The sequence below is a fragment of the Rana temporaria genome, chromosome 8 (assembly GCF_905171775.1).
Source record: "Rana temporaria chromosome 8, aRanTem1.1, whole genome shotgun sequence".
In the NCBI taxonomy this organism is placed as follows: Eukaryota; Metazoa; Chordata; class Amphibia; order Anura; family Ranidae; genus Rana; species Rana temporaria.
The window spans coordinates 66,910,635-67,129,352 of NC_053496.1; the positions used below are offsets into that span (position 1 = coordinate 66,910,635).

The 218,718-nt window shown below is 43.4% G+C and overlaps 2 protein-coding genes across 7 annotated transcripts; both read left to right on the forward strand.

Moving 5' to 3' along the window:
* The first annotated feature begins 305 nt into the window (after positions 1–305).
* NSMCE4A (NSE4 homolog A, SMC5-SMC6 complex component) lies at positions 306–42,355 on the forward strand. 3 transcript variants are annotated; one of them, XM_040361951.1, is made up of 11 exons: positions 306–567; positions 8,169–8,249; positions 16,007–16,137; positions 17,897–18,048; positions 18,132–18,231; positions 19,981–20,071; positions 22,609–22,703; positions 29,215–29,263; positions 34,923–35,014; positions 37,822–37,909; positions 41,671–42,355. In XM_040361951.1, exons 1-10 carry the CDS (start codon positions 432–434, stop codon positions 37,870–37,872), a joined length of 978 nt encoding a protein of 325 aa, XP_040217885.1. In that variant the 5' UTR covers positions 306–431; the 3' UTR covers positions 37,873–37,909; positions 41,671–42,355. The 3 variants fall into 3 exon arrangements, with proteins under 3 accessions (XP_040217885.1, XP_040217886.1, XP_040217884.1); XM_040361952.1 differs by lacking the exon at positions 41,671–42,355 and adding an exon at positions 39,807–39,830; XM_040361950.1 differs by having other exon boundaries at positions 307–567; positions 41,668–42,355.
* Positions 42,356–56,392: 14,037 nt separating this feature from the next.
* Positions 56,393–173,419, forward strand: ATE1 (arginyltransferase 1). Of its 4 annotated transcripts, none has more exons than XM_040361955.1 (12): positions 56,393–56,565; positions 68,123–68,186; positions 72,410–72,472; positions 75,182–75,285; positions 80,251–80,493; positions 87,336–87,556; positions 94,099–94,227; positions 137,161–137,193; positions 147,181–147,362; positions 150,216–150,315; positions 167,843–167,966; positions 170,842–173,419. In XM_040361955.1, exons 1-12 carry the CDS (start codon positions 56,481–56,483, stop codon positions 171,018–171,020), a joined length of 1,527 nt encoding a protein of 508 aa, XP_040217889.1. In that variant the 5' UTR covers positions 56,393–56,480; the 3' UTR covers positions 171,021–173,419. The 4 variants fall into 4 exon arrangements, with proteins under 4 accessions (XP_040217889.1, XP_040217887.1, XP_040217888.1 ...); XM_040361953.1 differs by lacking the exon at positions 56,393–56,565 and adding an exon at positions 56,726–56,876; XM_040361954.1 differs by lacking the exons at positions 56,393–56,565; positions 94,099–94,227 and adding exons at positions 56,726–56,876; positions 98,107–98,235.
* Positions 173,420–218,718: the final 45,299 nt, after the last annotated feature.

Consider the following 218,718-nt stretch of genomic DNA (forward strand, 5'->3'; position numbering starts at 1 on the left):
GAACCGGGCAGTGAAGCCTCAGCACTTCAATTCCCAATTCCCTCACCGAGGATGGCAGCGGGGGAAACAGAGAGCCGAGTGGTTGCTTGCCCTCGGCTGCCGACGTTGTGGGCGACCTGGACAGGTAAGTGTCCATTTTAAAAAAAAGTCAGCAGCTGAAATATTTGTAGCTGCTGGCTTTTAGAAAAAAAAATGTAAGTAAACCTTTGCTTTAAAGGCTGACCTGTAGGTAAAACATGAACAAAAACGTTACCACTTTAATAGAGTTGAGTGTGGCGGAATCAGAACGAGGCTTGGTACGCAGAGCTCCGCGGAGTCACGTGTCCTGGTCCCTGTCGGCCTCCGTAGAGTGTGTGTTGTGTCTTGCGTAGTGTAGCGGCGCCAAAGCCGAGTTATCGGAGTTCGGGCGGCTGTCATCGGGTTCTTGCAGTATGTCCAGCCGGAGATCCACCGGTGGGGAGGACCATGGGGACACGTTCATGGACGGAGACGGAGCTGGAGAGCGGGACAATGGGAACCGACGGGAGATCCGACACAAGTACCGGGAGCTCATGCAGAACATGCACCGTGAGTGTCCCGGGGGCGAGCACTGTGTATCAGTATTGGGCTGATCGCCATCTCTGTGCAATGTATGGAGGGGGTTTGGTGCACACCGGGCTTCCTGGGCGCAGGAAAGTACCAGGGGGTTACACAAGACACAAAATACCTAGAAAAGGGCCACAGACTTTTCAGGTGCCATTAACCACTTGACCGCTGGAAGATTTACCCCCCCCCCCCCCCTGGCCATTTTTGCGATACGGCACTGCGTTACTTTAATTGACAATTGCGCGGTCTTGCAATGCTGAACATAACTTACATTTATATGTTTTTTCCCCACAAATAGAGCTTTATTTTGGTGGTATTTGATCACCTGGGGTTTTTTTTTTTTTTTTTGCGCTATAAAAAAAAAAAGAGCGACAATTTTGAAAAAAAAAAATAACAATATTTAACTTTTTTGCTTTAAAACCTATCCAATAAAAAAAATGTGTGCTGCATTGCAGTGTGAATGGGGCACACAGGTAACGATTGTTTTGTGGTGACAGGCGTTTTACAATGCAGTGTGTGGAATCCGCTAAATACAATCCAGGTGAGTCAAAACAAAAGCTGTGCAAAGTTATACAGTTAGGCCCAGATTCTCGTAGAATGGAGTAAATTTGGGCGGGCGTAACGTATCTCATTTACGTTACGCCGCCGCAAGTTTTTCATGCAAGTGCTTTATTCACAAAGCACTTGCGTGTAAAGTTGCGGCGTAGCGTAAATCACCCGGCGTAAGCCCGCCTAATTCAAATTAGGGGGCGTGTTTCATTTAAATGAAGCGCGTCCCCACGCCGAACGAACTGCGCATGCGCCGTCCCTAAAATATCCCAGCGTGCATTGCTCTAAATGACGTCGCAAGGACGTCATTGGTTTCGACGTGAACGTAAATGGCGCCCAGCCCTATTCACGGACAACTTACGCAAACAGCGTAAATTTATAAATTTCGACGCGGGAATGACGGCCATACTTAACATTGGTTGGGCCTCATAGACCCAGGGGCAACTTTACGCCGGGAAAAGCCTAACGTAAACATCGTAACTTTACTGCGTTGGCCGCGCGTACGTTCGGGAATTCGCGTATCTAGCTAATTTGCATACTCGACGGGGAAAACGACGGATGCGCCACCTAGCGGGCAAAAAAAAATTGCATCGACGGAGTAAGAGCCTTACGCCTGTCGGATCTAATGGAAATCTATGCGTAACTGATTCTCAGAATCAGGCGCATAGATACGATGGCCCAGATTAGGACTAACGACGGCGTACATGGCGTTGCGCCGTCGTAAGCCCTTTGAGAATCCGGGCCATAATGTTTTGTATTAACCACTTGTGGACCGCCCGCCATACATCTTTTGTAGCAGGGTGGCCACTCTGTGCCAGATCACATTCTTAATACGTGATCTGACACGTGCCATTGGTGACCAGCTCTGATTGGCTCCTGCTGTGTCCAATCAGCGGGACATCGCGGCCGATTAGGGCCTGACGATCGTTCGAAGACGGGCAGAACGGTGGTCTGCCTATGTAAACAAGGCAGACCGCCGTTCTGTGAGAGGGGAAGATGGAGATCTTGTGTTTCTGCTAAGCAGGAACACATCTTTACCTTCCCCACAGTTAGCAAGCACTCCCAGGGAACACATTTAACCCTTTGATGGTAACCCCTTCCCAATCAGTGTCAGTACAGTGACAGTGCATTTTTTTTTTTTTTTTTTTTTTAAACTCTGCACTTAATATTCCCATTATCCACTCAATTTGTCTGATTGTAGTGTTTGCAGCTTTTCCTAACCTGTTGAGTAGCGCAGTGCACATTTTGAAATTTATGGCATATTTTTAGCACTGCTCACTGTAGTAGTGTCACTGGTCCTTTTAAAAAAAGTGTCAGGTGTCTGATTTATCCGCCGCAATCCCGCTATTACCAATAATATGTAGCAGAATTCATATTGGCCTAAACTGATGAAGAAATTCATATATATATATATATATATATTAGTGTGTGTTTTATAGCAGAAATGTCGGTCTTTCTTTGTTTATAGCGCAACAAATAAAAACCACAGAGGTGATCAAATACCACCAAGAAGGAGCTCTATTTGTGGGGGGAAAAAAAATGACATAAATTTATTTGGGTACAGCTTCACATGACCGCGCAATGGTCAGTTAAAGTAACGCAGTGCCGTATCGCAAAAAAATGGCCCGGTCATAAAGGTGGTAAAACCTTCCTGAGCTTAAGTGGTTGATAAAGCAACAGCACAAGTAGAAAAACCTGTCCCCTGCCTAGGGATGGGGAAAAAATCTATTTAAAATCTGAATCACGTTGCAAGGGCAAATCGATTCAGATTTTGACCGAATCGATTTTTTTATTTTGGCGGACTAGGCCGAAGCCGCGGCCTCGCTTAAAAACTCCTGCCGGTGCGGTGTCCATCAGGAAAAAAAAAACTTTTTTTTTTTTTTTAAAGCTCGATTATTATTTTTTTGGCCAAAATCACCCAGTCCTACCCCTGCCAGCATGTTGTAGAGAAGGACGTGGTCTCTCTGCAGAAGTCTGACACACAGCTCTCCACTCACCAGGGAGCGTGAACTTTAGCTCTGAGTCAGTAGATGGTATGTTGGACCTCTGCCTTGTGACCACTGTTTCCACACAGAGAGCAACTGTCCAGTGCACAGGCTTTTCTACTTTATGCTGTCTGTTGTGCGTGCCCGGCGGGCGCGATCACCGCCGGGCACCCGCGATCGCTCGTTACAGAGCGAGAACCGGGAGCTGTGTGTGTAAACACACAGCTCCCGGTACTGTCAGGGGGAGAAATGCCTGACCGTCTTATCATACAATGTATGAACAGCGATCAGTCATTTCCCCAAGTCAGTCCCACCCCCCTTCAGTTAGAACACACCCAGGGAACATACTTTACCCCTTCCTCGCCCCCTAGTGTTAACCCCTTCCCTGCCAGTGGCATTTTTATAGTAATGCATTTTTATAGCACTGATCGCTATAAAAATGCCAATTGTCCCAAAAATGTGTCCGCCATAATGTCGCAGTACCGATAAAAATCGCTGATCGCCGCCATTACTAGTAAAAAAAAAAAATTTATAAAAATGCCATAAAACTATCACCTATTTTGTAAACGCTATAACTTTTGCGCAAACCAATCAATAAACGCTTAATGCGTTTTTTTTTTTGTTTTTTTTTAGAGAAATACGTAGAAGAATACGTATCGGCCTAAACTGAGGAAAAAAAATATATTTTTTTAATATATTTTTGGTGGATATTTATTACAGCAAAAAGTAAAAAATTTTCATTTTTTTTTTTTAATTGTCGCTCTATTTTTGTTTATAGCGCAAAAACTAAAAACCGCAGAGGTGATCAAATACCACCAAAAGAAAGCTCTATTTGTGGGGAAAAAAAAGGATGCCAATTTTGTTTGGGAGCCACGTCGCACGACCGCGCAATTGTCAGTTAAATCGACGCAGTGCCGAATCGCAAAAAGTGGCCTGGTCTTTGACCAGCAATATGGTCCGGGGCTGAAGTGGTTAAATATCTGGCCTGGTTCACACTGATGCAATGCAGGAAAGGCAGCAATTCCTGTGCATTTACCACATAGCAATGGCACTGTGTTCATGAGATCTGCTGTGGGTGTCAATTGTGAAAGTTAACACCACCCCAAAATCAGATTGTGGAGTGTATGGAGGGTGGGTATTATGTGCAGGAGAGGGGTGTGGAGTGTATGAAGGGTGAGTAGTATGTGCAGGAGAGGGGTGCGGAGTGTATGAAGGGTGAGTAGTATGTGCAGGAGAGGGGTGCGGAGGGTAGGTAGTATGTGCAGGAGAGGGATGCGGAGTGTATGGAGGGTGGGTAGTATGTGCAGGAGAGGGATGCGGAGTGTATGGAGGGTGGGTAGTATGTGCAGGAGAGGGATGCGGAGTGTATGGAGGGTGGGTAGTATGTGCAGGAGAGGGATGCGGAGTGTATGGAGGGTGGGTAGTATGTGCAGGAGAGGGATGCGGAGTGTATGGAGGGTGGGTAGTATGTGCAGGAGAGGGATGCGGAGTGTATGGAGGGTGGGTAGTATGTGCAGGAGAGGGATGCGGAGTGTATGGAGGGTGGGTAGTATGTGCAGGAGAGGGATGCGGAGTGTATGGAGGGTGGGTAGTATGTGCAGGAGAGGGATGCGGAGTGTATGGAGGGTGGGTAGTATGTGCAGGAGAGGGATGCGGAGTGTATGGAGGGTGGGTAGTATGTGCAGGAGAGGGATGCGGAGTGTATGGAGGGTGGGTAGTATGTGCAGGAGAGGGATGCGGAGTGTATGGAGGGTGGGTAGTATGTGCAGGAGAGGGATGCGGAGTGTATGGAGGGTGGGTAGTATGTGCAGGAGAGGGATGCGGAGTGTATGGAGGGTGGGTAGTATGTGCAGGAGAGGGATGCGGAGTGTATGGAGGGTGGGTAGTATGTGCAGGAGAGGGATGCGGAGTGTATGGAGGGTGGGTAGTATGTGCAGGAGAGGGATGCGGAGTGTATGGAGGGTGGGTAGTATGTGCAGGAGAGGGATGCGGAGTGTATGGAGGGTGGGTAGTATGTGCAGGAGAGGGATGCGGAGTGTATGGAGGGTGGGTAGTATGTGCAGGAGAGGGATGCGGAGTGTATGGAGGATGGGTAGTATGTGCAGGAGAGGGATGCGGAGTGTATGGAGGGTGGGTAGTATGTGCAGGAGAGGGATGCGGAGTGTATGGAGGATGGGTAGTATGTGCAGGAGAGGGATGCGGAGTGTATGGAGGGTGGGTAGTATGTTCAGGAGAGGGATGCGGAGTGTATGGAGGGTGGGTAGTATGTTCAGGAGAGGGATGCGGAGTGTATGGAGGGTGGGTAGTATGTGCAGGAGAGGGATGCGGAGTGTATGGAGGGTGGGTAGTATGTGCAGGAGAGGGATGCGGAGTGTATGGAGGGTGGGTAGTATGTGCAGGAGAGGGATGCGGAGTGTATGGAGGGTGGGTAGTATGTGCAGGAGAGGGATGCGGAGTGTATGGAGGGTGGGTAGTATGTGCAGGAGAGGGATGCGGAGTGTATGGAGGATGGGTAGTATGTGCAGGAGAGGGATGCGGAGTGTATGGAGGGTGGGTAGTATGTTCAGGAGAGGGATGCGGAGTGTATGGAGGGTGGGTAGTATGTGCAGGAGAGGGATGCGGAGTGTATGGAGGGTGGGTAGTATGTGCAGGAGAGGGATGCGGAGTGTATGGAGGGTGGATAGTATGTGCAGGAGAGGGGTGCGGAGTGTATGGAGGGTGGGTAGTATGTGCAGGAGAGGGGTGCGGAGTGTATGGAGGGTGGGTAGTATGTGCAGGAGAGGGGTGCGGAGTGTATGGAGGGTGGGTTTAAATTTGTATTCATTTTTTATTACTATTTTACTATATGGTTTTTGGTATTTTTTTTGTTCACAGAATTTTTTTGGGGGGGGGGGGGAGGAGCAGGCAGTCAATGGTGTCAGTAGTCAGCTGAATCCTTAGCAACCGAACCAATGAGTCATCAGCTGTCAGCGGGGTTCTCCGCTGAAAGCTTAAATGTAAAAATAAATACATTTGTGAACAAAACGGCATGGGGGCCCCCCTCCTTTCGGGTCTGGTATGGATTTGGAGGGGACCCCCCCCGCCAAACAAAGAAAAATGGCGTGGCGTCCCCCCCAAAATCCATACCAGACCCTTATCCGAGCATGTCGCCCGCTAGGTCAGGAAAGGGAGGGGACAAGCGAACCTGGTTGCATGCCTTCAACATGGGGGGATGGGTGCTTTGGGGCAGGGCATTGTACCCCTACCCATTCACCAAAAAAGCTGTGAAAAGTAAGAAAAAAGAGCCAGTGTTTGACAATTCCTTTATTAGAAAAATAGCTCTGCCCGTGCTGTCATCTCTATGTCGTCTTCTTCCTCCTAATATCATTGCCGCCATCTTCTTTTTCTATTTAACATGGTTTCCTATGGTACTAGTTCATGTCTATGCATTTTGCTGCTGGTGCGTTTTTGGAAAGGGTCTGGGACTTTTTTTCCCGTGATTTGCGGCAAATAGACTTCAATGGAGCTGCACCAGAAACGCAAGTGGTGCATTTTGGATGTGTTTTGCATTTTCTTACTTTACCACTGTAGATAGCTGGTTGCAAAGAAGGGTGAAGGGGGGGGGGAGCCAGCTGCCGTGTCCATAGCAACCGATGAGTCATCATCAGAGCCATTTCTCTAATAAAGGAATTGTCAAAAACTGGCTCCTGTGTTATTTTTTATTTTTTTTACTTTGCTGCTTTTTGGCGAATGGGTTCGGGTACCCATTGACATAGGGGGGCAGCCTGAATCTGGGGGTCCCCCTGTTAAAGCCTGCCCACAGACCTCAACAACCACTGGGCAAGGATTGTTGGGAAGAGGCCCTTGTCCCCATCAACGTGGGGGGGGGTGCAGAGCCCCCACTGCCCCAAAGCAACCCCTATGTTGAGGGCATGCAGCCTTGTATGGCTTGTCCCCTCCCTTTCCTGACCTGCCGGACGGCATGCTTGGATAAGGGTCTGGTATGGACTTTGGGGGAGGCCCCACGCTGTTTAAAACAAAAGAAATTGTGTGGGGCTCGCCTCCAAATCCATACCAGACCTGCTGGATGTCATATGACGCCCAGTCAGAATAACTGAACCACTGCCCGGCCATCAAGGGGGTAAAATCTTCCGGGGTAGAAGTGGTTAAACAAAATCTCTCTAAAACCAAGCCGATAACATTGCCTCCTGCCCGTGGCCCCCCTACATGACTTTTCCTTCAAAATCAATGCAACCATCAACCCTTTCTCTTACACCAGTGTACTAAGTGTAATCCTAGACTCTGACTTTCAGCCGGAAATCCAATCGTTGTCAAAAGCTTGTAGACTTCGCCTTCGTAACATCTCCAAAATACGTCCCCTTTTATCAAATGAAACCACCAAGCTACTCATTCACTCCCTTGGTATCTCTCATCTTGATTATTGCAACTCCCTCCTCATAGGCCTACCTCTCCATAGGCTACCCCCTCTTCAGTCTTTAGTGACTGCTGCTGCACCTTGCCAACCGCTCAGTGTTTGCCACCCCTTTCTGCCAATCCCTACACTGGCTTCCAACGCCCAGCAAATTAAATTCAGAATACTAACACCACCACGCAAAGCCATTCACAACTCTGCCCTGAGGTACATCACCAATCTTAGTCTCTAAATATCACCCAAATCGTCCTCTCAAGAACTCCTGTTTTTAAGCTCCATTGTTTCCTCCTCCCATGCTCGTCTCCAGGATTCCTCTAGAGCCTCTCCCATCCTCTGGAACTCTCTACCTCAATCGGTCCAGCTATCTCCAACTCTTGGTGCCTTCAGTCGATTTCTGAAAACTCATCTTTTCAGGGAAACTTATGACACCTCCAACTAATCTCCTAGCGCTTCCATCAGCTCATTCCCCACAGTTACAACCTTTTTGTACCACATTGGATTGTAAGCTCTTCTGAGCAGGGCCCTCTTGTATTTAATTGTATTGTAACTGTATTATCTCCCTTTTATATTGTAAAGTGCTGCGTAAACTGTTGGCGCTATATAAATCCTGTATAATAATAATATTTTTTTTTTTGCAGAGAACAGGGAAGACATGCTCAGCTCCCGTAGTAACAGGCTGACCGAGACCCTGGAACAAGCCAATAAACTCTTTGAAGGAGGCAAGTGGCCAGTTTGTAACTCTTTATTTAATATATTAAAGCTGAAGTTTAGTTATGGCATATTTTACATTCAGTGTGGACCAATGTAATTATGTATGTACAATACCTGTGGGATCCCTATGGAAGCTGGAAACCATTGTAATAGACACTGCCTCTACAGTCATCTCCTCTAACGTCCGAGTCCTGTGACAGGCGGCTGCCCTGCTGCATTGTGAGCACAGGAGGTAACTCACTTAGACCCCTTTCACACTGGGGCGTTTTTCAGGCACGTTAGCGTTAAAAAAAACGCCTGTAAAGCGCCTGAAAGAAGCTGCATCTGCAATCCCAATGTGAAAGCCAGAGTGCTTTCACACTGAGACGCTGCGCTGGCAGGGCGTCAAAAAGTCTTGCAAGCAGCTTATTTGCAGCATTTGAGGAGCGCCTGAAAAACGCTCCAGTGTGAAAGGGGTCTTAGCGGCGCTTTACCAGCGTTTTTCGGGCGCTGGCAGTGTGAAAGGGCTCTGAAAGCACTCAGGCTTTCACATTGGGATTGTAGATGAGGCTTCTTTCAGGCACTTTACAGGCTTTATAGCCTGTAAAGTGCCGCGACGATACCTCACATGTGGGGTTTGAATGGCGTTTACATATGTGGGTGGGACTTGCAAGCGTGTTTGCTTCTGAGCGCAAGCTACCAGGACAGGGACATTTAAAAAAAAAATGTGTAATTTATGTTTTACTCTAATTTTTTTTTTTTTTTTTTTACACTTTTTTTTATCACTTTTTTCTTTCTCGTACATCACGGGACACAGAGCGGCATATTCATTACTATGTGGGTTATATGGAGTACCTTCAGGTGATGGACACTGGCAATCTCAAACAGGAAGTGCCCCTCCCTATATAACCCCCTCCCATAGGAGGAGTACCTCAGTTTTTTCGCCAGTGTCTTAGGTGTTGGTCATGGAATAGCTTTGCCTCCACATCCTTGGGATCAAGGCAGGCTAACCGGATCTGTCCAAGGTGCCTCAGAGCCAAAGTGGACAGTACCCGGGCCCCTAACTAGGGGGTTTTGCCCATAATGCTTCTCTTTCAGAGAGCTGGATCCTGGGCCCAGGACTTAGAACCTTTTGGGGTGCCTAAAGTCCCTGTTTGCCAGGATGCTATATGGGTCCAGGACAGTGGGTTCCTTCAAAGGACCCCAGGGCCTGAAGGTCTAGACGCCACCCACGGAGATGGGGGAAGATTGGACCACTTGCTGTGCAAGGTCCTGCGGCATGGAGCAGGTAAGAAGGGGGGGCCTGCGGGACTTGGTTCGTCAGCAGGCTCTCCAGGGGGATCTTTTGGGGGAGTTTGCCTGAGTATGCTCCTACATTGGCAGTCTGGGGCCACTATGTCTGTGTAAGACAGGATGGTCTGTGTTGTTACTCCCCATATGTGTGATCTCCCTGGTCTATGTGTTGCAGGTTCTATCTGGCTGGGCGCTAGGTGGGGTATTAGTGTGTGCCTACTCTTTACCCTGAACTAGGGAGGTGTCTGGGCCTACCTGGAAGTTCTTACCTGGCCGGGTGCCGTGCGGATGTTTCCTCTGTGTCCTGTCCATTTCTCCAGCGTCCCTGCAGCATGCTGCCTCCACCATGGCCCCCCCCCCCGTGACACGGGCACGCGCGCGGGCGCGTGCACAGCGATATAAAAAAAAAACGAAATTCGCGCCGTTTTTCAGAGGGGGGGGCGGGACGTTGGATCTCATAAGAGGAAGGGGCGGCCCTTCCTCTATGCTGTATTAGCTCAGTTTGTTTCTGAGCTCAGGAGAGGAGGACACAGAGCGGCAGCAGTGCAAGCCTGATGCACAGTGGCACCCGGTGGCGCAAGGGAGTATTGCAGTTCTGACAAACAGAACTAGCTTTTCAATCTAGCCTAAACAATTCCTTACAGCAGGTGGATTCTTGCAATTTCTCTTGTGGGGAGACAATGTGATTCCATAGAAAAGGGGGAAAAGGGACTCAGGATCCAAAAATCCCAAAAAAAAAAAAAAAAAAATATATGCATAATTGGAAAAAAAAAAAGACAAGAAAAAGGGGGAACACATACTGGTCTCCCCATTGGGTTTTTTGGGCATTAGTTGTTCACTACTGTCCCCTTAAAACCGCATAGTTTTTTCTCCTACCTACATCAGTTGGTTGTTGTAAGTAGGGGTACCTCGGTATTGTACCATGGCTTCCAAAGCATCAGGATCAGGGGAAATGGCAAGAGGTGCCAGAGGACAAAAGGGTTCCCCCTCAGATTCTGAAGGTTCGAGTCGGGATATGCCTGTACTCTCCCCACAAATTATTCCAGTAGTGGGTGCCTTGGTTGAGCCATTAGGGGCGTCTGGTGCTGAGGCTAGATCAGATCCACCCAACCCTGTGTTTGTCACAGAGGAAATGCTAGCCCTTTCCTTAGGGGGACTAGAGAAGAGATTGGCAACTATGATAGTCAATTCCATGTCGGGCAAGAAGCGGACTAGGTCTCCGTCACCTGGGGGTGTACCCCCAGATGCTGAGGTTCTCTCCCTTGGAGAATTAGAAGCTCAGGAAAATCATTCAGACCAGGACCATGAGGGTTCAGGGAATGAGGAGTCTACTTATGAGGAGCCAGTCTCGGCCTCCCAGGCAGAAAGTTTGTGGATTCAGTCATTGACAGACATGGTCCGCCTGGCATTTAAGTTGCCCTTACCAGAGCCTCAGGCTTCGGCGGTATCATCCTTAGGTTCATTGAAAGCGCATTTGAGCAACGCTGTTTTTCCGGTCCATCCTCTTTTAGAGGAACTGATCTTTCAGGATTGGATACGACCAGATAGAATCTTTTTACCACCTAAAAGATTTTCCATCATCTACCCTATGGAAGAAAAATTTTCCAAGAAGTGGGCTCTCCCAGCTGTGGATGCCGCCATCTCTTGTGTAAATAAATCTTTAACTTGCCCGGTGGAAAACATACAGATGTTTAAAGAACTGGTGGATAAGCGTTTTGAGACACTTTTAAAGGCATCCTTTGCTACGGCAGGTGCACTGATACAGCCAGCAGTGGCTGCTATTGGGGTTTGTCAGGCGTTAACAGACCAGACAAAACAGATGCTTAAAGACATTCCTGCCCAGCAGGCAGAAGAATTATCGGATATTCCTAGAGCCCTGTGCTTTGCGGTGGATGCTATAAAGGACTCCATTCAGCAGGCGTCTCGTTTGTCACTATTTTTAGTACACATGAGAAGGCTCTTATGGTTAAAGAACTGGGCGGCTGAGCCCCCATGCAAAAAACTTCTGGCAGGTTTTCCCTTCCATGGAGGTCGACTCTTCGGAGAGGATCTAGATAAATATATTCAGACTATATCGAGTGGCAAAAGTACCCTTTTACCAGTCAAAAAGACATTTCGGGGACCTGCGTTCAAAAGGCAGCTCTCCCCTATTCCGGGGCCCTCCAATTCCAGGCAGTATCGACGGCCTCCTGCGAGATCAAACTTTAGCAATAAGTCGCAGGGACAGGCCTCTGGGGGAAAGAAGCAGTGGTATCGTAAGCCAGCAAAGCCAGCCCCTAAATCTGCCTTATGAAGGGGCACCCCCACCCACAAAGGTGGGGGGAAGGCTTCGTCTTTTTGCGGAGGTTTGGGAAGCCGATATCCCCGACAGATGGGTCCGGTCTTCCGTGGCCACAGGCTACAGATTGGAGTTTCTAGAGTTTCCTCCACCTCATTATCAGGAGTCAAGGGTACCGAACGATCCAACAAAAAAGGCCTCTTTACTGCCGGCGTTGGATCATCTGCTTTGCCAGGGCGTGATAGTAGAGGTACCAGCCCAAGAGCAAGGGCTAGGGTTCTACTCCAATCTGTTTACCGTTCCAAAGCCCAACGGCGATGTCAGGCCAATTTTGGACCTAAAGGGTTTAAACGTTTACCTAAGGGTTCGTTCTTTCCGGATGGAATCTGTTCGGTCTGCAGCCGCCGCACTCCAGAAGGACGACTTTCTGGCGTCCATAGACATAAAGGATGCTTACCTTCATGTGCCAATTTTTCAGCCACATCAAAGATTTCTCCGCTTCACGGTGGCCCAGCGTCATTTCCAATTTGTGGCGCTCCCTTTCGGGCTGGCTACGGCCCCCCCGGGTATTCACGAAGATCCTAGCTCCGATCCTAGCCAGTCTAAGGATCCAAGGGGGCACGGTCCTAGCCTACCTGGACGACCTCCTAGTCATAGATCACTCGTCTCCTTGCCTGGAACGAAAGGTTCGGTTGGATCCTAAACCGAGAAAAATCAGCATTCCAACCCACAAGACGGTTGGAATACCTCGGCATGACATTAGACACAGAGCAGCAAAGAGTGTTCCTGCCTCTGGTAAAGGTCGAGGCCATCAAAGACTTGATACATCTGGTTCTAAGCAAAAGAGAACCAACTATTCGCCTATGTATGCGACTACTAGGCAAGCTAGTGGCCACGTTCGAGGCGGTACCTTACGCTCAAAGCCACACTCGCATCCTACAGGCAGCCATTCTGTCAGCATGGAGCAAGAGGCCACAGGCCTTGGAATTTCCTTTGCCACTCTCATCAAGAGTTCGGCAAAGTCTGTGCTGGTGGTTAAATCCTCAGAATCTACTGAAGGGAAAATCTTTCAGCCCCGTGGCCTGGAAGATAGTGACCACAGATGCCAGCCTGAGGGGCTGGGGAGCGATCTTGGATGGTTGCACTCGCCAAGGTACTTGGGCACAGGCGGAGAGGCAGTTGCCCATCAATATCTTGGAGCTCAGAGCTGCTCGGCTAGCCCTCGAGGCTTGGACAGCCAAATTGCAGGGGTTCCCGGTGAGGATACAATCGGACAATGCCACAGCTGTGGCATATATAAACCACCAAGGGGGGACCAAGAGTCAGGCAGCTCAGAGAGAGGTGAGCTTGATTTTCCTGTGGGCAGAAGCTCATGTGCCCTGCATATCGGCAATATTCATTCCCGGGGTGGACAACCTGCAGGCGGACTTCTTGAGTCGTCAGACTCTGTCGCCAGGGGAATGGTCTCTGCATCCGCAAATTTTTCAGGTAATCTGCCAGAGGTGGGGGATGCCGGACGTGGATGTCATGGCATCGAGATTCAACAAGAAGCTAGACAGGTTCATGTCCCGGACTCGGGACCCTATGGCCTGCGGAGCCGATGCGTTGGTTTGCCCTTGGCATCAGTTCAAACTCCTATATGCCTTTCCCCCGCTACAGTTGCTACCCCGCCTGTTACGCAGGATCAGGGTGGAGCACAAACCAGTCATCCTGGTAGCTCCAGCATGGCCCAGGAGGGCATGGTACTCACTAATCCTAAAGATGGCAGGGGGAGACCCTTGGACGCTTCCTCTATGGCCAGACCTACTCTCGCAAGGCCCGATCCTCCACCCTGCATTACGGCGTCTAAATTTGACGGCCTGGCGGCTGAATCCCTGATTCTCAGGGGTAGAGGGCTGTCTAGGCAGGTAATCTCTACCCTGATCAGGGCTAGAAAGCCGGTCTCCAGGGTGATTTATTACAGGGTCTGGAAGGCCTACGTAGGCTGGTGTGAGTCCAAGAAATGGCTTTCCCGCAAGTATACCATTGATCGAGTGTTAAGTTTTCTCCAGCTAGGAGTGGATAAAGGCCTGGCATTAAGCACAATCAAAGGACAGATTTCAGCTTTGTCAGTGTGGTTTCAGAGGCCGTTGGCCACCCACTCGCTGGTTAAGACCTTCATACAGGGGGTCTTACGTATTAATCCTCCGGTTAAATCACCACTTTGTCCGTGGGATTTAAATCTTGTTCTGTCAACTCTGCAGAAACAACCTTTTGAGCCGTTGGCTGAGATTCCTTTGGTTTTACTGACAAGGAAGTTGGTATTTCTGGTTGCAATAGTTTCCGCCAGAAGAGTGTCAGAATTGGCAGCCTTATCTTGTAAGGAGCCATATCTTATTCTGCATAAGGACAGGGTGGTTCTCCGTCCTCATCCTTCCTTTCTACCAAAGGTTATATCCAGTTTTCACCTGAACCAGGATTTGGTACTACCATCCTTCTTTCCGAAGCCTACTTCCAGAAAGGAAGGGTTGCTGCATACCTTGGATATTGTCAGGGCCATGAAGGCCTATCTTAAAGCTACAGAGAAGATTCGGAAAACAGATGTGTTGTTCATTCTACCGGATGGGCCCAAGAAAGGGCAGGCAGCTGCAAAATCCACCATCTCGAGATGGATTAAACAGTTAATTACTCAGGCCTACGGCTTGAAGAGGTTGCCTCCTCCTTTGTCAGTAAAGGCTCATTCTACCAGGGCCATGGGCGCCTCCTGGGCAGCACACCATCAGATCTCTATGGCTCAAGTATGCAAAGCGACAACCTGGTCTTCAGTCCACACGTTTACTAAATTTTACCAGGTGGACGTAAGAAGGAATACTGATACAGCCTTTGGGCAGGCAGTGCTGCAGGCTGCAATTTAAGACCCTCAGAATCGGGGGCACCCTTGAGTTAAAATTTAAATTTAAGTTAAATTTTTCTCGACTAAGTTGGATTTATTATTATTATTTGAGTATACCTCTAAATTAAATCCTTTGTCTTGGGAAGATGTCTCCCTCCCCTCATTAAAAGCATTGCTTTGGGACATCCCACATAGTAATGAATATGCCGCTCTGTGTCCCGTGATGTACGATAAAGAAAAAGGGATTTTTAATACAGCTTACCTGTAAAATCCTTTTCTTGGAGTACATCACGGGACACAGAGCTCCCACCCCTCTTTTGGGGAACATTTTGGGAGGCATACTGCTTGCTACAAAACTGAGGTACTCCTCCTATGGGAGGGGGTTATATAGGGAGGGGCACTTCCTGTTTGAGATTGCCAGTGTCCATCACCTGAAGGTACTCCATATAACCCACATAGTAATGAATATGCCGCTCTGTGTCCCTTGATGTACTCCAAGAAAAGGATTTTACAGGTAAGCTGTATTAAAAATCCCTTTATTCCTATTACAAGGAATGTAAATATCCCTTGTAATAAGAATCACTGTGACAGGTTCTCTTTATGGAGAGATGTGGGGTCAATAAGACGTCGCGCCTGGGCCTCCGACTGTCATAGAAATGACTGGTGGCCATCTGGCAGACATCTCTATGCTTCCTGCCTGCGCCGGCCGATTCGTTCTCCGGGCCCCCGATGGCACGGGAGAGCCCGGAGAAGCACTGGATGGCGGCGGGAGGGGGACGACGTTCCCTCCCGCTGCCTATAAGAACGATCAAGCGGTGGAACTGCCGCTTTGATTGTTCTTATCGTGCAGAGAATCGCCGGCTAAAGACGGTGATATCTGAATGATGCCTGTAGCTGCAGGCATCGTTCAGATATCACCACACAAAGTACAACGTCCTCGGTTGTTAAGTGGTTAATGGACAACATACTCCAGCTGGCGCCGCTGTCAATCGCATCCAATGACGAGGGGGGGCGAGGCCGAGTGATACAGCGGCGGCTATGGACGCTGCTGTATCACGGAAGAGCACCCGCAACAGCTCCACACTATGCAAGCTCGCTCGCATATCTGTGTGGAGTTGTTGCGGGGAGGAGCGGAGACAGTCGCCGAGGGACCCCAGAAGACGTGGATCGGGGGCCACTGTGTGCAAAACGAACTGCACAGTGGAGGTAAGTATAACATGTTTGTTATTTTAAAAACTTTTTTTTTTCCCTTTTACTGAGCCTTTAAAAGATCCTTGCTGTACCTACAGGTTAGCTGAGTTTCCCACCGCTTTAATGAATATATCCTGTATTTGAAATTTCAGTGTCTAAAGCCAGAGAAGCTGCACTTGACGCTCAGTTATTAGTTTTGGCATCAAACCTGGGGAAAGAGAAAGCCAGTCAACTCCGCACAGACCTGACAGTGTTTGACCCAAGTTCATTTGCAGAGGATTTGGTAAGTTGTGCAAATCAGAGCAGGTATTAAACTGAAATCCAGGCAGATATAATGCAATTGATTAGTTTGGTTAAAGCCCAACTTAAAATTTAAAACGGTCCCTTGAGGTGTGGCTGTGTTCGCCCTGCAAGGGTTAATAGTACATTTGGTATAAGGGAGAGAAGAAATAGTTTTACTTACCTGATCCTCCACTCCTCTAGCACATGGTGCCCCCCCCCCTAATGGTCCAGCAGTGGACTGTCCTTGGCATCAACATGTCCAGTGCACAGCTACGGACCCTGCTGTGGCCCCTTGATGCCAAGACCCTAGACTTCTGGAGAGTGGGGAGGAAGAGCTGAGGTAAATCTTCTTTTTTTAGTAGACTAAAATTAGCACTTTAACCCTTGCAGGCACAACCCCACTGCAAGGGATCTTCTTTTGGAGTTGGGCTTTAATAATTTTTTTATATTTAGACATATAAGTGCTTGAGTTTGCCTGGAGTGACACCCAGGCTGGAAGCTGGAGCCAGTAAGCATTAGGAGCCGTGCTGGCTGGGAACATACAGCTAGAAGGAGAGGGTAGAGCTGGTGATTTATCAGTGTGTTGCTGCTCCCTCGTTGTCCAATCAGCTGGCAGGGAGGAAACGCCACTGTAACGCATAACATTCAACAAATAAAGTGGTTTTATCCTCCTGGCTGTATTGTTGTAGCGGGCATTGCAATACTTTTTGTCACACCGTATTTGCGCAGCAGTCTTACAAGTGCACTTTTTTTATGAAAAATTCAATTTTTTTAATTAAAAATAAGACAACAGTAAAGTTAGCTTATTTTTTTTTATATTGTGAAAGATAATGTTACACCAAGTAAAATGATACCCAACATGTCGCACTTCAAAATTGCGCCCGCTCGTGGAATGGCGTCAAACGTTTACCCTTAAAACTCTCCATAGGCGACGTTTAAAAAATTCCATAGGTTGCATCTTTTGAGTTAGAGAGAAGGTCTAGGGCTCGAATTATTGCTCTCGCTCGAACGATTGTGGTGATACCTCTCTTGTGCCGTTTGAACACCGTTTTTATATGCGGCCGCTACTCACGTATGCTTCTGCGGGCCAGCTCGTCGGGACGGGGCGCTTTAAAAATAATTTTATTTGTTTTCTTTTATTATTTTTATTGATTATATTTATTTTTGCACTGTTTAAAAAAAATAAAAAATTAAATGGGTCACTTTTATTCCTATTACAAGGAATGTAAACATCCCTTGTAATAGAAAAAAAAGCATGACAGGTCCTCTTAAATATGAGATCTGGGGTCAAAAAGACCTCAGATCTCATATTTAGACTAAAATGCAATGATAAAAAAATTGTCATTTGAAAAAATGACAACAAAAAAATGTGCCTTTTAAGACGCATGGGCGGAAGTGACGCTTTGACGTCGCTTCCGCCCTGCTATGCTATGGAGACGGGTGGGGGCCTTCTTTCCCTCACTCGTATCCATGGCAAGCACCGTGAAGGACAGACGGCTCCGGTAAGCGGCGGAGGGCGCGGGAGGGGGGGCCCCTCTCCCGCCGTCAAACTGTGAACTCGCGGTGAATCCGCCGCGGAGACCACCATTATCGTTTACAGGACCGGCCACGGAAAATATGAATATCGGTTGTGGCAGCAACTTTATAGTGATGACGTATATATACGTGAGCCGGTCCTTAAGTGGTTAATTATCATCAAGCTGTGTTTTTTTAAGTAAATTTTGCTGTTGGTACAAAAATCCTTTTATTCCTTATTGCAGCTCACCTTCATGGGCATTAATCGGTTGGAAAACCCGGACAGTGACAGTGAAGATGAAACATTTGCCAAAGGATATCTTCCCCCAGATGCTTGGTATAAACTTGGAACTGGAGCTGCAAAATATTTCAAAAGAACTCCCACCTTTCATTTCATGTGAGTGACAGACTGAGCCATTGCAGTGCACAGTTCACAACAGAGCCGAGTAAATCTCATTTCTACTTTTTTTACTTGGCTAGGCTTGGATCCTTTAAGACGGAACCTGCTGTAGTTCGGCAAAGAATTGAACGCCAACGGAGGGCTGAAAGAGTTGAAGAGAAGAGAGTGATGCCATCACAGGTATGAGAGGCATTTTAGAAATAAACTTGGGGCTCTGTAAGGCCTCTTGCACATGATACTCCTGTTTAACAACTTCCATACCGGGCATTTTCACCCCCTTCCTGCCCAGACCAATTTTTAGTTTTTAGCGCTGTTACTTTGAATCACAATTGCGTGGTCATGCAACACTGTACCCAAATGAAATCTTTGTCGTCCCCCCCCACAACTTTGGTGGTATTTGATCATCTCTGTGGTTTTTTATTTTTTGCGCTGTAAACAAAAGAAGAGCGACAATTTGGAAAAAAACACAATATTTTTTACTTTTTGATATAAAAAATATCACTATTTTATTTTTTCCTCAGTTTAGACCAAGACGTGTTCTTCTACATATTTATGGTAAAAAAAAATTGCAATAAGCGTATGTTTGGTTTGCGCAAAAGTTATAGCGTCTACAAAATAGGGGATAGTTTTTATGGCATTTTTATTTTTATTTTTTTTACTAGTAATGGCGGCGATCTGCAATTTTTTTTTTTTTTGTCACTGTGACATTGCGGTGGACATATCGGACACTTGTGATACGTTTTTGGGACCATTCACATTTATACAGCGATTAGTGCTATAAAACTGCACTGCTTACTGTATAAATGTGACTGGCAGGGAAGGGGTTAACACTAGGGGGGGCTGAAGGGGTTAATATGTTCCCAAGTGAGTGATTCTAACTGTAGGGGGAGGGGACTCACAAGGGGAGCAGACCAATGTGTGTTCCTCTGTACTGGGAACACAAATTGGTCTCCTCCACCTCTGACAGGAGGTGGATCTGTGTGTTCACACACACATATCCACACTCCTGCCATGATCGCGGGCAATCGCAGGTGTCCGGCGGGCGCCGGGCACGTGCATCGGGTCACGATTGATGCCGGCGGCGCACCCCCCCTAGACGGCCGGGAAGAAAGGACGTTGTATGACCACCCGGAGGGATGGACTCTCCTGTAGTCCAAGGGAGGGGGCGAGCATGACACTCCACACCAGGGAGAAAGAATTGCATTACTGTGTGGAGTTGCAGACAGAAGAACAGGAAGTGAGGATTTCTCAGAAGAAAAAAGGACCTTTAAAAGCAAAATGGAAGGATGAGGTAAGTAAAGGAGGAATGCACTAAGGTAAAGGGACAATTTTTTTTTTTTTCCTAAATAGCTTCCTTTACAACCCCTTCAAGGCCCCTTGCACACTGGGGCGTTTTTCATGCGGTACAGCGCTAAAAATAGCGCTGCTATACCGCATGAAAAATCATGCCCTGTAGTGTTCAATGTGAAAGCCCGAAGGCTTTCACATTGAAGCGGTGCGCTAGCAGGAGCGCACCAAAAGTCCTGCTAGCCGCATCTTTACCGCGGTATAGGAGCGGTGTGTTCACCGCTCCTATACCGCGCCTTCCCATTGAAATCAATGGGAAAGCGTGGTAATACCGCCCGCAACGCCTTTTTCGGCCGCTAGCGGGGGTTAAAACCTCACCGCTAGCGCCCGAATATCGCGGTAAATACGATGGTATAGCCGCGCTACAAATAGTGCGGCTATACCGTCACCGCGGCTGCACGCCTCAGTGTGAAAGCAGCCTAAGGCTTACCTTCAGGTACAAGAAATCTCTCCTAAACCTACATGGTTTAGGAGATATTTCCAAAAGACATGCACCGATGTCTACTTCTTCTTTTATGCAGTTTTTTTTGTTCTGTATGAGCAAGGTGCTGCATATATCATTTGCATATTTTTTTTTCCTAGCTGAAAAAAATGGACGAGTCTCACCAGGAAGCAACTGAAAAAGAAGTAGAGCGTATTCTGGGCTATCTACAGAGCTATTTTAGAGACGACCGTGAGTCTCAACTGTTTGTTTTAATTTGCTTACCTTTTTTCCCATTAAGGGCCAGTTTATACCACATGCAGTCCAGTGCATATTTTTTCTGCATCAAAAAACATGCTGCATTTTTTCCTGCACTGGACTGTACTGGAACGCAGTAAAACACACTGGAACGCATGAAAAGCGCATCGGACTCCAGTACAGTGGGGAAAAAAGCACCTGGAAACGCGCCAAAAACCTGTTTAAAAACCTGCATGCATTTTTGTGGTGTGGACCAGCCCTAAAACAATACTGGCGTGTGAAATATGTATGCTGCTACGGCTGACCTCTCTTTTGGATGATGTTTACCATCTATCTATGCAAGTTTGCAAACTGCAGGGGGCAATTTACTGCCAGGTAACACTCGTTTTCAGAAGAAGAGGTCGGCAATAGCAGATGACAGAGCAAATATTTCTCATATAACATTTTGCACGTCAAAAGCTTTCACTCCAGAAATGTTCAATTTTTGGGGATTCATTTTAGTATTTAATTTGATACTAAACATAATAATGATTTAGAAAGTTGTTATCCTAGTTCAGGGCATCCTGTTATTTATTATGTCACCATTCATTTAGGATGATGTGGTTCCTTTCTTCGGTACAAGTACAGAGGATATAAAAAGTCTACACACCCCTGTTAAAATGTCAGGTTTTTGTGATGTAATGAGACAAAGATAAATAATTTTAGAACTTTTTCCACCTTTTTATTGTGACCTATAAACTGTACAACTCGATTGACATTCAACTGAAATCTTTTAGAGGGGAAGTAAAAATGTGAAACTAAAATAATGTGGTTGCATAAGTGTGCACACCCTCTTATAACTGGGGATGTAGCTGTGTTCAGAATTAAGCAATCGCATTCAAACTCATGTTATATAGGAGTCAGTGCACACCTGTCCTCGTTTAAAGTGCCTCTGATTAACCCCAAATAAAGTTCAGCTGTTCTAGTAGGTCTTTCCTGACATTTTTTTTAGTCGCATTGTACAGCAAAATCCATGGTCCACAGAGAGCTTCCAAAGCATCAGAGGGATCTCATCTCATCAGGAGAAGGGTACAAAAGAATTTCCATTCATTAGATATACCATGGAATACAGTGAAGACGGTCATTATCAAGTGGAGAAAATATGACGCAACAGTAAAAAGAACTGGCCGTCCCTCCAAAATTAATGAAAAGACGAGAAGAAAACATCCAAGCCTGGCTAAATTTAGCAAAAACACATCTGAAGTCTACCAAAAGCATGTGGGAAAATATGTTATGGTCTGATGAAACCAAGGTTGAACTTTTTGGCCTAAATTCCAAAAGATATGTTTGGCACAAAAACAACACGGCACCAGTGTTAATTTTGTCGACTAAATGAATACTACTTTTGTCGACTAAAATACAACTAAAATGGCCTTTTAGTCAAGACTATAATGGGAATAAAACTAAAATGGCATTTTAGTTAAAACACTAAGACTAAAACTAAATTGCAATCTGACTTCAAAATGAACACTGGTCTGTAGTGCATGTTCATACCTGAAAACCATAAATAATATTAGATTTTTCACTCCTGCAGTATATGAGTTTGGAAATTGTAATGTAGAGAAATGGTAACTAATGCATTACAATTTAATTACACTTATTAGATTTTAGGCGACTAAAATGTACTGCAGATTTAGTCAACTAAATATGACTAAAACAATTGCAGAAGACTAAAATGGAACTAAAACAACATTTTAGTCCCAAGACTAAAACTAAATTGAAATTTGCTGCCAAAATTAACATTACACTGCGCATCACATAACCAAAAAAACACCATACCCACGGTGAAGCATGGTGGTGGCAGCATCATGCTTTGTGGCTGTTTTTTCTTCAGCTGGAACAGGGGCTTTAGTCAAGGTAAAGGGAATTCTGACCAGTTCCAAATACCAGTCAATATTTGCACAAAACCTTCAGGCTTCTGCTAGAAAGCTGAACATGAAGAGGAACTTCATCGTTCAGCATGACAACGACCCAAAGCATACATGTGAATCAACAAAGAAATGTCTTCACCAGAAGAAGATTAAAGTTTTGTAATGACCCAGCCAGAGCCCAGACCTGAATCCCATTGAAAATCTGTGGGGTGATCTGAAGAGGGTTGTGCACAGGAGATGCCCTCGCTATCTGACAGATTTGGAATGCTTTTGCAAAGAAGAGTGGGCAAATATTACCAAGTCAAGATGTGCCATGCTGATAGACTCATACCCAAAAACAGTGCTGTAATAAAATCAAAAGGTGCTTTAGCAAAGTATTAGTTTAAGGGTGTGCACACTTATGCAACCATATTATTATTTTATTTTTTTATGTTTACTTCCCTCCACCTAAAAGATATCGGTTTGCTTATTTTTTTTTCATGTTTGGTTTTTGTAAGCAGATTCTCAGTTGATTAGAAGTGACTATTTAATAGATGTGTAGTTTATAAAGTTAATCTGTGCAAAAAACATTAAAATATGCTAATTCCACTTATCTAATTTCAATTTTCTTTCTTTCGATAGCTGACACTCCCATATCTTTCTTTGATTTTGTTATCAATCCACGTTCTTTTTCTCGTACAGTTGAGAACATCTTCCATGTTTCTTTTATCATTAGGGTAAGTCTTTCATACAGCTGTATATAATAATTGTTGCTTCTCTTTTCTGTTGATGTATTGGACTATATTCGCTCAGGCCACTAGCATCGGTGCAAGGGACAGTAGTGCGAATCTGATTTCTGCTGAGCTCTCGACACTTCAATGACAAGTCGGCCAGGGCCACAGCTATCTGCAGCTGTCTGCCCAGCCAGTGATTACCTGTGACGTTTGTGTGCTTTCAGCAGCAATCGCATGGAAGTGTACAAGGCTCGGTGGCTTCGGCTAGCCGTTCGCAGGTGACTGAAACTGCTGCAGCAATCGGCAGATTCCTGTCGCTGTCATTGTGTTTTTAGCAGAATAAAATTGCGGTTGTTGCAATATTTTATGTCGCACTGTATTTGCACAGTGGTCTTGGCACACATGTAGCCTCACTCTTCCTTTACAAGTGTGCAAAGTTTGTTGTCTGGGGGACTTGCGGCTGGAGAGCACCGATTTTTCAAAGCCGGGCACCCCTTCCTTAGACTCCCATGTTAAACATCAGTCTAGTCATGGGCACAGTGAGGCATGGGCACAGTGAGGCATGCACATGGACACAGTGATGCAGACGGACACCCTAGGCTTATACTCAAATCAATACGTTTTCCCATTTTTGTATTTAGGTGCCTCGGCTTATATTCGGGTCAGCTTATACTTGAGTATATACGGGTAATAAAAAAAAATAAACCTATTGTGAAAGATGTTACGCCGCGAGAATCGTGATCTTTATTCACCACAAAAAAATAGTGATTCTCATTTTAGCCAGAATCGTGCAGCTCTGCTAAGGGTTCATGCACACTGGACTGGACATAGACGCCTTTCTCCTGGCAGCAGAAAAACGATAAACGTGTGTGCCTAGTTTTTACTCACGTTTAACAGCATCCAGCGCTTGGCCGTTAATTTTCATTAGCTAGGATAATAATTTATTCTGGCCATTAAAATGAAGACACTAAGTTAATTCACGTTTGGACATGTTTACACGTGTTTTTGCCACTTCCATTTTCTGCTCAAACTCTCCTCTCCTGAGATTGATTCTTCTGTGTTCAGGAAAAGAGCATTTACTGGCTCTAAACGCAGCTGCTCCTAAACTCTGGTATAGGTTTGTGTAGCAACAACACTTTGAAGGCATCTAAAAAAAAAAAATGTTCTTAAAGGACTAATGACATTTTTTTAAAACTACTGATGTAATGTTATATTTATGGGTGGAACTCCACTTTAACTGTCCGCCCGTGTGAAAGGGGCCCTATACAGTATGTCTTATTTTCAGTGCGATTTGTATTATGTGTTGCATATCACAGAGAACGGTATTGTGGTAATATTGAAGTTTATTAAGATTTTCATATACCATACAATGTTGGAGGGTTCCACCATTATTGTTAGGTTTAGTAGGTTAACGATGCACTTTTTTTTTTGTGGTGTGGGAACATATAACAGTGCTTAATGGCAGGCCTTTTACTGACACTTTTTTTTATTTTACCTCCAGTAGATTATTGTAAATAGTAGTGTGGTGATTACCTATTGTACTAAAGATCGGCATGTGGCATTAATAAACATCAACAGATTTCAGTTGTGCCCCACCAGGCTGGCACCCCATGGGCAATGTGCCTGTCTGCTGAGTTCATCTCCCCATCCCTGCACTCTTGCAATGATTGGCACTGATAGGCACCACTGATTGACAGCACTGATAGCCACTGATAGGTGGCACTAATATGCAGCACTGATTTGCACTGATAGGTAGCACTGATTGGCAGCATTTAGTGACACTGGGCACTGGAATCGCTGATTAGGTGGCATTGGTTAGCACTAAAAGGCGGCATTGATTGGTACTGACATGTGGCACTGATTGGAAGCACTGACTGGCGGCACTGATTGGCATTGGCAAGCGGCACAGGCACTGACAAGCGCTCACTGGTACTGACAGGTGGCACTGATTGTTGGCACTGAAACTGACTGGTGGCACTGACAAGCGACACTGGCACTGACTGGTGGCACGGATTGGAAGTACTGACAGAGGAGAGGGGGTATCACATTGAGCAGATATTGGTGCTTGTAAGATCAGCTCAGTAAAATTGTGTATCAAAGTGTAAAATCATGTATTATGATAGATAAGCTGTACTTATTTTTGAAAGAGCTACTGAGAAACAAAAAGATTTAAAATAAAGAATTTAAAAAAAAAGAAAAGGGGCAGGGCCACATACGTAGCGGGTCTGCCCATTCCTCCTCCTATTGGCTGGTGTTCAATAGCTGCTAGGCCCCGCCCACTCCCGACATCAACACTGAAGTCTGACAGATCTTCTGTCTCCCTGCCAGCAGTTACAATACAGGACAGTGTCGCACACTAAGCGGATCTTGCAAGCCCCAATATCCACTCAATGTGAATACTGTCACAACACAGCATTTCACAGCAGCCCAGCGGGCAGATCTCGGGAGAGCATCGGGCTACACAAACACTGCACGAGTTATTAGGGTGCCCAGGCACACCCCATGCCCACACCTATGGCTGGCAGTAATGTTTTTGTAAGTTTAAAGTATGCTGGCAGTGCTGTCTCAGGGCCAGGAGAGGTGGGGCCTCGGACTGACACCCTCCGAATGGGTGGCACCCGGGGGCGGACCACTCGAACCTTGCCCCCCCCCTTGATAAAAAATAAATAAATATCGGTGTATAACACGCAGGCTCTGTTTTCAGGGTAAAAAAGTGCGTATTATACGCCGATAAATATGGTACTTTCAGTCGGAGACAAGCTAATGAGACACTAATAGTTACACCAACCATTCTGTTTTCTTTGGGGTAGATGGTCTCCAAACCATATGAAGAAACTGACTGTTGTATAAACACTGAATGTGAACAGCTATAAGTTCGAAACCTCTGTTACTGCCCAGAGGCGATTCAGTTCGCATGTGCCGCGCTATATAAGTTTTTCATTCATTCATTCATTCATTCATTCATTCATTCGTTCACTGCCACTTTTGCTGGGCAGCTTTGCCTGTTAAAAGAAGAAAAATGTCAAAAATATTAATGGTAGGATCAAAAGGTTAAATAAGATTCACAATGGAGACTCAGAAAAACAAACACTATAGTGTCAAGGTGAACAGATCGCAGTCCTCTGTGGTTTAGGTGCATTCATGACCTTGCTATCACTTTGTTCAGCCGTTGATCAGTTGTTCAGCGTTCGGTCAAGTTATCCAGGCTGCTGTAGAAAAGTAGTTAGAAGGGCCGCACACCGTAGTTCTTTGGTAAACTGCCCCAGCAGTGAGAGTAAGAGGCAGTCAAGGACCAACCATTCCCTGATCGCCTCTGCGAATAATGAAACTGGAAGTGATGAGCATTTTGTTACTTTGAGTTTCATTTAATTCTCTGGCTATCTATTCTCTGGGAAGTAGCTAAAAAAGCACAATCTGTGCTTGATTAGCTGCAGGGGAGACATTGGGAGTGTCTATCACCTGCCAGTGCTATAATATAAGTATTACAAAATTTAAATTAAAAAAAAAATGTAAAAGTGCAAGCATAGAGCATGCACTTACCTGTAAACAATAATTGCGCCACACATGAAGTATCATTGCGAACTTCAGAACGAGGGCAAAAATTCTAGGGCCTTTATTCACAGTTAACAGTAAACTGATAACCTGTAAAGTTGTTTAAAACATTGTCTACAGTAGATTTTGAGTATTGTAGTTTTTCGCCATTTTACAGGCACGTGCAGTTTTGTTGCTTGACGTGTTTGGTATCTGTTTACTCAATGCAACCCCATCCTTCGATGTTTCACAAAAATAGGTATTTTATTGTGTTTGTGTGCACTAAAAATTAGTGTGTTTTTCCTCAAAATATGCATTGATATTACACATTTCGTAAATATTGTGCAACATAAAAAAAAATTGCGACTGCCACCATTTTATTCTACAGGACCTCTTCTATCTATTTATTTATTTTTTATTTATTTTTTTCAGAAAATATAGACTTGTTTGAGGGTTCTAAAAAAATTTTTTTTAGCAAAACTGCAAATTTTACCTTGTGATTATATTTAAAGAAATACCCCCAGACATGAATTGGTTAAAGGGGTTGTAAAGATAATTTTTTTTTTTTCCCCTAAATGGCTTCCTTTACCTTAGTGCAGTCCTCCTTCACTTACCTCATCCTTCCATTTTGCTTTTAAATGTCCTTCTTTCTTCTGAGAAATCCTCACTTCCTGTTCTTCTGTCTGTAACTCACCACTGTAATGCAAGGCTTTCTCTCTGGTGTGGAGTGTCGTGCTCGCCCCCCTCCCTTTGACTATAGGAGAGTCAGGACGCTCTCTACGTTGCAGATAGAGAAAGGAGCTGTGTGTTAGTGGGAGTCCTGACTCTACTGTAGTCCAAGGGAGGGGCGAGCACGACACTCCACACCAGGGAGAAAGCCTTGCATTACAGTGTGGAGTTACAGACAGAAGAACAGGAAGTGAGGATTTCTCAGAAGAAATAAGGACATTTAAAAGCAAAATGGAAGGATGAGGTAAGTGAAGGAGGACTGCACTAAGGTAAAGGAAGCTATTTAGGAGAAAAAAATTGTACCTTTACAACCCCTTCATGCTGCAGATCATAGGATAGGTGGTTTAACCCTTACCCACCCCCATTTGCCATGGTCGGGGTTTTTCTTTAAAGTCCCATTCAACTCTATGGGAAATACATGTTACTTCATAACTTCCAAACGGCTGTAGATATTTCGATAACACTTGGTCACATGTTACTTATATGTCCACTTAAACTATAGGATAGTTAATTTATCCCTTAACTACCCCCATTTGTGAGGGTCGGGGTTTTTGTTTAAAGTCCCATGCAAATCAATGGGAAATGTATGTTCCCACATAACTTCTGTACGCCTGGAGATATTTCAATAATACCTGGTACACATATTACTTATATGCCAAATAAAAATATATGACAGTTAAATTAACCCTTACCTACACCCTTATATAAAAAGATGGGTATATTTATATTACTATGATTTTCCTCCCCAAAAGGTTAAGATAGGAAGACCAGGCAACGCCGGGTATTCAGCTATTTACCATAAAACCAGCCTTGTCCAATTGCCTAAAGCCTCGTACACACGATAGGTTAACCAGAGGACAACGGTCTGAAGGACCGGTGTCCTAGGTTAACCGATTAAGCTGACTGATGGTCCGTCGCGCCTACACACCATCAGTTAAAAAAACAATCGTGTCTGAAAAAAACGAAGTTCAGTGCTTCCAAGCGATGAAAACGGTCCTTCAGACCGTTGTCCTCTGGTTAACCTATCGTGTGTACAAGGCCTTAGGGTCTCCAAACTATGGCCCTCCAGTTGTTCAGGAACTACAGTTCCCATCATGCCTATTCATGTGATGTTTAGTCTTTCAACAGCTGGAGGGCCATAGTTAGGAGAACCTAAGGCCTCGTACACACGATAGGTTAACTAGAGGACAACGGTCTGAAGGACCGTTTTCATCGGTCCAAACTGATCGTGTGTAGGCCCCATAGGTTATTTAACCTTAGGTTAAAAAAATGGCAACTTGCGTTAAAATTTTACCGATGGATTGCTAACCGATAGGTCAAAACCGTTCGTTAGTACGCACAACCATCGGTTAAAAATCCACGCATGCTCAGAATCAAGTCGACGCATGCTTGGAAGCATTGAACCTCGTTTTTTTCAGCACGTCGTCGTGTTTTTCGTTACCGCGTTCTGACACAATCGTTTTTTTAACTGATGGTGTGTAGGCGTGACGGACCATCAGTCAGCTTCATCGGTTAACCTAGGACACTTTTTTATCTGTAGGGTACCAAGGGACTCCAGGTTTTATACATTGTGGAATGATTCAGACCTGCCAATTGTGGTGTGCAGAGCCAGAAAAATCGCATGGGCATGCTGCATGTTAACAATTTTCTAAATAATGGTTAAGCCTCTCGCGGGTTTTCAGTGTGCACATTGCTCTATGTTGACGTGTGCTAAAAGGAACATTTCATATTCAGGGAGTGTTCCTGTTTAGATTATCTGCTGTAGGTAACAGACAATGCTATCTGGCCTGTGAGGACTTGAGAAGGAATTGAATAGATATAAGCCAGGCCGTAGTTTGTAATTTTTCTTTCCTTCTATCACAGGTTGAAGGAAAGAAATGTGCTTGATTCCCCTATGAACACAGTCAGTGTTGATGGAGGACTCTTTTCCACAGCACTATTGTGTTCTGCAGGTGGAGAGCTCTGGGAGCCTTCGCTGCCAGCAGAACACAATGATTAGTGTTTCTGGCTATAGCTAATCGTTTAGGAGAAACAGGGAGCCCAAATGTGGATTAAAATTTGTCTGATCCCTGCTTTTTTTTTTTTTTTTTAACCGCATCCGTTGTTTACAGCTGCTTTAAGTATTGTATGCAATTTTTTATATTGTCTATGATAAAGCATACCATATATATTTTCTTCTTTTCATGGCATACTTTTATATTTTCTGATGAATGACTTTCTTCTCTGCTCATGTCATTTTTTCAATTTCTTTTAGGATGGTTTTGCAAGAATAATACTTGATAATGACAAGCTGCCAGTGATAGGTAAGCTTCGATTACTGTGCCTTGTTTTCTATCCTTAAGAACCATACAGTTATTGCGTGTTTTGTGTTTATGGCCTGGTTCACACTGGTGCGTTTTGACATGCCATTTGGCATGTCAAAACGGCGGTATTTGCCGCAAATTGGCAGCAATGGCACCGTCCTAATCGGTACGGCGTTGCACCGATTTAAAAAAGTAGTTCCTGTACTACTTTTTGCAATTTCGGCCCGCGATTTACATTGACATCTGTTCAGAAACCTGCACAGATGTCTCTTAAATCGCGGCCGAAATCGGGACTAAAATTGTGCGAGTTCAGCTGAACTCGCACGGCTTCACTCCTGCAGCCCAGTGGGAATCAGGGCTAACTGATGAATAATAACCTTCTATGAGGGAGTTTTGTAGCAACAGTGAAATAAACCATAGGATGGTAAAGCGGATCTTCACTGCATCTGAGCACCAAAAACACTATCTTAATAAAGTTTTAATATCCAAAACAAATTCCCCCCCATCCATTCACATCTTGTTTATCAATTATAATTAATAATTTATTAATTTAATTTAAATTTAAATCAACCTCTTTGCACAGCACTGTTTTGCACAGCACTTATTCACTTTATTATAGGAATTATATGATACTAATAGTGGTTTTTACTATTAATTAATTTAAAGGGGTTGTAAAGGTTTGTTTTTTATTTTCTAAATGTGTTCTACAAAGCTAGTGCATTGTTGGTTCACTTACCTTTTCCTTCAATTTCCCTTCTAAATGTTGTTTTTCTTTGTCTGAATTTCTCACTTCCTGTTCCTCCTCAGTAAGGTGTTCAGTAAAGGAACCAATTTAGAAAATAAAAGACGAACGTTTACAACCCCTTTAATTTGGATATCTATTGCACCATCTTCATTGAAGGCACAGCACATATTTTCATTTGCACTATCCCAATTGACTGGCAGCACCACACGCTCCATCTAAACAAACATTCATTTATCAGACCCTGGGAACAGGGATCTCGAGGGGAGGCAGCAGCTTATTCGCATCCTAAGCGCGGATACCTTGGTTCACTTAAAATAGGCAATGTTCAATGAAAGAGTAAAACTCTGCTATAAAAATTAAAAGGTCAGCATTTTACTTTCTCCTTGGTTGAAGACTCTATAGTCTCGTACACACGATCGGATTTCCATCTGACAAATTCATGGAATTTTCTCAGAAGGGCGTTCGCCATGAACTTGTTCTGCAGAAGGGCGTTCGCCATGAACTTGTTCTGCAGAAGGGCGTTCGCCATGAACTTGTTCTGCAGAAGGGCGTTCGCCATGAACTTGTTCTGCAGAAGGGCGTTCGCCATGAACTTGTTCTGCAGAAGGGCGTTCGCCATGAACTTGTTCTGCAGAAGGGCGTTCGCCATGAACTTGTTCTGCAGAAGGGCGTTCGCCATGAACTTGTTCTGCAGAAGGGCGTTCGCCATGAACTTGTTCTGCAGAAGGGCGTTCGCCATGAACTTGTTCTGCAGAAGGGCGTTCGCCATGAACTTGTTCTGCAGAAGGGCGTTCGCCATGAACTTGTTCTGCAGAAGGGCGTTCGCCATGAACTTGTTCTGCAGAAGGGCGTTCGCCATGAACTTGTTCTGCAGAAGGGCGTTCGCCATGAACTTGTTCTGCAGAAGGGCGTTCGCCATGAACTTGTTCTGCAGAAGGGCGTTCGCCATGAACTTGTTCTGCAGAAGGGCGTTCGCCATGAACTTGTTCTGCAGAAGGGCGTTCGCCATGAACTTGTTCTGCAGAAGGGCGTTCGCCATGAACTTGTTCTGCAGAAGGGCGTTCGCCATGAACTTGTTCTGCAGAAGGGCGTTCGCCATGAACTTGTTATGCATAGAGGCGGCAAGACTTTGTCGGCCTACAAATACGAAACTACGTGGTTTTTCATGTTGTGCTATGGTTAGCATTGCTTCTGAGCATGCGTGTTTGTACTTTGGATTTTTTTTCGACGGACTTGTATACAGACGATCGGATTATTCCAACAGCACACATCTGTTGTTGAAAAATTTGAAAGCATGCTTTCCAACATTTTGTTGTCGGAAAATCCAACAACAATTGTCCGATGGAGCATACAAACGGTCGGATATTCGGAGAAAACCCTGCCATCACACATTTGTTGTCTGAAAATCTGATCGTGTGTACGAGGTTTTTGGCGGTCTTCTCACCCTTTACTGGACTTGTCTGTTGGCAGTGCTTTCTTAGGCTAGCCACCCACAGCCTGAATGTCGGCTGAATTGGCTCAAAATAAAGTCATGGGTGGTCCTTTCAGCAACACCCGGCTCTAAAAAAATGTAAAGATGCATAGAAGCCAGGTGGAATATTGTCAGCCAAACAGCGTCTGCATCTAATCATTAGAGGTTACAGTTTGGGTATTCAGACAGCTGCTGGTGCCTTTGGTTTCCTGAATACAACAGCTGGCAGTATAGATTCCTCCATTCATGCTCTTTAGTGTAGATTGGGGAATTGAGTGATTTTTCATGTTCATCCTGTGAGCTGATTGGGCTTCCCATGGCACCATGTTATAGTGAGCATGCCAGATACTTTGATTCTGGAGCCTGTGTATCCGTTTGCCAGTATTTCATGATCCTAAAAAAAATGTGCATTCTAGTACATTACTTTAGAGATAAGTTATGGACCTTTAAATTTGGGACTCGTACGTTTAATATCCAGCTACTCGTCCACTTGGGATCCAAAAAGGTGAATTGTTGCAAGAAAATAATAAACTACAAGGAGTAACTGTAATGCACATGTAAGTGAAGTGCATTGAGAGCGCCGCACACTTACTGTCAGTAACGTGATCACATAACTACTAAGCCTACAATTTTTTTGTTTGCTTGATCAATAGCTGCCAGCATTGCAGGACTATTGTAGACATTGTCAGCAGTGAAATGTATCATCCTGCTGTCCTATGGGGAAGCGCTGTGGGGATAGGGCGACAAAGCTTCTGAAGCACTTTGCCAGTGACACTAAGAAAAAAAATATTCCATTCAGGTATGTATATTCTAAGAATAACAAAAACACAAAAACATTCTATTAACGTATATACTTGAGTATAAGCCAACCCGAATATAAGCCGAGGCACCTAATTTTACCACAAAAAACTGGGAAAACATATTGACTCGAGTATAAACCTAGGGTGTCCATCTGCATGCCTCACTGTGTCCATCTGCATGCCTCACTGTGTCCATCTGCATGCCTCACTGTGTCCATCTGCATGCCTCACTGTGTCCATCTGCATGCCTCACTGTGCCCATGCCTCGACTGACGTTTAACATGGAAGTCTATGGAAGGGGTAGCCGGCTTTGAAAAATCGGTGCTCCCCAGCCATAGGTCCCCCAGACAACAAACTTTGCACACTTGTAGAGGAGAAATGGGGCTATACGTGTGACAAGTTCCGGGTCCAGGGGACCTACGAACTGCCAGTACCGGGTCCCCAAAGTCACCGGAGAAATTACCGTTTAACATTGGAGTCTATGGTAGGGGTGCCTGGCTTCGAAAAATCAGTGCTCCTCGGCCGTAGATCCTCCACACAACAAACTTTGCACACTTGTAGAGGAAGAGTGGGGCTACATGTGTGCCAAGTCCCCAAAGTTCGGGAGATCAGGCGCAAAAAGGTGATTTAAGTATAAGCCGAGGGGGGCATTTTCAGCACACAAAAAATGTGCTGAAAAACTCTGCTTATACTCAAGTATATACGGTACACTCAGCCTCCTCCAAATGTATTTTTCTCTTGCTGTTCTGATCTGCCTTCCTGTTAGAGGGTGGCTACCAGGGCTCAAGTCCTGCGGGAACGCGTGGGAAAGGAGTTCCTGCACTTTTTTCACAGCAGGAACGCAGTTCCCTTTGCAGGACTAGAGCAGCCGAGCCGCCCGAGCCAATCCTTCACTAAGCGGCGATGCCCAGCTGAGTCACTGTCAGGGGCAGGCGAACCTTAGTAATCCTTTATGTTACTGGCCGCTTCCTGTATATGGATTCATCGGGTAGTGTCTGCGGGTATTCCGTCACTTCCTCGATGCCGCAATGTCTCCTGGGAGCTTTTGTCATTGTTCCCAGGAGACATTGCGGAGGTCTGCCGCCAGTTATCGCGGGATTTAGAAAGAACTTGCTTAAAGTTCTTTCTAAATGCCGCGATAACTCGCGGCAGACCTGCGTATCATTTTTATTTTTTGGTGGGGGAGTGGATCTTGGGTGGGAGTTCCCACACTTTTTCCCCCAGGACTTGACCCCTGGTGGCTACGTTCGTTCTTCATGGTCCCACTGTATGTAGGAACATGGCCACCTTCTTAGTTGCTCCCGAGATGGACTAGTGACTATGGACTGTATGGAAGTGAGGAAGAGGAGAGGTTCGGGAGCTCACAGAGCTTGTACAAGGGGGGCGAAAATAAAAGTGAGAAACTTTTTCATGAAAAATTAATTACAGGGCCATTTAGTAGCAGATGTGTATAACGGTTTAGCGCATAAGGCCCCATACACACGGGAGGATTTATCCGCGGATACGGTCCAGCGGACCGTTTCCGTGGATAAATCCTCTCGAGGATTTCAGCAGATTTTTATGCGATGGAGTGTACTCACCATCGCATTGAAATCCGCGCCGAAATTCTCTGGCGATGACGTGTCGCGCCGTTGACGCGGCGACGTGCGCGACGCTGTCATATAAGGAATTCCACGCATGCGTCGAATCATTACGACGCATGCGGGGGATCCCTTCGGACGGATGGATCCGGTGAGTCTATACAGACCAGCGGATCCATCCGTTGGGATGGATTCCAGCAGATGGATTTGCTTGGCATGTCAGCAAATATTCGATCTGCTGGAATCCATCCCAGGGGAGAAATATCCGCGGAAACAGATCCGCTGGCGTGTACACACCATAGGATCTATCCGCTGAAACCCATTTGCTGGGATTTTTCAGCGGATGGATTCTATCGTGTGTACGGGGCCTAAGGGTCTTGTTTAGTAACACTTTTACCCTGCAAAGGCAGTGATTGGAAGGGGACCAGAACACTGTGAATTATATTAAAGTCCACATTGAGGAATATACTGTTGTCTATAAAATATTGACTATTTTTAGACATGTATATTTTTAAAGCATTTTGTTACATCAACACTTCATATTCCTGATATGTGCCTGCTGTACCATGTACTTGTATGAGAAAGTATCCTGTTCTCTTTGTATTGCTTCCTTTGTGTGAAATCCCTGGTGTTCCTGCCAGTCCCTCTGCTTTCCTTTAAAAATTGACCACACCAAGCAGGAGAGCACACTGTGGTCAGTTCTCTAGCTATGCTGGGAACTCAGTGTTCTCTCCAATGATCAGACTTGTCCTGACACCCCCCCGCTGCACAGCCATTCACTGGGAATCTCAGTGTGCTGCTGTGTCTCCTCCCCAGCTCTTATGCAGCTGAGAACAGAGGGAATGTGATTATTTATATAAAAGGGAAAAATGTATTTTATAATATATTTTTATATCTATACAAAAGTGTTTTTGCCTTTTCATTCCTATTTTAAACTGGGTTGTTTTTACAAGGTGATCATTTTACAATCGCTTACATACCCAGCAAAGAGAACCACTTCTTAACTTCAGATGCCTGATTGACGTAAACTCATTTAATCTTATGTTTTTTTACCATTTATTAGAACCTGTAAACCAAGAAGACGAGTCGCAAGTAGACAAAGATAATCTGCGCAGGTACCAAGGAGTCATCTCCCTTAGCCACCAAGATTGGAAGGTGACTTTTTTTTGTTTTTCCTTGTCCTGCAGCTTCATTATGTTGTGATGAACACCAGTCATAAAAAAAAAGATATGGGCCCATGCGCTCTGGGCTTAAAAAAAAAAAAAAAGCACGCTCATATAAAGTGTTTTTTACAGACGTTTAGCAGATTTATTTGCTGCCAAAAAAATGCTCTAAAAAACATAAGACAGAAGGTTTTTTTTTTTTCTTTGTTCTGCCACTAAATGCTGAGCTTCAAATATGCCTCTAATCATCCTAATGTGCATGGACGCATAGGAAAACATTAAGCTGCTTCTACAAGCAAAACTCCTGTAGAAACAGCATTTTTTTTTTTTTTAAATCCCAGTGTGCATGCACTATATATATATATATATATATATATATATATATATATATATATATATTGTGCTCATAGGTTTGCATACCCTGGCAGAATTTATTATTTCTTGGTCATTTTTCAGAGAATATGAATAACATAAAAACTTTACTTTCACTCATGGTTAGTGTTTGGCTGAAGCCATTTGTTATCCAACAACTGTGTTTACTTTTTTTTTTTATATCACAATGGCAACAGAAACTACCCAAATGACCCTGATCAAAAGTTTACATACCCCAGTTAATAGTTTGTATTGCCCCCTTTAACATCAATGACAGCTTGAAGTCTTTCATGGATGACGCTCTTTATCTTCTCAGATGGTAAAGCTGCCCATTCCTCTTGACAAAAGCCTCCAGTTCCTGTAAATTCTTGGGCTGTCTTGCATGAACTGCACCTTTTGAGATCTCCCCAGAGTGGCTCAATGATATTGAGGTCAGGAGACGGAGATGGCCACTCCAGAACCCTCACTTAATTCTGCTGTAGCCAATGACAGATCGACTTGGCCTTGTGTTTTGGAACATTGTGATGTTGGAATGTCCAAGTACGTCTCATGCGCAGCTTCCTGGCTGATGACTGCAAATGTTCCTCCAGTATTATTTGATAACATACTGCATTCATCTTGCCAACAATTTTGGCCAAATTTCCTGTGGCTTTTTGTAGCTCGCACATCCCCAAAACATCAGCGATCCACCTCCGTGCCTTTCATCATAGGCCCTGTTGACTCCTCTCCAAATGAAGCGTTTATGGCCAAAAAGCAAAATTTTGGTCTCATCACTCCAAATGACTTTATGCCAGAAGGTTTAAGGCTTGTCTCTGTGCTGTTTGGCGTATTGTACGTGGGATACTTTGTGGCATTTGCGTAGTAATGGCTTTCTTCTGGCGACTCAACCATGCAGCCTATCTTTGTTCAAGTGTCTCCTTATTGTGCATCTTGAAACAACCACACCACATGTTTTCACTTGAAGTTATTTGTGGGGTTTTTTCTTTGCATCCCGAACAATTTTCCTGGCAGTTGTGGCTGAAATTTTAGTTGGTCTACCTGACCGTGGTTTTGTTTCAGCAGAGCCCCTCATTTTCCACTTCTTGATTAGAGTTTGAACACTGCTGATTGGCATTCTCAATTCCTTGGATATCTTTTTATATCCCTTTCCTGTTTTATACAGTTCAACTACATTTTCCCGCAGATCGTTTGACAACTCTTTTGCTTTCCACATGATTCAGAATCCAGAAACCTTAGTGCAGCACAGGATGAAAGATACAAGGGTCTGTCAGGAGTCCAGAAATGCATTGACCTTTTATACACACACACTAATTACAAGCAAACCGATCACAGGTGAGGATGGTTACCTTTTTAATAGCCATTCGAAAACCCCTTTGTGTCAACTTGTGTGCGTGTTATGAGGTCAAGCTTACCAGGGTATGTGAACTTTTGATCAGGGTCATTTGGGTAGTTTCTGTTGGGATTATGATTTAAAGAGTAAACACAGTTGATTGATAATAAATGGCTTTTGCCAAACTCTAACCACGAGTAAAATACGTTTTTGTGTTATTGTTCATATTCTTTGAGAAATGGCCAAGAAATCATAAATTCTGTGAGGGTATGTAAACTTATGAGCACAACTGTGTGTTGTGTGTACTGTTTATATAATATACATTTACTTCTAAAAGCACTAAAGCCAACATACTTTGGAGAAAAATTTTAAACGTATAGAATCAATACATGCTTGGTTAATGAGCAGATGTTTGGACACTGCAGTATCTTCAGTTGGTTTGAGTATAGCTGGTCATACACCCATAGATTTATTTCACTGAATTGCTGTATTTATTGGCGTATAACACTCACTTTTTTACCCTGAAAATAAGGGGTAAACTGTGCCTGCGTGTTATACGCAGGGGGCTGTGGAAAGTTTTTTTCCCCTGAAACTTTCCTCTTAAAGTTAGGGTGCGTGTTATGCGCCGAAAAATATGGTAACTAAATCTAAAAGCTTCCTCCATTGGTGCGGTTCAATACAGATGGACGAACCCCTGCTGCGGCTATTGTATTCTGACGGCTGGCATTGCAAGGTGAAAATTAAACTTCAGCTTTAACACCAGCTAAAAGCTTTTTCTAGTTTTTAAAGAGTGGAAAGGGGTTTAAGCCTCCAGTTCCCATTGCTGTGCTGGTACCTGTTGGGAAGTTTCACCTCAACCCCCACCCACTTCATGTCCTGATGCCCATTGCCACCCACAAATAGTGATAGGAATCTGCTGAAGTTCCATTTCAATGACCCCGTATAGTGCTCTAATTGGATAGGCCATACTCTTGCGCTTCATTTTTAGTTAATGTTGAAAACTACTTAGTTTTGTGTTACACCTACAGCTAAGTCAGTAATGCTGCTTTTATTTTAAATCAAGTTTAGCTTTTTAAAAATTGCTTTTTTTTTTTTAGGAAATAATAGAAACGTTTGAAATTACAGAACCTATGATCCCTGATGACTGATCATAAAATTACCATAAGTGTTATAGGACTGCTTTCTGTAAGTATTAATTTTTGTATTGAGATCATGAATTATTTTTAGATGTTCTGTTTTTTTCAGACCTGTCACTTTAGCCTGTCTCTTGGTCCTCCACATTTAGCGCAAAGCCTTTAACCACCTCAATACCGGGCCTATTCTGGCTCTTCTCTCCTTCATGTAAAAATCATTTTTTTTTTTGCTAGAAAATTACTCAGAACCCCCAAACTATATATATAATTTTAGCAGACACCCTAGGGGAAAAAGTGCAACGTTTTATCTTGCACGGTATTTGCGCAATAATTTTTAAAACTCCTTTGTTGGGGGGGGGGGGGGGACGGTTTAATGAATTAAAAAAAACAGTAAAGTTAGCCCAGTTTTTTTTGTATAATGTGAAAGATGTTACGCCGAGTAAATGGATACCTAACTTGTCACGCTTGAAAACTGCGCACACTCATAGAATGGTGCCAAACTTCAGTACTTAAAAATCTCCATAGGCGACACTTTCAATTTTTTTTACAGGTTCCAGTTTAGAGTTACAGAGGAAGTCTAATGCTAGAATTGTTGCACACGCTCTAACGCACGTGGCGATACCTCACATGAGTGATTTGAACAGTGTTTACATATGTGGGCGGGACTTGCGCGTGTGTTCGCTTCTGAGCGTGAGCTACCGGGGGACAGGGGCGTTTTTTTTATTTTTATTTATATATATATATATTTTATTATTCCTATTACAAGGAATGTAAACATCCCTTGTAATTGGAATCAGTGTGACACGTCCTCTTTATGGAGAGATGCGGGGTCAATAAGACACCACATCTCTTCTCCAGGCTTGAAAACATGAGATTGTGAAAAAAAAATCACTGATCTCATGCTTTCACCCGCGATTGCGGCTTTGTTTACTTCCGGGCGTGACGTCATAATGTCGCGCCCGGGCCTCTGGCGGTCATAGAGATGACCGACGACCAACTGGTCACCGGCAATCACTATCGTCGTGAGTCGGCCGATTCGTTCTCCGGGCCTCTGATGGCACGGGAGAGCCCGGAGAAACACCGGACGGCGGCGGGAAGGGGGCCTATAAGAATGATCAAGTGGCGGAACTGCCGCTTTGATCCTTCTTATGATGCGCAGAATCGCCGGCAGAAAAGGAGGATATCTTAATGATGCCTGTAGCTTCACCCATCATTCAGATATCCCCACCTCAATACCAGGACTTCATATGACGGCGTGCGGTATTGAGGTGGTTAATTGAATACATGTTTGAGTTAAAGAGGAGTACCAGTCTCCCACAAAATTTAGGTCCGTAGCTACAAATATTGTAGCTGCTGACTTTTAATATAATGACACTTACCTGTCCTGGGTTCCAGCATTGTGCTGTCCCAATCCAATTCTTAAAATGTTCTTCAGGTCCAGGCACCAGCATCTTAACTAAGGGAAAGTGCCAGTGAAGCCTTGCGGCTCCAGAGCTGGCTTCCCGCTGCATTTTGTAAATGGTCCCACAGTCTTCTGGGACCTGTGATGTGTCTCTGAAGGCTGGAAGGGGGGGGTTAAGCAGGTACCTGTTTTTTCCACTTGGAAGTGGGAGCGGTTGCCTGTCAAGCCAGGTACCTGCTGCTACACCCCCCAACCCAAAATAGTGACAGTTGTTAGGGGGGAGGGGGCTACCAAGCAAGAAGTTCCGCTTCCGTATGCTATTGGAGGCTGTAATTTGTCTGCTTGTATACATTGCTAGTTTTGGCCTCTATAATCCACCAATTGACTCTAGCTAAAACACCTTTTCCCAGTTTTGAATACAGTTCCAGTTTTGAACCTGTATTTATTGCTTCCTGTGTCCCCATTGGTGACATTTTAGCTGATTATATAGAACGATGTCTGCATGGTAATTTGGCTCTTATCCCTCCCCTCCCCCCCCTCTTTTCAGTTTTGTTGCAAGAAATACCCCAGATCATCCAACAGAACAGAACAAAAAGATAATGGCAAGTTTTTAAAGTGGTTGTAAAGTCTTGTTTTTCCCTATAAAAATAACAAACATGTTATAATTGCCTGCTCTGTGCAGTGGTTTTGCACAGAGCAGCCCAGGTCCTCCTTTCTTGGGTCCCTTTTCTGTGATCCTGGCCCCTCCTTCCTATTCAGTGCCCCTACAGCAAGCAGCTTGCTATGGGGGCACCTGAGCTGAGTCGCAGCTTCCTCTGTCAGTTCAGACACGGAGCCCCGACCTGGCCTCTTCCCCTCTCTTCCCTGATAGGCTAGCTGACTTAAATTGACAGCAGTGGGAGCCATTGGCGCAACTGCTGTGTCTCAGACAATCAGTAAGGAGAATCTTGAATGGCTGAGACACTCGTGGTGGACATCGCTGGACAGAGAGGGACCTCAGGTAAGTGTTGGGGGGGGGGGGGGCTGCTGCTGCTGCTGCACACAGGCTTTTTATCTTAATGCATATAAAACCTCCGTTACAACCCCTTTAAAGTGTAGCTAAATCTAAGAAAATAAATATTAGAATATATCATGAAGGCAAAAAACCTTCAGTGCTGCAGCTCTCCCCAGACCCCGCTTTTTTCTTACCTGAGCCGATCCAATCCAGTGATGTACACAAGCTCAGCGGCTCCAGTGGCTATCAATCAAATCCAGTGACAGGAGCAGGGGGACAGGGCCAAGTCACGCTGTTTGTGTTGATGGACGCAGTAGCGGGGACTCGGGAGAGAGCCCGCACTGGTGCCACCCAGGGAAAGCAGCTGTATGTGCGGGCACCCCATTAAGAGGAGGGGCCAGGAGCACCTGCTGGGCACACCAGATGAAGATTTAGGGCTCCTCTGTGCAAAATGATTGCACCGAGCAGGTAAGTATAGGCATGTTTGTTATTTTTATTTTAAAAAACGAGGGTTTGCAACCCCTTTAATGAGTAGATGGTGTGTTCTAATATTAGTGTCCTGCTGCATATATTATAGAACAGCAGGAAACCTAAGTCCACATTTGTACCAGCAGTTAGGGGCATACAGCAGATTTCTGTGGTTGGGATTACAGGTGTATGCGAACCACTGCTGCTGGTAAACCTGTACAGAACATTGACAGAATGAAACAAACCATAGGCGTTGGCGTTTATCGGCACATCCAGCAGTTATCTGAGGTTATGTCCGACCCTAATCGCAGTCTTTCTGCGTTCAGCGTTGTGCAAGTGCATACGAACAGCTTGCATACACCAGTGATGTGCTGATTCTTGTCGCTGGAATCTGCTGCCTGCCTCCAGTCACCCAAATTATTGTAGTCCAAGACCCCCATACACACTTTTCGACTTTCTGCAGATTTTTGTCTTCAGATTTACCAAAACCATGTAGTACAAGGGCCTGCTTGATGGCATACCAATTTACACTCTTAAGGTTTGACCTCATATTATATGGTATTGGTAAATCTGAAGGCAAAAATCGACAGAAAATCTAATAGTGTGTATGGGGTCTAAGGTAACTGATACTGTGAAGGTGATTTACTAAAACTGGTGCAGATGTGTATGGTGGCCAATTACCTTCAAATGTCAGCTTGTTCAATTGGGCTTAGGCAATAGAAGCCGGAAGCTGATTGGTTTCTATTCAGAACTGCACCAGATTTTGCATTCTCTAGTTTTAGTAAATAACCCCCCCATGGGCAGCACTGTAGACACATAACCACATTATTTTCCATGTAATAAATATTTTTACACTATAAAGGCTAGATATGTACTGGAAATCTGTTTCTACTTGTATGTTGGAGTAAATAACATTAATTTGTGTGTGTTTTGGGTTCTCTGCTAGGAGAGCTGCTGTCGGAAGAGTCTTGTGTATGTCGGCGACACCAATACAGCTGGACCATGGAAGGATTTAATCTTTTCGAAGATCTTATTGTCAGTGATCTGCAGTCCTTAACACTTTCTGTTACTAAGCATGGTTGGTAAAAAATGAGAACTCGGGCCACAGATTTTTCTTATATTTCTTTTATTGTTTGCACTTTACACTTTTTTATTTGTGAAAGTTGCTCTTCCCATGTTAGTATTTGTTATGCTGTTTTTCTCTAACTGTTCTGTGATCAGTAGATTGAAGACCACAGTCATGCCTCTCCTGATATTGTAAGCCATGGGTTCTCGACTCTCCAGCTGTTGCAGAACTACAAGTCCCATAAGGCAATGCAAGGCTGACAGTTACAAGCATGACTCCCAAAGTCAGATGCATGATGGGACTTGTAGTTATGCAACAGTTGGAAGGCCACAGTTTGAGCACCTATGTTGCAAGCCATGTTTCATTTTACTTGTATATTTTTAAATGTTTCTAAAACTATAGAAAAGTGAAAACTTAAGAATATTTTGTTATTGATAAAAAGTATTGTCGGTCACAACCAGGTTTATATCTGTAAATTAACAAGTATTTTCTGTATATTCTGTGCTACTTTTGTAAATATGTTTTTAAGTTTTGTTTAATATCTAAATAAACAACTTTTTTTCCAGGACTGAGTTGTTGGGTAACCATATTCATCCTACATCTACAGTGCACTCGGAAAGTATTCGCAGCACTTCACTTTTTCCACATTCTGTTATGTTACAGCCTTATTCCAAAAAGGATTAAATTCATTTTCTCCAATTACAGCCTGAAGTCTCTTTTTTTTTTTTTTATAATTCCTTTATTTTTAGAGAACGTACAGTTAACAATCAATACAGATAGCAGAAATTCATAATTACAATCGTACAGAAAGATCAAAAGGGGTCATCAGATAAGGTAAACATAACGGATACTCCGGAAATCTTCAGTACCGTATTTGCCAGCGTATAAGACGACTCGGCATATAAGACGACCCCCTAATATACTGCTAAAAACTGGTTTTGTGGTCTACTCACCGTATTAGATGACCCCCTTCTGCAGTAGTAATTCTTTTAAAACGAAGAGGCCGCCCCTGGGTGCTTTGTAAGGCTGTATGTAATGCCTTTTTAAAAACTAAAATGCCGCTGCTGGGTGCTGTATGTAATCTGTATATGCGACGCTCAGCCAATCCCGATGCACTATGTTGATGAGAGAGCATGCTAAGCCTGCTCAGATTGGCAGATGTTATTACTCCAATCCAAGCAGGCTTGGCATGCTCTGTCATCAACACAGTGCATCGGGATTGGCTGAGCGGCGCAGAATACAGAGTTACAGAGCACTCGGCTGGCTGATATCGAGCGAGAAGCTGCTTAACCCGGCATATAAGACGACCCCCGGTTCCTGGCTGTGTAATTCCGGAGTAAAAGGTCATCTTATACGCCGGAAAATACAGTAAGTGAGGCACAAAAAAGTGGCAAAGCACAGAAATAATATCTGCTTGTAGAGCCGGAGATTATGCGACCTAAAACATTTGGTAACGTATGCAGCACATACAACACATTTTGACATTTTTCAGCTGTTTGTAAGGCAGGACAACCCAAAGGCCAGTTGGGCCCAATCATGGGACATACAAAGTAAGTAATGCTCATTAGGACATTCACAGTATCTGATCAAAAACGCCCATGACTGGGTAGTAACGATGGGGAGGGAGTGTGTACATGGAGGGGAAGGGGTAGAGGGTCAGACAACTCTAAAAACAGAAAGGGGATGAGGGCCAGGGGGAAAAAAAAAGAGAGGCAAGGGGTAGGAGTGGAAGATGAGAAGTGTAGGCACAGCGGGGTGTGAGCGCAGGTAGCAGAAAGTGAGAGCAAGATAGAGTAGAGAGAGGCAACGCCCCCCCTACCAGGAAGTGGAACAAGCCCAAGGGGTCAGCTGGACTGTGCAACCTCACGAAGATAATCGTCCATGTATATAAAGTGCTGCCAGGGTCTCCACGTCTCCCGGAAGGTCTAGCCTGAAGTCTTTTTGAGTATGATGCTACAAGCTTGGCACACCTATTTTCAGGCAGTGTCTGCTTTTCTTCTTTGCAGGACCTCTCAAGCTCCACCAGGTTGGATGGGGAGTGTCGGTTCACAGCCATTTTCAGATCTCTTTCATAGACAAATGTAAAAGTTGTGATACTTGTTGTTCTTTTATAAACAAATACTAGGCAACAGGCTATCGTGCTAGTCTTTTTGCTTCCATACTTTCAGTTCCCCAGATGGAAGATGAGGACTTCTTACTTTCTCTAAATTTTTTAATTCAAGTATACTTGTCTTAGTGGCGCAAAGTATGGAAGCCAGTGTGTTAACATAACAGCCAATCAATTACCATTTTTGGCATTGGAAACCCCATATTTCTTTTATAAAAGGTTTGCTTTTAGTGTGCTTCCTTTAATGCAAGCTAAAAATCACAACATTAATGAAATTGAAGCATGTCCGTGCAAACATGCTAATTGGAGTTTTAGAGGGTATATTAAAAAGTGATGGATCTGCGCTTAGTGTGCTCTTAACATATACAAATCACATGTAATCAATAGTGTGACCACAAGTGTAGACAGCTGCACTCATAAATGTTGTACACACCAACATAGTAACTATAAAGAAAAAACTTGTTACACTGTCTTCAGTCCATACAAATGTAAAAATAGGTTTAAAGATCATTCCAGACTTCAAAAAATGCATGCCAAAAACTATTAAAAGTGATGCCAATCCATGATAACAATATCACACACATACATAATAATATGAAGAAAGAAAGTCAGTAAAGTCCAAAGGGGATTATTTACAGGTGCATATACAGTTACGTCCATATATATTTGGACACAGGCACAATTTGATTTTGTTTTTCAAACATATTCAAGCTACAGTTTTTTATATAGTGGATATGGGCTAAAAGTGCACACTCAGGTTTAATTTGAGGGTATGTACATCCAAATCGGAGGAAGGGTTTAGGAATTGCAGCTCTTAAGAATAGCCATCCCCCCTTGTTCAAGGGAACAAAAGTACTTGGACAATTGAATCAAAAGCTGTTTCATGGCCAGGTGTGGGCTACTCCTTTATTATGTATTCATCAACTAAGTAGGTAAAAGGTCTGGAGTTGATTCCAAGTGTGGTATTTTGCATTTGGAATATATTGCTCTGAACCTACATATTGCATTCAAAGGAACTGTCCATGCAAGTGAAACAGGTCATTGTAAGGCTTCAAAAAACATCCATCAGAGAGATAGCCAGAACATTAGGAGTAGCCAAATCAACAGTTTGTTACATTCTGAGGAAAGAAGAACACACTGGTAAGATCAGCAACATAAAAAGGCCTGGATGTCCATGGAAGACAACAGTGGTGGATGATCACAGGATCCTCTATGGTAAATAAACCCCCATTCACAACATCCAGACAAGTGAAGTACACTCTCCAGGAGGTGGGTGTATCATTGTCAAAGTCTGCAATTAAGAGAATATTTCACAAGAAGTTCTAGCTCTTACTGGGGGAGGAGCCACAACATGGCGCTGAGTGGAAGGAGTGAGGAGCAGCATGAGGCAGTGAGCTCCGTTAGGCTCCTCCAGGCAGAATGTATTTGAGAGTTAAAACTCTCAAACAGGAATGAACCCACGCCACATCTAGGAAACCATTTGACCTACCTGACTGGGGATCACGTCCGACCGGAGAGCCCGCTTGGCGGGACTGGATGGAGTGAAGCAGGGGAAAACGCTCGCAAGGGCTTCTGGGAGTCAGTGACGGCGCTACCGAGGGTGCTCATGTGTGACTAAGCGAGGCTGAAGCCGAGACGCCGCATCCACAGCAGGAGGAGCTGGAGATCTGAGTTGGAGCAGAGAGGGGCTTGGTCGGGCGGAGCTAGCAGCTGGCAGGTTGTAAAACACACTGAAATGCATGCAATGAGAATTATTCACAGACGCAGGAGGTGAGGGGGAGCTGGTGAGGAATGCTGGTGGATAAGGACTAAAAAGCTGCCTAAAATCCTTTACTGAATATAGATCCCTAAACCCCCTGTCGGCTTAAACTACAGAGCTACATGTGTCTTGATCTGCATTGCCTGTCGGTGTACTTGCTTGTAGCTGTGTATACTTGCCTGCACTCCAGTCATGGACATTTGCATGCTGATTTAAGTATTGATATACCTTTCCTATATATTTTTCAAGAGCCATCGGTGCGTGGGGTCTGTACAATCAAGTGCATATTTTGAAACTGGGACTGTAATATAGAACCCTAAGTGACAACCTCTATTATAAAGTTAAATAATAAGAACAAATTGCTCCATATGGACTGACAGTATATGTACATATGAAAGCATATAGGCACATATAGAAGTACTTTCCCCCTTTTTTTTTGACTGATACCTGCAGATTGGCAGGTCTATGCACCCGTATACTCGCTGGAGTCATTACTTGGTCCATTTGAATAAACAGAGCAGCTGACTTACCCAAAGGAAAGTTTAAAAAATATATACATATACAGACTGGACTTTCAAATATATTCATATACCCAAAGTTGAACTTGTATATGCATTTAAGTGTAAGTTGTAATAAAGGGCACCAGCGGAATGTCCACGCGCCGTTGTGCAGCTAAGCAGCCATCAGGTGGTGGGAGATGTCAGGCAAACGGGCTTAGAGCCTATTTAACTGTACAGAATATGGACCAAGGAGGTACAATAAAAAAGATATCCGTGCAAGAGGGGATGACACAGGGATCCCCGCACCCAAAAAGTGGAGTGAAAGTGGCAGGGCGGGACCCCCAGGCCCAGGGACGTGGAGGGGGTGGACTAGGGAGAGAAAATACAACACCCGGCCGAGGGCAATCCCCTTTAAACTCAAAGCAAAGTAGCAGGACACCCGGAGCAGATTCCAGAGGTGCAGGAGGAGTCAATAGGCTCAGTGACCGGGGGGGGGGGGTCACCACAGATAAGGAGCAAGTAGGGGAAAGTCTGAGCCCCGGAGAAGAGGAAAGTCTCATTGGAGGAAGGACAAATATAAAATTGAATAATGATCTGGAACCAACTAATAATGGAGGTGCTACTGGGGTAACACTCAAAGAAACTACAGTCTATTAACCCCCAGGAGGAAGTCCACAATAAGGATACCACCACTGAAATAAACAGCGGGCAAGTAGAGTTGTGAGTGGACTGGGACTTAAGAGAACATATAAAGGCATTACCAACAAAGAATGAGATAATGTTACTCATAAGCGCTGTAGAGTCATCGTGCAAACAGGCGGTGGAAGAGATTAGAGAAGAAGTGGGAGCCTTGGGGCACAGAGTGGAAGAATGGGAGATGGTTTAAGAGGACACTAGACAGGCAGTGGTTGATATTCAAGATATGACAAAAAAACATGAAGTGCTGAATTCTATGTTGGACCAAATGGATAATTATGAGAATCGAGAACGTAGGTCAAATATACGCATAAGGGGTCTACCTGAGATGGAGCAACGAAATGAACTTCAACCACTAGTTAGTAGGCTATTCCGGTCAATTCTGGGGTCATCTGCACCAGAAAAGATTGAAATAGAGTACATTGTGCGTTCTTTCCAGCTCCTCAAAATGCAGAAAGACCAAGGGATGTAATCTGCAGAATGCATAGATACCCCGTAAAAGAAGCTATCATGTGAGAAGCGCGAGAGGGGGCTGGAATTGAATTTGAGGGGGCACAAATTGCACTATTTCCAGATCTATCACGTAGAACACTTATGCAGCGAAGAATGATTAAACCCCTGTTGGAAGCGTTAAGGGCAGTTAATGTGAAATATCGTTGGGGGTATCCCTTTAAGATCACAGCGACAAGAAATAGGAAGACAGCAACACTTCAAAATAAAGATGATTTGCAACATTTTATAGATGTACTAGAGTTACCGCAGGTAGACTTCCCAGATTAGAGATTAAAGAATCAAGGGCTAGCTATGCAAAGACCAGGACGGTGGCAACAAGTGCCGGTTAAGGACAAATAGGAAAAGTAGAGGGAAGGCATTAGAAATATATTTGGGCAGGGGGGGGGGGGGCAGTTTTGGTCTTATTATAAGTATTAGTTGTGAATGATGAGGGGTTGGAAGGGTCTGTGGAGAAGGACGAGTGGAGGAGGGGGTTATTAGTGGTTTGGGTTGTTTTTTCCTTTTTTGTGTTTTATTCCATTTTTCCTTTTTTTTTCCTCCCTCCTTTCCTGTCCTTGGGGGGGGTTTTTTTGGGCCCTACCTCTCCCCCCCCCCCCCCACCTTTTCACAGTTCTAGGGGTTGTGTTTTTTTTTTTTTTTTTAAATCTCTGATGCAAATGTAATACAAATGTAAAGGGGAAAAAGAAAGAAAATGTAGAAGGTTAATGGGTTAAATTATGTAAGGCAAGGGGAGATAAAAAGGAAAAGAGACAGATGTGAAAGGGAAAAATGAGAGAAAAAGCCTGGGGAGCAGGGGTGCTCACTACATGTTTTTTTTTGTACAATTTCTCCCCCTTTAGGTAGGTCCCGAGGTAGTGGACTTGGTTCTCCGTTAAGGAGTAGACGGGGTGGAGAGTCCGGTTATGGATGTAAGGCCCTGACCAGACACGACACCCTTTTAGGTGGTAAACCATATGGCGCGGCTTTTCTTTGTTTATTATGGTGGTTTATATGTGTGTTTGGTTTGTGTTTTTTTTTTTGTTTTTGTTTTGTTTTTGTCTCCTCTCTCTTTCGCTCGCTCCCCCGGGATCTTGTTCCAACCCCTGCTCCCCTATCCGTTTCCCCGCCCCCCCCCTTTTGTTTTTGTTTGAAGGGGAGAATATGGTAGGCAAGGTTCGGAAAGATGGCATGAAAATTATATCTTACAATGTAAGAGGTCTTTGTTCAGGTGGCAAGAGGGGGCGTCTCTGGCACGAACTGCGTAGTCTGGGGGTGGAGATTGTTCTTTTGCAGGAGACGCACTTCGTGGCAGGGTCGATCCCTCGTATGCCCCTTTCTTTATATAACCAGTGGTTTCATGCACCATCATCCATTTCAGGGGCCAGAGGAGTTACAATGGCAATACATAAACAATGTCCATTAATACCTATAGAGATACAAAAGGACCTTGAGCCCTGGTTCACACTGGGTACGATTTGGAACGATTTGAGATGCGATTTGACATGTCAAATCGCATCTCAAATCGGCGGCAATTGTCGGCAATGGCACTGTCCTAATCAGTGCGACGCCGCATCTGCGATTTCAAAAAGTAGTTCCTGTACTACTTTTTGCGATTTCGGGCCGCGATTTACATTAAATGAAATCGTGGTAAAATCGGGCATTTTACCGCGATTTTGAATTTGCAGCAGTGTGAACCTAGGCTGAAGGTTGATATCTTTGTTAAAGGGAAGATTCAGGGCCAGTGCTACACTATAGCAACGATTTATGCTCCGAATAGTCAAACTGTGAAGTTTCTAATTAGAACCTTAGAAAAGTTGAAGGAATTTAGAGAAGGTCTGTTAATCTTGGGGGGAGATTTTAATATTACTATGGACTCAGGTTTAGATACCTCATCGGGGAAAACCCTTTTTGTCACAGAAAGCGTTAAGATGTGTTAAACGGCGCCTCCGTTCTGGACAGTTGGAGGGTGTTACATGAGCAGGACAGAGACTATAGTTATTTTTCCAAGACGCATAATGTAAATTCAAGGATTGACATGTTGATGATTGACCAATATTATTTCAGTCTGGTGGACTCTGCGACTATTGAGTCAATCACCATATCAGATCATGCCCCAATAAGCTTGGGGGTGACATCAGCATTGGTTGGGAGCAGGGAAAGAACTTGGAGATTAAACAAAGCGATATTGGATGATAAGCAAAATGTAGAATCCCTGTCTGGCACATTGGCCTCATACTTTGAGATTAATAGGTCGGATGGGGTGTCGGACCAAGTGGTATGGGAGGCCCATAAGGCAGTAATGAGAGGGGAGCTAATCTCAATGGGATCGCGTATTAAAGGGAAAGACAGAAGGAAATTGTAGCACTTTTAGAGGAGATACATAAAATAGAGGTTAAACATGAAGCCTATCTAAAGCCAGGAGACGTGCAAAACTTAGAGAAGCTACGGGTGGATCTTAAACGGCTCATGCATCAAAAAGTTCATAATAAAAAAAGATACTTTGCCCATCGCTTTTATGAGCAAGGAAATAAGAGTTGGAGGTTAATGGCCAGACAATTAAAGAAACAGCAGGAGGCGCGCCACGTACACATAATAAAGGCAGGGAATAAACAGATAGTAGACTCCCAAGCAATAGCAGCTGAATTTTATCAGTTTTACTCGTCTTTATATAACATAGACTCGATTTGGGGGAGGGGGGGGGGGGGGGCAGGAGGAAAGGATCCGGGAATATCTGGAGGCTTCAGGGCTGCAAGCGATACCATCTGCAGCCCTGGAGAAAATGGAAAAGCCCATCTCCATAGAGGAGTTAGGGAGAGTGATATCAGTCGCAGCGCAGTGTAAAAGCCCGGGACCAGATGGTTTCACTAATATGTACTACAAAAAGTTTGCCTCTATACTCCTGACCCCTCTTTGTAGATATCTCAACTCTGTTTCAGTTTCCAATCCATTGCCACCAGAGGCCTTAATGGCATATGTGACTGTCCTCCCAAAAGTGGGGAAGGACCCTCAGTACTGTGCTAGTTACAGGCCCATCTCCCTCCTGAACGCTGACGTTAAGTTCCTGTCTAAGATTCTAGCTTTGAGGCTACAAGATCACATTGTTAAATTGATTCACCCGGATCAAACAGGATTTATGAAAGGCAGAGAGGCCAGAGATAATACAATACGGGCCCTCCATGTATTACATTGGATGCATAGAAGCCCAAATCAAACCCCCGGCAGTGGTGATCTCAATTGATGCCGACAAAGCTTTCGATAGGGTAGGATGGGGATTTACGGTGGGAGTTCTGAGGGAGATGGGCCTGAGGGAAAGAATGATGGGATGGGTGAAGGCATTGTATGCAGACCCCAGAGCAAGGGTCAAAGTTAATGGTAGATTATCAGACTATTTCGAAATAAGGAATGGACTAGGCAGGGGTGCCCATTGTTATTTGCTATGGTATTGGAACCGTTCTTGTGTATGATTAGAGGGAATAGGGGGATCAAAGGGATAGTTTTAGGTTCAATGGAACATAAGAGATCAGCATATGCAGACGATCTATTGTTGTATCTTTCCTCGCCTCAAGAGTCTCTGATAAGAATTGATGAGAGAGATAGACAGGTTTGGTTGTATCTCAAACTTTAAAATAAATATAGAGAAATCGGTGTTGATGCCGAATCAGGTGCCCTTGTGGATGAGGAAAAAGTTGCAAAGATCCTTTCCCTTCGTGTGGCGTTTGGATTCTATATTTTATCTGGGAATACATATATCCCCAGATGTCAAACGTCTATACGATTTAAATTATGTACCCCTGCTCTCCTCAATACTAAGGGACCTACAGAAATGGAGAAGCCATACTTTGACGTGGTTTGGGAGAGTAAGTGCCCTTAAAATAAGTGTAATACCAAGGCTCATCTATATCCTGCATGCTATCCCTATAACTCTCCCACAAATATTTTTCAAACAAATAAGGAAAGCAATCAGGACTTTTGTCTGGGGGATAAACACCCCAGGCTGGCATATGAAATTTTGAGAAGATCAAAGGGGGAAGGGGGGTAGGTCTCCCAGATATGGCACTTTACTACAGAGCCATGGCTTTAGCCCGTATTATGAATTGGCATCACGATTCAAAGGGTAAAGTATGGGTACCCCTGGAGAAAACATTGGCAGGGAGGGATTTGGCGGGAGCACCTTGGATCCCGACCGCATACAGGGGGCTGTCGGAATATGTTTCACTATTAACTGTAACAACGTTATCCATTTGGGAATGAACAAGACAGGAAAGTTTGCCCCTCCAATATCGCCTATAACCCCTCTGGAGGGTTTCCCATGGTTCCCCCTGGAGGAAGAGAAGGGAAGTTTAGAGGGCTGGGGAAGGGAAGGGAGAGGGGAATTGTGCATGGGTGGCCCCACAAGGGAAACTGCTTCCTTTGGGAGATTTGGTTCAACATTTTTGGGGAGGTGTCAATGATGGACTGGAAATACCGGCAGTTAACAGACCTGTTTAATAAATGGAAACATCAAAATGAAAGTTTGATTTATGATTGTTAAAGGGTCACTAAAGGAAAAAAAAATGTTTGCTGAAATGACTGTTTACAGGTTATAGAGACATAAAAGTTAACTGATTCCTTTTAAAAATGATTACAAATAGATAAAAAATCAATCATATAATGTGCCTGTAGGTTAGTTTCACTTTTAAACTGTTTTCATGTTCCTGTGAACTAGAGAGACACACAGAACAAAAACAAACAAATCCAGGGCAGTGTTTTGTTTTTAAAATGAATCTGATTGGTTCTGTTAAGTTTTAGACACACAGTAATGACAGCTTAGACCTACAGTGAAAATCTCCCAGTATGATGGTTATAAGGAAAAAGACAACCAGGAAGTGTGGAGATCACAGCAGAATTACAGCAACTTCAAAGCAAAAACGAACAATAAGGACATGAAACCAGTACTGCAGTAAGGTAAAGGAAGCTATTTAGCTAAAAAAAAAAAATCCTTTAGTGATCCTTTAATCTGTCCCATTGCTTTTGGTCCCTTAAAAAGTGGGAGGCACATATACAAACTGTTGTAATTCCTACACCGTTCACCTGATTTGGATGAAAATACCCTAAAATTAAAGCTGAAAATCTGCAGTTAAAGCACATGTTGTTTGTTTAATTTCAAATCTATTGTGGTGATGTATAGAGCCAAAAAGATTAGAATTGTGTTGATGTCCCAATATTTATGGACCTGACTATGCTGCCGAAATCTTTCTCCACTAAATCTGGCTGCATCCATTTTAATTGTGAGTAGCTGAAGCTGCTGCCTGTTCGCTTCTTGGGTTTACAGAGGCACACCTCCAAATATGCAGCTCTCATTGGCCCTTTTATGACTTATTCCCCAGAGAGACAGAGAGTGCATTGTGTAATAAGCCTAGGCTACTGACCAGACATAAAACAGGAAGTGGGCTGTATAAGGTATTTACTGGCAGAAAAATAAATGTTTTACTATCCAAAGTTAAAACAGCAAGGGCAGAGAATTTAATAGATGGAAATATGAAAACAAATGACTGCGCTTCACACCTGAGGGACGGTTGTTTTTTTGGGCGTTTTTTTCTGGCGTTTTGTCGCGCGTATTCATGCTTATTTGCGCGTTTGCATACAGCATTGTCCGACGTTTTTGTACTTCGACGTTTTTTATTTTAGCCAATAGGAAAAATGATCATCTTTTCATCACTTGTTGCTATGTTGGTAGATTTTTTTAATCTTCTGCATGGGCGACAAGTTCTATTGATTAAAGCGATGAAACGCCCGTAGCAAACGCCCGTTGTCGCGCAAGTCGCTTGAATCGAGCGTTTCCATTACTTTCTATGGGAAATGGAAACGCTCAAATACGCCCAAACCGCACAATACGCGCGACAAAAAAAGGTCCGGGACTTGTTTGAGCTTCGCGCGACAGGCGTTTGGGCGTTCGACGTTCAGGTGTGAACAGTCACCATAGCAAATAATGTTATTTCATCCCTCTGGCGTTTGTGAGCGTAGTGCTTCAGGTGTAAAAACGCCTAGGTGTGAATGGAGCCTAAAAAAACGTGGCTTTGCAGGTGACGACTTGAACCCCTCTATGCTGCACATGAAAGCTTAAAGACATTTCAATGGGTTTTCTTATTACACTTAAATATGCAGTGCCATAGGATATATTTAATAGAGTGATTTTTCTTTGTGCAGGAACATTGCCATCCCACGCAAGGAACCCTTAAAGTGGTATTTTTGCTGTCCTGTGTTCATGGGGCCTAATGGGGTACACACCATCACTTTATGTGATGAAAAAAAAACGTCATTTTCTGTGAAGTAAAAAACAACGTTTTTGAAACATCAATTTTCAAAAACAAAGTTGCCTACACACCATCGTTTATCCACAATGCTCTAGCAAAGCGAGGTTACGTTCACCACATTTTTCCATTGAAGCTCGCTTCATAACTAGCTTCTGGGCATGCGCGGGTGTTAAAACATTGTTTTAAACGTTGTTTTTTGCTACACACGGTCAATTTCTGTAAAGTAAAAAGCGACGTTTTGAAAAACGACACATAAAATTGAAGCATGCTTCAATTTTTTTTTGTCGTTTTTCACAAGACATAAAACGACGTTTTCCCCCACACACGGTCATTTAAAGTGACGTTTTTTTTCATCACATAAAGTGATGGTGTGTACGCGGCATAAGGCTAGGTTTTCACTGCTGTGAGCAGATTGATCTGACTTTCAGTGCGATTATGTGATGCTACTTTAATGTGGTTTGTATATTCTATAGGGCCAGAACCATGCTGGAATCACACCAAAATAGCACAGGACCCTTTTCCAAAATTGGGCCACATTGATGTGAACAGGGACCATTGAAAACAATGTGATTTCCATTGTCATGTGATCTTGTGCTACTCAAGTCGCTTCCTGAAATTGCAGCAGTGTGAGCCAGGCCTTAGGCCCAGTTCCCATCTCACCTATTGTAAACTTGTGTTCCTGCCTGCAAGTTTTGTAGAGTAATGCACACGTTTCTGCGTGTCACGCATAGGGCAGCCTGTTCACTTGAATGGACAGCCCTGTGCGCATTTGTTGTAGCAAAGCTCAGGGACAACATTTTGGCCCTGAGCCAGGAGAGTTCTTACACATGTGGTGAAATCGCACAATGCTTAGGGTGCCATTAACCACATCAGCCACGGAGGATTTGGCTGCCCAATGACTGTGCCATCTTTTGCGATTCGGCACTGCGTCGCTTTAACTGACAATTGCGCGGTTGTGAGAGGTTGCACCCAAACAAAATTGGCGTCTTTTTTTTCCCCACAAATAGAACTTTCTTTTGGCGGTATTTGATCACCTCTGCGATTTTTATTGTTTGCGCTATAAACAAAAAAAGAGCGATTTTTTTTTTTAAAAAGCAATATTTTTTACTTTTTGCAAAAAATATATAAAAAAAAGTTTTTTTCCCTCAGTTTAGGCCGATACGTATTCTGCATATTTTTGGTAAAAAAAAAAATCGCAATAAGTGTATATTGATTGGTTTGCGCAAAAGCTATAGCGTCTACAAAATAGGGGGTAGTTTTATTGCATTTTTATTTTAATTTTTTATCTTAATTTTTTACTAGTTATGGCGGTGAACTTCGATTTCTTTTGTGACTGCGACATTATGGCGGACACATCAGACACTTTTGATGCTATTTTGGGACCATTGTCATTTATACCACGATCAGTGCTATAAAAATGCACTGATTACTGTGTAAATGACACTGGCAGGGAAGGGGTTAACCACTAGGGGGCAAGAAAGGGGTTAAGTGTGTCCTAGGGAGTGATTCTAACTGTGTGGGGGCTGGGCTACCAGTGACACGACACTGATCCTGATGACAGGGGGCCGTAGATCAATGTCCTGTCAAAAGACAAAACAGGGAAATGCCTTGTTTACATAGGCATCCCCCTGTTCTGCAGCATAGTGACACAATTGTGGGCCACCGGCGAACATCGAGTTGAGTTGAGTTTGCGGTGCCCGTTCTGCCGACGTATATCGACGTGCAGCGGTCAGCAAGTGGTTAAGAATGAATACCACCTGGTTTGTTGTGATTTGGAATGTGGGCAGAATTGCGATAATCGATTCCAAATCGTTAAGTGTAGGTTAGTTTAAAGCGGATGTGCCACTAAAAAAATATATTAAAAGCCAGCAGCTACAAATACTGCAGCTGCTGACTTTTAATATTAGGACACTTACCTGTCCTGGAGTCCAGCGGCGTCCGCAGCAGAGGACGAGCGATCGCTCGTCACCCTGCTGCTCCCCCCTCCATCCCCGGTGAGGGAACCAGGAAGTGAAGCGCTCCGGCTTCACTGCCCGGTTCCCTACGGCGCATGCGCGAGTCGCGCTGCGCCCGCTGATTGGCTCCCGCTGTGTGCTGGGAGCCGAGTGTTCCCCGCATACAACGGGGGACGGACGGGATGCCAGGAAAAAAACGTCTTTTGCCCGTGTCGTGTGGCCGGAAGTGGGTGCAGATACCTGTCTGTAGACAGGTATCTGCACCCCCCTCCCCCTGAAAGGTGTCAAATGTGACACCGAAGGGGGGGAGGGGGCCGATCGGCGCAACTTCACTTTAGGGTGGAGATCCGCTTTAAGTAGGGTTGTGCCACCTGTCCGGGTTTTGAATCAGTCGGACTGAAACCCGGACACATTATTCAGACCGGGCTGTGGCTCCCCAAGTAACCAAGATAGTGATACACAAATGTGTTGCCGTCTGTGAGTAGCGGGCGGCTGTGTGGGTTCAGGTTCGGCATCAATGGGGGGGGGAATGGCGGTGATGTCAGCAAGAACAATTTGGCCACGCCTACAGTTTGCTGCGGCACGCTATGCGCACAACATTACTACTCTCCTTGGGGCAGCCAAAGGTGTCCCAGGCCGCTAAAGTTTGGCTTGAAGAAAAGGTGGCAACCCTATCCCCAGGCTATACTTTGTTTCAGTGTAAACTATTTGGTGATTTGGATGAAGTTCCCTTTCACCTTGCAGGTGCATCAAGAACTATGTGCAGTACCAGCTGGAAGCCACAGTGCTGCGGGGTGGCAGTAGAGAGCTAGGAGTCATATGAAGAATTCGATCCCGATGGACGGCTTGTTTACGACACAGGTTCACTTATAGAAGCAAGCCGCTGCAAGTATGTATTCCATAATGGAGTACAAAGGACTGAGAGATGAGGGAAGGTGCGGCTATTGCCGCTCCCTCCATGGCAAAGCATCTCACGGTAAGTTTCTGCATTGCTGTCTATAAACACAACAGCTATAGGAGTCAGTCAGTACGAGGTCTCACTAGAACGGAGCACAGCTGTGCCCTCACTCAACATGGCGCCTACAGACTTCCCGGTTAGGAGGAGTAATGATGGCGGGCCAGAATTCAGCAAGGGCGCATGCGTGTAGCCGGCTCGGCTGACGGACAGGGCAGGGAGCAAGATGGCGTCCTCCGGCGGTGGAGTGCTGAGTATCCTGGAGTACTTTGGTGGAGAGTCTGGGAACCGGTGCGGCTATTGTAAGAGTGAAGCCGGGAACGTCTCCCACGGTGAGGAGCCTACGTCACTCCGCTCCCAGCATGCCTTGCCAGCCCTGGAGCTAGGGGGGCATGCTGGGACTTGTAGTTCACTGAAGCTGAATCGTTGCAGCTAGTGGCTTATGTGCCCTGTGTGTTCTCCCTGATTGGGGTGTGACCCCCTAATAATACCTCCATTATAATGAATCAGTCCATACACATACTAACCAAACTACTGTCTACTAACATCTCTTGCTTCTTTATATTGGAAACAGCCAAACGCTTTTTTTTTCGTTTTGGTTAGAGTAATGGGGGGATTTTACCCCCTCAGTGTTTTTTCTTTTTTTCTTTTTCCATTTGTGTCCCCTTAGGGAGATTGCCCTTCACTTCCTGTCCCGTAATCAAAACAGGAAGCGAGAGGAAACCTCGGTTGTCCCCATTTTGTTTGACCATTCTTCCAGAAGAGTTGAAGCTGTTCTAGTTGCAAAGGGTAGGCCAACTCAATATTGAACCCTACGGACTAAGACTGGGAAGCCATTAAAGTTCATATGTGTGTGTAAAGGCAGGCGTCCCAATACTTTTGGTAATATAGTGCTCTTACCATGAGCCACCGCCCGCAGCTTCTGGTAACTGTTTACATCCAGTGCTACTTTTTCTCCTTGATTTCCATGCGTTTGGTGGCTGATTCCTGGGACCAAAACAGGAGCCATTTAGACCCCTTTCACACTGGGGCGTTTTTCGGGCGTTTTTTAGGCGCTTTGGCGTTTAAAAAAAGCCTGTAAAGCGCCTGAAAGAAGCCTCATCTGCAATCCCAATGTGAAAGCCCAAGTGCTTTCAGAGGCCTTTCACACTGCCAGCGCCCGAAAAACGCTGGTAAAGCGCTGCTAAGACCCCTTTCACACTGAGGCGCTTTTCAGGCGCTTTGGCATTAAAAAAAGCTTCCTCAATGGGAAGGGGGCTTTAGGAGCGGTGTATTAAACGCTCCTAAAGCGCTGCAAAGAAGCTGCATGCAGGACTTTTTTTGACGCCCTGCCAGTGCAGCACCTCAGTGTGAAAGCACTCAGGCTTTCACATTGGGATTGCAGATGCAGCTTCTTTCAGGCGCTTTTTTTTAACGCTAAGACCACTTTCACACTGGGGTGTTTTTCAGGCGCTTTAGTGTGAAAGCACTCGAGCTTTCACATTGGGATTGCAGATGCAGCTTCTTTCAGGCGTTTTACAGGCGCTTTTTTTAACGCTAAAGCGCTTGAAAAATGCCCCAGTGTGAAAGGGCCCTTATTCTTTACATTTGTTATTTTAACGTGATATCCAGTTTGAAACATTCAGAAAGTACGTTTTATTTCTCTCCCCTAGATGGCGCATTGTCGGACACCTATGGTACCTCATTGGAGGGATTGTATTCTTTCACCTGTATTGTAATATCTTGTGTGCCTTACTCATTTTTCACCACAAGATGGCATTGTGTGCAATATTCTTTGTTGGATACCATTCTGTGTTTCTCATTGGCTTTTGGGGTTTCTCCCCGCCCTCAACAATCATGGAGTATATAAGACGCAATGACTTTTGGCACTTTCTTCCCCCTAATGACGTCAGTTCTGACGAAACGTGTGGGGACATCCCCGCGCTTTCATGTGGCTGCTGACAGAATTCTAGGAAATGGGTATTTGGTGTTGATTACTGCTTATCCTTATAAAACCTCCCATCAAAATGGAATCCAGCATGATGACATCGCCACCTACTGACGCGTTGTGCCAATCCTGGCCTTCTCAAGGGCTTCTTGGGGATTTTACACTATTATAGCTTAGTGCTCTTTTTTATTTTTTATTACTTCTCTTCAGACTGGTCTGCTGAGTACAATGGGCGTGGAGGAGTGGCATATTCTCTATCCTTGTAGTACCCGTAGAGCAGTGTTTACATCTAGTGGACTTTGGGGGGTCACAATATTTTGGGTCAGCCTTTATGTGTCCCAAGGAGGAGTGGAGATTTATCTCTAAGCACTGACAGACACAATTTGCTTGTCTTGCTTTCACATGTCCATCAACTTATACTTTTAGTATGTATTTTAACCACTTAAGACCCGGACCATTATGCAGGTAAAGGACCAAGCCACTTTTTGCGATTCAGCACTGCTTTGCTTTAACTGACAATTGCGCGGTCGTGCGATGTGGCTGCCAAACACAATTGACCCTCCCCCCCCCCCCCCCCCACAATTTGAGCTTTCTTTTGGTGGTATTTGATCACCTCTGCATTTTTTATTTTTTGAACTATAAACAAAAATAGAGCGACAATTTTTAAAAAAATTCAATATTTTTTACTTTTGCTATAATAAACCCCCCCCCCCCCCAAAAAAAAAAATATATATATATATATATATATATATATATTGTTTTCCTCAGTTTAGGCCGATACGTATTCCTCTACATATTTTTGGTTAAAAAAAACGCGATAAGCGTTTATTGATTGGTTTGCACACAATTTATAGCATCTACAAAATAGGGGATAGTTTATGGCATTTTTCTTAATTTTTTTTTTTTTTTTACTACTATGGCGGCGATCAGTGATTTTTTTTTCGTGACTGCGACATTATGGTGGACACATCGGACACTTTTGGGACCATTGTCATTTTTACAGTGAAAAGTGCTATAAAAATGCACTGATTACTGTGAAAATGACACTGGCACAGTGAAGGTGTTTACCAGGAGGGGGCACTCTAGGGGTTAAGTGTGTCCTAAGGGAGTGTTCTTACTGTGGGGGGGGGGGCGTGGCTGTGCGTGTGACGTCACTGATCGTCGTTCCCTAACACAGGGAACAGACGATCAGTGACAGCCACACTAGAAAGCATGGGGAGAGTTTTTTTTTTACACTCGCCTCTCCTTGTTCTTCCTCTCTGTGACCAGATCGGGTCCCGCGGGAGTGTTCATGGAGGACAGGACCGGGTCGCGAGCGCGCCGGCGGCTGCGCGCTCGCGACCCACAGCTGGGCATCTTAAAGGGGACGTACCTTTATGCCCAGCTGTGCCATTCTGCCGACGTAAATAGTCGTGCAGCGGTCCTTAAGGGGTTAAATGACAGTTCAAATCTATTCACTATTTACTTTTGGATATATTGTTATTATGTTAGCGTTTTCTTGCATGTTGATGTGATCAGAGCAATTATCACGGCATGTTTTCATTCAGTGCTGTGCCTGCACATTGCAGCCCCATAGACTTGTATGAGACCAGAGTAATGCACAGGCACAGCACTGGATGTAAACAATCATCAGAGGCTGCAGGCATCAGTACTTCGTAAGTGTGACGAATCTCGGATACCCCGGCTGGCATCTCCGCCAGACCTGTGTCTCCTGTCCTCCAAATGCACCAGCAGCCGGCAGACTCGCCATAACCAGTACTTAACCCCCAATCACGAGGCAAACCACACAGGTGTTAAGGGTTAAACATGCAGAACATAAACTGTTTATTCAATATAAAACTTAAACCTTTAACCACTTCAATCCTGGGCATTTTTCACCCCCTTCCTGCCCAGGCCAATTTTGAATGACAATTGCGCGGTCGTGCGACGTGGCTCCAAAAAAAAAATGGCGTCCTTTTTTTCCCACAGAGAGAGCTTTCTTTTGGTGGTATTTGATCATCTTGGCGGATTTTATTTTTTGTGCTTTAACCAAAAAACATAATTTTTTTACTTTTTGCTATAATAAATATCCCAATTTAAAAAAAAAAAAATTTCCCCTCAGTTTATGCCGATACGTATTCTTCTACATATTTTTGGTAAAAAAATAATCGCAATAAGCGTATAGTGATTGGTTTGCGCAAGAGTTATAGCGTCTACAAAATAGGGGATAGAATTATGACTTTTTTTTTTTTTTTAACTAGCAATGGTGGTTATCGGCGATTTTTGTCAGGACTGCGATATTGCAGCGGACAGATCGGACACTATTTTGGGACCATTGTCATTTATACAGCGATCAGTGCTATAAAAATGCACTGATTACTGTGTAAATGTGACTGGCAGGGAAGGGGTTAACACTAGGGGGTGATCAAGGGGTTTAATGTGTTCCCTGCGAGTGATTCTTACTGTGGGGGGAGGGGACTGACTGGGGAGGTGACCGATCGGTGTCCCAAGGAACACACCATAGGTCTCCTCTCCCTGACAGGACGTGGATCTCTGTCTTTTGTCTATAGCGTGGCTGCAAAGTGGTTAAACACAGTTAGGGACACCCCCTTTAGGCTGCATTCACACCTAGGCGTAGGCGATTTGCAGCGTTTTTTTACCGCGACAAAACGCAGCGTTTTTTACCGCGATTTTCGCTGGAGGGGTGATTACACATTGTGTAATATGGCCGAACGCCGAAGACGCCTGAAAAAAAGGGTCAGGGACTTGTTTTGAGCTTCAGGCGTTTTGGCGTTCGGCGTGAAGATGTGAACCATCTCCATAGCCGACAATGTTAACTCACCCCTCCAACGTATTGCAGGCTGCAATAGCGGCGGGCGTCGGGCGTGAAAACGCCTAGGTGTGAATGGAGCCTAAGCCTTGACAAAGAGGGGGTAGGGGACAAGGAAGAACCAATGGGAACTCAACATTTGTACATTGAAACAGAAACTACAGTTGAAACGCATAAAGGGATTATGATAAGCAGGCAGCCCCTCTTTACATATCCCCTGCTGGGATGTGTCTCCAGACCTTTTGTCTACATCCCATGACCTAACATAATTAACACAATAACAAGAGAGGGGGGGGTGAAGATGATATATGGACTATCATTACATTATCCCAATGCCATTTTGTCCCCAAGTCTCGTAGCCCCACGCTTTGGGAATACCACCATCTTGTATTTGCCTTTATCAGCTAAAAGTACATTGTTTGTGGAATAAAAGTATATATTTAGCCCAGCCGGGCCAATGGGTTTAGGTAGCCGGAGACAACTCCACGAGCCCAGCCACAGATACCGTATTCACCCGCTTCCGATGAACTGGCGACCACGGACACAAATTTCTGAAGGTGCCATCTTCTTTCTCCAGGTGGTGGGAGACGGCAAATAGCCCTCCAAATCTCCTGTTCTCTACTGGGCCATAGTCTGTGGGTAGTAGGCCAGCCCACAGTCCCTTCCAAAACACACAGTGACAGTGGGTTCTGTCACAGTAAGTATATATCTGGGGGAGGATGGTTTTTAGGTCAGGGCAAAATTGATCAGTGCACTCCTTCTGCGACGTTATGGCGGACACATCGGACACTTTTGACACATTTTTGGGACCATTGTCATTTTCACAGCGAAAAGTGCTATAAAAATGCACTGATTACTGTGAAAATGGCAGTGAAGGGGTTAGCCACTAGGGGGTGCTAAGGGGTTAAGTGTGCCCTAAGGGAGTGATTCTTACTGTAGGGGGGCGTGGCTGGACGTGTGATGTCACTGAACGTCGTTCCCTATAACAGGGAACAGACGATCAGTGTCACTGCCACAGAGAAGGTGTGTTTACACACACCTCTCCCCGTTCATCAGCTCCTGTGATCGTTCGCAGGACACCGGCGGCGATCAGGTCTGCAGGTCCCGCGGGCGTGGTCACAGAGCTTTGGACCGGGTCGCGAGCGCGCCACCGGTAGCGCGTGCGACCCACGGCTGGGCTCTTAAAGGCGACGTGCCTGTGCCCAGCCGTGCCATTCTGCCGACGTATATCGGCGTTGGGCGGTCCTTAAGTGGTTAAACTTTAATAAGAGCTGTTATGTTCTTACCTTCTACTCGGAGCGATCTCTCTATCCCTATGGATAAGAGTATGTAGCGGCTCGTATAACAGACCTGTTAGGAACCATTGGCAGATTTTAGGTTAATTCCACTCTGAGAACTTCTGTCAAGTTTGTTGTATTTTATAATTTGGGTGCATACAGTGCCTTGAAAAAGTATTCATACCCCTTAAAATTTTCCAAATTTTGTCATGTTACAACCAAAAGTGGAGATGTAGTTTCTTGGAATTTTATGTGATAGACCGACACAAAGTGCCACATAATTGTGAAGTGGAAGAAAAATGATAAATGGGTTTTCAACATCTGCAAGTCCTTTTTGGGGATGTCTCTACCAGCTTTGCACATCTAGAGAGGGACATTTTTGCCCATTCTTCTTTGCAAAATAGCTCAAGCTCTGTCAGATTGGACGGAGAGCGTCTGTGAACATCAATTTTCAAGTCTTGCCACAGATTCTCAATTGGATTTAGGTCTGGACTTTCACAGGGATATTCTAAACACATGAATATTCTTTAATCTAAACCATTCCATTGTTGCTCTGGCTGTATGTTTAGGGTTGTTGTCCTGCTGGAAGGTGAACCTCCACCCCAGTCTCAAGTCTTTTGCCGACTCTCACAGGTTTTCTTCTAAGATTGCCCTGTATTCTGCTCCATCCATCTTCCTATCAACTCTGAGCAGCATCCCTGTCCCTGCTAAGGAAAAACATTCCCACAACATGATGCTGCCACCACCATGTTTCGCAGTGGGAATGGTGTGTTCAGGGTGATGCGCAGTGTTAGTTTTCCGCCACACATAGCGTTTCGCTTTTAGGACAAAAAGTAAAATTTTGGTCTCGTCTGACCAGAGCACCTTCTTTCACATGAATGATGTGTCCCCCACATGGCTTTTCCCAAACTGCAAACGGTACTTCTTATGGCTTTCTTTCATCAATGTCTTTCTTCTTGCCACTCTTCCATAAAGACCAGATTTGTAGAGTGCATGACTAATAGTTGTCCTGTGGACAGATTCTCTGTGGATCTCTGCAGCTCATCCAGAGTTACTATGGGGCTCTTAGCTGCTTCTCATATTAATGCTCTCTTTGTGTGGCCATGTCTTGGTAGGTTTGCAGTTGTGCCATACTCTTTACATTTTCAGATGATGTATTGAACAGTGCTCCGTGAGATGTTCAAAGCTGTTTTTTTTTTTCTTATTTTTCTTACAACCTAACCCTGTTTTAAACTTCTCAACAACTTAATCCCTGACCGGTGTGTTTTTTGGCCTTCATGATGCTGATTGTTCACTAAGGTTCTCCAACAAACCTCTGAGGTCTTCACAGAACAGCTGTATTTATACGGAGATTACTTTACACACAGGTGGACTCTATTTACTAATTAGGTGACTTCTGAAGGTAATTGGTTCCGCTAGATTTTAGTTAGGGGATATCAGAGTAAAGGAGGCTGAATACAAATGCATGCCACACTTTTCACATATTTATTTGTAAAAAAAAAGTATGAAAACCATTTATTTTCCTTCCACTTCACAATTATGTGCCACTTTGTGTTGGTCTATCACATAAAATCCCAATAAAATACATTTACATTTTTGGTTGTAACATGATGACAAAATGTGGAAATACTTTTTCAAGGCACTGATGTATAAGGCCTCACACATGGACCTAAAATCCCCGGTGCTCTCCTGTGCTTGGGGAGCCTTGTGTGCCGCGTTCAGCCACCAGTACAAATGAATGACTATTCTGGTAAACGTAGATCAACATTTACCACCAGAATGTACGCCGTTTCTCCCCAAGCATGTGACTTTCTCATTTAGGGGCAAACGCTGATATAGAAGCGATTGCCGTTTACCTGAGCATGGCCACATGTAGCTAATTACTTGAATTGGCAGCTGTAATGCAGCGCATGCTCAGGGTCATGAAAGCGCCTGAGGATTTTACGCTTCAGGACACGAGCTGTTAAATGTCTGTGCGAATGAAGGTTGATTCATTTATTTTTGGTCCTGTTTTCTCAAATTTTTAGCACTGTACATTGCTTCTGTGCTTTTTATTTTGTCTATTTTACTGGAAGTATTGCAATGTTTTCCTTTTTATTTTGAAAGCTGCATCACTGATTGTCTTTTCTAAAAAAAATATTTATGTCTTGTCTGGACAAAAAAAAAGAGAAGAATCTGACACAAAACCTCCCACAGAGTTCCGCAGGAGGATAATACCAGAAGGGGGCAAACTCTGCATACTTAGGAATTCGCTCTCTATTATGGAAATCCATGTTTCTTGTGAATCAAGAGAGCGAAGATCTGTCTGGGGGAAAAAAAGTTTCCCCGTCTTTAACCACAGGGCATTTTCACCCCCTTCCTGCCCAGACCAATCTTTAGTTTTCAGCTCTGTTGCACTTTGAATGACAATTGCGCGGTCATGCAACACTGTACCCAAATAAATCTTTGTCCCCCCCCCCCCACACAAATAGAGCTTTCTTGTGGTATTTGACCATCTCTGTGTTTTTCATTTTTTGCGCTATAAACTAAAAAAGAGGCAATTTTGAAAAACACAATTAGCTGGATTCACGTAGAGTTACGCCGGCGTATCAGTAGATACGCCGTCGTAACTCCGAATCTGGGCCGTCGTATATTTAAGTGTATTGAGATACACTTAAATCTAGCTAAGATACGACCGCCTGCGCCGTCGTATCTTAGATGTCTATTTACGCTGGCCGCTAGGGGCATGCAGGGCTGTGGAGTCGGTAGATAAATGTTCCGACTCCGACTCCTCAGTTTTATGTACTTCCAACTCCCCGACTCCGACTCCTCTGTATTAATATGCAAATGTATTTTATACATTCCTTGAGGGAAAGAAACGCAACCTACCACAGGATTACTGGCTGGGAAGCCAACAGTCTACTGTATTTATTGCACAGTTTAAGCAAAAGACAAACACAATGAAAACAAAGTTTTATAAAAAAAAAATATTAATCAATCAAGTGGCTGGATAGTAGCAGCAGGCATAAACATCAGAAACAGGATCTTTACCAGTTCAAAAATACAAACCACATTATTTGGTTGTTTTAGAACAAAAACAAAGCTTATCTATAATGAACCAAAAACAAAATCTGTAAAACCTAGAAATGGTTTATATTAATCTTGAAATGTAGTTATAGGCTTAGCAAATGCAAATCAATTAAATGTAGAGTTCTAAGGAAGAGAATTGCCTCTGCCAGATCCTCTTTCATAGAGGCTCTTAAGTCGGACTTTATTATTTTTAGGGCTGAAAATAATCTTTCGACACTGACTTGGGTGGGTGGCATTGCAGTAACTATTCTGGCCACATCACTAACGATCTCTGGATAAACAAGGATGGCTTCTTCAACAGTAAGTTTTGATGAGCGATCATACTTTTCAACTTCTTTTAGTGCTTTATAAAACTCCTGTTGGAATTTTTTTATTTGGACACTTACTGGTTCTCTAACATGCGTTCCCTGTAAAAGCAGAACACAACACTATGGAAAGTAGAAGTATTGCAGCTCCTAATTGTGCGTTGCGTGCCATATAGTGAAGCACATGAAAAGCATGCTTCTTCACGGTCACTTAACGTGTTCGTTTTGCGGTTACGTGAGGCACTGCATGCATTGGTCTTTATTCTTACAGTAGAGAAGTCATTAATTATAACTTTTTGTGAATTGGGACATTTAAACTTGCTTTTTTTTTTTTTTATTCCAATCTAAATTTAGTAGGAGTCGGTGCATTGTTTGCCGACTCCGACTCCAGGTACCCAAAATTTCCCCTGACTCCGACTCCTCGACTCCGACTCCACAGCCCTGGGGGCATGTACGCTGATTTACGCCTAGAAGGCGTAAATCAGCGAGATACGCCAATTCACGAACGTACGCTTGCCCGTCGTAGTAAAGATACGCCGTTTACGTAAGGCGTTTTCAGGCGACCGTGACATCCTGGCGGACATATCGGACACTTTTGACACGTTTTTGGGACATTCACATTTATACAGCGATTAGTGCTATAAAACTGCACTGAAGGGGTTAATATGTTTCCTGGGAGTGATTCTTACTGTAGGGGGACTCGCAATGGGAGGAGACGGATGTGTGTTCCTCTGTACTGGGAACACACATCGGCCTCCTCACCTCTGACAGGACATGGATCTGTGTGCAGCGGGCCCTAGATGGCCAGGAAGAAAAGACGTCATATGATGTCCACCCGGAGGGAGGGAGCGTTCCTGCCGGGATCATATTATTATGGCCCGGTAAGGAAGGGGTTAAACTAGAATTTGCTTTCCAAGAATATACATTTGGCATATTGATTTAAATTTGTGCAATAGACATAAGAAAGTAGTCTGATGTTTGATCCCCCTGTGACGTGGGATCCAACTTCTGCACTACTTTGATCTGACTTTGACACGACTTTAATGCCACAGTGTAAAAGTCCTATCAAAGTCTGACTCCAAAGTTGTACTAAAAATCGCAGGACTCTGGAGTCTGCTTGGTGTGAACCAAGCCTTTAATCATAATTGGCTTGCTGGAAATGTTATTTTGCAAAATAGCGTGCACCCGGAGCATGATGGGACTGTGACGTCACAAGAGGCCTATATAAATCGGTGCGAGCCGCGCACACGGCATTACAGCGGGAGGAAGCGACGTGTCAACATCGAAGAAGAGAGGCAGAAGGCGACAGAAGCCCGGGAGGGGGCCGCTGTAAAAGAGCTAAAGAAGAAAGCGCCCCCCCTCCACCTGCAGAATACGTCGAAGAAGCCCGGGAGGGGGCCGCTGTAAAAGAGCTAATGAAGAAAGCACCCCCCCCGGCGGAAAAGAACCAGATGGAGGTGAAGACCAGGACCCCCGCAGAAGACATCGAAGAAGCCCCCCCTCGTAAAAGAGCTAAAGAAGAGAGGGGGGGGGGGGCCCGGAGCTGACTAATAAATTACTTTTAAAAACCCTGTGTAGTGTGTTTTTTAAAAGAAATTCCGCCAGGTGAATGGGTAGGGGTACGGGCATACTCATTCACCTAGGGTGGGGGGGCCGGGATCTGGGGGGCCAAGGGGCTCCCAGATTCCGATAAGCTCCCCTCCCGCATACCCCGACAACCAATGGCCAGGGTTGTCGGAAAGAGACCCTGTCCTCATCAACATGGGGACAGGTGCTTTGGGGTTGGGGGGGTCACAGGGCGTCCCCCCCTGCCCCAAAGCACCTACCCCCTCATGTTGAGGGCATGCGGCCTGGCACGGTTAAGGAGGGGGGAGGGACTCGCTCGTCCCTTTTTATAGTGAGTACAGAAAATCCTATTTTTAAAACACGTGGTGAGAACACACCCCATTGACAAAAGCCAATTTATAAAGTAGCTCACAGTTTGAATGCCTTTTATTTCTAATATATATAATTATAGAAAAGCATCTGGTATGAAAGAGGTCTTGGGATAACGCTACATACAGGATATGTTACACCTCCTTCTCCTTAATTGTATGGGGGCTATTCATTTGTCACTCTTATGGCTTATGTGGATGGATTTATGACTTCAGTGCAAATAATGAATTTTCTTTCTCCTTTTTTGTGCTTGCAGGCATGTGGGCACACTCCCTCACTGTTCAAGATTACCAGGATCTGATAGACAGAGGATGGAGAAGGTACATTGAATGGGTGATGTCTTCTTCATCAATCTTTGCTCAATTCCTTTAAAGTTGTATTCAGTATTCTTCCTGCATAATTACATCTTCCAGTGTTCTTCTTCTTTTTATGTAGGTATCTGTACATCAGGGTCTGCACTTCCTACCCACCCCACTTCCTGTCTGAGCATACTCCCTAATCTTGTGTTTATGACAAGGATATACTTGGCAGCTTCTCTGCGGTGATACATGACCGCCCGATGGCTCCCCATCTCTCAGGGGATAATTAAAGCAGGCCTGCGTTGTTCATTTTCTGGCCATGTGTTGAACATATTACACAAACATTGACGGGTTTCTTTTTCCCATTGAGGTCAGGGAGGATGTGTGCGCTTATTTCTAGAATGTGACCGTGAAACAAGCAGAAGAGTAAGAACTACTCCAATGTAGTTTTCAGAGAGGGTTTTTCACAATAAATCGCTTTGCAGAGTGTCAGTGACAATGGGTCAAAGCATCCAGTGAGAGGAGTCCTAAATGGCCCGATAGATTTAAGCTTGTAAATGGAGAACTTTTTTTTCTTTTGTTTTCTTCTTCTTTTTTTTTTTTTTTAAAGTGGGTATCGCATTAGAATTTTTAGTTTTGGCAAGAAAAAAAAAAATGGAAATGTGACTGTTGGGTGCACTTTTTATTTGTGTGTGTTTATAATTTTTTTTTAATTCCTTAATACTTTGGATGTGGTACCCCTTCCTTACTGACATCCCTCTAGCCTTTTGGTATACGATGTACATTTGTAAACACAAATGTTACATGTGTATGGCCATTTTGTTTTTGTGCAGGATCTTGCTAGCAGCTGGCTTTCAGTTCATGTTCTTTAGAAAGCAGCCACAGCCTGAGTAGATCAGCCTGTCCCATACCAGAATGCTGCAGAGTGGGACATTTGCATTGGTTTCCCTGTAGAGGTCCAACCCCTTACCCTCTTGAGTCAATGCTGTTAATTGTGCGGTGAAATCATAAATCGGCCTTGTCACCCTTTTACATGGGCATCTTGTTTTAAATGGACTTTATAACTAAAGGCAAGACTTGTGGAGAGGGATTAGAACATATGTCAGGCTGTCTGTGCCCCTAAAAAGGTTCACCCTCTCAACATATCACCTTTACGGTTATTGAAAGTGAAAATGTCAAATTTTGGGTTCTCGCCAGAACAGGAATACAGAGGAAATCTTCCAATGGGAACATTAGTTCTGGTGACAACTTCACTTTGGAGGAATTTATTCATGCTTCCTATTGTGGTAATGGGACAGGAAGTGAAGAGAAATCCTCCCAATAGGACAAAGATGGCAAAAGAAACCTGATGGGTTATACTGGTGGGGATATACGCTTACTCTATTAAAAAAAAAAAAAAAAAAAAAAGTTTATCTATAGTTTTACTTTGAGTTAAAAGCAAACAAATCAAAACCCAACTCCAATTTAAATGTTTAAGCAGTTATAGCAACAGGACTTTTTGGTTTATTATGGGAAAAAGGTTTAAACTATATGAATAAAAGTTGATCATTGTAAGCACCCGTGGCAGTTTTTTTTCTTTCTGACACCTGCACTTGTCACGTTTGCTGGCCAGCTTGGTCTGAATATAAATTTGGAGAACAATAAATGCAAATGTAAATAAATAAGGAATTCATATATATCGAATACTGTAATTTCAGATATAGAAGTGTTACTAAACCCATAACACATAACACCAGGCTGTATGTGCAGAATAGCAAGCTTGTTATACTCACTGTGGAACCTAAGGGGTTAATCCTGTATATTGTGTGAAAAGACATGGCTCTGTGATGGACCTCACTGGATGGGCTCAGGAAAGCTTCCAAAAATTACGGTCTGTGAACACAGTTTGCCTTGCCATCCCAAAATTGTGTAAAAAGCCTGTTTGATCCTGTCTTCTCTGATCCTCCCCTAGAGTATTTTTTTCTTCTTGGGAGGGTGCATGTGATCAGCACTGTCCAAACTGAGGGTCAGGATGCTGCAGCCTCATAGGACAGTCAGAGTAGAATGAAAAGTCTGCTATATACTGCTGATGAGAAAAGGTTTATATTTACTAAAATAATTGCATTTCTACGTTGTGTACTGTGAGAGACCAGATATAGTGCCTGCAAGGTCCGTTAACATCTTGTTTTTTTTCAAATATGTAATTTTTATTAATGCCCAACCCAACATGGCTAAGACAAATCGGTACAAACATATACAACAGGGACATTCAGAAAACAAATAGCAGGGAGAGGGAATAAAGAGAGAAGGGGGGGGGGGGGGAGACATCATCAACAATATCACAAGGAGGAGGGGCGAGGTAGGGGTCTTGCACAATCTCAAAAAACTTAGTGTATATCAAATCAACTAGTACCTCATTATGTGTCACCCCTGGGCCATAGGACCCTGCTAACAGTGAGACCTTCATGCAACAACAACAAAGGTCCACAAGCCCCGGTAACTTCACGCCCCCAGCCATCCCCCACCCCCCCAGGCGGAGCTCATCTCCGGGAACCAGGTGGGGGGCAGGAGGGGAGGGGCGGGCCCCCGGTGCAGAAAGGATGGGGGGGGTCCAGGGAATGAATAGGGAGCGGGGGGAGCAGTCACGGGAAGGGCCCTTGAACATCTTAAGGGTGAATTTACACTATACAGCCCACAAATTGCAGAGCAGCTGGAGCAAGTCAATGCTCCGGCTGCGTTAGGGGGCAGTGTGATGTGCAATTTGGCCTGGCACACTGCGATAAAAATGCAGCATGTCTAGGCTTCATTGCAGTGTGAATTGGACACGCGGGAAACTATTGTTTCATGTGTCCCTGCGGCAACAGACTTTTTATAATGCATGAAACATCTGTCATCACATAGATTGTGAATTGGCCTTTACAGTTACCAGAATACAACATTTTTCTTTTATAACGGTCCTTTAAAATGAAGAGCAGGCCTGTTACAGTTGGAAAATGTTGTACCTGTGTCCATTACCCCAAAAAGGGGGGGGGGGGAGGAGTAGGGTGAATCCTCATTCCCCTTTAAGAGATGATCCTATGCCTGAACCACAATGCAAAAAATACTGGCAGGAATACAGGGCCAGATTCACGTAGAATCGCGGCGGCGTAACGTATCGTAGATACGTTACACCGCCGCAAGTTTTCATCGCAAGTGCCTGATTCACAAAGCACTTGCGATGAAAACTACGCCGGCGGCCTCCGGCGCAAGGCGGGCCAATTCTAATGGGCGTGTGCCATTTAAATTAGGCACGATCCCGCGCCAGACCGACTACGCATGCTCCATTTCGCAATTCCCGTCGTGCTTTGCGCGCCGTGACGTCATTTTTTCGAACGGCGACGCGCGTAGCGTACTTCCGTATTCCCGGACGTGTTAAGCAAACGAAGTTAAATTTTAAATTTCGACGCGGGAATGACGGCCATACTTTAGACAGCAATACGATTGCTGACTAAAGTTAGGGCACCCAAAACGACGACTAAATTTGCGACGCGAAACTAGACTAGCGGCCACGTAGCGAACGCGAAAATCCGTCGTGGATCGCCGTAACTCCTAATTTGCATACCCGATGCTGGTTTACGACGGGAACTCCCCCCAGCGGCGGCCGCGGTACTGCATCCTAAGATCCGACAGTGTAAAACAATTACACCTGTCGGATCTTATGGATTTCTATGCGTAACTGATTCTATGAATCAGTCGCATAGATAGAAACAGAGATACGACGGCGTATCAGGAGATACGCCGTCGTATCCCCTTTGTGAATCTGGCCCACAGTCTCCAATAACGATCACAGAGCATACCATAATATAAAAATAGAAACCTTATTCAAAAATAGAATGCATCAGTCATAAATATACAAAAATGTATCATCATATTGAAAAATAGAACCGTCACCCTTTTCCCTTGTATTAAAATACAAATGACACCGTTGACGTCCCTATCGTGGACGTCCAAATGTGGAGGGCAGCAATGGATTTCCCACAGCATATTTCCGTTTCCAAGGGACACTAAGTGACGATAGAATGTCCACGTCATGGTTTCCAAATAAGTATTGTATTCCAGTCACTAAATATAGTTGTTTGTCAGCCTTATCGTCTGCCCGCAGTCATTTACTTTCTTGTTTACTTTGGTTGTTTATGGAATGTTTTTGTTAACAAATAAAGGAAATGGATTTTTTTAGCAGCATTCTTTTGTATCTGATCACAGGGCTTTGTATAACTTTGTTTTAGGAGTGGAAAGTATGTGTACAAGCCTTTGATGAACGAGACCTGCTGCCCTCAGTACACCATCAGGTATTTATTTTTATTTTTTTATTTTGTTTTAACCAATTCCCTTCCATTTGTCATTACAGCTATTATACGCAGAATATTTATAGATTTTAGGATTCAGGCTGAGAATTTGAGCGAGGTATACACACAAGCGTTTCTTGGGTCACCTTAAATATATACTCCCTGTGTTCTGGCTCAGCTTGGTGCATTTGAGAAACCCCCAAGGGAGCCAAACAAGAGAACAATAACTCCAATTCCAAAAAAGTTGGAATGCTGTGTAAAATCTACATAAAAACAGAAATGATTTGCAAATCTTATAAACCCATATTTTATTCACAATAGAAAACATATCAAATGATTAAAGTGGAGTTCCACCCATATATATAACATTACATCAGTAGTTTTAAAAAAATGTCATTAATCCTTTACGAAATTTTTTTTTTTAGATGCCTTCAAAGTGTTGTTGCTAGGCAGAATAGTTAAAGCGGTGGTTCACCCTCCTTAACATCAGTCTAGCATTACATTCGGCATCGTAGCGCGAGCTACAGTATGCCGGTCTTACATTTTTTATCCCCGTACTCACTGCGCTATTGCACATTGAAGATTCCGACTCCCGCGGGGAATGGGCGTGCCTATGGAGAGGGAGGATGATTGACGGCCGGCTCTGGCACGTCACGCTCCCCGAAGACAGCCGGAGTAGGTCTCGGCTCTTCACAGCGCCTGCACACAGGCTATGCGCAGGCGCCGTGAAGAGCCAAGCCTATTTCGGCTATTTCCGGAGAAGCGTGACGTGCCAGGGCCGGCCGTCAATCACCTTCTCTCACCATAGGAACGCCCATTCCCCGGAATCTTCAATGTACAATAGCACAGTGAGTACGGGGATAAAAAATGTAAGACCGGCATACTGTAGCTCGCGCTACGATGCCGAATGTAATGCTAGAATAAAAAAATATATATATATTTTTTTTTAATAGGGTGAACCCCCGCTTTAATCTTCCCACTTCCTGCACCTAGGTGCTTAATGCTTCCTAACCTACACCGCACAGACTCCTGGGAATGTAGTGGGTGTAACTTTCCAGGAGTCTGTGCACTCCCCAGTCTCAAAGAATCATGTGACTTGGACAGCACAGGTGCTGAAACCTGATCTGACACTGCTTGTGCAGCACTGAGCATGTGCGAGATTTGCAAGGCTGAAATCCAGGAACTCGTACAGTCTGGCTTCATGATGCCCACACTTAAGATGGCCCCAGTCAATTTCTATTTTATAAAGTGTCTAAATTATGTAACAACCTAACAAAACGGACCTTAGTTTACAGGCCAACTTTACTAGAATACATTAAGCTTGTGTATTACAGGGGTATTTATATTTAAAAAGTGAAATTGTGGCCGGAACTCTGCTTTAAACTGAGAAAATTTACCATTTAAAAAAATAAATACAAAAACAGTAATTTTAAAAATTGATGGCAGCAACACGTTTCAAAATTGTCTGGCCAGGGCAACAAAAAGCTGGCAAAGTAAGTGATCATAACAAGGAAGAGTTGGAAGAATATTTTCCAACCAATTGGGTTCATTGGCAACTTGTCGGCAACATGAGTGGGTATAAAAAGAGCATCTTAGAGAGTCTCAGAAAGTAAAGGTGGGCAGAGGTTCACCAATCCGTGAAAAGCTGCGTCTAAAAATTGTCGAACAATTTCAGAATAATGTTTATATCCTCATCTACAGTACAGAAAAGATTCTGAGAATCTGGAGAAATTTCTCTCTGTTAGGCCCGGTTCACACTGTTGCGAATTCTATTGCCCGGTTCACACTGCTGCTAATTTGAGCCGTTGCGATTTCTCAAATTCGCAAGTCATTAAAAGTCCATTAGTGCAGTTCACATCAGTGCGGTGCGAATCTAAGCTGCGGGGAAAAAAGAGTTCTGTGCGAGTTTGATCCGTGTGCGATGCAAATTCAGCTCTATAGACTGCCATTCTCTGAGAAAACGCAGTAAAATCGCGCGATTCTGTATTTGCAGCAGTGTGAACTTCGCCTAAGGGATAAGACCAATTTTGTTTGGGAGCCACGTCGCACGACCGTGCAATTGTCAGTTAAAGCGACACAGTGCCAAATGGCAAAAAGTGGCCCGGTCATTTAGCAACAAAATGGTCTGGGGCTGAAGTGGTTAAGGCACTGTAACCCCAAAATATTTTTCTTTTTGATAAGGGTTGAAGGACTAGAACATTCTGTTTTATATTGCGCTCTGTGCCCCTGCTGAGGGAATTTACCCACTCTTTGGTTGTTAGTATTCTTGATGTCAATTAAAAATCCCAGGCCACAAATTCACCACCTGGAATTTACCCACTCTATTTAGCATGGTGACCATTGTCAACAAGACTGTAGGTGGTGAGAAATACCAAAGCTTGAGTTATCACCAGAACATGAGGGGGAGATTTTCCACTAAGGGCACTTGTTTCAGTAGTAACTAAGAGCGGCTTCACTATATTCTCATTTTCTGTTGTGTTTATGGACAGAAAGTAAAAGCTAGATCTCCTCCTCAGTGGGGCAAAGATGGCAAAAAGAGACCATGACGGGTTTATCCATTTCATACTCTACAAGACAAGAGAACTTTTTTTTTACTTTACCTTTATTTTAGGCTACAGTACAATCTATTCGCAGGCACCTAGAGGCATCTCAGATAATACCTTTTTTTGTCTTTGAGAAATGAAACATTTATCTTTAGCAATTTCTTTCTAGATTATGTGCTACAGATTTCCATCCCAATAAATCACACAAGAAAGTCCTCAAAAAAATGCAGAAGTTTCTTCAGACTGGGGAAGTATCTCGCTCCACAAATGATGGTGAGAACATCAGATTGTCACTGCATTTTTTGGTAGCTTTAAATTTGAATTGATGTAAAGTTTAAGTATTCCGATATCCTAAGAGCCGGTTCACACAGGGGCGACCTATCAGGCGACTCAGCCGCCTGACAAGTCGCGGTCCGCAGTAGTTAATGGAACCGTTCTAATAGGAGCGACGCAAGTCGCTCCGACTTAGAAAAAGGTTCCTGTACGACTTTGGGGGCGACCTGCATTGACTTCAATACAGAAGTCATTTTGCAAGTTGCCTCTCAGGTCGCCTTGAGATCGCCTTGCCGAGTCGCCTCCAAAGTCGTGCCGCCTGTGTGTGAACCGACTCTAACTCACTGAATTTACAAAATGTAAGTTTGTTTATATATATATATATATGAATACAATTGTATTAGATAACTCACATCACTTGTATGTAACCATATAACTTTTTTTTTTTAAAAGAAAATGGAAAATAATAAAGAGAAATTAAGATAAAAAAAAAAAAAGTTTAAGTATTCCACTATGGCCGTGCAGAACAAAAGATTCATTTAGGGTGTGTTCACACCATACGTGCATGAAAACTGATGGGAAAACCGCGCAGAGATTACGTCAGTTTTCATGAGCGTTTCCTTGAGTTTTTATGCACGTTGACATCATTTTTTTTTTCACGTGCATCAGTTATGTGCCCTGTTTACACCAATGTTGATTTCATGTCAGTTTTTTTCCTTCAGAAAACTGCATAAAAATAAATAGCAAACATAACATACTTGCCTCCACTGTGCAGTTCGTTTTGCACAGAGTGGCCCCCGAACACCGTCTTCTGGGGTCCCTCGGCAGCTCTTGCGGCTCCTCCCCACATCGTATAACCCCCTAGGAGAAGCGCTACCTTGCGCGTCATTGGAATTGATTGACAACAGCTGGAGCCAATAGCTGTGCTGCCATCAATCTATCCAATCAGGAGCCAAGATCCCCGGGCAGATGAGATTGACAGCACGTCCCCACCGTGGGAAATTCCAGGGCGTAGGTAGGTAAAATGAAGGGGGGGGGGGGGCATTCACTGCCAGGTGTTTTTTCACCTTAATGCATAGGATGCATTGGGGTGAAAAAAAACACGTACTAGTTTAAACACGTTGATTGAATTGGGTAATTCAAACTGTATTCTCCCTGAGAAGCTTTTCAGGAGTAGCTACAAACAAAGCCTCGTTCACACCATGTGCAGAGACATCAGTTTTTCTGCATGCGTTCTGCAAGGGCACGTTCTGCCCTGTTCACACCACAGCCAGTGTTGCCAACCTACCAGATTGAAATTTACTGGCACAGCCAAGTTTTTACTGGCATTTCCAAAAGTTAAAAAATTACAGTTTTAAGTGCAAATTAGAGTATTTAGGCTACAAAGAAATGCAATATGCAAGTAGCAATATGTTTTAAGGTAGATAATAAGGCAAAAAACATATTTCCTATTTTATTTTCGTTATAGTAAGTAAGTAGCTTAGGGACAGGCTCTAGGAGGGCAAGAAATTAGAATAGGTGGCACACACACATAAAATTGACTCTCACAGTGACACTGACAGCAGTGTGCAGTAGCACATGTGATGATGAGACCTCACTGACACAACACATCCCCTCCTGAGTCACAGTGAAAGTCTCTCTCCAAGCCCAGTGGTCCCTTCATTCCACGCCAGTCTAAACCGCACTGACGGTCCCAGCCTGCCTTGCTCCCATACCGCAGACCTGCACACGAGGCTCTGGCCGCTCTGCTTGGCTCCATTGCACCATGACCTAACGCAACATGCTCAGGCACTGCCTCCGCCAGAGCAACCCGATCACACTGTAGTAGGGACTCAGATGGTCTCCGGACCAAGCCAAGCATCACAACCATATTTTTTACTGGCAGGAGAAAATTGCCTGTTTTTTACTGGCTGCCAGTAAAAATACTGACGCTTGGCAACACTGACCACAACACTGGTATCCCATGCAGATTTTTTTTGCGCAGGAATTTGCAACATGTATGTGAACAGGGCATATAAGACACTCATGAAGACTGATGTCAATGTGCATACACAACTCACTGAAACGTGCATGAAAACTGATGTAAACTCGTGACACTGCAAGTGAAATCTACACAGTTTTCCCATCGTTTTTATGCACGTGTGGTGTGAACAAGGTCTTAAGCTTTTTTTGTAGTGGCATGACTCTAGTCCAGTGGGCTACTAGAGCTGTGTCGAATGGAAAAATCCATAACATGAACCCCCTTACCAGAAAAATACCCTTTACTGTGCAGGGTAAAGTTAATTGGTCACTTAACTCTTTCCCTGCACAGTAGTACCTTTTCCTGCTTCTGCACTGCTTTGTTTGGCTACCAGGACCAGGTAAAGAGAGCCCTGTGCAAGTGCATCAGAGCTCATTGTTATTTCTGAACAACCTGGGCTACTAGAAGACATTTGGGGCCAGATTCACAGAGGAAATACGCCGGAGTATCTACTGATACTCCGGCGTATTTTCAAATTTGCCGCGCCGTATCTTTATTTGTAATTCACCAAAAAGATACAACGGCTTTTGGCTAAGATCCGACAGGCGTACGGCTTCGTACGCCTTCGGATCCTAGGTGTAATTTTCCGGCGGCCGATGGGTGGAGTTTGTGTCGTTTTCCAGCGTCGGGTATGCAAATTAGCTGATTACGGCGATACGCTTTCGTCGCAATCTCTTACATCGTCGCTAGTCGTTTTTTCCCGTCGCAAACTTAGGCCTGCTTTTTCATGGCTTATCTTTAGAACAGCCATGTTAAAGTATGGCCGTCGTTCCCGCGTCGAATTTCAATTTTTTTTTTTTTTGCGTAAGACGTCCGGGAATATGAAACAACGTAACGCACGTCGCCGTTCAAACAATACGGGGCGCCGTAATTTCGCGCAAAGCACGTCGGGAAATTTCCTAACGGAGCATGCGCAGAACGTTCGGCGCGGGAACCCGCCTAATTTAAATGGTACACGCCCCATTTGAATTAGGCGGGCTTGCGCCGGACGGCTTTACGTTACACCACCGTAAGTTTACACGCAAGTGCTTGGTGAATCAGGCACTTGCGCTGAAAACTTGCGGCGGTGTAACGTAAAGGGGATACGTTACGCCACCGCAGATAACTGTGAATCTGGCCCTTGGAGTGTAAAGCCAGCGTGTAATTAGTTATCAGGAGATGTCTGTTATAGACACTTTAGAGCCTAACTTCATATTATAGTGAACGTTCAATAGTTTGTTTGGATCAAGCTGGTCCAAACAAACGATTTCCTTCATTACCAACATGCAGCGGCTGTCAGCACTGTAAGAACTGCATTTAGCTTCAGCTGCTCACATAGCCCTGTGTTCTGGCAGTGGGATGGGGATTTTGCTCCCTTAACAAAATAGTCAGGCTGAGTGCTGCTCAGCCATTCACAGGAAGCTTTGTATTTTCTTGCTGCTCAGCCATTCACAGGAAGCTTTGTATTTTCTGAATGAATACAAAGCTTCCTCTTGTAACATCATCCTTCCGCCTGAGCCAATCAGGAGAAGCTTTTTATTCATTCAGGAAATTACAACGCTTTTTGTAAATGGCTGAGCAGCACTCAGCCTGACTTTGATTTTGTTCCAGGGAGCGGGATGGGAAGTCCCTGCTGGCAGAACACATAGTACTGTAGGTAGTTGAACACTGACAGCTGTGTGCTTGGTCCAAGCAAACTATTTAAAGTTCACCAAAACATGGAGTTATGTGTTATTATTTCAAGGGGAGGGCACAGATAACTTTTAAAGATGAAGTTTTATCTGCTTCTATTTTGCCCTCATTGGATCTGCCCATTCCTGTTCCTATTAATATGCCAGTGAAATGGTTAATCCAAACCTTTCTGTTTTTATTACATATCTTAATTTAGGCCCAGTGACCTCAGCACAGGGTCTCCTTGTTTGTTTGCTTCTTTATGCAATGCAGGCAGATCTTGGCTGATGGGAGGAACTGGCAAGGTACTGTACATTGCTTCCTGAAAACAGGAGGCTGTGGTAATGCCCACATGTGATGCTGAGCTTCCATGAATAAAAAACGGAAATCTCTTACAGGGACTGGCCGGGCAGGCTGATTGTGCCCAACTCAATCCATCAATCAACTTGGGTACAACCAGCTTGTCGGAATTTTTAGCATGCAATTATTGCCAGCGGCTATAGCCACTAGCAGTAATTTTTGTACTCTAGGGCAGGGATGGCTCCCTGCCGGTGATTTGCCGATATGGTTCCTCCTATCGATATGGTTCCCCCCTTGATTGCGCAGGCGCCATCTGAGCCGACAGAAATCGCCGAACCTGATCAGCTGTTTTCAGGTGTAGCAACAGGTCCAGGGCGACGTGGAATTTACTGTAAGTCGCCAGTCGGCCTCACATCCTTTTTCCGCTCGGACAGCTCGATGCGCTTGCTCGGCCTCCTGGCTCTTTTTTTTTTAACATCCTCCAATCCACGGGGATGGTAAGGAATGAGCCTGGATGCCGCCCCGAGCCACTCATGCGCCGTGTACACCTGAAGAACAGCTGATCAGGTTCGGAGATTTCCGTGGGCTTCGCCTGCGCAGTCAAGCAGGGAACCATATCGATAGGGGAACTAGCTCGACAAGACACCAGCAGAACAAAATGACTCTGATTGGGAGGGATTCCCCCATTAACACTATCTGTGTTAAAGGGGGAATTGAGCAATTTTTTTTCCCCCATATCTCTGGCTTGCCTTAGTCTGCACCAGATAATGCTGGATGTCCTTCAGCCAGAAAATGAGGCAGGCTCTGTTTGACTTGCTGTGGCTTCTAATGCACACTGTGAGAAGATTACAGTGTGAAGTACAATTGGAGTAAGAAATTTCAGTACAGGGTGGGAGACTGTCCAGCTGTTTATGTAAGTTAAGGCTTCTGAAGTATCTAAGGATTTGCCTTTCCTCTCCCAGCTGATTTTTTATTTACCGGTATTTTTTAACTAGAAACTTCTGGAGAGCCAATGGAGTCACAGGCCGGCAGTCCTATTTCCTTCAAAGTCTGTATCCAGGACAAGGGTGATGTTGCTGCAGAAGACTTGAAACCGTTAAGTACAGAGCTAGAGGAGACTGAAGAAGAAAATGGCAAGGAATTGCACTTGAACACTGATGGGAATCTTAATGAAAAACCAGTGGGATCAGAACAAGCTGCTGAACCTAAGACAGCTTTTCTTCCAACGCCGAAACCTGGTATGTGTGTTTTTTTTTTTTTTGCAGTCAGTAAGCTGTTACCAAGGGTGAATGTTTGTTTTAGACCAACATACACAAAGAATATTACAATAATCACCATTTATACAATATCATAGAACAATAGGATTAACTTGCAAAGCTAAAACAATAATATAAGAATCTATATTTACAGAAATATAAGCAAAGTCTAATGGAAATTGAAAATTACAGGCACGTGATTTGAATACAAATCCTTGTTTTGGTGTAAAGCTTTGTAAATTAACCATTTTGCTGCCACCGATATATGTCATGCGTCGGCAACAGTGGGAGGTGTTGCACACAATCTGACTGCCGGCTTTGCAGCCACATGTTGCCGGGTACAGGGGAGGAACACCAGCGAACGTCTGTTTGCTGATCTTCCCTACCTAGTAATAACCCAGAAGTGTAAAATATCACCTATTATTTAATGATAAAAAATAAATAATATTTTAAACATGTTTTCCAGTCTAGTTTTCCGTGGCTCCCAAACAAAATTGGCGTCCTTTTTTTCCCACAAATAGAGCTTTCTTTTGGTGGTATTTGATCACCTCTGCGTTTTTTATTTTTTGCGCTATAAACAAAAATAAAGCGTCAATTTAAAAAAAATATAAATATTTTTTACTTTTTGCTATAATAAATATCCCCAAAAATATATAAAAAAAATGTTTTTTTCCCTCAGTTTAGGCCGATACGTATTCTTCTGCATATTTTTCGTAAAAAAAAATCGCAATAAGCGTTTATTGGTTTGCACAAAAGTTATAGCGTCTACAAAATAGGGCATAGTTTTATGGCATTTTTATTAATATATATTTTTTTACTAGTAATGGCACATTTTTGGGACCATTGGCATTTTTATAGCGATCAGTGCTATAAAAATGCATTGATTACTATAAAAATGCCACTGGCAGGGAAGGGGTTAACACTAGGGGACGAGGAAGGGGTTAATTGTGTTCCCTGTGTGTGTTCTAACTGAAGGGGGGGGTGGGACTGACTTGATCGCTGTTCATACATTGTATGATCAGACGGTCAGGCATTTCTCCCCCTGACAGGACCGCGAGATGTGTGTTTACACACACAGCTCCCGGTTCTTGCTCTGTAACGAGCGATCGCGGGTGCCCGGCGGTGATCGCGCCCGCCAGGCACGCGCGTCGGGACCAGGGGGGATGCGCGCCCCTATTGGCTGAATCGCGAGATGACGTAATATTACGTGATCTCGCTCAGCCGAGCCGACCTGCCGCCGTATAACCGGCGGCTGGTCGGCAAGCGGTTAAGTACCACCAAACATTCCTGAAGCTGCTGATCAGAGTTGCATGAGGGTTATAAGCAGGTTTAGACCATTCCGTTATGCAAACTAAACATTGCTTGTTGACCTTTTTGGGATTTTTTTCATGAAGTCTCAAGCCTCGTACACACGCACGGTTTTCTTGGCAAGAAACCGCAAGAAAACTGCTGGCAGAGCTTTCTTGCCGAGTATAGCGTGCGTGTGTACGAGGCTTTGAGGTTTCGCGTCAAGAAAACTGCCCAGAATGTAGACGAGAAAAATAGAGAACCTGCTCTCTATTTTCTCGTCGTGAGATTCTCGGCAGTTTTTTCCTGCCGAGAAACCCAAGCGTGTGTATACTTACCTCTCCATGGAAACCCGCGCATGCTCGAAATGACTGAAGCATGCGCTGTAGCTTCCAAGGCATAGGTAGGGTGAAGCAAGATTGCGGCGAAGGCATCGAATGTGACGAGCGCATGCTCGTCGTAGTCAATGACGTCACCGTTTTCGTGCTATTCAAAAGAACGGCGGTTATTTTGAATGGTGTGTGTGCACACTCGGCCGGCAAGAGAATCTTGCCAGGAATCTCGTCAGGAAAAACTTTTTTTTCCCTGACGATCTGGGCCATGTGTACAGGGCTTTAGGCTGAATTCACACTGACTTGTAATAAAATTAAGGGAAAATGGATGAACCTTTACATCCATTTTATGTGCGTTTTTTAAATGCGCTTTGACTTGCTTTGATCTGCGTTTTAGAGCACTTGGAAAAAGCAGGTTCTTTTCACACAACAAAGCTATGGTCACCTGTGTTGCGCTAAAATGCATACATGTTGCATTTTAAAGCGTGTTGTAGTGTGAACAGGACACAAAAATTATTGTTTTTATGTGTCTATGCTTTAACCTGCATTTTACAAGTGTGCTAAAACACAGGTCAATGCAAGTCAACGCACATAAAATAGATGGCAATGTACCTCCATTTTCCTTGCACTGTATTGCAAGTCTGTGTAAATTCAGCCTAAATTCACACATGCCCTCAGTCAAATTCCAGAGCAGCCGGAGTGATTCAGCATAGAAAACAAACTCTCCTGCACACGAGTGGATTGTCAAACAATCGGTGATCTATGGAAAAAATACCAACAACGGTGCCACCGGCCTTGCTGCCCCTTCATGGATGGGGATGTCCTAGTGGCAAACAAAAAGAAGAAAAAAAAGCCCAGGGCTCTGATGAAGAGGCTTGGAGCTCCGAAACGCGTCAGCCGGCAGTGACACACCCTCACACCCCCCTGTTGGAGTGTGGTTCGAGGGTAATCCACTACAGCTTATGTCGATTAAGCCTATGCTGTGATTCTTTCCACTACTATTGTGAGTAGGTTTTTTATACATTTTATTCTATTAAATTGGTATAACGGTAACACACTAGGCTGGTGCGCCCTTTTATTTTCTTCTTTTTGGAGTGATTCAGCACTCTGGCCACTCTGCATTGGCAGCTGCCTAGGAGGCAGTGTGGTCGATTTAAGTGCACCACACTCCCACTTTCCTTTTTTTTGTTTTGTACAGATGTACACTTCAATGTTAGGCTGCGTGCTGCGCTGCCTGACATTACAGTGCAATTCGGATTGGTGCGCTGCAATAAAATTAAGGATGCCTGCACTTTATTACAGCGATAGGCTGCATTGCAGTGTGAATGGGGCGCATAGGAAAAAATAGTTTCCTGTGTGTTGCTGTTCTGCTGTTGACTGTTAGTGCAATTGATGTAATTGTCCTCTTGTCTTTACACATTTGAATTTATTTTTCCCTCTATAATAGAAGGCTGTAGAGTCCCACAGACAGCAGAGCAGCCTCAAATTGTGATGGTTACTCTGCCATGCTTTAGGTTAGGATGTCATTTTATGGTGCTGTGGTGTTTTTATTGCAAAAAATGGGTGTCTAATCCAAAGAGAAACAAAGAAATAGATGCTGCGATTCTAAGGAATAACCAATGGATGAATAATAATTGTGACACCTATATAGTGCAATCGTCCATGTGCCACAATAAATGCATTAAAACATCAACAACTGTGTATTTGAGTCTTTTGTGCATTACACAATAAGCAACGTTCATAACATTCATGATAAATCCTATATTCCTCACTGTAAATTTTGCCCACAACTCCAATGCTGCACTTCCACTTTGATATCACGCATTTGTGTTCACTCTTCTCTCACCTCCAGCATATGACCCAAGTAATTCATGTCATATAGCACTTATACTTGTGCTCAGATGGACATCCACTAAACGAAACCCTGCTCCCACTTCCTCATTTTGGACATCTACAGAGTAATTTCGGTTTGTATCTCTTTTAGGAGGTGAAGGTCCCGGCTGCTTAGTTATTCAATGCCGAGGGTTAAAAACCAGTGTCGCATATTAGAAATTATCCACTGTACTGCATCTCAATTCCGGACATCCACTTACAGTTTGTGCGTATGAAGTCACCCTTCTCTGCCTTACGCGTTACGTCACTGCCCACATGACTTTGTCAGATACCCTGATGAAGACACGTGGGCAGTGAGTGTGGGTTAGGGGATGCTAATCTGCTACCTTAGAGATTCTAACTAGCCATTCTTTGATTGAAGGGATATGTGTGGTACCCCAGTGGACTGGTATGCATTGCTTTGCCGCATTTATCATGTGCATCGCTAGGGACTTGAAGTAGTTTCTGTGTGACAGAGTGGAGTGGTGTAGGAGGAATTGTGCTGGGGAGAAATCGGGCTTGTATGTGGTTATCTTTGTGATGAGGCGATGCACCTCAGACCAAAAGGCTTGAATAGTAGGGCAGCTCCACCATATGTGCAGGAGTGACCCTTTCTCGAGTTGGCATGGGATGTTAATCTGAGCACAAGTACAAGAGCTATATATGACCTGAATTACTTTAGTCATGTGTTGGAAGTGAGGGCAGAGTGAGCACAGAGGTGTAGCATGTGTGTGTGTGATACCGTATCATAGTGGAGGTCCAGCACTTGAGCTGTGGGCAAAATTCGCTGCAAGGGATATTATGAACTTTATTTATCGCCTGATGTATAAAAGACTCCAACACACATTTATTGATGTTTTAATGCACCTTTTGTGGCGCATTGGAAGTTTGCACTATATAGGTCTTGTAATTAATATTAATTTATATATTGGTTATTGCTTAGCAGCACAGCATCTATTTCTTTATTTATATTTGCTTTTTATGTAGGAACACATATAGCTAGATTCAGGTACATGTGTGTATCTTTGCGGCGGCGTAGCGTATCGTATTTACGCTACGCCGCCGTAAGTCAGAGAGGCAAGTTCTGTATTCACAAAGCACTTGCCTCCTAAGTTACGGCGGCGTAGCGTAAATGGGGCCGGCGTAAGCGCGCCTAATTCAAATGAGGATGAGGGGGCGTGTTTTATGTAAATGTGTGGTGACCCGACGTGATTGACGTTTTTTACGAACGGCGCATGCGCCGTCCGTGTACATATCCCAGTGTGCATTGCTCCAAAGTACGCCGCAAGGACGTATTGGTTTAGACGTGAATGTAAATTACGTCCAGCCCCATTCACGGACGACTTACGCAAACGATGTAAAAATTTCAAATTTTGACGCGGGAACGACGGCCATACTTAACATTGACTAGGCCAGCTATTTGTTCGACTAACTTTACGCCGGAAGAAGCCATACGTAAACGACGTAAAAAAAATGCGCCGGGCACATGTACGTTCGTGAATCGGCGTATCTAGTCATTTACATATTCTACGCCTAACTCAACGGAAGTGCCACCTAGCGGCCAGCGGAAAAATTGCACCCTAAGATACGACGTCGTAGGAGTCTTACGCCGCTCGTAGCTTAGCCTAATTTAAGCGTATCTGGTTTCCAGAATACACTTAAATTTAGGACGGCGTAGATTCAGAGTTACGTCGGCGTATCTACTGATACGCCGGTGTAAAGCTTTCTGAATCCAGTTATTAGTTGATAGCAGCAGCCTTTAATATTGTTCACAATAAGACTGTAGCGCAGGAGTGTATTCACTTTTTTTTTTTTTTTTAAATCTAATCCATAAGGTTAAGCTTTTCTCTCATTAGTCTACAAAAAGTAGAAGTATTGTGTAATATCTGTCTGCATTTGTGGTACAGCAGTTTATTTTTTGGAAAGAAATGTTTTCCGCATTGGTAACCTTGAGCACCATTCTTCTTAAATAGTTTTTTACCCCAAGTAGTTTTTGGAAACCTTAGGATTGTTTTTCTGTAGGCGAGATACTATACAGAGCAAGTGTATGATTATGTGTGAGTGTGACTCACACATGCTGCGTTTTTAGCTATAGATTTATTGGCCTAAAAGCAAATAGTAGAACAAGCAAAGATGCTTTTCCTGTTGTCTCTTAAAAATTCTTCCAGCTTGTTTGAGTCCCACGCACATATGGCTTCTTTTTATTTTGTTGTTTGTACTAGAAGTACCGATGGGTGGGAGGGTTGGGTGGTGTGCACTTGATTTAGCGCAATGTGTGTGGTTCTGGGGTTGTTGTATCCTCTCCTGCACCTATACTGCTGTGATGGATGTGCTCAGCAATTGAAATGTTATATAAATGCTACGAAAATATGTTAGACAGTGGATATTTCACCCTAAATTTGTTTGCAGTCTAATTAGGGCTCTCTGGCAAATATGATTTGTGTAACAGTAATGATCAATCTTGTAAATGTTACTACTTAGAATAGAGCACAAGCCTTCTTTCACTTTTTTATTTTTTTTTGGACAGTGTGGAAGGCTTCTGTTGCTTTATTATATATTATTGATCTATCTAGAGGCCCCTATATTCTACCCACATAAACAGGGGAGACCGTCCATTAAGGCCACCTCCCCCCTATCATCACCTCCTCTCCCTAGCCATGCGTCTGATCCCTTGCAAGACGCCAAATGCGTGAATTACAATGTCGGGGTGTTTTTTTGAAGCACGTGATTAGAGCCAGATGCTCCAATAGGCTTCAAAATAGGGTGAGCTCGGGGCGCAGAGGATGCAAACTGAGCCCATCCAGGTGTGTTACAACAGCGAGTGAATATTCGCTATTGTAACCCTGATCCTCCTCCCGGCCAATCAAGAAGCAGGTTTTGAGACCCATCACCCAATTGGTTGAAAGGTCAGGCAATCCTTCTGGTGTGTCCTAGAACCCAAGAGCTGCCCAGGCCCTGTGGTTGATTACTATCCCATACCTTAGAAGAAAACTGTGACTGACGGTAGTCATTAACTGGTAGTGAGATGCTGGAGAGAATGGGCTGCAGTTCTGAACCATGGAGGTCCACTGCAAGGCAGTCATGCTAATCTAAATGATTTACTGCTGTCTGAGTCACTGTTGTGCAATAAATATGCAGCTAATGAAAAAAATGTAACCTACGGTAATTAGCTCAGGGGGCAGTAATTGGTAATCCATTGGATCAATATGTACACCAGGCAAGTAGCAATTTCAGAATTGGAGATCTACCATAACGGCCTTATTACAGGAGACTTTTTTTACATTATCTGTGTGTACCGCTTCTCTCAGTGTTTTTTTTTTTTACACCCAACAGGTATAGGTGCCGATGCCAGTAAGCCACCTTGCCGGAAAGCCAAAGACATCCGTAAGGACCGTCGCTTGAAAAAACTTCAGCTTCAAAATTCTGATCATTCCACGTCCTCGGGGGAAACTGTCACCATTCCAAACGCATCAAAGCCAAATACAAATGGTACCAAGTCACTGGAGGAATTTTTTACTGTGGCGGACCCAGAGAAAGCATCACATCGGCTTGAGGTACAGTGTTCTGTGCAATGATTTTGTAAATAGTTTCTATATTATGTGAACATGTAGTGTTGTAGAACCCATAAAGCTTTTTTCATTGACCAGGGCAATGTGCAATTAAGCACAGCAGAAATGACATTTTATTACAATGTATTCAGGTAGTATTTAAGAAATTGTGATCAGTTGATGTGGTTTACTGCACATTGCCATTTATGTCATCAACTCTCTCAATGCAAAGAAAACTTGCATTTTTTTTTTCTTCTTTAAATTGTGTCCAAGAGAAGACATCAAAAAGCCATATAAGTCCAAAATGACTTTGCTATAGGTGCCCACGCAGCTCTGAGTGTGATCGTTGGCCTCCTTTAGACAAGTTGAAATGTTTTTTGTTTTTGACCCCTTCCACATGGGGCAGGCTCCGTTGGAGACCGTCTGCTCAGTGGGGATCAGGCGGATGGCTGGTCTGTGTCCACTCCACTTATGCAGAGCAGACACAGAACACTCTCCTCTATGGGTGGTCGGATGTAAACGGACCACCTGACTGCCATGCAATCTGCCAGAACGGTCCCCTATCTGTCTGTTTTTAGCAAATAGAATTGGATGTCCATTTACATCTGCTGGTCCATAGAGGAGACTGGAGGGTCCAATTGGGTCCGCCTGAAAAACTGACAGGTGAATCCAATTGGTTCGCTAGTGTGAAAGCCTTGGTTTTGATTTTTTTGGGGGGGGGGGGGGGGCATGCAAAAAATGTATATTGGGCTTTACTTGTTATGAGTCAGTGATTTCAAAAGTATTAGAATTGGCATGATGGCCAGGACACTAGTAATTTTAAGAGGGGAGGTCAGTAAAGACAGTGCAACTTTCCTTAAATTGATTTATAATGCTTTCTAATGTATTCACTGTATTTTCCACCAGGGGGCAATATAGGATCACATTGGACTACTAGAGCTTCTAACAGTGTCAACTAATTTTTCTACATTTTTTTTTTTTCTGGTTTATAGTCGATACTTTTACTGTTTTTATTTTGATAGTTTTACTACCCTTGTTTGCATGCTTCTTAACTGTAAACGCATATCCCAAATATTTCAAAATATACAGTGGGGTTGATATACTAAAGGAAAATCCACTCTGCACTGCAAGTTCACTGAAAGTGCACTTGGAAGTGCAGTTGCTGTAGATCTGAGGGGAAGCTCTGCTGATTTTATCATCCATTCATGTGAAAGCTAAAATGCTGTTTTTTATTTTCCTTGCATGTCTCCCTTAGATCTACAGCGACTGCACTTCCAAGTGTACTTGCTGTGAACTTGTAGTGCAAAGTGGATTTGCCTTTTGTAAATAACCCCAAATGTGTTATATTGTGTGGGAAGAACTAATATACTTCAGCAAGTGTCTTCTCTTAGTTGTAGATTGCATTAGAGAGACCCTGTTACCAGCTTTTTGGTAAATTGAAGGGAAAAGCACAAGTATTAATGCTTATTTGCAGTGTCCCTTTCCATAACTATTTATTCACTTGCACTGTGCCTCTGAAAGTGCTAGAAAATTTGTCTACATGAAGAGTCCATGCCCTAGCACCGTCCCCCTCCCCCTCCCTTCCTCCATTCTTGCATGTCATAGCCCGCTTCTCCTCTGGGAGTGTCTAATTACTGTCTGTGTCCACCCCTTACCTTCCTACATAATCCAGAAGCTGATACTTAAAGGGGTTGTAAAGGAATTTATTTTTTCCCTAAATAGCTTCCTTTACCTTAGTGCAGTCCTCCTTCACTTACCTCATCCTTCCATTTTGCTTTTAAATGTCCTTATTTCTTCTGAGAAATCCTCACTTCCTGTTCTTCTGTCTGTAACTCCACACAGTAATGCAAGGCTTTCTCCCTGGTGTGGAGTGTCGTGCTCGCCCCCTCCCTTGGACTATAGGAGGGTCAGGACGCTCTCTACGTTGCAGATAGAGAAAGGAGCTGTGTGTTAGTGGGCGTCCGGACTCTCCTGTAAAACCTTTACAACACCTTTAATGTAGCAGCTGGGGGGTAGGTTGATGAGGGAATACTATGGTCTGTCAATTGGACTGCTGACATCACATCCATGATGGTGGTGCCCAGAAGCAGTCTCAGGGCTTTTGGATGTTTACACAAGGGAAACGTTTACAGGTAAATAACATTGTTAAAATACGTTAAATGCTGATTTAATCCTTAGGCTCCATGCACACTGAAGCTGATAGTTAGCTAGATTCAGGTAGAGTTAGGTCGGCGTATCAGTAGATACGCCGACCTAACTCTGAATCTGCGCCGACCTAGGTTTAAGTGTATTCTCAAACAGAGATACACTTAAACCTATCTAAGATACGACGGCTTGCGCCGTCCTATCTTAGGGTGCAATATTTTGGCTGGCTGCTAGGTGGCGCTTCCATTGCGGTCGGCGTAGAATTAGTAAATCACTAGATATGCCTATTCACGAACGTACGCCCGGCCGACGCAGTACAGATACGCCGTTTCCGTAACGCATTATCAGGCCTAAAGTTATTCCATCAAATAGTTGGAATAGTAATGTTAAAGTATGGCCGCCGTTCCCGCTTCGAAATTCGAAAATTTTACGTTGTTTGCGTAAGTCGTCCGTGAATAGGGATTTACGTAGTTTACGTCCACGTCGAAATCAATAGGCCGGTGCGGCGGACTTGGCCGCAATGCACACTGGGAAATATCGGCGCATGCGCAGTTCCAAAAAAACGTCAATCACGTCGGGTCAAAGCATATTAACATAGAACACGCCCCCTCAGCCGAATTTGAATTAGGCGCGCTTGCGCCCGCCGCATTTACGCTACGCCGCCCTAAGTTAGGAGGCAAGTACTTTGAAAATACAGTACTCTCTGACTTAAGGAGGCGTAGCGTAAATACGCTAGGCTACGCCGCCTTATAGTTGCACGCCCCTACCTGAATCTAGCTAAAAAGCTATAAAAAAAACGCCAGTAGCTTTGCAGGGAGCCTTTCAAAGTTTTTTAGCGTTCTTGCAATAGCTTTAATCAGCGTTTTTCAGTGTAGTTTTTTTTATTTTTATTTTTTACTTTTTTTTTTTAATGGATAAAAAAACGCAAAATAACGCTGGCGCTGTTTTTTGGCATTTTTTTCCTGCCAAAAAACGGCACTTTGAACGCAAATTTCGAGCTGTCAGAAAAAAAACAATAAGCTCATTAACACTAAAAAACGCCCAGGTGTGCATGGGCACATAGGCTAACATAGAGTTCAGTTTATGGGCTTAAAAAAAAAAAAAGCCAAAACGCCAATAAACTACAGTTTATCAGCTTCAGTGTGCATGGAGCCTAATAAGATATTTGTTGATATTGTATGGTCTGTCTCTTTAAAACCAGTTCACACTGGGGCGGCACGACTTCGGGGGCGACTCGGCAGAGGCGACTTGCAAAATGACTTCTGTATAGAAGTCAATGCAAGTCGCCCCCAAAGTCGTACAAGAACCTTTTTCTTGCGTCGCTCCTATTAGAACGGTTCTATTGAATAGAATGGAACGCGACTTGTCAGGCGGTTGAGTCGCCTGACGAGTCGCTTCAGTGTGAACTGGCTCTTAAAGTTGTGTTTTCTGCATTCCCTTTTTTTTTACTATATTTTGTATATTTATGTTTTGTTCACCCGAGGAAGACAGGCAATATAGATATTAGCAGGAATGTTTGTATCATACAGAGATATGAAGCTAATGATAATCTTTGCACTTGTATCACTGTGGATGTGAATCTGCTAAATGCTGGCTAGTAATTGCATCTCTGTACTATGCTCCACCGTTATATTACTTGGCCACAAATCTTCCTATGTAGCTGTGCATGGCCATTTTTTATTTTTTATTTAGCAGCTTATTAATATTTTGCATACAGTGAATTGTTAATATTTTTTATTACTAATAGGAATTTAGTAATCCACACTTTTTTCTTTCCTACGGCAGTGACTCTTCTTGGCTTCAGTAAACAGAATAGATATGAAACAAGTTATAGCAACTTGAAATGCTCTTGTTTGTTAATACTAAAATTTGCAATATTAAAGTGACACTAAACAATATTCTTCTACTTAATCCTTTGTTGTGTTTTTTGTCCTCCTTGTAAGGTCCTCCTGTGAGCTCCCAAATCTTTTTTTCCCCCCTCACCTCTGTTTGTTTGGTGTGAGCAGTGCACGTTGGCTGCGGTCACGAGCACTGCTCTCTGCAAATCCCAATCTTGGGAGCGAGCAAGAGACAAAAGTGGGACCTCCTACATACAGTGGGACCTTGGAAAATGAATGTAGCCATCCTCTAACAGAAAGGATCACAGCAAAGAACAAAACAAAATGTAGGTTTGGATGAGACTGAGAGTAATAGAACAGGGGTGCCCAACTTTTTGAAGAGCAAGTGCCACTTAAGCGACTTGGTAACCGGTCGTGGGCCACAATGAGCGGAGCGGGTGGATGGCAGCCCACTTGGCTCTATAGAGCCCACTCTACTCTCAGCACACCAAACTCGCAAGTAATAGAAGTCTATGGCTCAGTGTAGGTAACCCAAAGGTGCTCGTCTCTGCACCTGTGGATCAGTTTGAAAGCAGCCCAGTAACCACTGCAGAACAGATATGCCCATATATACACTGTGATATTGGTAATAAACTTACCTTTAATAACAGTATTCTATTTTATTCCATCCCAGAGCAGGAGGTCGCGGGCCATATCAGAGGGATCCGCGGGCCACATGTGGCCCCCGGGCCACTGGTTGGGCACCCCTGTAATAAAAGGTACTTTTTTTGCGTTAGGAATGCATACTTTAATATCATTTTTAATTTTCTTAAATCAGAGTTTAGTGTCACTTTAATGTTTGGTAAACACCTGCAAGATATATCTCTCCTAGCTAATGCTGCTTTCACACTGAAAGCGCCCGGGTGTCTGCGGTTTAAAAGGGTTAACACCACCGGCAAAGCACAGCGCCGCTGCCCATTTATTTCAATGGACAGGGGCGCTTTAGGAGCGGTGAGTTCACCGCTCCTAATGCACTCCAAAAAAGCTGCTGGCAGGACTTTTCCTGACGCCCCGCGAGCCAGCGCACCTCTCCAGTGTGAAAGCCCTTAGGCTTTCACACTGGAATGAATAGAGCTGCTGTTTTGCAGGTACCATTTTTAGCGCTATAACGCCTGCAAAGTGTCTCAGTGTGAAAGGGGTCCAAATGTTTTAGGTAGTTGTCCCTGCATAGAGTAGCTAGAGTGTCAATGCACATCATCTATTATTGCCCATGTTTTATCAGTTATGTGATTCCCAGTCATACCTGTCCAGGTCTACATAGCCATAGAGATGGTCAACTATTTCAAAAAGCCGTCCATACACTGTTCGAATTTCGAAAGAATTTTCTTTAGAAAATTGTATCAAAGATTTTTCGTACGGATTTCGCACCATTAGTGGGCTGCAGCAACAGCCGATTTTCATTCAGCAATCAAATTTAAAGCGGTGGTTCACCCTCAATAACAACATTCTAGCATTAAATTAAGCATAGTAGCGCGAGCTACAGTATGCCTTTATTTATTTATTTTGCCCCGTACTCACTGTTTAATCCTATAGTGAAGATTCAGACTCCCCGCGGGGAATGGGCGTTCCTATCCAGAGGGAAGATGATTGACGGCCGGCTATGGCACGTCACGCTCCCCGAAGATAGCCGGAGTAGGTCTCGGCTCTTCACGGCGCTATACGGCGCCTGCGCACAGACTAGGCGCAGGCGCCGTGAAGAGCCAAGTCCTATTTCGGCAATTTCCGGAGAAGCGTGACGCGCCAGAGCCGGCCGTCAATCATCTTCCCTCTGGATAGGAACGCCAATTCCCCGCGGGGAGTCTGAATCTTCACTATAGGATTAAACAGTGAGTACGGGGCAAAATAAATAAATAAAGGCATACTGTAGCTCGCGCTACTATGCTTAATTTAATGCTAGAAAAAAAAAATGTTTATAGGGTGAACCCCCTCTTTAAGGATTCGGACATGTTGAAAATTTTTCGAAAAACAAACGATTTTCTAATCAATGATGAGAAAATCTTGCAAGAAATGTAATAGAAAAAAAAATGCGCATGTGCAAGAAAAGAAAGTTCCCGGAGAGAAAAGAATATTCCCGGCCACAAAAATTCTTTTCTGTAGCAACATGAAGGCTTGGTCGGCCGAATTTTGAAAATCAAGGGTGGCATCATTGGATTACAAAGAAACGAACTTTCTGATTTCGAAAATAAAATTTGTTTGAAATTCGACTGTGTATAGCCTGCTTAAGTAGGTGTCCCAAGTCTGATACTGTATTCAAGCTCCTGCATTTTTAATGCTTAGGGTCCTAACTAGCTGCCTGTAGGGTTTGTTGAACCCCATTGAACAGGGCATTTACTGTTTACATAGGGTCTTTAGAGCAGAGGTTGACACCAGGAAATTGGACTTCAATTGAATTTTAGTTTGTTTTTCCCTGATTAAAGACTAAGGGTAGGTGTTTTTTGAATATAAAATATTTGTTCACAACTTTGGCTATGATTGTACTGGTGCTATAATCCCAATGTCTTCTCTTTTCTTCCACTCCTTTTGAAGGTAAGACTTGTAAGGTCTTCTCCTCCTAGCCCCCAGTTCAAAGCTTCGTTTCAGGAGTCTTACCAAGTGTATAAACGCTATCAGATGACTATTCACAAGGACCCACCTGACAAGCCGTGCATAAGCCAGGTCAGACAGCAAAAGGATTTTTCCAGATCTTGCAGAAAGAAGCACTTGCAACACTAGAACTCATACATGGGCTTTTAGCAACCTAACATTTTCATGTTTTAGTTAAAGCATAGCAAAATACAGCATAGTAGAACCTTGCTTTTGTATTTAACTTGTTATCAAAAATTGGTTACCATTTATACAGCACCGCCAGCACTTAAATCTATTCGCAAAACCTTGCTAGAGAAGCCAGAGACTTGGGTACATCATGTGATTTGCCTGCAGCCACTCAGGCCACTGTATCATGTATCTCAACTATACACATACTTGCTTTTGCTGGATCTTGTACATAGCCATGTGTTAGCAGGAATCTGCAATGTTCAGGCTGAAAGGCCAAGAAATCTAAACAGGATCTTGGTGTTCAGCTCAAATAGACCTTGCCATTCTATGTTTCTTTACACTGGGCATTGACCCAGCCGTATTAATAGCTGCTTACCTGCAACAAGAGAATGTGTGCTTGATTCCACTGGCTTTTTTATTGACAATGTGCTGATGCTGAGTTTTTGTGTGAGTCTACGATGGCACTTCAGGGTTCATGAAAGTGCATAATAGACTAGAGAAAGTTCTTGGTGCACTTTTGATCAAGTTTAGTTTTATTGTGTTGTGTTGGAAGAGGTGGAATTTTAATTTGAGTATATTTTATTAGATAAAGGTTTAGCAGATGTATTAAAAGCACATGAAATGTTTGGAACCAATTAGCGAAAACAAGAACGGTTGCAATCTTTTGTGTATTATTTTTATGGACAAGTTAGAAATTGGAAGGTAAAATGCAGGTACTTTGGATACCACTCCTATCTGTTCCATTTTCCCCAATTCAACCTTTTTGTTTTCTTCATCTCCATATCAGGAATTTGCTTTCATTGTGTGACGTTCACTAGAACTCCTTGAGTAGCTTGAATCTGGTTGCTGTGGAAAATGGTTGAAATCGTGTTCCTACTTTTTAGCTCATAAATTATTTCTATTGGTGTCAGTCGGTACATTTTTAGATGAACTAGACTATGGTTTCTCAACCAGAGTTCCATGGAACCCTATGGATCCTCCAGAGTTTGCCAAGGGTTCCTTGAGCAATTTCTGACTCTCAGATAAGTTCCAACTGATTTATACATTTTTAGCAGGGAATCTCTGAAACAGGAATGGGTTCTCTATGTTGAAAAGGTTAAAGAGAGGCTGAATGAGACTTGGTTGTTTTATTGGCCATATACATAGACCCTTTTCTAGCAGTTTTGTTGACAGATTTTTAACACACAAACAATTGAATGGGTGAAGGCAACTTACCAACATTTCTGCAATGCAAATACAGTACATACACTGTAGGTTTTGGGTTCCCCATGCATCTGTTCAATTCATTTTTCCCCCACTGAAAACTGGTTAAGATTTCAAGAAAATGGCCTGTAATATGGCCAGAGTTGAGGTTGAATGGATTCTATGAGTGTTGGTCAACTTGAAAGGAACCTTGCAATTTCAGATAGATTTTCTTTTTCTTATGTCTTTGTTGTATGGTGATGAGTTCATATCACTTGGATTTCCATGACTACTTGCCTGCTGCAACCTTCTCGTTTTTACTTTTTTTTTATAAAATGTTATCAAGAAAGGAACATGAACAGTCAAAACTCTAAAGTGGGTAGGAATAGAACCTGTGGCACTGAGATCTTGATGCAAAACTACTCCTAGAAATATAAGAAGCCAGTGAATGATTTGGTATGCCAGATTCCAACAATAACAAATATTACTTTTGGGTGATCTGATCCCTTAAAGCAACCTCTTCCTTATAAGCTGTTTGGCTTATAACCATCTCACTGATGCATAGTCAGTGAGCAAAAATTGCTTTGCTCTACACTTAATGTCAAGGGAGCCCACGATGTTGGCACCCCTAGCCGATCCATCCATCTGCTTTGGGTGCAGGCGCCGGCATTCTTATGGCTTCACAGCCTGTTTCCTACTGTGTATGCCCGAGTCACGCTGTGCTTTCTGAATAGTCCCGCTGTCTTGTGTGATCTGTGTGTCTTCCAGAAAGCAGCGGGAGGGAGAAGGGGCCAGACATTGCGTAGATCGCCGCACAAGATTGTGGCGATCTTACGAGGAAGTGGGAGCTGATACCTGGTTTTGACAGGTATCCGCTCCCCCCTAAAAGGTGCTAAATGTGGCAGCAGGGGGGGGGACGACGACGATGACGACAAGCTGAGCTTCTACTTTTGGGTGGAGCTCCATATTAAGGTTTCTTGGCCATCGCTTGCCAACTGGAAGTTTCAGCTCCCGCTGTAAATTTTCTATAGGATTGTAAAGGTGTTCCAAATTTTTTACGTTTTTTAGCCTCTGTGAAAAAGTGTCTATACTTATAACCGGTTTAAGCACGAGTACTGGTTAAACCAATTGGGCATTGTGGGAACTGGAGACTTCGCAAAAAATTTATTGGAAAATTGGTGCCACTGATTGGTGATTGACCTGTTTTTCCAAAGAAATGGGAATGATTCATATATTGCATATGCTGCAGCTCTCTGACATTGCCCATGTTATGGAGATGTTGTGCTGCTCAGAACATTTTAGCGGCCTGTGCTGTTTTCATACACCTACCTCCTCTGTGCATAGCTCATATGTGAGTGCTTTGCTTATGAAAGGTCAGCTAAGATGCATACATACTGGACGGGGGTCGGATTGAGCCTGCATGTTTGAACACTGACTGTGGCTGGCCTTGATGGTTAAAGCAACATAACAGTATAACATTGTCTCTACTGTTGTTTCACAGTGTTCAGCCCGGAAATTCAGCAGACCAGTGCAGCCAAGCTTTTAGTGAACTAAAAAAAGATTTATTGTTTATTAGCTTTATTTAATTACTGCATGAGTGATATATTGGTTTATGCATTTAACTCCCTACATAAGAAAGGTTTGTAATGTTCCAGAAAAGCACCGCTTCTAACCACCACTGCTTCCTCAGTCTATAGTTTCTCAAACAGACAATTGCATGTAACTCCTCATGAAAAACGTACTTGCCACACACCAACCTGCTTAGAGTGCCTATCTAGGATCGGCTCCTTCTGACACTCTCATGGGCTTAGTCATGGAGATTACAACTAAGCCTGTGAGGGTTATTTGTGTCAGCAGGGGCAGATCTTAAGCTGGGACTTTTGTAATTTTGATGTGTGCCGAGTAAAGTTTTTAATGGGGAGTGACATCACAGCATGGCCTGTCTGTTCAATTCAGTGATGATACATAGGCAAATGTTGTACTTACAGCTTACAGCAATTCTAACGTGTCTCTTCAAAAAGTAGCATATAAGATTTTAACTGTGTAGTGTAGGGCTGGACAATTTCCAGGGGCCAGACATTTAGGGTGTCTAAGGGCTCATTCAGATAGCAGATTAGTACCATCCTCTATGCAGAGCTGCTGGCAGATGCATGTGCATCCACCTAGGGAGCTGTATGCAGGTAGGCCATAGAAGTGAGCCCTAAAATATTTGCTAGAACTAGATGGACTTGTGTCTTTTTTCAACCTGACTAACTATGTAAGAGGGCTCCTAACATTTTTGTATTTACAATCCCTGGTTTCTTGAATTTGCCTGCTGGCCTCTAGAATAAACTGACTAGCTCCTCTATTCCCCAAGCCTTCTAAAGTGTGTTCAACCTTTTTTTTTTCTGTTGGGCATCTGACAAAACACTTATTTAGAACATGTGACATTGCGAAGCATGTTGGGATTATTGATATGTTTTTTTTTCTCCTTTGATAGCAGATGACAATATACAACAAATCTGCAGTGCCCATTACTGCACATCTTCTTCATGTTCATGCATTATATTGGTCCTGTAGCTTATCCCTTGTCTGCTTGACTTTCCCTTGCCCCTAAAGGTCAAGTTAGTTCCAGCCTCCATGGAGGACCCAGAATTCGTGTCAACCTTCGAATCTTCTGCAGCTCTCTATGCCAAGTACCAGATGAGCGTGCACAAGGATCTCCCTCACGAATGTGGCCCAGATGAGGTACTTCCTGTCTGCTCCTCCTCTTAAGTGTTGTACTGTGTCCTATTCTATAATATTTCCCTCCTCAGTCTTTCCATGCCTTGTCACAAAACTTTATAGTGACATGTTTGAACTTTCCCTCACACATCGCAGCAGTCGTCACTTCACCACCAGTGTAACATAGCTGATGAGTCACTCTTTTTTCCCTGTAAGGTGTGTTTTACAAGACTCTGTGGCCTTGCCTTTCCAGTGGATTTTATGGTCACGTTTTTTTTTTTTTTTTTGCTGAAAAATGTCCATTCCAAATTTTACACACTGCTGGTTGTGACTCATACGTGCTTGTTAAAAAAAAAAAAGCCCCATAATTCCATGGTGCTGAGTAGACCATAGTCACCCCCTTATACCAGCTGCTGTGCAAGGTTTAATGTATCAGGAAATGGGTGACACAGTCGCCTCAAGTTTGATGTTTTAGCTTATGTCAAAGTAAAAAGAACATTAGTGCCTAGGATAAAACAAACTCCAATCATTGTAGTGTGGTCTATAAAATTCATTGCAGTGTAGCTGTAAATTAAAAAAAAAAAAAAAGTGGTTTTGTGTCATTTGTTGGCAGGTGACAAATGGCTTGGCTGTAGATGTGAAGTCTGCAAGGCAGCAGTTCTTGTATGTAGAGCTATGAATGGACAGTAAAGGCAGCAGATATCTCCCCTTACATTGCAATTACCTAAGGGCTAGTTCCAAATGCAACATACCGGCACTTAAAATTGGAAAACAATTAACCACATGAGAAGGAGCCAATGAGGTTTTTCAAAAGTATAATCCCACATAGTTTTTTTTATGTATTTTTTTACTGGAAGTACTGCATTGTGTAGGCAAGCAGAAATGCATTATTTTTTTTTTTTACATTTGCAGTTAGTGTAACTAAATCACCAATTTTTGATGACTCCTCCTTATCCATGACCTTGTACACACTGCCACGAAAATGCTGCTCATACAAATGCTCCTTTATACATGTAGTCATTTTCCAACATGAGTGTTAAAGTGGATGTAAACCCTCCATACACCCAGTGAAGTGAACAGCCTCAGATGATACAGAGCTGAACCAAATCTCCCTACATAGGTTTTACATGTATATCTGCTGTCTTCACGTTTATATACTGTTTAGAAAGTTCAGATCATGTTAGGAAATGTTTTCTTCCTGTTTAACACAGAGTGTGATTTCTGGGCATACAGCCAAGATAGCTAACATTGCTGATTGGGGAAAGGCACACACAGCCTCTCATCATAGGCAGAGACTCTCAAGCCCTGTACACACGATCAGTCCATCCGATGAGAACGAACTGAAGGACCGTTTCATCGGTTAACCGATGAAGCTGACTGATGGTCTGATGTGCCTACACACCATCAGTTAAAAAAACGATCGAGTCCAACGCGGTGACGTAAAACACAACGACGTGCAGAGAAAAATGAAGTTCAATGCTTCCAAGCATGCGTCGACTTGATTCTGAGCATGCACGGGTTTTTAACCGATGCTTTTGCATACTAATCATCGGTTTTGACCTATCGGTTAGGCGTCCATCGGTTCAATTTTAAAGCAAGTTCTAAAATTTTTGACCGAAGGATAACTAACCGATGGGGACCCCACACGATCCGTTTTGACCGATGAAAAGGTCCTTCAGTCCGTTTTCATCGGTTTGAACCGACCATGTGTACGCGGCCTCAGGGGTGATTTGTAATAGGGCCAGGTCCCTGCTAATCCATTTATAGCAACCTCCCCGGACAGAAATTTCAGGCTGCTTTTATCTTATGTGCCTGAGAATTTGTCAGGAGTTATCTGGCTGATAACAGAGGAACGGTTCAGGAGAGAGCTACTTGGCTCTTTGAAAAGAGAAAACAAGGTACTGCAGATATATGTGCCCAGCTCAAATTTCATGAATTGGGTTTACATCTAGTTTACGTCTGTTGCACAAATGTAATCAGGTCTGCCCCACAAGTCTTGTTGCATTGAATGTTCTGTATTTGTGGGATATAGGTAGTAATGCTAAATAAAACCTACTATTTCCTGCAGTGTATTTGGTGCCATTCATTTTGAGAGGCACCACATCAAACTTGAGTTTTAAAGCACAACATCATACAGATCTGACCATCTGTGCATTGCAGCGCTCAGGAAAAAATGGTTCATGTACAACAAATGTCTATTGTAGTGTATTGGCATCCCGTTTAAAAGAGATAAACATGCAATACAGTAAAGCACTCCAACAATGGGAATCAAGCCTTTAAAGTAGAAGTTCAGCCTAAAACTAACTCTGAATCTACTGGGAGACACATTCTAAAACAAATATTACTAACCCTATAAAGCAAAAATTGCTATTTATACCTTTTCTGCAGCCGATCCGGTCCAGCCTCTGGTCTGTGTGGAAGAGACAACTGGAAATGGCTGGGAAATGACGTCACCCATAGACTTTTATTATGGGGATTCCATTGTCAGGTGCCTCTCCTGCTGCACAAGCCTACACATAGAAACGTCCACTGACCGCTCAGCGTGGGACCGGACCGGCTGCAGAAAAGCTATGTATAGCAATTTTTGCTTTACAGGGCTAGATAGATTAGGTTTAGAATTTGGCTTCCAGTAGATTTAGAGTTGGTTTTAGGCCGATCTTCTTTTTTTTTTAAAATAAGAAACATGTTATACTTACCTGCTCTGTGTAATGGTTTTTCACAGAGTAGCCCAGATCCTCCTCTTCTCAGGTCCCTCTTGGGCATTCCTGGTCCCTCCCTCCTGTTGAGTGCCCCCACCTCAAGTAGCTTGCTATGAGGGCAGCTTAGCAGCAGCTCCATGTGTCCATTCAGACACAGAGCCATGACCCGGCCCCACCCCCTCTCTCTTCTCATTGGCTCACTGACTTTGACAGCAGCAGGAGCCAATGGCACCTCACTGCTGTCTCAACCAATGAGGAGGACAGCCAAGTCTCTTATGCAACATCGCTGGATTGAGATGCGGCTCAGGTGAGTAATTGGGGGGGCTGCTGCACACAGAAGGTTTTTATATTAAAGCATAGAATGTATTAAGATAAAAAAACCTTCTGCCTTTACAACCACTTTAAAGGTGGACTTCTGTTTGTGCCCTCTGCTTACTTTCAGGCTAAGTTCACACTAGTGTGAATTTTAATGTGAGTTTTCCCGCATCCAATTTGCATGTCAGAAATTGTGATTGGCTCTCTATGGAGCCAGTTCACACATCTCTGGTACAAATTTGCACAGGGGTCCTGTGTGTCTTTTGGTTAATTTCGGGTCCAAATGCAGCCCAAAATTCAGGCTGAAATCTGACCTGATAACGGTGAACAGGGATGCACCGGGCCCCTGCTGTGAGACGCTCCGGCGTGCAGTGTGTCCCAACCTTAGTGTCTTTAAAAACAAAAGCTGCAATATCGGTTTAAATACAACTGGCTAGGTAAAAAAAAAAGAAAAAAAAAGAAATGGTTTTGAAAAATGTGCTTCACCCTTCATGTGAATATGACCAGGGCCAAGATGAGACTTATAGGCTGGATTTACACTGTTGTGTGTGCATGCAGCACATATGGTAATGCACACATGTAGGCGTGAATGGGCCCATAGTTTCCCTTCATCTTTCACATTACACTGCAGTGCATAGATATGAACAGCCACAAAGGAAAGGATGGGATTTCTACAAAATGCAAGAGTTTTGCTACTTTAAAACAGACAAATGTGAATAGGCTCCTAATGCTAGGGGGTGGAAACCCCTTCACAATCACGGATGTGAAGTAGATTTACAGTACATGCATACCCAATCATTTTTTCTGATAATATTATTATTAGTGATATATGATACACATTTCTTAGCTTACTAGTTGTATGACATTTTAAATATCTCACAGGAAGCACTTCAGAATTATCACACTACCTTCCCAGTACAGAAATACAGACATACCTTATCCCTACACCCAGCAATCATCAGACAGTACCTGGAGGCTTCATCCTGTCTGATCTCTGTAACCACATAAGTACAGAGCCTGGCTGTGCAGTCCCTGCAAGAAAACGCTTTGGCTAGGGAACTAAGTACTTGTGGCTAGGGAACTAAGTGCCAACAGCTGCTTACTCACACAGAGCACTTCTTGTTGGCATCTGAAAATCCTAATCCCAGCGGTGTCTAAAAATGTACGGCAGGTAACATTTGGTTACACTTTCTATATGTATATACCAAAACACATCCTACTTTCCTCTTTTTAACTTTCCTGTGACTTCTGCATTCAATGATTGCTGTGTTTTGCAACTCTTTTGAATGTTCTGTTTTTAATTTTTTATATTTGCATTTGTTTTTGTAATGTTCTGATTTTGGGTATAAGGAGGTAGAGTAAAAAAAATAAAAATATTACCGGGTTTCTCTGCACTATTGTAAATCTATGTCTACTTCCAGGTAAGTTGACTCTTGAAACATACCATATATACTCGAGTATAAGCCGAGTTTTTCGGCACATTTTTTTTTTTGTGCTGAAAATGCTCCCCTCGGCTTATACTCGAGTCACCTTTTTGCGCCTGATCTCCCAGACTTTGGGGACCCGATACCGGTCGGCCGTAGGTTCCCTGGAATGGCACACATATAGCCACACATATAGCCCCACTCTTCCTCTATAAGTGTGCAAAGTTTGTTGTCCGGGGGACCTACGGCCAGGGAGCACCGATTTTTCAAAGCCGGGCACCCCTTCCATAGACTCCCATGTTAAACGGTAATTTCTCAGTGAATTTGGGGACCTGGTACTGGCCAGGTACTGGCCAGTCATGGGTTCCCTGGACCGTTCTTCAGCTCCGAGGACCGATCGCGGGACTCAAGCGGCAATCGGGTCCCGCGGTCACGGAGCTTCAGACCGGGTCGAGGGCGCATGGCTGGGCACTTAAAGAGTGCTTGTGCCCAGCCGTGCCATTCTGCCGACGTATATCTGCAGGAGGCGGTCCTTAAGTGGTTAATACATCATAAAATGTAAGCAGTGTGGTTAATACAGTTGTGTTCAAAATTATTCAACCCCCCAATGCTGTAAAGGGTTTTAGGGAATTTAGTGTACATTTGTAATTGTATTCAGAATGAAATCCTACAAGGACTTCTTAAAGAACCATATGCAACTAAAATGACATCAATTGGTTTTGAAATACAGTAGTAAATGTTTGTTTTGTGAATTCTTCATTTACACAATTATTCAACCCCTAAAGACTACCACTCTGAAGAACAGAGGTTCATTGAAGTGTTTTCAATCAGGTATTGAAAACACCTGTGGATGTCAGGGAGCAGCAATAAAGCCTAATAAGCACCAATCAGGCAGCTTTAAAATGACTGTGATACTCAGCTCCTTCTAGACATTTACTGGTGTGGTTACAAACATGGTGAAGTCAAGAGAATGGTCCGGGAAGACAAGAGAAGAGGTGATTACTCTTCACAGGAAGGGCAATGGCTATAAGAAGATTGCAAAGATGTTAAACATACCAAGAGACACCATAGGAAGCATCATTCACAAATTCAAGGCAAAGGGCACTGTTGAAACGCTACCTGGTCGTGGCAGAAAGAAGATGCTGACTTCGACTGCTGTGCGCTACCTGAAGCGTAGAGTGGAGAAAAGTCCCCTTGTGACTGCTGAGGAACTGAGAAAAGATTTGTCAGATGTGGGTACTGAAGTTTCTGCTCAGACAATACAGCGCACACTGCGTAATGATGGCCTCCATGCCAGAACTACCAGGCGCACCCCCTTGCTGTCTCCAAAGAATAAGAAGAGTCGACTGCAGTATGCAAAAATCATGTGGACAAACCACAGAAGTTTTGGGATTGTGTTCTGTGGACTGATGAAACAAAATTAGAAGTGTTTGGGCCCATGGATCAACGCTATGTTTGAAGGAGGAAGAACAAGGCCTATGATGAAAAGAACACCTTGCCTACTGTGAAGCATGGCGGGGGGTCAATCATGCTTTGGGGCTGTTTTGCTTCTGCGGGTACAGGGAAGCTTCAGCGTGTGCAAGGTACCATGAATTCTCTTCAGTACCAGGAGATATTGGATAACAATGTGATGCAGTCCATCACAAACCTGAGGCTTGGGAGACGTTGGACCTTTCAACAGGACAATGATCCCAAGCATACCTCAAAGTCCACTAGAGCATGGTTGCAGATTAAAGGCTGGAACATTTTGGAGTGGCCATCGCAGTCACCAGACTTAAATCCGATTGAGAACCTCTGGTGGGACTTAAAGAAAGCAGTTGCAGTGCGCAAGCCTAAGAATGTGACTGAAATGGAGGCTTTTGCCCATGACGAATGGGCGAAGATACCCATAGATCGCTGCAAGACACTTGTGTCAAGCTATGCTTCAAGTTTAAAAGCTGTTATAACTGTAAAAGGATGTTGTACTAAGTACTAAGATTGAATGTCAATTGGGGGTTGAATAAAACTGATAATGATGTGAGCACAGAAAAGACATTTGTGGTTATTTCATTATAAATGTTATGTTATATTTGTCTGACCTACACGTGCCTCTTTGATTTAATTGTAAGCAGGATGACAGGATGATCAAAATCAATGTCAAACTGGGCAAAACAATCAATTTCAGTGGGGGTTGAATAATTTTGAATACAACTGTACATCATAACATGTAAGCAGTGTAAGTACCTGAATTTGACATATCAGCCTCCTAATAGGCCTGGAGTGTAAGAAAACCGGTAGCACAAGAGCTTATCAGTTCTTGTGCTGAGCAGAAGGATGCTGATAGGAGAAGCAAGCAGAGTAAGGGCTCTTTCACACGGAGCGGATCCGTATTGATCCGCTCCGTTAGCCCGTTTGGCTCAGCGGGGATTCCTTTGTTAATCCCCGCTGAACTGTCGGCGGACAGGGCGGTCCCCGCACACAGTGCAGAGACCGTCCTGTCTCTCCTCCGCTCTCCCCTATGGGGAATCGGATGAATACGGACCGTGTGTCCGTATTCATCCGATCCGTTCCCGCCGGACGGAAGAAAAATAGGGTTTTCTTCCGTCCGCAAAAGCGGATCTTTGCGGACGTGGATGGTTGCGGACGTTAGCGGATGCATCATCCGCTAACGTCTGCAATCCCATAGGGATACATTACAAGTCCGTAAACGGACCGTTTGTCCGTGCGTGTGAAAGGGCCCTTACAGACAGATGAGCTCATCACTGTCCCTTTTAACGGTCTAGTCATAGGCTGGGGAGAGTCCAGGATGACCTGATCTCAGATGAAGTTGCTTGACTAAGGCTGGGTGTCAGACTGAAGACATCTAGTGGTGGAAAATTACAGCAGCAACAAAATCTAGATTAAAGCGGAGTTCCCAATATTAAATTTTTGTAATTTTTTTTGATTAATATCTTTTTTTTCAAAGCCTTATTACTATTACTCACGTTTTCATGTATCGATCACCCCTTTATAGCTGATTTCCGATTGTAAGAGTTTATATTTTTCTCTCCTGGCATTTTCCATATTGCTTGTGGGCATGTGAAGCCCACAAGCAATATCTTCTGGGTTACGGTGTAGCTGAGCGACCAGCATGCCCCGCCTGTTTTCGCGCATGCGCAGTATGTACGGCTCGCAGCGCCGTACACCACTGACGTTGCCATCACTACGGGCGTTGGAAGTGCCCGTTGTGATGGCAGCGAAGCCCTCGGGACTGCCCACTGACTCCTAGTAAATGATGACACACATCTCCCAGGAGTACTAGTAAACAAGGGCGCCGAGGGAAATGACGTCAGGCGCCAGGGATGGGAAGAGTCAGATTACAAGGCACCCCCTAGCAACAGCCAGGAAAGAGTACCGTATTTTCCGGCGTATAAGACGACTCGGCGTATAAGACGACCCCCTAATTTTCCAGGAAAAATTTTGGTTTTGGGATATACTCGCCGTATAAGACTACCCCCTTCCTACTAGTCTTTCTGGAAGCTGAGGGTTAGCCAGAACAACCGCTGACAGAAACAGGCTTTTTTCAAGCCTCACTATGCCATTACATGCCTCACTGTGCCATTACATGCCCCCACTGTGCCATCACATTACATGCCCCCACTGTGCCATCACATTACATGCCCCCACTGTGCCATCACATTACATGCCCCCACAGTGCCATGACATTACTTGCCCCCACAGTGCCATGACATTACTTGCCCCCACAGTGCCATCACTTGCCCACACAGTGCCATCACTTGCCCCCACAGTGCCATCACTTGCCCCCACTTTCCCCCCCACTGTGCCATCGCTCACTATTTGCAGGCTGGTGACAGTCTCCGTCTGCTGCGAGCGTCCATGATTTCAAAGCCGTGCCGTCTTCTCAGCGTGTCCTGCGATTGGCGGAACACAAATTTTCCCAGTAGCGCCTCTGTTCTGTGTTCCGCCAATCACGGATGCCTTCTCATCTCGTCCGAGGATGAGAAGGCATCCGTGATAGGTGGAACACAGAACAGAGGCGCTGCTGGGAAGATTTGTGTTCCGCCTATCACAGGACACGCTGAGAAGACGGCGCGGCTTTGAAATCATGAACGATCGCAGCTGCACGGCGACCGTACCCGGCGTATAAGACGACCCCCGACTTTGGATGCATTTTTTTTTCATCCAAAAAGTCGTCTTATACGCCGGAAAATACGGTAAGTAAAAAAAATAAATACATTTCCAAATGTTGTTGCTTAGGTTTATTGCTGCTGAATACTGCAGATAATTTAATGGATGATGATACTCCGCTTTCATGATGAATATTGCAGCAAAATCCGATTTATTATTTTATCTTTCAATGGGATGTTCATCGGGTTATATTTGTCGAGAGTTCTGCTTTATGAAAGGAAATGTGAAGACAACTTGTCTTTCTCTGCCAAATCCAAAGTGCTTCCATTGTCTCCTTTTTAATTGTTTTCCCTTAATCAGAATCACAGCCATCACTTATTTTGTATTTAGGAATGGAACACCATAGAATAAAATACTTGTGTCTAGGAGCGTTGCTTCTTTTCCTGAACAAAATAGCCTTTTGTTAATGTAAATCTTGCCTTAATTAATGTGTTTGTGTATTTAAGAGCTTTCTCGCCCTAATGTGATGTCCCATTTAGTCCTGCAGTTTTGTATCTTCACTTAGTCCTGACGGCTGTATAATTAGAGCGGTGCTGAAGTCGGAACACAATGTTTTGTCATGAGAAACAGCTTATCACTTCACTCCAATCAGTGTCAGGACTCGCTTCCTCTTTGCATTGGGAGAAAGTGATTAGAGGAGAGTGGTGAGCTAATCCTTAAAGGAAAACAGTGTGTTTTTAAGAAGTACACAATTTGAAAGTTAATTTTAAAGTAATTTTTAAAGCAGTAGTAAATTAATAAATCAGGCCCCCGGGCAGTTTGTCATAATGTGCTTGTATGACTCGTATACTAGCACATTATGACAAACTTGCCTGAAAACAAAGCCCTCCAGTGGCGCGCTGTCACCGCTAAAGGTGCTTCCATCTTCACCCGGTCTTCTTTCCTGGTTTGAGGGCACTGGCTATCTAAATGGACGTGCCATCGACGACATCGCTCGGGAGTTGCTGTTTATGGCACGACTCAAAGGAGGGCACAGGTATGCCATTTCTTCAGAGCGCATGCACCAATGACGTCACTGGCTGCATCTAATATAAAATCTCCTAAACCGTGCACGTTTAGGAGATATTTACTGTATCTAAGTAAGCCTTGTTATAGGCTTGCCTTTAAGTAAAAATCATACAAGGGAGTTTACTCCCACTTTAAAGGAGTTGTAAAGGTACAATTTTTTTCCCATAATAGCTTCCTTTACCTTAGTGCAGTCCTCCTTCACTTACCTCCTTCACTTACCTCATCCTTCGATTTTGCTTTTAAATGTCCTTATTTCTTCTGATAAATCCTCTCTTCCTGTTCTTCTGTCTGTAACTCCACACAGTAATTCAAGGCTTTCTCCCTGGTGTGGAGGGTCGTGCTCGCCCCCTCCCTTGGACTACAGGAGAGTCAGGACGCTCTCTACGTTGCAGATAAAGGAGCTGATTGTTAGTGGGCATCCTGACTCTCCTGTAGTCCAAGGGAGGGGGCAAGCACGACACTCCACACCAGGGAAAAAGCCTCGCATTACAGTGTGGAGTTACAGACAGAAGAACAGGAAGTGAGGATTTCTCAGAAGAAATAAGGACATTTAAAAGCAAAATGGAAGGATGAGGTAAGTGAAGGAGGACTGTACTAAGGTAAAGGAAGCTATTATGGGAAAAAAAATTGCACCTTTACAACCCCTTTAAGCTGACCATATGCATGGCAATTTTCACTCCATGTCATCCACTTTTTATTCATCAGGAATCACGCATGCATTAGAAAAAAATAGAAAATGTTTTAAATTTTTCCTACGATCGTCTGTGTGGAAGTCTATCGGTCAAAAATCCACGCATGCTCAGAATCAAGTCGACGCATGCTCGGAAGCATAGAACATTTTTTTCAGCACGTCGTAGTGTTTTACGTCACCACGTTTTGGCACGGTCGGATTTTTGACAGATGGTGTGTAGGCAAGACTGATGAAAGTCAGCTTCATCGGATATCCGATGGAAAAAATCCATCGGACTAGATTCCATCAGATATCCGATCGTGCGTACGAGGCTTTTTACGTCACTGCGTTCTTGGCAGTCAGAAGTTCACTGGACTTTTGTGTGACCGTGTGTATGCAAGGCAGGCTTGAGAGAAATTCCATCGGCAAAACCATTGTTTTTTTTTTCGACTCGAAAGAGGCAGTAGTCCCATTTTAGTCCTTTGACTAAAAAATGCCATTTTAGTTAGTCGTATTTTAATCATCTCAATTGTTTTAGTTGACTAAAATCGTATTCATTTAGTCAAAAAAAATGTTTTAGTCAACAAAATTATCACTGACAGGCACTAGTTGATATAACTTTCTAGACACTTTATGAATCTACCCTTTTGTGTGATATTGCTATGGGTTACCTTACTGGTTTTATTTTAATAGAATATAAAAAAAATAAAAAAGGGAGAAATATAAACCTTTTTTTTTTTTTTTTTTTTTTTTTTTTTACAGTATTAGACCCTTTGAACATTAATGAAAAATGCAGCCCGTTGTTTTACTGTACCTGTACACACGGTGTGTAAACATGAGCTGCTTGTAGATCCGTAATAAAAAATGAATACAAAAATGTTACGCCTTTTACGTGCAAAGATGCTATAAGCACATCCAAAGAAAAAAAACTCATGAATATGGATGTGCATTTACTCTACTGCCCATCCTCACATTTTTTATGCAGGAATTTCTTTACCAGAAATCTGATGTCCATAGAGATGTACTGTGTAGTTTTAGATGCAATGCTCAGCATATTCTGCGTTTTACAACTTATGGGGATACAAAACACGTGTATTGTAACTTTTTTTTATTCCCATTTTTTAACATTTCCCTTTGCTCGTCCACTACTTGTTATTTTTTTAATAAATCATTATATATACTTGCTGCAAACACTGCTTTAAAATCCTTTCAGTCCTACACTGCACATGTGAAGCCCATTTTCCTTTGACTTTTATAGAAGATCTGTCAAAAGGTTGAATGGTCTGAAGTCAGTAGAGCTTGGTCAAGGGTACGTTACAAGACCGGGAATTTTTTATTTATTTATTTTTAAAGCGGAGGTTCACACTAATAACATGTATATAAGATCATATTCTTTATACTTCCACCATGTACAGTATGCCCCCTTTTTTTTTTCTCTACATACCTTATTTTGGCTATTTTCCACCCGCCTTCTGACTCCTGCAGGAGTAGGCGTTTCTATGCAGAGGCGCAATGTCACCTGGGACTTCGCCCAGATGATTGACGTCCTTGAGAAAAAGTTCCCCCCCGCGCCGCCTATTGCGTAGGCGCGTAACGAGAGTCACAGAGTTTCCGAAAGTAGCCGAACTGCGAGTCGGCTCTATACGGCTCCTAGTCGGTGCGCAGGCGCTGTGTAGAGCTGATTCGCAGTTCGTCTACTTTCGGAAACTCCGTGACTCTCGTGACGCGCCTACACCATAGGCGGGCGCGGGGGGAAACTTTTTCTCAAGGACGTCAATCATCTGGGCGAAGTCCCAGGTGACATTGCGCCTCTGCATAGAAACGCCTACTCCCGCGGGAGTCAGTACCCAGAAGCCGGGTGGAAAATAGCCATAATAAGGTATGTAGAGACAAGAAAAAAAAAAAGGGCATACTGTACATGGTGGAAGTATAAAGAATATGATCTTATATACATTTTATTTGGGTGAACCTCCGCTTTAAGCTGTGCATCTCTTGGCCAGGCATACAGCACAGATTTGAGAGGGGGAAATCCTTTAATTTTTCTGTGTCTGCTCTTAGACATAATTGCCCCAAAATAGTATTTCTGATAGAACTATAGGTAAGCTTTCTTTCTAACTCCTTACTGTAAGCAGTGTACTCCACATTCAGGCTGCCTCTCTTTTTAAACCTCATTTTGCAATAAATCTGTATCTAGTTATTTTTACCTCCGTTACTGACAAAACCAGCATTATTTTTCATGTTCCTAGCCCAAGCCATTCCAGGACACACTTAAATCCTGCTCTTGTCTTCCATAGTAGATCTGCGGACAGGAGAGGCCAGTAAATATAGACTGGTTCCTCTACTTTGATTTAGAGCAATATGCAGCTTGCTGGGGGAGAAGGTGAACAAGCACTCCTCTGTTCTGCACTACATTAGCTCAGCCCTCCCTTCTTCCTCCAGAACAAGTAGAGGAGGGGGGTACACTCTGCGTGCCTTCTAAACCGCAGCCACCCACCAGTGAAACGGAAATGCAGGAGGCAAACACACCGGGCCCAGCTAGTTCCAGCTCCAAGGGACAATCACAGCTTTGACATTGTGCAGTAACAGCATGTGCAAGGAAGCAGGCCAGCATAGTGATGGAATGCCTTCTTTCCATCCTTCCCCCGCCTCCATATACACACACCTTTAACCCTTCACTGACCACACTGCGCGCCTAAAGCAAACCATTCTTTTGCTGTTGTCTTTATAAGCACCAAAAAAATACTACACACCTACTTCTCACCAATATAGGTGTTTCTCTTTTTGTTATTTTTCATCTCTTTAAGCTATAATACATTTTCACGTATTCTCCTTTTTGGCTGTAAAAGAAAGCATCTTCATTTTCAGTTTTCCCTGAGTTGTGTTTATATATACCGTATTTATTGGGGTATAGCGCGCTCCCGCTTATAGCACGCACCCCTAAAGTTGGGCAGAAATTCCTGTGGAAAAAAAGATTTTGTACTTGGTTTTGGTGTCTTGCGCGGCGTCCATCGGCGGCCTCGTCGGGTCCGGCGTCCGTTCGGCGGCTTTGGGTGTCCTCTTCGTCGGGTCCGGCGTCCTTCTGCGGCGTCCTCCTCGCTCGTTTCCCGCGCCGAGTTTGAATACTGCGCCGGCATATACCGAGCGCAGTACACTCGGGCAGGCTCGGCCTAGGTCCCGCTCACGTCCTGTACGTCCAGGACGTGAGCGCGGAAGTAGCCGAAACTGCCCGACTATACACGAATGTACTGCGCTCGGGATATGTCGGCGCAGTATTCAAACTCGGCGGCGTGGGTGAGTGGGTTATCGCGCACTCACGATTTTGCCCTGATTTTCAGGGCAAAAAAGTGCGCGTATACGCCGATAAATACGGTATATATATATATATATATAATATATATATAAAAACAGTTGTCACCAGTGTCCCTGAGTTGTGTTTTTATATATAATATAAAAACTTAAAAAAAACAGTTGTCACCAGTGTTCCTGTGGTCATTACATCATGGTCATGCTTCAGTGGCCACCTTTTCTCAAATAGCAATATTTTTCTTATGCCCAGTATTCAGCCTTGCAGTTGATCAAGGAAATGCTTTAATTTAAAGGCATACTCCAATAGAAACAGAAAATAAAGTCGCAATATGCTTTCTTTCAAAAACATTTGCATGTTTTTTTCAATTTAACTGACCCAAGGCTTTGTTTTTTCCTTTTGTTTTCTTTTCTAACGTAACCAGGGGGATAGGCTGGTGTCCTAATTACTTTCATGACTATATTCTGGCATCCTTAGAACATTTGGTTACTAAAATTGGAGCAGACCGACCCAGGAGCAGCTGTGCATAGTAACTAATTGGCCTCGAACTTCAACTTTTTCAGTTAAGAGGGGTTGTAAAGGTTTGTTTTTTATTTTTTAAATAGGTTCCTTTAAGCTAGTGCATTGTTGGTTCACTTACCTTTTCCTTCAATTTCTCTTCTAAATGTTTTTTTTCTTTGTCTGAATTTCTCACTTCCTGTTTCTCCTCGGTAAGCTGTTCTGGCTGACTAACCCCCGCACAGATGATGGGGGCAAGCTTACTGAGGAGTAGGGCTGCAACTAACGATTATTTTCATAATCGATTAGTTGGCTGATTATTGTTTTGATTAATCGACTAATCGGATAATCTTAAAAAAAAAGTGTGGTGTACAATTTAGTTAATATGTAAATAAAAAAGGGCTATTTATTCTTAAATATCCATACACAGTGGTAATGCCTTCTATTACCTCCCACTTTCCCTGGGTTCAGATGCTGATCTTCCCTGCACAGAGTCTTTAAAGTGATTTTTTTTAACAAACTTGTTATACTTGCCTGTTCTGTGTAATGGTTTTGCACAGAGCAGCCCAGATCCTCCACTTCTGGGGTCCCTCACCGATGCTTCTGGCTCCTCCTGCCTTCAGAGTGCCTCAATAGCAAGCTGCAAAGTATAGTATAGAGCACCCGCTATAGCAAGGTAAAAAAAACTTCTGCCTATAGAACCACTCATTGCTCCTCACACTTTCACAAATTCTCAGGCACTTAGTGACATGTATGGATGGTGTACTGAGCTGTATGTGTGCTGCACTGTATTTCCTGATATGTAAACAAATAATGCATTCTATATGCAGGCCAACTAATCAATTGGCTGATTAATCGATTATTAAAATAGTTGACAACTATTTTCATAATCGATTAGTTGTCGATTAATCGATTCGTTGTTTCGGCCCTACTGAGGAGAAACAGGAAGTGAGAAATTCAGACAAAGAGAAAAAACATTTAGAAGGGAAAGCAAAGGAAAAGGTAAGTGAACCAACAATGCACTAGCTAACCAATGCACTAACCTATTTAGAAAATAAAAAAAGCAAACCTTTACAACCCCTTTAAAGTAGGTGAGATAAAGTCACAATTTTCACTTCAACCAATCGGGAGGGGTCTTGTATGTATTTATTTATTTATTTATTACAGGTACATACAGGTATATGATGCCGTCAATTAACTCACCACTTTATATATATTGATAAAAAAAAATCAAGGTTTCTCCTAAACAGCAGAGAAGCTCTCAGCCACTCTGTGTTGTTTAATGTATGTAACTAATGTCACTGCAATCCATTAGAGCACACACTGCGACTGAATCTTTCTATAATGGAAATTGTTTGTTTGGGCCAGCGTGGCTTATGTAAAGTGAAATGAAAGTGATTGTAAAGTCTTTTTTTCCCTATAAAACATCGGGTTCTCTACTGCACATGTGTGGCTTTCTAATTTGCCCGGCATTGGGGGAAGAAGGGAGGGGGGCTGAACTTCCTGGTGCTCCCGCCATCCCCCTAAAAGGTGCCAAATGTGGCACCGGAGGGGGGGAGGAAACGCATGAGCAAGAGTTCCACTTTTGGGTGGAACTCCGCTTTAACTTGTACTGTAAGTTCAGAAGACCTTGTCCGTCCAAAGTTTTGTGTCTGGGTGTGGAGATTTATTGGATGATAATGAGTGGGTTGCTAGCATAAAACCTATTACTTGGGCCTTTTAGGCCTTGTTCACACTGGACGTTTTTACAGCTGCTGTTTTTGACTTCAGAAATTTTTTTCTACAGTCAATAAACTTTCCAGCATGTTATCCTATGTGTCCATGCAGGCTATAAAAAAGCACCGAGAAGTTGTTCAGCTGTAAAAACACTCTGAAGCCTCGTACACACGACCGGTTTTATCAGCAGGAAAACTGCCAGGAGAGCATTTTGCCGGGAAGCCTAGCCGTGTGTATGCTCCCTAGCAGTTTTTTCATTAGGAAAACAGCCAGGAATCCTGATGGGAAAATGGAGAACCTGGCTCTCTATTTTCTCGTCGGGATTCCCGGAAAGAGTGTTTCCTAAAGAGAAAACCGGTCGTCTGTATGCTTACCTGTCCGAAGGTAAACCCGCACATTCTCGATAAGCCTTCGACGCATGCACGGTAGCATACAAGGCACAGTGTAGGGTGTAGCAAGATGGCGGCGACGGCATTGAATGTGACGGCGGTTTTGAATGGCCGTCTGTATGCACGGCTTGGCAAGAAAAGCTTGCCAGGAATCCCGTCAGGAAAACGACATTCTTTTCCTGACGGGATTCCCGGCCGTGTGTACAGGGCCTAAGCTCGAAAAAAAAAAACGCTTTTTAATGTTTTTGATCCTATTGGGAAAAAAAAACCCAAATAACGCTTTTGCAAAAACATTGCAAACTCACTGCAAAGCTACTGCAGTTTTTATAACGCTGTTGTTGTAACGTCCAGTGTGTATGAGGCCTTATAGTTCTATTGTAGGTATTTGATTGAAAGCTCAGATCTGATCAGGGTTATCAGTTTAATTTCATAACTTTGTGTATGTTTATTCAGCACAATCAATTTATATAAAAATAGTCCTGTAACCTTACGGGACACATTGGCTTCTATTCCTACTGCCAGTAGTTACTGAACATGAACGTTACAAGAACGTCGATTTTAATGAAAAGCCCTGAAGTACTGACTGCTCCAGGTTGTAACCCTCTTTCACAGATGTTTTTTAAGTAGAAAAGGATCCGTCACTGTGTTTCCATTTTGTGAAGGACTAAATTCCACAAGTGTAATAGTGTAGTATTAGATTTCCAGCAACAGATGGTGTTAAGGATCGTTTAAACCACAATCCCTGTGTTCAGTATGTACTTCCTCGTGTGCATATACATGCATTTTTTATGTATTTGCAGTGCATTTTTTTTGTGCTTTTTGATGGACTTGTTAATGCATTGTGTGTACATGAGTTACAGTATAATACTGTGTACATTATTTTATTACTGTCACATGATAGTTTACATTCATGTATTTGAGATGTGCGAAGAGAGATCGCACAAACACTGGTAGGTATAACATTTTAATTAAGTAAATACAGATAACAAATGTATCAATATTAGAAAGTATAACAAGAATACCTAAATATCGATGCGGTTTCCACCACGAGTCCCTCCATTTCATATGGTGTGGCACGGATGACCAGATCAGACGCATGCATGATGGCAGTTCTGAGTTTAAGTCGGGAATGAAATTGTGCGAGTTCAGCTGAACTTGAGCGATTTCCTTCCCGCATGTCAGTCCCGATTTCAGGGATGATTTCAGAGACATCTGTGTGGGTTTCTGTACAGATGTGAATGGAAATCGCATTCCTCAAATCGCCAAAAGTGGTACAGAAACTACTTTTGGAAATCGGTGCAGCTGCACACCGATTACGATGGTGCCATTGCCGGCAATTGCCACCGATTTGGCATGTGATTTGACATGCCAAATCGCACCAATGTGAACCAGGGCTTAGCTGTAGTATATAGAACTTGTGTGTAAGGAATGGCCAACCCCAGTCAACTCCCCTTGCAGCAACCAGACCTTTTTATAGACTTGGTCAGTCTGTAATGACATTCCTTTGGTATGAAGTCAGCTAAGGTAACCAGGATAGTAGAGGCTTTCTTAGATATTGTGAGACAACTTTAATAGGAAATATGAAATATGCAATTTCCCCATCAATGCAAACAATTCAACACATATATTTATGCAGAATTTGCGTTCAAAAATTGCAGCATGCTGCACTTTTTAAAAATGCAAGTGAAAGCAACGGTGTAAACTGCCTTCCTTGAAATACGTGTATTTTTCTTAAAGCATTACTAAAGGGTACATATTTTGTTGTTTTTAACCCCTTCCTTACCGCTCTATAGCCAAAATACAGCTGCCCTGGGGTGCATCTGGTGCTGGCCAATCACAGCAGCCCACGTGATCAGCTGTGTCCAATCACAGTGTAAACAGAATTCACAGTTATCGGCAGTACTTTCCTCATGCTCTGTCACAGAATGAGAAGAGGAGGGTGGTAACTGGCAATCCTAACAGGGTACATGCTTACTTTGGTACTTTTATAGTTAGACTTTCACACAAAACTTATACACAAAACGGGGTGTCCAGTGCATGTTCCTCGTGCCTGTTGGGCACACCTCTAATGTTGTACTTAAAAGGATCTATATATATTAAGCCTTATGGTCTAATACACACACACACACACACACACACACACTTGGCATTTGCTTTTCCATGTGCTTTATTGCATTACAGTGAATGTGATTATTAAATGTAGCAAGGAGCTTCAGATTAATTCCTTTCCCTAGACTTCCTCAGTTGACATTTTACAGGAAGCGTTCTTTGATTGTATGAGGTAAAGTTTGATGTCGTTGCCCCACCTCTCCACCTCGTCCAATCAGAGAATGTTTTACATTCATTGACAAAATGCAGAGTTTCCTGAATGGCACCTGTGCCTAGAAAGCAATTTCCTGTGCCCACCATAAAGTAGGGGACCCAAAAGATAGCAGCGACCACTGAGTAGCGGTGCCTACTATAGTGATTTCCAACTTCCACAGGGATTAGCCAGGTATGGCAAATGTATACTGAGGCCTAGTACACACGAGAGGATTTATCCGCGGATACGGTCCACCGGACCGTATCCGCGGATAAATCCTCTCGAGGATTTCCACTGATTTGGATCCGATGGAGTGTACTCACCATCGGATCGAAATCCGCGCCGAAATCCCCTCGCGATGACGTGTCGCGCCGTCGCCGCGTCATCATCGGCGCGACACTGCGCGACGCTGTCATAAAAGGAATTCCACGCATGCGTCGAATCATTACGACGCATGCGGGGGATCCCTTCGGACGGATCGATACGGTGAGTCTGTACAGACCACCGGATCGATCCGCGGGAGCCAATTCAAGCGGATAGATTTGTAGACATGTCTACAAATTGTTATCTGCTGGAATTGGGAAATTTCCGCGGATAAATATCCGCAGGAATGTACACACCATAGAATCTATCCGCTGAAACCGATCCGCTGAGATTTTTCAGCGGATGGATTCTATCGTGTGTACGGGGCCTTAGATTGGCCTGAGCTGGACTAATGTAACTTTGCCAAAGCTATACCTAAGCTTCAGCTTCAACTTTAATAAAACAGTATTGCATACAACTTACATGGCTTTCATAGTATGATTTTATGTAACTTTTTAATCTCTGTTTAAGCATACATTTTATTTATTATCGCAAAGAAATTTGAAGCTGGAACATACAGGTATGCAGATCGGGTTCTCTGACATAATTGCTTCATGCTTGTTTTGGGTCAGTGACTGAAAGTGTTGAAGCTGTAAAGTGCCAAGCAACTAGCCTTTCCAGAAACAGGTCAGCAAAGACAGCCTCTGTGTTGCTTCTGGTGCAGGTTGCCTTTAAGCACGTGCTAATTGGAGGATCAACAAAATATACAATTTGTTAGTGAGAAAATCTCTCCCTGCATTTCCTTAAAGAGGAATGGCAGTCTGCTTACATAAGTTGTAATAAAAACATCTTTGCCATTCTGAAGCTTCCCTCCAGCCACTTTGCATATTATTTTATATATACTGTGATTCTGTACTTGCCAAATATGCTGCAGAAATCGCCCTCCACTGAGTCTGGATGCAGCCATTTTAACTGTGGGCAGCTGAAGCTGCTGCCTGTTCACTTTCTGGATTTACAGAGGCACACCTCCAGCTCTGCAACTCTCATTGGCCCTCTTATGACTTACCCCACCTCCCTTCCTGGCAAACTCTCACGAGAGTAAGCGAGATAACTGGCCATGATGTCATAAGCCTAGGCTTTTTACAAGACAAGCAGAAAGTGGGCTGTATAAGGTATTTACTGGCAGAAAAAAAATGTTTACTATCCAAAGTTAAAACAACAATGGCAGAAGATTTAATAGATGGAAAGATGGAAAAATTACTGAAGTTCCACTTTAAGAATATTATTTTGCCTCCAGTACAGAACCCTTAGAATCTTCCATCTGCGTGTCTATGCATTAGAGCTTCATTAGAACTTGTAACCTCTGCACAGCAGTTGCCTCTGGTTGGCATCTGCTAGACACTGTTCTCATTTCACTAGCTCCCCACACCTATAATAAAGGTTTACAAAACTTTTCTGCTGCTGAGTATTGGAGAATATTTTCTGGCATCATCGAACACCATTTGTCCATAATACACAAAGCATACTGATTGTTTTCGTAGTCTACTTCTCTGACAATCCAACTGATTGCCATCTCTTGTCTCTAGGACCTCCATCATTTCATATATATGGCCCTGTATTTTTTTGCATGTGCTGTAAATATTTCTTGTGCTTTCCATTTTTGACTGAACATCATTCTGCATACAGCTCACTTTTTAAACAATTACCCAACATTTCCTACTGAGCGTCTTTATTGTCTCATTCCTGCTGCGCAGAGCTGCAGGTTCTGTAATAGTCGTTGCGCTCCATTTCGAGCAAAGCCCGCTTTGTTTCATAAGGTAACAAGTTTATTAACTTTTAAAACCGTAAAAATGGCAGAGTAGGTGTGAGTGAGTTTTCTGACTTTATTGCAGTTCCAGCTTGTACTGCCAAGTGGCACTGGTCTTTATAAGAAGAAAAAGTATGCATTTGTTAAATGGAAAACACGTCTAGATTTTTGGTGTCTCGATGTTTCATTCCATCTCAAAGCTTATTGAGGGGTTAGGAACCTTTTATAAAATTGAAAAAATTTATAAAAAATTGCTACAAAATTCAGTTGCAGTATAGCTAGTGCTGCCCTTAGATATTTAGAATTAAGTTAGCAAAGGACAGTAGGAAGTAATAGCTGCTATATAATTGTGTAAACAGTTTTTCCATTAACATTGCAATTTGTTTTTGGGGATGATGATGGTGGGTTTTGGCAAAAGACTAGAATGATACCCTGATCTGGCTAAAGTTTTTATTTAAAGTTATGCTTTGGAATTTCTTATTTAATAGTTTTCATTAAGTTTTCAGAAAGCCTACATAGTAAGCAGAGGTGCATGAAACATGCACATGGAAAGAAATCTAGTAAGATACATACGTGGTGGGGAACACACAGGTTTGTGAAAGAATTAAAAGGTTCAGCCCTAGAAGCTAATATCAAATTGGAGTGATACAAAAACATAGGCATCTAATCTTAAATGTGTGCAATATTTGCAGTTTGGGCAATCGAAAGAGAGATCGCTAGGGAATTGAAGAAGGTAAAAGAAACAAGAAAAAAGAAAAAAAGACGGGAAGAGGGTCAAATTAAGCTTTGTGTGTGTGTATATATTTTATATTTATTTTTATATATATATATATATATATATATATATATCACTTTGTCCTTGTTGAGATGGACGCTCTCCCTACTTCTTTGTGTTCTTTAAAGTGTACTTATGAGATGGGTTCTGTAGGCTTCACAGGGACGTGAATAATGCTGTAATAATTAGTTTAAATAGGATGTTTTTCTGTTGTCTAAAGTCTGGTCAAGATGCTGCCATTGCTGATAAGATCATAAATGATGATGTTTGTATTGATAATTGGACCAGAGGTGCAGACACTGGTATGACTGAAAGTGTTACTAAATACAGCAACCTGCATTCACTATATCTGGTCTCCCACAGTACACAGAACATAGAAATACAATTATTTTAGTAAATATAAACTGTTAAATACCTTTTCTCATCAGCATTATATTGCGACTGCTTTCAGTGTCCGGTTAAAGCTTGTAGGAGGAGTTTTCTGACTGTCCTATGAGACAGCAAGACCCCTGATCCTCCATTTGGACAGTGCTGATTGGCCCTGTGCTGATTACATGCATCCTCTCAAGAATAGAAAAACCTCTCTAGCAATACAGACCAAACAGCATGTGCAGGCTGACTCCATAGACTCTGTGTTATCAGGAAATTATTAGGGGACAGTGAAAGAAGGGAAGGTTTAGAGAACACTGGATCAAACAGCCTTTTTACACAGGCAAAGGATTAACCCCTTTGGTTCCACAGTGATTATACTGCATATACAGACTGATTTTACGGTTTTGGGTTTAGTAACACTTGAAGGGATTGAGAGTAAAGACGACGGTATTGGTGAAGGGGGAATCGGTGAAGACACTAATAACGTTGGTCAGATTGGCAGCAAAGAAACTGGTATTGGTGTTGAGACCAGCACAAAAGACAATAGTATTCGTATTAATAAGACACTATTGGTACCCACTGATGAAATCACCTGCCAAGAACATAAGTGCTGAGCGTCATCACTCTTGTGAGTACATGGAAATACTTTTTATTTATAATAAATTAGTTAAAATGGAGAGCACTATATGTTTTTATTGTTCTGAGGGAGCTGTGAATATGGATTAGTACCTTTGGATGTTAGCAATTTGAGACTTTACCTATGGAGTTATACAGGATACTGGTGAAAAGACTATATGTAAAAATACTGGTATTGGTCTGGAGACTGGCAGTGAAGACACTGATCTCGTTGAAGGGGCCATCCAGTTGACAATGCCTCCGACTGCAGTTTCAAGAAGCATCTTTTGCATTTTTGTTAGTGGCTGGCTATAGCCAGATTGAAATGAAAAGGTAGCAATATAACAACATTTTAAAGAAAAACTTGTGTAGCAATTATAGTTTTATATTAAAATAAATTCCTTTCACCACCTTTTTAAAGTTCACAAGCTCAATTTATTTTCCTGAAGTAGACTTCTATATTCTGCTAAAACCTGAATGCATGTTTTGGTTGACTTCAGTTCCCATCTGGACAAAAATAAAGTTTGTATAAATTATTACTTTGAATTCCTATGGAGTATTTTAATACACTGCCACCTCCTTAGACGAACTAACCATGAACACAAATTTTTGTAATTTAAGAATTCTCCATTTTCTTTGGCTGCTGTAAATAGACCACAAAGCACAGGTTAGGCGAACGTTTTCTTTGGCTCTCACACAAGTTGTAAAGTCTCTTTATGGCACTATTGGTTATTGGACAAGCTGGACATTGCAGATGAAGGAAGTGAGGGGGCGCAGAATGTACAATGCCCTTTTCTACACATTGTGCCTCATATATGAAAGGTGTCTAAAATATAAAATACGCGTTTATTTTTTCCTTCATAATGAGATTCTTCCTTTTATACTGCGACCTGCCCTTGAAAAAATGACAGCTGCTGTTATTAGGCAGCACAGAAACATGGATGTAATGCCGCGTTTTTCATGACGAGAAAAATTGAAAACGATCGTGTGTAGGATCCAGAGCATTTTTCTTGACGTGAATAATGGGCATTAAAAATTTAGAACATGCTCTCATTTTTCTTGTTTTTCACGTTGTGAAAACCGGTCGTGTGTACGCTTTAACAATGGGAAATAAACTTGCATGCTCAGAAGCTAGTTATGAGATGGGAGCGCTTGTTCTGGTAAAACTAGCATTTGTAATGGACATAGCACATTCGTCACGCTGTAACAGACTGAAAAGCAGGAAGACTGAAAAGCACAAATCGTCTCTCACCAAACTTTTGCTAACACAAAATTGGCAAAAGCCGCCCAAAGGGTGGCGCCATCCCAATGGAACTTCCCCTTTATAGTGCCGTCGTACCTGTTGTACGTCACCGTGCTTTGCTCGAGCATTTTTTTCCCACGATCGTGTGTATGCAAGGCAGGCTTGACGAATCGCGTCGAGAAAAACTTATTTTTTTCCATGACATTAAAAACGGTCGTGTGTACACGGCATTAGACATTTTATATTAAAGTTCTGTCTTCATCTTGTAAAAGACAAATTATGATATGTAGTAAATTGGACCCATCATTTAGGTCTATAGTGCCCCTCAGCCAGCAGCTTGTTACAGGTTGTCACCCAAGCCGAGTCAGAGCTCTGTGTATCTATTTAGACACGGAGGCTTAAGTAAAGCCTTTCATACAGTATCATTTTTGTTTTTCTTTTACGCAACACTAATGATATATTGGTACATAAAGAAGCTGGAATTTAGAAAAAAAAAAAGATGAACTTAACTTTAAACCTTATGTTTATCACTTAGAGGCTATCTGAATGTATCGTGGTATGAAATATTGGCTAAAGAGTTAACTTTCTTATGAGTAGCTGGAACGTGTGACGCGATCACGTGCTGAGGCCATCTTGTGGGTTGGAATTGCTGGCATTTTTTTTGTATGCAAGGCAGGCTTGACGAATCGAGTCGAGAAAAACGTAGTTTTTTCCATGACATTAAAAACGGTCGTGTGTACACAGCATTAGACATTTTATATAAAAAAAAGTTCTGTCTCCATCTTATAAAAGACAAATTATGATATTTAGTAAATTGGACCCATCATTTAGGTCTATAGTGGTCAAGCTTGCAAATACAGAATGCCTCAAGTTTGGCTTGTGACATATTCATAGGGATGCACAATAAAATTCACACAAATGTGCTTGCAGTAATGTTCGCATACTGCATACACCCTGTGATACAGTGTTAATACTCATTGTAGTTGTGTTTTTTTTTTCATAATTTTTTTGCAATTTCTATGTTATGTGCTGCAGCGCATTGTGAAGGGTTACATCTGTGCAAAAATCTCCTACTTTTTCAACTCACACCAGAACATAACATTGTTGTGATCTGAGGCCATAGGACACACGTCAGCTTACCTTGTTCTTGCAGTTCAATGCAGCTGCTGTGAACGAACCCTATAGGTGATTTTAATGCAAATTTTGCATTTCTAGCGGGTCACATCACAATTATTTTACATAAACTCACCTCTACAATCTTCATGTTTTCCAGCAGTGGGGGGGGGGGGGGGTTGTCAGCCTCTGCAGGGCTCTTTGATTGTCTCCTGCCCATGTTACTAGGGCTGTCCAGTAGGCCAACACCACCTACACCTGGGAGAAGGGGCCCACTTGCAGGGTTTTCTTTTTATTTAGCTGCAATATCTATTAATAAAGCCCAAATCAGCTAGGTTATCCAAACTGCAAATCTCTGAAGTGTTATAGCTTATTAAATCTCTTGGTCAATTTCACATCTATGTGGGTAAGCTTTAGGCAGTCTCATTCATTTAGCAAAGATAAAGCTTTCTGCTGTTCATCATGAAGCAAAAACTGACTGTATATCTCCATCACATGGGTGTTTATAGCCACAAAATTAGGATGATACTTAGATGAAGCATTCTTCATCTAGGTTTGCTTTGCCTTATTCAATATCCGTTTTAGTTTTTATAGGCATTTTAAGACTGCCATGGTGGTTGAATTACTAAGGGGAAGTTCACTGTGCACTTGGGAGTGCAGTTACTGTAGATCTGAGGGGGACATGCAAGGAAAATGGAAAACTGCATTTTTGCTTGCACATGATTGGGTGATGGATACCAGCAGAACTTCCCCTCATTTCAGATCTACAGCCAGCGACTGCTTTTTTTTAAACAGCTCACTGAGCCATCGCCCTGCCGGGAAACTCCCGGAAGTCCCGATGGCCAGTCCATCCCTGTTTATTTGCCTTTAGTAAATCAACCTCATTGGCAGTCAAGCTTGTGATCCTCTCCTAGGCTGCTACAGAAACTATCCACTTGATTGATTTCGGAGCTTCGGGGAAAGTATAATATATTTTCAGCAAAACAAATAATATAAGTTATTAATGAATTTATGTTAGTAATTTTTGAGGTGATCTTTACATTTTACTTGGTGGTTCTTCCATATTTAGTTATGCTGCGGCAGGTTGGCTCAGCTTCGTGATTTGCCGTAGCTGTACATCGGCTCGTACACGCCGATCTGTGGGCACACATGCACCGATTGGCCAGCGGGTGAGCCAATCAGTGGGTCTGGCAGACTCGATGTCTGCCTGCCGCCCACCATCGCTCCCTGCAGTGACAGAACGGCGATCTGCCATTGTAAACAAGGCAGAGCTCTGTTCTGACAGGGGATCACACAGAGATCTTGTCTTTCTGCTGCTATGCAGGAAGACAGATCTGTGTATTGTCCCAGGCAGCCCACCCCCCACACAGTTATAAACACATTAAGAGAACACAGTTAACCCCTTGATCGCCCCTGATGTTAACCCCTTCCCTGCTAGTGCAATTTAGTACAATGTCGGTGCACATTTTTAGCACTGATCACTGTAATAATGTCACTGGTTGACAAAAAAGTGTAAAAAATGTCAGGTGTCCGATCTGTCTGCCACAATGTTGCAGTCTGGCTAAAAATCGCTGATCACCGCCATTACTAGTAAAAAAGAAAAAAAATGCCATAAATCTATCCCCTATTTTGTGGACGCTATAACTTTTGCGCAAACCAGTCAAACGCTTTTTGGGATTTTTATTTTACAATATAGCAGAATACAAATTAAGCTAAATTGATGAAGAAAGTCATTTAAAAAAAAATTGTATTGGGTGTGTATTGGCAGAAAGTAGAAGTAAAAAATGTTTTTTTAATTGTCAGCATTTCTTTGTTTATAGCATAAATAATAAAAACCGCAGAGGTGATCAAATACCACCAAAGGAAAGCTCAATTTTATTTGGGTACAGAGTCGCATGACCGCACAATTGTCAGCTAAAGTAATGCAGTGCCGTATTGCAAAAAAATAACCTGGTTATTGAGGGGGTAAATACTTCTTAGGCTGAAGTGGTTAAATATAGAAATTTGAGGATTGGCCTCTAGAGGGAGCTCTGTAGTTTGCTCCAGAAGACCTGTCTGTGCTATTATAAAAAAGGGGTCCCAAACAGACAAGTAATTTCTATTGTTTTGTAACTACCCCTTTAATTCTGTCATCCAAAATCACTTTACAACTACATTTCTTTTTTCATATGGAGCATTAAGGACCATTCTTATTTGGACAGTTTCACCAGACTAGTTTGTATTAGACAGCTGTCTTCCTTTTACCGGTAAATTAAACAAAAGATAGTGCAAGAACATTTTCTCCATGATGAAAGCTAGATTATGGTTTTTAATGTTTCTCTATCGAGATTGTGTAGTAATGTGTATCCAACTTTACCTTTAGTTGAACTGGTATATTGGTTTTTGAAAAGTTGTCACACATGCAGTTTATAAACCACATCAAAACCCTTTGTGATGAAGTTAGTGATTTGGCAGTGACAGCAGAGGATAGAGGCAGGGAGCTGTGAAATGCTGTGTCAGCCTCATGCTGAGCCCCTTGCTCTGTAATTTGCCAAAAACCTGTTACTGGACTCGCTCTTTCTCTGCTACATCCCTTTGATGTTTAGTGCTACAGTGATTATCGACGAGAACTGTGCTTTTATATTGGTTAATGGTTTTTGGGTTATTATTTTTATGTAAGCTAATTTTAGTAAACTGGAGAACATTTCACTTTTGCTTTTTACAAAAGCATTTCTCAAGCTCATTTGAAAACATTATTGTGGCATTATTGCTGACGCAGCTTAATTTCACAGTATGTTAGAAAGGGCTTGTAAACTTTTTCTTTAGTACATTTATGGAAGTATGTGAAGCTAAAGATACCATTGTGCTGTGAGGATGAAAAAAACATCTGTACACGCTCCAGACTAGCCTTTTATTAACCCCTTCCCACAGCTCTTTAGGACAGTGGTTCTCAACCTGGGGGTCAAATGATGATTTGCCAGGGGTCACCAAATCCTGGGCTGTTCCTGAAGCCCACATCTCTCTCCCATCCTTTCTGTGGCCGCCCAGCAGAGCTGTTCCTGGAACCTGTGGCCGCCCAGCGGGGCTTTTTCTAGAGCCCGCGGCCGCCCACTCAACCTTTTTGCAGCCGCCCATTAAGTTCACGGCACGGCTGGGGGCAGAGACTAGAGGTCAGCTGACTGGTGAGGAATGTGAAATGTGAGGGGCTGGAGGAGACCCTATCTCCTGATTTTGGCATAGGTGTCACTGCTACGAGACACCACAAAGCCGGAGACACAGTGAATAACACTACCTGTGATTATAGTTGCCATTAAAAATCTCCAATACAGTTCTCAGATCAGCAGATTACCTTGATCAGAGCACCCAAGTTGGCTGATCAGAACTCACCCCAGCACTGCCACTGATTCCACCCCCCACCAGCACTGCCACTCATCCCATTCCCCCCACCTCCCCACCAAGGATTAAGAGAAAAAATAAAAATAAAGAATACATGGAAGGCAGAGGAAAAGAGGGAGAGGAACAAAGAAAAGGGGTATGAAAAAATAAGAGAACAAGAAAGATGGCTAGAAAGAAAAATGGGGGGGGGGGGGGGGGAGAGAAATTAGGATAGAGAGAGATAAAAGGGAAAGAAAAGAGAACAAAGAGAGAGAGTGGTACATCCTAAAATGTACCATAAGGGGTTTTAATACTGTATGAGTGGAAGGGACTCAGGGAGCGCTAATTGTCTGTGGGTTAAGGGTGCAAATTACTTGTCTTGCATTGGGTGCTTACTACCCATGATACGAAAATAAACTTACTGTTAGGGGACCCCACAAGGGGTCACAGCACTAGAAAGATTGAGAACCCCTGCTTTAGGAGAATCTAAATGCAGAGAGGCGGGCATTTTAATCATGTAATGGCTGTGATTGGCCATCATGGCAGTCACATGATCCGAAGCTCCCAATCGCAAGTATGCATCAGGAGCTTCTGGTGACCATTTAGTTACTGTATTGGGAGCGCGCAGTGATCGGGGCTCTCAGCACGGTAAACGGTTATCTATGGATGCATATATGCGTTAAAGCCCACCTGCCCAGAGGCTGCATATATGTGTACAGCTGACAGGGAATGAGTTGGGTTCCTTGTTTAGGCATTTTCAGTTATGGGGTGACAACTTTTTCCTAGTTGTGCTCCTGCATCATCTTTCTTTCACATGTGCTCCAGATGGACACTACAAGTGGCCAGCCAATGCGCATTGCACAGGCATGTTCAGTGATAGTCAGCCATCACTGGAGCAGTTACACGTAGGGAGAAAGTGGCTGCAAATAGTCTAGAGCAGATCAGCATTGCCCTTTAAAAATAATAAAGAATGAAAAGGTTAAAACAGCGTTTTATAAAAAAAATAAAAGTTTGATCATGGTTTGGCAAACTAAACAAACAAAGTGATTTTAAAGACTCACTTTAAAAAAATAAAAAAAATAACAAACATGTTTTATACTTGCCACCTCTGTGCAGTTGGTTTTGCACAGAGCAGCCTGGATCCTCCTTTTCTTGGGTCCCTCTTTGCTGCTCCTAGTCCCTCCCTCCTTTGAGTGCCCCTCAGCCAGCAGCTTGTTACAGGTTGTCACCCAAGCCGAGTCAGAGCTCTGTGTATCCATTCAGACACGGAGGCTTAAGTAAAGCCTTTCCTACAGTATCATTTTTTCTTTTTCTTTTGCGCAACAGGAGGTACACTAATGGTATATTGGTACATAAAGAAGCTGGAATTTAGAGGAAAAAAAAGATGAACTTAGCCTTTAAGTGATAAACATAAGGTTTAAAGTTATCTGAATGTATAGTGGTATGAAATATTGGCTAAAGAGTTAACTTTCTTATGAGGATCTGGAACGTGTGACGCGATCACGTGCTGAGGCCATCTTGTGGGTTGGAATTGCCGGTCGTTTTTTACATTTGCATTTTAAACCATGGAAATGTGAGTTTTATTTCAATGTGCAATAAACTTTTTACTGGGATGTCTGCGCCATGAGGAGTGTTTTTTATATTCATTCGAGAGTTCTGTTGCTGTGGTGGGCACACAGCGGATATCCTTCAGGTGGACTGCTGGTTATCCCCTTGATTGACATCCATTGCCTACTGATCTCTGGTTATTAAGTTTTTTTTGTGGTGGAGGTGCTAGGTGACACGCCTAAAGTGGTTTTCAGATGAGATTGCCAGTGAATGACATCCATTGCTTAATAATCTTTGCCTGAGGGTAAGAGTCAGTGTGTACGGGTGTTCTGGTTAATCCACTTTCCTCTCAAAATCTAAAAGCTTGTTTTGCAACAGTTCAAGTGTAGGGTTTCAAATTGTTAGATGGCCACTGGAAACTGGTTCACTTTAAGACTAAACCTTGTATTCGGCCTCTGCCTCCCAGAAACTGTGTTAATTTCAATGGGAGAGAACCTTCATTCTACTTCAAGAAAAATGCAGGGATGGAGGCATGTGGTTGGCACAGGAAGCTGAACATGTAAATCCTAACCTCAACTCCGAACCAAGGCTATTTAATACAATTTGTTTTTGTGCTTTTGCCATTGTTTAGTGTCATTTATGCCTACTGGGAGTCCATTAATTATTATTTTTTCTGATATTGATCTAAAGAAATTAAACTAGCCTGCAGGAGATTGTACTGAACATGTATGCCTTTCTACTTGTTATTTAAAACCTTAAAGTGTTTTTTGTTTTTGTTTGTTTCTTTTGAAGATCTTACCCTTCCCTACTCTGTCAAGTTGCAATTGCTGTCTCTGTCTCCATAGGGGTGTTTCTTTGATTCTTGTAGCATGACTGTATTGTCACTGGTGAGGGGAAATTTCCAACGAGGGGACCAGACAGCGCTGAGGAGCAGATGTAGGTTCCAACATCCACTGTGCCCACACCAACATAAAAAAAATAAAGTTTTGGCTGGAGTTTCCCATAGACCTTTTAACAATTATATCACGTTTATTATGCCATCTTAACACTTAATGGGTTCAGTATGAGCTCAGAGATGGGGTCCCCATTAACGTGCTGTGTTTATGCATCTAATACTGTGGAGATTATCTGAGCTGTAGAAGGATTAGCAGCCTAGTGGGAATGACTGGAGGCTGTGTTGAACGGCATATAGAGGGGTTAACAAGAGTATCCAGTTGCATGTGATTTCCTAATTATAATCACCAGATTTCACAGCCACTTAAAGAGAATGGCTACTCAAATAACCTCCAATTCTTTCTGTGTTTAAAATTGTCAACGCTGTAACTCTGTAGTTACACTGACTATTGTGTAAAGGAAGAAGAGCATTGTTAAGTAACTTACTTGACATAATGGGTGAAATGAGATCAGGGTGTTTTTGGTATGGAGTTCTATTTTCTTTACTGTCTGCTCATTAGAATAACGTGTGATTCTTTCATCTACAGCGAATATGGGAAATTTGTAACAGGAACTACAGGGAAATGATCCTTTTCAAATTTGGTCCATGGAGTTTACAATCTAATGTCCTACTATTGTCGTATAGTCCTGTAAATGTTAAGGCCATTTTGGGTGAACATCAATTATTCTACTAGTATGTTTATGGTTTGTGGGAGGAAGAAGGATCACTGAGGACAGCATGCAGACACACAGGAATTTTTTTTTTTTTTTATTGTCTTTGTTAACAAGCTAAGGTTCATGACAACCTTTCCATATCAACCGACAGTCTGGAAACCATATAACCATGAAGTATTTTGGGGATCTATGAGAACACTACATGCACGAAACTCCTTACAGATGAGGACCTGGTTGGGTTTAACACATATGGTGCACCAAGATTCCTGAAAATTGTTGACGATAATGGAGCCGAAAAAGGGGTGGCACATTGTCATCCTGGCACGTCCCTGACAAAGTCCCTCCTCCAGCCTCCTTTTCTCACGAGTGTCATGAGATACAGCCTGCCAGTGCCTGGTAGTGCGATCTCACGCTATGTGTCAGATCTGAAGCCGCTGTAATGATGTCCCGCCTCCTAGACTAAATCTAATGGTAGATGGCACACTGATCCAAAGACGGCAATCATTGTGCTGTGTGTCATAGGGAACGGGACATCGTTGCAGCCGCTGCATGCCGATTTAGATCCAGCTCTGACGCACAGTATGAGCTTGCGTTACCAGGCACTGGCAGGCTGTATAACATGGGCACTGGCGGGTTACATGTCATTGGCACTGGTGAAGCTGCATTTTATGGACACTGGTGAGGCTGCATTGATCTCTTGTATCATGTCTGCAGTCTCTGACCGTCTCCTGTATCATGTCTGCTAGAGGTGCACCAAATGAAAATTTTGCTAATACTATTAGCTGTGTGTTTAAAGGAAAATGATCATGTGTGGGCTTCAGACCATTTTTCGGGTTCTGAAAAACGACCAATTTTTTTTCAAACATGCTCTATTTTTTCACAACGTTTTAAACAATGACGTTTTTCAGGTTGTAAAACATGATCGTGTATGGGCTTTAACAGCGTGAACAACCCGCGCATGCTCAGAAGCAAGTTATGAGACGGGAGCGCTCGTTCTGGTAAAACTACCGTTTGTAATGGAGTAAGCACATTCATCACGCTGTAACCGACAGAAAAGCGCGAATCGTCTTTTACTAACACAAAATCGGCTAAAGCAGCGCAAAGGGTGGCGTCATCTGAATGGCACTTCCCCTTTATAGTGCCGTCGTACGTGCTGTACGTCACCGCGCTTTGCTAGAGCATTTTTTTTAACGACCGTGTGTGTAGGCAAGGCCGTTTTAATGATGAAGTTGAAAAAAAATTCATTTTTTTACAACCCGAAAAATGATCGTGTGTACTCTGGTTGAGAAACCCTGATGTTCCCACTGCCGCAGCCTCTCCCAGACCAACCACCTCTAGTGACAACGAGCCAGAGATCTTCTCCCTAAACTCGCTGTCAAAAAAAAAATGTGGCCGTGTGAAACTTCGTCCACCTAGCCACGTCATTCACTCACAGAGGGGAAAACTACAAGTACTGACCGCTGCTTGTAGTTCACAATGAACTACCAGGGCGCTGTTCAGGGTACTGCCTGCTCATACAAGTTACAAGCTAGAGCTGCACAATTCCGGCACAATTCTGACAGTCTGCAGGAGTCCTGCATTGCACCCACGATATGCTGATCACGGGTGCAATGCATTGCAATCTCCTAGTAAAAAACCTGCAAAAAAATGTGCATTTATTTTTTTATATATTTTTTACAAAGGTTAACTAATCCTTTTAAAACAATGCTGCTGCATTGACTCCTAATATTTTGCCCACTCAACTGTGTGTGGAAAAAGGGCTCTTGGGAGAGGATGTTCTTAAGGCCAATGGGAACTTGCCACCTAAAAGCTCCTCTTGCTGGAAAAGGGACGTTTTGGGGGCCAGTATGGGTCATATTGGGAAACAAATTTAAATTCATTGTTTCTGTTCTGTGAGACAGCATTGTTAACCTCTGTGCTGCGTCTCCTGCCTTAAAATAATTTAGAAAAGTTATTGGGCTTTCTCTGTGATAGTCTACTGCAGCATCTTCTGTCCTGTTCTTTGTTTACTGAAGCTGATGTTCTCTGTATGGGAATAAGTAATCGGTGTATTGCGTAATTAGCGTAAATTCAATACAAGCGTTTGGTCTAAGTTTGTGGATTGGGCACTGCTGCTTACACTAAATAGCACTGTTTTATTCCAAACAGAACATGTTTCTCTTTGTTCAGTTGTACATTTGGTAATGATCATAGTAAGATGTTTGTATTCTGTGGGTAGTGGTAAGGTTATCCAGATCTCTTGGGGATGTCCTGCTATGAACATTTTGCCCTGTGCTGAAAGGTTTACCGACATCAAAGTTCAGTCTTCTCTGTGCTGGTGTGCCCTTTGCTTTTTTCGACAGACCTGGAAAATGTAGGGCAGCAGGATATGCTTGACTTAGGCAGGTCCATCCCTTCTGCTTTGGGGGCTGCTCATGCAGCTGCAGACTTAAAGATGTCTTTCCTGGAACTGTAAAAGAGCAAGCTGTATCTATGCAGTGCCAGGCTTGGAAGAGCACAAAGTTCCAGTCTTGGAAGAGCCCGCACACTTGTCACAAAACTGTCTGTGTGACTGTTTAGTCAGTAGTCTGTTTTCAGTGAATGAATGGCAAGAGTCCAGCAATATGTGTTTTTCCATGATTCCTCTGAAAGTTCACATATAGGGCAGGTGATTTATGTTACCCTTAGTGCATGTTGGACCTTGGTATTATTCTGGAGATGTTGGCATGTTGGACCTTGGAAAATATTAACTCGATTTTACCATCATTTTAAGTATCTGAATAACTTATTGGCACGGGGGTCTATATGTTGCTTTATGACACTGAGGTACTTGATTCAGGTCCCACTTTATTCTTTGAGGGCCCACCTTACTTGATGAATATTATATTTACTTTATGCTTATTTTTAAGGATCCAAAAAACATGAAAATGAGTTAAAGTGATATGTGCAAGGAGAGCCTCTCGCGCCACCATGTAAATGAGATGAATAAATACAAATAAATGAATAAATAAATAATGGAGGTCGCTGCTCAATCTAAAAGTGTAACGTGCACTAAAAAATGTATATATACAAATAATAAGCGCGACTACCTGAGTGAAGTTGAATACAATAAAAACAGTTAAATATGATGCCGCGTACACACGGTCGTTTTTTTGTGATGAAATAAAACAACGTTTTTAAAAACGTCATTTAAAATGATCGTGTGTGGGCTTCACATCGTTTTTTGTCTTCTAAACGACCAAAAAAAATTCGAACATGCTTCAATTTTTTATGTCGTTTTTTGTGTCATAAAAAATGATCGTGTGTGGGCTAAAATGACGTTTTAAACGACATTTTAAACCCGCGCATGCTCAGAAGCAAGTTATGAGACGGGAGCTTGAATGGAACAGAGTGCCGTCGTACGTGTTGTACGTAACCGTGCTTTGCTAGAGCATTTTCAGAAAACGATGGTGTGTGGGCAACGTCGTTTTTTATGATGAAGTTAGAAAAACGTCATTTTTTTTCATGATGAAAAAACTTTGTTTTATTTCATCACAAAAAACAACCGTGTGTACGCGGCATGATACGTGCAATGGTCCATATTAAGATCAATGATGTGCAAATAAACCAATATAGTCCTTCCAAAATAATATAATTTCAGTGTGGTGAATCTTCATGCATCAAAATGATGCATAAAGCGATACTAAAAGCGATACATTTTTCGGTTTGAAAAAAAAAAATAGGTAATACCTGCTCTGCACAATATTGCACAGAGAGGTCCCTTATCTTCTCTTTTGGCAGTCTTCTTGCAGACTTTGCCAGCTTCTCCCCAACTCAGGTGCCTCCTTAGCACCCAGCTTGCTAAGGATGCACCCTAAGTGTGTGTGTGTGTGTGCTCCCGAGCTGAGCTGTGTGCGCCAATAAGACATGCCCTCCCTTTGCACAGGGGGTTTGACAGCAGCAGGGACCTATAGCTCCACTGAGAATGCATTAATCACTTCCTGCTGCCACCTCCCAGCCCTTCAAGTGGATCAAAATACTTGGAGGAGGACATTCTGTTCATGCGATCGATGTGATTGGCTGGAACTACTGTCACATGATCCCTGTTGCAAATATTCTTTAGGGGCTTTCCATGACACTTCAGTTACTGTGCTGGAAGTGTGCCCTCAGCACAGTAAACTGTTTACATACAGTATAGCCACACATATGTGACTGCTCGACTTTAAAACCCACCCACCAAGTGGTCACATATATGCATGCGGCCGGCCGCCAGAGGCTAAAACATTTTTTTGCTTTAGAACCACTTTCAGAGTTCATCAAAGCTCCGCATTGGCACATGCAATCTTTAATGCACTGTGTGTAATATATTAGTTCTATATCCATGCTGAAAAAAAAGTAATTTCCAGTATGAATTAAACTTTGATCTCTGCTCAAATCCATCCAAAAACCACCCCTCCTCCCCAAGAAAAGCAGCAGTGATGTTCAAATTCCAACTAGATCCCATTTATCCCATGTGAAGGTTATACAACAACACCTCCTGACTGTTGGCGAAAGCCTAGATTAAGGCACCTTCATGAGGCTTTTCTACTTCTAGCAATTGTTGGTTAGATTTTGGCAACCTAAAATACTACATTTATTTTCATTATCTCTCATTTCTAAATTGGTCTTTTATTATAAAATATGTGTTTTTAAATATGTGGAAAAAAAAATGTGCTTCACATAAAGGTCTTGTGTATTAGAGAATTTATGGCTGGTGCTGTATAAATCAAAAACCATTCAAATGATCTTTTGAACTGATCAAAAGGTCGTTGATCAGATGTGATGAAAGTGATGGGGGGGACACATGGAGTTAATTATCTTGCTGGTACACAGTGGAATGCAAGGCAGTAACACTCTGAACTGTTCTATGGAAAAAAAAGGAAGCCATTTTCACAGAGCTTCCAAGTTGAACCTGGTTTATACATGTAGATGTCCATTCGGCACACTGGTGGAGTGGAGGTGTTGTCCATAGCAGCCAATCATATATACTTTTGAAAATGTGATTGTTTGCTCCAAATACCTCCTCTTCTTTCATTCACATTTATAGAATAACACTGTTGGGGTTTCTATTTATAAAACATTTGTTGGACGAATGTCACCCACATGGAGGCTGCACAAATTTTGACCATAACTTCTTTAATGCATTAACCCCCAGGGGCACGGCGGGGGTTTCTGATCATGTGACCACCATGATTGGCTGTCACAGCAGTCACATGATCAAAAAGCTCCTGATCACAAGTAGACATCAGGCCTGGTTCACACTGGTACGATTTGAGATGTGATTTGAGATGTCAAATCGCATCTCAAATCGGCGGCAATTGTCGGCAATGGCACCGTCCTAATCGGTGCAACGCTGCATCTGCACCGATTTCAAAAAGTAGTTCCTGTACTACTTTTTGCGATTTCGGGCCGCAATTTACATTGACATCTGTGCAGAAACCTGCACAGATGTCTCTGAAATCGTGGCCGAAATCGGGACTGCCAGCGGGAGTGAAATCGTGCGAGTTCAGCTGAACTTGCACGGCTTCACTCCCGCAGCCCAGTGTGAACCTGAGCTTAGGTGCTTTCCGTTCCGTTTTCGGCTCTCTTTACATTTTGGTATGCATATATGCAGCTGCTCAGCTTTAAGGCCCACCTGCCGAGAGGCCGCATATATGCATACTGCGAAGAAGTTCCGTTCTATGATTGTCAGCTCCATCTAGTCGCCAAAAGGCGGTATAGTTTTCTGAAATACCTTAATGAGAAAATATTCTGCATTTAGGCCACTAGATGGAGTTGACAATCTTCAGCGTTAATCTATTACAGAAATTACAGCTGAAATTCGTGCAGCCTGGACAAATGTGTGTGACATTCCTCCAACAAATGCTTATAAATATTTAACATTTATGAGTGTGATTCCCACTTGGTGATTCCCACTTACCAGTCATTATTGACACTGGAGTAGAGATGAATTATATTTAATAGCAGCACACTGGTGTGTTAGGAAACACTTCCTTTTTGTCTATGCACTTGCTCCTAATAAACCCATAAAACACAAAAGTAAGTTAGGATTTGTTAGTGTTACCACATGTCTGTACACATCCTAAGGCTCCATGCACAACAGCGTTTTTTTTAAGCTCCTAGAAGCTATTATGATCTTTTTTTTCCTATCCTAGAAGCTAACAGTGTTATCCACTATTTTGTGCTAGAAGCTTTATCGTTTAGGCGCAGAAAAAAAAAATCGGCTTTGTAGAGTTATTGGAAAAGTTTTCTTGCCAGAAAAAAAACACTAGACGCTACTAAAATGCTCCTAACAGCCTTTTTCGATATTGTACTGTAAAAACTCTGATAAAAGTTTTCCTTCGTATACTATAAAAACTCGAAGAAAACGATACTACAAGCCGGCACAAATGCTTTTATCAGGATTTTTCATCCAGTATTGTTTTCTAGCATTTTTTTAAAAAAAATGATAGTTTGCATGGAGCCTAATAGAGACTGAAGACTACACTGTATGTGTGATAATGCAAGTAAAAATATGGGATTGCCTGTGGTAATGCTCAGAAATGATCACATGTCGTAGAACCGTTGAGCAATATCAGGTAGAACACATTGGATATATCTGGTATAATTGCCATAAATTATCATAAATCCAAATTGTAAAAAAAAAACAAGTATGTTAGTCTTTCAGATTCAATTGTTCTTTAATATGTGATCAGTCGGAGATGAGGCTAGAAGATTTTCCTATACAAACCTAGAAACTGCTTGTTCCATTTGAACCTAGCCCCTGTTGCCTGTGAGTTCAGATTTTTAAATGACAACTAATACTTTAGTCTTTTATGTCTTCATCATGCTTTAACCAAATTTCCAAAGGCTAATATTTTATAGTGTAAAAGCTACACATTCCGATCCCATAGTGGGTAAATTTACATCTGAGCTGTCTGGAAATAAACATACACGGACACAAAACAGAAGCTGACTGTGAAACTTGGTATAAACCATACACTTACCATATATAGGCTGTAAGTGTGAACGCTCTGTATCAGAACGTGACTAATCTTTTTCTTACTGGAGTTCTCGAAACTTTGTGCTAGATTCCTGCACATGATCAGCCTCCTAGGTCATTCTCAAGTGAGCGAGAAAAGTTTATAGCATTAATTGCAAATTAGATAAACCAAAGACAGACAGGATCATTTGGAGGGGGGGAAAAAACAGGAATATTGTACATTTCCTGATTAAACTCGTAAACGCTGAAAGATGAACAATGGAAGAGCGTTGTATGGCAATTCCTGATTTGTCTATCGCAGAACATTTGAAAAGTAGATGTTACTTCATTCACAAGTTATAACAATGTCTCTGATAATGTCTTTTTGTGGAGTGTAATTAGCCTGAAAGATATCATAGACATTCAAGGGTGTTTTTGTTGGCTGGCTGGTCCCTAAACAAAAATGGTTCTACTGTTCGGTGTGAGACTCTCACTTACGAGTTTTATATATTTTCATATTTACACATATCAGATACCCTTTCATGTTAAATTTGAATATACATAGACATACATACATGAATTTACATTCTGAGCAGGCCATATTTTCAGTCTATATTTCTAGATACAGAACTGCAGTGTAGGCAGACAAGCACTAGTCTTGCATACTGATAACTATTGTACACGTTACTTTGAACTGAGATTTCTAACTTTTAATTTTTTTGTTTCCCTTGTTTAATGTCACCCTTTTCTGGGTCTTGCAGTTCACCAGATTCCTCTGCGATTCTCCTCTAGAGGTAAGTTTCTCATTAGCCATATAAAAACTATTTTGATTGCAACATAAAGTGTAATACTTGAAGCCATACTGAATCAAATTGTTGCTTGATCTTGGATGTCTTTTGTTTTCATTTAATTTTATTAAGGTTTTTTGATATAAAAAAAAAAAACAGGACTTACATTTACAATAAACAAAGAAATTCGATTGTAACCAACAAATACATAATTTTATAGTAGAACGTAAATAAATGAATACATAAGTTGCAAACAAAAGGGGAGACGTCTTTAAAAGTGTTTTTGTTTTTTTTTCTTTTTCCTTCTTTATTGTTGCCAATATGTTCAGGGATAATTGTACTGGTTACAGACAGTCATTTTAATATATATTACTTTGGTTTCAATGGTTTTTATTAAAGGATTTTCAAGTTTACAAGATTATACGTTGCATTCACAAAATTGGTTAACAATATGACAGTAACCCCGCAGGAGCGGCATACTGCGGCCCAGGTAGCAAAAATAGACCGTATAAAGCACAACCCCAGGGGCAGGCCCAGCATTAAACAAACTCAGCAAGTTCGGATTTGTGTCCTCTGGGGTTAGATATCACCCGGGACAAGCGCCACTCCCGCAGGGGCACCCCCGACACTAGGGCCCCCACCCAAATGAGTAGGGGAGAGGAGCCAATCCCCCAGGCCGAGCAGACCCGGAGCCCGTCAGTCAAAGCTAACAGCAAACCATTTTAAAAATCCTTACAAGTTTATAAGGTAAGAAAAGGAGTAGGTGGACAGACAAGAAACAAAGGAAAGTCAAGAAGAAGATAAAAGAATACCTGAGAGAAAGGGAGGGGGGATGGGGGGGGTCTCGGTCCTGTACCCTTAAGGCTGAGTAGGGATACACTAAGTTGTGAGCCTGTTAGGGTTATTAGTAAGGTACGAAATCCATGGGTCCCACACTTTATTAAATAATTCCATCTTATCTTGCGACAACGATAATAACCGTTCATTAAGCATCAACCAGGTAAGTTTACGTTTGAACTGGTCAAATGGGAGGGCCGCAGTCTTCCAATTCCTAGCTATTGTTATCCTTGCAGAAATAAATATGAAGGAGATAAGTTGTCTAGTGGATTTTGAGATATCGGTATAATATTACTTTGAAGTGGTTTGCATATTCTTTGGGTCCAAAATTGGGCTGGAATCGCACCCAAGTAGTACAGGAACCTTTTCCATAAACACGCCGTTAGTAGTTGCAAAGAGTGAACAGACACCATTGAAAACCAATGTGATTTCCATTGTCATGCAATTTTTGTGTGAGTGAACGGAGGCTTAAGCCCTGTACACACGATCGGTTTGTCTGATGAAAACAGACCGTTTGCATCGGACAAACTGATCGTGTGTGGGTCCCATCGGTTTGTTTTCCATCGGTGAAAAAAAATAGAACATGTTTTAAAATTGTCCTATGGATAAAAAACCAATAGAAAAAAACGATCGTCTGTGTGGAAGTCCATCGGTCAAAAATCCACATATGCTCAGAATCAAGTCGTCGCATGCTCGGAAGCATTGAACTTCATTTTTCTCAGCACGTCGTAGTGTTTTACGTCACCGCGTTGGACACAGTCGAATTTTTGACCGATGGTGTGTAGGCAAGACTGATGAAAGTCAGCTTCATCGGATATCCGGCGAAAAAATCCATCGGATTAGATTCCATCAGATATCCGATCGTGTGTACAGGGCTTTACTGTGGTGTGGGGGAAGTTATTTGGACATACAGTAGGTCCTTAAAAGGTACGTAACTCTTTATTGCTCCTTCCAAAATTGTGCATGTTGACTGACAAAATGCCAAAGATGCTCTTGTTATTTGCATTGGTAATAATTGGGCCATGCAGTGGTCAACTGAAGTTCAAAAACTATCATTTAGCAAAAAAAAAAAAAAATTAGCAACAGTTCCAATGTGATTGAGTTTGCACTTCATCTGTAGATCACAATACAATAGATCCCTGACACACGTTATAGCACTTTTTAGCAAAAAAAAATGTAATGTTTCAGTTAATATGTTAAAAACAGTGGTTTTAGTGGCATAAATTTGCAAGTGTGGAGGCCACCCTACCACATCAAGTGTGGTCCCTAACTTTAAGTGACCTGAATAAATATATAGAAATGCACAAACAGAGAGCAGGCTCCCTTGGAGCCAAACATTTCCTTCTTAAAATTACAGCAACACACCAGACATCACCTTTGTAAGATGGCTGAAGACCTCCGGTAAGTCTGAACATAGAATTGCTGCAAGTCCTGGCAGTGTGTCCTTCACATTCCCATTGACATTTGCCTATGTATGATGAGCCTCTTATTGCTCTTGACTAACCAGATCTACTAGTAGCCCCAGTCACTACCTCAGTGTTTGGCTACTGATTTTCTTTTCTTTACACCCAGGTTTTTGAAGTCTATGAAAATATATAACTCCAGCCCATAAACTTGAAAACATCATTTCAAAAAAGCCTTGATATTTAATTGACTTTCTTTTGCTAAGGAATCAATCTATGTTAAACAGTGGACCTATGTGTTGATGTCATGTTGTCCTAATTTGTATAAGAGATTTTTAGGGTGTGTGACAGGAAGTCAGGTAAATCTGTGGGTGTTGTCACAGACGGGACATACATTTCTGCCTTGTTTAGACAATACACCAATTGTTATTAGGCGTCGGCTGCAGAAGCAGCCAGAAAAGGTCTAAGGGCATTGGAAAACTTCAGCTGTTCAGAATGAGGCAATTAAGGCCTCTATAAGTAATCCAGAGGATTACCACTGAATTGCTGCATCCTGAGGCTTTGTGAGTAAGGAGAGCAGCGTACTGAAAGTCTTCTGAGGAGGTGAGGAGGGAATTGATTTTTCTGTGTGATAAAAAATCAAAAGACTATTGTTTTTCTGCTGTATGACCAGCAGTGTCTGCCCAGCTCTAGGCTGTGCCAGACTTTATAGATAGGTTCCTGTGTGGTGAAGATAGACGCCCCAAGTGGCCAGGGTTTATTTTATGTTTGATTTTGTTTATGCTGTTTGGATGCTTGCACTTGTTTCCAGCAAGATGGAAGAATAAACCAAAATCTTTGTTTTCAACCGTCTTCGACTGCCTGTCTGTATAAATTCAGTGTGTAGTGAACCCATCCAAGGGGTCACACACCCCGCTACCGAGCTAACCCCTTACAGGTGGTAGAAAATGTAATCCTGCTTGGGCTAGCTATGTTGCCTAGTAAAGCAGATTGCATGTACACAAGTCCAGCCCAGCCATACAAAATACATTTTGAACAGAGATGTGCTCTGTGGACACAGATCATTTCACATGAAGCAATGCAATAAATTGATCTCAAACTGAGTGCAAGATTGCAGACAAGAGCATGCCACTGAGGATTTGTGTTTTATTTATACAGAAACTTAGTTAAGCAGAACCCCAGAGGAGTTGGATATGGTTCATGGAAACGCTTCTGTATATAACAGCCAGGAGTAGTCCATCCCACAGTCATTTATTACAGAGAGAGCAACATCCTGAAGGAAAATGGGAAGAATGTGCAACATGCAAGACATTGTGAATGACTACTGGACCCTTAAATAGATCTCTTTAGTCTGGTTTAAAGTGCAGCCATGTGCAATAAGTCATAGCAGGTCAGTAGAAAATATTTGCACATGTTTTATCAGGAAAACCATGCTATATAGGAGACGAGGTTAGATTTGAAAACCGTTTCCTTAAAAATCCTTAAAGGTAAACACTTCAGTGCAAATAAGGAGGACAACCTCCACAGCTTCCTCCAGCATTTTAGTTTTTCACATGCTTGTAATACAAGTGAGACATTTCCAGTCATACCCACTGCAGTCATGTGTTGTGTGCCACTTTACCCATTCTGGGCAAAGGGACAGTGTCTGTGAAAAAAATCCACCCCAACCACTTTGTACTTCCTGCTGTTGGGGCTCAGAGTGAGCAGTGCTGTTGCTCCCTCCGTCATGTGACAGTGCTTCGCCCAGCAATTGGCACTTCGTCATGAGAAGAGGGCTCAGAATTGCTGGGTATTTTGCAGTGATAGCCACAGAATGAGCGCTGCAGAGTTGAGTATAAAGTGGTTTGCGGAAAGGCTATGGACAATAGGCAAAGTGATGGACGATAAAACCCTGTTGAGAGGAATGCAGACTGCCATTAATGGTCACCCAAATGGTCACCTTATGAAAATACTAGTTATTACACAGCTGTCTCTGGCTTCATGCAGCAGGGGAAGCTAAAACAGCTGATCTGTATTGTTGCCCCATGTCTTTGAGAAAGGATTAGCATGGTAGGCAGTCAAATAGTATTTTTTAGAAAGAAAGGTCAACAGTTGCAGTTTATCAATCCCTCGCAGCACAAGTTTCCTTTTAAAATTTACTATGAAAATATAGGTGTACTTCTTCAAAATGTCAGGCTTCTAAGTTTTCCATTTCAAGATCATGGTACAACCATGCATGTTCATATCAGGCAAACATTCAAACATATGTCTGCGGGGAAGGGAAACACCTTGTGGACATACCTAGGGGAGGCATTCTAGAGACAGATCTAGTTCCAGCCCTCCCCCTTGACAGCGGATGTTTGACACATTCCACTAGGACCTACAAACCTATTAAAGTTCCCTGAAAGCAACAAGCAGAGAGATGCATGCAGCACAACATCAAAACATTTCACTCTGAATCTCATGAAACTAATGGTCATGGGCAACAGTGCTTTAGATAACTTACTGCATGTATATTGCTGTGAGACTATATGATTTGAGTCTAGGCACACTCACATACCAGGAAGTGTACTCCAAGTTTTCAGGAGGAAAGGGTAGATTTTTCAGGGCACTGCTTAAAGCCACTTCAATACCAGGCAAGCCCCCCCCCTTTCCTGCCCAGGACAATTTTTAGCTTTCAGCTAAACTGATGGGCACTGATGGGCGCCACTGGATAGGCGCCACTGATGAGCTATTGACAGGCGTTACTGATGGGGCACTGACAGGTGTTTATAGAGGGGGACAGACTGGCAGGTGATGGGCACTGATTGGCAGCTGATGGGCACCTTTTGATGGGGGCTGTGCTGATAATCAATTTTCTGATTATCAGCACAGACCTCCCCCCTCTGACGGGGAGAGTAGCCGATCAGCTGGTTCACGATATGATCAGCTGTCATTGGTCACAGCTGATCACGTGGTAAGAAGCCTCTGTCAGAGGCTCCATACCACAATCGGAGTTGCGGTGTGTCAGACTGACACACAGTACTTCCGATCGCCGTGCTGCCGTATTTTGCTATACAGCGGGCGGGAAGTAGTTTAAGAAAAAATTAAAATTCTAGGTGTTCCCTAAAACATAGTGAATTTTTGCTTTTTGAGTTCATCTTCGCATTTTATTGAACATTGTGCTTTTTTGTAGGCCATGCACACTGTATACTTGACCAGTGTTATTGGTGTTTCTTATTGGAGCTGAAAAAAAAATGTACAGTATTCCTCATGACCTCTGCTTTCTTGCTTTCTTCGTTGTGATGCCAAATTGTGTCGGCTTCTACTGCTACAGAAAGCCTTTTTATATATGTTTGAAATGGCAAATTCTCTGCTAATCCTCTCCACGTGCACGTCTTTCATTTCCCTGTATAGTGCATTTCGTGCTGTTTCACATTCTGTGCCTGTAAATCACATCACCATGTGTAGCTGCAAATTTCTGCTAGGCCTTCCCTCCTGCTGTCTGTTAGGCTCCTTCTCCTCAACCGTTTATTATGGTGTCAGCTTTCCCCCTCTGCCCTGCCATGTCCATGTGAGTTTAGCAACCTAAACCTTTTCTGACCAGAGTAAAGTTCATAGCTGAGTTGAGCACAAAAATGTTTAATTTGCCGTAAAATGGGAACAGTCCAGAGTAAAGCAGACTATAGGTGGGCAGATTTTATATTTTTTTCTTCAGTCTCCCCTGCTGGGACATTGTATTCTGACAGCAGGATCCAGCACTCAAGAATACACGAATTAACGGCTAATCAACAAGCTTATGCCGCGTACACACGATCAGTCCATCCAATGAGAACGGACCGATGGACCGTTTTCATCGGTTAACCGATGAAGCTGACTGATGGTCCGTCGCGCCTACACACCATCGGTTAAAAAAACGGTCGTGTCATAACGCGGTGACGTAAAACACAATGACGTGCTGAAAAAACAAAGTTCAATGCTTCCAAGCATCCATCGACTTCATTCTGAGAATGCGTAGATTTTTAACTGATGGTTGTGCCTACTAACGATTAGTTAAATTTATGTTCATCCGCTGACACCCGCAATCTCATAGGGACCAATGTATGTCCCTTTTTCATCCGTACATGGATGGATGAAAAAGCGGACATACGGTCCGCCAGTGTGAAAGAGCCCTGATGCTCCATCCACACATTTTATACGGATGACATGTCATGGTCTGCTCGGTCCATTTTTCTCCCCCCACCTGTCTTTTCCTCCTTCTCTTCTTCTTTCCTCTTTTTCTCTCCTTTACTTACTTTTTCTCCTTTTCTCTTTTCTAGTGGTCAGATGTTGTCCTACTGACTTCTATTTTATTGGCCCTCATTGCTTTTCTGTATAACACATTGTTAGCCGCCTGATAAGGGAGGCGATTTGTTTGGACTTGCGGTGGGCCCCAGTTATACAGTGCTTTAGACGGTATATATTGTTATGTATCATCTTATGTTATGGACATTTGACAATTGTCTGTGTTGTATCAATCTGTTGAAAAGCAATAAACACACATTTGACTTTAAAACTATAACTAACGTTCAGTGTGCCCTTTAGCACTGGCCTTTATGTGAGGGGATTGCATTGATAACAATCTCTCCCTGCCCTAACAGTGTGTGGTTTATTGGGTACAGAGTGCTCTCCTGAAAGTTTACATTCTTTCCAATGGTATGTGGCATTAAAAGGAATGCATTGTAATGGTATGTATCCTGTAATAACGGTCTCAGGAAGCAGTAAGCCATTGTGTGCTGTACTGTTTTTTGATATTTACATCCAATGCATTAACTAGTGGAAGGGCAAAGAATGGTGGGTGCTAAAGGATGGGTGTCATCCTATAAGTAGTACACTGGGACAAATCTCTGGATTAGCTTAGAGAGCCACGTAGCATTGTTGGGAGTTCTAGTTTATCTAGTATGTACTTATCTTCTATGTGCCTAGCTGTAAATATCACATGCACCTCAGCCATGTATGGCAAACTTTTACCAATAATATATAAGGGATGTCAGTTATGTCCGATATTAGAATGTTAATCTGTGCCTAGACTATGGACAATAAATTATTTACACATTCTTTTGTAAGCAGTAAAATAATTATAAAACAAGCCACCACTGACTTCTCTAACTGCTTGCACTGTGAAGTAATTCACCCTCAAAGATCACACAGACGGGTGCGTTTCTAACATCTGAAACATCTCCGGTGTGTTTGCTGGCAGGATTCCAAAATTCTGTTGAAATAGAAAGTGCCCCAATTGTAGTCTTTTGAGGACAAATGTCTCCACAATACCTATAGCTAGAGAGATAATTGAGGGCTTGTTTAACGCCTCAAGCACACAGATGTTTGTTAGTTCCGAAATCTTCAGGTGGCATGTACAGCCTGCCTGTATTCTTGTAAACACTGCTGCCCCTGGGCATCAGCTTTACCCACGCATATGCATACAGTGGTTTTAGCAGAATGGGAGGCTGACACAGTCAGGAAATAAGCTAATATGCTCATGCGCTGGTAAACACTGATGCACAGGAGCATTCAAGAGTACGGCTTGTACAGCCATTCACCTATGCAGCACGCTGTAGGTGCCACCTCCGGCTGCCTTTGCACAGGAAAGTGGTATGGATTTTACACTTGAGGACTCATGAGACACTCCTCTTAGGCAAGTAGACATGTGGACACCACCAGAGTTTTTTTGTAGTTTGTTATAAAATGTTCATACTGCCACATCCCACCTTAATTTATAGGAAAACTTGGTTCCGCATTGCATAGCATAATTACAAGTACCACCTAATTCCATTTAGTAATGTACTTTGCCATTTCAAACTACTACTTTATAGGAATTTAAAAACATGCATCTTTGTCGCTTTCTGGCATAATTAAGGCAGACCATGGCAAATTATTTAGAGTGTTTGTAAATGAAAATAAATAACAAACATGTCATTCCTGCGCTGTGCAGTGATTTTGCACAGAGCAGCCCTGATCCTCTTGATGAAGCAGGGGTTTCCTGCGAAACATGTCAACCTTCACAAGTTGATCTCAAGGCCATGTGAATCTCGGATAGCTAACTTGTACACATGCAATATGCTAAATAAAGTTTTTTTTAAAAATAATTCTATTGTCTATTTATATCATACCGTTGGAGGTATACACAGAGTCCCATTTTTCTGCACTTCTATATACGTATATTACGTAAGGGATGATGCCTCTGAAGGTTGAAATTATCCTTACATCCAGCCCCCACACAAAATATATGTTCTGTGGGAGGAAAAGTTCCCCATCATTGATATCAGTAGGAGAAATAGTGTCCCATCGTTGGTTTCAATGTGAGGTATTGTGACCCATCATTGGTTTCAATGGGAGGAATGGTGCCCTAACGTTGGCGTTGGTGGAACAAATAATGCCCTGTTGGCATCAGTGGAAAGAATAGTGCCCTATCATTGGTATCCATGGGAAGATATAATGCCCTGTACACACGATAGGTTAGTCTGATGAAAACGGTCTGATGGATTTTTCCATCAGTTATCTGATGAAGCTGATGATCAGTCGTGCCTACACACCATCAGTTAAAAAAACGATCATGTCAGAACGCGGTGACATAAAACACAACGATGTGCTGAAAAAAATGAAGTTCAATGCTTCCAAGCATGCGTCGACTTGATTCTGAGCATGCGTGGATTTTTAACCGATGGACGTACCTACAGACGATCGTTTTTTTTCTATATGTTTTTTATCCATCAGATAATTTTAAAACAAGTTCCTATTTTTTTAACCTATGGATAAATAACCGATGGGGCCCACACACGATCGGTTTGGTCTGATGAAAACGGTCCATCAGACCGTTTTCATCAGACTAACCTATCGTGTGTACGCAGCATAAGGCCTTGTCGTTGGTGCAATTGAAGAAATGGTGCCCCATCGTTGGTGTCAGTTGGAAGAATAGTGAATCATATCAGTGGAAGGAAAAGTGCCCCAAGGAAAGAAAAGGCCACATTTGGCCCACGGCCACCATTTGGAGACCACTGTTCTAAAAGATAGGGGTATATGCATACATGCTTGTAAGCTACAATTGGGTTAATTGTATAGGCAAGCATTTTCAGAGATTAAGTCCTGTATTCTGTTAGTTCATATAATCATACCCTCAACCGCATGTACATTCTGTCCACAATGTCCTTATTTGGTGTTCTGATGTGACCACATGGTAAAAAATGTCTGACATGGATGGAACATGTTTTTGTTATGTGCACATTTAGTATTGAACAGATATCCTTGTGTAGCAAGTCAATGAATAATGGTATATTATAACTTCATAAAGCATCAGTCTTGATTCTTGTCATTAATTTATATACAGTAAAACCTTGGTTTGAGAGTAACTTGGTTTGAGAGCGTTTTGCAAGAGAAGCAAAATGTTTTAGTAAATTTTGCCTTGTTATACAATTGATGTCTTGATATAAGAGTAGCGTCATGTCACAACTGAATATAAAAAAGAAGAGAGGAGCCTCTAAGTGTAGTAAGTGTAGTAATATGGTTACATTTAATGAAGGTACAACATTTAGCAACTTATTGCTACACTTGGAGGTGCCTCTCTTCTCTTTTTATACCCTGTAAAAAAAATGCTTCGATATACAAGGATTACAAGCATGTTTCTGGAACGGATTATGCTCGCAAACCAAGGTTTTACTGTAAAGTTGTTTGTTACTATATAAACCATTTTTTTTTTTAAAGTAACCATTTTTGAATTTATTATAGGTTTATATGTACATTTTTTTTCTTCTCTCAACAGTCAGAGACCCGGCCAGATGGTCTTGCTTGTGGTTACGGCTCCTTTCACCAGCAGTACTTATTGGATGGGAAGATAATTGCAGTGGGTGTCATTGACATCCTTCCCTCTTGTGTATCTTCAGTGTACCTCTACTATGACCCTGATTACTCATTCCTTTCCCTTGGGGTTTACTCTGCTCTGAGGTAAGAAAAAGGGAAATATCTTTCTGTTTGGGAATTTGTTACCTAATGCAAGGTCATATATTGGCTCCTGTCTAAAATGGCCCTAGTATGTGTATCTATAAGGATGAAGTTAAGGACCTTAGATTGTAAGCTCCTTGAGGAAAGCGACTGATGTGAATGTACTATATATGTAAAGTGCTGCTTAAATTGACAGTGCTATAGAAGGACTTGCAATAAATAAGTATATAAAACAAGAACACTGGGCCAGATCCACGTACAGCGGAATTTGCAGCGGTGTAACTTAAATCCGTCCGGCGCAAGGCAGGCCCAATCTAATGGGGCGAGTCCCATTTAAATTAGGCGCGCTCCCGCGCCGGACGTACTGCGCATGCTCCCGACGTGATTTTCCCGACGTGCTTTGCGCGAAGTTACGTTGCGCCGAGTTTTGAGAATCGCGACGGGTGTAAAAGAAAAAAAAAAGAGTTGCGGCGGGAAATTTATTTATTTTTTTTAAATTTGACAGCGACGCGGGAAAGAAGGGTCTACTTTTACATGGTGTACTAAGTTTACACTTTGTAAAAGCAGCCCTAATTTTGCGACGGCAAACTAACACTTACGGAAAAAAACGAAGGGAAAAAGCTTTGTGGATCTCCGTAAGTGCTAATTTGCATACCCGACGCGGAATTTCGACGAGAAATGCCCCCAGCCGGATCTTGGGAATATCTATGCGTAATTGATTCTATGAATCAGCCGCATAGATAGAAACAGTTTGTGGATCTGGCCCTCTGTGTTGTAAAGGTGTTTTAACCACTTGCCGACCGCAATATGTAGTAAATATATGTTGCGGTTTGCAAATGGTTTACCGGGATTATGGCTGAAGATATCAGCCGGCGGCGGTAACCGGAGCTGAAGAATGGGGAGAGGTGTATGTAAACACACCTTCCCTGTTCTTCGTTGTGGCAGTATCATTGATCGTCTGTTCCCTGATATAGGGAAAGACGATCAATGACGTCGTCCAGCCCCGCCCCCCTACAGTTAGAAACTTAACCCCTACAGTGCCCCCTAGTGGTTAACTCAAACTGCAATTGTAATTTTCACAGTAAACAATGCATTTTTATAGCACTTTTTGCTGTGAAAATGACAATGGTCCCGAAAATGTGTCAAAATTGTCCAATGTGTCCGCAATAATGTCGCAGTCATGAAAAAAATTGCTGATCGCCGCCATTAGTAGTGAAAAAAAAAAAAGATCAATAAAAATATCCCCTATTTTGTAAACACTGTAAATTTTGCGCAAACCAATCGATAAACGCTTATTGCAATTTTTTTTTTATTTTTTTTACCAAAAATAGGTAGAAGAATACGTATCGGCCTAAACTGAGGACATTTTTTTTTTTATATATATATATATTTTTGGGGGACATTTATTATAGCAAAAAGGAAAAAATATAGATTTTTTTTCAAAATTGTCGCTCTATTTTTGTTTATAGCGCAAAAAATAAAAACCGCAGAGGTGATCAAATGCCACCAAAAGAAAGCTCTATTTGTGGGAAAAAAAGGACGCCAATTTTGTTTGGGAGCCACGTCGCACGACCGCGCAATTGCCAGTTAAAATGACGCAGTGCCGAATCGCAAAAAGGGGCCTGGTCCTTTACCTGCATATTGGTCCGGGTCTTAAGTGGTTAATGAATAAAAAATAAATAAACCATAGAGTTAGCCCAATTTTTTTTGTATAATGTGAAAGATGATGTTATAGTGTGAGAATCTTGATCTTTATTCTAAGCAAAAAAATTGTGATTCTAATTTTAGGCAGAATCGTGCAGCTCTAGTATGAATACTTTTTTAAGGTTCTGTATTTCTTGGATCAGTCACAGACTATTGTGCAAAAGTATAGAGATGCTGGAACAACGTTGCTTCTTTTTCTGCCTTCTTTCCCATAACACCCTGCAAACAGGGAGCTGGCACTACTATATGAGTTGTGCAAGGCTTGTTGCTTCGCAGGCCAAAAACCTCCAGACCTTAAAGGAGTTGTAAAGGCAGGAGTTTTTAGTATTCTATGCATTAAGTTAAAAAGCCTTCTGTTTGCAGCAGCCTCCCCAGCACCCACTAATATTACCGGAGCCCCATCCCTGTCCAGGGATGTCCACGAGTCCCTCGGCCATCCTTGACTCTTCCGCCTGATTGTCTGAGACACAACAGTGGCGCCATTGGCTCCCGCAGCTGTCAGTCAGTTAGCCAATTGGGAGAGAGAGAGGAGGTGGGCCGAACGGCAGCTCCGTTTCTGAATGGACACACAGAGCTGCAGCTTGGCTTGGGTGCCTGCATAGCAAGCTGCTTTCAGTGGGGGCACTCGATAGGAGGGAGGGGCCAAGAGCAGTGAACAGGGACCCGAGGAAAGGAGAATGCAGGCTGCCCTGTGCAATACAACTTCACAGAGCAGGTAATATTAACATGTTTGTTATTTTTTTTAAACAAGACTTTACAATCACTTTAAAGTAGAACTATACTTGTATTTTCATTTTAGATAGAGTAACCCCTGTCAGTTGTTTTTACCTCTATGTCCCATTGGGGAGATTTACCCTAATTTCCTGTCCCATGGCCAAAAAAGGAAGCAAGATTAAATTCCTTCAAATTAGGAGAATCCCTTTGGGTCCTCTCATGAATGTTTGTTCTGTTGGGTTAAAGTAACCAGTCAACTTTAGCTGTTGGGAGAGTATCTAGGTTATTTGTATCAATGTGCTGTGAAATGGGAGTTTATTGCAGGCTCTAGGAAACATGAAAGAATCTACAATTTCCATAGATATTTTAAGCTGTGTTTTACTGCGATGTGCAACTGTATTGAAGGACTGTCCTATGTGGTTTTTATTCTGCCAACAGAGAAATATCTTTCACCCGGGAATTACATGGGAAGACTGCTGACCTGAGCTACTACTACATGGGGTTCTATATCTACTCGTGTCCTAAAATGAGGTACAAGGTAAGCAGATTGCATGTGACGTGGTCTCCCGGTTTACTGAATATATAATTCAAACAATAAATGCGATAACGTAAGAGATGTAATCAACCATGTTGCAACTAATGAACAGGGTAATTATCCTAGAACCGTTATAATTCAAATTGTAACAAACTATAAATCTTTTTTTATTTATATGGCCCATGTTGGTAGGAAGCACCATTTTACCCAGAAGTACCACTGTGAGTGTTGATTTTTATATTTTCCATAGCAAGAAAACGACATTATTCACAAAATATGATGTACTGTCCCTTTTAGTAATCTGGTCTATACTGTCTCAGGTGTTTTTGATCAGTTTATATTCAGCCCACCAGCTTTGTACCTCACTTGTATAATTCGTGGCAAGCTCTCTGTATCCACATTCAAGGCCTATTTACCTTTTTAGGACCACATCACACTAGAACACAGTGTGGGAAACCTGCGTTCCGTGCGCGTTTCCCACACTGCATTCAAAACCTACTGCAGTTGCCATTTGCAGTGTGTGTCAATGTTAATCCAATGACACCCAAAACGCTTGTCGCAAACGCAGTAATTTGCCTGCGCCTGATCTCGTATGTACAGTAGTACCATGCAGTCCGGTTCTTCACGTGGCTGTCCCTTTTTGCAGGCATAGCTATGTAAAACATTAAAAATAAGTGCCTATACTTATTAAAATCCAGTAATACACTGTCTCATCCTGCTCTGCACATGCTCAGTTGCTCTCCATTTATAGGCACTGCCAAATTTGTAGAGGCCGATCTTCTGATGGCCTTGATGTAGAATTAAACCCTCCTATATTTTACAGCCAATGAAGCTGCTTCTGTTTGATCTGCAACAGCCATGATGTACCAGCTTTATTTGACGTGTACAAAACATACACTTCATTAGCTGAAATGTTGGGCAGCGCTAGACTGCATTGCAGTGTGACTGGGACACATAGGAAACAATTGCGGTAAAACGTCTGTCACCGCATATAGTGGGATCTGGCCCAAAATGAAATGTGTTTTGCCTTCTCACTCATCTTTTCTGTATGCAGCAGAATGGGTTGGATGAGTTCTCTACTTTATAGTGCAATGTTACCTTTCTAAAAATGTTGCCTGGCTGTATTGTGAATCAGTGGTAGCAGTACTTTAATTTGAATACTTATTTTGCATACTGGTCAACCCGGATATAGAGAATGTAAAATGTCCAGACCCTAGTAATGGCGAGTAAGGTATGTTGTATTAAGATTACCTCCAAAAAAAAAAAGATGGGTGGGGAGTTTATCTCTTGTGTTGGGGCCATTAATATAAGTCTAAATGGGGAAAGTTAGTGAGGTTCACCACCTGCTCTTGGGTAGAGGATCTATATGAGAGAAAAAGATGGGAAGGAGACCTGAATTAGAAAATAGAAGGTAATAGGAAGGGGGAAGACATAAAGGAGAAGGTGGGACAGATTTTTATTTTTTTTAGGATTGAAGTATCTGTACTTCTCTTACTATAGATTTCTTTTAATTCAGGTCAGAAATTCACCACACTATAGCTTTATTGACATCCTGGTTATGGCAGAGGGCCTACACTCATGTACATGCACACTCTCCAGACTACAAATTTGCACTAAAATGCTACAGAAAGTATGCTGTATGTGTACGTTAAATTAAGAACTACACATCTGACAACTCATGATGATAGTTACCCAACTTGAACTTTTGGAAATTTCCACAGCAAGAATTGTTCCATTTTTTTTTTTTTTTTTTTGTTTACCTCTGAATACAGAGCTATAGGTGTGCAAGACCGTTGCTAGAATGTATCTGCTCTCATGACTGTTTTAGGCACACTAGAGTTTAGCACCCTTCTACAGCTAGTGTTATGAATGTGTACCCTACTAAGAGCTGGACGGTATCATTTATGGTATGTTATTATGGAATGTAACATGCTAAGACCCCCCAACTCTGCTGAGGAGGGGGCCTACAAATTGTATTTTTTTTATTAATTTTTTTATGCCGACATGAGTTCATTTAGGGCGATGATGTCACATAGTTTGGTGTTGTTTGCTTAGCTGTATTGAAATGATTATCTGAAATGTGCAATCCAGCTCCAATATAGTCATATTTACAAAAAGAGTAGGGAATATTTTTTAAGCTCCTTTGTTGGCCTCGGGAACCTCCACATCTCATATGTCTCTGTCTAATTGCATATTTCACTGAGCACAATATCTAGTCCTTACAGGGTCATTCCTTTTTTTGAAGTGACAATGATCCTGTGCCTATGAAGCCTACCCAAGTCACTTGCGTAATGATTGGTATGCAGGACTTTAATTCCCCTTTAAAGTTGCTGTGTGCTACTTCTCATTTTCTAGATGCCTGTGTGTCTCATGCTGGGTTTGTAGTCTTGAGCATGCAAGCCTGCTGGGATTTTGAGAATTCAAAGATTTGGTTTGTTTTTACAGAGGGTGAGGTATTGCTGCATACCAAGAATTCTGAACAAGAGCTGGGCTGGCGCACATTGCCCTGCAGGACCTTGGTTAGCCGCCAACCAGAGGTTCCCATTCCATGCCACACCCCATTTGTTATTGCTGCCATTATTCAAATTGGTATACGTGTCCCAGAGGCCACTTTTATTGATTTTCATTGGACCGTTACGAATAAACAATTGTTTTCTGGGCTTTGTACCATGGATTTTAGTTACGATCAAGAGCTCTGTAGACTTTGTGCCCCTTATTAACAGAAATTACCTGCTAAGTCTTTGCCCTTTGCAATAAATTAAAGCTGGAGCCACTTTGTATAACCATGTCGCATAGAACTTGAGTAGAAAACCATACACGAAAATTGGTTTTCCTGACCGCCTGCGTGTGTTGGCCAAGTTTTAAAACCTCACACAGCTTCTGATGGCACCAGTACAGTATAAGTATGAAACTATTTGATGAAAACACAGCTTATGTGCCAGCCATAAAAAAGTTATGTGGTGTTTTTTATTTTTCAGATGAGAATTTGCTCAGATGAGAAAATAATTTCTTTTCCATCTTTTGACATAACATTATTGCGCATGTTTATTGACACAGAGTCCTAATGATGACACTCAAAATGGTGTAACGAATAGTAAATGAATTGGCGTACTGCAGTCGGCTCAGTGTAAATGACCAAATAACCCCTAATTAGTTGGTATGGGTTAGTGCATTTTGCTGTGCTCACTGTTATCCTAAAAAAAAAAAAAAAAGAAGCTAAACAGAGGGTGCCTTGTTTGTATGTAGCTCCATGAGCATGCATACTTAACCCACTGGGCACTTAAACCCCCTTCCTGCCCAGGCCAATTTCCAGCTCTCAGTGCTCTTACATTTTGAATGACAATTACTCAGTCATGCAACATTGGACCCATATGAAATTTTTGGCCTTTTTTTTTTAACACAAATAGATATTTTCTTTGGAGGTATTCAATCACTGCTGGCTTTTTTATTTTTTGCGCTATAAATTAAAGAGCAAATTTCTTTGTCTCTTTTATAGAATTTTGCAAATTAGTAATTTTTCTTCATAAATTTTAGCCAAAATTTATACTGCTACATATCTTTGGTAAAAATAACCTAAATCTGTATATATTATTTGGTCTTTGAAAGTTTAAAAACCTATGGTTCCAATAATTAAAATTTAATCACAACTGATGCACTGATGGCCTATCTCATTTCTTGAGACACTAACAAGCCAAGTACAAATATCCCCCAAATGACTTCTTTTTGGAAAGTAGACATTTCAAAGTATTTAGTAAGAGGCATAGTAGAGTTTTTTTAAGTTGTATTTTTCCCACAATTATTTGTAAAATTAAGATTTATTTATTTTTCACAAAATTGTCACATTATCAGGTTATTTCCCACACACAGCATATGCATACCACAAATTAAACCCCAAAACACATTCTACTCCTCCTTCTGAGTATGGCGATATCACATGTGTGGGACCACAGCCTGGCCACATAGAGATACTCAACATGCAGGGACCACCATAAGGTGTTCAAGGGTAAGGATGAGCTCTGGCGTGTTCGCATGGTACACGTGCAGAGCCCACCAGGAAGTCTGCACGGCGCTGCGCTAATCACAGCCAGGGAGACATTGTCCCGAGATCGGGAAATGTCTCCCTGGCTGTGATTAGGGCAGCACCGTGCAGCCTTCCTGGCGGGCTCTGCACGTGTACTATGCAAACACGCCAGAGCTCATCCTTATTCAAGGGGCATACATTTTAAATCCAATTTGACGATCTATTACACTTTTGTGAGGCACTGTAGTGGCATGGATGTGGCACAGATGTGAACGGATGTGGCATGAATGAGGCATAAATGAGCCGTGGATGGGGATGGATGAGCCATGAATGTGATGAATGTGGATGGATGAGCCTTAGATGTGGATGGATGAGCCTTGGATGGAGATGGCTGAGCATGGGTGGGGATGGCCAAGCATGGATTGGAATGGCTGAGTATGGATGGATGTGGCTGGAATGGGCACAAAGCAGCGCTGTGGGCACTACAGATCCAGCCCACAGTGCTGCTGAACCCGATCTCTTCCCCCTTTCCTCTCACACTGTACCAATTGGTATAGAGAGGGGAGCGATGAACTGGGCATGCGCCGGCTTGTTAACTGATCGCTTCGTCATTTGACAGAGCGGTCACGTGGTAAAGGGGCGCTGCCATCGACCCTATACCGTGATATGGCGGTCACAGATATTCCCTGCGTGATTCTGGGGGGACATTATAGTACGCTCTCTTGGAGCTATCCGACTGCCCTGCACCTGCTTTTTGGTTATGGGCGGTCGGCAAGTGTTTTTTTTGGATTTTTGTTTTTTTTTTAAAGTAACAAACATCATATTTACCTGCTCTATGCAGTTGGTTTTTGTACAGAGATCCTCCTCTTCCCAGTTCCCTCTTTGGTGCTCCTGGCCCCTCACTCCTGTTTAGTGCCCCCACAGCAAGCAGCTTGCTATGGGGGCACCCGAACTGAGTCACAGCTCCCTGTGTCCGTTTAGACATGGAGCCGCGACCCGGCCCCACTCCGTGGCTTTCCTCATTGGCTCACTGAATTTTATTGATGGCAGCAGGAGCTAATGGCACTGCACTGCCGTCTCAGCCAATGAAGAGGCAAAGTCTCAGGCCGCTGAGACACTCTTGCAACATCGCTGGATAGAGAGAGGCTCAGGTATGTATTAGGGATGCTTTTTATCCTGATGCATAGACTGCATTAAGGAAAAAAAAATACTTCTGACTTTTCAACCACTTTAATTAAGCTGACCATGTATGTTTATGCTTTGGAATTGAAAGGAGGCAACTTCCGCCACTCACCTCTGTTGCTGGCTTACAAAGGCGGAGACAAGCATTTATTCTAACAGGAATAGTGGCTATTTTCCTCTCCATATGTTGACCAGAGCTGTCTGCTGCTGCCATTTGACATCAGATTGACACCCAAGCTGGACATATACACTATTGTGCAAAAGTTTTAGGCTGGTGTGAAGAAATGCTGTAAAGTAAGAATGCTTTCAAAAATATTTATTTTAATTGTTTATTTTTATCAACTTTACAAAATGCAAATTGAGCGAACAGAAGAAAAATCGATATTGAATCAATATTTGTTGTGACTACCCATTGGCTTCAAACTAGCATCAGTTCTTCTAGATACACTTGCACCCAGTTTTTGAAGGAACTTGGCAAGTAGTTTTTTCCATGCATGATGAAGCAGATTAAATGTGGGACCAATCACACACCTCACTGATGGTATGGTGTGATGGATAAGTATCTGCCTGTTTTTCTCAGAATTGTGGACACCTATGATTAGCTGTCCAACGCTGTGAAAGACACATCATGCTTATTTCATGCCGTTTTTGTCCAAATTTTAGCCAACAAAGACATACCTCCGACATGGAAACAAGGCTAAGCAACTCAACTATGCAGCAGGTGCTCTGGACTGATGAGTCAAAGTTTGAAATATTTGGCTGCAGTAGGAGGCATTTTTTTCATCGACGAGCTGGAGAACAGTACAATAATGAATGTCTGCAGGCAACCATAAAGCATTGTGCAGGTTCCTTGTAAGTTTGAGGCCACATTTCTGCAAATGGAGTTGGAGATTTGGTCAGGATCAATGCTGTCCTTAATACAGAGAAATCCAAGCAGATACTTATTCATCATGCCATACCATCAGGGAGGCGTGTAATTGGCTGCAAATGTATTCTGCAGAAGGACAATAGAGTCCTGGAAGTAATGCTTTGGTCCCCACAGAGCCCTAATCTCAACATCGAGTCTTACTAGGGTTACATGAAGAGACAGAAGGATCTGAGGCATCCTACATCTACAGATTATGTGTGGTTAATTCTCCAAGATGTTTGGAACAACTTGCCTGCCGAGTTCCTTCAAAGACTGTGTACAAGTGTACCTAGAAGAATTTATGCCGTTTTGGAGACAAAGGGTGGTCACACCAAATATTGATTTAATTTGGATTTATCTTGTATTCATTTAATTTCAATCTTGTTAATTGATAAAAATAAACTATTAACACTTCTATTTCTGAGAGCATTCTTAATTCTCTGCATTTTTTTTTTACCTACCTGAAACTTTTGCACGATACTGTATTCCCTAGACATTTATGAGCAGTATCAATTTTATTGATTCTTTCCACACTGTTACTCTTAAAGAGTTTAAAGTAGAACTAAAGGCAAAACTTGTTTTCTCTTGTGTTTATGGACGGACACAGCCCATGACAATAGGGTATTAGCCTTCTATCAGGAGAGGACTAGGCAGAAACATGTTAATGTGTTAATACAACTTTAAAACTGTACAGTACCGCCCAGGAGGCAGTCCCTCTGGGTACAACCCCTCTCCCTGCATGCAGCAGCTCGGTTTTTTTCTGCCTAGCATAGGAGAAGGACCTGGCTCCCTGGAGACCCATGGTCCGAGTGATTTTTTATTTTTTTCTATTTTTTTTCTACTTGGATCCTGAGATCTACTATAAACTGGCGACAGGCTGGATGTCCTAGATCAATGTAGTCTCCCCAGTCCGGCCATCGAGCATGAGCAGGCCTTTAGCTACGCACTGGGTCGGCCACGACATGCCCCGTTGCTCCAGGGGTGGCCGGCGAGCTATATGCTTCGGGGCACACATATGACCAAGCTACTACTGTCCGTGTCACAGTGTGCAGAGGCCGACAGCTACCCCTGTACAGCTCGGGTAGTGGGTCTGTCCGTAATGCGTCCAGCAGTCCTCGCAGGATGGGTAAGTACCACCTGTTTTGGCGGGTTGGAACAGTTGGGCATTCCTGGGAGGTCAACTAGGGGGTCTCTCACCCTCCTTTCTTCTCTCCCTGTCCTTTCCCTCCTCTCCATGCTCTGTGGTCGCTGGGCCTGCTGTGTAATGACCGGGGGTCCTCTGGGGGGGGGCCTCTGTGTCCTGGGCTGCGGGGTGTCCAGGGTCCGCTCCCCATGTGGGGTGTTGTCTGGTGCCATAGGGGGGCCTCCCCGCTAAGGCCCAGCGTGTTCACAGCCTTTTTTCTTTTTCCCTCAGGAAAACGTTCGGCGGCCATTTTGGCATCACCCGGCGCCCTTTTCTTGTAGCTGCGCTTGGTCTTAATGCTGTATAGGGGCGGCCATTTTATTGTAGTCCTGGCTTCGTTTTTGCCTCTAGCAGTGAAAATGTCCCTTCTGAACGGCGCAAACAGTGCAGAACACCTCAGGCACAGGAATACACCGCAGCCACACAGGATATAAGGCATATGGGGAGAGCGGACGGCAGTGCTGTGCAGCACCTAGATCAGAGCGGTGAGTTCTCTGGGGGGGGGGGGGGACTCAGTCTAGCAAAGGGGTCTCCAAACTTTCTAAACAAAGGGCCGGTTTATTGTTCTTTAGACTTTAGGAGGGCCAGACTGTGGGCAGTGTAAGTGTAAATTTCCCTGGCATCAGAGGGAGTAAACATCGCCACATTTGGTATTGGGTGGAGTAATAATGCCCTATCTTTGGTGCAATAGGGAGGAATAGTGCTTATTGGTGTCAGTGGGAGAAATGATCCCTCATTGGTGTCAGTGGGAGAAATGGTGCCCCATTGTTGGTGTCAGATGGCATAATATTGTCTTGTATCAGTGGAAGGAATAGTGCCCCAAAGGCCAGTTAAAAGCAAGCAAAGGGCTGCAGTTTGGAGACCTTAGGTAATCTGCATTTATTTTTAAAGTTTTACATAGCTATATTTGAAAAAAGAGGCCAGCCTGAAGTGATCTAGCAGGACTTTAAGTTTCTGACTAAAGTTCCACTTTAAGGTCCACATTTTTGTTCAAGTGGGTGCAAAGGATCATTCCACAGCAGTATTCTGAATTACCACTAAAGCTGTAAAATCAATAGTTTAATCAGGTGTTAAAGAGCTCTCCATACTTCTAGCAACCAAGCGGCTTCCAATCATCATTTGTGCAGTGCAAGTGTACCAACTGACGAGAAGAATCTTTAGGTGACAAGCAGGGGCGGACTGACCACTCATGGGGCCCCTTGGCTTACAGATGGCCACCACGCCAGGAGGCAGTGCAGAGGCGGGGCAGCTAAAATCTCTGGATTTTCACATCAGAAGCATGTTGGTTTCAGACATATCAGGGACAGATGTAAAAAAAAAAACATAGATTTTTACATACTGTCCCTGGTTTTACTGAGCCTGGCAAACCTGATGGGGCCCCCTAGTGACATGGGGCCCTCGGGCAGTGCCCGAGTGACTCAATGGTCAGTCCGCCCCTGGTGACAAGTACACTTTTCCTTTCGTATACAAGGTCTGTGATGTATGGCCAAGCTTATGATATTCATCTGGGATAATAAAGGAATTTGGTACACATTCCATACTTTGAATGGTTCATCAAATGAGATCAATTTTAAATAGTCTGTGTCTCTCTCATGACCCCAGACATATTCCCCTCTGAGGTGTTTCTGTCTACTAATGGCATTTAAAGGTAAGGTTTGTTTATGCAGCATGGCTTCTCTTAAACAGCAAAGCTGCCTTAATACTCTTTTAATAAAATATCAACAGGAGTTATTCTGCAGCAACAGATTGCAGATGTGAATGCAAGAGCAGAGTGTGTGTTTAACCCCTGTACGAGGTTGTGCGGACTCCACTGTGTTAAATCTCCCCATTGTTACCAGCTGATCTCATTGCAGCCTTTTCCTAGATGGGATATGACAGAACAAACAACATTTTCAGACCCTACAACAAATCCCATCCAGTGTTCACTTTGAAATGTCTCCAGAAGGCAGGGTGGGGGAAGGGGTGGGGGTCAGCACTGCTGTCTGCTTCTGATGTTGTCGTGCCGGGGCTTGTTGTATATGTGCCAATATTTGGGCTACATGGCAATACTTAAAAAGGCTTTTCAGTTACCAAACTAAATTAGTTGACGGTGGTTTCCTGTGTCAACTTAGCCGCCCCGGCCTGGAACTCGAGTCCTCCTTTGTATAAGATTATCCAGCAACATCATTTTAAACATCTGTAGTTGCAAATTGGCACCTCGCAAAACAATGTCGGTCCTCTCTCATGGAGTTGCTATACATGGCTTAACGTTTGCAAGCTGTGTATGAAATTCAACTTATACAAAGATCTACTCATCTCTCCAAGAAGTGCTTGTTAAAGAAAATAGACATTTTTTTGTGCTTCTAAATTATTACATATGATCTTATAAGAATGTCTTTTTTAACCACTTCAGCTCAGGAGGATTTGGCTGCCAAATGACCGGGCCAAATGATTTGCCACTGCGTCGCTTTAACTGACAACTGCATGATCATGCGGCGTGGCTCCCAAACAAAATGTCTTTTTTTCCCCAGAAATATAGCTTTCTTTTGGTGGTATTTGATCACCTCTGCGGTTTTTATTTTTTGCGCTATAAACAAAAATATAATAAAGCAATATTTTTTACTTTTTGCTATAATAAATTTCCCCTAAAAAAATCTATAAAAAAATTTGTTTCCCTCAATTTAGGTCGATATGTATTCTTCTACATATTTTTGGTAAAAAAAACTCACAATAAGCGTTTGATTGGTTTGCGCAAAAGTTATAGCTTCTACAAAATAGGGGATAATTGTATGGCATTTTTATTAGGGCTGTTACTGATCAAAATTTTTGTGTTCGATTAATCGTTTATTTTTTTAATCGATTAATCGATTAATTTCGATTAATTATAACGCACTTACAGATCCACCTACTTTTAGCTGATCTCCTCCTTGCAGGCTGATTCCCAAAGCAGCTACCAACCACTGGAAAAATGGATAGCAGGATACAAAGGCAGCACTGGATGGGAATAGCATTAAAACTTTTATAGTCTTCAAGTAGGTAACCAAATAAATATTGCACTGGAGATGAAATCGATGTAGCTACTCAAACTGTAAAAATGGTGCGAGTAATACCAAACGGTAACAAAAACAGTCCTAAAAACATGTAGCTAAGTATGAAACTGGTATAAAAATGTGTACAACGATGCCACTGCTGAATCCAGATGAGGAGAAGTTAACATCAGTCCGTCTGCATGTAGATGTCCCATGAAGGGAACTATCACAACTCCCAGTGGATGGTTGTAGAATCCCAGGTTGATAGAGGGAAGTGTAACAGCCCTTGCGTGTGGCAGATAGTAAGGTCCCGCCGGCATGCAGATATGAAGGCACCAGATCTCCGGAACTCCCTGAAGACCCGGAAGCCGGCGGAGAGGTGAGTACCAATCAAAATAATTTAGATCGATCAAAATAATTTAGATCAATAAAAAAAAATTAAGATTAATCGATGAATTAATAGTTAATTTCCACAGCCCTAATTTTTATTAATATTATTTTTTTTTACTTTTAGAAATGCCGGCCATCAGTGAATTTTATCGTGACTGCGACATTATGGCGGGCACATCGGACACTTTTGACGCTATTTTGGGACCGTTCACATTTATACAGTGATCAGTGCTATAAAAAATGCACTGATTACTGTATAAATGTGACTGGCAGGGGAGAGGTTAACCACTAGGGGCTAGGAAGGGGTTAAGTGTGTCCTAGGGAGTGATTCTAACTGTGTTGGGGCTGGGCTTACTGTGACACGACATTGATCGCTGCTCCCGAATACAGGGTGCAGACTATCGGTGTAAATAAAAAAGTAGACCATCAGTGTCCTGTCATTAGGCAGAACAGGGAGATGCCATGATTACACAGGCATCCCCCTGTTCTGCAGCTCGGTGAAACGATCGCGAGACGCTGGTTGACATTGAGTCCGCGGGCACAGTCACAGAGCTTGCGGCAGGGGCGTGCGCCCGACCGCACTGCATGAAATTCAAAGTGACGTAAATATTCATTACTTTGCGCAGCCGTGCCATTCTGCCGACGTAAAAGTACAGGCAGCGGTGGGCAAGTGGTTAACTTACTTAGGCAGTCTGTATTCCCATTATAACAGCAGCCTTTTTAAATGAGCACTGCAAAGTGAAGGAGTGAATCTGAGTCATGTAGATAGACCGGTGTTTCTCATCCTAGCCCTCAAGGTGCCCCAACAGATCATGTTTTCATTTCCTGATGTGTCTTGATGACAAGATGTGAAAAATTTCCATCCTGCTCCTTTGAATTTTCTTATCGCTGCAGTCTAAAAATTAAAGACCCTACCTTTCTTTGTAAGTGGGAAAACTTACAAAATCTGCAGGGGATCAAATAATGTTCTTCACTCTATATGAATGTGAAATAGGGACCTTAGATTGTCAGTTCCTTAATGCGGAGTTCCAGTCATTTCTGCGTTTATTAAAAGTCAGCAGCTACAAAAAGTGTCCCACGGTCCAGCGATGCGTCCACCCGAAGCCTCGGTTCTCTCCCCCACCTCTCCACGACGCCGGCATCACTACCGTGGGCACCCAGCTGTGACAGCTCGTGGCTTCACAGCCAGGTGTGCACTGCGAGTCGCACTGCATGTCCTGAATCTTCTGGGACCTGTGACATGTCCCAGAAGATTGCAGGGAGGGAGGGGCCACCTAGGCGGTCCGAGCGAAAGTAGGAGATGGGTACCTGTCAAAACTAGGTACCCGCTCCCCCATGCTGGGTGGAACTCTGCTTTAAGGGCAAGGACTGATGTGACTGTACAATATATATGTAACGCGCTACATACATTTTTGGCGCTATATAAATACCCTTATTAAAGAAATACAATTCTACTAGTGTATGGCCAGCTTATGTCTTTTTGTATGCTCATAACATGTCCGATTAACAGTTAAAGTAGAGGTCCAGTCAAATCCTATCTAAACTTAAACCTGCTCACACACCCATTCTAAGACCTATACTACCTACCATGTAGAGCAGGGGTGTCAAACTCCATTTCATTGTGGGCCGCATCAGCATTATGATCTCAAAAGGGCCGGTTGTATCTGTAAGATTAGATGTCCACTGCAACCCCTCCCCTTACATTAGATGTCAAGAGCCGCCCCACCATCAGAAGTTGAGTCCCCCACTCTCCCTTACATCACAGTGCACCCCCTTTCATTATGCTGCTGCCAGGGGCAGCCATCAGGAAAAAAAAAAGAAGAAATAAAGAAAAATATATATATAAAAAACGGGGGGTAGCCATCCAGGGCCCTGGGGACCTCTGTGCCCTTTAATAATATATATATATATATATATATATATATATATATATATATATATATACATTTTTTTTTTATATATATAAAAATAAATTACAAAAAAGGGGGGTTGCCATCCGGGACCTCTGGGCCCTTTAATAATAATAATAAAAAAAGAAACCTTTGAGCCCTTTAATAATAATAAAAAAAAATGTATAAAAAAAAGGGGGGGGGGGTTGCCATCCAGGTCCCTGGGGACCTCTGGGCCCTTTTTATTAAAAAAAATAAACATTTATAAAAAATAAAAAAAGGGGGGTTGCCACCCGGGGCCCTGGGGACCTCTGGGCCCTTTAATAATAATTATATATATATATATATATATATATATATATATAAAAAATTAATATTAAAGGGCCCAGAGGTCCCCAGGGCCCCGGGTGGCAACCCCCCTTTTTTTATTTTTTATAAATGTTTATTTTTTATTTTTTTTATTAAAAGGGCCCAGAGGTCCCCAGGGACCTAGATGGCAAACCCCCCCCCCTTTTTTTTATAATATATTTTTTTTATATAAAAAAAGGGGGGTTGTCATCCAGGGCCCTGGGGACCTCCGGACATCTAAAAAAAAAATAATAATAATTTGGCCCTTTAATAAAAAATTAAATAGAAATATATTGAAATTTTTTTTTCTTTTTATACAAAAAAAAAAAGGGGGGAGTTGCTGTCTGGGGCCCTGTGGGCCTCCGGGCCCCTTACAGGTGTACTGCCTGTACCCCCCTGATGGCGGCCCTGGCTGCTGCTGAGAAGAAGCTGAATGCATTGATTGAAAACAGAAAGTAGGGGTCTGGAGGAGGGCTGGAGCTCTCCTGTAGCTGCTGGAGAGGTGCGAGGGCCACATGAAATAGCCTGAAGGGCCGGATTCGGCCCATGGGCCTTGTGTTTGACACCTGTGATATAGAGGAAAGATGTGTATGCTTGCCTACTCTGAGGGTGGTCTGGTCACATGATCTCCCCAGCGGCTGTCTTCAATGAGTAGGAGAGAGTCCCAGAAAAATGACACGTTGCGAGCAGTTTGGAGCTCAATGATTCCATGTCACAGGATGTACATTCTGCTAGGTTGCTCATTTGGTCGGAACACTGGCTTTAGGACTGCATTGACTCATTAATGTGTCCTTGCAGTCATTTACGTTCATGACCGGGATGTATCTGTTTTATTTAGAGCACATGTAAACATTATTAAGGAATTTCTCTTATCTATTTCTTTTTAATTCCTTTTGATCATCAGCATAGTGTCCTTAAGGATGAGCTATTTTTACAAGTGAGAAAGCAGACATCCAATGTGTGATAAGTCTCTATCGGAATTGTAATTAGTCTTTTCCGGCCATTAACTAGAAAAATCCTTAACTTCCATGTAACGGGTTAGTAGGTGGCATGCAAATGTTATCTGTGTTTCTTACACAGATAAATATTGATAAGCAAGACAAAAAACAGCTACTTCCTGGGGGGAGGGGGAATGTTAGATAACTTCTAATTAGGAGCTGACACTCAGGTGAGTACACATAACTTCATGGCACAGCGGATTGGGCTTTTCAGCTGAAAACTGTCATGTGCCAACTGGAAACAAGCTGTGTTTTTTAGTTTTATTACGTTTTCCTTGACAAGGGAGCACATATCCCTCTCACCATCTTAAACAAACTGAGCTGAAAGCGTCAGCCAAGCTTAAATTCAAGAAAAACATCTCTTTATGTCTTTGCCTGTTCAGCATTGCTGGTTAAAGGACCAGTAAACCTAGGATGCTTGTTAGGAAAAACATCCAATAATACATAGTTTAACGAATTGTCACTATAAAAAAGTGCAATTAAAAGGTATCCCTGCAAAGAAGATGGTAAATATTCCTCTCTCTGCCTGTGCTGCTGAAAACTGCTCAAATTGTCATTCTTCAGAAACCAGCACATCTGGGATTGTCGCTATCCCATGTCCTGCACTGAGATCAGTGGTTGCTGACAGAAACTTCTATACAGAGGCGGCTCTTAAATTAGGAAAATTAGGCGGTTGCCTCACACTCACAGGGGCCTCTCAGACGCCTAACTTAACCAGTGCATTACCCCAGTTTTGAGGGACAGGGGACCTTAACGTTTCCGTGCTCAGGCAGCGTTAAGAGCCCTGACTCAGGAGCAGGGTCGCCAGCGTCTCTAACAACCAGTGAATATCGGTGACACCACCCTTGTGACGTCAATGACCCAGCATGCCCTCAGTCAATGATGTCACAAGGGGGCGGGTTCAGCAGGTGACATCACTGGGTGACCCTGCCCCTTAGTTATTAAAGAGCAGGATCTAGGGGCCACCTTGTTAAAGGGAACTTCAAGATTCGGATAAGCCCCCTGCCCACAGACACCCACAACCACCGGCCAGGGTTGTAGGGAAGAGGCGCTTGTCCTTGAATTATTTTTCTCATCATGGGTGTGAGTGGGGCCCCATGCCAAGTTTTGCCTAATGCCTCACAAAGCCTAGAGCTGCCTCTGCTTCTGTGTCACTACTGTGTCCCATAGTGATGCCAGAGTTGGTGAGAGGAACCACTGAATGCAGTGCCAGGGGGGAGGGGGCATGCTGCACCTTTGGTGCACTTTCAGAAATGGGGGCAAATATGTGCAACCTAATAGAAGTTAATAAGGCCACGGCTAAAAACAAGTGTAAAAAACAGGTGAACTACGCATACAATTGCTCTGTGGACAAAAACACAGTGCACCAAGTACCCCAATTCCCAGAAATTTGGGACGCTTTGTAAAATCAACAAAAAATAGAATGCAATGATTTACAAATCTCATAAACTCATATTTTATTCAAAATAGAAAACATATCAAATGTTTAAACTGAGAAAATGTAAGGTTTTAAGAAAAAAATAAGTAATTTTGAAATTGGCAGCAACGCATCTCAAAAAAAGTTGGGGCAGAGCAACAAAAAGCTTGCAAAGTGGGACTAACAAGGAAGAGCTGGAAGAACATTTGCAATTAATTTAGTTAATTGGAAATAGATCAGTAATATGATTGGGTATATAGTAGATAAACTTCCAGTAGAAGATACCTCTACTCAGGCTATTGCCAAAGCTCTTTTTCAGGCTCACAAATTAATTCTATGTATTTAGAGGTTTCATAGTAATGGTTTCGAAGCGATACCTCTATTGTTCTTCTTAACCACTTCCATACCGGGCCATAGTAATATGATACCAGCAGGAACATCTTCCTCCGGGTGGTGTTCACATGACGTCCGCCTGGTCTCGCCAGCGTGGCAATCGGGGATGAGCCATGTCTCGGACACAGCCCATCCCTGATGAGGGTAAAGGGCCAAAAAAATGTCTCTTTACCACGTGACCGGTGGTGTCCATAGTAGAGTCATTTTGTGGGTAATTCCACTGCCTTGGTGCTCCAGGACCTTCAAAAGTGTGATAGGTAGGAAGAAAATTAGATGTGTAATTTATGCTCCTAGAATACCTTATTTTGCTCCCTGCATGTTGGGTCTCTCTATGTGGCCAGGCTGTGATAAGTCTCACAAATGTGGTATTGCCATACTCAGGAGGAGGGAGGAGGAGCAGAATGTATTTTCGGGTGTAATTGAAAGTATGCATATGCTGTGTGTGAGAAATCTTGCTTGTTATGACAATTGTGTGTAAAAAAAAATGTTCTTTTTAATATTCCCAAGAGTTGTGGAAAAAAATTACAACTTCAAAAAACTCACCATGCCTCTTACTAAATACTTTGGACTGTCTACTTTCTAAAAAGGGGTCATTTGGGGGGTATTTCTACTGTCCTGACATTTCAGGGCCTCAAGAAATGAGGCCGTCAGTGTATGAGGTGTGATCAGTTTCTAATAATTTGCATCATAGCATGTAGACTCAAAGATATGTAGCAGTATAAATTGTGGCCCAATTACTTGCAAAATGTTTAATAGAAACTACAAAAGAAAAGCTTTTTTGTTTTTTGTGTTTGTTTTTTTCAAAATGTTCACTCTTTTTTTTAACTTATTATGCAAAAAAAAACCCAGTGGTGATTAAATACCACCAAAATAAAGCCCTGTGTGAAAAAAATGATAAAATGTTGTTTGGGTACAGTGTTGCCTGACTGAGTAATTGTCATTCAAAGTGTGAGAGAGCTGAAAAATGGTCTGGGCAGGAAGGGGGTATAAGTGTCCTGTATTGAAGTGGTTAGGAGAGTGTATATACTGTATGTATAGGTATAGTACAGCAATCTCCCCTCCTCTTGTGTTCTGACAGGGAACCCCCCCCCCCCCCCGGCAGAACACTTTGGCCAGCGCTCTCAGCTATTGGCTAAGAGCGCTGATCGGGAGCCAGTGGCAGACCATTTTCAGTCATTCCCCTTTCAACTGAAGTCGGTTAAATGGCCAGCTTCTGTTGGACCGGCTGCGGAACACACAGGCCAAATGTTGGCCAGTTTCTATTGAACCGACCACTGCTGCCCGACATTCGGCCCATGTGTTTGGGGCTTTAATTGTTGGAGCAGGCTGAAAATTTTGATATCCCGGGTTATGGCTGACAGCTGAAGCCATAACCCTGGTATAACCACTTAAAATATAGTAAATTTTTTCAGTTTAAACATTTGATATGTTTTCTATTGTGAATAAAATACGGGGTTGTGAGATTTGCAAATCGTTGTATTCTGTTTTTATGTAGCTTTTACACAACGTCCCAACATTTTTGGAGTTGGGGTTGTATTTTTATTGACGGATATGCACTTAAAAATGCTCCACAATATTTGGCGTTTGGTTTCTTATTTTTGTGACTTCCACAGTAATCCCTACTTGACGCAATGCGATTGGCAAACTTGATCTAAAAAAATGAAACCTAACTGGTCAACTAATACAGCGTTGAGTATATAATGTACTATTACATATTAGTCTTTTGGCACATCAAAAGCAACCCAGGTTTGAAACCTTTTGAGCTTTCTTCTCATTCCATTTTTTCCTTTCTAGGGTCAGTATAAGCCATCAGAACTCCTTTGCCCAGAGAGCTTTATGTGGGTGTCAATAGAGAAATGTATACCTCTACTGGAGCGCAATAAATACTCCCGCTTCAACAGCAACCACCCTGAAGACCGTAAGTGCCTTTTTATGGTGTTTTTTCTTTTTTTTTTTTTTTACAATCACTTGCCATTTATTTGATCCTTTTGAGGTACTTTGCATATAATGTAGGTGTTGTATGGGTTTTCTGTTTTGCTGTCAGTGTCACATGTAATACAAATGAGAAGACTCCATATTGTTTTTTCTTATAGAGGCTTTCACTGTACATGAGGTGGTTTCTGAAAGCCAGCTGTGCCCCAGATGTTTTGGTGAAAACATGTTTGATCAAAACAGATCAGAATCCAATTTTTCGCTGTCCATCAGAGACTTAAAGCGGTCCTCCACCCTAAAGTGGAGTCCCGCTGATCGGAACCCTCCCCCCCTCCGGTGTCACATTTGACACCTTTCAGGGGGGAGGGGGGTGCAGACACCTGTCTAAAGACAGGTATTTGCACCCACTTCCGGCCACACGCTACGGGCGAAAGACGGGCATTCCGTCACATCCCGTCTGTCGCCCGTTGTGTGCTGGGAACACTCGGCTCCCAGCACACAGCGTGTGAGCCAATCGGCGGGCGCAGCGCGACTCGCGCATGCGCCGTAGGGAACCGGGCAGTGAAGCCGCAGCGCTTCACTTCCTGGTTCCCTCACCGTGGATGGAGGGGGGAGCAGCAGGGTGACGAGCGATCGGCTCATCCTCTGCTGCGATCACCGCTGGACTCCAGGACAGGTAAGTGTCCTTATATTAAAAGTCAGCAGCTGCAGTATTTGTAGCTGCTAGCTTTTAATATATTGTTTTAGTGGCACATCCGCTTTAACAAACTTTCCTGTATTTATGTCACTGTTCCACCCAGATGTTCCAAAAAGCCACTTCTTAAAGTGATTGTAAAGTCACGTTTTTTTTATTTCCAATAAAAATAACAAACATGTTATACTTACCTGCTTTGTTGCAGTGGATTTGCACAGAGAAGCCCAGATTCTCCTTTTCATGGGACCCTCTTCTGTGCTCCTGGCCCCTCCCTCCTGTTCAGTGCCCCCCACAGCAAGCAGCTTGCTATGGGGTCACCTGAGCTGAGTCACAGCTCCCTGTGTCCATTCAGATACGGAGCCCCGGCCCTGCCCCTTCTCACCCCTGATTGACTAGCTGATTTTGATTGACAGCAGCAGGAGCCAATGGCAATGCTGCTATGTCTCAGGCTCAGGAAGGAGAATCTCAGACGAGAGAGAGACACACTCGTGGACATCGCTGGACAGAGAGACCTTAAGTATTAGGGAGGCTGCTTCACAATGAAGGCTTTTTATCCTAATGCATAGAATGCATTAAGATAAAAAACTGCCTTTTCAACCCCTTAAATAACTTTCTTGAGGCACCCAACCTGTTTTCATCTCATGAATCCATATTCTAAGAGTAGTTAGGCTAGCAGGCTTGTAGAGTTATGGAATTGAGCAGAGGGCAATGATTTGGGGGTAGCTTTTTCCCTCAGCATAATTATTCCCAAAGTAAACTGTTGCTATTTTTTTATTATTATTATTATTATTATTATTATTATAATTATTAGCAGTACAAAGGCTGAATAAGAATGCTGTGGTGTTTTTAGCTCTAGTTACAAATTTGGATCAGTCTTCAGTGGATTTTAGTATATCCTTTTAAGTGGAACTTCACTCTCCCAATCAACATTGATTATTTGAATCCTCGTGTTAATAGCATTTTTAAATAGATAGGGAATTTTCATCATATTTGCTTTGTTTTACATTTTTCTTTTTTACATTTCTTTAGTTACTTGCTGTTTTCTTGCCTTGGCATCCCAGGAGTCTTCAGGAGAGGAGGAGGGGTTTTCTCAGTTAACCACACTCTCCTGCATGCATGCTTGAGCCAAGGGCAGATGTATTCCAGGAAGTTAATGCTACATGAATCATTTGCCCTTACTCGAGATGGCCATAGCCAGAAATACTGGGGGTTGTTTTTCAAAGTGATTTCCCAACAAAATAAAGTATGGAGACATGGATGGATGCAGGAGTTTGCTTTGGGAATAGTCTTTGAATTAAATCGTTTTTTTGGTTTGTGGTGCTCAGATGCAGTGAAGATCCGCTTTAAAGCAGTTCTGCAGTCTGAAAAAAAAATTCATAAAACAGCTACAAATACTGTAGCTGGTGACTTTTTTTTTTTTTTTAGAAAAGTATACTTAACTGTCCAGGGATCCAGTGCCGTTTACAACCCGGCCAATTCTTCACCAGTCTTCGGGTCCCCGGGGGCCAGCATCTTTAGTATGGGAAGCTAGTTTGTGACCCCTTGCAGCTTCACAGCCAGCTTCCTATTGCGCATGCACGAGCCGTGCAGCGCTTTGTGATTGGTCACACAACCTTCTGGGACTTGTGACGTGTCCCAAGAGGCTGCGGGCAGTGATGGAAGGGGGCGAACTTCTGCTCGAAAGTGGGAGCCGGTACTTGTAAAAACCAGGTACCCACTCGTCAAAATTAATATATAATTTGCCAAAGGTAGAAGAGGTGGGAGGAGGAGACAGAATAGCTGAACCTCCCCTTTTGGGTGGAGTTCCGCTTTAAGCAATGCAGAAGTATAAAATACGGTAACTCCTGGCAAACAATATTATTTACTGCAACCGGATGCTAGGAGGTGATTTGGATGATTGCACGTTACTATTTACAATGCTTTTTAAGTAAAAATCAACATAAAAAAAACTTTGTTAGCTAGTACAGTATTAAGTATGAATTTGGTAACTTCGTGTTTTGCTAAACTAAAATAGGACTCCATTTGTTTCTTTTTTGAGTTGTACAGCACAAGTATTTCACATTTGAGCACATCACAGATGGCCTAGAACTGCATGTAACTCATGAGCTAATGGTTGGCAATCACCACTCTAAAACATTTGCCTTATTGCCTCCTTTCCGTTTCACAGGGGACAAAAACCGCTTGACAGAACTGGGCCGGGTTCGAGTCCTCCACAAACGTACAGTGATGCCGTATAGCATATACAAGAAGAAACGCAAGGGGCCAAATGATGAGACTACTGTTAAACAATATGCCAGCTTGGTAGGCCAGACCTGTGCTGAGCGCATGTTGCTATACCGCAGCTGAGAGGCTATAGCATTAATGACCTTGAAGGACTGACCTTGTAGGAAGACTGCATGTTAATACTATTGTCAATCCAGGAATTCATTCACCAGTTTGGTAAGCGCGAGAAAGAGCTGGATCCGCCAGTTCTCCACAGCTCAGTCCTGTTCCACCTTAAATTATAGTGTATAGGATTACTATGCAATGGGTTTTGAAAATCATTCTACGCTCAGTTATGCTTCGCTTTTGTTTTATTTAAGAGCAACGCCAACGGGACAAAAATGACAATATTGTCCTGTTATGTGCACTACTTCTTTTTTTTAAATATGAGTTTTAGAAGTCCCTATCCTTAAAGTTCTAGCTCAGTTACCATTAGCTGAAAATATTTGCAATCATCAGTATCCAGAGTGCATTGCCTGTAATGGGAACATATATGGCTGATGCCAGTGAATGGCTTCTGCAGTTGTTATAGGTCAAGACCTAATTTGCATAGTTTTTGTTTTATTGCTAACTCTGCACCTATAAACAGTAAGAAGATACAGGTAAATAGGTAATGACGCAGCTTTAATTTTATTCCAAGGGGAATGGCAGGCAAATACCTTTTTAAGTCCAGGTATGTAATCACCCAGATATAAATATTTTTGTATTATGTTGCATGACAGAATGGGTCATTCAAACTCTTATTGCATTAAACAGTGCTGCCACTGCTTCATGTGTCAGGCTTTGGTGGGAGTTGTTTAGGCAGCTTATTGGTGAAGGAGAGTCCATCTAATGTCCTGCAAGCAGAGAAATTAGCCCGAAAGCCGCTGTAAAAATAGTGTTGTCATCCTGCTGGCTATCCACTTTGGCCGGTGTGTAAATCACATGAGTGATTGGATGGAATTAGAAATGTTTAGGCAATTGCATTTCAAATGTGCAATTAGCTGTTTGTCGCCCTAGAGGTCCACTTTATTGTTCTTTCTGGCGTTTAATGTCAGACATTGGCCCTATGCTTTTTCTTCGCTTGCAGTAAGTTAGGCAAGACGTGCTAGTGTGCAAATTGTCTTCAATTTAATTTATTTTAGTTTGAACTACTTTAATTCCATTATCCTTAATGCTGTGCATCCCTTGTGTTTGGCAGTAGTCCTGGCCAAAGAAGAGGCAGGAATCACCAAAAATGTTTTGTTTGCCCTCGGCTGCTTACCCAAAGGGGTTCTTTATGTCCCTGGGTACACAAACCAGTAAATGAGTATGGTTTTTTTTAAAGGACCTTTTTGCTTTCTTCACAAAATGGGGCAACACTGTAGGGTTGATTTACTAAAACTGGAGATTTTAAAATCTGGTGCAGCCCTGCATAATAACCAATCAGCTTCCAGGTTCTTTTGTCAAAGCTTAATTGAACAAGTTGAATTTAGAAGCTGATTGGCTACGATGCACAGCTGGCACCAGGATTGTGCACTCTCCAGTTTTAGTAAATCAGCTCTTATCTTTGCAGGAGTTGAGCGACGCTTCTGCACTTTTTTGGGTTAGACAAAAATAAACAGAGCACTCACAGGTGGAAGTGCAGATGGAATCTTGAAGTTGACAGTGACTGCTTTGCAAAACTCCTGGGATGATGTAGAAAGGTAAACATACCCTTTATGGTTAAGACTCCATACATCTTTAATTTGAGCCCAGGCTTCACCAAAATATTTAGTGGGTTTCCTTTTGAATATTGGTGAGTCCATCACTAACTGAACCAATGTTTTCATTGGTTAAAAACAATACAAAACAAAAATGCTTTTGTCAGATGTTTTTTGTATACTTCCATTCACCTGTTTGGTTGAAAACTTACTAATCCGGAGGGAAAAGGCTACAGGACCTTTAAAGAAAAAAAACTGCTTATGAGTGCAGTGATGTGAACTACCTCCATTGAAAAGAATGTACTTTCCTTTCCTCATGTGCTCCAGTTTCAATGTGTGAAGAGTCCCAAAGTACCATTAAAATGGAAAAGATGAGAGTTGAACCTAAGTGATTAGATTTATGCATTTGATCTAAGGACTAGTCAACATGTCATTTTGAAATCCTGCCATCATTTTCCATCAAAATGCCATTGTGACTTATAACTTGAACATGGAGTCCCTTGCCACCCTTCGTGCCTCTATAACATGTCTGTGCTATGTCAAACAATGCCACTCCGTAACCTTATGATGTGTAAACGTTAGAGATTTATGTACTCGCCACAAAAGTGTTTTTTATTTGGCATTTCTTCATGAAAATTTGTCCTGTCGAGTTCTGTTTACGGAAAAAACTTTGTGGTTTGGTGACGTGTGTAACCAATCAAAGGGAGGCTAAACAGTCTGTTTTCTCTTCTCTCAGATTAATTTACGTTACTGTATTCTTTGTGTGATTAAAGAGACATTGCAAAGGTTTTCTTTTTATCACAATAAAAAATATAAAATTTTGTGTTTTGTACTTGACTGTTTTGCTGGCTAGGCATTTTTTCTGTTTCAATAGTTTTATATTGAATGTGTTTTACAGAGATAAAGAGGTAGATCGAAACATATAAAAATAAGACCTACATTAGACCCCGCCTTGAATCCTTCAAGAGTGAACAAAGCGCAGAACCGCAACGCAGGTGGCATACAGACAAAACTTGGAAATTACTACAATAGTAAACCATAAAAATACATACTGATCATCATAGAATCACTAGTAGGAATTTGCATTAACGTTACAAACTTAAAGTGGTTGTATAGTAAAAAATGTGACTTTACATTTATTTAATCATGACATTATTTTAAATCGTTTGCTCTTAGTTTTTCTTTTTTTACCTGTGTCATTCAGTAGTTATCACTGCAAAAAGTAGAGCGGACGTGCACTGCGCATGCGCCGGATTCCGGTCATCAGAGCCTATGCCGGTTAAATTCTTTCTTTATGTCGGGGCTGCGTCATTTCCTCATGCAGACGTCAGCCCCGACATACCGCGATGGTTCGTCCCCACATCCAAGAGCATCATGGTTATCACGTGATCTACACATCAGATGGTGTATGCTGTGAATAGCTTTTCTTTGTTACCGTGGTAACTGGAAACGAAGTAGAGGCTTGAGTATAGTGACCTTACTGCGCACACGCGGGATTACACAGGCAAGAAGAAACTGTGGGCGGAAATAGAGCATGAATTCAACGCGGAAGACCACAACTGAAATGGCGCAGACTTAGCAAAAAAAATGTCTTTACTCGATCGCCAGTTACACAGTAAGTAAAACAATATAGGTAAAACAATAGAGCTCAATCAATGTATAACTATCTGGGCTTTAAAAAAATATAAACTTTTATGGTAGTACTGGAGGGTTTACAACCGCTTTAAGGAAAAAAAAGGGAGATGGGGAAGAGAACCCAAATTGCGAATGACAATTGGGGGAGAAGACTATTTTGTAGTCTGAAACTGTCCTTCCTCCCTGAACAGGTTGGCGTGATAATGCTGCACCCCTTCATAGATACAATAGAGTGAGCGTGATCACCCCAGAATCGGAAGTGTGTTACTGGCAGGATCACCAGGTGAAAAAAAAGCTAAGTAACAAGAAGAAAAAAATGTAGAGGGCAGCAAAAGCACCTGTGTGGGGATAAGTAATGTTTAACCACTTAAGCCCCGGACCATTTTGCTGGCCAAAGACCAGGCCACTTTTTGCGATTCGGCACTGCGTTGCTTTAACTGACAATTGCGCGGTCGTGCGACGTGGCTCCCAAACAAAATTTACGTCCTTTTTTTCCCACATATAGAGATTTCTTTTGGTGGTATTTAATCACCTCTGTGGGTTTTATTTTTTGCGCTATAAACAAAAATAGAGCGACAATTTTGAAAAACATTCAATATTTTTTACTTTTTTGCTATAATAAATATCCCCAAAAAATATATATTAAAAAAAAAATTTTTTTTCCTCAGTTTAGGCCGATACATATTCTACATACTTTTGGTAAAAAAAAAAAATCGCAATAAGCGTATATTGATTGGTTTGCACACAAGTTATAGTGTCTACAAAATAGAGGATAAAATGATGGCATTTTTATTATTATTTTTTTACTAGTAATGGCGGTGATCTGCGATTTTTTTATCGTGACTGCAACTTTATGGCAGACACTTTTGACACATTTTTGGAACCATTGTAATTTTTACAGCGATCCGTGCTATGAAAATGCACTGATTACTGTAAAAAAAAAACTGGCAGTGAAGGGGTTAACCACCAAGTGGCGCTGAAGGGGTTAGGTGTGCCCTAGGGAGTGCTTCTAACTGTAGGGGAGATGGGCTGTGTTTGACATGACAGCGATCACGCTTCCGATTACAGGAAGCTGTGATCACTGTCCTGTCACTAGGAAGACTGGGGAAATGCTTGTTTACTTCAGCATTTCCCCGTTCTTCCTCACCGTGACACGATCGCGGGTATGCCAGCGGACATGAGTCCGCGGGACCCGCGGTCGGAATCTCGCAGCGAGCACGCGCCGCCGGCATCGCTCGCACGTCCACAACGCTGATTCTTAAAGGGGGACGTATATATACGTCCTTTTGCACAGCCGTGCCATTCTGCCGACATATTTAGTCGTGCGGCGGTCGGCAAGCGGTTAAAAAAACTGTGTGCGCGGTAATGGCACTTAATACTGCATGAGTTATTTCATGAAGTCATGCGGTATTTTAGTAGTGATAGCCTACAGTAATTTTACCACTGATTGTAGCTGATGTACTTAACACAGGCCGTAAATATCTGGTTGGTAAGGAGCAGCGGCCGTTTGCGTCCTTAACAACCGGAGAGTCATCAACTGTTGATTGTTAAAAACATAAATAAAATTGGCAATAAAAAATTAATAATAAAAAAAAAAGGTGCCCCCCCAAAATCCATACCAGACCCTTATCCGAATATGCAGCCCGGCAGGTCAGGAAAGAGGGGGGGCAAGCGAGCGCCCCCCTTCTGAGCCATTCCCTTCTGGAAGCCCCCTTTAACATATTGGCCTCCAGATTTTCCCACTATGTGAATATAGTACCCCTACTCATTCACCAAAGAAAAGTGCAGTGTAAAAAAAAAGAAAACGGTAGGCAGTTTTTAACAGGTCCTTTAAAAAAAAAAAAAAAAAATCTTCCCTGGTGTAGATCCATCGTCAACCACGACAAAGGTTCCCGCCGTCTGCCTGCTTCACGGTCTGACAATTCTTAAATAACAAACCCTGGTTGGTGATGTCACAAGGTGGTGCCACCTGGTGACGTGCCTGAATGGCATAGCCCCTTTAGTTATTTAAGAAGCATGTGAAATCTTGCACATGTACCGCTTGGTCATTAGATTCATGCTTGTGCCCAGTGCAGATACTTACTAATTCCATGCTTTTTCTAGGTCAGCAACTGCCTACCAAAGCAATATAGTAATGGCAGTCCAGAGTTTAAAAATAAATAAAAAATAGAAATGGCGGCTTTCATATTTCTATCCTGATAGTCCCCTTTAAAAAAAAAAATGGATTTTACTTTTTTTTTGAATAGGGCTCTACACAGTCACATCAAGGTTTTAGAGGGGACACAGGCTGTGGCATATAAGTATATCCCGATATCCCATGGAGTGCTTTCTGTCCTTAAAAAATTAAATATTAGCATACTACAGCTGCAAAAAAAATATCTCACTAACTTTTTAGCAGTTATTTTATTGAAATAGTCCTTCTTCTAAAAAGGACATAACAGAGGGATTTCTAAAGCCTCGTACACACAACCGAGGAACTCGACGGGCGAAACACATCGTTTTCCTCATCGAGTTCCTTGTTAGGCTGTCGGAACTCGACAAGGCAAGTTTCTCCATTCCCGTCGAGGAAATAGAGAACTTGCTCTCTTTTTGGCTCGTCGAGTTTGTCGACAGTTTCCTCGACGAAAATGTACACACGACCGGTTTCCTCTGCAAAAAAATATCTCCCAGCAAGTTTCTTGCTGGTTTTTGCCAAGAAACTCGGTTATGTGTACGAGACCTAAGAATCAGTAAATGGGTGTCCTTCTCTCAACAGAACCATTACATACCCTAATTGAGCTTGTATGGGGCAAACATAAATCTAACCAAATGACTTTTGCATTATTGAGTGTAGTTGTGGCTCTCGGGTGAAATGTCTCATGGGTAACAGTAAAATTAGGTATAGGGCAATGTTTACACAGCTTCAGGTTACACTGAAGTGGTCCACTATATTTCTCATGGCTGGGTCGTGCAAAGTTCTGCATGCCTTCCATTTAATATTAGTGATTGGCTTGGAAGCTCAGTCTTCCTCCTGAACCACAAAGAAAAGGGTGAAATAACAAGAGCAAACGCCAGAGAGGATTAGAGCCTGCACGGAACACAAGGAGTAGAAAGGAGCCCAGAGGTTTCAGATGTAGGCTAAGCCCTCTAATTCTGGGCATATGGGTTTTATTAAGACTGAGATTAGAGAAATGAACTCATGCAGGCTATTCGGAGAGGACACACTTCAGGTTCCTCAATCCTGAGTGCAGCGTAAGACCACACATATACTTAAGATATTCAGAATGTATAGTGCCTCTGTTTGGAACCACATTAAAGCCTCACAGATAATTGGGTCCATACATTGTAAGCTGAAATGTACATAGGATTGCTTTTTCCAGGTTAACATACCTCTCCCAGACTACAAGTCAGTCTGCCTATTGATAGAGTAGCTGATACAAGACACCTCCCAACATCACAGTGCATAGAACACCGAAAAAAAAGGTTGACTACTGTATTTGTATATAATTTGACTTGAGTCAGACCTTCCTAGTGTCATTTCTTGTTGGGTACAAGATACAAAGTATACACATTCTGGGCCAAATTCTCAAAAGAGATACGCAGACTTAACTCCATTTTTCTAATTTTACACGGCGCGTATATTTGCGCGCGATCGTCAAAACGACTTAAGCAAAGATTTCCGTATTTTCAGCCGTACTTAAATTAGTTACACCTGCGCATTCCCGGGCGCAAATTACGCTAGGCTCGCCGCTGTTTTTGATAGGCAAAGATGCAAATGAGGGAGTTAGGGCGATTCTCAGAATTAAGTGTGTGTGCCGTATTTTCCGCCCTGTGCGCACCTGTTAGTTTTTCTGACTAAATTTCCACATTATAAAACCAGCCCTAATTTTACACATGCTGTGGAAGGGATTGCTGAAGGAAGTGACTAGAGGTTATAGCTCTAGTTGTGAAGGTTTTTGTTTAAAAATGCCAGGACCAGCGATGATTTTAACGGCACTTGCTGCCTTACAGGCACAAAGGAGGAGGAGGGCACAGAGGAGGAGGATGAGGGCACAGGCGCGTGTTTATCGGCCACGCCGTGATATTTGGCAAATGCCAGCTTATGAGGTCATCGGCAACTACCGATTTGATAGGGAGGCCATCCTGGAGATCACCCAACTCCTTCATGAGGATCTAATCGCCCCAACCCTACGTTCCCATGCCCTGACACCTCTTGAAAAAGTTATGGCAACCCTCCATTTTTTATCGAGTGGCTCATTCCAGCGAGCATCTGGAGGTGTGGCTGGGATGGTGCAGTCAACCATGAGTAAATGTCTACATCAGGTGGTCCCTGCCATACTGCGGCGCATGAGCCACCAGTTTGTCATGCCCACCCAGGAGGACCAGCGTGTGCAAGCAATGACAGACTTTTACAATATTGCTGGCTTTCCTAAGACCATTGGGGCGATTGACTGCACCCATGTGGCACTCCAGCCCCCCCATGATACTGAACACCTGTTCAGAAACAGGAAAGGCTGGCATTCGATCAATGTCCAGATGATCGTAGATGCACATGGCCTCATCTGGCACGTTTGTGCCAAGTTTCCCGGCTCGTGCCATGATAGTTTCATACTAAGGCAGACCAAGATCTACAGAGACTTTGAGATGAACGTGTATGGAGACAGCTGGCTGATTGGTGAGTGACATTGGTGTCAGGTATGCCCCCCCCATGATGCAGACATCACAAGGGGCACATGCATGACTAATATCCTCCTGTCTTTTCCCTTACAGGTGACTCAGGATATGCCTTGGGACCCCACCTGATGACCCCCTTTAGGAACCCCCAAACACCCGGAGAACGAAAATTCAATGAGGTGCACAGCCAGACCAGGGCTATAGTAGAGCGGACTTTTGGCATGCTAAAGTCAAGATTCAGATGCCTTGACAAGACTGGGGGTACACTATTGTATTCCCCAGACTTTGTATGCAAAATTATTGGGGCATGTTGCATACTGCACAATTTTGCATTAAGAAGGGGCATGCATGTGGAGATATCTCCTGACCTAACCCCCCACCCAGGCAACCCCCCCCCCCCAAACCCCTCTACCCGGTCTGCTGAGGGCCAGGCAATCAGGAGACAACTGTCTGAAGGCATCTTTGCCCAGTAAATGGATCCTAATTATATTTTTGTTTTTGATTTGCCCAGAACAAATCACAGAGATTATGTGACATTTAAATCTTTATTTTGCTAAATAAATGCACATTACTTATATGCCAAAGAGAATGTTTATTTTTATTTACAAAACGCACATTAATTATCTCACAATGAGAATGCATGAATGCACGTCACTGTGGTCCCTAGCACAGACACATCACATGCACATCGAATTGGATTAGATCCAAGTACCCCCCCCCCCCTTTGGTACTTGGGAGCAGTAACGCCCCGCCACGGCTCCAATTATGTCACTGTGCATTCATACACCATTCAGGAACCTAGGATGACTTCTCCCTGGTCCTGGGGATCCCTACTCCACCAAAACTGAGGGTGACACCCTTATGTTTTCAGGAATGCCACCCCCCCACATTCACACATCATTCACACACATAAACCAAATCATAAGTACAGTGTAAAAAAAAAAGTACCCCTGCAAATTAGGGATGTTGCCGAGTGCTCCTTCTGGGCTGCCCACGGGCACGGTCACGGGGACGGCCACGGCCGACTGGGGGATCTTCACGGGGGGGGTCTGTGCAGGGGAGGGAGTATTTTCAGGGGGGGGGGACTGTGCAGGGGAGGGAGTATTTTCAGGGGGGGGGACTGTGCAGGGGAGGGAGTATTTTCAGGGCGGGGGGGACTGTACAGGGGAGGAAGCAGCCTCCCCTGGTGTCTGTCCTCCTGCTGGCCTTCCCTCCAAGGCAACGGCTATCCTTGTCAGACAGGAAGTAATGTCAGCCGTATTGGCCTGCACAGCCCGGGTATTGGCCTGCACAGCCTGGGTGAGGGCAGTCACCTCCTGGGCCACACCTGTTGTGGCGTTCCTCAGGTCCCACAAACAGGTGATGACCCCCACGGAGTTGGTGGCCACGTCACCCAGTGACTCCCTCATTGCACCCAGGCTGCGCTTCACCTTGCTCATTGTTTTTTGTATTGCAGACAGACTGCAGGTCTGCCGGACATTGTCCCTCAACAGACTGACCGGCAGACGCACCAACCCCCCCCTGTTTTCAGGGGTCGGCATCCTACTTGCCCCTGAGGCTTGTGGCCTTGGAGGAGGAGTTGGAGTGAGCCATGGGTGCTGCTGCATGTTGGAGGAGGGTTGGAAGGGGCGACCCATGATGGTGGCCTGACTTCTGGGCGCCTGTGGGGTTCCCTCAGGGGATGATTCAAAGGTCATATCTTGGCCCATCATTATTTCCTGCCCAATCAGAATATTGTCATCTTCCTCCCCCTCATCCTCCTCCCACTCAACATCCAAATTAGGGGAGTTGTGGGCACTCCCCTCCCATGGCGAATCCTGCCCTTCTTGGGACTCTGCATGAGCCTGTCTTGGGGGTGGTGCAGCAGCCTGCCCTGATGGGCCTGCAACCTCCTGACCTGATGGGGCTGCCACCTCCTGGGCTGATGGGGCTGCCACCTCCTGGGCTGATGGGGCTGCCACCTCCTGGGCTGATGGGGCTGCCACCTCCTGGGCTGATGGGGCTGCCACCTCCTGGGCTGATGGGGCTGCAACCTCCTGGCCATCTGGGGAGGACACAAAACAATCACAGGTTGTTGGATCCATACACTTGGCACATCTTCCCTTCCCCCACCCACACATGCTAATCACCAGATAGAAAATCAAAAAAATTACCTGTCCTAAGAGGATCATTGTCAAAGCCAGGCAGGCCCACCACCTGCTGTGGGTGGAAACACTGGGCCACTGCCCATTCCTCCTCACTCATCCTGACTGGGCAGGGTCCCCCTCCTCCAGTGCCCCTGGTATGGGCATGCAGCGTTGCCAGCTTGTTCCGGGACACGCTCCTCAAGTCATTTATTTTTTTTTGAACTCCAGCGATGGTCCTGGTCTCCCCCCCCCCCCCGCCGCATTGATCCGATCGGTGATCTTTTGAAGGATCTCCTTCCTCCTGGCCGGGGTGGTGGTGTGGCTCTCAGGGCCATGGAGAAATCGCCCAAATTTAATGACGCCCTGAGCAAGTATATGCTTCTCTGCCAGGGTAAAATTAAGCTTCCTGCGCTTGGGAGCCATGACAGACAACACCCAGCAACAGGGAACTCACCCAAAAAACAAACACCAATACACACACACAACAAAGAAAATACAAACAAGCCAAAATAAAAAATATACAGACAGCTACTATTAATTCGAAAACAAACAGGCAAAAAAGGAAAACAAAAAATATAAACAAAACCAAAAAAAAAAGATTTAAAAAAAACAAACAGGCAAACAATCAAAACAAAGAACAAATTATCAAAAACAAACACCAACTATACCCTCCAACTCCACAAACACTTTTCTCACAAAACAATCTTACCAACAAACACTGACAAACGTTCAAAGCAGAAGCAACTTGCTTTAGGAAGGGAACACAGGGAAATACTTTTGCAATTGAAGTGTGTTTGACTGGGGCTATTTAGACACAGGGCGATCTTCAAACTAAGTACGCTTGGCCTTTTACCTATCTCACTGATTGCGCTGACCAAAGTTCTGCACATGCGCAGTGAGGTCCAGATTCGTGCGCGCATGCGCAGTACGGCCGGCACTTCATTTGCATGGGGTCACGGCTCATTACAATGAAGCACGCCCACTTCATTCCCACTTGCCATAACCACGCCTTACGCATTGAAACTTAAGTTAAGGATGGCGCAGTTTTGTGCGCAAATGCACTGAGAATACGGTAGTTACGACACCAACTTAGGGCGCCGTAACTTAAATGACATAAGTTAGATAATCCTAAATTTACACATGGTTTTGAGAATTTGGCCCTCTGTTCTTGCTTAATTTGTAACCAAAGGGATTATTTGTTTTCAAGCAATCCCACCATCCTACTAAATGTATTTTATTTGACACGTCCACTATCAAGCCTGTTATGTGACTTGTACTGACAGAAAATGTATGTCTATATGGCAATGGAGGAGAATGTTTTGTGAAAAATTTTAAATGATAGTGTATATATAGTATATGAGTTCTTTAGGCTTATTTATATTGCAGGAAAGTGGTAGTGTGAAGTAATTAGACAATAAAACAATGTAAGCTGCAGAAGAACTCTAATTGGGAGCTACAAATTAGGGGTGTAGCTGTAAATCCTTGTTAATTATTGGCAGCTTGGCTTGACAATTTCCAAGCAACAAGTAGTAGGTGCCTAAAAATCAACCAATGTCTAATTTTCTGAGATTTTCTAATGTCCTCCATGCAGGACCGTGTTCTCTGGCTTCTGAGGTTGCCTCTTGGCTCCCAGGTTAGCAAAACTTGCTTCTGCATTCTATTGACAATGTTTGAACACAAAGTACCTCTGATCCATGTGTTTATTCATATTTGCTTATTATGTTTTCAAACTGTTCTTGTATAAAGCAGTTGTAATATCTCACCAATATGCTTAGACCCTGAGGGTTCATAGAGCATTGTTGGCGTCTTCAATTCAGGTTACAACAACCTGCAATTCAAACAAACAATTTAGGCAATGTTACTCCTGTGTAGTCATTTGGCTTTTCTTTTTCAATAAATCCTGTCTTAATGATATTACACTATTTGAGCTTCTTTTCTCGTATATCCTCTGCCCCTGGATGATTGGGAGGTCCCGCTGGGAAGAGATGAATACTGGGAAGAATTCGTCCACCATCCTATTGCCCTTGGAGGCTAGATTCTTGCTAACTTGCAGAGGTTATTCTGCCTGCCTGTTTGACCATCCTAGTGATAGGTGGTCCCGACCATCTGGTAAGAGTCCCTGACTACTGTATTTGGTGTGCCACTGAAAATCCTGCATCCAGTCACTTGGTGGGGGAATATACACTTATTCTTGGACTTTTTTTCTTTTTACTCTAAGGACTCATGTATTATTAATGATTTCTATTATCTGTTTTTTTGCTCATTGCACTTTATGATGTTTCACTTGTTTAGTATGACATAGCACTATAAGGAGTGTTTACGTTCACAGACTAGCGCAATTTATTTTGTTTATGGACGTTACTCCTACAACTGATTTCTTCCAGCAGTCATTAAGCAAAGGTGTCAATATCAGAGATGACTATTATGTAAAAAATGCATAGAGATGTTCAAATATTTAATGATGATTATGAAGGCATGCTTCCGATTGTTACAGGGATGTTATTAATGTGCCTAGGGAGAACACTGCATTTACGGCCTCTGTGTGCACATTTCCACATACAGGCTGGTGCATCTACTGTAACGGGGTCAGGAAACTAACATAAAGAATATACAGTTAGTACTCCTCCAGCACTTGCAACCGAGTCAAGGGAAATAGAAAAAAAATGCTGTTCCCAGCCTCCCCCTGGCACATACACCAGCCAGAATGGCATTTTTCCTTTTCTTTGGCAGCCTGGTACTTGAATGGGGCTCACTATGTAGGTACCAGGCTGTCAAATGAAAGTTTGTGCTGTCATCCATCAAGCCATATAAGTAAAATTATATGGCTTGAACAAGGCCGTTGCGGCTGAAACACGTCTACCTCTGCTGTATTTTTTATCCTTATGGAGATATAATAAATTCGGACTGATTTAAAGAGCATGTATGGAGTTGCGGATTGTCCTTTATCCATTGATCACTTTGGCAGCTGAGCAACTGCACATCCTGCACCCAACAGCTCAGGAGAAGTTTCATTAATCTGGTGGTGGTAGTAGCACCTTTTGTTATATAAGTAAAATAGTCCTTTAATATCATGTTTACACAGTTGTGTAAGGATTAGTTTATGCAGAGTACATTGAGTTTAAAGTGCATGCATCTACAAGAAAGAAAATGCACCAATGTAACCTGCATGAGATGTGTGCCAGAAAAATGCCCCATGCATTCTAAAATGACATCCGTGCAAGACTACAATTTGCCAATGAACATACAGACTGATGAATAAAAGAGTTGTTTGGCCCTGTAACAGCAGATATACCTAATGCAAATCCAAGACATTTCAGGAGAACTTCATGCTAACTGTAAAGCACTGTGGTGGAAATGGTATGGACTGTAAAGCACTGTGGTGGAAATGGTATGGATTGGGGGCTGCCTTGCTACTTCAGTGCTCGAGTAGTTTGAAATCCTCGAATAACTATGAATTCTATATCATATCAAAGTTTGCTTGATGAGGATGTGAGGCCTTTTGTCCCAAGGTTGAAGTTGATGCAAAAATTGATCTTTCAACATAATGATCCACAGCACACAGTAAATTCACCAAAAAGTCGCTGGGTGATATGGACTGGCCTAGTCCAAAGCCCTAATTTGAATCCCAATAACATTTTGTAGGGGGATTTGAAATAGGTGGTTAATGCAAGGAAACGCTTAAACATCTTGCAGTTGAGAATTTTGTGTAGACTATTGGTCAAAACGTATTGGAGTTGATGTCTGATACAGTGGGAAGTTATGCAAAACACCAACAAAGGGTAATTTCTACTAAAAAGAGAACACAGAAGAGAATGAATGTACAGCACCGGTGTGGGAACCCAGAAGAGATGGTAAGGGGTGCAATATCCTTGTACAGAGCGGGTAAAGTATAAACCTCTTTTAAAAAAAAAAATGCCTTTAATATCACTAACATGTAATCCACTTGAGGTGTTAGGGGGGTTCTTTATTGTTCGGTTAACCATGTTACTTTGTAACTGATAAGAATTAATAGATAGCCTTTAGCCACACTAAATGGAAGTCAAGCACAGCTTTTGTACAATAAATAGACTTTGGAATGAAAAAAGAAAACCATTCACCATCACAGAATATTTTGATTTGCACACCAAGAGAAATCCCCAAAAATAAGGGGTTCACATGTGTTTTTTTGGTCCTCAAAAGTAATTTTTTTTTCTCCCATTCTATGAATGCCAAAATAAATGTTGACATGAGAAGTAATTCACTTAGTTTTCTAGTCATGCTCTGTTAACGCATAGAGCATAGTTTGCTATTCCAGCAAAATGCACAGTTGGGCCGTGTCTGACCTCACTCAATCAAACATGGATGACAAATTGCCTGGAGGGAGTGGTGGGGATGCAAAGTTTTCCTATTTTTATGGTATTTGTATAATCTTCAGCAACTGGACTTGTCCTCCCTCCCCATGGCAATGTCACTGTTAAAACATACAGGCTGATATACAAGACCTAAAAAATAACATTCTCCTGAACGGTTACAAAGAGTTTCCATTAATTCAGATTTATTTTAGGAGGTTTTGCCAGACATGACACATACAGCCTTTCAGTGTCTTTTTTCTTTTGTTGTATCTGTTGCGTCCAGAATATAATTGCCTTATTAATATATACTGAAAATTTACAGCATCTAAATGTGTGGTATGCTACTGATTTGCCATCAGTGTGTGCTGTCTCTGCCAGCGACTAAGCTACAGTCATTGTTTTGGGTTTAACCACTTCTGTCTTCATTTCTCAGCCTATGATTTTCCAATACATTCAGTATTTCTTTAGCATAGTTTCCAATCCTCAATCTCAGATCCCAGAAGGGATGGATTTATTTTCCCAAATGTGGTACAACTAGAAGTGGAATTTTGGTGAGTTGGGGAAGGACTAAAGCTGGCCATACAGTTTCTACCAAGTCCATATGAACCAGGTGAAGTTTGCTCTATGGGTGGCCCTGTTGGCACCATACCACCAGACATCCTTTGAAAAAATCGAGTAGAATTGTCAGCCGATCGGCATCATCATCCATTCAGGAATCTGATACTTTTTTCCATTACAGACTGAAATCTGTGTATGGCTGGCTTTAGGGTAAGAAAAAGAAAACTTCCTCTATAGTGGTAATATCAAAATAAACACATTTCATAAATCCCAGATCCATCCAGCAACCTAACATCAATAAATGTACCACAACAGCACTTCCACAAGTGGGAAGGTGTATGTGGAGGAAGATGTTGAGTTAAAGATGTACAACATCAGCACCCCAAGCAGGAGGATGTAAAAGAAAAGACAATACCAAGACAATACCAATACCTGTCCCCCAAAAAAAACATTTGCAAAAAATCTTCCTACATAGGTGTACTCTCTATGGGTGCCATCTGACAAGCTATGCACACAGACTTACACCACTGTCTCATTATACTCCTGGATCCCCCTACTATCAAAGGGAGCAAGTAGGTGTGATCCACAAAAGGAGTGATGGAGACACCCCTCACATTACTAGAGCTCCCACATAGCATCCAATAGATGCCAATCTGCGCCCATTCCTGAGCACACCAGAAGTTACGCATTTGAATAACCTGATGTCATTAGAACAGTGCACTTCAAGGAGGAATGCAATGTGCCTACCCTACAAAACATGTGCCACAAGTAGTGGCATACTGATAGAATAAAAACAGAGGGGCCCAGCAAGTTAATCCAACCATGGAAATAGCTGGTAAAGGGATGGAAGTTGGTATCGGAGATCGTCATCTTAGGGGGTGTGGGTACACGGGCCAGAGGGACAAGTCCAAACCCCCCACCCACCCTGGGACAAATGATGAGCACAAACCATAGCAAACTAAGGGGATCAAAAAAAGGTGGGATATAATTCTCCACTATGTGCTGTCCCTGAAGTGACGTCAAGACATACCGATTACAATCTAGTTTTCCTAATACATATATCATATATAATTCCATGACATTGCACCATAGACAACTGCGATTGGGGTGGGGTTAGGGTTAGGGTTTCCCATTGAAGAATATGACTAGGACTCAGGAATTGGAACAGGGACCTCCCCCAAAGGTCAGAAGGCGGGTTACCAGAGGTCAAAGGTCACATGGTGTGGCTGACCCACCCCCGCCAAAGTGTACCGCCTACCCCAACTAAGTCGGGGAATGAACAAGTCGGGGAAAGCGTCTTAACCCTAAGGTGTGCCGTTCCTAACGGAGGCCGTGACTGGCGGCTCCCGCTCTAATGCATCATCCGGCCAATCACCGCGCGGGGGCCGCCATACACGGAAGTAACCCCTGGGCAAGATGGAGGTGAGTATTACATAATGAGCTAGTATGCTATGCATACTAGCTCATTATGCCTTTGTCTTGCAGGTGGTGTTTTTTTAACTGGGTTTACTTCCTCTTTAAGAGACAATACTACACTATCTTGGGTATTTTGTCTCTTTTATATATTATATACATCTTGCTGCTGGGGTCGTTTGGTGTTTTGGCTGCTGTTTACTATCCAGTGCACATACAGGCTTCTGGTGAGAGACGTTTGGACATCCTTCCAGTGGATTTTGGAATCCAAAAAAAGAGTTTTGTGACCCCCCTGAGTAAGGGTTGTCGCTGGCTTTCTGGTAAGCCTTTTATCTTAATTATGGTGATGGGTGACACACTGCCAAATATCTGACCAACACTGTCCACTCATTGTGGGTTCTCCTCCATTGAATATCTTAGAGATCTTCTTCACTAAACATACTGAATTTTGTTTTCCAAGAAATTTACTTTATTTTGCTGTTTTGCACTTTGAGCACCTAACTGAATTATAACTTCTGTCAGTGATTGACGTTATTAGGCAGGATTGTGCCTGCACACTTCATACACTTATCCACTAGTGTCTTTTCGCTATTTAAAGAGACAGTACACAATTTATTTCATTCAATTTATTATTTTTTTTATATATTACACAACAAGTAGATGCTGCGCCACTTCACCCCCTCCTTTCCTATTACAAGTGCTCTTGATCTTATGTCTTTAGCTCCTTTTTTTGCGAGGCATGGTTCACACCAGCTGATGCTTCTTATGAACAGAAATCTTAAAATGTTTAAATGTCTTTTATCAATTAAAGTAGCTCTAAGCCACACATCCAAACACATTTCATTAACTGGACTCCAAGTGTGCAAACTACTGATTTCAGTTCACTTTCGTTGAAATAATTAGTCTATGGGCTCAATTACTTTTTCTTTCAGCATTATAAATGTTTAATGGGTGTGTGCAATACAGACACAAGAAATTAGAATTGTGTGTTCTAGACACACAATTGTAGATGTAAAGGTAAAAAAAAAATCCCTAAATGGCTTCCTTTACCTTAGTGCAGTCCTCCTTCACTTACCTCATCCTTCGATTTTGCTTTTAAATGTCCTTATTTCTTCTGAGAAATCCTCGCTTTCTGTTCTTCTGTCTGTAACTCCACACAATAATGTGAGGCTTTCTCCCTGGTGTGGAGAAAGCCTCTTGAAGGGGGAGGGGGCGAGCAGGAGTGTCAGGACGCCCACTAACACACAGCTCCTTTCTCTATCTGCAAAGTAGAGAGTGTCCTGACTTGCCTGCTCGCCCCCTCAAGAGGCTTTCTCCACACCAGGGAGAAAGCCTTGCATTATTGTGTGGAGTTACAGACAGAAGAACAGGAAGTGAGGATTTCTCAGAAGAAATAAGGACATTTAAAAGCAAAATCGAAGGATGAGGTAAGTGAAGGACGACTGCAATAAGGTAAAGAAAGCTATTTAGGGGAATTTTTTTTTACCTTTACTACCCCTATAAGCACATTGGCCCGGATTCACATACATTGGCGCATATTTATGCCGGCGTAGCGCAGAGAGGCAAGCACCGAATTCACAAAGCACTTGCCTCCCAAACTGCGCTGGGTTCCCTCGGCGTAAGCTGTCGTAGGTGGAAGTGGGCGTGAGCCATGCTAATGAGGCGTGACCCCATGCAAATGATGGGCCGAGTGCCATCCAAGTACTTAAAACTAATGGCGCATGCGCCGTTCCGTGGACGTTTCCCAGTGCGCATGCTCAGAATCACGTCGGAACTACTCCCTGAGATACGACGGATCACTGCCTACGACGTGAACGTAACCTACGCCCAGCCCTATTCACGTACTACGTAAACGATGTAAAATACGACGGCTGTGTTCCCTGGTCCATACCTTTGCATGGGATGCGCCTCATATATGGGGTTAAACTTTACGCCGGACGTACGACTTATGCAAACCGCGTATATTATGTGCCGGGCGCAAGTACGTTCGTGAATCGGCGTATCTCCCTCATTTACATATGTGCATAGAAAATCAATGGGAGCGCCAAATGTGCCCAGCGTAAATATGCACCCACGATACGACGGCGTAGGCAAGTTACGTCGGTCGTAGGAAACCTATTTTTAGGCGTATAACAGTTTGTGGGCACAGCGCATGGATACGACGGCGCATATTTACACTTACGCGGCGTATCTCAAGATACGTCGGCGTAAGTGCTTTGTGAATCCGGGCCATTGTGTTTATCTATTGTGATTTACAGTAGATCACATTTTTATAGCAAATTACTGCAGAAAACCAGTTAATTCCAAGGGGATTCTTGATACTGTAACATGTACTTTACCAGTTCCGCTCAGGAAAATTTACCCCCCTTCATGACCACTTTTTGCGATACGACACTGCTTTATTTTACTTGATAAATGCACGGCCGTGCACTGCTGCGGCTGTACCCAAATAAAATGATGTCCCTTTTCCCCCACAAATAGGGCTTTCTTTTGGTGGTATTTGATCACTTTTCTTTTTTTCCACCGTAAACTAAAAAAACTGACAATTTTGAAAAATTATATATATCTTTTACTTTCTGCTATAAAACATATCCAATAACAAAATGTAAAAAAAATCGAATTTATTCATGAATTTAGGCCAGTATGTATTTTGCTACATATATTTGGTAAAAAAAAAAAAAAATCCCAATAGGCGTTTGGTCTGCGCAGATCGGCGGGTGCCAGTGGACATAGAGACCATGGGCCAGATCCACGTACAGGGGGCGCAACTTAAATATTCTGATTTAAGTTACACCGCCGCAAAATTTCTACCTAAGTGCCCGATCCACAAAGCACTTACCTAGAACTTTGCAGCGGTGTAACTTAAATCCGTCCGGCGCAAGGCGGGCCGAATCTAATGGGTCGAGTCCCATTTAAATTAGGCGCGCTCCCGCGCCGGACGTACTGCGTATGCTCCCGACGCTATTTTCCCTACGTGCTTTGCGTTACGTTGCGCCGAGTTTTGTGAATCGCGACGGGTAAAAAAGAGGTGCGGCGGGAAAAAAAAATAAATAAATTTGACAGCGACGCGGGAAAGAAGGGTATACTTTTACATGGTGTACTAAGTTTACACTTTGTAAAAGCAGCCCTAATTTTGCGACGGCAAACTAACACTTACGGAGACTTAACGAAGGGAAAAACCTTTGTGGATCTCCGTAAGTGCTAATTTGCATACCCGACGCGGAATTTCGACGAGAAATGCCCCCAGCGGCGGCCGCGGTACTGCATCCTAAGATCCGACAGTGTAAAACTATTACACCTACCGGATCTTAGGAATATCTATGCGTAACTGATTCTATGAATCAGCCGCATAGATAGAAACAGGGATACGATGGCGTATCAGCAGATACGCCTGCGTATCCCTTTTGTGGATCTGGCCCCATGGTACCTGCATATCAGCTCTGTCTGTGTATAATCACAGTGGGTGCAGGTCGCTGGCATCGCATATGGAAGTGTCTGATAACGTAATAGGTACATGATCCGGCGTACCAGTGCCACCGTGGTGCATTATAAGTAAGTTATACTGGCGGGAAAGTGGTTAAACGTAACAATTTGGACTATGCTTTTTTCATTTTCATCCTCCTTTAAATGTAATGTTTGTTATTATGGTTGTTCTTTATTATTATAATCTTCTAGACCTGTAAGTCTTAAAACTTGCAAGCTGTTTTTAATAATATATGTTATTATTCAGCTTTGCCTTCTCTTTTACTATACCTATAATTTTTCACGATTTAAGATGTTTTCACAGTAATGATTTATGTTCAGAGTGTCACAGCATAAAGCCGTTGGTAGCTGCAGGACTAGAACAATGGGGCTCCTCTTTCCCCCTAGTGTATGTGAGATTTCCATGAGCATTTCTTTATTAGACCCTTGGAAGAGTCAACCCCTTGTTCCACACATGCCCTCCTAGTTAATGTGACATTTCTTTCGTGTTAGGAGACGGTTTATTTTTCCCACCAGGCTGTTTATTTTAGAGAAAATGTAAAGTAGACAGCGGCAGACACTGAGCCTTTGAGTTGGGGCCTCTCTGAACTTTCTATGCCCTTGAGGAGATTTTGCTGGCTTTATTACAGATCCCAATCACCATCTAAGCAATATATATAACCTCAAGCATGCCGATTTGAATTGTGGGATGTGTAGTTCAAGGCCATGCATTTTCTGCACAGTCCTGTTAACCCTTTTGCTGACATTGACGAGACTGACAGATATTGATGCTTTGTGAGCTCTGTGAACCACTTCAGCCCAAGACCATTTGGCTGCCAAATGACCGGGCCACTTTTTGTGATTTGGCACTGCGTCGCTTTAACTGACAATTGTGCGGTTGTGCGACGTGGTGCCCAAACAAAATTTACGCCCTTTTTCCCCCACAAATATAGTTTTCTTTTGGTGCCATTTTATCACCTCTGTCACGGAACCATGAACCAGACGTACAACAAGAGATAAGTGAAAATAAGAAGGCTTTATTGAAAATCAAGCTGTAAAGCAAAAGTCCAAACGGATGGTTAAACAGAGTCTTGCGAAGCCAGAGGTCAGGAACCAGAAGGGTAGTCGGACGAAGCCAGGATCAGGAACCAGCAGGGAAGTCAGACGAAGCCAGGATCAGGAACCAGCAGGGAAGTCAGACGAAGCCAGGATCGGAACCAGAAGCAGCAGCAGTCTTAGAAGCATGTGAACACAGGAGGACCAAGCAAGGAACTGAAGCCACAGAGCTCCTATATGTGTGAGCCAGGCATCCAGCTCCTCCCAGTGGGAAGGAGGAGCCGCAGGGTGGGAGGCTACAAGAGTCCCAGAAACCAAGATGGCCGCCAGCACATGTCAAACGAAGGAGACAGGAGAGAGGTAAGACCATGACAGTACCTCCCCCTCAAGGGCCCCTCCTCCGCGGTGCAAAAAACGGTTTCTGAGGGAAACGTGCGTGGAAGGCTCGGAGCAAGGCAGGAGCATGGACATCTGCGGAGGGAACCCAGGAACGCTCCTCTGGACCGTAACCACGCCAGTGGACCAAAAACTGCACCCGACCGCGGACCAGGCGTGAGTCCAGGATATTGCTCACCTCATACTCCTCATGATTGCCCACTTGGACCGGACGAGGCCGAGGAACCGAGGAAGTGAAGCGATTGCACACCAGTGGCTTCAACGGGGAGACATGAAACACGTTGGAGATCCGCATGCCAGGAGGAAGCGCAAGGGCATAGGCTACCGGGTTTACCCTGCGAAGCACTCGGAAGGGACCAACAAAGCGAGGAGCCAGCTTGGGAGTGGGCACTCGAAGGTTGAGGTTGCGAGTGGACAACCATACACGGTCTCCGACCTGGTAGGAAGGAGCAGGCGCTCGTCTGCGATCAGCCTGGAGTTTCTGGCGCTGCGCAGAGACCTCAAGGGACTTCTGGATCTGTACCCAAGAGGCGCGTAGGACGGAAAGGTGATCCTCCACAGCCGGAATATCCTGGGGAGAGAATGCCTCCGGTAACACGGCAGGTTGGAACCCATAATTGGCCATGAAGGGAGACGTCCCAGAGGAAGAGTTCACCGCCGTGTTCCTGGCAAACTCAGCCCAAGGCAGGAGGTCAACCCAATTGTCCTGGTGATCGGAGACATAGCAACGAAGGAATTGCTCCAAGGCCTGATTGGATCGTTCTGCGGCCCCATTGGACTGAGGGTGGTAGGCCGAGGAGAAGGAGAGATGAATCCCCAACTGGGAGCAAAAGGCGCGCCAGAACCTGGACACAAACTGACTCCCCCGATCCGACACTATCTCCTTGGGCAAACCGTGCAACCGGAAGACCTCCCAGGCAAAAATCGTGGCCAATTCTTGTGCAGAGGGTAACTTCTTGAGAGGAACACAGTGGCACATTTTGGAAAACCGATCCACAATCATGAGAATGACCGTATGGCCTCGGGATGCAGGGAGATCCACAATGAAATCCATCCCCAGGTGTGACCATGGGCGCTCCCCGGTGGCTATGGGTTGCAGCAGGCCCAACGGAAGGTGCCGAGGGGACTTACTCTGGGCACAAACGGAGCATGCCGCTACATATGCGGCGATGTCGGAACGTAGGGAAGGCCACCAGAACAGACGTGAAACAGCCCAGGACAGCTGATTCTTACCAGGATGCCCCGCGGTCTTGGAGTTATGGTAGGTTCGCAACAACCGAGTGCGCAACTCCTCAGGCACAAAACATCTGCCGTTGGGTCTCCCAGAGGGAGCACCAGATTGAGCCGCCAAAATCTGCTCACCAAGGGGAGAGGTCAGGCTGGTGCGAATGGCGGCCAGGATCTGATTCGGAGGTATGACCGAAGTCGGTATAGATTCCTCCCTGGACAGCTCGGAGTACTGCCGTGATAAGGCATCCGCCCTGATGTTCTTGGAACCGGGTAGGTAGGAGACCACGTAATTAAAACGTGACAAGAACAAAGCCCATCTGGCCTGACGTGGTGTCAATCTCTTGGCCTCAGAAAGGTAGGTCAGATTCTTGTGGTCCGTCAGGATGAGAACCGGAACCACGGAGCCCTCGAGCAAGTGCCTCCACTCTTTGAGAGCCTGCACTATGGCCAATAACTCCCTGTCACCAATCTGATAGTTACACTCCGCGGGTGACAGTTTCCGGGAGTAAAACCCACAAGGAAGCAGCGGACCCTCTGGTGTTCTACGCTGAGACAGAAGGGCGCCTACTCCCGTATCAGATGCGTCCACCTCGAGGACAAAGGGCAACCCAGGGTTGGGATGAGACAGAATCGGGGCCGACACAAAGGCGGATTTTAGGGCCTCAAAAGCCCGGATGGCCTCGAGCGGCCAGACCTGGGAATTACTGCCCTTCCTGGTCAGATCTGTGAGAGGCTTGGCCAGCATGGAGAAGTCCCTGATGAACTTCCGATAATAATTGGCGAAGCCCAAAAAGCGCTGCAAGGAACGAAGACCACTGGGCTGAGGCCACTGTAAGACAGCCGAAACCTTCTCAGGGTCCATGGAGAACCCCTCAGCGGAAATGATGTAACCTAAGAAGGTTACCTGGAATCGGTGAAATTCGCATTTCTCAAGCTTACCGAACAGCTTGTTCTCTCGTAACCGTTGCAACACTCGCTTGACATCCAGAATGTGGGCCTCCATGGATTCAGAGTATACCAAGATGTCATCCAAATAGACCACCACACACTGCTGCAACAGGTCACGGAAAACATCGTTGATGAATTCCTGAAAGACTGCGGGCGCATTGCACAACCCAAAGGGCATAACCAAGGATTCATAATGACCGGTCCTGGTGTTAAACGCGGTCTTCCACTCATCGCCCGCCTTGATCCTTACCAGGTTATATGCCGCCCTCAAGTCGAGTTTGGTAAAGACCGTGGCCCCCTTAAGGCGATCGAACAGCTCGGAAATCAAGGGTATCGGGTAAGCGTTCTTGATCGTGATGCGATTAAGGCCCCTGTAATCGATGCAAGGCCTCAACTCACCGCCCTTCTTTTTCACAAAGAAAAATCCAGCCCCTGCCGGGGACGAGGATTTGCGAATGTGACCACGGGACAGCGCCTCCATCACGTACTCCTCCATGGCCTCATTCTCCGCAACCGACAGTGGATAGACCCTGCCGCGAGGAGGAACAGCACCAGGTTGTAACTCTATGGCACAATCGTATGGGCGGTGCGGAGGTAGGGCAACTGCGCGCACCTTATCGAATACATCCCGGTACTCCTCGTATTCAGGAGGCAACAGAGAGTCCGAGGAAGTACACAGCAACTTGACAGGCCCATGGATGCAACTAGCCCCACACTGTGGTGACCATGAGAGGATCTCAGCCGATCTCCAGTCAAAAGTCGGATTATGCTTCTGGAGCCAGGGGTACCCCAAGACCACCGAGTAGTGTGGAGACGAAATAACCTGGAAGCAGACTGACTCTCTGTGAACGGCACCAATGGCTATCCCCACTGGAAGGGTCTCATGAGTCACGTGTGACGGCTGGAGGGGTCTGCCGTCTATCGCCTCTAGAGCCAGCGGGGAACCTCGAGCCTGCAGAGGAATGGAATTGGCGGCAGCGAACTCACTATCAATGAAAAAACCACCAGCACCAGAGTCCACCAACGCCTGGGTCGTCACCGAGCCCCCGACCCAGGAGAGGACAACAGTGATCAGTGGTTTATCAACACGGGAAACCGGGGACGAGGAGACTCCACCCAAGATCTGCCCCCGACAGGATCTCAGGTGCGAGAGTTTCCCGGACGGTTCGGACATGCCAACCGAAAATGCCCACCGAGACCACAGTACGTGCATTGGCCCTCGCGTCTCCGGAGTACCCTCTCCCCCTCAGACAGGCGAGCAAACCCCAGCTGCATGGGTTCACCCCCAGACAAGTCAACCCCAGGAGGCGTGGGAGGAGAGGGAGGCACGGGTGGGACAGCAAACGTAGGCGCCAAACTGTTAGGAGGCCTCCGCAGGCTCTCCTTAAAGGAAGGTCTCTCCCTGAGTCTGGTGTCAATCAAAATCAGGAAAGAAATAAGAGCCTCGAGCTCCACTGGTAGGTCCTTAGCTGCAACCTCATCCTTCAAGGCATCCGAGAGACCATGAGAGAAAGCAGCGACCAGAGCCTCATTATTCCAGCCCACCTCTGCTGCCAGGGTACGAAACTCAATGGCGTATTCGGCAACGGATCGTGAACCCTGTCTGACGGACATAAGGAGCTTCGCAGCAGAGGCGGCGCGAGCCGGCACATCGAATACCTTCCGAAGAGAAGCAACAAAACCGGAAAACTCGGCAACCACCGGATTGTTGTTCTCCCATAAAGGGCTGGCCCAGGCCAAGGCCTTGTCCGAGAGCAGCGAGATCAAGAAGCCCACCTTTGATCTCTCAGTGGGAAAGGCATGTGGCAGCAACTCGAAATAAATGCCCACTTGGTTAAGGAAACCTCGGCACTGAGTTGGCTCTCCCCCAAATCGCTGTGGAAGGGGGGCAGAACCGGCCATACCCCGAAACACCGCAGGCGCAACAACAGGTGTCGGGGTAGACTCTGGCGCAACAACCGGAGCGGCAGTAGGAGCGGGCCCAGGAGCGACAACCGACCCATCGCCAACGGGAGCGAAATGAGCCGTGCGTTCAAGCAGGGTTTGCAACGCCACGGCGAACTGACCCAACAGGTAATCCTGCTGATCAAGTCTGGCAACCAGCGTGGGTAGCGAGGATGGCCCTGTACCGTCAAAATTCATGGCTTGGTCCTAATGTCACGGAACCATGAACCAGACGTACAACAAGAGATAAGTGAAAATAAGAAGGCTTTATTGAAAATCAAGCTGTAAAGCAAAAGTCCAAACGGATGGTTAAACAGAGTCTTGCGAAGCCAGAGGTCAGGAACCAGAAGGGTAGTCGGACGAAGCCAGGATCAGGAACCAGCAGGGAAGTCAGACGAAGCCAGGATCAGGAACCAGCAGGGAAGTCAGACGAAGCCAGGATCGGAACCAGAAGCAGCAGCAGTCTTAGAAGCATGTGAACACAGGAGGACCAAGCAAGGAACTGAAGCCACAGAGCTCCTATATGTGTGAGCCAGGCATCCAGCTCCTCCCAGTGGGAAGGAGGAGCCGCAGGGTGGGAGGCTACAAGAGTCCCAGAAACCAAGATGGCCGCCAGCACATGTCAAACGAAGGAGACAGGAGAGAGGTAAGACCATGACAACCTCCTGCAGTTTTAATTTTTTGCGCTATGAACAAAAATAGAGTGAAAATTTTGAAAAAAAAAATATTTTTTTGCTATAATAAATATCCCCAAAAAATATATAAATTTTTTTTTTTTCCCTCAGTTTAGGCCGATACGTATTCTTGTACATATTTTTGGTTAAAAATATGCAATAAGCGTTTATTGATTGGTTTACGCAAAAGTTATACATCTACAAAATAGGGGATAGTTTTATGGTATTTTTATTAGTATTTTTATTTTTTTACTAGTAATGGTGACGATCAGTGATTTTTATCGTGATTGCGACACTATAATGGACATATCGGACACTTGTGACGCTATTTTGGGACCATTCACATTTATACAGAGATCAGTGCTATAAAAATGCACCGATTACTGTATAAATGGGACTGGCAATGAAGGGGTTAACCACTAGGGGGCTAGGAAGGGGTTAAGTGTGTCCTAGGAAGTGATTCTAACCTTTAAGGGGCGTGGCTACGAGTGACACATCACTGATCGCTGCTCCCGACGAGAGGGAGCATACGATTAGTGTCACTAGGCAGAACGTTCTGCAGCTCTGTGACCCGATCGCGGGACACCGGTGGACATGGAGTCCGTGGGACACCGGTGGACATTGAGTCCGCGGGTCCCCTGGGCACGGTCACAGAGCTTGCGGCAGGGGCGCATGCGCACCGTGGGGGATTTAAAGTGATGTGAATATGTCACTTTGCCCAGCCGTGCCATTCTGCTGACATATATAGTCGGGAGTCCGTCATTAACCGGTTAATAGGTATATTGTGGATAGATCTAAAATAAAATTATTTCATAGATAGGAAAAATGTAAAATAATGCCTATCCAAAACCGAGATCATTTTTCCTACCCCACGTGCCCCTTTTCCTGATCTCTCTGTCAAGATCAATAGCACAACTATTAGCCCATTCCCGCAAGCCAATGTTCTAGGTGTAATCCTGTACTCTGCATTATCGCCATGTCCAAATCCTACCGCCTCAAACTCCACGACATATCCAAAATATGTCCCTTTCTAACCAATGACACCACAAAGCTCCTAATTCACTCCCTGGTCATCTCTCCCCTCGACTACTGCAACTCCCTTCTCATTGGCTTACCTTTACATAGGCTTTCACCCCTTCAGTCCGTTATGAATGTTGCTGCCAGGCTCATCTACCCTGCCAAACCGCTCTGTGTCTGTTACTCCTCTGTGTCAATCCCTCCATTGGCTCCCGTTCACCCAACTTAAGACTTTATACCTTAAAGGAACACTAAAGGTTTGTTTTTTATTAGATCAATTGATTGCTGTAAGCTAAAGCATTTAAATATCACTTACCTCGTTTTTCCTTTTGACCTCCAAAATACAGTAATCCAGGTTTGAAAATGCCATTTCCTGTCACTCCTCTTCTTGCTTTCCACCAGCATCTGAGCTGTTTTGCATGGTGGAAAGCAGAATGTGCTCACCCCCTCCCTATGACTACAGCCCTGCGTGAAGATGCTCTCTTATCTCTCACAGGCATGGAGGCTAAGCCTAATGGGAACTGTAGTTCCCATTAGGCCGTGATGTAGCAAGAATGAATGTGCACCGCAAACCAGGAAGTCAGTGAGAATAATGATTCAGGAGTGACGGAGGTGAATAAAACAGCTCGATTTCAACAGGTATCAAACTAGTTATAATGCAAATCATTACTTTTTACTTTATCAGCTACTGTCAGACTTTAATTTAAGAGGAAAATATTTTTGTCTTTACAACCCATTTAAGGCTCTGTTTCCACTAATGCGAGTTGTGGTGCGACTTGACACATGTGAAGTCACATGACAAGTCAAAACCCATGTATTTCAATGGTCTAATTGGTGCGACTCCAAAAAAGGTTCTTGCACTACTTTGTTCCGACTTTGGTGCGACTTGTTCTCACATGGTTTTCACCGGTCTCATGACATTGCATCAAAAATCGCATTGCAAAGTCGCATTGTAAATCACACGACTTTGGGGTTGCAATAGTGGAAACAGAGCCTTAAGCCGCCTCTCTGCTGTCTAATCAGCATCTTGATATGCCACACCTGTGAGGTGGATGTATTTTCTCTGTAAAGAAGTGATCACTAACACAGATTTAGACAGATTTGTGAACAATATTTGAGAGAAATAGGCCTTTTGTGTACATAAAAAAAGTCATAGATTTTTGAGTTCAGCTCATGATAAATTGGGTCAGTGTATATGGGCACCAACAATTGGAGGAGAGTTGGTCACACCTGAATGTACCCCTAGCTACCTCTGGAGAAACCCTGGTTAAGAATGGCTGTCTTAAAGTATATCCAAAGTCTAGTTTTGGATAGAATCGGAAAATGTTGAAACCCCTGACAGGGTTTTATTTCCGTGGCCATTGTCACTGGGCCAGAAATGAACTGAAAATCTAAAACTGAACAGGAATAGATTATTTAACATTGAGGCACCTATTCCAGTAATTGTCTAAAGCTTCGTACACACGGTCGGACTTCAAACAAACTTTTCCGTGGATTTTTGTTCCGAAGGGAGTTGGCCGGGCACACCAATAGCATACACATGGCAGGACTTTTCTGCAAACTTTCCCGAAACGTTGCCAACATAACGTGGTTTTTCTGCTCTTTGCTGCCACCCTTTGGTCAACTTCTGCTATTGTTGATTGATTTTAACATTGGTTCTGGGCATGCGTGTTTGTACTTCAAACAAAGGTCCGATGGATTTCTGTACACACGATAGGACTTTGCACCGTAGGACTTTTGTTGCCGAAAAGTTTCTCCATTTGCAGAGCGAACTTTTGTCTGATGAAAACCGAAAAAGTTTGTCCAAAGGAGCGTACACATGGTCGGATTTTTTGGAAAACGTGCTAATTTTGAAGTTTGTTGGCAAAAAGTCAGATCGTGTGTACGGTCCTTAAGAGGTGGTTTCCCCTCACTTTGTAAAGACTTCTCAAATTTCCCAAATAGGACACAAACAAAAAAAAATTAATAGCATTTGTAGTAAGTATCCTGTGGCCATTGGCGGGCATGTCCAAATAATAGGCCATGCAGTGCTCAAGGCCGTTAGTCTGCAAGCCATAGCCGTTGTATTTATAAGCTGTTGCTGTACCACAACAGCCCACGCATATTAAGAGCTGTGACTGCTACACCAGTTAGCGTACATGGAATATTGAACTAATTATTCTCCAAATGTATGAAAGTCTTCAACTTTTAAAGAGAAACGTCATCTTGCATTTGCATTATATTGCTTTTTAGGCTATGTAATATTCTTGGCCCGGATTCAGGTAGATTTGCCCCTTTGTTACGGAGGCGCAGGGCAGCGTTTTTGCCCTGCGCCCCCGCAAATTTCCTGCGCTACCCGCGATTCACGGAGCAGTAGCTCTGTTAATTGCGTGTGCGCTGTGTAAACTTGCCCTGCGTAAGGGCGCCTAATGTAAATGATCCCGTAGGGGGCGGGAATCATTTAAATTAGGCGCGCTCCCGCGTAGAGCGCATGCTCCGTCAGGAAACTTTCCCGACGTGCATTGCGGCAAATGACGTCGCAAGGAGGTCATTTGCTTCAAAGTGAACGTGAATGGCGTCCAGCGCCATTCACGAATCTCTTACGCAAATTACGTAAAATTCAAACGTCGCGACGCGGGAACGACGGGTATACTTTGGCATTGGCTGCCCCTGCTATTAGAAGGGGCAGCCTTACGCTAAACACGCCGTACGGAAACGGCGTAAATTGCGTACGCAGGGCTCGCGTAGCGTTGTGAATCGGCGTTAGTATGCAATTTGCATACTATACGCTGACCACAATGGGAACGCCCCCTAGCGGCCAACGCAATGCAGCCTAAGATATGAAGGCATAAGGAGGCTTATGCCACGCATATCTTAGGCTGTAGTCGGCGTAACGAGCTCTCTGAATCAGGAGAAATCGTTACGCCGGGGCAAGTAAGCAATTGCGCTGCGTAACTATGGTTACGCAGACGCAATTGCTTCTTGAATCCGGGCCCTTGTTTCTATCAGATTGTTCTTTTACACAAATATAGTGGCAATTTTTTGTGATCTTCTTATTTCACTACTGATTGAAAGGAATACACTTTCCACAGTAAAAATTGGCAGTCAGAGAGCCTGTGATCTAGGCTGGGAATTGCACAGTAGTAGTATTTGTTTTCCATTTATAGCAAGCAAGAGACTTTTTCCTTAGGATTTTGATGAAAGACCTTGAATTATATCAAAGTCAAAAATTTGTATGTTTTGATTTTGGATAGAGTGGTGAGGCCTTGGAACCCCTGTACTGTCCTTATTGCTAAACAATAAAAGAGATCACTAGCACACTTTCAAGCTATCCAGCAAAAAAACAAAACAAAACCAGAATAATGACGCGTACACACGATGGGACATTCCGACAACAAAACAGTCGACGGTTTGTTGGTTCAAACTTGTCTTGCATACACACGGTCACACAAATGTTGTCGGAAATTCCGAACGTCAAGAACGCAATGACATACAACACTACGACAAACCGAGAAAAATTAAGTTCAATAGGCAGTGCGGGTCTTCTGCTTGATTCCGAGCATGCATGGATTTTTGTGCGTCGGAATTGGCTTCACACAATCGGAATTTTCGACAAGAACTTTTGTTGTTGGAACCAGCTCTCAAACATTTGTTGTCGGAAATTCTGACAGCAAATGTCCGATGAAGCATGCACACGGTAGGATTTTCTGGCAACAAGCTCAAATCGAACATTTGTTGTCGGAAATTCCGACCGTGTGTACGCGGCATATGAGTGGTTTTTGTTGCATACATTTGAAAATGCATGTGAAGTCACACTGTCGCATCAAGGCACCCCTGAAAAGCTCTAAACTATCTGAATTTACAACTTCTAGGACGTATACTGTATATATCAAATGCTCGAGCTAACAGCCATTTTCTTCCCAAAGCAGCTGAAGCCTTCTTAAGCCGTGTAAACACGGTCGGAATTTCCGATGGAAAAAGTCAGGTGGGAGCTTTTCATTGGATATTCCGACTGTGTGTATGCCTCATCTGACTTTTTCCGTCGGAATTTCCGACAGACTTAGAGAGAGCAGGTTCTCTATTTTTCCGTCGGAAATTCCGACTGAGTTTTGCCCGGTCAAAAGTCCGACCGTGTGTACGCGGCATAAGGCTCAAACTGTCATTGAAAGCAGGTATTTGAGGGGTGTTTTTAACACCCTTCAAATACCTATGCAAATGGTACAATGAACAGCACACAGTGCTGTTCACCTTATTTAAACATGAAGCGTTAGTGTTGCATCGCTTTGCTTCAAAATTGAAGAGTCTGGAGGCATTTGAAGCCTTTTAATGCCTCCCATTTAAGTCTATGGTAATGCCTTGCAAACAAACTGGCAGGCATTTGCGGTGCTGTTTTGCGGCGCATTAGAATTTGTTTTAAAATCGATCATGCATGAGGAATATAATGTCCCTGTAAGGATAGAGGAGAACATAGAGTATCCTGCAGTCACTTCATTCTTTGCACTTCCTGTTTGTGCTGCTTGAAGGTGGCTGACAACAATGTGTCTCTGTTGATCCAGAAGGTAGAATTATACGATCCCAGCACTCCAAGCTACTGTGATGCATACAGAAAGCGTGAGGCATGGATTGAAATATGTGAACTAGTCTGTGCAAACAGTTGGGAATCATTTTGGGAGAGGCAGAATGAATGAAGCATTTACCAAGAAGCTACACCTCAAATTGTTTGTTTCCTGTAATGTCGCGTCTCTTAAAAATAGACGTTTGTGGAGCAATTTTATTGTGCCTTAACGTGCATTAAACGCGTAAAAAACGCATATAGGGGCATTTAGGGAGCGTTTGTAAAATGCTAGTTCGGCACTCATAATAAAGTTAATTGATACCAGTCTAGCGCCCATACTAAAGCACATTAACGCTATAGGAGTGTTTGTTAAGAGTTAAAAATGTAGTTAATTGTGAACAAGTCCTAATAGTTGTCTGCACCAAATTTAAAGACGAAACCATATCAGCCGCTCTGATAAGTTTGAAACTAGCAAATGTATGAAACAAAAAGCCCTGTTTTGACCTGAGTATTTGAAAACATCTCAAACTCTTCTGATGCTCCTGAGCAGGAAGGTTCTCACCAGCAGGAAATGCGGAGGAGAGGGTTTACTAATCGGTTCTTACAGGGTGCCCGAGAGGGTTGTATATTTTCTAGGGACAATGGACTTTATAAAAATATTTTTAGCATTAAAGACAGCAGCAGTAACATACCATTCTATTTTCCTGCTACCAGCTAAGGACAGGAACTGCTTGTGTGATAGCCCCGCTGTGCTGATCTTGGAATCAGAAGTCCACTGGTAAAGGCGAGGAAGAGGGGCGGGTGATCTAAATCATAAAAAGCATATGCATGGTTGGTGTATGAGAAATCCAGTTTACCAACGCGGGGATTGGCGAGCATGCACAAAGAAATATGTATTTGTGCATGGGTAAACCTGCGTGCACGCACTGGCACCAAACAACCTTTTTAAACCAAGCAATGACATGAACACATTGCTGGGTGGTCTTTCAGCTTGTTTCTGTTTGCCTGTACCCTGATCCACTTCCTGCCTACCCGTGTTTGACCTAGCTTGTTCTCAACCCTCCTCTAAAGTTCCGCCTGCCTACCTGTGACCTTGGCCCATGTTTGACTCTGCTCCTGTCTCATGCTCTTATACCTAGTGACGAAACATAGGGAGGAGACGTTCTGACGTCACCGCGCATATCGTTGTAACCCGGAAGATACGGGCGTTCGTTTTTTAAGCTGGCCGGCTTGTTTTCTTGTTTGATGCCTTGTTTATCTGAATTGATGTAAGTGGATACCTTATTTTTATCTATTAAATTGTGAGGATTTTGCACTATTGTGAGTCCCTCTTCTGTTCACATATTTCCTGTTGGGCTGAGATGACCGATTCTAACAGCTTTAAGTTGGATAACCGGAGGGAATACCTGCTTTGAATACACCCTTACATGCTGTATTTGGTCTCCTTAAACAGAGACCAATAATATTCGATAAGAGGCAGTGTTTGTCTTTGGTGGAAGTGCTTTCTCATCACCTTTCCTGGGATGTTTTACAATTTCTGCACTGGGGACATCTTCATTTGAAACTTCTGTGTGGTAGACTGTTGGCTCATTACAGAATTCATCTATCAAATATTTTTATCATTCATGTGTATATATTTTTATTTTTATTTTTCTTCACTGAGATAACTTTTCACTAAGAACATTTATGCACATACCTATATACGTTTTAAAGTATATAGGCATATAAGTCACAGCTCACTGTATCTGTTGTCATTCATATTTTGATATACTATTTTGCAGATAGCTGGGCAATAATATTAGCGCGATCTGCTTCCTGTTTTATGATTGTAAACCAACCCTGGCTTGTATCCTGTTCCTGCTTTAGTGTCACATTCCTGTACCTGCATTGCCTGGCTGTTGATGACCCCTTGACTTATGTTCCAGCTACACTCCTGCCTACTGATCCAGCGTCACAGAGTTCCAGTTCCTGGTGCCTGTCTGGTGATCTACGGCCTTCGGTTCCATGTCAAACCACAGCTGGTGCCACTTTTGCTAACCTGCCCTTGTGCCACTCTGTGCCCTAGACTCCGTCATCTCTACCAGGGGTGTTGGACAGGAGGTGCAAGAGAAGCTCCCTCTACAGCTCGATCTCCACCAGGTACGTGACAGTTGAACACAGGAAGACCGAGCAGGTTGACAACACCTCTAAATACTGTTCCCTTCCAGCATCCCCTACCTTCCACACCTGTCATCCCTTTTAGTATGCTGTCCTGCCCTCTATATATCCTCCAATGCCCATTATCCTGCTTCTGCGCCTTCCTTGTAGGTGTTGGAGGTGCCAAAGATGTTTAGGAATCTTAGTGACACCTATGCCTAAAACATCATGCATCTTGTTGTAGCCATAGCCTTCGTCGCTGCATTTTTCATACATAGATCCACCTATAGCCATGCATATGATTACTTAAATGAGCCTTCCACTGCAAATGAGACCAGGGTAAGCTTGTTTGAAATGTTCTACCAACTAGTATAGCTTAGCACTGATCTGCATGATGTGTTCTGCAAGGTGCAATAAAGTGTAACTCCACTTTTGTAGGGGAAAAACAATCCTCTGTGTTGTGCACATATCAAGGATTTTAACAAACATTGTAGCAGATTCTTACCTTTTTCAAAGAAAAAATCTGTTTGTAACCTATCCTTGCAAGACTGATTTCTGAATGGGAGGATGTTTCATCATTATAACCACCTGTTGCACTTTTTAGTTCTAAGAAGAAAATCTGTAATATCTGCATAACGATAGACATATTTAACCCTGAAGGGGGGATTGTACCAAAATGAAATCCCTATTAAATCCATATTATATTCCTATTCCAGAGGATACCTAAAAATTCTACTTGCATCTTAGTGCAGTTGTCTGAGAATATCGGTGAGCTAATCACACAGGAAGAAAACATGTCAGAGTAAATTCTGTACACCAACTGTGTACAGAACACAACGGCTTTGTTAACTTTAAAAATAACATTACATTTCAAAATGCCTTGTGTGCCAATTTGTATACGCTATATTATTTTCTGGTACAATATTTTTTATTGGAGTATAGAAAAATTCCAAAAAGTACCATTCCCATGCAGGGGATACCAAAGTAGGCTTGGTGAAGCAGCATAAAAAAAAAATACATATGCAATACATTTTAGGGGAAAGTACTATCAGTTGGGGCCCTCCGACTGAGGCGGGGGGTCAACATAGGGTGACTGGGCCAAAGCGCTCAGGGGCTGAGGTGTGGAATTAACCACAAAGAATTGATGGAAGCGAGTCTTAGGCTGGGTATTTAAAAAAGTTAAGGAAAAGAAAAAAACTGTTGGAGAGGAAAGGGGAGTGAAGGGGGAAAGGTCCCCCAGGGTGGGAAAAGTCCCCAAGGCAGGGAAAAGAGTGGGGTCATTTAGGCAGGCCTTGGCTGGTCAGATGCAGAGTAGGGAGAGCGCAAGACCACCACGGGGCCCACACCTTTAGCTCATTTTTTCATTGATCATGAGGGTCATCAGAATGCTCCTCACCTCCACAAATGAAACAGACAGCTTTTTCCAGGCCCTGGCTATTGTGCGTTTAGCAGCTATAAATAGATAGGTGGCCAGCTTCTGTTGTTATGAGAAGACACCTGGGATCAGACAGTGGAGAAGTGCTAATTTGGCATTCTTGCAAATAGGTATATGGGAGAGGGTGAACAACGATCCAAAGACCCTTGACCAGAATCCCACCAGACACAGGCAGTACCACCAGATATGAAGTTTGTCTCCTCGATGAATAGTGAATAAGGTCATTGCGCAAAAAATATATAAATATAAAGACACATAATAATCAATGTGACACAGCTGTGAAAGAGTGGAAAAAACGTGGTATAAGGTGACCAAAGGTCTAACATCCACAACCAAAAATAAAGTCCATAAGTGAAAAAGCTGTGAAATGGCAGCCAACACTGCAAAGAGAAGAAAGATGTCCACTACTCCCGAAGAGGAATGAGAAACTAACATTTGTGACATGTCAATCTTGGTGTGCAATCAATCACCAATGGAATTTTTTAGAATGTTTTTTAATGTTTTTAATTTATTTTCCCTATTGATTATATGGATTTTAAAATATTTTGATATAGGCCTCTGAGCCTCCTATAATCTCCTCATACACAAGTATGGGTACTGCGATCGGGTGACCCCAAATCGTTATGAGCCCCATATGTATTCTTATACGCATTACGGGCGTATGTGGTATCTTTAGGTCCTCTATTAATTTTTACAGCTTAAAGGCTTATTGGATTTAGATAGGCAGAGTGTATTTGTGTGAGAGTGACCTGATTGGTTAACTCCACGCAAACTATCACACTGGGATTGGATCGGTTTGTTCGCGATCATTCCTTCAGCATATCTACTCTTTGCAGCTATTTTCGAGTATCAAATTTGAACTGTACTAATTATCAGTGAATATTATTGAATATTCATTGTCATTTAGGTTTTATTTGCCAGCTATTTTTCCCCGTTATTGAAATGGGAACATTGGGGCGTTTTGGCTTCAAGAAAATGGCGGCCAGCAGACTTCCATTTTGCACATATAAATCGCCAAGCGGCACGACCAATCGGGTTCCCCAGACGAAGACACGAGACGGTGTCGTAACGCGTAGGGATTGGCCGTGGGCAGACATACACCAGGAGTGACGTGAGATGGCGCAGAGGACGTCACTGTTCATTTATTATGCATTCATTGATATTTTTACATGTAAGCGCATTTTTTACTTTAATAAATGTCCTATACGTTTTATACTACACCATTACGTTTTTTTTTTACGGAGCATGCGCCGTCCGTGGGGGTATCCCAGTGCGCATGCTCAAAATCATGTCGCAAATAGTCAATGCTTTTGACGTGAACGTAATTTACGCAAAGCCCTATTCGCGAACGTTTTACGCACCAACGGAAACGACGGAAAATTTGACGCTGGCCCGACGTCCATACTTAACATTGCATACGCCTCATAGACCCAGGGGTAACGTTACGCCGAAAAAGCCTTACGTAAACAACGTAAAAAAATGTGCCGGCCAGACGTACGTTCTGAGAATCGGCGTATCTAGCTAATTTGCATACTTTACGCAGAAATCAACGGAAGCGCCACCTAGCGGTCAGCGTAAATATGCACCTAAGATCCGACAGCGTACTAAGACGTACGTCAGTCGGATCTAGCCCCCATTCAGGCGTATCTTGTTTTGTGGATACAAAACAAAGATACTGCCGGAGTATCCTAGAAGTTACGCGGCGTATCAATAGATACGCCAACGTAACTTCTTTGTGGATCTGGCCCTAGATATCTAACTGGAATAAAACCTTTTTTTTACATTTGCCGGAATTTGAATATCAATTTATCTAGAGTGTATTCCAGAAACACAATATAACCTACTAAGCCCGTACTGTACATAACTAATTGTGACAACTCTGCTCATTAATTCTCCTGCAGTTCATTCTATTAGCAGTAGGGGACACTGCAGTCATTCAAGCTGTGCATGTGATTTGTTGATGTACATTATTTGTACCAATTACAGTTTGAAAGTCAACATTTGAATCCAGATTGAAAGACTCCACTTCTTCATTCAGGGACAAATATATTCCTGCTGTGCAGCCCGTCGGGATGAATGAGGGGAGCTGTGGTCTACACAAACAAGATCAAAGCACTGTTACATCCTATCTGATTACTGAAATCTGAACAGTGCATCGATATGGATTGTGTTAGTAAATAGGAACAGACCATTAGGAAAAGATCATTTGACTTTTTATGATTTTTACTGAAGATATTTTACTTATACAACCAAAATGTGAACCTTACAGGTACCTGCCTAAAACGAATTGCGCAACTAAAGCTGGCCATAGATGGATTGAAATTCATCCGGTTCAGCAGGGACGTTTGATCGGTGTGTGGCTGACTTCTGTCATAGGGACGTGATGGAAAACTTTTATCAAATCGGCAGATCTAGCCGCTGATCAGATTATTCTGACAGTCCCATGAGCCAGAATACAATGTCCCAGTGGGGAGATTCCATCTTGTTTATGTAGATGGAGGAATCTGTACCTTTTTGTTTGTTCAGCCCGGTGGCCATGAAAGCATTTCTAAAAAGATTTTATCGAAGGCAAACTTTTTTTCTTATTTTTTTTTTTGCATAGGGACCGGTTAAATGGCTTGTCAGTTTTTTTTTCCATCTGTATTCCATTTGCAAGATTTTCAGTTCTGTAGTACAATGGAGGTGAGAAGAAAGCCCACCAAAGTGAGGGGAATTCTTTCTCAGAGGTGTCCCCATCAGAACATTTCCCCATTATTCTGTTTTGGGTGACAACTCAAAATGTCAGACTTTCACTCACTTGACAATGATCACTAGGACCAATAAAAAGGTTTAACGTGGATGTAAACCCACTCTCCTCCTTTCTAAACTACTGCCATAGTGCTGATCTATAAGGATATGCATGTATCCTTACCTGTCAAATGTCTCCCCTCTGTCTGTTATAAGAACTGAAAAACTGCAGATTCTGTGGGTGGGTCTGTTGTCTGGAGCTCGGTGGGTGAAGTCGTGATGTCAGTAGACTCCCCGCCCTCCTCTACGCTCCCCTTGTCAACATGCATTTTTTCCTATTCTGCTATGATCACTAACATCCAGTCAAAATCCAGAAAAGTACACATGACTTCAGAAAAGGGGTGGGGGCGGGAATTAAAAAATGCCTGTCTCCAGGCTAGTGCATGAGATATGTAAATAACCTGTCACTCACAGCAAGGGGGCGGAACGGACTAAGGTTTTTCTCTGTAAGTCCGTTTTATTTCACTGAACAATAAGAGGATTGCTCAGAGCTGAGAGTATCTATGCGACTGATTCATAGAATTAGTTACGCATAGATAGCCCTAAGATCCGACAGGTGTAATTGACTTACACCGTCGGATCTTAGGATGCAATACTTTGGCCGCCGCTGGGTGGAGTTTGCGTCGTTTTCCAGCGTCGGGTATGCAAATGAGCTTTTGCGGCGATCCACAAAGGTTTTCGCGTTCGTTACGTCGTCGCTAGTCGTTTTTTCCCGTCGCAAAGTTAAGCCTGCTTTAACATGGCTTAACTTTAGACGAGCCATGTTAAAGTATGGCCGTCGTTCCCGGGTCGAATTTAAATTTTTATTTTTTGCGTCACTTCGCGCAAAGCACGGCGGGAATTTCAAAACGGAGCATGCGCAGTACGTCCGGCGCGGGAGCGCGCCTAATTTAAATGGTACACACCCCATTTGAATTAGGCGGGCTTGCGCCGGACGCCTTTACGTTACACCGTCGTAAGTTTACACGCAAGTGCTTGGTGAATCAGGCACTTGCGCTGAAAACTTGCGGCGGTGTAACGTATAGACGATGCGTTACACCGCCGCAAAGGTACGTGAATCTGGCCCTTAGTGTCAAGACTGGGCACAGATGATAGGAAATCTTATACTGTAAATTGTGACAACAAAAAAATTATTTTAATTTCCTAGCAAGAGATACAGATGGCAATAAGTACCTGGAAGAGGTTCTAAATTAAACAACAAATAAAAAAAAAGTTTGCCTTTTAGATACAATAAAAAATTACAATCCTTCCTGTTTTGTTGTAAAAAGGGAAAGCCTTATGTGGTTCAGTCTGGGATCTTATTTTCATGGCCAATGTTGAGGCATTGATCAGATTTTCTTTTCTGAATGATCTAATAAGGCAAGTCTTAAGCCGGCCATAGATGGTTCAGCAGGAACCGTCCGAGATTCAAACCATCTATTGGCAGGGTGATTGTACCCAAGTTGATCCAACAATCAACTTGGGTACAACCAGCATGTCAGATTTTTAGGATGCAATTATTGCCAGTGAATAGGTTGCCCTAAATCGTGTTGCGTGCAGAAAAAATTGCGCACTCAGACGCAACTTCTGACGTGAATGGGGCCTTAAAGCAGATTTTTTCCCCTTTCACTAAAGTTCATATCATCATGAATGTGAAATCATCTAACAATAATGTTTGCATTTAGGCACCTTTAATGTAATTCCACTTCCTGGTTCTCCTTTGGTACTGGAAACATAGCCAGAGCCACACAGATGCCCCCTGGGAAGGTAAAGTCGCCAGTGCCTGCAGTTGGGATCTCATTCCTAAACTGTCAGGCCCCGTACACACGTCCAAGGAACTCGACGTGCCAAACACATCGAGTTCCTCATCGAATTCTGTGTTGATGCCGCCGAGGATCTCGGCGGGCCAACTTTCCTCATTGAACAACGAGGAAATAGAGAACATGTTCTCTATTTGGCCCGACGAGTTCCTCGTCGGCTTCCTCGGTGAAAAGTGTACAGACGACCGAGTTTCTCGTCAGAATCCAGCTCCGATCGAGTTTCTGGCTGAATTCTGCCGAGAAACTCGGTCGTGTGTACGGGGCCTCAGATCTTGCAAGTTTTCAGGAAAAAAAGCCTTTTTTTTTTGGATTCTTCAAAAACCCATGCAGGCTTGCTCCCACGTCATGTTCTGTGTCCATTGACACACACCGTGCGGCTCGGCCCCGCCCAGCTCTGTGTACACAGCCACAGGAGCCAATGGCATCACTGATCCAGTGAGGAGAGGGCAGCGATGTTGCTCCCATGCACATTGCTGGATGGAGATTGGGCTCAGGTAAAGTATAAGTGGGAGGTGAGGGGACTGATCCAGTGAGGAGAGGGCAGCGATGTTGCTCCCGTGCACATTGCTGGATCGAGATTGGGCTCAGGTAAAGTATAAGTGGGAGGTGAGGGGACTGCATGCAGAGTTTTTTTTTACACCTTACGGTCACTGACCACCGCAGTAAAGCCTCCCTTCACGGTGGTGAGTAACAATCGGACAAGCAGGAAGTGAACAGAACAGAGAAGAAATAGAGCAACTTCTGAGCAAAATAGAACAATGAGGAAGTAAAAAGAGGAATGTCTGCAGGTAAAGTATGCTTATTATGAAAAAAAAAATTCCTTTACAACCCCTTTATTGTAAACGAAAGAAAGAAAAAAAAACTGCCTTTTTTAACCACTTTTATAAGCGTTTTTTACTCAACTTTAAACTCTTAAAAGAATGTAATAACAACTACGGTAAGTTGAGTGGACATGTCAGAATGAGTAGTGTGGTACAAGAAGATCTGCCAAGACCGTACAGCGTATTACTTCATTCTCTATACCTGTTTAGTATCAAACTTTCCTTAAAAATGACTCCAACTCACTGGCAACTATGTTATTAGCAATAAAGAGGATGGGGTGACTGTCTGGCCAAGCTGTAGAACTCCGGCTAGGTAAAACTGTCCACACGTCGTCCTCCCCACCTACAGCTGACGGAATACACAAAGTATCTCACAAAATTGAGTACACCCTTCACATTTTTGTAAATATATTTGTCTCACTTTTGTTGCCAGCGGTTTAGACATTAATGGCTGTGTGTTGAGTTATTTTGAGGGGACAGCAATTTTACACTGTTATACAAGATGTACACTCATTACTTTACATTGTAGCAAAGTGTAATTTCTTCAGCGTTGTCACATGAAAAGATAGAATAAAATATTTACACAAATGTGAGGGGTGTACTCACTTTTGTGAAATACTGTATTATTACTGTTTTAAAACAAATTAAATAAATTAAGCAAGCTGACTGGTATAGGCAGCAAGAATATTTATTTTCAGCATGGCCTTTAGACATCAGTGTAAACTAAGGATCGCTCAGATGTGAGGCCAGTTATGCCACGTACACACGACCGTTTTTCATGACGAGAAAATTTCAATTTTTTTAATTGGTCGTGAAAAACGGTCGTGTGTAGGCTCCAGAGCATTTTTCTCGACTAGAACATGCCCTACTTTTTCTCGTCGTTTTTCACGTCATGTTGCCATTCAGGGCTCTACATATGCCACAACAACTGATCTGACAGGCAGTAGGGCCACTGAATGCAACACATTTAAGTTAATGGGGCTGTGGCGCAACTCTGGCACGGTGGTGTAGCCTTTCGAGGATTAAGACTGTCAAATTGGGGCAAGAGGCAGTGTCCACTGCTTCCCCATACATTTACATAGGCTGCCTGCACTCAGCACCTGACGGCCCAGACCACCTAAACCCACAGCCTATTTATGAACTATGACCTTAGCGTCCCTGTGAATAAGGCTTTAGGTGGGGTTCAGGGCAGTTAAACCACATTTCAACTGCATGTTTTTACCACGCATGTAAAAGAATCCTAAAAGTTTTGGTGTCCACTAAGATAAGTGATTAGTGTCGTAGTGACCCCTTTCATTGGTGGCCAGTGGACAATTGCCCCATGCATGGTGGCCATGTAAGCAGGGGATCAATCAGCCACAGCTCAAGAAACCCTGTCGCACCTTAAAGTGGAGTTACACCCAAAAGTGGAAACTCCGCTTATTTGCTTCCTCCTCCCTGAAAGATGCCAAATGTGGCACTGGAGGAACAGGTTTTGGCAGGTCCCTGTCTCCACTTCTGTAAAACAGCCCTTGTCCCTTGGAAGTTCGGCCCCCCTTCTCCTTCCCCCGCCACCAGGCCAATTAGAAAGCACATCGCGCTTCGCGCATGCGCAGTATGGAACCAGCTGTGACGCCCAAAGGCTTTACTGCCGGTTACCCTTAGTGGACATGGCGCCGGCAGCACTCGACAACCGATCAGAAAATCAGCTGGGGTGCCAAAATCGCTGTATCCCTGAACAGGTACGTGTCCATATATTAAAAGTCAGCAGCTACAGGATTTGTAGCTGCTGACTTAAATTATTTTTTTTTCCTAGGCGGAACTCCTCTTTGAGGAACCCTAGAATTCTACAGAACCCTAGTTGAGAAAACTGTGCTGGGGTTAACAGACTTTTCAGTACATATATATATTTTACAAATATTCGCAGGCCGAGAAAAAAAAAAATTGTTTTCTAAATAAAGTAACAAATCAAATCAAAGAATACGTTTTGCTCAAAAAATAAGTTTTAGTCAAATTCTTTTTGTAATCAGCATGATATGATTTAGAACAACGACAGAAATTCCAAATAAATTAGTGTCCCCATCAGAGCCCCCTTACAACAGAGTGCCTATCAGAGTCTTCTTACATGAGAGCATGGCTGCCGAGAAAGCAGTACAGCCAGCCCTCCTGTAGTGGACCTGGGCCTCATCAGTTCAAGAAGGGGGGCCAGGGCACCCGCTGAGCAGGAGTGCCGGCTGTACTGTCTTATTGCAGACGCCGATCCTCTTCATCCTCTCCCTGCAGTGCTGCCAGCTTCTCCTTCTCTCCCTCCCTCTGGCTTCACTGCAGGGTGACTGGTTCTAGCACATGTGCCCCTTCTATCTGCTGTCCGGGGCGCATTGTGAACCCCTTTCCCCTGCAGCACTGCCAGCTTCCCTCCTCTTCCACCATCAGCTGCTGGGGGCACACAGGGTGGAAGAGGAGAGGGGGGAGGCTAGTTAATATCTCATATACTGGCCCCTGCCTTTCCTAAATGCCCCTAAATGAACACAGTGAGCGATCAGTACCAATCACTCCTGTGTCCATTCATCACGGAAGCATAGGAAACTGTGTTTCCTATTCTTTAGTTTGTGAATGAGCAGGAAGCCTCAGATCACTTCCTATTCATTAATCTCTGCAGCTGAGGCTGTAGAGAAAGAAACTGATAAATGTCCTTAATCACTTTTAGCCAGGCGAAGGGGGTTCTGTCAGGTAGGCTGTTTGATGCCCCGTGATTTCTAACAGCCATGGATCGAAGTGCCCATCAGAGTCTCCATCAGAACCCCCTTACATCAGAGTGCCCATCAGAACCCCCTTACATCAGAGTGCCCATCAGAACCCCCATCAGAGCCCCCCTATCATCAGAGTGCCCATCAGAACCCCCTTACATCAGTGTGCCCATCAGAGCCCCCCTTACATCAGAGTGCCCATCGGAACCCCCTTTGCATCAGAGTGCCCATCGGAACCCCCTTTGCATCAGAGTGCCCATCGGAACCCCCTTTGCATCAGAGTGCCCATCGGAACCCCCTTTGCATTAGAGCCCCATTTACATCAGAGTCCCCATTGGAGCCCCCTTTACATCAGAGTCCCCATTGGAGCCCCCTTTGCATCAGAGTGCCCATCGGAACCCCCTTTGCATCAGAGTGCCCATCGGAACCCCCTTTGCATTAGAGCCCCATTTACATCAGAGTCCCCATTGGAGCCCCCTTTACATCAGAGTGCCCATCGGAGCCCCCTTACATCAGAGTGCCCATCAGATAAAATCTTGCAGTGGGCCAGAATTGGTCTGCAGGCCGTAGTTTGGAGACCCCTGCTCTAATGCCGCGTACACACGATAATTTTTCGGCATGAAAAAAACGTCTTTAAAAAATGTCATTTAAAATGATCGTGTGTGGGCTTCACATCATTTTTCGGGTTCTGAAAAACTTCATATTTTTTTTTTTCGAACATGCTGCATTTTTTTAACGTCATTTTAAACAATGTCGTTTTTCAGGTTTTAAAAAATGATCGTGTGTGGGCTAAAACGACGTTAAAAAACAGCGCATGCTCAGAAGCAAGTTATGAGATGGGAACGCTTGTTTTGGTAAAACTACCATTCATAATGGAGTAAGCACATTCATCACGCTGTAACAGACAAAAAAGTGCAAATCGTCTTTTACTAACACGGAATCGGCTAAAGCAGCCCAAAGGCGAATGGAACTTCCCCTTCAGAGTGCCGTCGTACGTGTTGTACTTCACCGCGCTTTAAAAACGATGGTGTGTGGGCAACGTCGTTTTAATGACTAAGTTGGAAAAACTTTGTTTTTTCTACATTCCGGAAAATGATTGTGTGTACGCGGCATAAGACCTAGATGAGAAAAGTGAAACTCATAAAAAGGTAAAGAATTGAAAGCGTAATTGTTTTAACAACTGATACACAAGGAGCTTGTTCTGTGCAGTTGAATTATAAAATGTTCGCTCATAATGACAAGAGCGATTTCACTTGTGGGAAAAACGAGCTGGATTCTGTTGCAGAGCAGAAATGAATACACACTTGGCTCGCACTGTACACTCTTGCACGCTTTCCAATATACACGCGCAGAATGTAACCTGAGCTTCTTCTTAGTGACTATAGAGTACAGGGCAGGATGCCAGCTGCAGGCACGGACCGGTCTAGTATTGTTATAGAATCCCTATTACTAACAACACACAGCCCTGGACACTGACCCCGCACACGCCAATCCACTGCCTCTACCCGCTGCTCCACCTTAAATGTAAATGTCAGCCTCGGGAGGTGACTGTCGCACGTCTGGTGATGCTGGCATCATGACAGTTCCAGAAATGTCTTCATTACTCCAACATGTCACATTGCACTTTGTTTCTACCACAACTTGTAAGCTAAAAGAGACAAAAACTGTGCATTAAGATCAGGACAAGTGGTTGCTTCTGTTACCTTACATCTGTTCCTAACAATAGGGGGCCCAGACATGGCAATATCTCCTACTGAGAAATCAAAGCTAAAGGGAAAACTTTTTTTGAGGATTGATTAACACCCGTCAGGTTTTTATTGCTGTCCCTAATGGAGTGTTTCAGCGCGTTTGTCCAAAATACAGAGAAGCCTGCATCAAATACATTCAACCCCCCCCCCCCCCCCCCCAAAAAAAACCCCTCCTAAATAAAGAATATTAGCCAGATTCAGAAACGCTGGCTTAACTTTAAGGCGGCGTAGCGTATATACGCTACGCCGTCGTAAGTCAGAGAGGCAAGTGCTGTATTCACAAAGCACTTGCCTCCTAAGTTACGGCGGCGTAGCGTTAATGGGCCGGCGTAAGCGCGCCTAATTCAAATGATGAACAGGGGGCGTGTTTTATGTTAATGACTAGTGACCCGACGTGATTGACGTTTTTAACATGCGCCGTCCGTGGACATATCCCAGTGTGCATTGCTCCAAAGTACGCAGCAAGGACGTATTGGTTTCGACGTGAACGTAAATTACGTCCAGCCCCATTCACGGACGACTTACGCAAACGACGTAAAAATGTCAAAATTCGACGCGGGAACGACGTCCATACTTAACATTGGCTAGGCCACCTATTTGTTCGACTAACTTTACGCCGGAAAAAGCCTTACGTAAACTACGTAAAAAACTGCGCCGGGCGCACATACATTTCTGAATCGCCGTATCTAGCTCATTTGCATATTCTACGTCGAAATCAACGGAAGCGCCACCTAGCGGCCAGCGTAAATATGCACCCTAAGATACGACGGCGTAGGAGACTTACGCCGCTCGTATCTTAGCCTAATTTAAGGGTATCTGGTTTCCAGAATATGCTTAAATTTACGACGGCGTAGATTCAGAGTTACGACGCCGTATCTACTGATACGCCGGCGTAACTGTCTCTGAATTTAGCTATATGTTTTTTAAGCGCTTACAGCGTCTTTGTCCTTTAATCTTTGCCTATCTTCCAGTTTAAGTTGATGCCTTGACCGCTGCCCCAGGTTTACTGTTGTAACTTGTAGGGCAGCTCCTTAACCACTTAACTTCCGGAAGATTTTCCCCCCTTCACAACCTGATAATTTTTTTTTTACTTTTTGGCACTGCATTATTTTAACTGATAATTGCGCAGTCATGCAACACTGTACCCAAATTAAATTGATATGTTTTTTTTGTGGTATTTGATCACCACTGGGTTTTTTTTTTGCGCTAAAAATTAAAAAACAAAAGACGGAAAAAAATATATATTTTTTTAATTTCTGCTATAAAACAAATCCAATAAAAATATTTAAGACATCAAATTTCATCATAAACTTAGGCCAATCTGTATTCTGCTATTTATTTTTGGTAAAAAAATTCCAAAAGTGTATATTGATTGGTTTGCGCCAACGTTAGCGTCTACAAACAATGGCATATATACTTGATTTTTTTTTTTTTTTATACTAGCAATAGTGGCAATTAGCAACTTATAGCAGGAATGTGATAGTATGGTGGACAGTCTGACACCAACTGGCACTTTGTGGGAACCAGTGACACTAAGGGCCAGTTCCCACTGGTGCAATGCGGCAACCCTGCAAATCCACTGCGGGTTCTCGCATTGCGTGTCTCCCTGCGGCAGTTCACGCTGCCCTATGCAAACTGCTGGGAGTGTCGGTTAAAAGTTAATGACACCCCAAAATCATCGCAGTACAATCTGCAAACTCGGACAGGATACTGCTGTCGACCAAAAAAGGGTCCTGTGCGAGTTTTATTCAAATTCAGCCATACGATCTTTATGGCTGAAATCGCACAGAGATGGCATGTGATTTGCACTGCAGATCTCAGACATCGCACCAGTGGGAATCTGCCCTTATACAGTGATAAGTGCTAAAAATATGCACTGTCACTGTATTAATAGACTGGCTGGGAAGGGGTTAACATGTAGAGCGATCCAAAGGTTAAATTTGTGGCTAACAGTGCTTGGTGCCTCCACTGATCAGCAGGCCGTCTGAGGCACTATCCGACAGGGGAAACTTTTCCACAGAACACTGGCAATTGCTGCCGATTTGGCATGCGTCAAATCGCATTCCAAATCCCATCAATGTGAACCTTGGCTAAAAGCAACACTTTTTTTTTAGTTTTGGATAGAGTGGTAGCACATCTGTCAGCTTTTTTTTATTATTATTATTACTGTCTGTGCCCCTATTAGAGAGATTCACTCTCTCTCTCTCTCTATTTGTCCTGTTTACTATTATTATCAAAAGTAAAAATAAAAATAAAATCACAAATTTTGGGTTTGCCCCAGAACAGTAATGGAGGTAAAATCTTCAAATGGGGACACTAGTTCTAGTGATTTTGGGGGCCCAATGAATTCCCTTTAATTTGCAGGGATTTCCTTGCACTTCCTGCTTTGGCTATTAGGCAGGAAGTGAAGGTAAATGTCCCCAATGAGACACACATGGCAAAAAAAAAAAACTGACGGGGGTTATAACCCTGCCTTACTCTATTCAAAATGGAAAAAGGTGTTTTGCCTATAGTTGTACTTAAAGTGATTGTAAAGTCTCTTTTTTTTTTTTTTTAAATAAACATGTCATACTTACCTGCTTTGCACAGAGCAACTTAGATCCTCCTCTTCTCGGGTCCCTCTTCGATGCTCCTGACCCCTCCCTCCCGTTGAGTACCCCCACAGCAAGCAGCTTGCTATATGGGCATTCAA

Coding starts and splice junctions, on each gene's coding strand:
- NSMCE4A (XM_040361951.1), top strand. CDS start 432: ATGTCCAGCCGGAGATCCACCGGTGGGGAGGACCATGGGGACACGTTC. Junction 18,049..18,131: donor ACTCCCACCTTTCATTTCAT/GTGAGTGACAGA, acceptor TTACTTGGCTAG/GCTTGGATCCTTTAAGACGG. Junction 29,264..34,922: donor TGACAAGCTGCCAGTGATAG/GTAAGCTTCGAT, acceptor ACCATTTATTAG/AACCTGTAAACCAAGAAGAC.
- ATE1 (XM_040361953.1), top strand. CDS start 56,771: ATGGCGTCCTCCGGCGGTGGAGTGCTGAGTATCCTGGAGTACTTTGGT. Junction 94,228..137,160: donor ACAAGCCGTGCATAAGCCAG/GTCAGACAGCAA, acceptor TGGGTCTTGCAG/TTCACCAGATTCCTCTGCGA. Junction 137,194..147,180: donor TCTGCGATTCTCCTCTAGAG/GTAAGTTTCTCA, acceptor TTCTCTCAACAG/TCAGAGACCCGGCCAGATGG.